General features: G+C 38.8%; 1 protein-coding gene across 1 annotated transcript; it reads right to left on the bottom strand.

The window, feature by feature from the left end:
• Nucleotides 1-18,123: 18,123 nt before the first annotated feature.
• On the bottom strand, nt 18,124-205,038 carry gabbr2 (gamma-aminobutyric acid (GABA) B receptor, 2). The gene is made up of 19 exons (XM_028460785.1): nt 204,718-205,038; nt 150,495-150,632; nt 100,584-100,754; nt 90,930-91,031; nt 87,170-87,235; nt 86,126-86,314; nt 85,385-85,627; nt 78,745-78,805; nt 73,732-73,812; nt 72,855-73,005; nt 72,038-72,170; nt 70,198-70,305; nt 66,858-66,980; nt 33,055-33,165; nt 30,963-31,187; nt 30,546-30,728; nt 29,542-29,671; nt 25,048-25,165; nt 18,124-20,930 (listed from the first exon to the last, which is right to left on the bottom strand). Exons 1-19 carry the CDS (start codon nt 205,036-205,038, stop codon nt 20,765-20,767), a joined length of 2,820 nt encoding a protein of 939 aa, XP_028316586.1. The 3' UTR covers nt 18,124-20,764.
• Nucleotides 205,039-213,469: the final 8,431 nt, after the last annotated feature.

Here is a 213,469-nt window from a genome sequence, read left to right as displayed (position 1 = left end):
ACCAGCAGCACGAACAGATTGTAGTAACTCGTTATTTTAAAGCAGTCACTCAGGACTTTAGAGTGTGTTACTCTGAGCCTATTTCAAATGTAAAAAAACACCAAAAGAAAGTTATTTTGCCTTTACATAAATATCAAGTATTGCTTGTTTTGCCCGTCACTGTTGTAGTTATTAATCACTTCATCAGCAGTATTGGATTTGCTGCTGTATTTTCCTATATTGAAATATAATCATATATGGTAATTAAGTCAAAATTACATCGCATTAGTTTTGTAATAAATAAGTAATGTATGTTTTTAAAGAACTGCCATGGTCCGAAGTGTGAAAGAGTACTATTAAAGCAACATATCACCAGTAATGTCAACTACACCTCTCTCACTAACCTGTCTGAACCCAGCTCACGTTCCCTATGAGTGGCTGAACAATCCAACACTTGTGGCCTTTTTTAAGTCTGTGTTTTGTTTTTTGTTCATTGACATAACCCCTCCACACACCCACACACACGTCTGATTTTGCTGATGCCATCCCCGCTATTAGTGGGTGACTAATCCAACTCCTAATGACCTCTGTGTGACAGGGTATCAAAGCTTTATATCACCAAGGGATACTGTATTTATAGGGATTTGGTCAGTAAGTAGTACCTTTTTTTTTTTTTTTTTTAATCTTGTTAGACTGTTCTTTTGTCCCAAAATTGAGGACAGTTGGGGATCTCTATAAAACTCCAGACATGGATCAGCAAGCTTTTAAGGATTTAGAGTAATTTCATACAAAATAAAACAAAATTTATTTTAAACATCGGGGTAAATAAGTGCGATATAGTTCTTAAACTAGTTCAATCTAGTGAATAGTAGGAGTGTGACGATATCTCGATACAGCAATATATCGCAATAATTTTTCACATGATCGATTATCGATATGCTCGTGCTAACTATTTTTTTCTTTATTTTTTTTTCTTTATTTAAGATATTTCCAAAACCTTTTCTGCTTTTCCACTAAAATGTGCAGCTAGGTCTTCACAGAAATTTTGTCACTGTTTGTTGAAGGAACCAATACATTGTTTACTGGAATATTGCACTATAATGGTGTTACTGGTTTTTACAGAAAGCACTATTGGAGATACTTATTCGTTTACATTGGTATGTTGACACTTATTTACAGAAATGTTGCACTAAAATTGTTTCACTGTTCATAGGACACTTTCAATTTATTGTCTTTCAGAGATATAAAATTAAAAAAAAGTTTTTTTCACTTCTTGTTATGTCATAAATTATTGTAGATTGATCTCTGACCAATATATCGATAATCAGTATCGTCACATCGTAAGATGGTCGTTATCGTGAGCTTTGTATCGTGCATCGTATCGTGAGGTACCCAGAGGTTCCCACCCCTAGTGAATAGCAGTTTGTAGACACTGTGGGGAGAGGAGGGTTTCCTGAACAGCCAAGGACAGAAGAAGTCCATGCTTTGGATTTACTGTGAGCTCATCCGGGTGTGCCATCATTATATACCAGCCATAAATTTATCTGCAGGTGATTCTAACGGCTGGCTATAACTCTCTCTCTCGTCATTCATCCTGGTATGAGTAGAGGCATCATTTAACCCAAGCCACACGCGAGCCTTCAGAAAATGCTGTTTCTCAGGCTGGGGAATGAGGTTTTGAAACAATACAATCATACATCAAAGATTTTTTGACATCATATATCGAATATCTTTGTAATTGAGTGTAGGTGATGATCAGGGATGTATCAATTTAAACATGAGGGATCATCCCGGGAGAGATTTTCATCAACTTATTTGTGCAGAGAGCGCCTGGCTCCAGCTCTGGCTAGCATACTAATTTGCAAGGTATTTGCTTCTTTCTCAGACTTTGTCCCCAGTGTGTCCTTGACCACTCATCCTGATGAGACTAGATTGCCATAATACGGTGTTGAGGAGGGATTAGGAGTTGCATCTAGAAATCCTTGAACACTGCAGATTAATGGGGTAATGGTAACCAGCAGGACATAAAATAAGCCACTAACAAATGTTACAGAGACCTTGAGAACATTGACAAAAAGAAATATAAGGAATGATAAAGCCTATGCCTCAGTGTCAAATGGATCCTCATAGGTTTTACTGAAAGGCTTGATTTATTTTTCAGATTTTTTTATTTTTTTTACTGCAATGCATTTCTCGATGACTGGTAACAATGATCTCATAACATTTTAATATATAGCTATATTGCTCAGTGGCTCCACACATGTTGAAAACGAGAGATGGAATAAATCGATGAATGACAATACAGCACTGTATCCCTGCTTTAAATGTAATGATTAATATCGGTCTAAAAAATGGTCGGAAATCTGACAAACACCTAAAATTGGAGGCAAGGCATAAAAATGGAAGAAAAGATGAGGCTTTAGTAAGACCCTACGCAAATATGATGAACACACTTAATCAGGGGTGACACTGCAATAAGGCACAAAAGGAGGATACACGCCTTGGGATGTGGATAAAACTCGTACTGGGCTTAACTTTAAACACGTTAATCCCAAATACCTGCATTAGGTACTACCACTCACTCCTTCCCTCTGTCCACAGCCACCACCATTATAGCGAAGCTCCACACTTGTCACCAGTCTGGCTTGATTACACAACATAATAAGCACAATATGTTCTACTTCACATATCACTCTCACTGTAAAATAATCTATTCTTCTCTACCCTATTTCCTGCCTTCAGTCTCTCCTCCCTGCTACCCCCCCCCTCCACCTAGGTGTAACACCGCTCTCCCTTTTGACATCCTCCCTATAATAAAATGTTTCTTACCCTTCCTTAGGGAGGGCTGGTGATGGTCACAATGAAGCAATAAAATAAATTAATTTATTTCATTGCAGTAACAAAACATGCATTGGTGTCTCATAATGATTGCACTTCTTGTAGCGTTGACCTTTGACAGCATGTGCAGACAAGTGAAAAAAACAAAACAAAAAACAAAACAAAAGGAGTATACACAATCTGACAGTGGAGAGTACAACATAACCGAGCAAGACTGGGCTATGGGGAGCCAGTGGAGTTTTGGTCCAAAGTCACAAGAGAGCAGAAGAAGACAATGGCGGTGGAAGAGGTCTTGCAAGTGGAGCAGTACCTCATTAAGGTGGTATCCCAGGGGAAACAAGGAGCGTGGACTCGCTGGGAAGACACGCTCAACAGGGTCCTGACCTGGGCAGACATCTGGCGGACCCAACAGTGACAGCTCAGCTTTCTTGTCAGGGCAGCATACAACATGCTTCCTTGTTCCCAAAACCTCTCCCAATGGTTTGGACATGAGGAGAAATGCCCTCTGTGCAGCAAAGTCAGCACAGGGTTACAACACATACTGGCGGGATGCAGCGTTGCGTTGAACCAATGCCGCCTTAGGTGGCAGCACAATCAGGTGCCGAAGAAGCTGGCAGAGCAGTTGGAGCGTTGTAAGGGTTGATGCAAACAACTCCCCAGTCTCATAACAGGCAGACCAGGAGAGGCGGGACACAAATCAGCAGCTCTGGCAGTTAGGTCAACATCTCTACTTACTCCTTGGCAGAAATGGGAAATGCGTGTTGACCTGGGCACGCAGCTTGTCTATCCAACCATGATCACACAGACCTCATTCAGGCCCGACATTGTGATGAGGTCTGTGGTCGTCAAAAGGGTTCTCATCATTGAACTCACTGTGCCATGGGAGGAGGGAATAGCAAAAGCCAATGAATTTCAATTGGCTCAAGTACTCTGAACTTGCAGCAGAGTGCAGAGAGGGAGGTTGGGCTGCAACCGTCCACCCCGTGGAAGTTGGATGCAGGGGCTTTGTGGGGAAGTCTGCAATCCAGCTTCTCCGGTGTGCAGGAATGTCGGGGACAAGCCTGAAGAGAGCAATAAAGGAGGTGGCGGAGAAGGCAAGTTATTGGTTGTGGCTTCGGAGGAAGGATCGGAGTTGGGGTGCAACACCCTAATGAGAACAGCAGCAGGGCAATATCATCCGACCAGCAGCAAAAAGGGTTATGGTTTGGGTTAGGTTTTTACTTCTACTGCTACTTCGACTTTGATGGAAGTCAAGTTAAGGGAATTATGTTTTTTCAAACGCTTTTTGATTGGTTGGTGAAAAGGTACTGCAACCCCAACTGAGGTGGTTTTGGAGCCCGTCCAAAATGCCCCACAGCTGGCCTGACGTCCCCAGAAAATTACTGCACCCCCACTGGGAGATGTACTGGAAAGGGTGCGAAACGTCCGTGAATGGTGGTACCAGCTGATGACCCTGCAGCTGCCCAAAGGAGGAGGAGGCGTGGCAGGCAGAGATGATGGTGAACATTATCTGTGAATAGCTTAAATAACTAAACAAACTATTTTTCCGGATGAAAACGAATATATTTAAGTATGAAGTGAGTAGTGTTGTTAAATTTAGTCAAACTCTTAACGCATTAGTCAAAGTATTTATTTGTGTGAGTCACTGTCCCCTATGGGTTGAAACCCAGCTATTAATGCAAGTTTGCTATTGGTTGAGAATAGTGGCTGATACTCACTGGGCTTTCCATACCCCACCCCTAAACACGAGCACATATTAACTGACTGACAGGGGCTGCTCTTGGGTGCATCTAACTGCTGTAGGCGCAATGTCGGCAAAAACCTCAGGGTTTATTTACACTTTAAGGGAGTTGGGAAGGGTTGCAAAGAAACTGGATGGAGGTTGGTACAATGGTACATGCAATGTAAACTCAGTGTCAAGCTATGAAATCCACTACCAACGGAAATCAAAACTATATCAGATTTTAAAACGTTCACCTGTAGGTTTCAGTCTTGGCTGAAAGAAAATCAAAATTGTGCCCATATCTGTGTGCGCGAGAATGTTTTATAATCTTTGTATTGTATTGTGGGTTGGTAAGTTTTATTGTTTTGACTGTATTTCACTGTAGTAGTAAAGCATTAGCTACTGTACACACTCAATGTGCATCACATCAGCTGCAAACTTTTGTATCTGTGTTGAATTGCATTGTCCCTGTCAAATAAATACATAAAAATAAATAAAATAAATAAAAATGAACTGATCTTTTATTCAAACTGGAAGCGTGTGAGTTGTTGGCTCAAATTTTTACTCTAATATTTCCTGAACAGAGTGATACATACAGTATAAAATGAGAACACAGGATTGGGATTATTCTTTCTCTGCAATATCTAAGTGAGTGTGCACACGTGTATTCTGCTACTGTGTGTGTTTGTCGGAGTGATAAATTGGATATAGCACTGGCTTGTGTGTTTCCTGAAACCTTCGACCGCCTCTCATTTTTTTTTTATCATAAGGAACCGTCAGCAGTCAGGTAGGACACATGGGTTCTACCATCCCACTGACACCCAGGTCAACTTAATCAAGCAGCCTTCCATTTGCACAGCACGATCCAACAGAGAAAAGAGAGAAGGTCATGTGGTGCTCACACACACACACACACACACACACACACGATCGAAGGACATCGTTGAATCAAAATGTACTGTAACTGTACAGACATTCAACACAATTTAAAGGCTTGAATTCACTCAGTTTCCCACTGTGACATGTAAACCACAACAATCAGCATCCCCACCAGGCTGTCATTTGGGAATACCTATTAAACTAAAGGTGTTGTATGAAGATATCAATAAATCCAACCCTGAATTAATCGATATCTAGAAAACACAACGCATACAACAGCGTGTTGCATGAAAAGCGGTAAATTAGGAGCACCCACTGGACCCACAAATCATCCACCTCACATGCACAGACAGCCATAAACATATTAACATAACATCAATATTGCTGCTGTGGGAACTCAGGCCAGAGTTAAAAAGTCACAAACAAATAATTTCACAGGGATATACCGGATACAAACATTATATATATATATATATATATATTATACAAAAATAAAATTTGAATAATAAGGAATGTTTAAGTTTATATGTCTTTGTAATTTTAGTATTGAGTGTCTTTTTAAATCCTTAATTTTTTTGTTTTTTCAATTTTAATGCCTTACTGTACATTGCCTTACCTCAGATTTTTTGGTTTGTCACAATTTCCTAATTTTTCATGCCTGACTGCATTTTCATCTGAGTTTAAGTGTGTGCATCATATTTGCACTAGTTTTATGGTCTTGTGATAGCCTTATCTAAAAAAAAAATGAATAAAATTTCACAGTTTTTTTCATTTTGATGCCTTACTTTAGCCTTATCTCTGATTTTGGTTGTTTGTTACTTTTTTCTCATTTTCCACTATTTTCTCATTTTTCATGCCTTACTGCATTTTTACACAAGTTTAAGTGTGCGCAACCTATTGCAGTAGTTTTATGGTCTTGTAACATTCTCATCTCAGGGTAAAAAAATATCCAAATTTTTTCATTTTCATGCCTTACTATAGCCTGATCTTTTATTTTGGGTGTTTGTCTCTTTTTTCTAATTTTTCATGCCTTACTGGATTTTTACTCCAGTTTAAGTGTGCACATCATATTTGCACTAGTTTTAGGGTCTTGTGATAGCCTTATCTCAGGAAAAAAAATAATTCATTTTTTTGCCTTACTATAGCCTCATCTTTGATTTTGAGTGTTTGTTACTTTTTTCTCATTTTTCATGCTTTACTGCATTTTTACCCCAGTTTAAGTGTGTGCATCATATTTGCACTAATTTTAGGGTCTTGTGATAGCCTTATTTTTTTATCTCAGGAAGAAAAAAAATCCAAAGTTTTCTTTTCATGCCTTTTTTAGGAATTGAAGACCTGCTCATCTGTCGACATATGACCCAATGCATCATGTTGTCACAGACTTATCCTCTACACTATTAGTACATGTCTTACAAAGCTTCATGCTTGTGGTATATTTAACTTTTTTTTTTCGGGTATTTCAGTTGAAAATTATTACTGCTTTGACATAAGCAGTTTTGAACCCTAGCTCTGCTGTGCTGGAGTCACATCTTGACACACACACTAAATTTCCTCTAACACTGGTCACTTCTTGTGGAATATTGGACTTTTACTTTAAAGGTATTTGAGTTGTAAAATGTTACTAATACAGAATTTATGCTCATACCATTTTGAATGGTAGAGTGAGATTTGAACCATTATTCTGCTGCACCACAGAGCGAGATAGACACACTACTCTAAAGCTCTTCTTACTGCTAGCACCTCTTGCAGCATATTTTACTTTTCATTTAGAACATTAAACTTGAAAACAATGTTTAATGATTTGTTGCTAAATGAGCATTTAGGGATTGAACCACAACCCTCCCTGATAAACTGCTGGGTCAACAGCTTATCCACTACACTATGTGTTCACACTACCATCATATCACTCATGAGGTATTTGACTTTCATATTTGTGGATATTAGCTAAAATCTCAGCTGCGAGCAGAGGCAGTATTGAACCCATGCATTGTTAGTCAGATGAACAGTTCTCACATGGAGAACTCAACCCTGCTACTTACACTGTTAACAATGATACGTGGTGTTGATGATTCAAAAAAACACTGCTGCGTTTAAGTGTGCACATAACATTTGCACTAGTTATAGGGTCTTGAGACATTCTTGTCTCAGGAAAAAAATGTTTTCAATTTTTTTTCATTGCTGTGCCTTACTATAACCTTATCTCTGATTTTGGGTGTTTGTCATTTTTTTTCTCGTTTTTCATGCTGTACTGCATTTTTACCCCAATTTAAGTGTGCACAACATATTTGCACTAGTTTTAGGGTCTTGTGACAATCTTATCTCAGGATTATTATTTTTTTTTTTCTTTTCATTTTTATGCCTTACTTTAGCCTTATTTCTGATTTTGGGTGTTGGTTACTTTTTTCTCATTTTTCATGCTTTATGCATTTTAACCCTAGTTTTAGTGCGCGCATCATATTTGAACTAGTTTTAGGGTCTTGTGACAGCCTTATCTCAAATTTTTTTATTTTTTCATTTTTTCATTTTTATGCCTTACTATAGCCTTATCTCTGATATTGGGTGTTTGTCACTTTTTTCTCATTTTTCATGCTTTACTGCATTTTCACCCCAGTTAATTTGTGCTCATCATGTTTGCACTATTTTTAGGGTCTTGTGATAGTCTTATCTCAGGAAAAAAAAAATCATTTTTTTCATTTTTTTGCCTTACTATAGCCTCATCTTTGATTTTGTGTGTTTGTTACTTTTTTCTCATTTTTCATGCTTTACTGCATTTTTACCCCAGTTTAAGTGTGTGCATCACATTTGTACTAATTTTAGGGTCTTGTGATAGCCTTATCTCAAAAAATTTTATTTATTTATTTTTTCAATTTTATGCCTTACTATAGCCTTATTTCTGATTTTTGGGTGTTGTTCACTTTTTTCTCATTTTTCATGCTTTAGTGCATTTTTACCCTAGTTTTAGTGCGCACATCATATTTGCACTAGTTTTTGGGTCTTGTGACAGCCTTATCTCAAATTTTTTTATTTATTTATTTTTTCATTTTTATGCCTTACTATAGCCTTATCTCTGATTTTGGGTGTTTGTCACTTTTTTCTCATTTTTCATGCTTTACTGCATTTTCACCCCAGTTAATTTGTGCTCATCATATTTGCACTATTTTTAGGGTCTTGTGATAGTCTCATCTCAGGAAAAAAAAAAATTCATTCTTTTCATTTTTTTGCCTTACTATAGCCTCATCTTTGATTTATTTCTGATATTTGGGTGTTGGTCACTTTTTTCTCATTTTTCATGCTTTACTGCATTTTTACCCTAGTTTAAGTGTGCGCATCATATTTACACTAGTTTTAGGGTCTTGTGATAGCCTTATCTCAGGAAGAAAAAATCCAAAGTTTTTTCATTTTTATGCCTTACTGTAGCCTTATCTCTGATTTTGGGTGTTTGTCACTTTTTTCTCATTTTTCATGCTTTACTGCATTTTTACCCTAGTTTAAGTGTGCACATCATATTCACACTAGTTTTAGGGTCTTGTGATAGCCTTATCTCAGGAAAAAAAAAATTCATTTTTTTCATTTTTTTGCCTTACTATAGCCTCATCTTTGATTTTGAGTGTTTGTTACTTTTTTCTCATTTTTCATGCTTTACTGCATTTTTACCCTAGTTTAATTGTGCACATCCTATTTGCACTAGTTTTAGGGTCTTGTGATAGCCTTATCTAAAAAGTTTTTATTTGTTTATTTTTCTCATTGTTATGCCTTACTGTAGCCTTATCTCTGATTTTGGGTGTTTGTCACTTTTTTCTCATTTTTCATGCTTTACTGCATTTTTACCCTAGTTTAAGTGTGTGCATCATATTTGCACTAGTTTTAGGGTCTTGTGATAGCCTTATCTAAAAAGTTTTTATTTGTTTATTTTTTTCATTGTTATGCCTTACTGTAGCCTTATCTCTGATTTTGGGTGTTTGTCACTTTTTTCTCATTTTTCATGCTTTACTGCATTTTTACCCTAGTTTAAGTGTGTGCATCATATTTGCACTAGTTTTAGGGTCTTGTGACATTCTTATCTCAGGAAGAAAAAATCCAAAGTTTTTTCATTTTTATGCCTTACATTAGCCTTATTTCTGATTTTGGGTGTTTGTCACTTTTTTCTCATTTTTCATGCTTTACTGCATTTTTACCCTAGTTTAGGTGTGCGCATCATATTTACACTAGTTTAAGGGTCATGTGATAGCCTTATCTTAGGAAGAAAAAAAATCCAAAGTTTACTTTTCATGCCTTTTTTAGGAATTGAACACCTGCGCATCTGTCGACATATGACCCAATGCCTCATGTTGTCACAGACTTATCCTCTACACTATTAGTACATGTCTTACAAAGCTTCATGCTTGTGGTATATTTAACTTTTTTTTTCGGGTATTTCAGTTGAAAATTATTACTGCTTTGACATAAGCAGTTTTGAACCCTAGCTCTGCTGTGCTGGAGTCACATCTTGACACACACACTAAATTTCCTCTAACACTGGTCACTTCTTGTGGAATATTGGACTTTTACTTTAAAGGTATTTGAGTTGTAAAATGTTACTAATACAGAATTTATGCTCATACCATTTTGAATGGTAGAGTGAGATTTGAACCATTATTCTGCTGCACCACAGAGCAAGATAGACACACTACTCTAAAGCTCTTCTTACTGCTAGTACCTCTTGCAGCATATTTTACTTTTCATTTAGAACATTAAACTTGAAAACAATGTTCAATGATTTGTTGCTAAATGAGCATTTAGGGATTGAACCACAACCCTCCCTGATAAACTGCTGTGTCAACAGCTTATCCACTACACTATGTGTTCACACTACCATCATATCACTCATGAGGTATTTGACTTTCACATTTGTGGATATTAGCTAAAATCTCAGCTGCGAGCTGAGGCAGTATTGAACCCATGCATTGTTAGTCAGATGAACAGTTCTCACATGGAGAACTCAACCCTGCTACTTACACTGTTCACAATGATACGTGGTGTTGATGATTCAAAAAAACACTGCTGCGTTTAAGTGTGCACATAACATTTGCACTAGTTATAGGGTCTTGAGACATTCTTGTCTCAGGAAAAAAAAATTTTCAATTTTTTTTCATTGCTGTGCCTTACTATAACCTTATCTCTGATTTTGGGTGTTTGTCATTTTTTTTCTCGTTTTTCATGCTGTACTGCATTTTTACCCCAATTTAAGTGTGCACAACATATTTGCACTAGTTTTAGGGTCTTGTGACAATCTTATCTCAGGATTATTATTTTTTTTTTTCTTTTCATTTTTATGCCTTACTTTAGCCTTATTTCTGATTTTGGGTGTTGGTTACTTTTTTCTCATTTTTCATGCTTTAGTGCATTTTTACCCTAGTTTTAGTGCGCGCATCATATTTGCACTAGTTTTTGGGTCTTGTGACAGCCTTATCTCAAATTTTTTTATTTATTTATTTTTTCATTTTTATGCCTTACTATAGCCTTATCTCTGAATTTGGGTGTTTGTCACTTTTTTCTCATTTTTCATGCTTTACTGCATTTTCACCCCAGTTAATTTGTGCTCATCATATTTGCACTATTTTTAGGGTCTTGTGATAGTCTCATCTCAGGAAAAAAAAAAATTCATTCTTTTCATTTTTTTGGCTTACTATAGCCTCATCTTTGATTTTGTGTGTTTGTTACTTTTTTCTCATTTTTCATGCTTTACTGCATTTTTACCCCAGTTTAAGTGTGTGCATCACATTTTCACTAATTTTAGGGTCTTGTGATAGCCTTATCTCAGGAAGAAAAAATCCAAAGTTTTTTCATTTCTATGCCTTACTGTAGCCTTATCTCTGATTTTGGGTGTTTGTCACTTTTTTCTCATTTTTCATGCTTTACTGCATTTTTACCCTAGTTTAAGTGTGCACATCATATTCACACTAGTTTTAGGGTCTTGTGATAGCCTTATCTCAGGAAAAAAAAAATTCATTTTTTTCATTTTTATGCCTTACTATAGCCTCATCTTTGATTTTGAGTGTTTGTTACTTTTTTCTCATTTTTCATGCTTTAGTGCATTTTTACCCTAGTTTTAGTGCGCGCATCACATTTGTACTAATTTTAGGGTCTTGTGATAGCCTTATCTCAAAAATTTTTATTTGTTTATTTTTTCAATTTTATGCCTTACTATATAGCCTTATTTCTGATTTTGGGTGTTGGTCACTTTTTTCTCATTTTTCATGCTTTACTGCATTTTCACCCCAGTTAATTTGTGCTCATCATATTTGCACTGTTTTTAGGGTCTTGTGATAGCCTTATCTCAGGAAAAAAAAAAAATTCATTTTTTTGCCTTACTATAGCCTCATCTTTGATTTTGAGTGTTTGTTACTTTTTTCTCATTTTTTATGCTTTACTGCATTTTTACCCCAGTTTAAGTGTGTGCATCACATTTGTACTAATTTTAGGGTCTTGTGATAGCCTCATCTCAAAAATCTTTGTTTATTTATTTTTTCAATTTTATGCCTTACTATAGCCTTATTTCTGATTTTGGGTGTTGGTCACTTTTTTCTAATTTTTCATGCTTTACTGCATTTTTACCCTAGTTTAAGTGTGCGCATCATATTTACACTAGTTTTAGGGTCTTGTGATAGCCTTATCTCAGGAAAAAAAAAAATTCATTTTTTTCATTTTTTTGCCTTACTTTAGCCTCATCTTTGATTTTGAGTGTTTGTTACTTTTTTCTCATTTTTCATGCTTTACTGCATTTTTACCCTAGTTTAAGTGTGCGCATCATATTTACACTAGTTTTAGGGTCTTGTGATAGCCTTATCTCAGGAAGAAAAAATCCAAAGTTTTTTCATTTTTATGCCTTACTGTAGCCTTATCTCTGATTTTGGGTGTTTGTCACTTTTTTCTCATTTTTCATGCTTTACTGCATTTTTACCCTAGTTTAAGTGTGCACATCATATTCACACTAGTTTTAGGGTCTTGTGATAGCCTTATCTCAGGAAAAAAAAAATTCATTTTTTTCATTTTTATGCCTTACTATAGCCTCATCTTTGATTTTGAGTGTTTGTTACTTTTTTCTCATTTTTCATGCTTTACTGCATTTTTACCCCAGTTTAAATGTGTGCATCACATTTGTACTAATTTTAGGGTCTTGTGATAACCTTATCTCAAAAAATTTTATTTATTTATTTTTTTCAATTTTATGCCTTACATAGCCTTATTTCTGATTTTGGGTGTTGGTCACTTTTTTCTCATTTTTCATGCTTTAGTGCATTTTTACCCTAGTTTTAGTGCGCGCATCACATTTGTACTAATTTTAGGGTCTTGTGATAGCCTTATCTCAAAAATTTTTATTTGTTTATTTTTTCAATTTTATGCCTTACTATATAGCCTTATTTCTGATTTTGGGTGTTGGTCACTTTTTTCTCATTTTTCATGCTTTACTGCATTTTCACCCCAGTTAATTTGTGCTCATCATATTTGCACTGTTTTTAGGGTCTTGTGATAGCCTTATCTCAGGAAAAAAAAAAAATTCATTTTTTTGCCTTACTATAGCCTCATCTTTGATTTTGAGTGTTTGTTACTTTTTTCTCATTTTTTATGCTTTACTGCATTTTTACCCCAGTTTAAGTGTGTGCATCACATTTGTACTAATTTTAGGGTCTTGTGATAGCCTTATCTCAAAAATTTTTATTTATTTATTTATTCAATTTTATGCCTTACTATAGCCTTATTTCTGATTTTGGGTGTTGGTCACTTTTTTATCATTTTTCATGCTTTACTGCATTTTCACCCCAGTTAATTTGTGCTCATCATATTTGCACTGTTTTTAGGGTCTTGTGATAGCCTTATCTCATGAAAAAAAAAAAATAATAATTTTTTTCATTTTTTTGCCTTACTATAGCCTCATCTTTGATTTTGAGTGTTTGTTACTTTTTTCTCATTTTTTATGCTTTACTGCATTTTTACCCCAGTTTAAGTGTGTGCATCACATTTGTACTAATTTTAGGGTCTTGTGATAACCTTATCTCAAAAATCTTTGTTTATTTATTTTTTCAATTTTATGCCTTACTATAGCCTTATTTCTGATTTTGGGTGTTGGTCACTTTTTTCTAATTTTTCATGCTTTACTGCATTTTTACCCTAGTTTAAGTGTGTGCATCATATTTACACTAGTTTTAGGGTCTTGTGATAGCCTTATCTCAGGAAAAAAAAAATTCATTTTTTTCATTTTTTTGCCTTACTTTAGCCTCATCTTTGATTTTGAGTGTTTGTTACTTTTTTCTCATTTTTCATGCTTTACTGCATTTTTACCCTAGTTTAAGTGTGCGCATCATATTTACACTAGTTTTAGGGTCTTGTGATAGCCTTATCTCAAAAATTTTTGTTTATTTATTTTTTCAATTTTATGCCTTACTATAGCCTTATTTCTGATTTTGGGTGTTAGTCACTTTTTTCTCATTTTTCATGCTTTACTGCATTTTTACCCTAGTTTAAGTGTGCGCATCATATTTACACTAGTTTTAGGGTCTTGTGATAGCCTTATCTCAGGAAAAAAAAAATTCATTTTTTTCATTTTTTTGCCTTACTTTAGCCTCATCTTTGATTTTGAGCGTTTGTTACTTTCTTCTCATTTTTCATGCTTTACTGCATTTTTACCCTAGTTTAAGTGTGCACATCATATTTACACTAGTTTTAGGGTCTTGTGATAGCCTTATCTCAGGAAGAAAAAATCCAATTTTTTTTTTATTTTTATGCCTTACTATAGCCTTATCTCTGATTTTGGGTGTTTGTCACTTTTTTCTCATTTTCTATGCCTTAATGCATTTTTACCCCAGTTAATTTGTGCTCATCATATTTGCACTATTTTTAGGGTCTTGTGATAGCCTTTTCTCAGGAAAAAAAAAAATTCATTTTTTTGCCTTACTATAGCCTCATCTTTGATTTTGAGTGTTTGTTACTTTTTTCTCATTTTTTATGCTTTACTGCATTTTTACCCCAGTTTAAGTGTGTGCATCACATTTGTACTAATTTTAGGGTCTTGTGATAGCCTTATCTCAAAAATTGTTATTTATTTATTTATTCAATTTTATGCCTTACTATAGCCTTATTTCTGATTTTGGGTGTTGGTCACTTTTTTCTCATTTTTCATGCTTTACTGCATTTTCACCCCAGTTAATTTGTGCTCATCATATTTGCACTGTTTTTAGGGTCTTGTGATAGCCTTATCTCAGGAAAAAAAAAAAATTCATTTTTTTGCCTTACTTCTTTGATTTTGAGTGTTTGTTACTTTTTTCTCATTTTTTATGCTTTACTGCATTTTTACCCCAGTTTAAGTGTGTGCATCACATTTGTACTAATTTTAGGGTCTTGTGATAGCCTTATCTCAAAAATTTTTGTTTATTTATTTTTTCAATTTTATGCCTTACTATAGCCTTATTTCTGATTTTGGGTGTTGGTCACTTTTTTCTCATTTTTCATGCTTTACTGCATTTTTACCCTAGTTTAAGTGTGCGCATCATATTTACACTAGTTTTAGGGTCTTGTGATAGCCTTATCTCAGGGAAAAAAAAAATTCATTTTTTTCATTTTTTTGCCTTACTTTAGCCTCATCTTTGATTTTGGGTGTTTGTTACTTTTTTCTCATTTTTCATGCTTTACTGCATTTTTACCCTAGTTTAGGTGTGCGCATCATATTTACACTAGTTTAAGGGTCATGTGATAGCCTTATCTTAGGAAGAAAAAAAATCCAAAGTTTACTTTTCATGCCTTTTTTAGGAATTGAACACCTGCGCATCTGTCGACATATGACCCAATGCCTCATGTTGTCACAGACTTATCCTCTACACTATTAGTACATGTCTTACAAATCTTCATGCTTGTGGTATATTTAACTTTTTTTTTTCGGGTATTTCAGTTGAAAATTATTACTGCTTTGACATAAGCAGTTTTGAACCCTAGCTCTGCTGTGCTGGAGTCACATCTTGACACACACACTAAATTTCCTCTAACACTGGTCACTTCTTGTGGAATATTGGACTTTTACTTTAAAGGTATTCGAGTTGTAAAATGTTACTAATACAGAATTTATGCTCATACCATTTTGAATGGTAGAGTGAGATTTGAACCATTATTCTGCTGCACCACAGAGCAAGATAGACACACTACTCTAAAGCTCTTCTTACTGCTAGTACCTCTTGCAGCATATTTTACTTTTCATTTAGAACATTAAACTTGAAAACAATGTTTAATGATTTGTTGCTAAATGAGCATTTAGGGATTGAACCACAACCCTCCCTGATAAACTGCTGTGTCAACAGCTTATCCACTACACTATGTGTTCACACTACCATCATATCACTCATGAGGTATTTGACTTTCACATTTGTGGATATTAGCTAAAATCTCAGCTGCGAGCAGAGGCAGTATTGAACCCATGCATTGTTAGTCAGATGAACAGTTCTCACATGGAGAACTCAACCCTGCTACTTACACTGTTCACAATGATACGTGGTGTTGATGATTCAAAAACACTGCCGCGTTTAAGTGTGCACATAACATTTCCACTAGTTATAGGGTCTTGTGACATTCTTATCTCAGGAAAAAAATGTTTTTAATTTTTTTTCATTCCTGTGCCTTACTATAACCTTATCTCTGATTTTGGGTGTTTGTCATTTTTTTTCAAATTTTTCATGCTTTACTGCATTTTCACCCCAGTTTAATTGTGTGCAACATATTGGCACTAGTTTTAGGGTCTTGTGTTTTCTCAGGAAAAAAAAAATCCAAAGTTTTTTCATTTTTATACCTTATCTTTGATTTTGAGTGTTTGTTACTTTTTTTCCCCATTTTTCATGCTTTACAGCATTTTCACCCCAGTTTAAGTGTGTGCATCATATTTGCACTAGTTTTAGGTTCGTGTGACGGGACCCAGATAAGCAAACTGCTTCTCTCGTCTTCTTTTTCGGCATGTACAAAAAAAAAAAAAAAAAAATGTAAAAAAAAAAGAAAAGTGAATGTAACCATGTCGGAAATAAACTGAATAAATAAATAAATAAATAAATTCTTATCTCAGGAAAAATTATTATTTTTTTTTTCATTTTTATGCCTTACTATAACCTTATCTCTGATTTTGGGTGTTTGTCATTTTTTTTCAAATTTTTCATGCTTTACTGCATTTTCACCCCAGTTTAAGTGTGTGCATCATATTTGCACTAGCTTTAGGTTCGTGTGACGGGACCCAGATAAGCAAACTGCTTCTCTCGTCTTCTTTTTCGGCATGTACAAAAAAAAAAAAAAAAAAATGTAAAAAAAAAAAGAAAAGTGAATGTAACCATGTCGGAAATAAACTGAATAAATAAATAAATAAATAAATTCTTATCTCAGGAAAAATTATTATTTTTTTTTCATTTTTATGCCTTACTATAACCTTATCTCTGATTTTGGGTGTTTGTCATTTTTTTTTCAAATTTTTCATGCTTTACTGCATTTTCACCCCAGTTTAAGTGTGTGCATCATATTTGCACTAGCTTTAGGTTCGTGTGACGGGACCCAGATAAGCAAACTGCTTCTCTCGTCTCCTTTTTCGGCATGTACAAAAAAAAAAAAAAAAAAAAAAATGTAAAAAAAAAAAAAAAAGTGAATGTAACCATGTCGGAAATAAACTGAATAAATAAATAAATAAATAAATTCTTATCTCAGGAAATTTTTTTTTTTTTTTTTTTCATTTTTATGCCTTACTATAGCATTATCTCTGATTTTGGGTGTTTTGGTTTTTTCTAATTTTTCTATTCAAAGATATTGATACTATTAAAACACTAAAAATCTCTTGATTAAAATGACAGATGCTGTTATGTTGGCAATATTAACAGACCAAGTTTGTTGACATTTTTCTGCCTCACAACCTCTGATTCTGCTGGTCAGGCATGTGCAGTTCTAGAGGACAGAACAGATGAATGACACTGATGCCAATGCAAACATACAAAGGTAGTGTGAGGAACTCACTAATCTCTTTCATCTGGTGTACCGCTGGGCTTCCTCCTACAATTCAATTATTTATTCCCCTCCACACACAAGACGTTTCATTACAAATTCTTTCTCAGAAAAAGAGAAAACTTGAAATGTGATGTGAGAGAAAAGCTTCCTGTTTGTATAGTATTGTTTGTTTGCATGTGTTTATGTTAGTATTGCAACCTTACCTGAAATAAGTTGTTTATCACTTCATTAAACTTGGAAGTGGGATAACTGAGCAGCCAATGGACTCCTCAAATGTTGGATGTGTTAGAAAATACTGTATTACTTTTGCCCTTTTACCATAATGGCTTCCTACACCAAGCAAACAACAAAGTAATTAGGCACTTTTCAGACAAAGCGTTCTCTAAATGATGTATAATAAATGATGTATTATATATGATCTTTTGATGGATCTTGTATTTAAAATTCACTACAGGAACCATTTAAAAGGTCAAAAGAGCAATGGAAAATGCAAACAATCAGGATGAGGCCATTTATTTCACAAAATGATGAGCCCTTGACCTACCACTATTGCATTTTGATGTATTTTTCACTCACGTTAAAAGAAGAAATCAAATAATAATTCTAAACGTTAAAACCAGAGAGTTAAAAAAAATGCTTGATCTTTATTTAGATGGACTAGGAAAGTAATTTTTTTAATGCGTGGAGTGATTCCCCAAGACTGATTGTTTGCTACCTCATTCACTTTATTGCCCTTGATGAATATCTGCTAATCCTGTAGTTGAAGTTGAGTTTGTTCAACAAACTGGATTTGAGCTGTGTGAATTCATCAACAGATTTAAGGGAACTGAATTCAATGATTGAAGTAAAATCCATGTGTAACCAAAATTGCAGGTGAGAGGACGAACCTATCGAGTGGATTTGTCACAACAGTTGCAAAGACAGAGGTAACTGTGAGTTATACATTGTATATCATGCCATCTTGAGAAAGCCAAATACCAAATATTCCATACATGGACACCATCATCAGGGTATCAGCAAATTGTACACAATCACATATAATGTAATATATAAAATGTGTGGTTGGATTTTCTTTCCTCTGAAGGAAGAACCAACCCTCTGATAATGTCCCTCACTCACTTGTGGAGTGATCTCGGTTTTCTGGTTTAGCAAAGGTGACGGAGTAGCAGTGACTTCTGGGAGATCTGTGCTCAGGTTTCCTTGCTCCTGTGCTTTAGCAGGGGCCGGAGTGGGAGTATCTCTCTTTGGGAGTCACTGATATGTTCCATTGCAGGTGAATCCTCTGCTAGTTCGTCTTCAGCTCCAGTTTTGTATAATCTATTGGAATTTCCTTTGAAGACCAACAGAAAGGGTTTGTGTTGATGACATAGGGTACCTCTCTTCCAGATGAACGGGGCTTAAACAGAGTATTCCCAAACTTTCCCATTCACCCAAACAAAGCATTTCAAAATAAACAACACCTTGTACGACTTACACGTGTGTGACCAATGTTGTAGTTTGCTGGATGTGTGCAGTCATCACCCCACTCATGTTCTAAGGGTCCTGCAGGCTACAATGTAAGACAACAGGCACAGCGCTCAACACACACCTTAAAAACTAAAAACCAAGACACCAATGGTGAAACAGAATGCTAAGAACAAACCTTCACACACCTCATAAAAAAACCCTTCCCTCTTATTTTGTCATGGAGCTCCTGCCGCATGAAGAGAAATGTACAAAAAGTGACAACACTCTCAGTGACTGTTGTGCTCCCATACAGCCTATATGGGTTCATGGTTCGACTACCTTTCCACAGCACTTGAGCAATGATCCCAGTTGCTAACGTGTTTTTGATGAGAGTCACGGCAATTTGTGGAATAAAGCCTTGTGTCACTATGACATCAGTGATGGCATTATCTTTGTACTGGGAGCTACAGTCAATTTAGGCTTTTTCCACAACACGCCTACAGTTCCCAAGTCTTTACTACCACACGTGGAAATTCAAGTCAACCAGGTAATCCAAGCTAGCTATGGAGCTGGTGGACCTACATCCTCTCCACCATCACCTCTTGACTTTTATCTGGTTTGTTTATGGAGTCCAGTGCTTCGTTTTCCACTGACACCCCTATTGCCCTTAACTATGCTGGTTCGCTGTGAGGGCTAAATCAGACGGCCACATTAACAGTCAATGCAGACCATAGGCTGGAGATCAATATGACCAGGCCTGTCACAAGCTCCTTGTCCGAAAAGCACCAGAATCCAACATTGCCCTCCTGCTTTTTTGCAACTATCAGCTGCGTGTGTGCATTCCATGGCGTGGAACACGGAGACGGCTGTGGAACACTCTTGTGGTGCAGTCTGCTCGCTCATACGGACCCTCTGAAACCTTTGGAAACGCGAAGTTTCAATAGTCTGTATTGCATGCTCATCTGTTATTGTTTTCAGCAGGTTGTAAACATTAAAAAAAGGATAGTTTGCAAAGTCTGAAGTGAACTTTTGATTATAACCTGTTTCAAATTGATGCCATGTGCCTCTAGTCTGGTTATACAAGAGTGGGCTCATTATTGTATCTCTATTTGATTCTTGTAGCCCACAAGCTAATATATTCACAGTTACAGACACAGATTTGTACCTCTGTCTTACAAATATCTAATTTGAAGAATTCTATGTTTGGTTAGCTTTGCCTGAACTTCTTTTTAATGCCATCTCTATGCTCCCTGCCTAGAATCCACGTATTTGTCAAGTCACAGCGTTTACAAAGTTTACAGTACATCAATGTCAGAAATGACGATATTTACATGTCTGCACAAGTTTAGGAGGGGGACTGGCTGCAAATAAGACATTTTCCTTTGTGTTTGGTCCAGTAACTGAAGCACTCAAGTCAGACGACAAGCTCACAAAGCGGCGAGAACAAACATTAAACATAAAAGAGCAGTAACAGACCATCCCCTGTGAAGCAGATAAGGCTCCAACGTCAGATTAGGACTGTTCCACCTGTGCTCTGCTGTTGGGGTGTTGCCGTACTTGTGCATTTGTGTGTTTTTGTTGTATATCTGTGTTAGACCGTGCATATGTATATATATGCCGAGGCAGGGACAAGTTGGTTGGCCGAGGGGTGTTAATCATGGGAGTCTTTTTTGGGATTAAGCAGTATCCACTTTCCCCTCCTTCCCCGTTATCAGTTCCTGTTAACAACTGTGGTGCAGAGGTGTCGAGAGTGAAACTTTATTCCCCTTCTCACTCTTTTTCTCATCTTGCTTAATCTGAGACAAAATACGCACATACGCTGATTATATCAGTCCATTTGTTGGAGACAAAAGAACCCAGTGTGTCTCTTCTGCAAAGAGCCAGGTGGGGGAGTCATGAAGCTCACAGGCCGGAGACCATTACCCGGTAGGAAGGGGGCATGTGTCTGTGCCTTGGGCTTGAACCAGGGCTGCCGTTAGGGCTGGTGCAACTGGCATCCACCCCTCCTATGGAGGGTAAATAGGCATGATGCAGGATGGGAAGTTGCAAAGACAGTCGACGCTGTATGCTGCAGATTGAAAGGAAGAGGGATAGCGTTAGAAATGACATCACAACGCTCCAAATAGTCATTGTTACATTGCTTTTTATGAACTGCCATTTAAATATTACACTCTAATCTTTAATATGAAACATTTATGGTACGTTCACTCTAAATGTCTTTTGGGCGTCAAAATCATGCCTCACACCCCTAGTTTGGACGCTTGTGCTCATTGAATCAGTAACTCTTGTCACCAGCGTCTTAGACCGGCATCGGCGCTCACATCCTCTACCTGGACACCAACTACAGGCGCTCTATTCCAGCAGAAGAGCCTGTCCATCTGTCTCCGGTTAGTGTTATTTGTTCATTATTCTGAATACGTCACGGTTGGAGAAAGCCCCTGATTGGTCGACGCGCCGCAAAAGTTCAGCAATCCCAACTCCAGCGTTGGACGCGTTGGAGCTTGAAATCTCAAAACGCGCAGCATCCGCCACATGTGAAGCTTTAAAACTCGCCGTACAGGAGGCGTGGGACGCGCAGCGGGACCTCTCGATGCTCCTAGATATATATTCCCCATGTAAACCTGACACTGTTGACGCTTTGGACACGTTTGGTGTGAACGTGCCATGAGGTTCATCAACTGTTTTATAAGTAAAAAAATAGACAAAATATGGCATGGATTAATACCAAGTCTCTACGCTTTGTTAGTATTTGTTGATAAATTATATGACACTTTTTTGGGTGATGTTAAGGCTAATACATTTTATTTAAATATACAAGTGCGGCCCATACCCCGAGCAGTCCAGTTTTTTTTAAAGGCCTGTCTGTTTTTCGGTGCAGCCTTATGCTGGATACTCATTTGTGAGATAATCCCTGTTCCCTATTTTATCCAATTTTATAAGATAAATAAATTAATGAGGCTAAATAAAAATAAACAAGTAAACATGTCTTAATTTGGTTGAAGTAAAAATAACACATGACTACGTGAGAAAAGTACTGAAAACAGATCAGCAGTAACAGCAGAGTGAACAGCTGCAGAAGCTGTGTTGCCAGGTTGGGTTTAGTGTTTCCAAAGGAGGAGGTGTAGGCTACATTTTGGTGGAGTTTTGACAGTGTGTGGGTAGAGTTAGCTGTACTATTTGCATCATGTGTAAGGTACTTAAAACACTGACATATTGTTGAATGAAAAAAAAAAAAAAAGCAGTAGACAGAGAGAGAAAACAGAAGCTGCTCAGTCATGGAGTTTATTTAGATCTCAGTTGATCAGTTGAAAGTGTTTGAAATCCTAAATGAGCCCTATTGATAGCTCTAGTAGCACAGGCTACATTCATGAACTAACTCCAATAAGCTCTCGTAAAAAGATTAATGTGCGCTGATGTATGAAGATGTTTCTTCTGCGGCTTAAGGTATCTGTCTGAAAACAGCTGCTGGTTTAGGTAAATTTGTGTCGAAAATAACAGTTTCATATGTAAAAAGAAAAGTATTAAATACTGAAACAATATTAATTTTGGGGATCAATATCTAAAGCAAAGCAGATAATAATATCACTTGTGACTGTAACTGAGATGTATGAAACCCAACAGGAACAGTTAATTGTTTAAAAACATACATTAGATGTAATTTTTATATACAATGTGACTGTTAATTATGTTTGACTTGTATTACGTGATGGATTTAGTTTTTCTGTATTTTTGTTGAGTAAAATAAATGTCCTACTTCTTGGTTTTATCAAAATGGCCACCCTCGTCAATACCAAGACAGTTTTGTCCGGGAAATGCAGTACGGTACACACAGGTGCGTACTGAATGGTTTTCAAATATTAGGAAAATACAGCCTCTGCTTACGCTATATATGTTATTGTGTCGTGTCATGACCAACATAAATTAAAGTCCAGAGCTCGAAAAACTTGGAAGTCCCAAATTGGACAAAAGCAAGCACATTAATAAGAAAATATGTGAGAAAATACTGTATATTTATGTTCTGTTTTTAGGAAATGAATTATAAAGGCCACCAGCTTATACTGTTCACACTGTTGTGTAATTAAGTGTTATTTTTACATACACACACCTGTATTTTTTCAATCACTGTTTGTAGTCTTTTATTTATTAGAGAGCCTTTGTCATATTGAAGAACTTGCTCTTGTTAATTTTTCATATGTATGTTTTTTTTGTTTCATCAAATTTTATATAAACAGCTGATGTATACAGAAATTCATAATAAACAACAAATATATACAGTATTTTGTATTTATTCCTCATCTATACCAGGAATGTACTAAAACAAAACATTTACTGTACTTAGTGTCTCACAATCTATGAGAATGTTACTATATTTTCATGTCAGAGCAGTTTGTTTAAAGCAGGCAGTTCACTCATTGCAGTTTTGTTATACAGTGACAAAATAGTTATTATCCAATGGAAAAAGAACTAACTTTCGCACTCAACAATGTGCTTTCAGTACTTTTCCTAACATTTGGTACTTGCAAATGTTAACAGTTGGTGGCAACAGCTTAATGAGGTTTTTCTCTTGGTCACACTTGGCAAAGATCTGATCATGAGAAAGCTTCAGTACAATTCTTTTTTGGTGTATTTCTGCACTCAGAAGCTGTTTGTAGGCCAAAGACAAAATGTTAAATATTTTTAAATGTGTATGTTAGAACAGTAGCTATGACCTTGAAATGATAAACCGAAAGACATCCCATTCCCAGCTAGTGTAAAAATATGATTGTTTTTTTCTGTTCTAAATATAGTCTTCTCCTGTGTAGTCTTTAGCGCTTTCCTTCACAGCTTCACTTCTCCAAAGCTGAGAGGAACGGTGAACTGGAAGCTTAGAGAGATCAGCGGACAAAAAGAACATTTTATGCTTCCGCCTGGTGTGACAGTTCGCACCCTACATCGCCGGAGCCAGTGCTGCTGCCAGTCGTTTGCAAGAAAATTACATAACCAAATGTCAGTTATGTAAAAATTAAGATGAAGCAATACAAAGCAAGTGGGAGACCTGGAAAAAAAAAAACATCAAATGAGGTAAAATCCCCACACAACAGATCTGACCTGGCCCATTATCATAACCTGCTCTACTTAGAAGTCACATTTACATGTGAAGGAATTTTCAAATGATGGTAATTTATGCCACTTTAAACAATGATTGACATAGTTTGTGAATTTAATTCTATACCTTATATAGTCACAATTCTACTTTAACTGTGTTTTTTCTCATCTCCAGGTCCCTCTTCATCTCTCTTCCCTCCATATTATCAAACATTCATGTAGCATGGGAATAGCTCTAAGTGTTACCTTACTTGTGTTCTCCTCCCTGTCTATTTTCAGAGCTGCTTCCAATGCAAGCTGTAAATCACTGGTTACATAATCTTCTGTGCGTCGCTACCTCCCTCCTTCTCTCCGTTGATTTATTTATGTCCTTGTTTTCAATCTAAACATCTTTGTCTCTGAATCCAGCTCCTTAGCGTTGCACCATCTTCTTATATCCATCCCTCTCACCATTCTTAATTCTCCTTTTGGTTCTGGTTCAAATAAGTGCGAGAGGGAAAAGTTCTCAATGATGCATGAAGTGTCCCCCTTCTCATTGATGAAGTCAACATCGCTCAGCTTTGCAGCCTTATGAATAATAACTGAACCTAGTCCTGCATTTGTCACGGCTGTTTTGAGTCTCTTCTGTTTCAAGATGAAACAACAAATCAATCCGCTGCTCATCTGTGTGTGTGTGCCCACTGCACGCGCACACACACACACACACACACACACACACACACACACACACACACACACACACACACACACACACACACACACACACACACACACACACACACACACACACACACACACACACACACACACACACACACACACACACACACACACACACACACACACACACACACACACACACACACACACACACGTGTTTTTAACTGTAAGTAAGCTGCACTAGGTCGGAGAACACACGTGCTTGTATAAACGTCAGAGAAAAAGGTACAGGGCTGGATGATGTTTTCATCAGAGCGACTGCCTGCGAGCTGGTGGTGGCGCTACATGTGACGTATCATCTGATGAGAAAGATGACATCAGGGTGGGAGGGAGTGGGGGGATACGGGGGAAGAGGTGCTGTGAGAAATTGGAAAACTCACTGTTCAGGTGAGTTGATATCCTCCAGGGGACCTCTGTTTATTCTGGATGGATCCATCGAGCCCCACTGCGCCTGTGGTTTCTGCTCCAGGTGGTTCTTCAGTATCGACTTCTCTCCATCTGCACAGAAACACATGTTAACACCTTTTAAAACTTGGATAGCCTGAAAAAGCTTAAATTAGTGATTTTTCTCTCTGTTTCTCTCTGCACATGCCTTGGGATATTGGAAACAAATTAAGAGGCAATTTCAGCACACATTAAATGTACACATCTGAAACAACCAAAGTGATCAAACTGAATATTGATTTTCAGCTATAATTCACATTAACATTTACTGCTTTCAAAAATAAAACACATCGAGCAAAGATTATCAATCATCGTCCAGACCTGATAAACCTCTGATAAACAGTATTCACTGGGTTACTCACTGTGTTACTATGTTGCATTACACAGCACCATTAATAACATATCCACATGGATTTTAAAATCATAAATGTAAAAAACAAAAAAGTATTTAAAAGTCCACTTGAAAAAAAGTGGATTTGGAAAATGTCAAAACAAAAACAAGCTTAAAAATGCACTCAATTACAAAATACAGCAATCTTCTGATGTCGCAGCTTTAAACCAAAAACGATGGTACTCTAACAGGTAAAAGTAGCTCAGTCAAAACATTACTCAGGTGAAAACAGTGAAGTATTTGCATATAAAAATACTTACATATTGTAAGTAATTAAAACAGCTCGAACATCATTTTATCATCATAAATCCAATTTATAAAACACTGACGCAGAATCTGTTACATGTTTATAATAGTACAACTGGATACATGTTTCACTAACTATCATAATGTAATAACAAATCAACCAAATAATTCACATTGTGAACAAAAAGCTGTTCAATAGGCTCAACATCTTACAAATAAAAGCAAAAAGTCTGATTCACGAACCAATACAACTGTTTTAAATATGAAAATACATCCAACCAACAATCTATTATCATCACAAAAAACACATTTCCGTTAGTTGCAGTAAGATATAAGCACCACAAAGTATATTTAACAAAAAAATAAACAATAAATGATACAAGGTTGTATAACATTTTGTTTAGCTAACCAGACTTTATCTTGACAGCATTAAATTGTGGTTTTTATGATAAGATTTACTATTTTGATTATAAATTTGTCAAAATCCTTAAACATGGGCCTTCTCAGGGCCCATCTCTGTTAAAGTGATTGTCCAAACAATCATGCTATTGCATGTGACCTGCCAAAGTAAAAGAGAGGCCATTTTTACTAAGAAAAACAAAACGTATTAAAGGTGTTGGCAGTAGGACTGAATAGACACATACAAGGATCAACTGAAGCTTTTTCTGTATCAGAAATAGAGCAGCAAAAAAAACAAAAGAACAAACATGAGCTGTCATGTGAGAAAAGTAACAAGGGCATAAATAGAATAGTAGTACAGTAAAAAGTACAACACTTGCCTTTAAGATGCAAAGTAGAGTGAAAGTGATAAAATATCTTATATACAAAGCATTATGGGTTTACAATGTTTGTTCAAACAATGGTTCATCCCAAATTTTGAGCTTTAACAATCCATCTGCTGTTTTCCCTTATTCTCATAGTCTTGAAACTTCCTGAATGTGTGTGTGTTTTTTTTTTTAAAAACAACCTCCAAATACAGCATTTAGTAGATGTTACCATCCTCAATCATTTACTGTCAGCCAAAAAGTCTTCCACACATATGATTAGAGCAGTCTGGACTGAAATGGTCCTGGAAGTTCACCCTCTCCTGCTTGTGTTCTCCAGCATCTCCATATGATTGGGGAAAGTAACTTTTGCTTCTCTCTGTTTATGAGTGTAATTGGTGTTGACACATCATTCTTGTGACGGCCTCTCAGCAGCACTCTTAGACAGACGACTACAGTTAGGAGCCAGTGAGGATGATGATGAGGAGGATTGCTAAGCATTACAGAGGTGGCTAGGAGTTCATACGCTGTGGAATTCTTTTAAAACAGAGACACGGCATGGGGAAAATAAGCTTTAGATTGATGTGTGTGAGAAGAATTACCCCTGTTGTCACCTTTTTTCCTCAAATATTATTTTCCCTGAAATTTGTCCTTTTATCCACCTTTCTACACCTGTGCTCAGGCCAAAATACACTACAGTCGGTAATACTGGTGAAACGTGTTTAAAGAAAAGAATTAAAGGCGCGTAAAAGTACATCTCTACAGGTAAGCGGGAGCATCAAATGTCCCAAGGATTAATCTCATGTATGAATGAAATACATGGGGAAAACAATGTAGATTTTGCATAGCATGGCAGGAATTGAAGCCTGTTTTACAGTATGTACACCAAACATAAAAAGAATAATATATATATATTTTTTAAATGTCATAAAATGGCTGATTTCAAAATAAATTGATAAAAACTTTATTTCTTAGACATTACATTTAATGAATGACCTAATACATTTTCACGCACTTTATAAAACTTGTATAAATCACTGAATCATATGAATAATCAATAGTCACAGAATTTGACTGATAACAATGATAATAATCCTGTCCGAACATTGTAATAATATGTACACATTTATATCAAACTGTTTGAGATTTTCAGTTTTAACATTATCTTTTCATCCCCAAATATAAAACCAAAAAATCATTGATTCCCACCTCAACAAATTACATTCTGTGTGTGTGTGTGTGTGTGTGTGTGTGTGTGTGTGTGTGTGTGTGTGTGTGTGTGTGTGTGTGTGTGTGTGTGTGCGCGCACAGACAGGAGGCAGAGCTACAGAGCAGGAAAAGGACACACGGCTCTGTGCATGCGCTCATTAACTAGCCTTCCATCATTACGTAACTTTGAACTTTCATACATGAGAAGCTTCTCCAACAATTCCAACATGCCCAGCGCCCCAAACTGCAAAGTGCAGCTGCTCTGCTTTTTTTTTTTTTTAAACCCTCTCCAAACTCAGACAGATCCCATAGAGCAGGGGTGTCAAACTCATGTTATGTCAGGGGCCAAATAAGGAGCAGTTTGATATTAAGAGGGCCACAGATTTTATGCGGGAAAACAACTAATTTTAACATTACTGTGCCCTAGTTTGTATTTCTACACACACAGTTTACAAAATATGTAAGAAACCGACAATATCCAAGCAACAAGTGACAAATCAGTCCCGACAGGGTCTTCACTTTAAATTTCCTAGATGTTGTGAGCAATTTCTATTTATTCAAGGGAGAGATTATGTCACAAATTGAGGAAAATTTAAGAATTATGAGTTTTTTCATTAAAAACAAGTGCCAGCATGAAATATAAGCACCGTGAAAACTGTGAGCCCCTGCAAATGTGTTGAATGTTGAGTGACTGCTCAGGTAAGACACATCCTTAGTTGTTCCTTAAAAAAAAAGGCAAAATAGAGGACCTGCGCAGAGGAAAGAGGACATTTGGTGCATATTTGCATATTTCCACTGTCCAGAGTGTAACCAGCGTATGGAAACTGGGATAGACACTGGCACAGCCTCACAACCCATTAACGTTAATAAGCCTTAAAGGTGCAGTCTGCAACTCTTATAAAAGTGACTTTTTAAAATATTTGCTAAAGCTGTCACTATGTAAGGACAGCTTTACATCAAACTAGTAGTTTGTGTGAAAAAAACAGGCTCATTGAGTCCCCTCTGCTGCTCCTGCAGCCTTTGCTCACAGGCCCCGCCCCTTTCCCGGGGCTGTAGCGCCATCTTTTTACAGTGTATGGTCTGGAGGAGTAGAAGATGTAGATGAATTAGCGACTTTTCTGCTTGAAAGGTAATTACTGCTACTTGATATACATTATGTTTGATTTGTAATTGTTACACTAGAACTCTGTAGTGCATGTGTTTTTCATGTGCGCACAGCAGCCTCTGTGTGGCTGCTGTAAGTGACACTGTGTTGTTGCTGCTGCTGCTGAGGTGTGTGCACATTGAGAGAGAGAGAGAAGCGCTGCAGTAATATGCTTTTAACAGAGCATGTTATATTACTATGATGTTGCTGTCTGGCTAATGTTAGCTCCTTTGAGGGAGGCAGGGCAAGAGAGCAGCGAGGAGGGAGGGGGAGAGAGGGATCTGAGAGTCGCGGACTACACCTTTAAGCTTTGTGTGTGTGTGACCACATACGCATTTACAACGGTTCCCAACTGTAATTTTAACAGATTAAACAGAAAATGCTAGCTGGCTATTGCCAACTCATTCTGAATCAGAGGTGTCTCCTTTTTAAAGGTTTATGGTATTTTTTTTAAAAATCTATTCTAGCATCCAAATATAAACTGTGCAAAGGCAGGCATTTTTAGTAGCGCCAAAAAATAATGAGTAAGACACCCTGAACTCTACTGTACTGCATTGATGCATTAAGTGTGCAGTTAGGAAATGCATGAAAGACAGAAAACTAAACTGTGGATGATCAAAAGATAAAACGGCCATATGGTGACATGGGTGAAGAAAGAATGAGGGCACTTTCTCACCTTTGCCATCTGTGAAGTTACGTATGCTCAGGATGTTGTTAGCATCTGGGTAGTGGTTCTGTTTAATGTAGGGAGTTTTCTCTGGGGTGTCCTGAAGCTGCATGGTCACCTCTTCCAGCTCTTTGTCCAGCTTGGTTTTGACAGAAAAACATTTCCTGTCAGCACGTGGGCTTGTTATAATGAAACATGGCTCTTTTGCAAGCATAGGACAAGACCATGTTAAGCAATATGAAAATGATATAACTTATTCCTCAACCCAATAATACAGTATCTGAATCTCCTTGGCTTTGGTTCTGCCATGGTTAGACTGGGACAAAAAATCTGCCCTGGTTATTAAGTCAGTGATGCTCAACATGTGGCTCTTTATGTCTTAATTTGAATTATTATTCCCCCAGAAAACCTAAACCTTTGCCCATTGAATACCAATTGTTTAATTTTTTCCCTACATTTTGCCTCTTTTTGTTCCACATTTTTCTCTCTTTTCACTATTGTTTGCCACATTTTACCCATTCAAGCTACTCTTTGCCATTACATACCACCTGGTTCCTCTTTATTTGCCCATTTTTTGGCCACTCTTGACTGTTTTCTTGCCATATTTTTGCCACTTTTGCATCACTGTTGGCCACCTATTACAATGTCTGCTTCCACTTGCTCGTCAAAAAAACCAAAAAACAAAAACGTAACGGACCGGCCCGCCGGTACGATGCCCGGTATGCCAGATGACCAGTCCACTCCTGGGTTCTGCTATGTCATTTTGGACAGAAAATTTTATTTGATTATTTGCAAATTAATTTTGTTGCTGTTGACTTGCTAACAGCTACTTTTGCTAACACCACTCAAACTGAGAAGCTTTACTACCAGTAAGATAAATAATGCAAATACCAACTTTGCTCTGTAAAGTTTTCATTCAATTCACAATGTAACTAATATAAATAACTAATAACGCAATTGTAAATAGTCAAAATTATGATCATGTTATTGTCGAAGTAGCCCTTGGATCAGACCTCTGTTATCCTCATGCGCAGGCGATGGTTGTCAGTTTGAAGCCCGTCCAGGCGGGAAGTGTTGGCCTGGTTGACGCTGGTGACAGAAGTGGAGGTCTTTGAATCTTCTTTTTTCTGGTTCTGTGTGAACTTCATCCGACGGTTCTGTGTGGCTGCATCTGGGTTTGTTCTCATGGTGATGAACTGGAGAAACGGTATTTGGGGAATTAGTCACACACAGCTGCACTCAGGCATAAAATACCCAAAAATAAAGTGAACATGACTGCTTACGCAGCACATTTTCCTTGTGGGATTTAGTGAAGCAGGTGTGCAAATATTTTTGCGATAATTAAGCACTCAACTTTAAATCAAAGCCTAGTCATCCCACAGGGCTGACACACGTCAACACCCTAACACACACACACTGCTTCAACATACCTTGGGAACAAAGACCAGACAGAGCGTGATGGTGCTACAAAAGATGATCACCAGTGCTACAATACAGAACTGGACATTGGGTTGGTCCCTGGTAAGGAAGGACACTGCAGCACCGATGATGCACATGATGCCCACATTGTAGACGCTCATTCCAATGTATTTGCTGTCATTGAGAGCTGGAATGCTCACATTCCTTGTTTCCCAAGCCAGGAAGCAGCCGAATAACTGTGAGGTTAAAAAAAAAAGGAAAAGACACATTAAAGCTATAGGTCCCATATAGCAGATTAGACGTGCAAGCTTGAACTAAGGTTTGGCAACCTTGCCTAAGATCTGTTAGCATTTTGCTTAACAAATACCTTATTTAGTGACAACATTGACCAAACATTTCATGAATCAGGTAAAATGATTGATGGTTGATTTAAGTACAAAATTGAGCCAACAATTGTTCTACCTGCTGAAAATCTCTCACAATCATCTGCAAATGCTGCAAAGTAATTTAATTCCACTTAGTTTTAAGAAACACTTAAGGGGAAAACACAAAAACTTCATTATAGAGTAAAGAAAAAAATAATGAAATAGCAGCCAGTTTCTTACTTGTAAACTCTTCAGTGAGAGTGAGCAGTTTGTTTGGGGGGGAACATTAGTGTTGCAGCAGCAGGAGCCGCAGTAGCAGCCTGCTAAATAATTCACTGTGCACTGTGTAAAGAGGTCTGCCTGCATATTCAAAGACTAAATGAGGGTAAGAGGAATGACGTGCACCAGAATTAAGAGCAATCATCAAAGCTTTGTGCCCCTCAGGTGCGTGAGCACAAGGACACGACAGGTACGAGTGAAATGTGCGTGTAAAATTCGTATGTAAGCCAGAGTGGGCGCACTACTAGAAATAACCCAATGCCTATAAACCATTTTTGTCAGCTCTGCTTCTTTGTCTCCAACAAACTTTTAGTCTTTTGTTTTTGCCACCTGCCCCATGTGTTCATGTTTTCAATCAATCTGACTTTAACCTTCACTGTCCTCTGGGGAATTTACTTCACCCAGATACATCTTGGAAATAAAATCAGTAAATTTGTCAATTTCATTAATTTAACTAACTAGTACAGTGCCCGTCATAAGTATGTATTCATATAGTGAGGGCTTAAGTAGAGTTGTCAGTTGTGGCCAAATGAGTATGTGTTTGAAGGTTGGATGTACAAAGAGGTGTACATACTCTGTAGTGTTATTAAGGGGTATATTTGAAAGTAAAATGGCGTTTGCGATTTCCCTGGTGTAATTCTATGGGACATGCGCATGATGAATTGATAAGTAAAGTTTGCACCAATGTTTGCTTGACTTAAGCAAATGGATAATAAATGTCATCCCCTGTCCTTAGACCCTCAAGGAAAAACTCAAAAAACCCAGTGGGAAAATTAATTACACACAAACATGTCATGCACATCCAAGGTGCGCATTAGGTTATAATCACGTGGTGAAAATATCAGCGTTTATAATGCTGTGTTCGTGGAGAAATGTGCATGTGTCGCTGTTCGCTTTGTGCACAGCCGCTGCCACTGCCTGCCAATAACTTCCGGGAACTATTTGAGTTTATTTTGAACTTTCGGTGTTGCAACTCTCTCTCTCTGAACGTGTGCATGGGGCATGTACATCAAAGTTAAAAACCACGTGGTGAAAATATCAGCATTTATAATGCCGTGTTCGCGGAGAAATGTGCATTTTTACACGGACTTTGCGAGCATGTACAGAGCCAGAGAATATTCGGACGCCCCTCCCACCTCTTATGTCTGGTCTCTAACCCCGTGTTCAAAATAAAATTGAAATAAATGTTTTAACAAAGTTAGCTTCGCTTAACAGTTAAAATCACTAAATATTTGTATCTTTATATAAAACTAAGGCACAAGAATTAAATTTTATGACCAACCGTATTTTGATGTCTAGGTTTTAAGAGCTTTGAAATAGACACAACTGAATGTGTGAACATTGCAGAGACATTTATGATGCCATAAAGGGTCTGCACATACACACTCTGAGGCTTTTGTTTTATTTAGTGAACAGTGAAAGTGGGATGTGTGTGTGACGATGTAGTCCATCTCCTCACCATCAGTAGCCCCTTGTAGGCATAGACAATGCCCAGCCAAATGGTCATGTGGGTGTTCTCACAGTGCTCCAAGAAGGGACGGATGGAGATGTCTCGTCCTTCAGGGTCCGCCTGAGGAACAAACAGACAGAAGGAGATTCCAATCAAGTGTATAACTTTTTTTTTTTTTTACTTTTACAGTTCCTACCACTAAAGCAAGGACATTAATGAAGCAACTCCAGTATCATTAGCCTCTAAGACGCATTGCTCTTGTGAGACCATGAATTGTTCCCACATTATTTGTCTCTTTGCAGGTGCTTGACATTCAGAGATGAGAGGACCGTGCAGTGCAGACTGTCTACTGGATGAAGAGCGTATGTGAACAGATATCCAGGTGTGTAATCATACTACTTCCCCTCATTGCCACTGGGCCTCTTCAAACTCAGCTGAAGGTAAATTAATTTACAATGTTAATGGGCACATCTAATCAAGCTTATTAATTAATGGGACTTGTGACTCCCTTTCGTTTTGGTTTCTCAGTCTGTGTCACACTCTCTCCATTACACCTCTGTCTCTTCTTATTATAAGCTTTCTTTTCACATCCACTCTTCTTCTACCACCGCTCATGACACAGGTGACTAGTGGGGGCAAATCAGCCCTTGTGATGGTTATAAATACGCAGAATTACGTCACAGCCTACATTTTCCTACAATCTCGGCTCAGCAGAGCCCAAAATAAATCCTTTAATCAGAGCTTTAGCTGTATCTGTAAGCAAACCATCTAAAGCCATACCTATATTTCAACTGTGAGACACCTAGAGTAAGACTTGTGACAGCTTGACATGTGTGTATGTGTGTCTTCAGGCTCATTTACATTAAAACATTGGGGATTTCTCAGCAGATGAAATGTACACGTGTATGCAGATATCTTTATATTGTCTGTGTGCTCCTAATGCGCAAGGCTGAGCAACGCACTCTCACAAAGTAGACACACACACACACACACACGCCTGCAGCAGCTGCAGAACACACTCCTTCACAATGCAATAACTAAAGGGTAGTTTCGTAACCCCCGGTTCTATGAGTAATATTAGTGAGATGTCTCACTATGGGATGTCGCCTCTGCTATATTTTTCAGAATACCTATTTCACTTTGCCAATCCTGATTTGCCGATGAAGAACATCAGTTTGATGGGAGAACCTCCCACCTAGTCAGGGCAGTCTGGTGAGACATCTCACTCATATTACTAATAGAACCAGGGTTACAAAAGTAACCTATAGTTTTATTTCATAATATTTCATGAGATGTCTCACTATAGGATATGGAAACTCCCGTAGTGCAGACATAATTACTGAGCATCACCAGCCCAGGGGGCAGGAATCTGCTTACATCAGGACAATAAGACCGCCCATGCCACACATGGGGCGGATACGTCCAACATGTAAAAGCAGACAAACGTGAGGGGTGAAACCCCCCCCCCCCCGCAACACAGATGTCCTGGACAGACACTCCCCTGAACAAGGCCCAGGATGTGGCAAGTCCCCGAGTCGAGTGTGCACGCTTACCCATAGGCGGCTGCAGACCCACCCAGTGTGACAGGCGTTCTTTAGAAACAGGCTTCCCCTTACGGGGGTTGGCCCAGGAGACAAACAGCTGATTGGTCCTCCTGAGGCCCCTTGTCCTATCCATGTAAGTGCGGATCACACGGACAGGACAACAAATGAGGCCGCTGGAGCTGGAGCTCCGTGGCTCATATACCGTGGTATATGAGCTGGAGCTGGGCCGAACACCGCGGTGTGGGCCCAGGAGGGAGACCAATGTGCACAGGAGCCTAGAGGGCGTCGAGGGCCGTGGTCTGGGACGGCAGCTATGGTGAGCTGGGGTCTGCGAGCTAGCAGCGGGGCTATCACGGTAGTGAGAGGCCGCTGAAGGAGGAGATAGGTAAGAGCTGTTTAACCTTACTTTCCGACCAGGTGTGGTCTAAAAAGCTAAGCGTCAGCCCTGCCAGCGTTCGGCAGCTGGAAAAAAGAAAATCCCACCTGCGAACAGTTAAACTGGTCAGTGCTAAAAAATGCGAAGTAGCTGAGAGGAGAAGAGGTTTGACAATGACGCGCACCTGTCTGTCCCCTCCTTCTATATGAAGTGGGAGGTTCTCCCATCGAACTGATGCGCTTCACCTGCCAATCAGGAATGGCAAAGTGAAATAGGTATTCTGAGTAATGTAGCAAAGGCGACATCCCATAGTGAGACATCTCACAAAATATTATGAAATAAAACAAATGCTACATATTTTCACTTTTTAGCTATGGTTAGCATTTTTTTGTTTTTTTTATCTCAGATCAAAAGTTCTTCAATTTTGTGGTTCAAGGAGATGATTCACACAACACAACAAGAAACACAAAGTGGCCCATACCAAAGAACATCATTTACATCTCCAGCCTTAATTCACACATCTCAGCCTTACATTTCTTTGTATCTTGCAATTCTAATTTTCATATTCTGGGTTGCACACAGTTGGATTACACCCACTTCCATATCTTGCAAATATTTCAGTTACCCTAGATACATAGACAACGTAACAAGCTGAATCCCTCACAATTCATTAGTGGGGACAACTCCCCCCCTTTCTTCAGATCCTTCATGTTACAAAACAGAAACACATTAAATAACGAGAACCCCCTCATAGGCAGTGAGTTCACAGTCTTTGTCAAAGCCGTCTTGAAACTCCATTTGAGAATTCATGTAAGACTCTTGTGGTTCATGTCACTCATATCTGGAAATATTCTGCGACTTCAGGTGCGGCGTCTTGTTACTTGTATCTGATGGATTGAAAGAACTGGGTTCTCACTTTAGAAGACGTCAAGAAGGTGGAAAAAGAAAAGTGGGCCAGGAAATGACGCACAGGCTTTTTTCCATCCAAAAAACAAGGAACCACAACTAAAAGTAAGTAAGAAACATTGAAAGTTGACTTTTTAAACAGAAGATTGTCAGATTAAGGCCACAGAACCGTGACAAAGACGTGCAGTCGCAAAATGAGATGCACAATTTCTTGGTTCATTCATTTTTGGAACCTTTTAGAAATAGACAAACATTCACATGGGAAATTTATATACTCCATTTAAACTACAATATGTGTTTTTGAAATGTGGGAGGAAACCAGAGTACCCGGAGAAACTTGAGGGCTTGAACCCAGGACCTTCTTAATGGGAGAGAGACATGTAAACAACTAGACTTCACTATTTCATTTCATTATTACATACTTTGAGATTCAGTGACAGATGATGTCCATTCAAACTTTTAAGCAATATAGAGATTAATTCAATGGTATATTTAGAGTGGGAATTTTTTGATAATTGTTGTTATAAAAAAAGATAAAAAAACATTGATCTGACTTTACATACCATGTACTAAATTTCTATAACGATTTCCATTTACAGGTGATCATTATTAGTGTATAATTGGTATATTATGTATCCACAGTATGTTTCTTAAAACACAGAGAACATGTTTTCTTGTTAACCAGTTTGCCTCGCCATCTGCGTCCTTTTTCTTCCTTTGTATCTGCCTATGTTTTTACTTTGTCAATTTCCTATTCCAACAACAACAACAACAACAACAAAGTTCTTTCTCACTCCTTACAAATCATTCTGTTTATTCATTATGAGAGATGCTTTCCGCACCACTGCTCTTTGCATAGTCACGGCCGTATGAAATTGTGTTACACTAACAATTCAATGATAAGACAAAATGAGATGTAATGCTTATTAGGCTTGAGTCTTTATCGCAGCAAAGCAGAAAAAAAGCTCTTTTTAGAGGAAAGCTGTCCGGGGAGTTGCTAGGCAACAGGGCGGCCCCAAAGTAGTAGTGATGGTGGTAAAAGTGTGGGTTACTGTTATTCTTCACTACATTAGCCATCTAACGGGATCAGTCGGAGAGGGAAGCAGTTGGGCACAGCGGTGGCAGATGTCAAAGGAGAGATTGCTTCAGATGAGCTGATGAATGGTGGGGGCGAAAGGAAGATGGAGAAAAGACAGGGGTAATTTTGTGTAGAAAGAAGATTGATGAGTGAAATGACATAATATTTTTCAGATTAATTGAAAAATGAAGTACATTTCCTCAAAGCAGAAAAACACATCAGGAGGAGAATTTAAAGGAAAACACGAAAGATGGCAAGAGAGAGACATGTGAGAGAGGTGAAATAGCCTGACAAATGAATACTAATTATCTTTACATCACCTGTGTCTATTTCAGGTGTGTCACATTTATAATAACACCTTTGAAATAGAAGTCCTTTATTAAACGTATTGCTTTATTCATCATGGTGAGTCACATATTTTCAAGTCTTTCTCAAGTAATGTTTAACCCAACTGTGGCAATCAGACTCCTGCTGGCATGCAAGGAAAGTAAATGCAACAGAATGTATTTAGTAACCTTCTTGTAGGTGAAAAATGGCAATCACATCTACTGGGGCATGTGTTGTCATATGGATCTGTATGATGGTCTCTGGCCTATCAGAGAGCAGATGGCAATTGACCAACAAGTGAGGCAGACGATGGAGGGCTCACTCATCATCACCTGCAACTTCCTCACACCGAGAGTGTGTGTGTGTGTGTGTGTGTGTGCCATTGTGTTCTTAGAGCTTGTGTAACCAGGCACATGTAAATCGACTACAGCAGTCCCTCGTTTATCAGGGGGCGAAATCCGCGAAGTAGTCAGCTTTATTTTTTACAACTATTATATATGTTTTAAGGCTGTAAAACTCCTCACCACACACTTTATACACTTTTCTCAGACAGGAGTTAACATTTCTCTCTTGTTTAAACACTCAAATTTCAACCCTTCGAAGATTTTAAAACATAAAACATACAGCACTTCAGAGTCACACTGCTAGCGATCAGACATTGATGCCGAACGCATTCAGAGTCTTTGTTGACGATGACGTCATGTCAACACGGACACCGGTCTGTTCACCCATTCAACCATGGAGTAGAAGCTGTGTGTGACCACCTAGAGCTGTATGACACGGCCTTTATAACCGGGACCGGACTAGGAAGGATTTGGTGTGGAGGAGAATCAGCGAGGAGGTGGTAGTAGCAGGTAAAACTTCTCTCTGTAGCACTGAGCTAGGATAGCATTAGCCGCTAATCACACCGGCTTTTTTTTACTGGTGGTTTATGTTTGTAAGAGGAGAAAAAGGAGCGCAGATCCTCGCTTCAGCAGGCAGTGAAACTCACCGAGTTGGATGTGTCGCTGGTGGGTGAACACAGCATTAGCCAATCAGGACGCAGAACACAATGCGTGTTCATACGCTGTAAAAAATGCATCAAAAATTGCACTGGAAAAAAATTTGAAAAACACAGGCCGCGAAAGGTGAACCGCGATATAGCGAGGGACTACTGTACTGTATAGTGAATTGAGAATGTGCATGTGTGTTGATTAGCAGGGACGGGGCAGAGCCACTCTATCAAATATTCTTCCAGTGACAAACACCAGAGTTCATCATTTCCACACAATGGAGGAGAGAATATATATTTGAATATTTGATATTGCTGAAAATCGCTGAGAAATATTCCTCCTATTTAGTGCTGCATCACAAATTAAAGTAGTTATTCAGTCGATAGGATCATATAATTAAGTTATAAAAAAAAAATCATTATTATTGTTACTATTTCATGGCATTTATTTCTTAGAAAGTATAGTTTCATAGATGAATAACACAGTAAGACTAATACATTCTACTGTTAAATTAATTTAATATGTTTAGCCAAAAGCCTGTAGAAAATCAGTATAGTAACAACAGTAAAAAAGCACCAAAAAAGTCCGCCATTGAATCGGGATAGTTAAATATAGATGTTATGTTTCACTTATTGTTTCTTACATCAATGTCTTAATACAAAAACCTCATGCAGAAAGTTTTCTCATCATCAATCACAAAAGTGAAGAAATAATTAACTGCTGCTGGTTATCAGTTTTACCCAATAGGGGTATTTTACTGGGTTTATTAGTTAGTATGTCACTTAACTGTATGTCTGTTAAGGTTCTCAGTGAAAAGTAAAGCCAAATAAAGCTACAGTATCTCCAATTTATGAAGATGTGTTAAACTGTTACAGCACAGATTGGCACTGAAAATGCTGAGACGCACTTTTTATACGTCACCTACCTTAAGCAGATTAACAAACCTTTCCCTAATCACCCTGTTTTTCACACTTGTGTGTGGTGTGTGTGTGTGTGTGTGTGTGTGTGTGATAACTGCAAAAGCATCACTGGCTGGATGAGGCTCACAGCAGCCACATCATATGACAACTTTCAATGACGCATCAAATACCACCTGACAAGGTCTGGAAGGTATAAATAAAATCCCTGAGGAGCACGGAGTCAGGATGCTTACACAATTGTGTGCACTTACTGGGAAAGAACATTACACTTAATAAATACTTTTAGTTTGATAGCAGAGTCTCACCTACTCATAGTTCTCGGTGATGATGATTTTAAATGAACACAAAGTCAGGTGATGGAGCTGTCATGTAGCTACATCCTGAAAAAGAATTTCACACAGGCATCTCTAGCTCTGCTAAACCTGTGGGATATGTGATCATTTCCATGTTGTAAAAATCCACTAAAAATCATCAATATTTCCTTTCTCTTAAGCAATGGCTTCTCAGCAGGCTCATGAGCAACATCCTGTGATGTATAGCTTTTCTAACACTTTTCTTTAAAGAACAAGAATTGGCTTTGTCTGCATCTTGTACAAAAATTCCTTGCTCATCCTCCTCATAAAAATGTGTCAATGAACAGTGACCATTTAGTATCAGGTCTGCCTATCCATCACCATTTGACACAAGACTGTCAAACTCAGGTTTTCAGCTCTACCACATTAAAGGTGCAGTCCACGACTCTCAGATCCCTCTCTCCCCCTCCTCCCCGCTGCTCTCTTGCTCTGCCCCCAAACTTTCCAAAGTCCCTCCCTCAGAGGAGCTAACAAGCTAACGTTAGTCCAACAGCAACATCGCATAACATGCACTGTTAAAATCACATTACTGCAGCGCTTCTCTCTCTCAATGTGCACACACCACAGCAGCAACAACACAGTGTCACTTACAGCAGCCACACAGAGGATGCTGCACGCATATGAACAACACATGCGCTACAGAGTTCTAGTCTAACAATTACTTATCAAACATAATGTAAATCAAGCAGCAGTAATTATCTTTCAAGCAGAAAAGTTGGTAATTCCATATTCTACTCTTCCAGACCATACACTGTAAAAAAGACGCCGTTGGAGCCTCTGGAAAGGGGCGGAGACTGCGAGCAACAGCTGTCAGACAGTCCATCAAACATAATCCTGACTCTGATTGGTTCTTTTTGCTCGGTCTTGGTGCTTTCTGGCAATTTGCCAAAGGCTGCAGGAGCAGCAGGGGGGACTCAATGAGCCTGTTTTTTTCACACAAACTAATTTGACGTAAAGCTGTCCTTACATAGTGACAGCTTTAGCAAATATGACAAAAAGTGACTTTTATAAGAGTTGCAGACTGCACCTTTAAGTTTGATTGCACGTATTGTGCCAGTTATATCCCAGCTATTAGCAGATGAAATAAAAGGCGATCACTGATTGGTGTTAAACAGGCATGTGGGAGGAGTGGCTATAGGAGAGAGAAAGCGAGAGGAAGTGTCCTGTTGTTGTGCCTCCAGCTGGAGATGACCTACATGCAGAGGGGCAATGGTGGCAGGGAAGCTAGTTGCCACAACCACTAGCCATGTGGGGCTCAGGCCACTCCACTTCAGTATGTGTGTGTATATATGTCACCATCCAAGTGAACACATATTTGTATCTGGGTGAAAAACTTGTGCGTGCATGTGTGCGTTTTTACTTTAGCGTCCTGGTAACACCAGATGGGCAGCTTGGTAAGTTCCACCCCACTACACCTATACTGATTTTATTCTGCCTCATGTGAGAAAGACTGAGAACTATATATTGTCAGAACTTTAGGAAAAAACACATTTTAATACAATATTGTAAACTACTGTAAAATGTAACATCTCATTGCGTCACTCACCATTACTCAATGCAATCGATGTTAAACTGTTGATCTAGTTTTCCGTCTCACATCGAAGCTTCCTCATTAATAAAGATAAAATGATCTCTTTAGTTGAACATGTCTGTTTGCATTTAAATATCTCTGCTGCTGCTCTCTTGATTCCTCAGGCGTCAATCCCCTTTTCTTCCCATATTCATACAAGCCTGAAATCCCATTTGAGGAGTAATCCCTCTGATAGAACCACGGCCCGACGACCTTCCAAACACCACAGGGCTGGAAATTGGTAATGAAAGGATAAAGATTGAAAAAAAAAATCCCTTCGTCTCTGTTTTTGGCCTGTTTGAAAGAATAAGTGGTGGAGCAGTGTTTTGACAAATGACTGACATCTGTTGGTCAGATTAGTGACTGACCAGCCAATGCTCACATACACAGAAGCTTCCTTTTCTTTTACTAAATCAATAGCTGCTTCATCACATCGTCAGTTTTACCTGTTTTTCTTCTTGTAACTTGTATAGGATTTTATATTTTATAATCTGCCAAGTCTACACTAGTCAATTAAGCTTTGTGCGTTTGTCAGCTCTGACAGCATTTGAATGTTCAAAAGCAAAAAAGTCTGTAAGCCCACCGAGACAACAGGAGTTGTCCTGTCATCGACGATCAGCGTCTGCCGCTCTGCAGAAGCTCCTGTCAGCTCCAAATTAACTTTGAGTTTGATATGTTTTGAGCAATGTTTTTTGCAGTTTTAATCAGACTTGTTATTCTCTCAGTACTTTGTATGAGGATTGGTGGGAAGAAGACACAAGCACACTCAATAAATGAAGTAAAGAAACAGGCAAGAAGTGAATTAGAGGAAGAAAGTTTGGATAAATCAGTCGAAATATTTCTATATCTCAGTAGCAATCTTTTACATATATATATACACGCATACTTTTTTTCCACCAGAATTTTCAAACAAGAAATTCCTGATGCACATCTGCTACATGTTTATAGTTCTATATACTGTATAGTACAACTGAATAACACCGTCTGATTTTTTTAACTACTATAACATTTAGGTTTATTTTGACCACATCAACATCAACCAAATCACATTATTAGTTATTCACAGAATGAACAACGACATGTTTAAGCTGTTGATTGTTTTTTCATGTAAAGCACATTGAGTTGCCTTGTGTATGAAATGCGCTATACAAATAAATGTGCCTTGCCTTGCCTTGCCTTGTTTAGCTAACCATACTTTATATTGCCAGCATTAAATTATTGTTTTTGGGTTCCAAAACCTGGAACATGGGCCTAAAATATGACCATGGATGCTCAGGCAGAATATCTTCACCTTCTTACGGTCAGTGTCTGCCAAAGCAATCATCCAAACAACCACATCATGGGACGTGACCTGCCTCTCTCTGATTTGATCTTGCATTTACGATCCTGACATATTCAAACCAGTGTTGGGAACGTTACTTTAAAAAAGTATTTAGTTATAGTTACTCACTACTTGATCCAAAAAGTAACTGAGTTAGTAATTGAATTACTCTATAATAAAAGTAACTCATTACCAAGGAAAGTAACTATTTGCGTTACTGTTAAAAAAAAAAAGTTGCTATATGTCAAAGAATTCAGAATTTTTAGATGCGTGTGTCGTTGTGAGGTGCTTCATTAAATTAGAGTTGCTTACAACGGATGTCGGTCAAGTCTTCACTCCTGGATATAATGAACACTTCACATGCACGTTATTGCCTTTGACCACAATTAATTTAAAGTAGTGTTTGTATCGCCATCTTAAAAATGACAACTTTTCATCAGACTGCTCCACGCTCACCATCTCTGCTGCTTCATCAAATCTGTAGTGGTTGTGTGTGTGTGTGTGTGCTGTCACATGTGTAAAAACACTGGCTCTGATTGGCTACCATGAAACATGACGCCGCCTTAGCCAATCATAGGCACTCACCTTGTTTTTAACCCAACTCCTCACTACAGCTGCGTATGAAGCCAGGGGTGCTTTCAGATAACAGTTTATTCAATCAGCGCATGTAACGCACCGCATTTAACGTTCAGTAACATTAACGGTGTTGTAGCGGCGTAAAAAGTAATTTGTTAGATTACCCCATTACTGAAAAAAAAAAACGCCGTTACCTAACGCCATTATTTTAAACGCCGTTATTCCAAACACTGATTAAAAGGTATGTTAAAATTGGGAGGATCAACAGAAAGAACTAAGCTGACATGATGGAACAAAGGCATCTATAAATATGTAGTGCAGTACAAAGTACAATATCTGTCCACCACTGAACATGACACATTGAAAAGGAGACACAGAGCTAAAGTACATACATATATATTTCAAAATGAATCATACAACAAAGCGTGATCACACACATTTTGAAAATGTATAATTTAAAGATAAAAACAATATCATAGCCAAAGCCATTTGATAGAAACTAGTAGATAAGTGCCAACAAACTGTGTTTACTCATGAGTTCTCAAAATAACAACAGATGAACACACCAAGGTGCGCGCGCACACACACACACCCCCCCACGCACACACACACACGCGCACACACACACGCACACACGCACACACACACACACACACACACACACACACACGTCGGTGCAGTTCCCAAGGCTCCAGCAGGGAGCTGCCTTAACTGATTTATTAGGAGCTAAACGCGTCATTAACGTAAGCGGCTAACCCTGAACATGGGGCTCATTAGAATATGCAAATGCAGCGGTAGAGCTCAGCAGTCTGCTGGATTGTGAGCTAAGGATTTGTTATCATATGCTTGATTCAACTGTGGTTTCTTTTTTCACCACAACTTCCTCTCATAACACAAGCCCCCACACTGCCATGCTGCAGGTTGAGGTGGAGGCCTCTATTGCACATGAGGTGGATACATCATTACAGAAGTTAGCATAGCAACAGGGGATTGTGTGTCTTCCTTTGGAGGTGATGTGAAGTTGTAACAGCGGGGATATTGTTAATGTGTATCTGTATACTCCCCAGAGAACAAGGTTTCCATCTGATATGATTCACAGCTATGAACTTAAAGGTGATCCAGACCTTTGAAGGTGAGTCACACTGAACAGATTGAGAAGAGCACTCTTAACATCTTTGATCTTCCAGAAACTTAGGGAAGTATGCAGACTGCACCTGATTGATTTTACCAGAGTTGTCGTCTGGGAGTCAAGCTGATATCGTTATCAAGACAAGAGCTACTGGTTCTCTGAAGGAGTACAGTGACTTCAACACAGGATCTTTCCCAGCTACCGTCTGCTGTAACTTTATGCCAACTTTAGTGATGTCCAGGGTGACCAGCTTTTTACAATTCAAAACCGACGCTGAAATGCTCACCTTTGTGGGCGTGTGTTTACATGTCAATCACGAGAGAGAGCTTCCTGGAGGCGCGGCTTCTCCAGCTCAGTGCTGCGTCAAATTCCTCATCAAAGTGGAAACGTCATCAAAGTGGAAACGTCATCAAAGTGGAAACGTCATCAAATTGGAGCGAGGTGTTTGGGCTCACCCTACATTAAGAAAGGAGCAAATCACCCTCTAACTAATAATTGAGGGAATCAATGAAAAAAAACACTTTGGCCATGTGTGTGAAGCCCATTAAGCACTTTTATGATGTTCAAAGCAAAGAAAAGTTGATTTTAACGTAACATGGGCCCTTTAACGTCTTCTAATTTAAACTGTCAGCAGTTTAGACAAGCGTTACAAAGGCTCACACTATTTGCACACATCTGCAGCATCAGATGCGACATAGTCTGTTCTGAGTGTGTAAATACAGTTATTGCATTACTTGGCTGTTAAAACATTCATGTTGAACACAGCACTGGGCATGAATGCTTCCTGTGTTGACAGTTTGAGCACCGAAGCTTCTGCTCGGCTAATGTGCCGCCTCCTTTCAGAGAGTGAACAAAACACGACATGATTGACAGCCTGCGATTTAAGGAAACAAAAGCTTGGTGGACATTTTCCACAAGTGTCACCCTCTCCATTTAAGAAAAACAAACAAAACATCCACCCAATAAAAACATGCCGCTTCAACACCTGCGTTGTCATGAGGAGCATCAACAGGATTTGTAGTGTTGAAGATGCTCATAAATCCCACATGATTCTATGACAAATGCTTCAGAGAATTGAGGGCAAACCATTTGATAGAACAATGTATAAATGCTTCCTTTGAAAAATTTGATTGGATTTACCTTTTTTCCTCCATTATGGCCTTTGAGACAAATCCAAACACCACAAGCCTCATCTGCAACGTTTGATCCCTTTTTTTGGTTCTTAAATCAACAGTTCCAAAGATTGGTGTGAACAAAAAAAAAAAAAAAAACTAAAAAGAACAGAAGGCACATGTCAATTTTAACTTTTGTTGTTAATGACTGTTACATCATTTTTCTCTCTCTCTCTCTCTCTCTCTCTCTGTGCCCTTTGTTTTGCACCAGTCGTAGTAATTACGAAACACAATGCACAAGCACAAAAGTCCAGTCGTTTCACTACATCAGTAGTGAAACGACTGGACCGTTCCTCTTCTCCCATCAGCTTTTGTCAGGCAAATGTGTTGTACAAGATACCTCAATTATGCAGAGGAGATATCCAATATCCATTCACGCTCACATTGTCTGATGAAGGACTTTCTCTGAGTACCACACAAAACCTTCCTCTGGAAATGACTGGAAATGACCTGCCATGTTAAACATTAATTGAACACGTAGAGCAGCAGCAAGCAATGTAAGTGCAATACATTCATACCATTGCTTTGATTGAGATGCTTTCAGATCTACTACTAAATAACATCTAGCGATCCAACATGACAAGGCTGCAGACTATAAACGACCGGTTTAACCTTTGGGCCAAAAACATTATACCTCCTGGAGGAAATTATGTGAAGAAACCCAGAAAATAAGTTTCCTTATTAGAGGAAGCAAACAACGTTATTCTCTGCTAAACGCACTGTTGCCATACTTGATCACCTATGTTCCATAACGGACAGCATAATTCATCTTTGTAGTCCTCATGGAGGGAGGAGATTACACATTCTTCCACTGAGGAATCTGTCTGTCTTTTCCTCTCTATCTCTGCCTATGTCTCTGCAAAGCAATAATTGAGTCCTTTGTGGCTCTGAGGTGCCATGAGCCCTATGTTGTGCTGCTTAATTGGCTGTGTTATTGTTATTCACATGTGAACCACAATGTACTGTTCTAAGTTAGTGGTGGAACCTCTCTTAGAAGTGTCTGCCTGCATTAATTTATTTTATTTTTTTTCAATGAAATGTACCTTTTTATTTATCGATTTGTTTAAATGCAAAACAAACATTAAAAGTAAGGGTGTTAATCACCCACCAAACTTTTCATTGACAAAAACTAAGCAAAAATAATTAATTCACTGCATCTTGTTTTTAAAAACCCTTCCATTTTCTCACTAATTGCTCTTGAAATAAAAGAGCAGCACACAGTTCTGCTCTTTTGTTGTAGTGTACTGTAAGATTTAATTAATAATGCCAAAAGTTACCAACGTATCTCCTTACCACTGCAAAGCTTCTTAAAATAATAATACACACACACAAAGAAGGTTTACATGTCTAGTTTTAGATTAAAGTAAATAAATAGTAATTAATTTGTGTTATGAACAATACTATGTACATTTTTGAGAAATGGTAAAAAAAAAAATATATATATTCATCATGCAGAAATGCTGTTTTAAGTTACAAACACATTTGATAATTTGTCTCAGGGATCACCAACCTTTCTGAAACTGTGAAATAAGGAAGGCTATAGCAGTAACTTAAAAAGGTAGGAAATGTTTAAGTTTCAACATGCAACACTTAATTTATGCAGGACAATTTTCATTACATTTCATAGAAATTGATAATCTAATTTTACTAGCTACTAACAACGTTTAACTAATGTATAGATTTTACATTTGTTTCAAATATGTCATATTTCACAAAATACACCTTGCATTTTTTAAAAACATATAATTTATCTATGTATTATATATAACCTACCACAACCCATACACCAAATGTGCAACACTTGAAAACATTTGTCACAATGTTTCCGTGAAAATAAACATTTAAAGATGCAGCAGTATTTAACTGTACTAAGTAATAACTACATCCATCATATGTATTTATCTTTGTGAGTTTATGAAATTGAAGCATACAAAGTAGCAAAAAAAAATAATTATTTTTGTGTAGTTGTATATTGCTATAATAATGTATTGTTGTCACAAAATGCCGCGACGCACCGTTTGGGAACCACTGGTCTAATCAATGCACAACTGTTAACTATTTGTTTTGGATTATTATCTTGATGAAGGTAAAGCAATATGTTATCACTCACTGTGTAGTGCAAGAATGTCAGTGCTAATGTATCCATTACTTGGTGGTGACACTAGAGTTACTGGAGTCAAAAATCACAGTAGGTTCTGTAGTTTCTCAACTCCAAACCTTTTTTAACTGCTTCGTCCTTCTTCAATGACTTAGTCTCTCTTTTATTAGTCTCGAATCACCAAAATTTCTTGAGCCTCCCTTTCTGTAAGCTTCTCAGGTCACCTCATTTTGAAATTATGCTTTGCTTTGCATCTTTTCTTCGCATATTCATGGGTCTTATTCCATCTCCATATTTGTTCTTTGACCCTCTCGACTTTTGTTTCACCTCTATGGTTTCAGTCTATTGCCTGTGGGCTCCAGCTTTGTGGCCGACCTGAGGAAAAGACCTAATGATGCAGAAATGTAGAAGTGCTCTGCAAGTGCGTTGTGAGGCACAGAGGAATCACAACAAAAGCACACACGAATACACAAACACAGGCATCGGTACAAACACGCACCCTCAGACACAGCTGAAGTAGCACAATTGCAGATGCACCTACGGTGCCATACATGCACGTATCAGTGGGGGAAAGGGACAGAAACGACGCTGGTGTATCACACCACGGGCCGAGGAGAGAGAGTTATGTGATAGAAGCATTAATAGCAGCCTGCAGGGGCTGACACAATGAGTTCAATGCCATGGGCATATTTTGACACTCATGCCAGTACCTAACAGCCACGCACATAAAAAAAACAACTCACACACACACACACACACACAAACTCATGCACACATAGGTTGTGTGAGTCAGGCATATCCAAAAGACGTCTCACTTTCTAGCTGGAGCTTGGCTAAGGCAAACGCCGCACCTTATGGCTGCGTAAAGGAACAACACATGCACTTTGCAAACTCTACGACTATGCTTTTAGTATGAAAAAGGATTACAGGTTTAAACTGGTTTGCTCTTTACCCCTGTAACAACACACCCACAGTAAGACATACAGGATGGAGAATGTACAGACTCGGTGAGGATTTTGTACCTTTTCAATTTTTTGCTGACTTCCTTCACATTTGGCTCCCATTTACATGCGTTTACGTGTGTTCATTGCTTTATTGCTTCGTACCAAGATAGAGATTGCAAATCATTAAATAACTCATACAGCCACTGCACATTTTACTGCAATTGGAAGCCACAACATCTGTTGTAAACAGAGTCCTTGCACGCTGCCAACTCCTATGTTATCTTTATCTTGTGATAAAACATCAATCTCATTTAATTAAATAAATACTTGAGCCGCTCCCACAGGGGATCGATGCCACACCAACTAAGAAAATATCTTTATACTGAGCTGGATAGATCTGAGCCCACTATGTATATTGCATGCAGATTGCATTTTGTAAAGGTGAAACGATTTAGGCAAGGCAAATTTATTTGTATAGAGCATTTCATACACAAGGCAACTCAATGTGCTTTACATGATAAAACATTTAACAGATTAAAATCAATAAGAACATTTAAAATCATCATTAAAATAAATTAAAATCATCAGCAAACACATGACATCAACAACATGACCAAAAATCTCTCTCTCAATCATACGCAGTCGAGAAAAAAAGTGCTTTTAACTTTGATTTAAAAATGTTCACATTGGATGCTGACTTCAGCTCTGCTGGCAGTTTGTTCCACTTCTTTGCAGCATAACAACTAAAAGCAGCATCACCATGTTTACTGTGAGCTCTGGGCTCCATTATCTGACCTGTGTCAATAGATCTGAGAGACCGGCTGGGTTCATACCTGACTAACATGTCACTGATGTATTCTGGACCAAACCCATTCACAGATTTATACACCAGCAGCAGAACTTTAAAGTCTATTCTGAGGCTGACTGGGAGCCAGTGTAAAGACTTTAAAACTGGAGTAATGTACTCTGACCTCTTTGTTCTTGTTAAGACCCGAGCTGCAGCGTTCTGAACCAGTTGTAGCTGTTTGATGCTCTTTCAGTCTGATTACGATGTGACCGGAGAGGAAATTCCTGTAACTCTTTGTGCTCAAATGCCTTAGAGGCCACTTGGTGACACATTAAATTTGAAATAAAACATTTAGATATAATCAACTTTTTTTTTTAACATATAAACATGGTCGACATTACAATGAACACATTGTTTTACATAAATTTCTGCCCTAAAATTGAGGAAAATTAGGTAAATGTGAAGAAAATGAGCTAAATATTGAAAATATATGCGCTAGAAAATTGTCTCAACTAATTTTTTTTACATTCTGCACCCTATAAGGACATGTTTACATAAAATGTGCTCATTATTTCCATTAAGTCACACAAAGCTGACATGCGCGCACGTGTACAAACAGCTGTGTGAGTACAGTGCAGCGCAGGTTGATCAGCTCTATGCTACATCAGCAGCAGGCAGAAAATCCATAATAGCTTAACAGTCAATTACTTCATCTGTCATTGGTCTGTCTCCCCAAGGACGGCAGCCAGTTGCTTTTAAGAATGATGCAGCAGCAACAATCACACCAAAGGAGGATTCCCACCTGAGCTGTGAAGATGAAGTACAGGACACAGAAGTCTGGTATTGATCACAACAACACAGTGATGAGTGTTTGCACTTTACTGACAGGCACATTTTTTTTCTCCCGGAATATGACAAAAATCCATATCATACACAATTAGTCCTCATCTAAAGGTAAATGCATTTTGCACACAAGAGGATGAAATCCAGAATACACATTAAATGGCACATGAAGCTGGGATTTACCTTTAAAATTAATTTCCAGTACAAGGACATACTGTACTTGTATTTCTTGCAGGGAATAAAACTGTCTAACAGTGTGTTTTAAATTGGGCATTCTCAAAGTGATTTTCTCCAAATGGCAATATACAATTTAAATCTCAATACTTTACTTATCAGAAAAGCAATTCTGGTTTTAAATGGGCTTTACAACATCAGCTCATTCACACATTCACACACCAATGGGATTGAGCTGGGATCAACTTAGGGTTAAGTGTCTTGCCCAAGTACACTTCGATACATAGACTGGTATAGAACCCCCATCCACTCAATCGAAGACGACCCCTGAGCCACGTTCGCCCGCTTAATTTGCTGATACAAAATGTCACATGGGCATATTTACTAACAAACAGCTGAACAATATGAGCCACTTTTGGATTTTTCCCCTATAGGGACAGCACTTGTGAGTGAGTTCTGTAGTGTAGCTTGTTTAGGGGAAGGTCTGGACTAGGATGCACTCAGCAATCTAACTAAAAAAAAAGCTATGACATTAAAATATATTGTTATTGCCGATATTGTAAATTTTCTATATCTCCAAAGTAGAAATCTCAATATATTGCCCAAGCCTAATACCAGTGGTAGTCTTTGAATCAAAAATACACTGCATGCAAACATAATATTTTAAAATGATATTAAATTAAAAGATTCACCTGCAAACCACAGATTTTCTCAAATTTCTGTCTTTCTCTATGTAACTTACAATATCACATTGTATCAATTACATTACATTCTATCAATGCCTTTCTCCAGCTTGTTTTTAGTACCCATAATAAATTATCTAAAAATATAACACTTGAAATAAAACCTTTGTTTAGGAAAACTCCTGCACTTCTACAGTGTTGCTTTAAAAACATAATGTGACCTAAAAATATGTAAACCCAACTAATTTGTTGTTTTGAATTGCTTTTACTGTACTAGAGTATACATGTTGTAAGAGGATTAATGCAAAGTATTTGAGAACTGATTTGGGAAAGCACTGCAACAAAATGCTTCTACTCCCATGCTGCCACTTCTCATTTCTGTTCTTTTATAGGTCTAATAAAGAACAGCTGAAATGTCTACTTCTCTCCTTCACTCTCTTGTTCCATTTCTCTGCCACAGTATCGATCCCCCGCACCAATCAAGCTTTTGTGGCTCTGAGAATCTCATTCTGAGAACGTTACGGTGCATTTAATCAAAGCACAAATCACGTGTCACCACGTAAACTTATTTTTTTTCATTTTAGGACATTAAACAAGCTTTTGTTTGAGAACTGAAAAGCTGCACCTCATGTTCTGTTATAGACAAGGCAAAAATAATGACTGTAACGTCAGTAATGGTGTGACCACAAACAGCATATAGAACCTATACAATGTAGAATATCGTGAACACGCCAATATACTGTTTTTAAAATCACACACCTTAAAGTTTGGGGATGTGGTACAATTTAATACTGCACAGATAATGTATAAAGTAAAAAACTGTTACCTGTACAAAAACTGTTCACAGACATACAGTGGGGTTATAACTTTAGAAGCAAACTAAACTTGAAACTACAATATGCTTGGAATAATTAAAAAAGTATGTGTATTTCCATTCGTGGGGTGTTTTTGTGGAACGATCTTGATGAAACGATTAAACTAAGTATGAATATCATGCAGTTTAAAGAAATGTACAAAAGAAATATCTTTGAAAAGTACAGAAATGAAGGAGAATGTATATCTCACAGATGTTGATGGCACCTTTGCATTTTGTTTGTTTTTGTTCTGTTTTTCTTAATAATAATAATTTCATTAGATTTTTCAGTTGTGATTGGTCAAGAACAGGTGTAGGACTTGACATGCGTAGACTTCTACCTGTCCTTTGTCGAACTAATCAAATGTATTATATTGAAATTGACTTTTTTTTATTTCATAGAGATTTCTGTTGAGATTTGTTCGTTCATTTTCATTCGTTTTTTATTCGTTCGTTCGAAATAAATAAAATAAACCAGGAAAAACAAAGTCACGACAAAGAAAAAGTCATTTATATTGAAATTTGCTTTGCCTGTTGCAGTGGTTAGTACTTTAGCCTACGAGCAAGAAAGCCCAGGGTTTCATTCAAAGTTTAGTATGCATGTTCTCCAATGATACAGTGACACCAATTGTGTTCTTATCAACGCCTTTAATATGATCTATTTGATATTATTTATTAGCCAGGGACCATTTTGTCTCAGAATTGATGTGTTTAACTAAGAAGACCAAGTGTCACAATTTTTGAGTTTGAGTACATGAAGACTATATATATATATATATATATGCAAGGGTTCACAAGGCAAAAATGCCTTATTTTGCATAAAGATAGACAAAGAAAATGTGTGCAATAATATCCATGTGGTCAGATTAATGTTTTATGATTAATTTATAGTTTTCAAATCAGTGTATAAATAATCATGTATTACAATGATTTAAAATGTCCTTCAGGAATGTCAAGAGCAGACATGACAAAGCAAATGCATATAAAGAACCAGCTGAATATTTTCACTTGATGCCCTGAGAGGACAGAGCTAACTGCAGTAGCAGTAAGATTGTAGTTTCCCCCTGCATGTTAGCAACCTTACAACCTCACTGCAGATAGCCTTACACTGTTCTCTGTATAAAAAATGCTGCACTCTTCTTCAAGCTATATCGAAACAGCTCGATACTTATTTTGCTACTCATTCATGCACAATTTGTATAGTCGTCCAATGGTTGCAGGGCTCACCAGGTTTGCTTTTTTTTTTACCTTTTGTGGCAAAAAGTCCTCTCTTACGTTCTCTTCACCTCTTTCAGGAGCTATTTTTGCAGGTGTGGAGTAGGCACACAAGTGGAATGCTGTGTAACTCCACTCTGCATCAGATCACACTTCAGGAATAAACCTCAACGCACAAGTTTCTACACAGAGCACAGATAAATTGGGATCAGCGTCTGTGCATGGAAAAGGAAAAACACATGGATGTAAACGAACATGGACACACACGCACGCACACGGACACGGACACACACACACGGACACACACACGCACACACACACAGTGTTTGAGTGAGGCAGTCGATTTTGCACAGTGTGTCAGTCAGGTTAATTACTGGACAGATGGCTGTCAGTGAGGATGGGCGGATGTGGAAGTGTTGAACAGGGGGATGGCGTGCCAGAAGGATAACAACACACACACTGCAAATACACACTGTGAAAGCATTTGCAAAGACAGGTGATGAACTAATTGCTCACATCCGAACCAAGTAGCATTAAATATGTACATTCTGTTTATAGCAATGTATCTGCTTATCCTAAACACTTAAGCATAACCCTTGACAGGTCACTAGCATATGATAAGGCTAATGCATACAGTACATGCTTTTTGACTGTAAGAGATAAGCAGAATGCCCCGCGAAAACCAACGAATGCAGACACGAGCCCATATGGAATCAAACTGAAAATCTTCGAGCTGAAAGGAAGCTTCATGACCCGAGCCGAGCCATGGGGATCTGATGGAGAAATTCGATTCCGGCAACCTTATCATCTGAGCTATTTTCTTATCCTCCCTTATCCCATCACCTTTTATACACTCCTAACACCTCTTCAGCGTGGCTGCTCCCTCACTAATCCACAGTGACACATCTCACCATTCAGATCTCACGCAGAGAGAGAGCCCGCCTCACTGCAGCTGATATTGTGCAATGCACCACAGTGAAGCAATCAGACGATTTAACACAGAAAGAAACAAGCAGTGTGCACATGACAGGCAATTTATCATTAATGGCTGTAAATTGCCCCAGTAACTTATAGTTCCAGACATTTAGAAGTAACATACTGCAGTTGAGCAATTTCAATGTGACAACCAGGGTTATTAAACAAAAGAGAAAAACATGCTTGCTAAATTTCAAGACTTTTGCAATAAGTAATAAGTAGCAGTAATTGCTGGTTAATGTGCTTTCATTTTCAACTGGAAGTGATGTTTGAAAAGATTGCTTGATGGTGATGCTTAACATTCAGTATGTTGATGGAAACAGAAAATAATTAATGTTTGTGACTTCTCTGATATCATTGATATCTCCCATTAAATGCACCCTCTTCTTTATTTAAAGAAAAATTAGCTTAAAAGATAGAATGCGAGCGAAGATGAAGTGAAGATGAACTAGCTCTAACAGCAAATCTAAAAGTGAAAGTTGATTAAATATAACTTTTGTTAATGCTGAATTTAAAAGTGATCTTTTCCCCAAGTATAAAAAATGCATTAACTTTATCTTAACATTGATACTCAGGATCAAATGATCCTAATTTCATTTACACCTTTAAAGAACCCATTGATCCAGCTGCAGCAAGAGACAATCACCAATAACTGGTAGTTACATATAAGAATACACATAGGTTGCATTACAATGCATTTCTTGATATTTTGTTTTATACGGTTAATCTGTATAGCAGAAAAAATGAAGTTTATTGTGTATACAGTAAATTCAGTTTTTACCTGGTTCTTTTGTTGAACAGCTCGAGAAATAAATTTCAATACAAAATAATTAAGTTTAATTTGTATACCAAAAATTAAGCTTATTTTGTATATCTAAACATAAAGTTTAATTTGTATTAAAAAAATTAAAAAATGTAATTTGTATGCCAAAAGATGAAAATAACCATTAAGAGATAATTATATATATATATATATATACACACACACACCGTGCGGGGAGGATGAAGTCAGTGTCCCGTCTATAGACACGCCCACTCATGAATAAGCATAAGTAGGCCGCAAATCAGCCTGTTTGTGTAGAGTTGCTCAGAAAGTGACTTTTCAGAGGCTAAAACTCTGGAAAACAGGCGAGTTTGGGAAAATAAACCTCAAATACTATGTTTTTGTGGTTCTTAGAACAAATGGTGATGGGTGAAAAATAGCATGACATGGGACCTTTAATCCACCTGTTGCATTGAATCAAACCATGAATGACTAAACATGTTTCCATGCACATTCACAATTGACTGATTATGGATTGGCTGAATTATAAGGAAATGCAGCACCTTGTAATCACCGTCACTCTGGGTGGTGTGACACTAAATGATTACTCTTATTTTCCTCACTTATTATATACTGTAACTTTAACTCATCTAACATTCTTGTAGTATAGTTTAAGGTGTTAGATAGACTTACTGTAGCACCACTTTTCCCACCCATGTTGTTGTGTTCTCGTTTGGTCAAAGTTTCCTATCTGATGAGCATCTCTCCCTGTCCTGCGTTTCTTTCTTCTTTTCCTCTCCTGGAGCGTCCTTGCGTCCACCATCATTCTTTTATGCTTCTGCTACCTACAGCCCTCTGTTAGTGTGAAGTCTGCAGTATGAAAAAGGTTCAAGGTCTCGTGTAAAAGAACTCTTCCACTTAGATGAATGTATTTGTATTCCTGGGCTTATAATGCTGAGGCAGCACCCGGTACTTTGTACAAGCAGTAGCAAATTGTTCTCATCTTCCATCACTGTGTGACCTTGGCTCCTTCTCTACCTGACTATGTTTGTTATGAATAACTAGGGGTGTCCTGATCCGATATCGACATATGAAATCGGTCCGATAACCAGAAAACAAATATCGGATTTTATCGGAGTGCATCTAAAATCTCTGATATATATTATATTTATTCAATTGTAGAAAACTGTAGATCTTATGTTGAAGGTTAAAATGTATGTAACCAATTGGTTAATAATAAATGGGTCAGTTTTTCTCATACCTACTGTTGCTGACTATTGTTCTCTGTTTGAGCAAAACACACTACACACTACAAAACAAGTAATAAAAGTACAGTATGTATGTTTTGTGCTGAGATCGTATCGGCATTGGCCAATACTCAAGGCTGCAACATCGGTATTGTATCAGAAGTGAAAAACTTGTGTCGTGACATCCCTATGAAGAACTACATGTTTTTATTGTTGATTTTCAACCACTGTTTATTGTTTTCTAAACGTTGCACTCTTAATCACAGAAAGCACACAGAATCGCCTTGTATATAAAATGTGGTATTCAAATACACTTGTCTTGCCTTGCCTCCTGTACGGTAGTGCAGGTGTGTGCGCTTGTTGCATGAACACTTGAAGGTGTGTATCCATATGTTAGAAAGAGTGGAGAATCAGTGATTAACGTGTACCTAATTGACCTCGCGTATCACTGTGACACAGAGGTCTCTTGCTCTCTCAGGTTGGCCGAAATGTCCTTGGGGAACACTGTTCTGCAGTGTGTGTGTGCGCTTCACATAAAAGAAGAAAATTAGCAATGACAGTTAAAGCAAAACCTCCTGCAGCTTTTTCTACCCCGACACACACACGCACACACATTAATGTATTAATAGAGTTCACAGTTAGAAGCAATGGAAAAACTTTACTTGAAGTTTTATACATAAAGGCTGACATTACGAAATCATTATTATGACATGACACCTGTCATTAGAATGAATAAGGTGTCATGAAGGCTGTCATTAAGTGTTGTTCGTTACCCTAACCCTTTGTTACCCCAACCCAACTAGATCTCTCCACCAAACCACAAAAATGCCAACATAGCTCCAAAGGTGTCATAATGTAGCAAACAACACTTTGTTCATGCTAATGACAGTTAATGACAGCGTTATGTCATCTTTATGTATAAAACTTAGTTACTCTTGTATTTATTGCATTCTAAAGTGGGCAACAAAAAGTGTGTTTAAAGTGCGGTGACCTAAATTACTTAGGTGACTAACATGTATCTAAAGTGATGCACACTTTATGTGGTGAGGTATTTGATATATATATATATATCAAATATATATATAGATATATATATATATATATATATATATATATATATATATATATATATATATATATATATATATATATACATACATATATATATATATATATATATACGTAAGTACAAATAGATCAATTGCTGATTAGTCATGCAGAAAATATCCTGAATTTATGATGACAACATATCAACATACCATATAAGGGGAACATTTTTAAATGTGTGCAATGTGCAACTGTAAATGCATTACTGCGTTTAAGTCTTCAACATTTCTGCCTTTAGTCTTCTCATAGCAGAAGAAATTAGGTGTCCTTTGTGTGCAGCAGAATATTCTGACTATTTACAATAAAACAGCCTCAATAAAGTCAGAATTTTAAGCAAATGAAAACTAAACAACAGCCAAATCTACCTTCAGTAGTGTTCACATAATTATTAGTTTACATACAGTATGAACACATCAGTACCATATAAAATACATTAGTATTTAACTTTATTAATAAACAATGCAAACATACAAGCAGAATGTCCGAATGAGCTACAAGATCTTTGTTTGTGAGAAAGCTCGAGTCATGGTGCAGCTGAGCTTCAAAGCGAAGCATTGCTGATCTTCATCTATGATTAAAACTGTTTTGGTCAAACACAGTCAGGCCACACACCATTGGTATGTAAGAGCACCTAATCATCTCTTTGCTGTAGCTTATGAGGCCACCTTCACCATCACATATCATCATTATCATCATCATCAACATAGAGTCAAGGCTCTGATAGAAAGGTGGGTTGCTACCGTGAGTTTATAACTAATCATGGCTGCGAGATGAGATAGATCTGACTTTGTCCAAAATGTATGAGGGTGAGCCATGCGTGCACGCGTGTGTGTCACGTGTGCATGCGTTTGTTGTTAAGCCTTAATAGAATCCTCAGCACTGTAGATGAGCAGGAACATTGATGAATGTGTCTGCTCACAGAATGAGGGCGTTTCTGGTATGAGTAAAAAACAGAAAGAGTCAGAGTGATGCAAACAAGACATCAAGAAAGGAGAAAAGTAATGAGCGGCGGCATGAAAAACACAAGAGGAAGTCTATGATTGGATGCATGATCGATGCAACAGGTATAAAATATAAAATCAAAGATAGTATGCGTGTTTAAGGAAGATTAAACTCATTAAACAAAATCTCTACTTGGTGGAGGTAGTCAAATTCCTGCTATGTCTGCTGTCTCTGTCTTGTGGATCTAACAGGAGCCCCTCTCTTCAATTATCCAAAAACCAAAATTATGGAATTGGATCAGCTGGTCTTTCTAATCTATTGGAATTTCGTAACAAGGAGGCGGGCAATGGGAGAGTTTGTTAGTCCTGAGGATGTGGAAAACGTCCACCAGACCAGATTGAATTATGATAACAGGACTTCTGCTGATTGGAACTGGTATTTTCCTGATTTATCGCAAATTTGGATTATGATGGAAGCATTATTAGAATCCCCTAGTCATCGATGGAGGGAGCCGAGCTCTCAGAACTTTCAGATGAAATCCACTGTGGAACTTTAAGAGGAGTGGGGAGTTCAGGTCAAGAAAGGACCACAATATTTGGATATATTGTAATGACCAGGGACAAATAGGGACGGTAGTTAAATGTGACTAGCATGTCTGAAAACAAATATCTTATCATCAGTCCCACTCTCAACCTTGGATGTATGCAGATCTGACGCACCGTCTCTGCTCCTCTCCCCCTCCCCTCCCTCATCGCCATCTAGACTTTCCGTCTTCTGAATCAGACTTTCCAAGGTCATCATATGTCAGAGTGAAAGCAAAGATTTTGTTTTGTCTAATGCGTCCAAATTCTGTTGCTCTGTTGCCCTGTAAGGTGTGCAATGACAAAGCTGATTCTGATCACAGATTTAGTTGAAAGGCATAACAATATTAATATAATTGATTGACGTTTTTATGTGCGCCCATATTCAATTTAAACCTGTGTCCAGCAAATGCTGTCTAAACCATGTATATATGGAAATACTGACACTTCTTTCCATTTAAAACCTTCTAATTGGTCAGTTGCATACTTTCATTTTCAATCAGCTGTTGCCTAGCAACTGCAGATGAGGAAAGCAAGAGGAAAAGAGCAGTGGGAGAAAAAAAAAAGGGCCGGCCAAAAAGTGAGAGCATAGAACCTAGTCACGTTTAGGGTAATAATGTGCATTTTTGTTGGATAGGTGTGGGAAGAGGAGAGCGAGAGAAATCACACGGCACACGGTGACAGAGACAGGAGCGAGCGTACGGAGGAAAACACAGCCACCCAATTCCATTTATGACAGATCCACTTGAACAGGCTCAGTCATGCACAACCACGTCTAATTTACCAACCAGAGTGTCAACAAATACTGCACCTCTGAAGCAGTCCTTAGTGATTACCTGCATGATTCACTGATAACGCTGTCAGCTTACAAAAACCGCTCACTCACAAAACAAACACCTGTGCGTTAAGAAATGCAAGATGCACAAACACACACAAACCAATGCACAGAGCTAATAAAAAGAATAAATCAAACTCTGCTGAGTTCCTCATATTTCCACTGCAAAATAAAAGAGTAAATGCACCAAAACAAAGTCAACCAGACAATATTTTTCAATGTTCACAAACTAACTTTGCAAAATTGTTCAAGATAAAATAGTGACGAGACAAATACACATAAAGTCTACTGAATTTGACAATATAGGAGGCAGGACTGCAACATTTCACATTTGACGTGCTTGACCTGAATGCAAATCAATAAAAACCAAACTGTAGACAATTGTCTGAGCAGCAGGATCATTGTTGGCCAAGGTTAATTATGGCCAATGAGTAATAATCAATAAATATCAATGTTTCATGGACAAAATGTGAAATTACAGTTAAGTCTATACTATTTAAGAAACAATTCCAATATGAACAGCAGATAACTGTAATGTGTAAAACTAACCTCCATACATTTAAAAATGCCTCATACAAGGTACTGCATTGTAAATGTAACAAAGTGAAACCACTTTTTTGTCACAAGCCTTGCCATGCTAGTCTATTAGTCTGTAAAGAGGCAATAAACTACGCTAGCCTTTCCATTAACCTGGAATAAGGAGCCTTAGAACTATATTAGCACTGTTAGCATGCATAAATAACATTCTGCTGATTTTTCCCTGCAATTTATTTTATTCATCTCTAAAATAACTTTTGCATCATACTGATTTATGTGTATTCTGAGTTTGAATGTTACATTTTTCATCTAAATAATATTTCAATATTTTTAGTTTTGCATTTTTTTTTTAAAAACTTAGAAAACGGACACTTTATTTGTTAAAATCAAACCAGATCAAATGTACTGTAGATGGAAAATCCATTTTGCTTGATTTCCCACAAAACACTATTGGTGAAAATAGAGCCATGTCCTTCAGGTGGCATTCACACAATGTGCTAGTGAATGAGATTGCAGGGGAGGACCTGTGTGAATGTGTAGGCGCCTCAATACTACACTGTTAACAATTGTAGGCGTATGTAAAAATGGTGCATTAAAGGATACCTATTCATTTATTTTACAGCTATCTCAATAGGTTTTTTTTCTAGTTTTTGCAACTCGTGACATATGACAAAAGTAGTTTTTTAATGTTCAATCAACTGTGCTTCAATGGAAAAAGACAGGCACCTGTATGTGTACATGTACTGTGTATGCACTATAGGCTGACCTTGACACATGTATGGTCTCAGGAGAGTAGGGAACATGGCCAACACAGATGACAGGAACATTGGTGGGTTATGTCTCTCTCCTCCATGGCCATATTTACCCAACTCATCATATTAAGTTTAGTTCAAAAACAAACAAAAAAAAACAAACAAAAAAAAACTGGTGAACTGAAGAAAGAAAAGAGAAAGAGAAAAGACTGATGTTTTACTTTACTTTGACAAAACTAAAATGACAAAGATCTAGTTCAATGATTGCACATAATAGCTATTTTCAAGCATTTAAAATTTCACTGTAATATAGTTTATCAGGAGCTAAGAAAAAAAAAATATTTCAATACAAATTGAGAGGCTGAACAGCAGGCAGAAACACAACAGACAGCACAAACTGACAAGAGGATTGTGCATCATGACACCATAAAGGTAAAAACCCTGCTAGCAGATGTTGGCTGTCTGGTGATGAAATTATTTCAGCACTGACAACAGATGACAAAAAGTTCCTTTCATCTGTTAGATACAGATATGTTTTGTCAACATAGATAATGTTTTGTACATTTTTTTTTTTTTTAGAAAGTGTGTGTCGTGTGGACTCCCAGAGAGTACTTTGTCTCTTTCAGATTAATGTCCAATCCCACCTCACCTCTCTGATTTACCATCTGGTCCCTGGCTCAGTCTCAACTACTGATGATACAGACTCAAAATAGCCATCATCTCAATATCAAACAAAGAGCAGCCATTCAGCTTTAAATACATATTTTGAGTCTTACCCAAAATGCGGACCTCATACAGTATCATGCAAGAAACAGATGAATATGGACAGAGCAGAGGAATGGGATCTGAGCAGTGATGTACCATGTTTGTTCAATTACTCACTGTTCAACTTTTTCAAGGTGCCATAAGAAATCAACAGGAGTGCAAATATTTGTCCGTAGATTAGCCTTTGTGCATTTTGCATAACAAGGCAATGTAATGAAATACGCCGTAATGTCAACAGGTGGCAGTGCAAAGTACTTTTAGAACCTCTGCCCCCAAATGGTTGGAAACACAATTACTGTATGTTAACACAACCTAAAACTGCTTTTAACAGTCAGCACAGACGTACAGAAATAAAATGTGATAATGAAGCTGCATACATGCTCTCAAAACCAAAGCAGAGTTGCCTAATGTTGAGTGAATTAATCTAATAAGGTGTCATATCGTTTGGTCCTAGCACGGTCACACCTAAAATTCAAACCTCTTCAGCAGTACATGCGTTTGTCTTGTCGACTTTTTACTTTTACTCCTTACTTTTTAAAACAAATATTTGTACTTTCTGCTCCTTACATTTTGAAAATGAGTTACTTTTAAGACCTTCGAAGATGACGTCACAACGTAAAAAGACACAAACCAACAACCGCAAAACTGGAGAAGACCAAAAAAATCTTAAGCTCTGGGTTTAATTGAGCATTTGCATTTTTTTTTTTCTTGAAATATTTTATTTACACATTTTATCTATAATGAGTGCTAAATTCTCCTGGTGTTCATAAAGGGTAACAGATTAAATCTATTTCTATGTGCCAGTGTTCTACAAGTTCTTAAAAATGTTAAACTCAAAGCTACTCTGGGTTTTATTGAGCATTTGCACTTATTATTTCTTGACACATTTTATTTACAAATTGTATCTATAATGACTGCTAAATTCTCCAGGTGATCAAAGGTAACAGATTTCACTTGTTTCCATGTATCAGTATTCAACAAGTTGATAAAAAATAGAATATATGGAATTTGCTGGTTTAAAAACCTTGTCTTATTATTGAAGGGACATTTGTTTTACTTTTTCACACATGTACATTTAGTAGCATCTACTTTTTAACTTTTTACTAAAGTAAGGAAGCAACTTAAATACTTTAGTATTTATACTATATTTATTTATACTTTTACTTGAGTACTGAAGACTTGTACTTTTGCCGCGTCTGTTTGTCACTTACCGCTTTCAATGTAAAAATCTTTAAAATGCAACATCAAAGGTATTTCTGTAGGTCGTTATAGCAACAAGCTCAGTCTGTCTGTCAGTGCTGACCCCTGTCAGCTGAAGTTACTGTGGTGGATTTTGGTAGCAAACTAGGTTAGTCAACTAAACTTACCATAAGTGACAGCAGAGAAGGGCCTGTTAGCCTTGACAGCTCATCACTGGATAACACTGATCTTTCCTGATCTCCCCTTTGATCCCACATTTCTACTGTTTCTCAATCTCTGACTGACTGCATGCAAGTGGGGAAGCACCAGAAACGGGAAAAAAAACAGACAGAAAAAAGAAGAAATTTATGTGGCGGCAGAATTATATGCATGTATGGGAATGCATGAGTATGATATGAGTATATTCTCCTCCACTAGTTAATTACCTGTCAGCCTGCTGAATTTATGAGAATATGGACATATCAAATTTTCTCAGCATGTTCTCCATTCCTAAGTGGATCCTGTTATTTTTGTCTCATATATCGACAGTCTGCGTTATGGATGTCAGGAACCATGGCCGTTACCATGGTAATGCCACACTGCAATATTTTTTTGAGCCTGCATGCCCGCCAATGCTTGCAGCAGCTTCCAAGCTGGGAGAAAACGACAGAGGAGAGAGAGGAGGAAGACAGTAGAGGGGGTCTGCGGCACGATCCACCGGTATGTTAATCATTCTCTCCTGGCAGTTTGTCCTTCATTATGGAGGAGACAATGGCCACTACCACAAGTAAGGGCGTTAGTGTGAACATAAACACACAAGACCTGCCTACAAACACATATCCATGCATGAATGGATGCATTATGCACACACAGAGGATAATCCCACATAAAACAACCAACAAGAAAATGAAAAATGCACTCCTGTGCACATAATCCAATTCATGTGTGTACATTCATTGATGCTTTAACATGGGTCTTTGCTGCAGAGCTTATTCTGATTGCAGTCAGCAAGCCTGCAGCCGAAACATCCAAACCATTAAAAAATGCTTAATTATTAATGAGCCACAAAATGGATCTAATTGTTCACTGCAGCCTTACATTTTCAACAACATTCCCAGGAACTTTTTGAGCCTGGATGATCCCTGCTTTAAGTAACCTTAAAGGGAAGGAAATGACTGATCTGTGGGTATTTCTGTTCAAATCCCTTTAATATTCCCCACTTATTGAATTTAGCAGCAAAAGCAGAGTATCATGAGGAGAAAACTGATCAGAGTACTGGCTTTGGTTTAAAGAGGACTAAGGTCAACGTCAAGGTCACAAGTCAGTAAATGTGAAACTATATAATAGACAAACTATAATTAAAGCTGCAGATTTAAAGTGCACTGATGAAAGAGAACTCAAAGGTCACCTCTCAGGGATTGGAGATACTAAACGGCTAAATTCCCCACATGATCTCTGGCACTTCCTTTATTTTGGATCATATCAAACCACTCATGCTTCATTAAGCATTCCACTCGGATCTATTGTCAGCCTGCTCACTTTCATCTTGGTAATGTAATATAGGATGTACAGTAGAGGGGACTGTCCTAGTTTTGCTAATGATGGCTCATTAGGCTTACTTTGCTCAATTTGAAACAATGGAATTCCCTTAAAATATAGACTATGTTTTATTAGGGAATATTTGCTTGCATGTAACAAACTAGAATATTAGCGCCAAGATCAAATCTTTAACAACTCAACTATGTGCAATATTTAGAACGGTATGTGTTTCCCTTCAAAACCACGGCTGAACTGAATCAGAGCATTGGCCATCAACGGCTGTGAACAATGAGCGGGTGATTCTCAGTCGGTATGAAAAGCCTCCTGTGGGACTGTTCAAACAAGAAACGTTGGGGACTGTAGCAGTTCAATACCACTGCAATGTCACAGTATACCCTTGGGTGCAGCAGGTAGATGGAGCTTTGTGAACCCAAGGTCGACTTCCAATTTTTTACTGTAGAAAAATGTAAAGGCGGGTGCAGAAAGGACTGAGAGAGCACTATGAGGGGGAAAAAAACAATGACGGCCGACAGTGAAACCTCATGGGAAGGTTGACTTAGCCTGAAGTGATTGCTCACGGGAAGCTGGGCAAATAATGGCCCCGCTCCTCGCATCAATTACATATAGTCGGTCAAAGCTGGTCTGGTTCACTCCTTCATGGAGCCATTACCCATCAACAAAACCAGTCGCTCCCATTGCACTTAAGGGAATTCCATGTCAGAAAAAAGTCTGTGGAAAAAAAACGTTAAATAGGAAATGGAGTATTAAAGAAAGTTGTATCTGCGTGTGCTGACGCCTCTGCTTTATAACTTTTTATTTTATATACTTGTTAATGTAACATTTCTCCTGTTCATTTCTCTATAATCTTTAATAGTTTCCTGGGAATGTGGGTTACCCTCTGGTATCTAGTCCCATATGAAAGGCCTGGAGGGCTTGAGTGCCTTCAAACTGTCTCTCTCTCTTTCAGCCCCATGGGTCTACTGCTGCTGGTTTTGGAAATCTGGCAGGCGGGGCACGCATGTGGTGCCACAGTCTAAGCTAAGGCATGCAGATCCTCAACCCCATTAGGAATGCCGGCTCCCACTCTGGTTGGTTTAGATATTCAAAACACTCCCCTGACTGGGGGCTTAGTGTCCAGAGATACTCCATGAGGACTAAACGGCACACCCTGACAACATTCATGAATGAATATGTTAAGCATGGCTTTTTGCTTCAGCCTTTAGGATTAAACATATAAAATGTCTTGTGGAAATATGGCTTTGTCTAGCGTTGTGTTGCTTGGCTCCCAGCACACCTCAAGAGACTTCCACAAAGTGTCCCTGCAGACAAACATGCCTGTCAATATATAATGCATGACTTCCTTTGGGAATTCCCAAAGATAATTTTTTTTAATAAAGACAAAAACAAGTGGGATCCCTCTAATGTGCTACTTCCTCTAACTGCTATTCATCACCTCAACGATTTAACCAAAGAAAAAACTATAATATGAAAGGTCCAGGAAAGCATTAGACTTCTCTTTATCTCCGTATGGACCTCATGTTAACAACCAAACAAGCAATTAAAAGTCCATTGTTTATGATAAAACAAATCTACATAGAAATACCCTGATTAAGTCTGCCTTCTTTTAATGCACTGACCACCCCATAGCCTCTATCAGCAGGAAGATTTATTAGGATGCAATTGATGCCGTCAACTTCAGAGGACAATTGTCCCCTGGGAAGCGGTTACCCACACACGCAGAAGTCTAGGGGACTTGAAAGACACCTCATTAGAGGGAAATCTCTACTTATTACCTAGTGTCCTAGTTTGTGGCCATTAAAGACTGATAATCTAATCTGAGCTGCTGGGATGTTATTGCCCTTGTGTGTCAGTTAGCAGCACCAATAAAGTAAACACCACCTCCCCTGCTCCACTGAGAGATTTGTCAGCACCAAATGAAGCAATATGAATCAACATTTTCTCCCCCAATAATGTAGGTAGTCATTTTACAAACCCACCGAGAGGAATGAATAGCTTCAATAAATCAAGTAGTCTGCAGTGTTTTTGCTTTACACAAAGTGCACAGATGTATAATACGACAAATATATAACTAAGGTTAGCTGCTGAACGTCTAATTTAAAATGTGCTTTCACACAGATAGATGTCACAACTTCCTCTCTGTGCATCAGCTCTGAAAACACAGTTTTCACTGGCATTTCAAGATTAAGCTGCCTTTTAATATCTATAAACAAATATTTCATATACTTATTCACTATAAGTAATATACAAATATATCACGCAAACGTCCCACACTACCAGCATTTAAAAGCAAAGCTCCCATATGTGGTTTCAAGCCAATTGGACCATCTCTTCTGAGAATCTACTGCCCTCATAAAGCCCAGTTAATTTTGACTCTATCAAGCCACCTCCCAAGGAAGGACAGGCCGTTGCCAGGAGCTCATTTTCCAATGAGCCCTGCCAATGTCTCCCATCCAAGCTGAAAAATGTCCGCCAATGGCATGAGCGCAGCAGGCCCCGATGGCTCTGTTCCTGACCCAAAAATAACAAGCACAACAAATACACTTGCACTACACCCCGTGGCAAAGTTTCTGTTTGCCTCAACGTAAAATACATGCTCACATTACTGCCAAGAATCAGTAACACCAGGATTCTCTTGACTGAGGCGATTCACAATAAATCAACTTAAAGAGCATATTTGGACACGTCTTCAATAATAAATGCCTACTGACCTCCAAGCTGTATTCTTCCACAGTCCTCCTGAGCGGGTCCACGATCTGCCAGCAGATGAGGATGCACAAGTCAATTAGCAGCATCCCACCAACGATTATCAACAGCTTCTGGTCCTTTATGATCTGGGGAAAGAAGGATGATATGGTTATATTACCATAATAGTCCACACACACCTGTTAACGTTAGATAACTGAAGACTGCATATCCGTGCTGTATTATTCTGGCCATAATACTCTCATCCTGTCTCATGACCTGGACCCCAGCTAGTCATTTTGAAACATCTGAACAATGGCTCATAAACGTACCCATCTACACGGACAAGAAACTAACACCACAGTGAGCCAAAAAAGCCTTAAATCTTTTGAACTTTAAAAAACCATTAGCTTTTTGCTGATATTTGATGTTTTTATGTTTTCTAACACTTAATTTCCACTTTTCATTGCGTTGTTAACTGAAAGTGTTATATAAATAGATCTCCCTCCCACCAACCTAATTTTAGGTCAAATTACATACATACATACAGAGGAATCAGGGCCCAGTTCTGTTTCACTTTGGTGAAATAATCCATCACATTTTCTCCAAACAGAAGCCAATGCGGTCAACAACAAAAGCTCAACTTGTGTGCCCTGAACTACGAAAAGGATGAAAGGCACAACTCATCTCTGATCTTTATTTATATCTGCGTTTGACTGACTGGGACTACAGACCAAAGCAAAGGTCAGGGAGCACAGACTGGGCTCCATTAGGAGAGTGTCAAACATCCCACATGTAACTCAGTGGTCCTGAACACCCATAAGTGAGCTTCATAAAAGGACCGTTTTTGATCTCTTTTTTTGTTTGATGCTGCTGTGAAGGCAGTTGAGGAGTTTATCCTCAGGGTAATGCTTCATTGCATATTAGAATAAGGCGTTTAGGAGCAAAATGTCAAACTGGACCAACATCACACTATGTGCCTTGCAAATTGAAACACACTGTGATAGAATTGGCTTTTATCATCATTACCTGTGGTATAGTCCGCTTCCTGTCTGTACATGGTATTTGTTAAGCACATTTCTATGAAGAATTTCTGATTTGTTGAATCAAAATAACAGAAAACACTGACTACACAGCCTTGAAATAATGAATGTAAGAATGAACAGACACACTTTTTTAAAACATGACCAAGTAAAAGCTTATATAGTTCTGCCCTGAAAGAGTACTGATATATCCTACTCAAGTAGGACTACTGTTACTTGATTGAAATTGTACTCAAGTACAAGTAAGTCATACATTAAATACTCGAGCACAAGTAAAAAGTTGCTCAAGTTAATAGTTACTTTAACCCCCCACATTTTTTTTTTGGTAATAAATCTTGCCACGGTTCCCTTTCACACTGTAAACATCTCATGTATAAACTTAAAAAGGAAGAGACCAAATCTGGCCCAATTGGAGCTTAATTAATTTTCCACAAAGGCATCTGTATGAAATAAAATCATTTTTGAAATAAAATACAAATTAATTTAATGCAAAATAAAAAAAAAAAATTTCAGGCTCTAAGTATAGCTACATTTATGAACTCTAAAACGGAGAAAATAACCTTCATTCAATGCTGTTTTGGCGTTGTGCATTAAGTTTAATCTGGTTGGTCGGCTATGATGTGATGCATTTGATTGTGAAACTACAAAAAATGAAATGACCAGACAACAATGTCCGTTGATCATTTTAAAACAAAAACAAAAATAATTTACTCTAACATTTGGGTGTAGAAATGCAATTATTAAAATTACTGATTTAAAAATACACTCAAAAAAGTACAAGTACCCATAAAAGCAACTCAATTACAGTAATGTGAGTAATTGTAATCCATTACTTTCACCTCCCCTTATCAATATGTATAAAATACATTTGTGTAAACACATATCATTAAATAACAGTAAAAATCACAAACAAAGTTCATACCATAGCAAATTGTGTATTTGCTTTTTCCATTTTTCTATGCAGGGAATTCCTGTTTTGATCTCAGGGTTGGAGCTTTTTTGAAGATGGTTTGCCTGCTGCACAAGTGAAATCCTATTGATTTTTAATTAGTGAGAGGTATATGCAGTCATACCTCATTCATCCTCAAGGCAAATTCATACACAGGATTAAATAAACAGAAGAGCGAGTAAAGGAGTGAGTAATGCTGCTCTGTTGCCATAGACCTAAGATTGGCCAACATTTGGGTTTCTCCCTCCTCTGATGGCTGCAAACACACATTTCAGGGAACTGACAGCAACTATCACTCGTTCAAAGCAAAGCCCCTGCACTTGATGGGGATGAATTGGGAGGACGTAAACATCCTGCGCACACACCCAGGACTTGAACCAGCGGAGAGGCAGCAGATGAACTGTGCAGTGGTGGCGAATAGTGCTTTTAAAGAAACATTTGTTATGTCTTTGTTAGCAAGAGAAAGAGGTTGATAGAAAAGAGCTTGGCAGAAATAATTGGCTGAGTAAGGTCAGAGCACTCCTGTGCTCGAAGAGGTAGCCTGAGCGCAAAGGTAAAACTATTTTGTTTTCCCTGAGTAAACCTCCCAAAAAAAAATAACAAGGCGACGACAGAAATGTAAAGAAGGCAGTTTGTGTGAGTCAAACATGAGATTAAAGGGAAGCTCTGTAACGACTGTGCATTTCTTTCTAAATACCAATACAGGTTATTCATAACATCATCCTATTTGGTAACTTCTTTGTTTTTTCCTTCCATTGTGTTGATTATCTTTCTTTGCCATTGGGATCATCGTGTGTTCTCATCCTGCTTTGCCTTATTGCCTCCGTGTTTCCCTCTGACCTCTTCCACTCTTTGATCCTCTCCTTTTTTCCTCCCTCCATCTTTGCCGTCTCTCTGGCAGGCCACCCACACAACTTTCAGTATGCAAAAGAGCGAGGGAGCAAAGCAGAAAAACTGAGTGACGGAGATGGTGGAATAAGGTCCATCACCCCAAAGTGGTCAACACTCAGAGCTCGGCACAACTTTCTGTGACTGGGCTAGTGAAACCGATTGTGTCTGATGTTATAAGAGACTTAAATCTTCAGATCATTTTTTTGCTTCTTCTGAACGATGCCTTACAATAGGTGCCAGGTGCTGCCATGCAGGGTTTCATGGTGTTTGTTTTAAAACTTGGGTTTGATCAACCATACAGCAATGTTAAGGCTTCAAAAGGCATGAGACGCTTTTTCAGGAACATATGTCAATATTTTACATGTTATTTAAGCTTGGGGAAAACCAGTGCTTGGCATTTTAATGTGTAATGCAAGTAAAAACAACAAATCAAGCCAATGACTAAATTGATAGTACAACCATCTGTTCTGTTATGGTCTTTACCTTTTTCTTCATCTTCACATTTTTGAAGATAGCATGCACCCTCCATGTCTTGGCGAACATCGCACCAAAAGCTGTCGTATACCCAACAATCAGGATCCACGTCCGGACCTGTAACAAGAAAAAAAAACAAAAAAAACGAGGGCACGCTGTTTATGTCATGAACTGCTGATCAACACTGGAAACAATATCTGACCTGACAGCTGTTTAGATCCTTTTCTAAGAATTTTTTTCTAAATTAACATTGTAAGGACAGATTTATTTTCTCACGAATGGAGCTGTGGGAGAACATCTTGTGCTATAAAGCTGTCACAGTCCTTGGAGCATTTCATCTTAATCTAATACAAATACAGACCTCTTGCTTCTTAAGTACAAAGAAGGCTGTCGACATGCTTTAAAAGATTGAAATTTAAATAACAGAGGAAATCTTATTATAGATACAGCATCTGTGTACAAATGTGAAGTTAATTCCTACTTTTAATAAAAACATTTTAGATGTGCATCTATGTGTTGTGTTTTCCCAATACTATCTACATCTGTATGTTTGCCCCCATCACCATGTGAAACGGGAGAAAAGCCTGCAGTATGTTAGATTAAAAAAAACAAAAAAAACTCTATTCACTTCGCTATACTGCATAACTGACACAAAATGCCTGTGTAAAAAAAACAATGTTTTAGCTTTGCAGCAAACCCCCAATAGCACCTTGCTAATGTGTAACCTCTATGGATCTGAGATGTTAGCATCTCAGTGTTAAACAGTTAGCTCTGTAATCAAAACTCGTTGATTAATCCAGCATCAATGTGGTCACTCAGTAATGCTACGTGAAAGGATAAACTTAACGTGAGGAATTCATCAACTTTATACAAAGATGCTGGTTTATATCAGGTGAGTCTTTCCTTGGTGTTACATTTAACACATTTAAAACAAACAAGATAAATACATATTTTTTGACAATTTTCTGAATGTCAAAAATTAATTATTCACATTGAATGGACTTTTTTTAATGCAATATTAACTTAATTTTCAATGCACCACTATAAACAGGACTATAGGCCCAACTTCCTGTGTGATAAAGAGAGGAGCAGTTAGTCTCAAATTAATAATTACAGACAATTTTTTAAATCATACAAGTAAGAGCACTTCCTGTAAAAAAATATTTTTAATAAAAAAAAAGGCTAGGAGATAAAATTAGCATTTCGTGTGTGTGTAATTTTTCTGTGCATCACATAGAAAGTTGCACCTCAAAAAAGGTAGATTTTATAAACATAATGTCCACCTGAAAGCAATTTCTGCAGCATTGCAATTGACCAAAACACTTTTAGAAGGATTCATAAAGAACGTTTGGGGAGGAAAACTAAAGATACAACAAATGCAAGTTCAAACTCCATTTGGAGGCTCTGCAATGTATTGCTTAATCCAGTTATTCTCAACTGGTGGGTCGGGACCCAAAAGTGGGACGAGGACCTGAACTGGGTGGGTCATGCACAGCTGGTCAAAAAATATATATATATTCAATGTCTCTTATGTTGGACTTCTCTTTTATTTTGAAAGAAACTTTTTTTTGACAGGCATGCTGTGAAATGCATGTTTCTCAGGAAACTATACATAATCCTTTTTAAATGTGTGATTTCAACAGTGTTTTTTTGAAAAACTAAGTTTGGCCTGATGAATTGAGTCGCATATTAATGACCGTGGCAAAATGTGGGTCCCAGGGTGAAACCAGTTGAGAACCCCTGGCTTAATCTAAAACTTAGATATCCTTTTTTGATCTCGGGAAATTTCAGAAAGACTTTTTTTTTTTTTTTTAAAGATAAGATAGAGCAAAGTATTGAGAGAACTCACTGTGCACAGTGTCTCGAACTCTTTATCAGAAACAAAACCACCATCGAGACCAAACAAGAAAATAGATGCGTAGGACAGCATTCCTCCCAAGATAATCAGGTTGTTCATGTAGGGACTTGACATCTTAATCAGCCTGAAAGAGGGAAAAAAAAAAAAGATGATCATATTTAATACATATATGTAAAACATAATCATAAAAAGAGATAGAGTGGAGTATGCAGTGATAGGAATCTACAAAAGAGTTAAAGGTTAATCAACATTGTCCTGCTTTATTAGTCTTCCATTTGAATACTATTAAGTCTACCTAAACTCTTTAGTCTTTCTTTCACCTGCACACCTCATATTCCTTAGAACCAACCCCCAATTAAGTTGAGCTTTACACTACATGTTCATACATTTCTATACTCTGAGTATACTTTATATGAGCTAACGTTTGATCTTGGATTTTTAAGGATAATAATAATAATGATGGCTTGGATTTATATAGTGCTTTTTTGAGGGGACTCAAAGCGTGTACAGAAACCATTATTCATTCACAACAGTGGTGGTAAGCTACAATGTAGCCAAAGCTGCCATGTGGCTGACTGACAGAAGCATGGCTGCCATTTCGAGCCTACGGCCCTTCTGACCACCACCAACATTCATGTACAATTTATACCCATTCATGCGAGACAATGTGGGTAAAGTGCCTTGCCCAAGGACACAGCGACAATGACTTGATAGAGCGGGAATTGAACCCCCAACCCTTCGGTTACTGGATAACCTACTCTACCATTGAGCCATGGTCGCCCCAGATTCTAGGATAGCAGATTCTAACCTGTGGTTTCTGTTCTTAATGTTAAAGAACAAGAAGGCCCCGGCCATTAACATGCCCAGGATGGTGATGGTGGACAGGATGCTGTAGAGGGGCACGTTGATGTGCCGGCGCTGCAGACGCACAAATGTACGGTCCTTGGGAGGCTCTACGCCTGCAGAATGGAACAGAAGAAACACAATAAGTAAACCAAATGTGTGAGTTCATGTGTTTAATGTGTGTAACTTAGCATTTAAAACAAAGGCACACATACTCATTTGAAAATCTGTTTATATGTATCAAAAAAAGATGTCTTATTTTTGATATTGATTGTCTTCAATCTCAAAATAGCAACATTCCGTGCAGCAGGCATGAATTTATTTTAAACCACTGTTCTTCAGCCTCCGCTAACAGAACGTTTTTCTCAATGCCCTGTAGTCAGGATTTTGTGGTCGAGTTCTGCACTTTCTTATCTTTTGCTCTATTTTCTTTCCTTTCTGTTGTTCCAATCGATGCCTGTGGCATCACGTTACACACCTCCACTTACTGTGGTCAGGAGAGATGGAGCACACTTTTTTTCAGATTGAACAGTCTATAATAAAGTGTCTGCACTGAGAAGATGGAGTGGTAGTGGGGGAATAGCCATGGGCTTCAAACAATTTAGCAAATGTGTCATCACAAGCATACATGAAAAGAGTGAAAAATGGACTGGTAAATAATTCAGCGGACAGAGGACAGTTTACAGCCGTAGTGTCACTACACTGAGTGCTCGTGCTAGCTGAGCATTCTCTGGGTTCGAGGGAGAAGAGTACTGAGGTGGTAAAGTGTTTTACTTAACTGTGGATAAAAACAAGACTGTTTTATTTACAGCCACCACAAACACACGTTGAAATAGTCATACCTTGAAATCTTATGGAGTTGTTGTTGAGATCCAGTAAGTCAGCTATAGCATTGTACTCGCCAACCTTCACCTCCCGACCCTCTGTTAAAACAAACAAAAAAAACACATTTACAATTGTGAATCAATGAAGTGCAATTCAGAAGAGGGTGGTGATCTTTCACAGTACTGAAACATTAAAAAGTACACTACAGTTACAGCCACAGCATCAATTTTCCTTGACATTTGTTGCAGTGCAGTAGGAAATAAAAAGGCTGTCTTGCAGCACAGCAAATCTGCTGAAAATCTGCTTCCACGCATGAAACAATCGATTTTCATTTTCGTGACAGTGTCACGTTTTCCCGTGAGATAGGGTTGGCGACGCAGTACTCCTCCTGCGGCGCAGTGGCAGGTGTTGGCATTAGCCTGCAGTGTCCAAAGCCTCACTCCTCAGCTTGCTTTCACAGATTGAAATAACAAAGCAGCATAGAGCCAAGCAGGGAGATAGAGAGGAACATCCCCTCGACCACGACACATCATTGCGAGACAATGAAATGTGAAAATGTCTCTCTACCTCAACGACTGTGCGCAACCGTGCCGAACAGTGCAACGGTTCTTCTTCTGAGCGTGTTAGTGAGGAACACCAACTCTTCGCTCAGTCACCTATATTGTTCTGAACCACAGCCTGGAATAATGAGGGAGTTTATCCAACTGAATAAGGTGAGCACAGTCCTGAGCACAAAAGGTACGTCGGCTCGCGTTTAGGAAGAACACATTCTGTCCACACTTGAAATAGGTATGCCATGTGGGCTGTGCTGCTCAAAATATGGGCCATACAGTGACTTGATGAGTGCGGACATACTGCATGGAGTCCGTTATGCCTACATTATGCCCAAGTATGTTTGGACCGTTAACTAAAGGTGGGCATTCACTGTGCAATAATTGCGTTGTACTAAGCTCCAGCTCAAATTGTGCGTCTCAGTTGCAGAGTCTGAATGTTTGCAGCTCACGATTATGTTCTCGTACTAGACGGACTGACACTCTGACGCGACCTGACCGCTCACACTGTACATCCATACACAACACGTCAGGGTCTTCTTTGTGGAAATGCAAAAGAAGAAGAAAAAGAAGAACCTGGAAGTGGATAGACAGCTCAGCATAAAGAAAAGTCGACGACGTGATGGACCAGGAATTGGCTGGACAGACGTGGGCAGTACAATCCGTCAATTCTACATGCGACCAGGATTTCAAACAGGCCTGAGCTTCTTGCGACCATACGATTGCTGATCGGGAGCTGATTGTGTGGTGTGAATCGCTTCTCGTGACCCCATTTACACTACATGATGCACGACACGTTTTAGCCGAGACTCGGCCCGATCCCAAAAATAGACGTACAAGTGAAAAATCTGTTCAAAATGGGCCAAAAACCGCACAGTGTATGCCCGCCTTATGTTTATTCCACCGCTTGCATATTTTCTTCAGGTGCTCAAGTGATTTATTCACCCATAAACAATGCTTGTTGGGCTAAGTGCAGTGTCTAAATTAACTGTAGAATTGAATGGGAGTGTACCTGTGATTCCTATTGGATGGATGAATAAGATGGTTTTGGTTTTAGGGTGTGTCACCCTTTTTTGGACAGGGAACATGGGCTGGCTGACCCAAATGCATCATTATGCCTTCCTTAATATTCCATTATTCCAAGCTATGTTTGTATTATCTAAAGGATCAAATGATAGCGACTTGCAATCAGGCAATAGATAAGTAAAGTGCTGAAGTAAACAATATGTAATCAAATCCAAATGTTATCATATCATCAGGTACTACAATCTGAAGTGTTCTGCTAGTGTTTTTATTTTTTTTAATGTCTTTTCTCAAAGCTCCTCAGCTATCTCAGGCTTTCATTTTTGTTTGAGAAACAATGGCTCTTTAAAGTGTAATATTATAAGATATATGACCTTGTAAGACAAACCTGAGTTCTGACTCAAGGATTGCTCACAGAATACACCAGGGAGGAGAGACAGGGCTGGGAAGATGGGACAGATTATCTGGATTCTTTGCTTTCTGTACAGACACACAACCTGCAACCGTACGTGTGTGTTTCACTGAACATCATTTTTTGCAGAAATGTCCTAGAAAACAAATGTTACAAAATAGGAAGATGCAGCATTACAGCCGCACTTCTGTTTTCCTTTCACTGATTTTCATTTCTGTCAATAATGTAAACCTGCAAAGTTGCGGAATATATTAATGTATTAGTCACTATCATTAGGGCTGAAGGACCACAAACCCTGATTTCACTGATATTTACATTGGGCTGGTGCGTTCTTTCAGTGGATATACAAAAATGTTTGATACATACACAAGGGTAATGATAAAAAAATAATATATATATTGTTTAATGCAGAAAATGTATTATCAGTCTGCTTTTGCACTCCAATGTACATGGCTGTGCATAGAACTAATTTTTTTAATTAAATTGACATATTTTTAATGTAATTGTAGTGACAAATGATCCATTTTCATGCATTGGGTAAAAAAATATTTCTCATCACTTCAATGTTTGAACCCATTCATGCACCATTAACAAATATGGTGGCATAAGTGGTGATAAAAGTCATACACAACTTCTAGGCAGTTTTTAATGGCTTTCTGTATCTGGAATTTTTGACTTTGAAATCAACAAAAAGATGGACGCGAATAAAGGCCTGATGTAAACGACGAAAGTGCATATATATAGATATATTTCTGTTTTTCTTTCCCAACAAAAATGAGGTATTTTTCTATATATGAGGAAGCCTGTGCTCAAAGGTACCAACAGTGTAATCAACACCAGTCTATCTCAATTTCCCATGGGAGACAGAGGGAGTAGGAGTCATCTAGAGCCCTGGACTAAAAAAAAAAAGTCTGACAGGGTAAAAATGAAGGATAAGAGGATGAGGACAGATGATAAGGTCATGTTGAGGACCACTCCCTTGTGAAATATTCAAGCTGGGGATGTCCCTGTGCTCCTCATCACACAGCTCAGGCTCTTGGTGGGTCAAAAGGGTGACAAATCCATGATCCCCGACAAGTGGGGGGAGGTGATACAGTAAAGGTTAAGCAGCGATGGGGAGGTAACAGAAAGGCTAAACGAACACTGTGGATGTTAACTAAAATCATTTAGAAGACTAAAAATTACATTATACTACTTTTTATGCATGTGATTATGTGTGGCTGAAAGTAAAACAGTATGTTTCCATTTTACTTTCAATGCAGAATGATCCATGTACACTCATACACATGACTTACTGTATATTAGATCTATATCTATTCTGTTTGATCCTCTTTTAATCACAGAGGATTTTTTGGCACCGCTGTCAAAAGAAAACAAACATGCACACGCCAGCCTAAGCAAGAGAACGCACAACAGTGAAACACACACACAGTATTTTCCTCTCACATTAGGGGATGTAAGCAGCCAGAGGGATCAAGCCCCTCTGCAGTGTGGAAGATAGATGTTTGGGAAAGGAAAGCTGAACCATGCATTTGGCTACATACAGTCTGGGAATCCCCTGCATTCAGATTCCATCTCTGGGCTTTTTACTCACTCGGCCAGCTCCATTGGCTCTAAATCTTAAAGCAACCTCAGGATGGTGCCACTGACAAGCGAACCATGCCTGCACATACCAACTCTCAACGTCACACACACATCATTTTAATAATTTCAGGGAAATTAACACTTTACCTTTTCACAGGCTTCTTAATCAATTTACAGTAAACATCTCATGTATAAACTTAAAAAGGAAGAGACCAAATCTTGCACAATTGGAACTTAGTTTATAATCCACAAAGGCATCAATATAAAATTAAAGGTTTGTAAAAAATGTACATTTATATATATATATATATATATATATTTTTTTTTTAAATAAGATAACACCAATTAGGGCTGGGCAAAAAATCGATTTAATCGATTAATTGAATTTGTAGATAAAACCAATTTTTATCTTGCAAATTCGAGTAAAAAAAAAAATATATATATATATATTTTCTTTTATTATTTTTTTTTTCCCACCACTGTTTTTTCAGACTTTTTTGCGTTCTGATGTGATTCAGCCCCTTCTTTGTTTACATGTGTTTACCTTTTGAGTAGGCTATATGTGTGCCACAGGCATGTTAATTTTTTATTCGCACTTTGTTGAGATGCTAAGGGAAGTTGTAATTGTAATGTTATAAAATATGTAGATATCTGATTTCTTAATCAGAAAATTTAAGCTACTGTTGCACTTATGCTTAAACCTGGGTTAAAGCTTGAAATTGTTGAATGACAGAGCACTTTTGACAATATATCTGATGTCTGCAGTCATTTTTAAGTGCATTAAAAAAATCGAAACTCAAATTTTTCTTTAAAAAATTTGAGATTTTTTTTTTAGGCAAAATTACCCAGCCCTAACACCAATCAATTCAACTCAAAATTATACAATTCTCAGGCTCTAAATATAGATACATTTGAAAACTCTAAAACTGAGAAAATAACTGCCATTCAATGCTGTTTTAGCGCCGTGCATTACATCTCATCTGGTTAGTCGGCGTGATGTGATGCATTTGATTGTTGTCTGGTTATTTCATGTTTTGCAGTTTCACAATGTCCATTGATCATTTAAAATAATAATAATAATAATAATAATAATATACTCTGTAACAGTTGGGTGTAGAAATGTAATGAATTACTTTACTTCTTTTAAAACGTACTTAAGTACAAGTAGAATTACTGATTTAGAAATGCACTCAAAAAAGTACAAGTACCCATAAAAGCAATTCTCAATTACGTGTAATCAATTACTTTCACTTCTGGTGTTTAGGACATCTTTGACTTAGGAGCAAGCAGGAACGTGGAGATGAAAAGGATTTACTGTAATGAGCGTCCATAACAGTTAAAAATTAAATTTTAAGCATTGGGAAATAATGAAGGGATGACTCAAATGCAGTTAAATGTAACATAAAGAAGACCTTACAGCAGAAAATATTAATATAGAGTAGCTGGTGTGTTATGCATACCCTGAAACTGGTTGAACTTTATTGTTCCCATTCTCTCTCCATTGCGAAACATGACTTGGCCCTGAAAGAGAGTTAAACAAACACAATACAAACCATTAGAAAATAAACAATATTGAATGCACATTCTACACACACATGAATGAATTACCTGGATCTAGCATAAAAACAGGTAAAATGCATCATGTTCCAATCCTCACGTACTGGCAGAAAAGAATCAAGTCTTGCACAGAATCTCATTTGATGAAGATTGACCAAAATGAATACGTTCATAGAAAGAAGATTATCTTCCTGCCAATTCATTTGCTAATTTCTTTGGAACAGCACCAGTTCAGTAAGACCGCCTGATTTAACTGTGTTTGTTCACTTAGCATCAGATTTCAGACAGTGTTTAAAAGCTGTTTCCATTGTTTCACGTTTTTGGCAAGTGGAAAGTGTGTGATGTTCAGTCGATGGGATGGAAAATTGTACTAGCAGCCAACGCACGTTTAACTACTGGCAATATCTTAAGGTGCAGTCATAACAACGGGGGTTTGACCACTGACTGGTGGTCTTTCTTTCATCTAGTCTCTTTCCCACCTCATTATTTCTCTATTCCCTGTCACCTTCATCTTCCAGGACTGTTCAGTTAGGTCCGTTTCTCACCTAATTGTAATGCTTTACTTTTTTTTTTTTTAACCTATGTTTATTCTTACGTGGCTAACACACACTACACAAAAAAAACCTTTTTATTCGACTCATGGGGTCACATTTATGGAAGCAAAATGTAACGACAATAGTGTATTAACCACATTAAAAAAAACATTTTTATGTCCCTATTGAAGCCTTGTCCACACAATGAGAAAATGTCAATTGCGAAATAATGACAAAGATGAATTAAAGAAAAAAACGTAATGGTCAATTTAGACATTTCCTGATTTTATACAATAAGGAGTGTGACATTGACTAATTTGAATATTGCACTGTTGAATGAGCATTCAAAATGTACTGTGGTTGATGACTATAAAGCTAAAGGGAGGGATGGACAGAGCACAACCATCAAAAGATGGCCCACTTTGAAGTAGCTTAGCAGGATCCCTCCCCTTTGTTTGAATCCCAGTCTTTGTGTGGTATCTTTGATGTTGTTCTGATGCGTGTGGGTCTGCGCGGATGCACGTGTCAGGTTTTGCCTATGAGCCTCAGATGATGTACACACATGTGGGCTCCTGCTGGGACGCAGACGATCCGCCGTGGCTTTTAGCTCAGTGATGTACAACAGCTACCTATGCCCCTTCATGGCATTCATTTGACTTGTCAGCGCTAACAAATCGCTGTCACTGCACACGGCATTTTCATACAATGCACAATTACACCTCAAGTGTAAGTAGGACAGTACCACTCCATGCAGCGTGGTTCAGATCAGCTCATTAGGTCTTACATTGAGATAACTCTAGTGTTCAGTCAATGGGAGATGAAATAGGGGAACTTGACTTAAATCCATAATGATGAAGTGTATGCATTTGGTTTTCCAGCATAGGTGCACACACATGCTCTTGCTGTACATTAGCAGTGTAATTTCTCTTTGCATCAGTGAAAGCTAAGCTCCTGCAAACCTCATTGAAATAGAGTCGTTTGTTTCTCAGTCTCCAATTTGTTCTCTCGTGTGAACACAAAGTATGCAAACGGGGCAAATATGTATCAAACACACTGAGTAACAACTTCAAATCCCTTAATTGGAATGTAATGTGTTGCAATAATAGTTACATTAACAGGAAATGGTAAAGCTTTCTCTATGAAGCACCCTGCAGCTACAGTAACTGTTCTAGAGCGCACTGACTTAGTCAAATAAGCAATGTCTATGATTTAAAAGACACTCAGTTGTGTGTCCCAGTGCTGGCTGACAGAGCAATCACTGTGTGTCGAGGTGTATGTGTGTCTGTAAGTGTCTTCAAGGGGGAGAGGATGGAGGCTGCCAAGTATCACTTTGTTCGTGGAGGTGAGAGAGACTGTCAGCAGGAGAAGATCTGGGGTCAAATGAGATGTCACTCAGTGGGATGCAGGTGTGACATCCTTTGGGTTTCAAAGGTTTGAGTAAGAATCGGAGCTGTGACTTTGAACAGACACAAAATAAACCACCCAAACAAAACATAACCTGTATACTCCCCTTCAATTGCAGACATTTCTGCTATCCAACCATTTACATAGTCCTCTCGAGTCAATTCCAATAGCAGATAATGTCCATCCTTTCGACTCATGGTACCAATTCAGCAGCAGGACTACATTCAGATCAGACCTGACATGGTTTGTCCCCCTGGTACATGTGTGCTCATCACACGTGACATAAAATAGCAGAGACTGTGTGAATCAAGCACTAATGAATTTGTACCACTAACCACATAAAACAATCAGACTTTGGTCATTCCTTTGTTTTTTTTTTGTTTGAATGCAGATTGATTATTGGAACAGTAAATCCAGAACACACCATTCACAAGCACAATATGCAAGTTGTGTAATGGTTGCTTTTGATTCACAATTTAAAAATAGCACTGACGACGTATGCATTGTACAAGGGAATTTGCCTCCTTCAGATTTCTTCTTGTGTGGGTGGAGTTTTCTCTCTTGCATGTGTGCTGTAAGAAGGCCTTGCTTTTCATCTCATTCCACGTAAATAATTCAAAGAACAACCATAATCATCAACAGATCTCAAACATATTGATTCCAAAACGAATATAATATGCATTTAATTGGCTTCCAAAGACAACTTCTTTTTCATCATTTACAGATGCAAACACTACAAACACTTTCTATTCTGCCCAGTAGTGATCTTGTCAACTCATGCTGTTTGCTGTTTAATCTATAGCAATATGTCACAGACTTTCAGATTTGTCAAGAGACAGAAAAAGGAAAAAAAAAACAATTAAATGTGCCCATATTATAAGTTGGAAGTACATTAGTTGCAGGAAAAAGGAACAGAAGCTTTTGTGAACCATGGTACACCACATTTTATATAATATATAATATTGAGCTACCATGTGCCACCCACTGCAATGGAGGGAGGTTAGCATTACTTGTTAGCAAATCCGTCTCTCGGTACACACTAGTATTGAACAGTAGAGCTGTAATCGGGCCATAAAAATTAGACCTGACATGTCCATAGTACAGCCCGAACTCTTCCAAACCCGAATGAAGCAGTTACAGCCAGACACTATTTAACTCTGTGAACACACATAACCAGGGCTTTAAATTAACACCCGCCAACCCGCCAAATGCGGGAAAAAATTAACTAGTCATTTTGGCTGGTGAAGAAAAAAACAAATATCACTGCATCTGTTTGAATCGGCAGGCTGCAGAAACGAGGCAACAAGTTACTGTTGCCAGATTGGGCTGTTTTTTGCCCAAAAATTTGGGGGTTTTTGTGTGTTTAGATTTTAAAGCGTAATGTGTATCTGGCAACTGGATTGCGTGTAGTCGCGTGACTCTGCTTGACCTGAACTGCAAAAAAGGAAGGCTTCCTGCTGACACAGGGGAAAATGAAGATGTAAGAGCATCTGAAAAGAAGAGATTGAGGAGTTTTAATACTAAATGGATGTTGGCTCGTGAGTGGCTGGTATTCCACCATTTGTTCACCTTTAAAATGTGCACTATACAGTTTGTGGGGAGTGGGATTTGTTTACATTTGAAGAGCGTGCATGTTAGTAAAACACGTTTTCTCTAAAGTACATGTGTAATTCTTAGTACTAATTACTCCTAGTCTTTCTAACTTCATCAGTGTTCCAGGGATCCAATTTTCATCTGAGTTAAGTTTGTTTATTAAGTTAAGAATATACTTTATAAAAGGTTTACTTCTCCGACACACCCAAGGTTCCATATTACACCTTTTCGTCATTGTTACAACATTGTTTTTAAATTAAATGTTTATGTTTTTACCATTTTAATGTATTTGTGTAATCAACTAAAAAAAAAAAAATATATATATATATATATATATATATATAAAAAAAAAAACAAACACTTAAATCTATTCTGTGGCACTCATAATGTAGTTTATCTTTGTAGGAAAAAATTTGGCTGGTGGAAAATCTGGTTGGTTAGTAACTTAAAGAATCTACTAGCCATGCTGGCTGGTGATCTAAAAAGTTCCTTTAAAGCCCTGCACATAACTCTTTTGCCTTTTGTCAACAACAAGTTGTTTATTACGGAAGCGTATTTGCATTCAATGAATGAACTAATGCGCGATTATCTTGGGATCACTGTTTGTCGAGTAAGCATGTAGTCATATCACTATTTGTGAAAACCAATCTATTGCGCTATTGATGCAGATCCCGTACGGTTTAAGTTTATCATAAGAGGCAACATGCCACATAAAGTTTGGGCTTGGATTCCGGTGCCTCAGCTGCACAATGTACAGATCCAGTATTTTCAGCAGTCTCCTGATTGTATCTTGAGTCACCATGTAGCCAGCCTGAATGTGCTTCAAATGCATCATTTTATATCCATGGAACATGACATGTCTGTCTAACTGATCCTGGAGAAACGTTGCTATGTCCTGCAGATCTGAATGGGCTTTCCTTCTGAACAACCGTAAAGTCCTCAGGTGCCTGCGTAAAGTCCATAGACTAACTGTAATGCCATCAACATGGCAGACTAAACTATCCCCCAATGTCAAGATGAAAGTACATTTTTACCAAATGAAACAAGCCGGCCTTATTTGCTTTCAATGAAGAAATCAATTAATCTGTTGTTTCAAATGCCCTCCACGCTCAGAAAATAAAATAGTCCGAAAAACAGGCGAAAAAATGTGCATGAAAAACAGAAAAAAATTACTCAAAAAAACAGACCAAAAAATTAGTTGGAAGAACAGAAAAAAATAGCCCAAAAATTAATTACTCAGAAAAAAATTATTTTTCTTTTTCAAGTGAATGCAATACACTTCCGTTGTTTTGCATCCATTTTCAGACCCGCTTTGTCCTTAGTTTATACATAATTTTTTTAAAACAATGTATTAATTTGCCAGAGGCCAGCCCTCGATTCACCTCCTCAGCAATGGTTTGTGAAACCCACTGGTAATTATATTAGGAACTACGTCTGGCTGTAATGTGTGTGTGTGTGTGTGCCTACTGGCTGTCTCAGCGGGGAGCGGCTTGCTATCCTTTAATAACTGAGTGACCTTTGCGAGTGACCAGGAGATATCTGGCAAACAGCTCGGCAAGAAAGGAGATTGAACACACACACACACACACACACACACACACACACACACACACACACACACACACACACACACACACACACACACACACACACACACACACACACACACACACACACACACACACCCCCCCCCCCCCCCCCCCCCCCCCCCCCTCTGGCTCGTAACCAGTAATGCCACTGGGATCAATCTTAAATGCAGTGGAGTGAGTCTGTTGCACAAAATGACTTCACTTCAGGGCTCATTTTCTAAGTACCATCAGATTTACAAGCTTCTCATCCATAAGAGCTGAGAATATGGCCTTGATGAGCTTTCCAGACACGTGTCCATTTGGTTAGGCGTTATGATATAAATCGGCTGTGGTGCTTTTTACTAGTTGCAAAAATATGCACATAGATGATTTCTTTTTTGTGCTTAATCTCCAATTTACACCTATATTAGTTTTTGGTCATCACATGCTTCAGTTTACTTTACACAAAGAATAATCACGGACTACAATTCCACAGTTATGCAGACGACACACAACTCTACCTCAGCACCAGATCCATCACTCCTGCCACAGTATCCATCATCACAAACTGCCTCTCTGCAATAAAATCTTGGATAAACGCCAACTTTTTTTAAACTCAACTGCAATAAATCGGAAATAATTGTCATTAGTCCCAAATCCCTCCTCCCTTCTGCTCAGGATTTCACTCTCTCCATTGATGGCCATACAGTTACCACCTCTTCCCAGATCCGTAATCTTGGTTTCATTTTTGACCCCACACTCACATTTAAGCCCCACATTCGTCATATCACCAAAACCGCCTTTTTCCACCTTCGTAACATTGCTCGCCTCTGCCCCACCCTCTCCACATCTGCTGCTGAAACTCTCATCCATGCATTTATTACATCAAGACTCGACTACTGCAATTGCCTCCTGTATGATCTCCCTTCCTTTAATTTACAAAAACTACAATATGTTGAAAACTCCGCCGCCCACCTCCTCACCCACACCTGCTCCAGAGACCACATCACCCCAGTTCTCCAACAGCTTCACTGCTCCCCCTACAAAGTCTTGCTCATCACCTACAAAGCCCTCAATAACCTAGCCCCTCCGTACCTCACAGACTTCCTACAGCACCACCGCCCCTCCCGTCACCTCCGCTCTGCCAACTTAAACCTTCTCAAACCCATCACCAAATCAAAGCACCGAACAAAGGAGGATCGAGCCTTCGCCATCACTGCCCCAACCCTCTGGAACTCACTCGCCATCCACATCAGAAACTCGGACTCACTGACCACCTACAAAAAACTGCTCAAAACTCTCCTGTTTCAGCTCGCATACAACATACAACAGCACTCCCATTCTTTCGTTTGTCTATCTCAATTTTGTGAAGTGTCTTTGAGTTTTTTTTTGAAAAGCACTATATAAAACTTATGTATTAGTATTATTATTAATTAGCAATTTACCGTCACACCGAAGAAGTTCGTCTCATTCATAACATCCAGGACCATTTTTCCTACTTCTCGATCATCCACAGTGAAGTTATGGTAGATGTTTTGCCGCTGTTTGATCCGAAGTAGTTCCATGACTCGAGTCAACGTTTTTGCAATGACCCAGATCCCATCATAGGCGAAGCCGTGAAACTTGCTCGCCTCCACACCTTTCTGTTGGAGCTCCTGACTGTACTCCCTTTCATAATCCTTAGGGGTCTGAAAACAGGCAAGACAGGTGAGTGTTAGATGAGAGAACATTTTAATTAAGGTGCTTTTCCATATTTCAAAGATGTCATAATCTTGCATTTTGGCTCAAGATAAACGTCTTCTTTTTGACATCGTTTCAAGTTGAAAGGGAGAGAAAATCAGGTTGTCTCAGAAGAAGAGCTCACATAATTTAAGGCTTGAGGTTGGTTGGATTTGAAAATATGCATCTGGGAAGCTTTTATTGGATAGTTTTCAGATTCTTCCACAAATAATAATAAATCCAATTAAAGGAGTACTTTCAACAATTGCTTATACACATAAAAAAGTTTTGGAAAAATCCAGATCAGATGAGGTAAAAAAAAAGTTTTTTTTAAACAAATTAAAAATGACAAAAGGGGACAAAATTAAAGTCAAAGTTTAAGCTCTGCCCGGCTCATTAAACTTCACTTGAGTTTTCTCACCAGTGTAAAATATAAAACAAAAAAAAGTAAAGTGTGTGTTACTCACCCTGCCTGAGATGCCCTTGATTTGTCTTGCACTGAGAGGCTCAAAGTCCACACTAATATAACCTTCCATGGCCGTGAGCAGCTTCTTTGTGGTGCAGTTGGTGGTGTTGGCCTGTTCCCACCAGTTGCCCTGATACCAGCCAGGAATAATCCACTGGTATTTACTACCAAACATGTTTAAATTATATGCCTAATGGGACAGAAAAAATAGATGTTAGAGTAATGTGACAATGAGAAGAAACTCCCTGAACAAAGAGATTTTATGGTTTGAGTCAAATGTAACTGAGAATGAATTTTAACGGGTAAGGTCATTGGGATAAGCTTTGTGTGCACATGTAAAATTTGTGTACCCAAACTACAGTTTAATTTGTGGATAGTTTTTCTGTCGTTATGAATCTCATTCCGGTGGATGCGATAAATTACTGTCAAAACTACCCACAAAGTCAGGCATTATGTGTTGCTTAAAGAAATGTAATGCAAATACTGCATTTCAAGTTCCAAACACTGGTGGTGGTAATGCATAAAAAAATCTGGATGCTAACCGCTGTTTAACTCAAGATGTAGAAGAAGAATTGGGACATTGCACCAAAATGTCACATAAAATGATAAGCAATCTAAATCAGTTTAAGTTAATCTCCTTCTACTATGTTGTTACATGCTTTTTGCACAATATTATAGTGTTTGCATGGACGTGACTTGACATGTTTTGTTCTTCGACATCTGTTTCAATCGTTGGGATCCAGTATTTTAATGGATTAGTGCCACCACCACTGGTTGAAACTTGAAACGCAGCATTAGCATTGCAGCTCTTTAATCAACAACTAATGCCTGTGACTTCATTTTGACATTAATTGATCATGTTAGATTCATGTCCACTGGAATGAGATTTACATCCACAGGAATAAGATCCACAAATGCAAACGTTTGACGGTACCCTTGCACCGTAATTACCTAAATTTAAAGATGTGGAAAGTTGATCTCACGTTTAGGCTCATGTTAATTAAAAATGTTAATAGTAAGTAATAGAAGTAAATAGAGGACTTACACAACAGAAGACTTTGGAGGCCAGATTCTCATCAAACTGGCCAATGATGATTCTCACGTCATTATCCTGAAAATAAAAATTAAAAAACATGAATTCAATGACTATTCACCTTAAAAAGATGGATGGAAGGGTTTTACCTTAGTTGCATTATAAAGTGCATACAATCGCACTCACTTAAAACCAATAAATAGAATAATATCAATACTGATGTGGCTCCTATGGATGACAAAAGCTGTTAATTAAATAACATATGTGAATCATCATTTTATTTATTTGCAAATGAGGTGTGAAATGTTATTACAAATCTATTTCTATAAGTCAGTGGTTCCAAGTGGACGAAAGGTTGGTCTTCACCCATGACCTAACTTAGAATTGGAATTTTACCAAGCCAAGTGCAACTTAATGAAAACTATGTGAGTCATAACCCATCCAAACATTTTGGGAAACACCTCAAAAAGTAACTGGATGCATTAAAAGACAGCTAAGCACATGATAAGCACATTTAAAAAGCTTTTACAATAAGTGCAGGTAACTTCATTCAGTGGTTTTTAACTGAATGATAATTTAAGCCAGAGTGTGTATAAAGTTAGTGTGAGGCGCTGCTTAGACACTTGACCCAAACGACTCCAGCTACTATATGGCAAAAGACCACTGCCCCAGTTATACATTTTATCCTGCTTAACAACCACATGAGAAGACTTATAGTGGGCAGGGGCATGACTGAGTGTGCTATGTTAGTGCATTATAGATGCACCCAGGCATGACAAGGCCCAAATTACCATCATCGCTTAAGCTTTCATGTGAGAGTAACGGTGAATGTTCTGAAAAAAGGGTTAACCAAAACGCTTCACGCATTAATACCTGTGTGTAACGTGAAAGTGGTGATTTAAACACACGAGAGTTTGACAATATTGTTCTGTATTTGATGACCTTGTGAAGCATATGATTATATGCTATAGATCATTTTGTCTTTTCCATGGGGTGTTACTATCATTTCCTGCCTTGAGCTGCTGTAACACATGCATTACTCCCAATGGGGATAAATGAAGGAGGTCTTTACCTTATTTGATCTTTAACTACTAATAAATTCAAACCATTTTTGAAGGGAGATAAATGAAAAAAATACGAATTCATAATTGATCAATCCCACAAACAACAACAGGGATGTTATATTATAGTTAACACAATGTTGACACATTTACATTAAGTAGTGCACTAAAAAGCACCTTTAAAAATATCTATCTTTGTAGGTAATGAGCTGCAGAAAATCTTAAACCTTACTGATAACACTCAGTGGTGGAGGAAGGAGGTTGTTATTTGGGGGGTGGGGAAGTGTATATTCACCAACATACGTATCTATTTTTACTAAACATTATGGAAAGTGGACTTTTTGTAATGATAGTTTAAGTAGCTGAAAGAAAACAAAAAAAACAAAAAAAGAGTTTGAAATAGTGTTAAACAACAGCTTTTTAGGTTGTCGATTTAAAACAAAGTAAAATAAGGAAATATGGCTCAATAATCAATAGTTGATTTATTATGAAAAACAGTTTTCCTCAGAATGTGCCATTGTTTAAAACTGGCCCTAATGTATGGGGCACCGATTGTACAGTTGCGCATGCTAAAATAAACAACATTTAGCAACAAAACCAGTTTTAAAAAATATATGTGAATTGTCGTATGTTACTTTTGACCAGATTTACAGCAATATTTATGAAATTTGAGATATTTTTTCCCTCATAAAAATACAATTTCAATGGTAAATCAAAAGGTTAAATATAAATCTAAACATTAAATCTTGAGCTTTTATTTTGGTAATTCTGGTGAATAGCTAAATATTTAGTTTCACCCATGACATTTAGATTTAGATTTAACATTTAGTTTTAACATTTAGCATTTAGATCTAACATTTGTATTGAAATGTAACATTTAGATTTAATATTTAACATTTAAATTTAATATTGTCGAAAATTCTACGAGAAAAAATAAAAGTCACAAATTCCACAAATATTGCTGCTCTAAATCTGGTCAAAACTAACAGAAAACAAATGGTGCCCCATAATTGCATATCATTTTTTAAATGTTTTTAAACAAAGCTACATTCATTTCAAACTCTCAGATTGACATTTAACATTTTAAAAACTCTAGGGGTAATTCTAGAGGGAATATACCATATGGTGTCCCCCAATCTCATTTTTGGGGGGGATTGCATCTTTTCTATCCCATCTCCATGTAATGCTATTGCATGTTTGTAGTATTTGCTTCATCAGTGATGAAAAGTAGAGTGCTTGAAAAATAACAAAACCACCTGTTGTGTGCGGCACTTGAGGGGCATGAGTTCTGAATGTATAATAAATAATTAAAGAGTGCTAAATAATACATAGTTTTGGTTCTAATTTAGATTTCAGGACATTTTTTTCTCATGGGGACCTTCTTTTGAAATCCAGCTGTCATCTGTCACAAAAACGTTAAATTTTTATCCATCTACAGCTACAGCTTTTTTTTGTGCCACACACAGAAGCTATTTTTGTTGCTTGTGCGCTCATGGGACGGTAGTTTTGGTGCTAAAGTGTTAAAGTCTGCCTTTGTTCTGTTGGTGTTTTTGTGGTCACGTAATCCAGGAGCAACTTGGGACATAGAAGAGATGAAATAAAACAGAGGGCGGTTGAAAATATGAAGAAAGACTATGTTTTACAGTTCCCTGCAGCAATGACGGCTGTCTGCTGTTTGAATATTTTAACTACAATTTCACAGATGTGAGCTCTATTTGTAGATCACACAGTGACGCCACGGCCTCTTCAGCAGTCCTCTTGCTTCACATACTCTGCCCCGCGCACAAAGTGCCATTAAAAAAGGCCGGCGCTGTCATCGTATTACGTGGCTGCTGAAAAGACGACAAAACCACTGTTGGTGTGATGTGCAAGGGGGGGGGGGGGGAAGAGCATGAGGGTGTCAGAGGCACCCCGTCCTCCCTGTCCAAGTGTTCAGAACAGATTTCCAGTGATTTACATATTTAAAGTTGATCAAGGAAGAGCGGTGTCAGATTAAAATGTCAACCTTCAACATGCAGAGTTACACATATATTTTAGGGAATGACAGATTATCTTCCTATTCTCACTCACGCTCTAAGCTCCTACTCTCTTCCTATGTTTACTGTAACGTGCACCCTGTTGTCAAGTTTTCAAATTACAGATCAGAAGAGCGCCATATGTCTCTCTCAGCTTTGAAATATTGTATATGCGTGCGATTAAAATTCAAAACGCCACGTGATCAGGTGAATAATACAGTATGAATTCCCGGAAAATGTTGGAGCACTTTGCGGGTATAAAATATAGATTTAGAGAAAGACAAATATGACCTTATTTGTGTTCGGATTTCACCCGTGAGAGCAGGAGATGGGAGAAAACGATCAAATCTGTGTGCGCGTGTGTTGCCTAAATGCCCATCAAGCTTCCATTAGTCAGAGCAGGTTATTAGAGGTCATGTGCAGACCTCCCAGTCATTACAGTGTGCTCATTAGAGTTCATGCAGTCTCACTGAAAGCTGCTCTGCTTTGCTAACCACAGAGGGAGACATTTACTGGATGAATTATTCCTCGTCCTGGGTTGTACTTGAAGGGAATCCGATTAAATGCCCATACAACAAAATGTAGTTACTACAATCTCGTTTTTTGGTACGAGCGGAGATGATTAAACCGAAGGTCTTTCTTGAATACAATAGTAAAAATGTATAAGTGCTGTTATTTGCTGCTTGTACTGCTTACCTTAAGCTTCTTGACATTCACACAAGGATCGTTGGAGAAACTTTCTGTATCCGCAATCTGAATGTCTGCCTTCTCCAGCTCACTCGTCAGATCATTCCGCACCTTAGAGAGAAGATGGAGAAAAAAAACAGAAAACAGATGAGATGCAATGTTGGAATAAATACTTTTACTATTCACTAACTCTGCATATTCACTTTAGTCGTTATTACATTATATGTATTAGACTTTGATGAAAAATCATGAAAAATCAGACATGTTTGTTTCTCCTTAAATGAGAATGAGGAAAAACAACATTGATACCATTTTACTCAAACTTTTACCAGCTATAGTCACATATATGTATTTTATAATGACCGCATTTCGTCACTGATGCAAGAGTGAAAGTGATGCACACGTGTCATGGGCCTGTGACCCGAGTTAAATCATATTTGCTATACCTCGTAACACTGAAATAATTTAAAATTAAGTATATGTATTAGTAATTTGCATTAGCGGTTTATCTTGCCATTTAATTTTCCATTAAGCACTCAAAATACTGTCTTAAACTCAAAACAGTATATTACAGCGGTGTGAAAAAGTGTTTGCCCCCTTCCTGATTTCATGAACCACCTTCTGAAGGTCATGCCACAGCATCTCAATAGGATTGAGGTCAGGACTTTGACTAGGCCACTCCAAAGTCGTCATTTTGTTTTTCTTCAGCCATTCAGAGGTGGACTTGCTGGTGTGTTTTGGATCATTATCCTGCTGTAGAACCCAAGTTTGCTGCAGCTTGAGGTCACAAACAGATGGTCGGACATTCTCCTTCAGGATTTTTTGGTCGACAGCAGAATTCATGCTTCCTTTTATCACAGCAAGTCTTCCAGGTCCTGAAGCAGCAAAACAGCCCCAGACCATCACACTGCCACCACCATATTTTACTGTTGGTATGATGTTCTTTTTATGAAATGCAGTGGTACTTTTAACGCCAGATGTAATGGGACACAGACCTTCCAAAAAGTTCACAGAATATTTAGTTACTTTTTGCTTAGCAGTGGTTTTGGTCTTGGAACTCTGCCATACAGGCCATTTTTTTCCCAGTCTCTTTCTTATGGTGGAGTCATGAACACTGACCTTAACAGAGGAAAGTGATGTCTGCAGTTCTTTAGATGTTGTTGTGAGGTCTTTTGTCACCTCTTGGATGAGTCATTGCTGTGCTCTTGGGGTAATTTTGGTCGGCCTGCCAATCCTGAGAAAGATCTCCACTGTTCCGTGTTTTGGCCATTTGTAGATAATGGCTCTCACTGTGGTTCCATGGAGTCCCAAAGCTTTAGAAATGGCTTTAGAACCTTTTCCAGATTTTAATTCCTTTTTTTCTCATTTGTTGCTGAATGTCTTTGGATCGCGGCATGATGTCTATAGATTTTGAGGATCTTTTGGTCTACTTTACTTTGTCAGGTTGGTCCTTTTTAAGTGATTTCTAGATGGAGAACAGGTATGCAGTAATCAGGCCTGGGTGTGGCTACAGAAATTGAACTCAGGTGTGATCAACCACAGTTATGTTTTAATAGGAGCTGGGGGGCAAACACTTTTTCACACAGGGCCATGTAGCTTTGGATTTTTTTCTTTCCTGATTAATAAAACCCTCATTTCAAAACTGCTTTTTGTGTTTAATTGTGTTATCTTTGACTAATGTTTAAATTTGTTTGATGATCTGAAACATTTAAGAGTGAAAAACGTGCAAAAAAGTAAGAAATCAGGAAGGGGGTACGCCACTTTATATGAAATGTTAAAACTACATTTAGTAAGTCAGAATAGAAGTTGTTTGGGGTTGTTTTTTATTGTTGTTTTGCTACACTTTTTGGTATTTTTATTTTGAAATATACTGTATATGAAATGCTTAATATACTTAAGCATATGAACTATTTTGCCCTTGATGGGTTCTATTTTTGTTCTTTATCTATTTTATTTTATTATATGTTAAAGCTGGAGATAAATAAAGATCCAGTCAAATGAAAACTATTTATCTACAAGAGAACACTGAAAGTGTTTGTGCTCTGTTTTAAAAATAGAGCAGGCTGTGACAATATACAGTATATTAAATATATATATTTTTTTATTTTTATTTTTTTATATCAAATTAGTTCACACACGCACAATAATGAGTCCAAAGTAAGTAAGTAGAATCACACAGTATATGAGGGAATGCCTTAGAAACAAATAAACACTCACAAATGTGAATAACCAGCTTTGATAAAATGCAAATAAGTCAGTCGGTGTAAATCAGGGCAGAATGGGAGATAATGTACAAACATTCACTCTGGGGATCTCTGCTGCTGTGAACAATATGAGTTCCTGCCAATATTATGATGAAGTTGAACAGACCAAATGCTGATAAGAGTCCATTTTGGTCTCCTGAGTTGAAACTCAGATTTTTGCACAACATTAAGATTGTAGTCGGCTAAATCTTTTACAGATATTGTTGACAATATGTTGAAATATTAAGCATAACAGTTACATTAAAATTATTATTATTAATAATAATAATAATAATAATAATAATTATTATTATTATTATTATTATTAATCACGTTAAAGCACAATTTTGTGAAATTTAGCAATATTAAAGACTTGCAGCTTGTTATTAAATTAAAAAAACCAAATCATTGATAAAAATGAAAATAATAAAAACCAAAATGACAAAATAAAATATATTATATATATTTTTTTACTAATATGCTGCAATCGGATGTTGTTCACAAAAGAATCTTAAACATTCTCACAATCGCTCTTTAATGTGATGGTTTTGACAGTTGCCTTGGTTATTTACATGTGCAGAATCTGGCTGCTGTGTGCAGTTATAGCCTCTGGTAAAAATTTGTGAATTTTACTGGTTATTCCCACCAACAGCTGAAAACAGAACGTGTCCTATTTTCCCTTTTTTTTTTTTTAATCTAACGCAAAATCAGCTTATACTGCTATTGGATAACTTACTGGCATGTCCTGCCTTCTACAATTCAAAACTACCTTAGTTCTGATTTCTTTGCATCTCATGTAAACATTGTAGTTTTGTTATTATTTGTTAAATAATTGTTTTGTAGTTTTTTTTTGTGTGTGCCTTTTTAAATTCAGTCATCATTACTTTTTTGGCACGTTAAAGAAATGTCAACTATAAAACTATGATGAAAATGTTCTGAGAATGAAATGAACACTGTTATTATCGTGTGATTAGGTTCCCTCTTATCTCCACTCAGGTGTTCTTCATTCCATGGTTACCTTCCCTCACTATTTATTGGAGTGTTTGTCTTTTGTTTGGTCTCCTCTACTCAGTCTGCTTGTGTCCTCTTCACGCTTCCCAGAAGGTTAGTCAGTATGCCAGTCAGTTAGTTTTATTTCTTTGTTTTGTACCAAGTCTTTTGTTTTCAAACCACTTCACCGTCGTTCTACTTTAATGCTCCAACTCAGTCCTTCCAACACCCAACGACCTGACAGAAATGTATTGAGCTGCAAAAAACACGTATCAGAAAACTAAAAGTAGAGTTTTGTCCAAACATGGGGTGAACTGGCCATCTGGCATGCCTGGCATCGTCCCGGCGAGCCGGTCCGGTCCGCTACATTTTTTATTTTTTTGACAAGCGAGTGGAGGCAGACATGGTAACAGGTGGCCAAAAATAGTCTAAAATTGGCAAAAATGTGGCCGGAAAAGAGTGTAGAGTGACTAAAATAGGCCAAAAACATTCAAGAATGGCCATAAAATGGGCAAATAAAAAGGAACCAGCTGGTATGTAATGGCAAAGGGTAGCTTAAATGGGCAAAATGTGGCAAACTATAGTGAAAAAGGGCAAAAATGTGGAACAAAAAGAGGCAAATTGTAGGGAAAAAGGAAACAAGTGGTTTTCATTGTGCAAAAGTTAGCTTATTTGGATGAAAGTTGCCAAAAAAAAATCAAGAAAGGACAAGAATTGGATAAAAGTGTCAAAATGAACTTCCAAAAATGGACAAAAAAAAGACGTATTTATTGGCAAAAGGTAGCTAAAGTCTGGAAAAAGTGTCAGGACTTTTTGAAAAGGGGCAAAAATGGGACAAAGGAATTTGCAAAATGGCCAATATCAATAGGTAAAAAGGGGTTAAAAAATTTCCCCCTTTTAAAGTTTTCTGGGGAAATAACAAATAAAAGTAAGACAAAGAGCCACATGTTGAGAATCACTGACTTAATAACGACTTCTACATGGCATCCTCTAATAATGTAGTGGGCTGATCTGGACATAAAATGCCAGGGCTACAGTTTTGTCCCGTCCACCCCTGTCCAAACACATTAGGATTCAACCATAACGAAATAATCACAATGTTGAATGACTATCATGTAAGTATACTTAGTGCATCACCCTCAACATGATCGATTCAAATGACAAAACATCAGGTTGCAAAGCCTAGTATGTTACTGAAGCTACTTCACTATAGTGATATTGTTTTACAATGGTTACCTTGGTAAAATCGATTATCATACCCATTATAAACTATTAGCTGAGCTTATTGGCAATGGAAACTACTGAAAGCTAAGGCAACCTTACCCTGACATCAGTGATGTTTGTTATCACTATTTTGCTCCTCTGGAGATAGTTCTACTATGTTACATCATTCACTTGTACACAAATGCTTGCTCTGATGCATTGCTCACTGAGCAGAAACACCAGGGAGGCCAGAATAGATCAATACAACCTGTTTTTCTGTTGCGAAACAATTGGTTTGTTGGACAGGACAAGGTACAATCTCCTATTCTGTGTATGAGTAAAATACTAATATAATTTAAAAAAAAAAAAAAGGACCTGGAGATATGTGGCAGCTGGTTGGAATTGGAACAGCCTTTGTGCCTGTAGGGGGCATTTGGGAGCGATGTAGGGTTTTATGGAATAACAGGAAGCAATCACATGCAGACATGCAAAAGAGCAGAATTCACGCTATGCAACAAATCACACAAGCACAGCAACACACGCACGCACACACAAACACACACAAAAGGCTCACACAGAGCCATTTACCTCCAGGATTTAAACTTCTGTCAGAAAAAGATTGGTATTGGTTTGATTTTGTGTTTCTGCCTTTGAGATGAAAAAGGACATACATCTGTGTTCTGCTGGACTGAGCCGGTTTGATAGAAAGGATCAGACAGAGGGGACAGAAAAGAAAAAAGAAAACCAGTGGGAAGGAAAACTGTGAACAGTTCTCCTGTGTCGGCTGCAGCCAGGGAATCCCCGGCGGCAAACACACACATATCTGGATTCATGATTGTCCTGTAATCACACTTTTATTGCAGGACAACGGGTCAGTTGATGACACATCATTTCTTTCATTTTCCTCCTTTGGGTGGGCAAGGCAAGACAATGTTAAACACCTGTCCTGGACGATGATTGATTGTAATATCTGTCGTTCGCACAGGACTAGGGGGTCATTCAATCTGTGTGCCCACCGATGAGAACTAGATTAAGGGATAGCAGAGTAAAAACAATAATACTGTTACATACACTCATCAACATGTTGAAAAATAATCCTCATTCCTAATTAACTATCAAAGATCAGGTGCTGAAACTCAACGAAGAAAGAGTGGAAAGCTTTGGGTTCAATGGCTGCCATGGCGATCATTGAAAAAACTTTTCTCACCCTCAATAATGAATGTGTCGTTCCCACTGCCAGTCACAGCTACAGTATATACTATCTGTACAGGAGCTGCGTAACCTGCAGATGCTAAGGGCGCGTTTGTCTTGGACAAACATGGTGAAGTAGCTTTTAGTTGTTATGCTGCAAAGAAGTGAAACAAACTGCCAGCAAATTTGAGCATTTCTTTAAATCCATGTTAAAAGCTTTTCTTTTCTCTGCTGTTTAAAACCAAAAGGGATATTTTTATTAATCGTTTTATTGTTGATTTAATGTTTTTATTTTTATTTTCAAGCTGTGCTCACAGTAATGCTTTTATTGATTTTTAAACTTGTTTCAATGTCCCATGATGCACTCTTTAATCATGTAAAGCATATTAAATTACCTTGTGTATGATATGCACTATACAAATAAAATTGCCACTGCCATTTGGAGGACTTCACAAATGGAAGGATAAAATGATTGCCTCACCCTATTAGTTATATACGTATAAAACTATATAATCCCAACCTTTAGCCAATTATTAGAGTTCCATCTCTGTTGTGTACTTCAAATCCAACTTTCTTTTGGTCCCTCATTATAGTGCATTCTGATGCTTTGTGTTCTACATAAACATTTGCCACACCTATCAATAAGACATAGAACCTGATTTCACAGTTGAAAGTACCTTCAGATGTGGACCAGGCATGATGGCCTTGTAGTGAGGAGTCCACATGGGAACTGTAACTATTCTGCACTTATGTAGAACCATAGGAGAGAAGTAACCTTTGCTAATGAGTCAGTCCACACAGGCTGGCCTTTGAAAAGTACCTTCAGCTACATTCATCAGCGATCACAGTGTAATTACACTTGAGCTCAGAGGGTTCCATGCAGAGGACAGAGTCCTAATCCTGTTCCCAGTCAGGTCTGTCATCTGGATGACTGATGATTGCTGCTGTGTTTCTGGGTAAGCCCTGTTTGTCTGGCAATTTCAATAATGTTGATGGCAGCGTGCGCGTGTTTGTGCAAGTGTGTAGTGAGGACAGGCACTTTTTTGTTTGCTCCTTTACCCATTCTAATCTGCCTTTACGGTAACCAGGAAGCCTCCATGAACAGACTAGTGTCCAACATGATCAATGCGTGTGTGTGTGTCTGCGCGTGACAATTATTCCCAAAAATAGAAATGACGAGCTAGCTTGAGCTTTCAGGTTACAATCCCAGGGGACACCTTTACTGCATGTTTGTGTTTGTGTGTGTGTGTGTGTGTGTGACTGAACCCACAACAAGGGTTACATAACATTAACCTTGCAATTCTCCCCTTGGCACAGCAGTGCACATCAGTTTGCGTTAAAATTAAAGTATAGAATGAAAATGACAGGCGCAGAGGTGATGAAAAATCACTCGTGTCAATAGGATGTTTGTTTTATCGTGGGAATATAAAGGACACAACCCCACTGTGTATACCAGGGTAATTCTGATCAAAATGTAAAATATTATTCATTGTAATACGTCAATTGTAGATTTAAACATGTCTGCATTATCTCATATTCATTCAATATGTAGAAACAAATATGTATATGTAATTAAACAAGGCCAAGATTTAATTATCAATATTATTCCATGCCTGTCAGTTGAGACGCTCTATGCAGGGGTTCATGGCAGGAGGACCCAAAGTAAAGAAAAACCTATAATTTTACATGGACATAATGGTTGGTCCGTTATTCTTACGTAGTTGGCTTATATTCACTTTGATAGGAAACCATTAAAATAGTTTAAACCATGGGGAAATATTCATTATACAGTATATTCAACCATTAATATTTTTATGGGGTTGATGGTTATGATTATTAGAGATGGGCCATATTATCAGCCAATCAATATTATCAGCCAATCAATATTATCAGCGCCTTTTTGCCATAAAATGTAGTATTGGTTGCTAATGGAATCAGTTTTACACCAAATTTTCAAAAACCGATATGTGCTTTTTTTTACATACAAAATTCTATAAATAACATGGCACTTTTTCCATAACTGAAGACCAAATCATTTTCTTATTTTGCACAGTTAATGTTATATGTGGAATGCATCCAGTGGGGCAATCACATTAAAAGTGGTAATGTGGTAAATAAATAATTCCATATATATATATATATATATATATATATTACTGGGCAATATATGAATACCAGCAAAAAGCCAAAATCAAACATCACTAATGATAATGTTTATGTTTTAACCGAACCCTGCCCTACTGAGAGGCAGAGGTACTGTCTGACTTTCAATCAATGAGACTCTATAAGTTATAATCTATAATCATGTACAAAATGAAGACACAATGAACTTGCTGGAATTATGTACACGTTACTTTATGAAAAGAAGAGACATAGACTAAAACTGCTCTGTCTGATTTTTTATTTTATCTATAGATATAAAAAGGATGACTAAACCAAATTGTGTGGGAAGAATCAAGACTTGCCTCCCTTTACTATATTTTGTATTTCTTCTCTGGCTTTGCCGTTTTGTTCCATGACCAGCCGCCGCTGTGAGTTCTTGAAGAACCAAAAAGAGAAAGGATTGTGATTGTGTGAATCATGAGGTATGGAAGCAATGTTTGCATATTTGTAAATTAGGATTAGAGGCCAGACTCGCAGCAGATTGATTGAACTGAGCCGTCTGTCTTCCTACCGTCTTAAGCCTCTTGGTGCCTACAGGAACGGAGAGATAAGGGGATTCGTTCTTATTTCATTTTTTTTTTTAGATTTACAGTGAAACTTTGTATAGACACCAACAGATGTAACCCCTTCACTGTCAAGCAGGTTGTTTTAAATCTGGGCATGAAGTCAATAGCTTAGACTGTGTCTTTAATACATGGTTTTATTATTGTTTTTTTTGTATCTACAGCTTTTTTAAATTGATGGTTCTTGGGTTGTTGACGGGTCATTAGCTTGTGCTATCACCCAGGTGCGTTTAAAGTGATGTGTACTATTATTATTACTGTTATACCTTGACACAAAAATGGAAATATTTACTGCATTTGTTTACTGCATTTTTTTTCTCCAATTTATATAATGCAAGTTTAAACATTTAAAAAAGAAGCAAAGTCATGGAAATGTTGGAAGTGTTCTGTAAAGGTTTACCAACTAAAAGACGTTCCATGACTGGCCAGTTTGGGTATACACTGGTTTTACCTGAAGTTTGTAAAATCTTTTCCTACTTCCTGCTTAGGACAGTAAATAAAGCACATGGAAATATGTTTGAAAATGGATGCTTAATCTTATTAGCATTTATTCTATCTTAAATGTGCTTTATTTACATCTTTGATCACATGACTATTCTCAGATGGAAGTTAATGTTGAATGTTGTTGTAAAGGACCAATGTTAGTTTGAAGTGAGCAAAATGGAGCATATTAAAAATGTTTCCATCTTCAAGATGCTTTTAACATTTCTTTCACCATCTTTCTCAAATTCTAAAAAAATTAAAAAAACAAATGGGACTATGATTGTTCTACCTCAATCTCCTTAAAAAACGTGGCAAATGTTAAAATAAATTAAAACAAGGATGCCCCTTCAATGCTGATGAAAGCGTTTTTTTTTTTCTTTTCTATGAAAGACATTAGCTAAAGATTAAAAAAGAAATCACATTTACTTTTGCCTATGTGTCAGACTGCCGTTTCATCTACTTATTACTTCAAGCATTTTACACTAATTAGTAACTTTATAAAGCTCCTAATGCTATCAGCATCTATGCAAGACAACATGTTGGACCTTTGGGTAAAACACAATTGTTTTCCACAACGACAGCAAAAGTTAGAAAATATATAATTGTTCACACCTTAAAAATGAAGCATGTAATGTGTAAAGTTTGCATGTTCTTGTTTGTCTTTTTCTTTACCAGGAACGTCACGTGTAAGAACAATTAGAGTCACTGAATCTTCTTTGTTTCTGTATGCAGGTTTATCCAGCTAGAGTAGCTTCCAGCAGGATAAACAGGAGATACGTAGATAATGAGCAAATGAATGTTTCAAACACAGGATCAAAAACACTGACCTCGGAGAATCTCTGAACATCCTGCGTGAGTGTCCCCACGCGGCTCCAGTTGTAGTAGTTGAGAAACTTCACCACTGCCGGGTTCACAGCGTTGTCTGATGGAACAGTGCGGAAGAAGTTGGGGTACTTCTTCTTGTCTGCCAGCACAGGCGTTGTCGCAGCAAAGGACAGCTGCAAAGAATATCAAGAGGGAAAGAATCAGAAATTAGAGGAAAAAAAACCCAAGAACAATATACTCTATGAAGAAGCACTTGAAAATACAATGTCAAACACAACAAAGCCCACTTTTGCTATAAGATGGTTAGATAAGGTTTTCATAATGCATATGGCAGTAAGAAATGTCATTATTTGAAAGTTTACATAAAGTATTAGATAAATCAACTTCAAATGTCAGCAAAATAGCACCTTCAAATTGTCTAGATATCTAGTCATACATACCCCTGTATGCATGACCTTTAAACTGTGTGTGTGTGTGTGTGTGTTTACTGTTTACTGTTTGAAAGCCTGTGCACCGCCATGTTGAAATGACGTAAATGATGATGCAAATCGTCTCTTTTCATTCCATTGAGTTCTATAGGAGGTGAAGCATTCAGGATCATTTAGCAGCTTTTTCAGTCAAAATGACAACTTGTGTTGCTTTGGGTTGCTCTAAAAGTCAGTAAAAGTTAAAAAAAAAAAAAAAAGAGTCGACGTAAACCTCTTTTGTTTACCAAAATTTGATGAACAAAAGAGGTTTATATCGACTTTTGTAACTTTTACTGTTAGGCATAGATCTTCTAATAACATTTCAAAGGTTTTAGGCCACATTTGTAAAAACAGTGGAGGATCCCTTTAAAATACTATTTTAAAAAATAAACTAAAACCTAATCAGCAAAGACTAGGCAGCAAGAATTTTGAGATTTTAACAAAGCTGAAACAGCTTTTTTTAATTGAATGATTAGTATTTATTTTTGTTCTTCTTATACTGTTGCTGAAAATGTGAAATTCTCCTCCGGGGATCAATAAACGTGTACATTAATTTAATAAATATTTTTGTCATATGTTGTATTTTACTTGTGAGCGTAAATCTTTTATTTTGTAATTTTGGACACAGGAATCAGGCAAATATTTGGCTGCATCTAAAAAAAAAAAACAGGGAGATTCAGAAGTTTCCAAGCCAAAGTTTGAGATCTCCTGAAAATGTAGTTGCTGCTGCTGAGTTGCGATAACAAGGCACCGTGCTCCACTTTCAGTGTCCTATCTGTGTTAATTTAATGAGCGATCTCCATCAGTGCATGGTTAATTACATACTTTGTAGAGATTAAGCAGAACTTGTTATTCACGATAGCGATCAACGCGAGGATATTATTATTCTGAATAATTCAGACCAAGAGGGTCACGGTGCTCGAGCACCTCCTAACTTTAAAGATAAAGATGGATCCGTTTATTTTGACCTTATCCACTCATAGGCTGCATCATCCATTAATCACGCTGCTGATCTTCTCAATGTAAACGCGCGTTACTAAAAAGTGATAAATTGCGTTAAAACTGAAACGTAAGTAACCAGTGACTCGCTCTAAATGGCATATCTTGTTGTTATGAATGAACTCAACCCAGACAGGTTTTATAGTCACACATGAATAAAATAACGTTCAAAAAACAACAACAAAATGGACTGCAGCCATCATTTATGCAGAGATCGAGACCCTTATCTCCCTACCATTGTTAAAACCTAACAACATCCAGCCCGTCTCAGAAGAACTCTAAAAGTCCCCTCAGCATCGCTGTAAACACGATGGTTTTATTCACTGACACAGGCACAACGCTTTGACTGATCTCTAACAAGAGAATGTGATATTTTCAACAAAACACTTTCTCTTCTTGACTGCATCGGGAAAGCACCTCATGATTAAAACAACAAAAGGGAGAAGCAATATGTAGTATTGTATGTATATATGATCATTCGACCTCCCCGAGGCATTTCAAGTTCATGGAGGTTGTGCTGGGAAAATGCTTTCTCCTCCATGTACCGTTTTATTTGTTTAATTTGTCACAACGCAGCGCTGAAGGGGAAACCCCATTGGAGGTGCAACTGGAAGAAAAATAACTAAAATGTCAGATTTCACAGTGTCATGAGCAAAAAGGAGTGTTGACCTCTAAGCTATTAGCAGTTTATGAAGCCGGTTTAATAGCCGTGGAAACCTTTGAAAGGTAGGAAAAAAATAATTAAACACTTTCTTTCATTTGACACTTACCATTAGAACAAAACATCATGTTAAAATGACAAAAATTACACAAAGCTATTTGACAATCACCATCCTTTTTCAAGACCGCATTGCAAAATCAGTTAAAAGCTGTATTTTAACCAATAAATCCAATGTATGGGATGCCTGCAGGGACACCAAGTGGTTTCATGTAATTGTATCTAGCTGCATTTCATAGGTTGTGATTTCATATCAATTGACAATATTATCGGAATGGTCTGCCAAATCTGAGCTTAGTCCAGTGACATATATAATTAATACAGTATTTATTATTATTTAACAACTTAGCCTATACAAGAAGACAGTCATCAACATCCCCCACCAGATTGGTTGTCATTATAACTCACAACCTTTTCCTAAATGTCCTAAAACTAAGAACTTAGATAAATACATATTATCACATCAGAATATAAAATTACTATCTATCTTAAACAGTTTGTAAGAATAGCTGTCCCCTTTGAAGATACCTCAAACAGAGTAAAGAAAAACGGAACAAGGGCAATAACTCTGGAAATAATAATTGCACGCTTCTCATTTTCTAACTCCATCAAGGTATTGATACCCTGAAGCCACACACAGAATTTGGTTATCCTACCTTAAACAGCTTCTGAGAAAAGCTGTCCCCTTTAACTCGGATGGACAGACGGACGGAGCTCAAACCTATATCCCCCTTCACACTTTGTGGTGGAGGATAATAAACTTTTGGTGATAGAATATTTTAATCACTTTCCACTTATGACTACATTTTCCTTATATTGGTATTGTTTTAGAAAAGTATACACGCCTATTCTCCAGTACACAGGATCTTGGTTAAACCAGTGTAACCCATCTTAAAAGCTCTGCTATAATATTTCTACTCCAAATAGCTGGAAAACTACAGATCATTTATGAGTGATACTTTGGTTTGTGGCTTTCTGATTACATGCTGAAATATGGACAAAGTGATTGTAAAATGCATACAGACTACTCCATCTGTATTCATATAACATTAAGCAAGAATGGGCCCACAGGTCACTAACAATAATACATAATTGGCCTAAGTATGTATTTTGCTGACACGCAGTAGCTATAACAAAGGAAGATAAAGAATAAATTAGGAGAATAGATAAATGTGGTGATGGCATGCTAAAGTCTTGCTACATTTACAGTTTTTCCTTGAAATGTAATATAAAAACATTTAAAATTAAAATGTAAATCAATAATGTGAATAAAAAAAAAACAGTTTTAAAAGATAAAACAGTGAAGCTGGCCCTCCATCACTTTACTGTTTGATATAATTCTAGTATAGTGATGAAATGTGCCAGTGGGCTTAGACTTGCACCATTAAATTCGTCATATTTTTCCAAATTCCAAATAAAACCTAATGTGGTGGGTCAGTCTGGGTCAGTTGAGGCTTAATTTTATAGAGCAGTGTGCATTAAGTCACTCAAGAATAGAAGGAGATCCACTGCGATATTTAAAGCCTAGTCTTGTCTTCATCTAACTGAGCAGACTTTTTTTTTTTCCGAAAAGAAAATCCAAATATAGTCTCATATCGCACATCTGAGAGCGCTGGCTTATGTAAGAGGGTTTCAAAAGCAACTGGTCAAAATAGGACAGGTTTGTGTGAAGAGCTTTTTTTTCCCATGTACACGCGGAATGAAGGAACACCAAGATGAAGACACCTACTCTCACTAAGCCAAACTCTCTCAGACCTCTGCCAGTAATTAAAACCATGACTCCAGGCGACTCACCGACCACAAGGTCACTGAGGCTTTGGTTAACACGACTGAGACATTGTTTGACCCGTTTTTATGAAGACTCCAGTTGAATCACTGATTTCATTACTGGGTTGATCTTGTTAGACACTTAATATGCACAGGCGCGTATCACAATATATCTGAGGTCACTGCATTTGCATAGCTGCACCTTATTTTAAACCTAAAATTTTTTTTACAAAAATCAGACGTGTTTATGCAACAGAACAAAACTGTATGAATAATAGATCACATCCACGCAAACAGAGAAATGGAGCGTGATATTGTTGTGAAGATGATTCAGTAACTCAGGAAAAGTTATACAACTTCATAAATCTGACCAATTATATTAATGTGTCATTTTTTGACTACTCATAGATGGGGTTGGGCATCATTTGGATTTTAACGATTCCGATTCTCAATTTCGATTCCTGTATAACATATATTGTTTGTATATTTGGAGCTGTAACGAAATGAATTTCCCCCTGGGATTAATAAAGTATTTCTGATTCTGATTCTGATTAAACGATTCTTGATTCCGATTCTTTGAGTTGTACAGGTAAACAGATCACAGATTTCACAGGAGAATTTTTACATTTGAAAAAGCCTTTACACTGGCCATTTTTATGAATTCACTTGGTTGATACAGTTTAATTTGGTTGTTGTACTGTAACTAAGGTATTAAATTACAAAGGTCCCCAAATGTAACTGTAAAACGGAAGCTTGCTGAAATAACACTACAAACAAGTTGGCGATGACGCACTGGTGATGACATAATCCAAGATGGCGGCGGCCCGGACTCCAGCCTAGACTATTTAATAAGAGCCTTAAAAGACATGTATATAAGGAAAAGAGTGGTGGAGGGAGGCATAAACATGCAGACTTTCACACGGACACACACAGACTTATTAAACACGCATGGACCTCGGTAAATGCGGTAAATGGAACAGGCTTCACCGGACGGCTGGCACTAGGACCCGGAGGTGGAGTAAATGTGTCCCCGTACTGCATGTACAGGCTGTAATATCACAAAGTTTATCATTTCACCTCTGGTTAGAGCTACTATCTTTACCAGGGAGCAATTAATTTTTTCCTGGTGATTGTTTTCCAGAGTTTTATTATTGGGCTTTTTACCGGTGATTAGCTCCAATCTCCCTTCTGCTCCGCGGTCCAAACTGAAACTGTGACCAGACGCGCGCTCACTCACACACTCACTCACGCACTCACACACTCACACAGCAGTTGCTACAGTCACGTTCTTACACAAACCCAGCGTAAACAAACTAGTGCGGGCATTTAGGAATAAAAAAAAACAATCAAATCGCAAACATCTTCGTAACGGTTCCGGAACCGGACGTGCCCAACCCTACTCATAGATTACAATACCTCTTCAACTCTCTGTTTGGATGTTAGTTCAGACTATGTGCTGAACACATTACACCTTGTAAGCTCCGTACTTTGTTTACTGGACATCTGCAAACCCATTCAGTTAGTTTTCCCAGCCTGGCCTGATAGTAGAGCTTCTTCTTTACTGCTGACTTCACTTTTGTACACACTGTTTTTTAGGCTCTAGGGTCTTGTATAGCGAATTTACAAGCCCCACAACATGTTGGACATTCATGCTCAGTGATAACGAATTAAAAGCTTGAGGGAGAGCTAAACATTAACAACTGTGTTCGTAAATACCCACAGGGAAGATCTCACTGTTGCAAAATGTGTATTACTTTTTTATGCTCGACAACAACATGATGCAATGGAATCTGCTGCAAAAAAGCAAATTATGTAATTAGTTTGGTTGATATGTGAATTGTGGTATAATGAAACCATTTGTAAAGAATGGCCATCACATAATATCAATACAAACCAATTACAAATATTTTATACTACTATTTCATACTTTCTCTGCTATAATTAGGCTATTTATTCAACAAAATGCAATAGTAATCATTAATTTAATAGTAATAGTAACATTTGTAGCCATTCTGCTGTGCAACACACATCACTGTAGCCCTTAAGAGGTAGAACCTGATAGAGCTAATCTGATCTCTCTATGCCCGATCACGATGACATGGAGTAACCTTGTTTTCTAAATGTATTACAAAAACATGTGCTAAGTGTTATGGCAGGCAGATCAAAATGTACGAGTTCATACATTTCAATTTAAAATAACTCTCCAGAACTAAACACCTCGACAAACTCAAACCAACCCTGATATTTGGGTTGTCACTCCAAAATCTTTTCGTCTCTTTGCATAATAGTGTTCTTTGAAGGGATAACACATGCAGAATAAGGAAGATGCAGGAGCGTGTTTAATCACACTGACAGATCTAATAGGATTGATTGGTCCTCGAGGGGCTATTTGTGTTGTTGGCCTTTGAATAAGGAGGTGGCTATTGCAGAGAAGCTCAATAAAAGATCAAAAGTGAATGGATATCAGTAACAACTCATAGATTTCAGCTGCTCATATGTTTGGTTTAAATCACGCAATCAACCAACTTCAGAATGCAAAGTCCTATTTTAACATCACAGCAAATGAGTATGTGAAGAATTCTTAAAACTGAACCATTGGATGCAACATTTTTGCGATGTGGACTTGCACACTTGTTTTTTAACAAGATAGTTAAAAGAATGACAGGCGCTGACAGGGCAAATCCAGCTCAGCCAAGCCACACTCATTATCTCTTGCCTTGCCAACAGCACAGCAGAATCAAAGCCATCCATCCTGCCTGCATCCCAGGACCTCTGAAAGAGTAATAGCGAGGTGATAGTGGAACTGTTGATCAGGAAGCTTGCAGGTGGTCTTTGGGTTTATTCAATATTCAAGAGAGACATTTGGTACACCACGGGAGTTCCTAGCTGGAGAGTTAAGGGTGAGGGATAAGCTTTGGACCCCACACTGACTGTATCCCGATATCATTAGCAACAGGACAGAAGGGGGGAAGGGAAAAAACAATCAATTGATTGAGAAGCCCATTGGAAGCACAGTCAAGTATGACGAAGGCGTGGAGACAGTGAAGGAAATGTCACTAACTTGAGAAAAAGGCCCCAGTTAAAGAAAAGTTGATCTGTGTTAGTGCACAGCGTTCATGCATCTCCACATATCAGGCCCGATTATCACATAGCTCACTTGTGCATGTGTTGGTGGAAAACCGTAACCCATTTTATCCAATTATGGAAAGAGATGTGCAGCAGTAAATTCAAGTCATCTTATTTTATGGTTGAGTAAGTTGGGTGTTAAATTGAGGGGAGTAATTCTGCTTGTTTCCTTAACCATCTAGCTCTTTGAAGAGAGAATGACAGAGATCATAATGCTACTTAAATATCTGATGTAGGAGTTTGAGACAGGAAAAAAAATGCATTCCATTCCAACCTGCTGTCATAGTTTGGAGATAACAAAAGCATACAAATCAATATTGCAAACACTACAGTGCTAATGCTGATAGAAAGAATACTCTTTCAATGACTATATTAAAGCCAGTCATCCACACAAACAAAATTATAATTCTTTTTCTGTATTCCACATTGCTTAATAAAAAAACTACAACAATCACTATAAACTGTTGGATTTTTCACCCAGGTTGGATTATTTTTCTGTTTTGAAGGGCTCTCCAAGAGGACACGGTTGCTGTCAACAACACTGTAATCTGACACGTGCACATAAAAACAGTGAGAGCGGATAATGCACATCATCACATCTTTTGCCCGCTAACCACACTCTCGACAGGTGAGTGATGTGACGGTGGCCTCCACTCTAACAGCTTATGGTCTGCAGCCATCTGTACTCTAATGTGTCAATCATGTAGCTAATACCAGCATGTGCACACTCATGCGTACGCATGATTTGTCTGGGTTTGCTGGACCCTACATATTACCGCAATATGTCACTACGTTTTCAGGTCAGTGGTTCTCGACATTTATTTTAATGCTGTCACAAATTAACATCTGAATATTAACTGCAGGCACAAGTTAGTCAGATGGCTTCCTTGGGTGGACTTTTTCCTGACCCCAGACGACCATAGAAGAAATTATTTTAGGAGGACATTACAGGGCTAAATGATGTGAACCTGAACTTCTAATGGGATTAAATCCTGAGTTGCTTTAATATTTAAAGACAGGACTAGTTCCTTCATATAATGTGACCAACGTTCATCAATTGCACAATGTTTGGTGTTTGGGTTGGCCTTGTCAGGCACTTAATAGCACATGTAGTAGAGAATGGGGTTGGTTGTCACACTCGTTATAACTTGCCCAATAGAGGGCACTGTCACAAAAACATTGACATTGAAATTACTTTTTTCATGGCCATTTGGAAATATTAAAGCTGTAGTATGTACGTCTTTTTGGGCGTCATCTGGTCAAAAATAATACCTTTTCAGCATATTGCAATTCAAAGTGTTCTGAGAGGAGACTGAACCTCTACACCTTCTCTTTCTACAAACCATGTGCTCCATGAGCTGTTTTGAGCGTTACTATTTGTTGCTCAACTAAAGTCGATGCACATTCACGTCCTATCAGTAGTGAAGGTGCAATGGCAGGCATTGTGGCAGGAAAAGTCCCCAGGCACAAGGACTTACACAGTAAAGTAAGCCAAAAAAGGAAGTATTAAGTATTCATTGAAATCAATATTGATTTGTGTCTTTTATGTAAAGGAACATGTGGAATAATTTTGTTAAAAACACAGAGAATGGACAAACTTTGCCAGATGTTAATGGCAAATGGACTTGATTTATATTGCGTTTTATCTGTACACTGAAGTAGTCTCAACACGCTTTACAGATCAGCTCATTCATCTATTCACACACCAATGGGTCTGAGCTGCCATGCAAGGCGCTAGTCGACCACTAGGAGCAACTTAGGGTTCAGTGTCTTGCCCAAGGACACTTCGACACGTAATAATTTGACAGCCGCCAAGGTTAGTGACGTCTGCATGGTGAAAAAACTACAAATTTCTGAAAATGAACTAAAAGCACCTTTATAACACTTTCCCCTGATATAATCTAAAAAATCACACGGTTTGAATGTAAATCAAAGGAAAAGAGGCTACCAGGCTTCGAGGAACAAAAGTGAAACTAAAACGTTGAGAATGGTTGCTCACATTCACCTTCCACTCTGAAATATGAATTATGTTGAATAAGTGGCTAAAAATGTCTCTGATCCCTTTTCACTGAACCACAGTGTCTGTTTTATGTCATTTACAATCTGATAACATGTCTTCCATATAAAAACAAATGGGTTTTAGATTATTTATTTAAAGTTATTCAAGGCATATTATTGCATTGGTACGGTCATTGAATTTCCGTGAGCGCTCGGGTGTGTGTTTCCCTTTAAATGTTGCAAGGAATTGTGGGTCAGCATTTTCTCATCTCCTCTGGTAAAGGATGCATCAGTGTTTCCTAGGCTAAAGGAGGTAAAAAAAAAGGAAGCATTGAGCCTCCTTTCCTGAGCTTAAGAAGAACTCGGACGCTCTTCATCACGGCCGCCACTTAAACACGTCTGGGGGGTGAAAGAACAGTGAATAGTAAAGGAGAAAGGAGGGACTATTCGGACGCAGCCATAGACAGGTATAGACTCGGATCGAACCCCAAACCTCCTAATCAGAAGACGACCCCTCTACCACCTGAGCCAATGGTAGTGAGGGGGGTGAAGTTAAATCAAAGACATGCACTGCCAAGACGTTTGGGATAAATTACAACACTAGAAAGATACTGCACCAAAATAGATGACCAAGAGACTGCAGGGAGGGATGTCTGCCCACACACATAGCCCAGTGGGTTCTGTGAAGAACTGTATGGCTATTTTGGCCAAAATATCTCCAAAATTCAAAGTTATCATCATTTAAAGGGGACATATCATGCTAAATCCACTTTTTTAGCCCTTAAATGCATTTTGTTGTATATTTAGAGTGCTTAGAAGTACAGAAAAAATCAAATTAGTCTCTTCAGGTGCTCCGTAGATATCTTTATATTCTGTTTTGGTCATATTTTTCAATCTGTTTCGATTTTTCTATTCTCTATTAAGTTTTTTGAACTATTACGTCACAGTATTTGCAGCGGAACTGCCAAATTAGGACATCGACTCCAGGCCCAACACTTCGAGCAATCCGCCATTTTTATTTCTCGCGGCGATTTTGTAGTCCAAGCTCAAGGATGCCGAAGTTACGAGAGGATAAGTCAAAATGTTTGGTTGTTGGATGTAGTAACCCACACGCTTCATTACACCGTCTCCCAGCATCAGAACCTTTTCGAAGTGCCTGGTTGAGTTTTTTTTTCACGGAAATGTACCCACATCTGTGGGTAAGGTCATTTTTGTGTGCACGAAGCACTTCAAGGATGACTGCTTCATCAACCTCCGCCAGTATAAAGAAGGATTTGCCGAAAGACTTTGTCTGATTGAGGGTTCAATTCCTTCTATCTTTGGAGATGACAAACAGAGCACTTCGGTAAGCTGTAAATAACGCTAAAAAGTGTGATGATAAGACGTCCCTGTCATTGTTTTGTTAGCATTAGCAGCTGCTTAGCAGTTGCACCGTCTTCAGACTTCATATGTTAGCGCTGTGTGCTCGTTTTAGATCCTTGATGATATGGCCTACGTGATTTAATTTAAGTCTAAAGTTTTCATTAGTCATTTCATTTTGCCGTTTTTGGCTCCAAAAAGACTGTATTAAAATGCATTTCGTGACATTAGCTTGGCGCTAGCGTTAGCTCGGTGCTTGTTAGGGTTCTGCAGGTTCATCATCTTCATTTTCATCTCGCTCCGCCAGGTCAGACTCTGGCTCGAACATGTAAGGCTGGATGGACAAGTCTTCCGTTGTTGACATTTTGTAAATAACCTCTGAATAAAAAGTTTATGCGCCGCTACATAACCATATCTCTTCTATCAAACTTCAAAAATGGCCGAGCAGGGTGGAGTTGAACCGAGTGTCACCTCTGTATCCTGAAGAGGGGGCGGGGTATGAAGTGTCTCATTTGCATTTAAAGAGACCGCACCAAAACGAGTTGCTTTCAGTAGCATATCAGAAAAGGGGTAGAAAAGGGGCCTGTGGAGCTATAATAATGAGGAATTCAGACCCAAGCATTGCAGTTCCGCTTTATATAGACCACAACTGTATGATTTATATCTAAAAAGAAAGGATTTAAAACCATGATATGTCCCCTTTAAAGAAAAACAATAATAAAAAAAATCCAATTGAAATAATATGGGACAACTGACCCTAAGATGTGTTGATGAGGAGATATTCACACAAGAGTAAAAAATTGTGACGACCAACCCTGTTTTCCCCATTCTTCAGCTGTATTTAAACTTTTCTGCTTGTGACTGCATAAAAATTTCCATTCAAACATGCGGTCAAGGAATCTCTGCACGAGGCATTCATTTATTTGATGCCGTTATTTCTGACCATCTTGCACTGACTTACCACACACAAATGTTTCCTCCTACGAAGACCCTCCATTATTCATACTGCTCAGTCTTTTCCAAAACCACACATCAAAGACAAATGCTAGAGGATTAACAAGGAATGTGAGTAACAGGCAGAAAGTCACGGAACTGTCACAAAAAAAGATTTGAATTAAAAAAAAAAAAGATTTTATATTAATGTGTGCATGGGAAGATGTAGAAAAGCAGATTGAAATGTTGACTTCATTTTAAGAACACTATAGTCTCTGTACTTTAGTCCGGTACAGTGGTAGAACCACCACCATGACAAATGGAATGTGTTTTCAATTTCTAGAAGTTTCTAAGGGTTCAACTCAGTTCCTTGGGGGTTGAGATTTGTGTGTTTTCTATGCTTCAGCAGAGCTTTGTGATCTCAAAGCTCTGCTGAAGGCTGAATAACAAGCCACTCCTTGCAATCTGTTGTGTTGGAACAGGGCTAATGTCTAAAACATGCAGGGCAGCGGTGATGCAGGAACAGTTTGAATCCATTGGCCATAGACTCAAAAGGAGTTGGTATAAACTAAAAGGGTTTAAGGCTAATCAAACAAAAAATTATTTCATACTAAAGACCAAACACATGAGCACATGTGTCCAACAGTTTCACATGATGGCAAAAAAAGCATGTTGATGGGAGTGTGTGTGTGGGTCATATTAGATAAAGAGCTTTCATATGGTATTAATCAATACAAAATGCATTCATCTTGGGGAACTGACTGCGCATGTGCAAACACATAAAAACACTATGGGAACAGAGGGAGAGCAGCAATGTTTTGGGAGGGGGTGTGGCCTCCTCCTGCCTTACAGCGGAGTGAGACTGTGCAGCGTCTCTGCCGTACCAGAAAATAGCGCTGTTAAGTAATTTGGGCAATGAAACGCACAAAATGCTGACACTCTCAAACTTATAGGTACTGTAGGCTATCGGAAATTGAAAAATAAATCATTTATAATTATATTATAATTAAAACAAATGATAAAAATATCAATTCACCCTTTGGTAGGCACTGCCTACCTTGCCTACCCTGACTGCACGTCACTGGATGTCACTGAGAGATTAGACACACCCCTCTCACCACCTCTACTAGAAGATCAACCTTTAGAAAGCTGTGTTTTTTATTCTGGCAACATGTCATCCTTGGAGAATGGAGATGAGTAGCAGTGAAGTATCACCATCATTGACGAGGGCATTTTTTTTTGTATGTATTGAATGTGCTGAGCAGGTGTTGACATGATCAGCCACGAATTGAAAGAACAAGCTGTTGAGTATCTTTGGGCAATGAACAAAGTATGTTTGTAAAAAGGTTCAGTCAATGGTAAACAAGGACGAGTGGCCAATATGTTTAAAATGGACCAATTAATATTTTTGTGTCCTTTACTTGATAGCATATTGCATTTTTACATTTCTTTATTTACTATATTTAGCTTTTTACTATGCATTGGTTTCACCGTTGACTGCAATTCAAACCAAAACCTAGATAAGGAAAGTAATCCATGAACGCCACAGGAAGCCGGAAAAAGTGAGCATTGAGTGATGGCATTCTGTGGCCCGGCTTCATAACTATTCTATTTATAAATTGAGATTTGATACCGTAACCTGAAATCTCACTGTGCTCCATGCTGCTGCCACTTGGCTGCCAATGAATGATTAATGAGCAGATGCTGAATTGTGGAGACCATTATTGTTCTTTTCTCCTTCACCCTCCTCCTCCCCTGCTCTCTCCATCCATCGCTCTTTACGTCGACTCCGTCAGAAGCTGGAGATTACATCGAATGAGCAAGTATTTATGGACTCAACACAGAGCAAAATGTGTTTGTCATTTAATCGAGATGAAGGATTAGTTGAAGTAAAAAAAAGAAAAAAGAAAAAAGAAATGACGTGGAAAAACAATGATACTTAAAAAAAAGCAGAAGCAAACAAAGTAAAGCTAAATGACATTGATTTGGAAAATAACTAGAAACGATGACTGAGTGTGGAAGACTTGTGCCTCATGTTTTTAGCTCTAAATTTTCATTTTATAATAGGAAGAAGACTGAAAGTACAAGAAATGTTGTAAATGTCACAAATTATCCTGAATTGCTCGTAAGGAGTTTCCAACTAAGGTGTTGATGTGATTGCTTATTGATTCTTTATAGGTGGAAAGACACTGGTGTAGAGTCAGTTTATGGATGCAGAGCCTCTTCTTGGCGAAACAATAGCTTTCTGATGTGAAATAATTTCCATTTGGACTTTACTCTCTTAACTTTTTAACAGTTTTTCTCACGTACATAGGGCTCTATTCTCCCATGTGCGTAAGTCCAAAAATCCGCAAAGCAACACTGTTTTTGGCTGTGTGCTATTCTCCTCCTGTACTTAAGTCAGTCGCTGCACGGCTTCATCCCAGTTACACACTGTGGGTGGAGCGGCCCTGAAATGTGGGCGTTCCCATTTAAAACCGGCCTTAAACGCATTCTGCCATCCGCTTAAGTCGTTTTCCTCTTGCGTGCTTCTAACCCTGGAATAAGTGCAGCGCCCCGATAAGGTGAAACATTGTGTCGCACTAGAAATATGGACTTAGTTACATTTTAAGGCACACAGACCAGTGCGTCATGGAGCTGCCCGAGCTGCTGCTGCTCAATTAATTAAAACAGACGCAGACTTCTGTCCACGTTGCCACAGTGATGTCCAACTATTTTCTTACTATGTCCAATGTATAGCCGCAGTTTAATCCACTACAGAATAAACAATAAGTGAAACAAGCTGTCATACGGAGGTTGGTGAAATGTGTGTTGATACCAGAAATGAATGGAATGGATCACATCAGCTCCATAACACATTAAACAATTTATATTTAATAATGTGCATTATTTAGGAAGTCAACTGACTTCCTGTATTGGTGATGATGATGCGCACTGATCATTTCTGAATCCAGGAATGTAAGGAGTTAATTAAATCAGACTTTCCACACATACAAATCTAGCGTTAATATGAGAAGAAAAAGAGATATTTTAACTGTGGCTTGGATAGAAATGTGTGTCCGATCCTCACACTGCAGTAATCTGATCAAATCAACCTGTGACATTGTTTACCAGAAGGCGTTTCAAATTAAAAGGGAGCTTAATAATTCTCACAGATTTCAATGACATTTGCAAGCATTGGGAAAACTCTCAGCCCAAACATCACCGCCACCTTTCCATCAGACCTCCTCCATTGACAGACTACGTGATTTTGGCCTCCTTACACGCGGTGGGCGTGTCAGCAGCCTCGACGGGAGAATACGAGCAGGAGAGAATTAAGTAACTGCAGGTGCGCAAAAAAGCGCTTAAGTCCAGATGGGGGAATAGACCCCATAGTGTCCAAGCAAATGAATAAAAAATGGCAAATTGTTTATAATGCATAAGCATGCCCTTTTACTGATTCTCTATGGAGCATTAATACACCTCATTGATGGGTTTGTATGGACAGTGCAGCACACACATAATGACAAACCATATATAATGTGAGAGAGAGCAAATGTTTCACTTTAGATGATAAGAATTAGCAAATTCCAACTTTCAAATATCAAATATGATTTATTTTTCATTATTAGCTCTCTTTTCTGCCGTCTATAATCCAAAGAAACTCAGTCGTTCTTTCTCCATCTATTGAGATTCAGATATAACCACCTCCACCCCATTGCTATTCAATTAACCTTTTTTTGAAAGCAATAAATAAAAAACACGAATGCACATCAAACAGACATTGAAGAAAAGTAAGAAGAAAAAAACTTGATCATAAGATCGTACAGGAAGCACCTGGACAGTTTTCTGTACATCTCTTTTTTTTTTATTTATTTTTTTTCCATTCGTGTTTTTATGCAAATCAGAATCAGATGATGAGATCGAAAAATAGAGATCGCATGATGATTGCTCAAAAACATGCAACACTTGTCAAAGCATGCTGTGAATATAAGGGACAGGTGGTTCTCTCCTTCTTAACTCACTTTTAATTATTTCATTTTATTTCACAATGTGCAATCACAATAATTACAATGAGTTCTAAAAATTATTTTTAGAAGATTTTTACATCATAAATTTCAGTTACTTTACGACACTACACTAAAATATACTTCACCATACTGCACAACGCTACAATACTATACTATAATACATTTACTGTATTATACTTTGAAAATCTCCTCAAACCTACAAGTTGGCTAATGTAAGACAAAAAATGGGTGTTTGTTTCCGTAAACAAGTGACTTTAACATTTTGTTATCAATTCTATAGCTTAAACTTCGAAAGGTTTAAAGGTTCTCTGCTAATCTTTTCAACAAATCTTGTTCCTGTTTGGTTGCCTCAAGAATGTGTTGATGCATGTTCATTTTTCATGTGGTTTTTTTCTTAAGAATTTTATATTTTTATAGTGCTTCGAGATGACTATTGTTGTAATTTGCACTATATAAATAAAGTTGAATTGAATTGTCAATCTAATTTGATTCAATCTGTAAAATTGTTTTTACATTTGTTACATTTTTCTGGTTTGGATACCATATCATGAGCAATAACAATATACTGTACATACTTGTGTTGCTTCCAGTATGCTCCTCCCATTGTATTGTTAAATTCATATAGCTTTTAGAATCCTAACAGCTATCCCTATCTATAACAATAACAATATCTCAGAGGAGGGAATAATTGATATATACAGTTTAGGCTAAAAAGAAGCAGAAACAATGATCTAAACAAAGAGTTGACGGCAACACAAAGAAACATGTGCTGATGAACATTGATGAACGCTGACAGAAAAACAAGCAAAACAACAATAGAGAATGATGTGGGATGTGAAAATTGTGTTAGTTCAGGTTTTACAAACACTGGAACACAAATGTAACGCCACAAACTTTCCCAACGACAGCAAAAAAAGAGAAATGGAAAGAACACCCTAAAAAACGCTAAAAAAAAAGACATTGAGTACCAGAATACCAAGATTTCTAATCTTCACCATTTTGATTAAACCAAAACAAGCTTTAAAATTGCTTTTGTAACATTAGTTTAAAGTTATGGCTGTAGCTATCATTAAAAAGATGCAAGTGAGGCCTTTAGGAATGATATTAATCCAGTTGAATGAAAATGCAACATTCCAAATCTTCTTTCCTTCCCTTCCAATACACCCTCAAACAGAATTACATTTATGTTTTACCTTTTGGAAACTTTATGATTTAACCCTCAATGAAACAGTGTAATTGTCTATGAAGCTATAGGACTACTACAGTCAAAATGAATACTGAAATCTTTCAAAACATGAGAGCAATAACAATAAATGTGGACATTCTTTAATAATATTGAAGCTTACTTTTTAGTCATTTTGTGTGTGTTTTCTACATTTTGTGTTTTTGTAATTTTTTATTATTAGCACAATGCCGGTCGGAAGTATGTTTTCATGTAGGGGCTTAAGTAGAGTTGTCAATTATGGCCAAATGAGTATGTGTTTGAGGGTTGGATGTACAAAAAAGTGTACATACTCTGTACTCTGTAGCATATGTACGGGTGCAAAGTAAAATAGCATGTGCGATTTCCCTGGTTTAATTCTATGCGCATGATGAATTGATAAAGTTTGCACCAATGCTGCAGTTTAAGTAGAATCTGATGAAAGACACGTAAATTCATACAAATAAAACTATTTATTTAGCATTTCACATTTATTAGTGCAGGGGTGCTTATCATCCAAGGTCAGTCATTAATATACAAACAGATATAACTTAGCGAGCAGACTGAGAATAACTTCATCTATAAATCATGTGTGGCTCGTGTGTGTGCGTGCGTGTGTGTGTGTGTGTGTGTGTGTGTGTGTGTGTGTGTGTGTGTGTGTGTGTGTGTGTGTGTGTCTCGCTACTCCTCCATGGGCTCACACACACGCAAGCACTTCAGCCGCGCACATGCACACACTCAGCGACTCACATCAGGTTGAAATGTGTGTCTCACGCCCAATGAATGAGACTTGAGAGCTTTGCTAGTATATCAGTGTGAGTGTGGTTGCTCAGACGGCCCACTCCCCTCCCCGGTCTAACCCTCAGTCAGGTGTAACCCGGGTTGATTTCAAAATAAAATGAAAATAAACATTTTGAAAAGTAATCGCCAAAATATGTTTCCTCAAGAGAGAAGTCCACAAGAGCTCAAAACTTGTGAAAGAGCCTTAAACTATCTTCCTCTCTCTCACTCGTGGGTCTGCATAGCTTTGTGTGTGCAAATGTCTGGTGCGTGCTCACGTAGCTACTCAAGCTCTTCAGCGATTGGCTCTGGCCGCACACGTGATTCTTGCTTGCCATTTGATTGGCTCTGGCACACATCGGAGCTGTGCAGTGATTGGCTCTGGGGGCACATGTGACCCTAGTGGCTGCGCTTCGCTCGCGGTAGACAATTTTATGAAATTACTCATTCACTGTAGCATTGCAGTACAAACAAATGCTACGTTGCACAGCTTTGAACCAAGCTGCAGCTATGTAGCAAGTATGAGCTTTGTAACTGAACACCAGAGACATTTGAGGAACAGTCAGACAGACAGACAGACAGACAGACAGAGAGAGACAGACAGACAGACAGACAGACAGACAGACAGACAGACAGACAGACAGACAGACATTCCTTGCTTTTATAGAGAGATGTTATTTATTTTAGTTTTAGAACAGAACAGAAACAAATGGGTTGAAAGGTAGATGGAAGTTTACTTTTACTTTACAACATACATTTTGTCTCTGTTGAATATTTATAATCAGGGACAGAAACTAAGGCCATAGAGTGATAAAATGCTTTATAGTACTGATTTACAGTCAGTTAATCAAGCTAAAACTATTCATTATGTTATTGCAAAATCAACTGATGGAAAGCTAATACTTAAGTGCAGATGAACAACGAGCTAAATGTGAACTAAAGTAATTCAAGAAGAATCAACTAAAATACCCATTAGTGCTCACAGCTTGAAAAAAAAAAAAAAAAAAAAAAGCTCAGAGTGAATAACTGGGCAAAGAAGGACTTTAATATACGCTTGTTATACACACGTGATTGATTTGAAAACCATTATCGATGTGGAACTAATGTCTCTGCCCTCATGTGTCTGTGTGTTGTTGTGAGTGCCTTCATACCCGAACCTCTTGGTTGCTCATGCAAAAGATTCCATTACAGAAGTAAAGCAATATGAAACCGAACACTGCACTGCAGCACTGCTGGCGTTTGAATGACTTGTCCTCAGTCTGCAGAGAGAGAGACTGCTTGTGGTGGGAGAGTTGCTGTAATTGGTTATGCATTCTTGAAAAAGTTCCCCTTAAGTCAATATTACTCAGACCACCAAGTCCATTTCCCCTTTTCATTCCTTCGCTCCATTCATAAAACAAGACAATAACGTTATCTCAGCGTTAAAGCTATACCCCCGCCCTCTCTTTGCCTCATCCTTACTTTTCCCTCATCTCTCTCCCTTAGACAGAAAATTTGATTTGCAGGCTATCCTCTCTCTACATACAGCCTCAGATGAGATGGCCCAAAGATATTAGCCGGGAGATGAAAAAATATCGCATTGTTTTGCATACCAGTGTTTTCCTGTGAGGGGAGCCTTGTAGTACTCGCTTGTGTGATCTCAGTTCTACATTGTAATGGTACTAGACACTTGAAGTCACAAGTAGGGGTGACACAAATCCTGAGACAAAACATGAAAAGGTAAAAAATGGTAAGAAATTGACACTTGTAGAGTGGGATGGTTTAGTTACTTTGTACGTCAGTGTGAAGTATTTGTGTTGATTATGTGCATCTCATCCAGTTGCAAGAGTGAAAATGGTTTGCTTCGATTCCATCAGGAGTGAAACACATCAGCTCCGATATAGTTAAAACTTGATTTATTGGATAGGAATAAAAACAGTTTTAAACCAAAAGCTTGAATGTGAGAAGTTTTGAAGTGCTTCAAGCAACTTAGGGAAGATTGAGAATAGATGGTGATGGACACCACTGAGAATAAAATAAGCTGTTTCTAGTTCTCTTTGAAGTGCTAAAATAGTAGGTGCTTAACAGCACACTTGGTGTTCAGAAGACCAAAAAACTAATTCCTCTTGTATTTCCGGATTTGGCTGTGACTCAGACTTTAAAACATGTGAAAAGCCACATTATTCATGCCAAAACAGAGACATGAACACATTTGAGTCTCTGGTGGATAAAAACAGCCTCGTGGCTAACTAGAGCAGTCACAGACACTCCAAACATGCTTTGTAATTTACGTACATCCCATCTTAACTTCTATCAGCTGTGCAATGTGTGAAACTGGCTGCAAGTGCCCAGAAATAAACTGTAGTTGAATAAACCACAGGGGAACAGTGCTGAATAATCAAATATGGCTCTTCCTTCTGCTCTCATTTCCCCAACATGTGACCCACCCTGGGCTGAAGGATTCCTGCTCACAGATTATTTCTCTAGAACCAAAGGGGAGCCGTGGCCTATGGCTTGACGTTGCTAGGGCCGGCCTTATCCCCGGAGATGAAAACAATGCAGAAAATTGGCATCATTTTGAGAAGTTCATACATTCTCTCAACATTTTCACTGTAATAGAAAATACACACAAACACAACCCGGCATTGTGAATCATACACCAAGGCAAGCAGCCGTAATGGTAAGACCACCTGCCTAAAAATCCCAAAATGCAACAATGTAATGTAATCCTTTTTGTTTAATTAATCCTCAACTTGCCGATATGATTGATTATTCGAAAGCTTATCTGTTGGATCGGACCACACAAGCCACACTTTACGCTAGGAGTAGGTAGTTATATTCATTTTATGGGCCACATGAAGAGCCACTATGTAGAGTCATCCAAGTGCTGAACGCGTTCCTACTTCATATTACGACTGAAGCTATCGATTATTTCAGTAGTTCAGTTTTTGAATAAATATTCTGGCCATTAATCAGACAATCTAATAACAATCCTCAGGGCTTCACGGTGAGACTGTTGTTCATCTTCAAGACAACTTGCAAGTTTAATGTGTTTTTTTCTTCTACCTTCAACTTGTGCTCATTTATCACTCTCTCCGGTGCATGGATTTCATTTGCAAAGTGTTTAAATGACAACAGATGGGACACTTGGATGACTCTTATATTTTTCGGTAAGTTTTACATTCCTTGAGCTTCACGCGAGGAAAGATAAGAATAATAATGGCTTGGATTTATACAGCGCTTTTTTCGAGGAGCCTCAAAGTGCAATACAGAAACTATTATTCATTCACACCAGTCATACTTACATATGGACATCAGTCATGACAGTAGTGGTAGAGAAGCATGGCTGCCCTTTCGCCCCTACGGCCCCTCTGACCACCACCAACATTCATGCACAATTCATACCCACTCATACGAGGCGAAGTGGGTAAAGTGCCTTGCCCAAGGACACAACAACGATGACTCAGATAGAGCAGGAATCGAACCCCCAACCCTTCGGTTATTGGACGAACCCACTCTACTACTGAGCCACAGTCGCCCAATATTGCTTCCGAAGCACAGAATCAGAGTTATTTAAAACCTAACCTTTAAAGCACAGTGATTCTCTCTCCTAAATATACTGAAATGGTATGGAGCAGACAAGGATATTTAGAGTTTGGCATTTTGACTACATTAATGACCATTTTAATTAATACACTGAGGGGCGGATTCACAAAAGGTTTAGGGTATTAAAACGTGTGCAAACGTCACTCAACGTGCTAATAAGGAGTACAAAGCCCAAGGAATCAGGTGTGAACTCATTCCATTTAGCGCGTTTCCCTCTGATGAATATGCATAGCAGGCGGATCACCCAGGGGGAGCAAAAATATGGGAGGAGTAAATGCAAATAAATTAATGCAGGGGACGCAATGCATTTCATGAAATCTAGAACTGTTTGCGGTGATAGTTTTAGTACCAGAAAATACCACGACTGAGAAGGAGGTGCAAACACACATGTAGAGATCATCGCTGCCATAAATGTGGACAGAAAACACAGCAGAGATGGAAAAAAAAGGTTCCAGCACACGAGGGTGTGTACGTGTCCGTGTGTGTGTGTGTGTGTGTGTGTGTGTGTGTGTGAGAAAGAGAAAGAGAGAGGGAGACAGAATCAGCAGATCAGATGCGTAATTTACGCATGATCACTGATGGTGACATATGAGAGTGTGCGTGACACAGCGCTGCTGAGACCTGCACTGGATGATGGTCAGTAGTTCATCTTCAAAGAATGCAGACTGATTTACAGACTGTGTTGCTGTATTAACTCAGATCAATTGTAGATCAATAGGATGGTTTCTGTCCTAATCTGCCTATTTTGCATGCACTGACCAGAGCAAAGTTACAGGACCGAACGGAGCACGTACATTAAATGAGGGAGAAAAAAATACCATTAGGTTTAAAAGTTGTTGTTTTAAAATAAATAAATAAATAAATAAACTTTTTTATTTGTTTTTTTAGTTTTCTACATTACTAAATATTTGTGCAGCAGACAGAGAAGTCCATCTGCCTCAAATTTAACTTCCTCGAATGTCAGTGCTTGTGCGCACTGACGTCTCCCCTATTTAAACAAGCAAAATGCTCATTTAAATAGGGGCGGTCTGCACCAGTTCTGCAAGTGCACTAATGATTGCTGCAATCTTAGTGAATTCCACGCAGCAGGTGAGGAAACTGTCACTAAAGGATTTAGGGAAGCAGCTGAATTGCCACCCTTTATTTCAGATATTTGTGAATCCGGCCCTGAAAGAGCTAAACTTGATAAATCTTCCAAACTGGACTAATTCACCCACTTCTGCAAAAGCCAACTCGTGTTCTTTGTTAAATCTGGGTGACTGATGGAGCTTTAAGGGACTGGAGACAGTGTAACGTCCCCATAGTGTGGCTGCAGGGAACAGCTTTCCTTCTGCTGTACTCAGACACACTACGTTTACTACGCCCCACGAAAGACCCCAAGGTGAGTAACTTATCAGTGACACACATTTCAGCAGCGGCATTCTACGGTGTTTTGTTTTCTTGCCATAAATCAGAAACCAAGAACTGAAATAAGGTAATTTTTTTATGTAATTTTGTCATTGTGTATTTTTGTACACATAACAAAAGCTTATGGAAAGGTGGGAAAACTACTACATATCACCGTATACTTTGATTAGAGCATGGTTTTGCAGAATAAGACTGATGTAAATACAGTATGCCTGCTTTAAAATCTGTGCCCTTCATTGCCAGTAAACAAAGCTGTTACACTGGAGCAAGATGCTGTTTTTGTAAAAATGAGACTTTTCTTGATTTATTACTCAAGAACCTAATTGACAATTGCACAAATGATAATTGACACCGAGTCATGGTATTCATAATAACTTTGACTAAAATCAAAGACGTAATCACAATACGCATGTGTTTTTTTAGTTAATGCTTAAAAAACATGTAATATACGAGAGTGCAAACAAAAGGAGATTACTGAAAATAAATAGAACCTATGGTGGTTAGATGGTTTCTGGCATCTCAAGACAAAGAGCCTTTCTAATGCACCTTTGATGTAGTATGTGCTACAAACTGGCACATTACGTGCAATGTACTTGTATTTTCTGAAACACACTCACACAGCGACATTATATTTCTGTCCCAAGAGGCTGTATTAAGCATTTTTACTTTTAACATGAAAAACAACGCAAAAACTTGACTTGAAAAAAGTTTGGAAGAAGCCGTTTGGCAAAGCAACCGGCCATCCCTCACCCCTCTCTTGCCTTCCTTTCTCCTATAGTCTGACCATGATTATAGTCTCACACAATGCTCTGTTGCAAACGTGACTTAGTTGCCAATGTGACCCATTCCCACGCTCGGCATGTAGGGTATAGATCAACGACTCGTCTCTAGTCTCCAAGGTCCCTCAATGAGAGGCATGCCATTAGATCTCTTTCTGTGTTGTTTTTTTTTCCCCTTTGCTTGAAATCTCAGAAGCCATCCGTTTTTAGCTTCCAGTGTGGATATATATTCCTTTGATGTTGTTTTGTGAAAATATAGATAGATCTAGGGGCCTACATGCTGTCTGTAGCACAGTTATATCACAACATCACAACAGGGTGCCTTCTTTCACGAAAAAAAAAGCAACCTTGTTTGTTTTCCTGCTGCTTTTTTACCCAAGATTATATATTTGATTTATTCCTGATCTTATCAACATCAGCACTGCAATGGAAGCTACTCATCTATTAATCAAAAATGACAATGTAGATCCCCATGTGCCCTTCAGATGTAATTGTAGTTGGCTATTAAATGGGTGGATGTGAGCCAAAACTCTAACAGGAATTCCTCTTGATCAACACTTCAGTTGCCACAAGGAGAGTCAGAGGAGCAAGAGGCACCTTGAGCCTCCACCTATGAGTCACTACGCTGTCTACGGCACTTGGAAAAAGACAAGTTAGGATGACAAAAGGACACGTGAAAATAAACTGTTCAGCATAAAACACTGCAAGCAAAACAGCTTTAATGTTAGATTCAAATATTGTTACTAAATAAATGCAAATATGACACAAAATCACATTTAGATGTAATTAGACGGTTAGGTTTGCAAAAATCGGTATTGCAATAAATAGAATACAAACAATAAACATCTGTATTAATGGGAAGTGTCTGTATGGCCTCTTATTGGAATTCATTGACTTGTGAGGAGGATTCAGTCTTGATACAAAATATGGTTGTTTCTCAATCAATTATTAAAATAAAGGATGAACAATTACATTAGAATAAAGGATTGAATTAAAATACTGATCCAGCTTGGTCTATTTTCTGCATGGGACTCCTGTTTGTGAAACTATGTGTTAGTTAATTCCAATAAGTTCATTTTGTCTTCTTTTTTTAAATAAATGCTTAGGTTTTGTTTATTCAGACAAGATTTTCAGTCAATTTGATCTCCTGACATTTCATCTCATAGGGACACATGAAAGCCATCAGAAAATGCTTTGATGCTTTCCTTATGAGAGAACTCGTAGGGACACATCAGGACATATCACCTCTGCGGAAGACTGGCAGTAGACAGTCGAAACAAGTCAGGAGATAAAAAGTCCTGAAAAACCGTGTCTGATTAAATGAAACCTAAACATACAGTATGTGTGTTAGTTCAATGAGAAACATGGATCTAAGAAATGTTAAAGTGCCTTAAAAAAGCCACCACAAGGAATAGGTCTGTGTGTGTGTGTGTGTGTGTGTGTGTGTGTGTGTGTGTGTGTGTGTGTGTGTGTGTGTGTGTGTGTGTGTGTGTGTGTGTGTGTGTGTGTGTGTGTGTGTGTGTCTGTCTGTGTGTGTGTGTGTGTGTGTGTGTGTGTGTGGTGTGTGTGTGTGTGTTTGTGTGTGTGTGTGTGTGTGTGTACCTGCCTGCCTAACTTTCACTAAACTTACCTAATTTAAGTAGTTAGGTGTAATGGCAGGTGTGGCATGAGTGAAGCTATAGTGATCAGGTGCCCTCCACTATTGATCACGTGACATGTAAACACTTACGTGTGCAGGCGTGTACACGCGTGTACGTCACTAAGTGTGTGTGAGTGTTGTATCCTGTCCAATCACAGCAACAATCTGACTCAGAGCGTAACACTACAGTCACTACCACTCTATGGACGAGTGTCGCGATGCAGACTGTAACCGGACTAAATGGTGGTCCGTTATACACTCAACACACACACACACACTTACATACCTGCACGTCTAAGTATTTATATGTCAAGTAGACGGTGATCGATAGTGAAGGGCACCTGATCGCTATGGCTTCACTCACGTCACACCTGCGTCTACGTGTGACTGATATATTTATGTTTGTTAGGTGAACATCCAGGTGAGGCGTAGGTGTGCATACACTTTAATATGCACATTAAAGCGTCTGCAAACGTGTTAACACGTCTGCAAGCACACATGCTTGCAGACGTGAATGGAGAGAGAATGGATCCACCCGTGTGTGTGTGTGTGTGTGTGTGTGTGCGTGCTACACAAGTAAAGGAAAATTAATTACCAAGGGTCTGAGTCAATCAGCCATGGATTTTCAATTACTCTACGGACGGTGCCCATGAAACAGCTTCGGCTGTGAAATATGCCGTTAGCAGGCCTCAGAGAACATGTACTAAACAGAGGGTTTCTTTAAATGAATAGCCCGAAAACCAAGCAAAATATTTAACCTGTGGCATCCACTGGCTTCTGCTGTGGAGGGTCACTGCACTCAACATAAGGAACAAGAGCCAAGCAAGAAGAGTTTCTGAGATCTTGCCAAAGGGGGGAGAAGCAATACCATCCAATGTCTTAAAGAGTCTTTTCTTTCTTTTCCAGCACCTTTCCCTCTATTTTACCAAACCTTTCTCCTATGCTCTCTGACTTTCAATTTTCAGAAACCTGCAGGGGCCACTGGAGTGTTCAAGGTGGGCTTTAAAACCTTTAAAATTCCATCTCCTTGTTTTGTGGAAAAAAATGGTCTGAGGTTGGAAAGATAAAACCTTTGAATGTTCACAGGAGTTGAAAAACTTTCAAGCTGCAATTTCAACCTTTTGCTAATGATCTTTGATTTATTGATCTATGAGGCCTACACTATGTCTTTATCTGAGTTCCTCCCCAGCAGCTGTAAATGAATGTTTAGAAAACCTTAAGTGAATTATATACAGTCATTTACATTTGGAATGGGGTGGAATGTGGTGCCCGAACTGCAACTATTACTTTTTGCTAAAGCACAATGATCAGTGGATGGGATTATCTTTTGTTTCTTTTAATTAATATGTTACACAGATTATAGTCCCTGTTTGTGACAACAAAAGAAACAAAGCTGAATGCTGATAAATAGAACTTTAACCCTTTAATCTGCAAATATCCGTGTAGAAAAGCAGGGGCATGTGTTCAAGGGCTCATTGCTTACCCCATGATTATGCTAATTAAGCTGATTATGCTCACTGTTCTCTGCTGGTGGGGGGGAAAGGGGTTTTGCCACAAAAGACCCTTATATCAAAGTTTACCTCTGTAGAGTAAAACACCCAGAGAGAGTGAAACAGTGGACCAGTGAAGTAGTAGAGAAACTCCAGTAGTGTTTGGACTGTACTGACTGGGATGTTTTCAGGTCTGCGAACAGTTCTCTGGATGAGTTTACAGACGCTGTGACGTCCTACATCAGCTTCTGTGAGGACAGCTGCATTCCATCAAAGACCAGGGTGAGTTATAACAATGACAAACCCTCCATGATGACATTATCTGCTGCACTGTATATATATATATATATATATATATATATATATATATATATATATATATATTTATATTCATCCTATTTATCCTTTATTCTCTATCTATCCTTTATTTATCCCTCATCCTTTATATTTATCATTATTATTATTATTATTGTTGCTGGGTTGTTCTTTGTTTTTTTTTCTTTATTTCTTTATTTATTTTTTTTGTTTGTTTTGTGCACCAACTACCAAGACAAATTCCTTGTACTGTCCTTAAAACTGTACATGGCCATTAAAAACATTTCTGATTCTGATTCTGAAATGTCTCTGCAGGCTCAAAGCTCGTTGCGTCACTTCTGAGCTAGTCCAATCCATGAGTTTATTAAAAAAATGCTAAGATTAGGAAAAACCATTCAAAGAACATATACACTCTTGTTTTTTGTTGATTTTCAGCAGTAAAGCTCAGACATTTCTCCATTTTATGGAAATGTTGAATGGGCTGATTGATAGACTCAAGTTAGTACTGAGCGTTCCTTTCCTTTCGTGGGCCGTCTAAGACTCGGCTCTGTGTGAGGTTTATGCAGCCAGTTCTAATGACACCTACGGAAATGTCAAGATGATTACTGACCACATAGTAAGGCAGTAAGTGCACCACGCACTCTGGATTTCCACAGCATTGTGTGTGGCATGTGTACCTGAGTAGGGTGAAAAAAGGTGGAAGAGCCAGTGGTTACCGCCAATTATGTCCTTTTTCATATTTAATGGTGTTTATTTGAGGTAAAGGTCAGTGGAGCTGTGTTCATATGTATTTCCTAACACAGAGGGAAGCAGCTGGCATCCTGCTGCCTTGTCTGTGCTGGCTCTTTAAAAATGCACAGTGTTCCGCTACAGGGAGCAATAACTCCCCTGGCGTTAACCTATTGAGCAGTAAATATCAGGTAACCTCACTGATACAATTCCACATCTTCCTTTTCAGCCTTTTAACAGGTTCATTGAGGAAAATCGCTGCAGCCTCTACGTAACAAAACATATCAATTTACTGAATGCTAACTGAGGACTTTATTGATCATCAGTACACATACGAAAAAAAATCCAGCATTTAGTATTCTGTGTATGTCTTCATTGAGATGAGACAGCATTGATAGATCTTGTTTCAACAAGATGATTCATTGACAACACGTGTTAAAATAGTGAGGGGAATATTACTTTTCACGATCAAAATGCCTGAATTTGTATTAAAGCAAACGGTGTGAAAAAGTGCATTTCATATTATTGTGTTAATGGGCCCATGTTAAGCTAAATCCACTTTTCTGTGCTTTAAACACCATAAAAGTGTTATTAGGGCTTCATACACATGCCCAAAGTGTTTTTTTCATTGATTCCCTCAATCATTAGTTAGAGGGTGATTTTCTCCTTTCTTACTGCAGGGTGAGCCCAAACACCTCGCTCCAATTTGATGACACGTTCCCACTTTGATGATGAATTTGACGCGGCACTGAGCTGGAGAAGCCGCGCCTCCAGGAAGCGCTCTGCCATGATTGACATATAAACAGACACGCCCACAAAGGTGAGCATTTCAGCGTCCTTCACGCAGTGCTATGTATGTATTTTCTATGTACGTACCAGAGAAAGCCCCGCCCACACGCTGTGTCTAGTGTTTATAAAGCAGCATGAGCTCGGCTACGGAGTGGGTGGGAGGAGGTCAGGCTGTCCTCTGGCCCTATGTCACCGTGTGGGGAGGAGGAAGTCAGTCACACCCAATCATGAATATGCATAAGTAGGATGCAAATCAGCCTGTTTGTGTAGAGTTGCTCAGAAAGTGACTTTTCAGAGGCTAAAACTTTGGAAAACAGGCGAGTTTGGGAAAATAAACCTCAAATACTATGTTTTTGTGGTTCTTAGAACAAAAGGAGATGGGTGAAAAATAGCATGACATATGGGACCTTTAAGTTACGTAGTACATATCGGTCTCGGGTATTTATCTTAAAAATGTGATATGTCAACATAAGTTTACATAAATACCAATCAAAAACAATTACATTGAAATAGTAGATTTGGTTTAAAATGATTTCTATTATCTAAGAATGTAATCATGCATTTAAATTTTAGTAGGATTCGTTGGGAATAATGTAAAATTAACAGGGCAGTTAACCAAAATGAGACAGTTAGAATAAAAGTAATACCTTGCTTTAGATATAGAAACTCTCAATATCAGAGTTCTTTTAATTAATATTTTTGTAAAAGATGGTACATGGATATACATAGATTGTGTGTTGTTTTTGATGTGGGGGTAAAGGATTATGTGCACATGCTGTAAGTTAAATAACTTTCTGCCCCCTATTTCCTCCTCTGCCAACTTGAGAAGCTCATTGCTCATGGGCAATGACAGAGAATGTTTGCACTTGTGCATTGTTTCTTTTCTGACATGCTTTATATACATAGCATGCTGGTGTGCACGTAAACTAAACAATGACATTGGAGGACAGACAAATTGAGCACCGTCCTAATGAGCCAGGCAAAGCTGCCTGTCTACTTTGTCTCTTAGGCCATCCTGCCTGAAAACCACTAAAAGGTTTGAATTAAAATTTTAAACAGAGCTGTGACGTGCTGCCTGCAATTCAGGACATTTATATATAAAGCACAATTCTCTTGGCCGAAGCAGTTATTTCTGTTTGTCAAGTCACAAAATACATGCTGGTTCCTTACAGGTGTTGAAGTTACATTTCAATAAGGGTCAGCAGAAGTAAAAGAAGCATAAAACTTCTTTAAGGCAGTAAAAATATATATATTTTTAAAGTATGTTTACTGTGTTGCTTTTTGTACTTTCACTTTATCACTGGTTTTATAGAAAATTCTGGAGCCTACCCAAGCACACAATATAAGGTCAAACCTAAACACAATAGTAGCATTAGACTTTTACAATCCTGAAACAGTACACAATAAAAACCGACTGGCATTCGAGACAGTAAATGTTTTCTTGTCCTTTGTAATCTTAAATTAGGTTATAGCTTGCCTGGATGCAGCTATAAAACAATAATAGGTTGTTTTTATGAATGCAACACTAAAAACACACCATGCACATTAGGTGTTAACTCTCCCTGTTTGTGGGTACCCTAAAGCATTAAAAGTCATAATTTCTGACAGCGTAATTGGAATTTTGGGACCCTCAAAAGCCAACCACTTCATCAGGTCTATGTCAATTATTGCAACACCTACTTTGTTTGCTCGAGGGTTTCTGAGGACCCTTTAAAAAAGGAACCTCTCATTGTTACAAGAAAGATTAAGCAGAACTTAATTAAATAGGAAAGATAGAAAAGGAGTTGAAGATATATGTGACATGGTATAGAAAACATGCTAGAAGGTATAAACCAAAGATCGTCCACATGCTAGTCAAGGATGCACATTCTGTCATGCCCTCTACCTCTGGCATCTCCTGAACTGGTCCGTTGGCACCATCTGGTGGTCTCCATGCCTCACTATCCAGACTACTCAACTCTAATCATCAGGATTGCTTCCAGCTGCGGCGGGGAGTGGTCACACCACTACTTAAGACACCGGCAGACCACAAACCGACGCCAAACTGTAAGCATTGCAGACTCTGACCCTCTCAGCCGATGGGAGCTCTCCTGCTTCCTTCCCTCCTGGAACCATCATCACCGCTGGAATCCCTCAGCTCACTCCACCCTTCAGCTGGTTCTTCCCCACTCCTGTGCCAGGCTCCTTCGTTTCGGCCGCGTTGGCTGCAGCTCGAGCGTCTCTGTGTTCCTGCCCATTTGGGGTTCAGAGGTTTCCTTTGTTAGTTTAGTCATTCTGAGTTTATGCCTTTAGACCTAGGGTTCTGTTTTTTCATCAGTAGTTTCCTGATCGTTTTTAGTTAATCTTAGTATTAGGTCTCCCTCAGTTAGCTCAGCACTTAATTTCTCCACCACCCCACTTAGGGCGCTGGTAGGTTTTCTGTTGTATTCAGTTTTTGTGAAATAAATCAGTTAATTGTATCTGTGCCTCCTGTTGTGCTGTCTGCGCTTGAGCCTCAGTTCCGTCTCGTGACAGTACAGTTTGGCCATAATGAGCTCAGCAGACCGCACTACAGATGAGGCCTCAGCCGCTCATCATGCTGTAGTTAGTCATGACGCAATTCTAGGCCGGCATGATGAGCTACTCAAGACTCTCGTGTCTAGCGTTAAAGCTCTAATCAGCCAAATGTCTCACCTTACTGGTCAGCAGTCCGTGTTAGCATCTTCACTAGCTGCGTCAGGTTGCCAGCCTACCCCCATTAATGCCCCCGAGACGACGGTTGTAGGCTCTCCCTCTGCCCTGGCCACAGTAGGCCGTGAACCCACGGTTCCGGTTCCTGAGCGCTATGCTGGAGATCTCGGCTCTTGCCAGGCCTTCTTGACTCAGGTTTCACTCGTCTTTGAGTTACAACCGACCTCCTACGCGTCCGATAGGGCTAAAATCGCATATCTAATTGGCCTTCTACGGGGGCCTGCACGGGACTGGGGAACAGCTGTGTGGGAGAAACAGGGGGAGATCTGCACCTCCTACTCCCGCTTCTCTGCAGACATGAGGCGCGTCTTCGATCACCCAGTTCGGGGGCGAGACGCTGGAGATCGCCTCATGGCCCTGAGGCAGGGGGCCCGCAGTGTTGCAGAGTACTCCGTGGAATTCCAGGCCCTTGCAGCTACCAGTGGGTTCAACGATCCGGCCCTCCAGAGGTCATTCTATAGGGGACTGTCCGAGGCTCTGAAGGATGAACTCGCCACCAAGGAGGAGGTGGGCAGCCTGGAGGCCCTAATCTCCCTCGCCATCCGGCTTGACAATCGCTTGAGGGAGAGGCGCAGAGAGCGCGCACACTGGAGGGACTCAGCACCCTCCCGCCGACTGAGTCCCACTCTCCAGCCTGCTACGCCCACACCGTTCCCTGAGGCTGCCTCCGAGGCCATGGAGGCACTTCATTGCTTCCTGCCCCAAGAGACCAGCAAAAAAGAGGGCTCACTCGTGACAGGGAGTCTACGAGTGAGCCGGACTGCTTCCACCTCCCCTCATCTGTTACAGCTACCCGCTACACTCAGCTATCAGAACCACTCACTTTCTGTGACCGTGCTGGTGGATTCTGGGGCCGAGGAGAACTTCCTTGACTCGGACCTCGCCAGGCAGCTCTACATCCCGTCGGTGCCACTGGATTCTCCCGTGGAGGCCCGTGCTCTCAACGGCCTCCCCCTGGCCACGATCCACCGGAGAACAGTTCCTGTCACCCTCCGGTTAGCAGGTAACCATCATGAAACACTAACCTTTCACTTGTTGGAACATTCTCGCCCACAGTTGGTGCTGGGGCACCCCTGGCTGATTAAACATAACCCCTCCATTGACTGGTGCGGCAGCCAGGTTAAGTCCTGGAGTACTGGGTGTCATGCTAACTGTCTCCGTTCAGCCCCATCCCCTGCTCCAGTAAATCCCAAGCCAGATCCTCGGCCTCCGGACCTGTCCGGCGTTCCTGAGGTTTACCATGACCTAGGTCCAGTCTTCAGTAAAGAGGATGCCCTATCCTTGCCTCCTCACCGGCCCTACGACTGTGCCATCGAGCTCCTGCCTGGAGCCACTTTGCCCTCTGGCCGTCTGTACAACCTCTCTAAACCCGAGCAGGCCGCCATGGAAACTTACATAAGGGACTCCCTGGCAGCAGGTATCATTCGGCCCTCCACTTCTCCGGTAGGTGCGGGATTCTTTTTCGTAAATAAGAAGGACGGGTCCCTGCGACCCTGTATTGACTTTCGGGGCCTAAATAATATAACCGTGAAGAACAAGTACCCTCTACCTCTGATAAACTCTGCCTTCACCCTCCTCCATGGGGCCAAAGTGTTCTCCAAACTAGACCTGAGAAATGCTTATCATTTAGTGAGAATAAGAGAGGGAGATGAGTGGAAGACGGGTTTTAATACCCCCCTGGGACACTTTGAGTACTTAGTAATGCCCTTTGGCCTCACGAATGCCCCCGCCGTCTTCCAGAACCTGGTTAACGATGTGCTCCGGGATATGATCAACCACTTTGTGTTTGTTTACATAGACGATATCCTGATTTATTCCAGAGACCAAGAGGAACACGTCCGCCATGTCCGCCTGGTTTTGGAGCGCCTGTGGAAGAACCGCCTTTTTGCTAAAGCGGAGAAGTGTGAGTTTCACATTACTACAGTATCATTTTTGGGTTTTGTCATCTCCCCAGGACGTGTTATGATGGACCCGGCCAAGCTATCGGCTGTCTCCGAGTGGCCCCAGCCAGAGACCCGGAAACAGTTACAGCGTTTTTTGGGCTTCGCTAACTTTTACCGCCGCTTCATCCGTGACTATAGTAGGGTGGCAGCCCCTCTCACAGCCCTGACCTCCACCTCAATTCCCTTCCAGTGGACCCCCAAGGCCGAGCAAGCATTTCAGTCCCTCAAGGTACGCTTTACCTCTGCGCCTATCCTTGTTCAGCCAGATCCCCACCTTCAGTTTGTGGTCGAGGTGGATGCCTCCGACTCCGGGGTTGGGGCCGTACTCTCCCAGAGGACCCCATCTGACCAAAAGCTGCATCCCTGTGCCTTCTTCTCTCGCCGCCTGACCCCAGCAGAACGGAACTACGATGTGGGGAACCGGGAGCTGTTGGCGGTCAAGCTCGCTCTAGAGGAGTGGCGGCACTGGCTGGAGGGGGCAGAGCACCCATTCATTGTCTGGACAGACCATAAGAACTTGGAGTACATTCGTTCAGCCAGGAGATTGAACTCTCGGCAGGCCCGCTGGGCGCTGTTTTTTGGTCGCTTCCAGTTTTCCCTCACGTATCGCCCGGGGTCCCGTAACATCAAGCCGGATGCCCTGTCTCGTCAGTTCTCCTGCGACGAACCCTCTGGTGACCCTGAATCTATCCTTCCCCCTGCTCGTCTTGTCGCCTCTCTAACCTGGCAAGTGGAGGATCAGGTCCGTCAAGCACAGTCCCAACAGCCAATCCCAGGTAACTGCCCGCCTAATGTTCTCTATGTTCCTGAGTCTGTGCGTACCCAGGTGCTCCAGTGGGCTCATACCTCTCGCTTCGCCTGCCATCCTGGGGGCTTCCGGACCACAGCCATCCTTCGGCAGAGGTTTTGGTGGCCCTCTCTCGAAAGGGACACTCGGGACTTTGTCGCCGCTTGCCCCACCTGCTCCCGGGGCAAGACCCCTTACAGACCCAGCTCGGGTCTCCTTCAACCACTCCCGGTGCCCACTCGGCCTTGGTCACACATCGCTGTGGATTTCGTCACGGGGCTACCCCCCTCTGGAGGTAACACGGTCATCCTCACCATTGTTGATCGTTTTTCCAAAGCAGCACACTTCGTCGCCCTTCCCAAACTCCCCTCAGCCAGGGAGACGGCATCCCTCCTAGTTGACCACGTCTTCCGGTTGCATGGGATACCAGCAGACATTGTCTCGGACCGGGGTCCACAGTTCATCTCCGGAGTCTGGAAGGCCTTCTGCGCTGCCCTAGGGGCCACCCCCAGTCTCACCTCTGGCTTTCACCCCCAGTCTAATGGCCAAGCGGAGCGGGCCAATCAGTCTCTGGAGACGTACCTCCGGTGTCTGGTCTCCTCCAACCCCACTGCCTGGGTTGAGCATCTGGCCTGGGTGGAGTATGCACACAATTCACAGATAAACTCTTCTCTGGGGATGTCTCCTTTTCAGTGCTCCCTCGGCTATCAACCTCCGTTGTTCCCCTCCCAGGAACAGGAACTCTCCGTTCCCTCTGTACAGACCTTCGTCAGCCAGATCAAAAGGGTCTGGGACAGGGCCAGGGCCAGACTTATTCAATCAACTGAGAGGATGGAGCGGCAGGCCAACCGCCGTCGCTGCCCGGCACCAACCTACTCTGTGGGCCAACGAGTCTGGTTGAGGGCCAAGGACCTCCCTCTGAAGGTCGAATCCAGAAAGCTGGCACCCCGGTTCATCGGTCCCTTCCCCGTGGAGAAGATCATCAGTCCGACAGCGGTACGTCTCACCCTTCCCAGAACTTTGAAAATTCACCCCACGTTCCATGTCTCGCAGGTCAGGCCCGCCAGGGACTCCCCCCTGGCTCCTCCTGTTCCCCCCCCCCCTCCTCCCAGGATGGTGGATGACTCGCCCGCCTACTCGGTTCGGCGCTTGCTGGATGTCCGCCGCAGGGGTCGCGGCCTCCAGTTTCTCGTGGACTGGGAGGGTTACGGGCCTGAGGAGAGGAGCTGGGTTCCCCGCAGTCAGATCCTTTGCCCTGACCTAATCAGGGATCTCAAGCGGCGGCGTCCTGAACGTTTTGGTCGTGCGCCTGGAGGCGCACGTAGGAGGGGGGGTACTGTCATGCCCTCTACCTCTGGCATCTCCTGAACTGGTCCGTTGGCACCATCTGGTGGTCTCCATGCCTCACTATCCAGACTACTCAACTCTAATCATCAGGATTGCTTCCAGCTGCGGCGGGGAGTGGTCACACCACTACTTAAGACACCGGCAGACCACAAACCGACGCCAAACTGTAAGCATTGCAGACTCTGACCCTCTCAGCCGATGGGAGCTCTCCTGCTTCCTTCCCTCCTGGAACCATCATCACCGCTGGAATCCCTCAGCTCACTCCACCCTTCAGCTGGTTCTTCCCCACTCCTGTGCCAGGCTCCTTCGTTTCGGCCGCGTTGGCTGCAGCTCGAGCGTCTCTGTGTTCCTGCCCATTTGGGGTTCAGAGGTTTCCTTTGTTAGTTTAGTCATTCTGAGTTTATGCCTTTAGACCTAGGGTTCTGTTTTTTCATCAGTAGTTTCCTGATCGTTTTTAGTTAATCTTAGTATTAGGTCTCCCTCAGTTAGCTCAGCACTTAATTTCTCCACCACCCCACTTAGGGCGCTGGTAGGTTTTCTGTTGTATTCAGTTTTTGTGAAATAAATCAGTTAATTGTATCTGTGCCTCCTGTTGTGCTGTCTGCGCTTGAGCCTCAGTTCCGTCTCGTGACACATTCTGCATTGGAATTATTGCAAGTGAGCCTATTCCTTTAGCTATTTTATTCCAATGTTTGTCTGCCTGAGTGACGCAGCTGCTCCGAGACAACACCAACTGGCAGTGGGATTTGTTTTTTCAGAGTAGAAACTAAGACTGTGGGAAGTGTCAGTGTCTGTGGGCTGAAAGGGAAATGCAGAAAAATCTAATTCCACCATAAAACTACAACAGCACCAATACCAACAACAGCAACGACAACAGGTGAGCTATATCAGTAGCTACAGCTCTGCTGGAGCAAAGTGATTCAATATTATAACACATAAAGACATGGTGTAGGCCTCCTAGATCAATGAATTAGAGCCATTTCTTACAAAAGACGGAGAATTCACTGACAAACAAATCTCGAAGGTTGAAATTAACACTTGTACGATTGTTTTTGACTCCATCACAAACAATGGGTTTGTTGACAAATTGTTGTGTGACATTAACTAAAAAAATTCGGAAATTTCTTTGGGGATCCCATAGAAGAATATAAAGATGGCGCCAAAGACAAGGATTGCCAGACACTGATTCCCTTGTTCTAGTTTGCATGGTATTATTGCACCCTTTTTTATGCTAGTAACATCTATCTAGAAAAGCAAAGAACGTCTGTGTGCGTGTGTGTGTGTTTGTGGAGCGAATATCTCCCCGACGTGGTGTGTGGTCGACCTGAAACTTTGTCAATGGCTTCCAAATACCACGAGTGTGTTTATCCATTATTTTGGAGTAACTTGGTGTTGTAAAACATTCAAAAACTTTCATTTTAAGATTATGGCACTCTCGGCAATGAGTGGGGTATTGAGCGCGCTATTTCCGGTTCCGGATTCATGACGTCACTGTGTCGCAGTTTGTTTGGGTTTAAAAAAGAAGGTCAATATTAAAAAACTTTCTGTACTGCTAAAAGTTATTTAACTTAATATTTCATGGTTATTTAATATTTCAGATCAAACTTCCTCTAAATCGCGGGTCACGGACTTCACTTCCTCCAAGGCGGCAGCTGTGCTGACGGCCAATAGCCGACCATATCACAAACTGGTTCTTCAGACAGAGGAATGTAACTTTTTTGTGAGCGAATGGGTCCACAACACGGCTCCACTATGATTAACTATTGTTCTGTGCAAGGGTGAGTATTTCATCTTATAGTATTCTATGTGTTAAGATGCCAGCAGCTATAATGTAAACACACACACCCACACACACGGTTGATGCGCGTGTGTGTGAGAGTGCCGGGACGTACATGCTGAACGCACACAGAGCCATTTAGAGAGGAAGTTGCGACTTTGGTGTTGCCAAACATTTATTTTTTGTGGTACTTCCGGGTCTCTTTTTTATCTCTCAACAACCTGTGATGGATTATGTGCATGCGGCTGATGTGCGTGCGTGCGTGTGTGAGAGATAACCCACGGAGGTGATGGAGGTAGCCCAACACACGCACACGCACACTAAAGAAATATACACCAAAGAACAACAAACATATGAAAATAATTCCAAATACACGAAACTACATTTTATACAAAAAATACACAAAATGACAACAGAAATGCACAAAAATACACCAAAAAACTACAATGGCAACAAAAAACTATAATGCACAAAAAGACAACATAGTGACTCAAAAAAACAAACATTACAGAAAAATACACCAAATGAAAAAAATATAAAAATGAGTAAAAAAATACAAACACATTTATCATGAGCATGTCCCATAGAATGAAACCAGGGAAATCGCACACACTATTTTACTTTGCACCTGCAAATATACCCCTTTATAACACTACAGAGTATGTACACCTCTTTCTACATCCAACCTTCAAACACATACTCATTTGGCCATAATTGACAACTGTACTTAAGCTCCCACTATATGAATACATACTTCAGACGGGCACTATACTAGTTTATACAATATTGGACAAGTACAGAAGATAAAAGTATTTACAAATAAGTATATAAGCTTTGAAAAGGAGTTAAGAATAGGACTTTTGCTTCCCAATTATTTTGTGATAATGTCTTGAAAGAAAACCTCAATGTGGCTTGCCATCTGTAGCTGCAAGTGAGGTAGTTATTTGATGCCTGCACCAACAGGGAATCAGAATAGCATTGAGCTCAGCATCAATCTCAAGGAAGCTTACTGCTACTGCTATTCCCTTTAAAGGATTGTGTGGGAGTCGTAGAAAAGGAGAGCAAACATTGACACAGAGGGAAGAGAATTCAATCAAGTAAGGAGGTGGACTGGAGGGTTTGTTTGTTGTTTGTTTGTTTGTTTGTTTGTTTGGGTCTTAATATGGTGTTTGTCAGAGTAAACTTCTCATGACCGTCTATATTTAAAGCCAGTTCATTTAATAATTAAACTTTCTTGAGAGAGATCATTCAATGTTTTATGTCTTGTGTAATTAATGTTCATGTAAATGTAATAATGCATATGTCGGGTTTGAATTATCCCAAGGGCCAATCTGCTGTAAAATCAGGTCATATCATTAGTTGACTTTCCATCAGAGAGGAGTAGGAGAAAGAAAGAGAAGGTGGAGCAATGGAGAATGGAAAGCAGTTGGTAATAATCTCAAGTCTTTTTCTCTTTCCATTTCCTCTCATCCACTAAGTTCTTCCTCATCACTCCCCCATCTCTCTTTACTTGTGTCTCTCTCTGCCCCTGTCTCTTACTGAACCTCTGAATGCTTCAGATATTAGTGAGCTGTGTCAGACAGTTAAACTGCCCTCTATCGATCCTCTAAGTTTCAATCTTTCCAAGAAGCCATTAGCTTTAATGGCTTGTAATGGAGCTGGGTTTTTTTTTTTTTTTTTTTTTTTTACATACAATTGCACAGAATGTATACTATAATACATAAAATGATTATCAATAATAATAATAATAGTCATGATATTAAGAAATAATTATATATAACAACAACAACAACAACAATAAAATTAATATCAATAATAATAATATTAATAATAGGGAGCTTTTAATATCCAATTAACTTTTTAAACCCTGAAAAAGTTCTGAAAAGCACTTTCACTGAAGACTGAAAGCATTTGACTATTATTCACATGAATACACAGAAACTTGATGTATAAATGTATCAGTTGATTAAAGAATTCCATCATGCAGCTGTTGACCAACCCATGTCAAAGCTCTGTTTGTTACCAGTCATCTTTGTGGATACATTGGTATAGTAGTCTTTTATAATAACTGCTTTCATCTGTTTTATATGCATGTGCTTTTATCTTGTGGATACTAATTGTGTTTATGTTTTTAATGGCACAATGTAACTTTCGGCCACTAGGGGCGATAGACTGGTAACTTTCACGCAAGCGCCCCTAGTGGCCACAAGCGCCGCAGCACTGTCGCAAAAATCAACAAACAGTCAGGCCAGCCTAGCTTGTCTTTTGATTCTGCATGCAGACAGTAGTTGACCTGTAGCTTTGGGATAAGGATTTGCTCTAAGGGCTAGGGTGCAAAGCGGCTACAGTCTATGGGCTGGAGGAGCAGCCGCCACCGCCGCCCTCCTCTCCCCGCCACTGGACGCCGAGCGCCGGGACTCAAGTGGCGGGGAGAGGAGGGTGGCGGTGGCTCCTCCAGCCCATACAGTAGACTGTAGCCGTGATACTATCAAGCGCTGCATATTGGCCTGAGGAATCATTTAAATGAACTCATATGGGTCAACTCTTTAGGTCAAAAAGTCCACGGTGTGCCTTTAAAATTGACTCCTGAGTCTGAAATAAAGGATGATGATGATGATGATAATGATGATGACACATAGGGGTAGAATATGCCCAATAACGCAGTATACGATAGGCATTACAATTATAAATTACACTTTCATTTAGCAGATGCTTCTATCCAAAGTGACATAACATGAGTAAAGGGACTTGCGCAACATCCCACAGTGATGGCCCAGATTGGATTTGAACCGGTGACCCTCCGATTACAAGCCTACTTCCTTTTTTCTGTTACGCCGCCACTGTCCAAGTATTGTACATAAAAATTAATGTACATTATATATGCATAATAATGATATATGACATGCATATATGAGTTGTAGTAACTGTATGACTAATACACACCATTGCCAAGAGTCAAGAGTTGAAACAAATACAACTTTTCATGAACTACTCCTTTTATGATGTACATACAGTATGTTATATGTACGCTTTTTGATGTGCATTTGCTGAGGAGTATCACTGCTTAAGAATGAATGTTAATGTATTTATCTACTTCATCAAAGGCAGGATAATGATTCCACTGTGGGATACGATAAGCGGGTTGGGAATTTGTTCATGCATAAGTTAAACCGGTGTCAATTTAAACTAATGACTGACTTATGAGAAGAAGCAACAAACACTCAGACCCTGTCACCAGTTAAAATGACTCGCCAGTTCAATTAGACAGTCACTCAAGTCAGTCATCACAGGTTTAACTCATGTTGCACTGTAATATGTAATGGTTTTTATTCATACTGTAAGTAGACAGTACTGAATGGCACAAGTCTCACTACACTCTAGGCTAGGCTCTCTTCGTCCCTGAGGGGGCGGAGTTTCAAGGTTGCTCTAAAACAGGACCTGCCAAAGACCCTGGATTCATGTTAGTAGAACACAGCTGCTCACTTACATCACTGACACGGTGCAAAAAGGATTGTGGGTGCTTTTAGTCGATACATTTCTCAGTAAATGCACATTTGTTGTATTGCATAAATTAATGAGCCTTATGATGTATACGAAAAATCAAAGGCCATAAACCCCCAAAATGACACAATATCAAGATTTGATGCAGATATTGGGTGTGTGCATTGATGGAAACATGTAGGGTTTGTTCCCTATTGACACAAAATGGTTTTTCACTGAACTCCAATGCAAAAACAACTTTAATGCAATGTTAATACACTGATAGGCGGAATCTTAGTACGCGTTTACAATGAATTGCTTTTGAAAAGTCCTCAGAGACTTTGGTCAGAAAAACAAGCAACAGTTCTGAATGACAATGAGTAAAATATGTGGTAGACACTTATTTTGGCACTGTGTGCCTCTGAGCTCGCATGCTTATTCAATGAGACATCAGCACTTAACACATTATGAGATTCATTCAACACATGGCACTAATTAGTTAATAGCTGTGTTACCTATCAAATTGTGTGACTTTGGCACATTGAAAACTTACTGAAAATGCTTCAGGCCCTTAGCACACTGGGATTATCAACTTACAAATGCAAAGTCGAATAGAAAGGAAAGCAAACAATTATTTCATTCCTGTGAATATTATTGCGTCAACCTGTCGACCTGCTTTTTTTCTGGAGTTAATTTGGTAAAAAACACTCATTATTTCCTTAAATTTATTTCTTATTTATATTTACTTTTTTAGATGATTGCCTCGCTGAAGACAGTCAGTAAACTGGCAGCAGTCCTGCAACACAGACACAGCATTACTCCAGCACACAGTGAAGGTTTTCTGGAGCGTCTGAGCAGTAGAAGGTAGGCAGGGAGCAGAATGATGGGGATGTGGTGGAAGAGGCCCAGGTGGCGGTGGGAGACGTCTCTGTTTGCATGTAATCTCGTAGCAGTGTTTGGTTTCCCTGTACTGGTGGGGTAACATTCTGGTATATTTTAGGCAGAATGTCAAGTCCCCAGCAACCACGTTAAATGCATCAGGGTACTTGTTTTGAAGAGGTCGTACAGAATGCTGCTGAGATTGTACAGAATGCTGCTGAGATCGTACAGGGTGCTGCTGAGATCGTACAGGGTGCTGGTAAGATCATACAGGGTGCTGCTGCCAGACTTTTGACTGGTGCTCCCAGAAACAGCCCACATTACCCCGATTCTTTCTAGTCTTCATTGGTCAAATTTTGCATAGTTTAAGATTTTAGTCCTGACTTTCCGTGCGTTGCATGGTCAGGCCCCCAAGTATATCACTGACACGTTGTGCCCCTACACTTCAGGGCGCACCCTTCGGTCTTCAGGCCAGGGTCTCCTAAAGATCCCAAAAACTCATTTTAAAACCCGGGGAGACCTGGCGTTCCAGGCTGTGGCTCCCAGACTCTGGAATGACCTTCACAGTTTGACTGTGTGAACTCTTTTAGAATCACTTGAAGACTTTGGTTTTCAAAAAAGCTTTTGGTTAAATTGATTTTTTTTTTTTAACTTTTATTATTCTTTTTATGACGCTGCTCCTGTTGTTGTAAATTCAGCTCTGTTTTATTATCCTTTTAAGACGTTGCTCCTGTTGTTTTAACTTATCCTCTGTTCTGTACAGCACTGTGATTTTTATCTGCAAAAAAGTGGTTTAGAAATAAATATGTACTTACTTACTTATTTAAAATCTGTAAGTTTGAACTTTAAATTTGAATATCTGAGGGCTAAACAATAATGTCCTTTTTAGGAAACATAATACCATGTGATTGCTGTTAAACTCAGATATTGTTAATTAGTACAGACTATCTGTGCTGACCAAACAGTAAAAGAAGAGGACTTGGAACTTCACTAAGTTCTTAAATCTAAAAATGAACTAGTACATTGTTCTTTCTCTTTTTTTCCCCCAATGTAGTGCTGTGAGCTATTAGCCTCAGAATCCTGGCATTTCCCTATTGTTGTCACCCATTCATTGAATAGTAGCAAGCTGCAGCTTTTTCCCGTACAGTAAAAACTAACATTCATTTTTCAAAGCTGAAATTCACATCAAATTCCAGTAATAAATAATAAAAAGGAACTTAAAGAAAGCAATACTTGGATTTAACCTTTATTTTACCAGGTAAGGTCAGTTGAGAACCAGTTATAGCAAGAAGGTTCTACATCAAATTACACCACAAAATAGTTAAACTCTCAAAGTGACCATTCTTTAATTGTGGTATACTATTAACAACAAAGTCCAGAAGATGTGACCTTTTCGTAAAATTATTTTAAGTAATAATACCAAGATGCCGTATTAATTGTGGTGCTTGTGTTGCAGCCTGTTGTCTCCATTGGATGATGCCATGCAGAGATGCAACTTTGTGTTTCCTGGTGTTGCCAGATTTGATGTTGATGACACTTTCTTGTCAGATATAAGTTGAGAGACATTTGCCATAAGTTAAACTGTAAGCGGGGGCAGTTCACAAACACCAGAATGGACACAGTCACAATAACATTTGTCAGGCAGAAATACCGTACGACCGAACGATCGTTCAGGCACAACACTGCCAGAGGGTTGCAGGTTAGAATCTGCTATGGGCCCTGTGACTGTTTTCTCACATAGTGACACTTCATTGATGTCCATAGAGGAAACTTATTCAATTCACTTCAATTCATTTGTATAGTGCAATTTACAAAACAATCATCTCAATGCGCTTATCAAAATATAAAATTCATAATAAGAAAGACAAAACCCAACAAGATCCACATGAACAAGCATTTAGCGAACTTATGGGGTCCTAAACTTTTTTTGCGGTTCAAAATGTGATGAGAGCTTCATAAGAATCCAAAGAACACTAATTGTGCTCATGTTGTACAACAGGCCCTACTCGTTGCCCTGTGAGTAAAATGAGCTGCATTAGCAGGTGTAACCTTAACGCTTCTCCCTCATGAAAACTTGGTTTTACTCTCATTAATTAGTCTTCAGTAAAAGAGGTTGTCATCTCCAAGCAAACCAACACTTCATTAAATGCACAGTTAGTAGTGAAAGCCAAAAGGGGAAAGAAAAAAAGCACCTTATTTAAGGTGTGTTTTAAAAGCCCTGTCCAATCAAACACAGAGGGAAAAAAGCCCATGGTTTGATCTTTAACAGGTCACCAAACATTAGGAAAAGCCTCTTTTAAGCTTCTTGTCTTTTCACTTCAGGCAGGTTTCGGAATCTCAATTTCAGAATTGAAGCTGAGCACAAGAGGAGGTTTAGAGGGTCAGAACACAATCTTTTAAGCTGTCCTCATAGTTACTAAGGACATAAACGCACACAGAAACATGAGAATTCTAATGATTTTTAGAAGGAGCTCCAAAAGTCTGTTGAAATTGAATTTATATAACATTTAAGTCTCTAAGGAACATACCTGGGACACACTCCAAAATAGAACAATTTGACTTAAGTAGAATTTATGTTCTATTATTATATTATGATGATTTGTTGTGATGTGTACGTCATCCCTTACCCTGCTCTCCGAGATTTGGGCCTAAACTTTTGAGATGATGAAATATTGATACCGTACACAGGGGGATTTGACGTAAGTGAGGCAGAATACTGCAGTGCGAGGCGCCACATGTTTTATTGAAGCATCCATGGTAGCACTCAAGGAGAGTGAGAGAAAGAAAGAAAATGGGGGAAAAAGAGCACTAAAGAGAGAGTTGAGGCTTGAAAACACTAGGATTCTGCACTGGCAGAGCAGGGACGCAAGTTCTCGATCGCTAAATTGTCTTGTTTAATGAAGCATCGGCAATCAATACTGCAAGTGCCAAAGAAAAATGAGCTTCACATGCAGCTAAATATTAGCTCAATGCCAGGGTCTGGGAGGACAGGCAACTTTTAAAGGTTATGCTCAATATTTCTTTTATCCTATGAGTTATTTTTATATGGCCTTTTTTTTTACTTCCTGAAAAAAGACACGTTAGAAACGGTAGATAATTTGATAACACACCTTTGTCATGTCTTGTATTCTGTAAAAGTTTCCTTTAAATCCTATTCTGTGAAGCCGTAGAAACAAGGTTTTGCTGGTTTCTTCTTATCCAAAAGAGGGAGAATAATCTCCAAGCGTAATTTTTCATTACACACTTGACACGGCTGAAAATGAACAGTGCCACCACTGATTGGCCTAATTGGTGAGTGGAAAGGGGCCAGAAACAGTAGGCAGTGGTTGCTCGGGCTACTTCCTGCTACTCAGTGAGCCAGACTGAGAAAATGGACACCAGTGATGTAGAGATGGAAAATCTTCACTTAACTAAGAGAGAGGGTGTTGGGAAAGTGCAGCGCATTGACTGGTTATGCAGATAACTGTTCACAAAAGCTCTCCAAATGCTTTGGAAATGATATAATGTCATGGATAGAGGAGCACAAGGTTCGTCAGTTGCTCACAAAGACAGCTGCTTAGAAGATGGCTTTAGCATTCATTGTTTCACAAAACAAACCAACAGCAATCAGTGGCATTTGTGGCCGATGGCATCTCACAAACACAGCTGCCTCTCACCCCGCTTCTTTGAATCACAGTTTCATGCAAGTAAAGTCTATGTCTGCCTATGCCTGTGTATTGCTCCATCATTCCCTTTCAATCTGCCCCTCGCCATCTGTCCATTGGCCCTGGTAGCAATCTCATCCACCATTTTAATTTGCTTTGGTGGTCATTTTAGCACATGTGCAGTAACTGTTGAGCTAAAATGTGTGAACATAGAGCCTAGCAAAGCTGATCATGGAAGCATGAGGAAGACACTGTGTGCAGACAAATCAGTGGTTTTATACAGTACAGACAGAGTGTGAGGAAAACTGATCAATATACATTAAGTTTAGACCTACTCTGATGTTTATCTACTGGTGTGGGCTACTGTATCCGTCCCTACATGGAATTTTTTTAACACTAAAATCTCGTGTGGGATACATTCAGAAGAAAAGCATCACAACAAAACAATAACCTGAGTGTATGTGCTCAAGCCAAAGCTGTCATTAAAAGGATAGTGCAGGGTTACCTCTGTGCTGGTCCCCGAGGCCCCACTACTCTGCATGCTCTACATTTCTTTCTGCTCCAGTACACCTGATTTAAATGAACGACACAAGCCTGACAACGACTTCTCATCAATCAAGCATGGAGAAACAGCAAGACATGCACAAGGACCATGGTTACTGAAGACTGAGAAAATGTTATCTCTGAAGCTTAGCTGGTCAAGTCAATGTTTTATGTGTGGTTCCCAATTGTTATTTCAGTCCTATTTTGATCCATGGACTTCAACAACAGCAAAAAAAATCTAGTCTAGTTTCAGTCATTTTAACATTATTTCAGTTGATTTAAGACGACTTATAATTAAATCTGCTTCGATCAACTTTCTCAGTAATTTACAACTTTTTTTTTTGCATCGGTTTACTCGTCACTGACCCGCCCACTTTACTCAGATGTTTGCAGCGTTGAACCGACACCATATATTTTTATTTACTTGTTTATTTATTTTTTCTACTTTGTCTGCACATGCTATCGGAGGTCAACACTACAAGAAATAGTAATCGTTTTAAGACAGCAATGTTTTGTTATTGCAATTAAATAAATTAATTTATTTTATTGTATAATTGTGACCATCACCAGCAAGAAACACTTTATTTATTTATTTTTTTCCAACAATATATGTATTATTTTTTAGCTTTTACAACACATAACAATGGTACAACCTCTCAGACACATATCCGTGCTTCTGTTTCTTCACAAACACTTTATTAAATTGAGGCTATAAAAAGAGAGGGCAGTGTTACACCTAGGTGAGGGGTAGGGAACAGGGAAGAGGGAGTCAGGGTAGGAAAATGGAAGGGGTGGGGAAGAGTTGACTGTAAAAAAAAAAAACACTTGAAGATGTAGATTATTCCAAAAATGGCTATTTTAAATTTTAGGGTAAATTTAGGAACAAATCTATATCTCTGGTCCCAAACCGTCTTATTTCCAGTCTGAAAAAGGCACACAAGTTGACCTCATATAGTACACTGGTGTGCTGTGAGACAGGTCCTAAAAACATTAATCTAACTGGTATTTCTTAACTTTCCAGATAGTGATTAACTCTGAATTGCTTATTTAACATGCATGTGCTGCTTCCTAAATTTACCCTAAAATCAAAAATAGCCACTGATTGCCATTTTTGGAATAATCTACATCTTTGAGAATGTTTTTTTTTTGACTAAAATGTCATGCATTTGAATCTAAGTTTGTGTCCTGCCTATCTTATTATTTCTTTCTTTGTCTAGTTTTAGTCTGGAAATATAAATATGATGAAAATTCTCAGGTCAACATCATTACTGTGTCGACATCATTCCACTTTGCATTCTTCAGGATGCTGGACCGCATGGAAAAATGCTATTCATACTTTCCTCCATATCTTTATAATTACTGTAACAATAAAACAGATGTGCAATGAGATTATTTTTGTTAAGCCTTTCTATGCTGACTGCATAGGGCATCAAATCTGACTGACAGCTATTTTTTTAAGAGACTATGATGAAGCACTTTCTACGAGCGGTTGTCTTCCCAGTTTCACTCTCGATGGTATCTGCCAGCTCTACTTTTTGATGTGCAAATGACAAGCTTGTTAAGCCTAGCTCAAAAAATCACCAAGGAAGATTTTTCATTTCCTCTTAAACTTACTGAAGTTATACAGATGGAGTGCCGGTGCTGGATAATAAAAGCACAGAGTTTCTGATTTTGACTGAAGGCCCTCCAAGGGCTCTATTGTGACAGCACAAAATGAAGCGCTGATCAAGAGAAAAACACGATGTAGATCTTATGAGCTTACTCGTGATCAATTCCGAACATATGATCAAACAAAAGGTATTTGCCCACTGCTGTATAGGCATTAGCCTAAATATACACCTAGCCCCAAAACTGGGGGTGCAAGCAATAATCGCTTCATTATTATACAGACATATTAATGGATAGTCGATGCATACATTTTCAATTATCATTTTATTTAAATGATAAATTACATGAAACACTGAAAAAGGAGTGTTAACGGACATTTTAAATGTACTATAGTTGAGCTGCTAACCTATAATTTAGAACATCCCTTTTTTGTTTATTTTGTGTTTATTTTCTTATTGTATACGTTACGACAGGGATGCTGCTAATATCGCACTTTACTATGCAGTTAACAGAACAGTTTAATAAAAGGTACATTTGTCCCATGTTTTAATACAAATGCGATTCACTGTGAGTAACAAAAAAAGTGCTGTGAAAATACGCATCAAGATGCATCGATTCACATAATGAATCCCTATAATCATAATCACGAGGGGCCTGAAGATTTGCACCATTACACAAAATATGAGCTTGGTGTATGTAAACACCATCATTTGTGATACTGTATTCCTCACAGTATGAAACGGTTTAAAAGAATAACTAACATTAGATCAGAGGTTCCAAACGAGAGAAAATGTAAACAAAATGGTAAAAAAAAAATGATATTTTTTGATTGAAAAAGGTAGAAATTGTGACCATTCTTCTTGTATTGTGTGTTGGTGTGCTGTGAACACCAAGTACTGTTTTTTTTCTGTTTCTAGCTCTCATTATGGTTGCTGGTATGATGACTCATACACTGTGGAGAATGTAGCTCTAAGACGCCTCGAGAACATTAGCCTCTGTTTGTTACACCGTTTTACAGACTTTCAAACAAACAAAAGACCTATTTTTAAGTTATTTTTTTTTTTACTTTGATTCTGACTTGAACAAAGCTAGTGTTAAAAATAACACTGTACTGTTTAAACATCTTCGTAGAGTGACAACACTATAACAGCTGACCGCATCATTGTGTCCACCTTAACACCCTTGCTTTCAGGTATTTAGGCAAATTTTAAAGGTCTAAATTGCGGATCTGTAAACTGGTGGTGAGAACAGTCACGATGTTACATTCATTTACAAAATTGCCAGCTATCAATCCCACACAAGCCAGTAAAAGAACAAACCATGCAGACAAATAACCTGGGAGCACTTAAGTTTCGACTATGATTTGAATCCAACTACTTTAATATTTTCAGTAGCCAGGCATATTGAAAAGAGACCAGCAAAATTATTATTATTTTCCTTCCTTGCCATTCTGTTATCCTGCACTCCCTTTTACTCAAGTGACCCAAACACAGCCTTGAGCTAACAGAAAGAAGCAGAGAAAGGTATTGGTCTACCAGTCACAGCAAACAACTGAAAGAAGAAAAAAGAAAACATCCAAAAGAAACAAACATCAAGAAGACACAGTCAGTTCAAACCAGTGTCCCTATCTCCTTAACTCTGTGCCTGATACCCTTCCTAGTGTTTGCAACGAAGAAAACACATTCATATGAACAGAGGTGTTTACCCCATGAAGGTACTTTGTTTAGAAAAATGTAAAACTAACAGTAAGTTAGAATTATTAATAGCTAAAAGTCCATGGGAAGCAAGAAAGTAAACATATGACTATTAACAATATTAAAGAATATGGTAAATGAAAGAACATATTACATGTACATGTACAATCAAGTTCTACAAAACATCTTTTTTTCATCTTTTTAGCTTTTCTTCTATTTTCTATAGCCACTTTATGCAGCATCAGCTGCTCTGCACTACTGAAATATATCGTAGTTATATTTATAGATATTTATATCTGCACTCTCACTGTAAATATTGTAAATACTTGTTGTGTTGTTGTCCTGTCTTTATAATTCATATATTCTACATTGTCGTGTTTTGGTGTTTGTAAATGTGTGGGGCGGAGAGAACAGTAATTTTGAATCTCTACATGTCTTGTACATGTAGTGGATTCGTCAATAAAGCTGACTTTGACTTATTGTGTTTAGTGTGAACCTAATTTAAATGATTCACAGTTATTGGTGATTAATGATACACCAACTAGACATGCACTATTGCAAAGAAGGTTTATTAAAGAGTAACTAAACCCCAAAACAACTTGTTTTCTGTTGGAAACAAAAAATATATTGGTATGAAGTAGTGTTGTTGATTGACTAAAATGTAAAGAGTTGGAAAATAATCAAAGTATTATGGTACGTTCACACCAGACGCGTTTCGGGCGTCAAAATTGTGCCTCACACACGTAGTTGGACGCTTGTGCTCATCGAATCGGTGCGCTTGTCACCAGCGTCAAAGTAGCTCTGGACGCGCGTCCAAACAAGTTGATAAGGGAGTGCGTTGAGGGGAGGGGCTTCTCTATTGCCGGTGGTGTTCATACAATGGATGATATTGTGGCGATCAGTTACGTTCATAATTCACCCAGTGACTGTGAAGTGGTGGGGAACATTACTGTGTTGAGAAGGCTGTGTTTCCGGTCGGATGTATTTTGGTGTGACTCAGTGTGTGCACTGTGATGTCAGAGGGCTATAGAGAAGTGTGGTTGAATGGGAAATAAAGTTTGGAGTTTGGAGATAGGTATAGTGAGTATTGAGTAGGTAGTTAGTAGCATAGATTGTTCTTTGGAGATTTGGAGTATAGACTGGGTGTGTCTTAACTGATCCAGAAGCCCCACCCATAATCAAGGATTTTTTTTTTTAGAATTTCTAGCCTAGACCTCAGAGGTTAGTTACTTATTTATGATTTTGGACAGATCTTACAACCTACCTTAACACTAAAAATTGGGGAAAAAATACATTTACTGGTATTACTCAGTAATTTATGGGGTTTACATAACAGACGGTACACTAGTGATAAAATTCCTCATGCAAAACAACAAAACTTCCTTCCTACCTGCACCAGGTTCCAGCCCTCCAAGGACTCTGCAATGATGGAGGTCACAGATGGGCAGACTCCGCCAAAAATCATCAGGTGCTTGGGACCATAGCATATGGCATCAAAGAAGGCCCGCAGCCCCTTGGCATTGTCACACTGCAAACACAGAGAGACATATGGGGAGTGAGACGGAGAAAGAGCCAAAGACAGATTTATAAGAAGGGGAAAGATGAATTCATAGCGAAGCAGCATGGAATTCAAAAACAAAAGAGAATTTGAGGAGAAAGCAACCAAATGTGAAAAGAAAAAGAAAGAGACTTTGGGTCGACTGTGGCGCCGGCGAGTAAACACAATAAATTCCTGCATTCAATTTACAGACTTCAAATAAAGTAAAATGGATGTTTTTATGTTGTATAAGGCAGACATGAGCAGCTGGCAACCCCCAAAACAAATCCTTCAAAAACTGTAATTAAAGAAGTTGGAGAGAACATGAAGCCCAACATCATACACAAAATAACACACAAAACGACTACTTAAACACATATGAAATAGAAATATCCAAAAATGACAACAATGCATGAACATGACTGAAAAATACACTAAATGACAACAAGAACATACAAAATAATAACAAAAACATACATAATGACTCAAAGAACACACAAAATGACAGAACAATACACAAAATGAATATAAATTCACAAAAATAACAATAAAACCATAAAAAACACATAAACCTTGTGTTTTTCTTGTATTAATGCCCTGCTGTGATAAAAGTTGTCCATCCTTGGTACCACTACGCACATCCATGTCAAATTATTAAAGTTCCAGCAACTTTCCCACTTACAGGCAAACTGTGATTAACTAATGGCACTTTTTCCCCATCCTCTACCAGGTGTCTGGATAAAGAGACAATCACTGTTATTTAACTCGCCTGGGGTCATAATATTATAGCTGATTAGTGGATACTTGTTAAGGTCCATTCTAACATAATTACAGACTGCTGAAAAAGAGAGTGTTTCAACTAAACGTGTAAAACTACACGGCTCTTAGGCAATGAGAGTGATGCCCTGTAGAACGCAGTCATTTCTAATCACTATAGCAACCAGAGGGGGGAAAAAACGAGCATGTGCAATGGGAGAAGGGAAGCAGTAGTGTGGGTTTGCATTGATTGCAACATGAGCTGGCAAACCATCTTTTTTTCCACAATTCTCTGATTTCCAGAGTTTTGTCATGATATTCCTACCAGTGGTAATAACTTCCTCTTCCTTTTTGTCTTATTTCCACCTTTCAACCCAGAATGCAATGCGGCATGTGTGTGTGTGTGTGCGTGTGTCTTGTGACACTGTTGCCACTTCATCTGGAGAGTCATTTGACCTTGTTAGAAATTAGCCAGTCACTGAATGGGATTTCTAGCCAAACATGAGTACACCATGAAGCAGATTGAAAAGTTGAAAATTGAATGTGGAAACATGAAATCCCCGACAGATAAGTAGGACAAGATCTTGTGGTCCGTTAGCGACTTTATTAGGTCTGTGGCAGGTGGCAGGACAGTGTAACTACGTTGGATCTCTTGAGTTAGAACTCGAGAAAATCGGATACATCCCTCAGATTCATATTACGTTTTATGTTGGAATTTTATGTCAGGAGAAAGTGAAAATGTTTTCTTTCAGGGTTTGCTCTGTAATTTTTCTAAAAATATTCTACAAAATCTCCCCAAATTAAATAAAAATTGGTTAAAAAAAAAAAATAGATAAATAAAATTATATTTAAGTATCTGCCACTCATTGCTTAGATATTGTTGATGCCTTCCATACTTTGTGCAAACTCGGGCACATTAATAAGGAAATTGCTTGTTTTCTCGCCTAAAACCTGCGGCCGACTTGTGATCGAACTGGTCCAAACTTGGCCCTTGAACTAAAATGAGTTTGACACCTCTGGAGTATAAGAATATTCCATGGCTTTAGTGATACCACCTATCTTACCGCTTGGTAATGGTAAACACATTTTCCCCCCCCACCTTGTGAAAGCCAGTAGAAGACAATGTAGCTAATTTCCCAGTGAAAAGCCGAGGAACATGTTAATGTGCCTCAGGTGGAATGAGGAGCAGAAGATGAGATTAGACAGTGGGTATTTCTTATCCTGGCCACACAGCTGAATGAAACTACAGCCTATTAAAAAACAATATTCTATTTGCATATTCTTATTATTCACTTCTCTCCAGCTGCCCATAAAGGGTGGGTTAGTATTGTTGTATTGACTTTCAGTTGGTTACCATGCAACAAAAATAAAATGTGGGCAACTAAACTTGTCAATGTGGGAACAATAAAGCTTGGTAATATTGTATACCCAGTTTGATTTAATATGACAGATAGACAATAAATGGTAATACACGTTTTACCTAGAGCAAGAAAAAAAAAAAAAAAAAACTAAATTGTGCTGCAAACATGAAGATTAAACCTTTGTGTCTGATTTGCATATTACATATTGCAGGATTTGATTAAACACATGGTCCCATCCTAAATGTCACAGTGAACAAGTGTTTTGGGTCATAGCTTGTTTGTTAAAATGGGATCACATCTGCATTTTCATTTGAAGACACACACTGGTCTCCTTCATGAAATGTGTTTTAGGATGTACTGAGCCATCCTTCTACCTGCTAATACTGTATTACTCTTTACCCTGGGAGAACATGCAATGCTTAACCTTCTCGCGCCACTAAACAACACAAAGAACTCAGGATTGTTTATATTTTTATCTGCAGCAAATGTTACTCAACTCAGCTTTCTTGAGGGGAGCCTGACCCAATGCCATTAAAACAACCTCAGTCCATCACTCAAAAAAAGATGGGCAAACACAAAAACATAAAAAATATTTTATTTTTTTTTTAAACTGCCTCTCGAGCCCTCCAATGCACTATTGGTCATGTTGAATTTCCTTTTATGAAGACATAAAATGTCCTTTTTCATTTTCATTACAAAATCAACAAACCGCTAACAGTCCAATGTGCAAGTCAGCAGTGCTGTGTAGTTTACTATGTTTCCAGCAGGTTTGCAGGAATAAATCTTTCAATTGTTATTATAATTGTTCTTGTTTAAGTGTCTAATAGCTGATTGGTCTGACAGTTTTTGACGACAAAGCTTTGTTCACCAAACAAAGACTAAGATAAATGCAAAAAGGAATGGTTTGAATTTAATTGACATTCAGTACTTTATGGGGTGCCAAGTGTAAAAATTTAGTATGAAAGTTGTAGCTGAGACATTTTCATTAATTATCTCACTTTTCTCATATTTAGCACATTTTCCTACATTTAACACAACATTTAACCACATATATGTAGAGGTAAAAAAAAAAAAATCATTAAATCTAAATATTTAAATCTAAATCTAAATGTTATATCTAAATGTTAAATCTAAGTCTAAATATTTAATCTAAATATTATATATCGTACCTAAATGCTAAATCTTATATATAAATGTTAAATCTAAATCTAAATATATGTTAAATCTAAATGTTTAAATCTAAATGTTATATATCATATCTAAATGCTTAATCTTATATCTAAATGTTATAAATGTTAAATCTAAATATTAAATCTAAATGTTGAACCGAAATGTTTTACACATATGCTAATTGACCCCGCCCTTTGTAATCTCAACCAATACACAAGCAGAGACACACAGAGCAGCTCCCACACACCTCTTCACCGATGCCTGACTGGGTGAAATGTATGGCTGGTTCTCTCCCGGCGGCGGAGATTGAGCGCGCCGTCATGGCAGGTGTACGAGCTGCCCTTTACATTCACTCCCAACACAACAGTGCAACACTGTAGTGCTGTTGCGTACCCCTAGGGGTACACGTACCCCCATTTGAGAAACTCTAGTTTAGACTGTGGCTCTCCTTGCGAGGAAGCTCTCTTTTAGGTATTGGAACAAAAGTTAACTGCAACAATGTAACCCCGTGTCTCTCCAGTGTGATCTTCATTTTAGATCCAACAGTTGTCATGCCAACAGTGTGACCATTTACACTTTGAGCGCTCGTTGAGCGAGAATGCTGCAGCGGGTGAGTGCACTGATGGCTATATTTAGGCTGTCATTAGGTAGCACAAGCCCCTCAAAATTAGTCAATAATTATTATAAAGTGAAGGAGTTGGCAGAGAGGCCCGGGAACACAAAACGATGAAAGAGAAGATGATGTGTGGAGGAGATAGAAGGTGGCAAATTTGTTTGATAATAGTGGCAAGTAAATAGAGCCATGTTGTCAATCCGTATTTTAAAAGAATCAGAATTCCTTTTTTTAATCCCAGGGAGAAATCGCTTACGTTACAGCCACTGAAGAAAAATCACAAATAAAAGAATAAAACGTTTAACAAAGATGAAAGAAAGAATAAACATTAAACAAGTGTATAATTAAGTAAATGACTGTAAAAAATAAGGATCAGATACACTCACATTACAGTGGTGAAAAATAAAGTAAGATTAATAATAAAAATACAAATTACATACAAATATGATAGATATTTACAAAAATAACACAAAATGTACAAATATGATACACACACATATATATATATATGTTCCCACAATGTAATTCAGACAAAGTCTCATTATGAAATAAAAAATGTGTTTTAAACTTTTCTCTGCAGTGCTTTTATATTATTACCAACTTCTTGCCAAACACAATTCAATTATGCTTTTCCCTTACTTTGCATTTCCTCCGTTATTCTCATCCCACAGCTCTACATTTTTCAAGTTTTATTGGACCTTAATCAAAAGGTTTAAGTATTTTTTTAAATCTCAAACCTGAAAAACAAGGATATGTTTTGAGGATGCCACAAAAGTTAGCATTGCGGCATTTGACTCCAAGTCAGAGCATCAAGAAATACTACAGCACTTTATTTCCCTCTCCTCCAGTCTAAAATCTGATTTCTGGCATTTGGAAGCCATTTGGAACAGATCGATGGGGTTAATGCCCGTAGTAATCTGTTTGACTGCCTTGGGAGGCAGCCAGGAAAGGTGCCTGTGGTTACGGGGGAAAAGGCTGATGGTAAAGGAAGAACCTGGAAACGGAAACTCAAGGGAGGCATATAACTCAGTCTAATGGTAGGATCTATATAAAAGGAAAATTTACTTGGCCTGACCACAAAGTCGTGGCGTAGGAAGCTCTCTGCAGGGAGTGGAGTGTAACTTCAGGGGTTTGAGGTTTTTTAAAAATAATTTGTAAAAAATCATAGGTTTTCATACAGTTTTAAAACTTTTAAATAAGTTATTCACAGCGTAAATTTTCTCTGTGAGAAATTTGACCTCTAATCTTATTGTATAGAATTATGTAATTCTCTATATCAGTGATAGGAGACTTTTATCACAGCCGGGACCAAAAAAAATGTCTTTCTCTGATAATCCACACAGGGCCACAGAATAAAATAAGGACCAATCAGAACATTAATGTGAGAGGTTTTTGTTGTCCTTTTGTGAGTTTTAGTAATAATTTTGTTTATTTTTGTTGTACGTTTGTCATCATTTTGCATGTTTTCGCAGTTATTGTGTATTTTTGTTATACTTTTGTGTATTTTTAGACATATTTTGTGTATTTTGAGTCATTTTGTATATTGTTGTTGTCCTTTTGTGGGTTTTTGTAATCTTTTTGTGTATTTACGTTGTTTTTGTTGTCTTTTTGTGTTTTTTGGAGTCCTTTGTTGTGATTTTGTGTGTTTTTGGAGACATTTTTTAGAATTTTTGTTCTACTTTTTTGTTATTACTGTTCTTTTGTGTATTAATGTTGAAGTTTTGTGCATTTTGTGTATCTTACTCCTTTTCGTGTGCGATTTCTTGTCATTTTGTGTGTTTTTGTTGTTACTTTGTGTATAATGTTAAGTTTGTAAATTTGTTTCATGGGCTGCGCAAAATAAGGCTGCGCATGGCCACCAGTTTGGTTTTTAACATGTAATTATTTACTTATTTATGTGACAGGGACGATGCAGTCAAACATAGTTACAAGCTTGCAGCTGATGTGATGCATATAGAGTTTACAGCTAGTGTTAATTCTCAACTCCAGACCCCCTAACCCTCACCCCCTAAGTCCCTAAGCCCCAACTTCCTACACAATGACCTTTCCACAAAGCTGCAGAAAATCCTCCATATTGATTTATCACTTGAAGATTGAACATTAGTCCGTTTTAAAAATATTCTTTGGATAAATGACAGGGAGTTATGACACAAACCCTTTCATTTGACACTTTTCATGTACTAAACATTTTAATCCACAAATACATTTGTTGTAAGAAAAGTACAAAGCGATACATGATGCTGAGAATAACTGTTTGCAAGCATTCCTCAACTGTCCATTGTAGAGTGACTGTTCCAATTATCTAAGCTAAATCTTGTGGGAAACCAACTTTAAGCAGATACACAATATAAAATCGTGACTTTTGTGATGTCAAATCACCTCCAACATGTTCACCAAGTTGACTGAATCTCAAATTCCTTTTTTCTCAAATGTACAAAAACTATAAACGAGCATTTTGCCAGGAATTTTCTAAGCATCTTGGATGGTTCTGTGTGTATAATCTGTACTTGTGTGAGATATTGTGAGAAGAACAAGAGTTGATCAGAGGGCCGGGGCTGAATCTAACCATGATGAAATGCCTTGTTAACGCTGAAAACAGAGGCAGCTGCACCTGTCCCACACCTAATGGCAAATTACTGCACTCAAATCAGCAAACTAAGGCCTGGTATTGTTCGTACGGATACGTGTATGAGTGGGAGAATGAGAGAAAACGAGTGGGGAGAAAGATAGAGGGGCAGAAAACATTTGGTGAAAGAAGTGGGAAAGGAGAATCTGATTTGAGGCAATCTGCCCGACTAATATTATACAGTTAGAAAGGCAAGAGCAAATGATTACAATGAGTTAGATGAAAGAAAAATGCCTTCATTGCTCATCACAACAAATAAATATTTAAACGTGGATGCATTTACAGACAATATAGATATTTGAGTAGAGAATCAAACAAAGCTACAGTTTTTGGATGGTTGGACGAGGCTTTACCCTTGGGTTTAAAGTAGGGATGTCCCGATACAACTTTTTCATTTCTGATATGATACCGATATTGCAGCCTTGCATATCGGCCAATACCGATATTGATCCGATAAGATATCAGCACGAATCCTACATACCTTTATTACTTATTTTGTAGTGTGGAACGTTAGAAAAGGCTTGATTAAGTGATGTTACTCAAACATGGAACAATTGTCAGCAACAGTAGGTTACTTTGTTGGAGTGTGAACACAGTCACGTATGGATAGAAGTGTTGGAGTGGAAAATTTTATCGGAGAGCTTATATCGGTAATTTTAGATGCAGTCGGATAAAATCCAATATTCGTTTTTCTGGGTGATATTGTACATCCTACAAAACACTTGCTATCCACAAACAATAGTATCTATTTTCCCCATTTAGACATCAAACCAATCATCAAAACTCTCTTCTTGTAAATTCGATATCAAACACGAGAGGATGGCCGATATATCGGGCCGATATATGGAGTGTTTTCAAGAGCGGCCATTACTATCACCAGCCCTCCCTAAGGAAGGGTAATGAATACTTTATTATTGTAGTAGCGCATATAGGGACAAGTGTGAAGCTTAGGTATAATGGTAGTGGCTGTGAACAGAGGGAAGGAGTGAGTGGTTATACCTAAAACAGGTATTTAGTTCAAACTGACAACTTGCACATTGCGCATTGTATATTGTTGTGCTTTACTGCTACTTACCCGTCCTGTACTTTTTGTTGTACTTGGTTGTGTACGGGTATATTTAAAGTTCAACAAATGTTTAGAGTTTTATTGGTGTATATAATACAATTTATAATATATACATTTATATGGAGTGTTTCTATTGTCTTTCATAATCAACGTGCTTTAAAAAAAAAAAGCCTATCGGCCTCAAATATCAGCTGAATTTTTTTTTTTTTTTTTTTTCTAATTGGCATCGGCCTTTGAAAATTGGTCGACCTCCATCAAACACATACTGTACCACTGAGAGTGAACAGGTCAGCTGCTGAGTATAGGCAAGGGCAATAGGAGGCCATGCAAGCACAGTGAGAACATGCAAAGTCCACACAGAAAGATTGCTCAATTCACCCAGAGTATTAAACTAATGTCCTTCTTGCTATGAAGCACACGTGCAAACCATTACATGACTGTGTTGTAGCTAAGTTGTTCAATTATATTCTAAGATAGATTTCAAGGCCCTTTCTGCATTCGCTCTGCCCTCTCCTTAGTTCACTGACTTCATTCATCTATCCCAATCCACTCCTCTGACACCTGAACTCCTCACCTTCCATAATCACATAAAAAATTCAAAAATGTAGATCCATTTTTCTCACTCAATAAGCAATTATGGGACCCATAGGAATTCTTCATCAGCCACAATATGCTTTTCCATTGTCCTGTTAAATAACTGACACATGACTGACAGGTAATTCATAGACTTTAAAAACGATGAACAACACTTAAAGTCAGACGATTATATAAGAGATACAATAAGAAGGAAAAAGGAGGAAGAGATTTCTGTGTACGCTGCGAGCACTTGGACTCCTTGAGGTAAGATTTGAACAGCTAGCTAAGCACTGGAGTCACTCATTGAGCGTAGATGCTGTACATTTGAATAATTGTTTTTTTCTCTGAGTGACTTTTTCTTCTTCACTCCATTTCCTTGTCACTGCACATCTGCAGAGCTGAGAAAGTAAGGAACCCGCTACTTGTGTTGGGGTTGGGAGAAGCTTGCCTTTGAAATCTATTGCGACAGACTGACTGAGCTGCTTGAGCTGATGGCTGTTTGCCCTCCATCTCCTCCTCTCTCTGTGCAGTCTGGCTCTTGTTATTGCACTCACTCCATCTCAGCTTTCTGGAGAGCTCAGATGGCCACCAGGATAACCATGATGGCATGTTGGAAGCCTCTTCTATGGTGACAAGTCTTTTTCGCTCTTTTCCACCCTCTGTCACTCCCACACACACACACGCACGCACACTACTCTCCGCCTGTGCTCTTGCTTAGTATCAAACATGCAAATTTCTTGCCTAATTTGCCGTCCTTATGCAAAATGTGTGCCAAACCATAATTTCCTGACAGATACACAAACAGCGACACATGCATTGGGTCTCTCCTTTTAGAGATAAGCTTAAATAGACAGCAGTGCTAAAAATCAGTGAGCACATCGTGCACTTTATTAGCAATCTGTGCAGGGCTGGAGCAGACTGTGTTAAGCCCATTAAAGGCTGTTGTGCTTTTGTGACAAGGCCTGACAAGAGCTGGAACACATCATGTCTTAGTGAGAGGGATGGACCACAGTGAAAGTTTGCAAATCAGACCAAGAGGAGACGAGAAAACACCATCTTTTGGATCTTCTCTAAAAGTTGATGCATTTTTTTTTTTTTTTTTTAAATCATACTATCCCTCACTATGTCGGCCATATGCTTCTATCAATGCCAATTCGATTTATATTGTTATTCTGATTTATTAACTATTGTGATTAGATTGTGTAACAATTATCAAAATTGTCATTTATTTCAACTCCACATTAAAGTTGGAGTATGAACCTGTGACGACATATGCAGGCGTGGCAAAAAACATAAAATGTTCAAATATTTTAAAAAGTTGTTTTTTGTAAAAAAAAAAAAAAAAAATACATTGAGGAGAAATATATTATTTTGGATATTGTTACCAAAAAAAAAATCTATATTTTTGCTGCCGTTACTACTACAGGGCCAATTTGCCAATAATTCCTTATGTTGTAAAAAATATCAGTTTTACATATTAGCAGCATTTAACTCATTCAGGGCCAAAGACGTAATATTACGTCAATTACGTTTTTTCAAGTTGCTAGGATCCACTGTGACGGTGTTCTACTGTGAATATCAGGCTTCTCTGTTGATGTAGTGACCAACTGTGCCCTGAAGGTGGCAGCAGCGCTTTGGATGAGAGGTCACTGTTATGGGCAGAGCTCAGAGGGAGAGGAAAGGAGTTTATGAGACTGAAAATGGCGCTACGAGAGTTGATGCTGAAGTCCCCACCAGCTCTCACTCGACCAGAGCATGTGTGGAACTAAGTGGATTATTGAGAGTGTCGCGAAGGTGAGAGAAAACGATCAAAAACAGGGCAAGCGGTGAGACTCGGCATGTCCGGAAGAAGGAGGAATTTGCGTGCGTGGCGAATGACGGGGGAGAGACTTGGAGGACGGCCAAAATACAGTAAGCAAACCATTCAACTCTGAACCAGATAGCAAAATGATAATTTTGCCATCAAAAGCCCGGAAGGAAAATAATGTTGAGGTGTCCCTAAAGCAAAAAAAAAAAAAGCTGCTTTTCTCAGCTTTTTGTCACAAACTGGCAATTTGTGTGAAACTTGCCTCTAATAAACTGCTGATTACAAAAGAATGAAACAAGCTAGAAACATTAGAGACTTTATTTCTTTTTTGAATCTGGCGTCCAAATTTAGAATTTAAAATAGATTTCTTATCAAGGTTTCACACATTTTACTATTCAACAACAAGGTAACAAATAGATAGGAAATTAATAAGATAGATATTTGTTTTTAGTGTTTTATAGCTGATTAAGGACCCACTATCATAAGATATGCTAACAGAAAGCTAACACAAGAGGAAGGTTAACTTTTATCAGGGTATTTATTTGTCAAAGGCTCAGTAATAGTAATTAATTGTAATTGACTTTCAGAGGGGAAAAAAATAATAATTGTAATTGGAAAAAATGATGGTTACCGTAATAGTAATTCAATTATAATTGAACATGAGTAATTGAAGATGTAATTGCAACTGAAAATGTAATTGACCCCAGCCCTGACTGAACCCTTTGAAAGGTATTAGGATATCATTAGATGCCATTTGTCTAAATAATAAAATATTGATATTCCCATACCACCTATAGCAGAACCCACTATATCTAACACCTGCCTGCAACATGAATAATTGGTGAACATGAAAAGTGTCACATGGGTGTCATTTTTTTGCCAATAAATCTTCACAGACAAGTACTGCGTCAAAGTTTGAACATTTCCAAATGCCTACAATTCTAAAACTTTAAATTACCCTTATAGCAGCGAAATGCAAGTCTGACTAGATATTGCAGCAGCCTCCGGATCACTTTCTAAAAGGCTGCCTTCACTTTTTATAGGTGATTACCAGCCTATTTACTTCTATTTTGCTGTCTACAAAGGCACACAGCATGACTCCCATACACGTTTGAAGGGCAGAAACCTATTTTGAAACTCACACAAACTGGTCGGTTTGCATTAATTCAGCTACCTAATGGAGCAGAAGGCAGCTGAGAGGCACAAAAGGAAGATTTTAATGCACTGGCTGCATATATTTTCATACATGTGTTTAAGTAGGAGCTTTACTCATCTACCGTATATATATTTTTCACTGTAAATGGAGGCAGTGCTGCTGCCTGTGTGCTTTACAATTTTTTAATTCACTGTTTTTACTAAACCTAAACTGATCAAATCTCACAAGCATTTCCTAGCACGAGATTTTGTGCCAGGTTTTGAAATGTCCGTCTGTTGATGTCATCTAAACAAATGTGCTACAAGTTCAACCAAAGGTGAAAAATATTGTGATAAACACCCAAGACATAGAGGGCATATTCTGGATCATTTACACGTTTACATGGGAGCTTTAATTCCTCTTTAAAGAAGAATAAAAGTTAATTCCTTTTTACCCTTACCTTGTAAACACATAATTCCTAATGCTGATTTAATTCCAAATTAAAGTTAATTCCAAATTAGGTGGCTGGTTTATTCCGTTTTTAATTCTGAATTAGACCATTCCTTGTGAACACTTCTCTTGCCTAATTCTGCTTTAAGTTAATTAAGTGACGACATAATCCAAATGCGGAGACCCGGACTCCAGCCTAGAATATTTAATAAGAGCCTTAAAAGACATGGATATAATGAAAAGAGTGGTGGAGGGAGGCATAAACATGCAGACCTTCACACAGATTTATTAAACACACACGGACCTCGGTAAACACGGTAAACGGAACAGGCTTCACCGGACGGCTGGCACTAGGACACAGTAAATGCGTCCTCGTGCTGCATTCACAGGCTGTGATATCAACAAGTTTATCATTTTACCAGTTGTTAGAGCTACTATCTTTACCAGGAAGCTAATATAATAAAAATATAAATAAAATATCAAATTAGAGGTCGAAAGCAAATACTAAATTTGAATGTTCTGGTAAAATTCACACGTCCATAAGAATAAATCTCACAGCTCACACTTTTTTTGACTCTCTCTGCCACTTGTGTCTCACTTCCTCTTCACTGTCACTTCCCATCTCTCACCTTTCCTCACTCTTTTTAATCTCTCAGCTAACGCAGGTTTAAAGTCATTAAGGGTCAGAGTTGTGTTGCATCATTAACACATCTTCTCTGGATAAAATCTTTGCAGTTTTCTGCTCAGTCCAGTAAATTCTTTCATTATTCATTGAACCAAATGAAGTGGAATTATAGACAGATATCAAATAATGCAGTGTCCGAAAGAAAATACTTTAACCAAATCCAAACTACAGTGACTTTGATAGGTACCTATTAAAGTAAAAAAAATAAAAAAAAGTTGAAACTTTTAAGTGTGTGATAACTTTTATCTGTCGTTTCTCAGTATTTCTATTTTATTATCTTCAAAACTAAAACCTTCCATTTATTTTATTCCATTTGTTTGATTATCAGAGCACAGACATATGCAGATTAGAGTTTTAAAGTAATGAAGGAAGACAAGTAGAAGTTGGAGTTTCTATTTCGCATATCTATCATCGCTTTTGATCAGAATGTGCTCAATGCTTTCATTTTAACTCACGTTACAATAATGTTGCTCCTTCACCAAGTTTACAACCAGCCTTTACTTGATTCAGACCAACTCATGAATCGCACTGGATCCTTTGTTTTTTGGGATCCCTTTGCATTTAACATCTCTCAAAGCAACCAATTTTATTTGAATATAAATATTTAATTTTTTTTTCTTTCTCTTTTGCACCACAAACTCAACACCTGGTTAAAGAAAAAAAAAAAAAAAAGAAGTTTAAATGTTACTTGAAAAAAGGTCTTGCCTCTCTTTCAAGGCAAAAAAGCAACAATATTGCTGATAGCACAGATTTTTTTTTTTTTTTAACATAAAGTGGTATTTTCTATATACTTTTTCTTAGTACAAAGGCATTTAATTCTATTGTACTGTACATTGATTTAAAGGTCCCATATCATGCTATATTTCACCTATCTCCACAAAAACATAGTATTTGAGGTTTATTTTCCCAAACTCGCCTGTTTTCCAGAGTTTTAGCCTCTGAAAAGTCACTTTCTGAGCAACTCTACACAAACAGGCTGATTTGCGGCCTACTTATGCATATTAATGAGTGGGCGCGTCTATAGACTGAATTCCTCCTCCCTGCACGGTAACGTAGGGCCAGAGGACGGCCCGCCCTCCTCCCACCCACTCCGTAGCCGAGCTCATGCTCAATGCGCACATTCGTGGGCGTGTCTGTTTACATGTCAATCACGGCAGAGAGCTTCCTGGAGGCGCGGCTTCTCCAGCTCAGTGCTGTGTCAAATTTGTCATCAAATTGGGAACGCGTCATCAAATTGGAGCGAGGTGTTTGGGCTCACCCTGCAGTTAGAAAGGAGCAAATCACTGTCTAACTAACGATTGAAGGAATCAATGAAAAAAACACTTTGGGCATGTGTATGAAGCCCAAAAAACACATTTATCACATTTAGAGCACAGAAAAGTTGATTTAGCTTAACATGGGCCCTTTAAGTTCACTTTGACTTTTTCTGGTGTATCTATTTAATTGATATTTTACAATATCAATTGAATGTGTTTAGGTTTTTGCTATTTTTTAATACTATTACAATAAATGTATTATAATGCATGTTTTTAAAGCCCTTGATGCAGTATTTTTAAGAAAAAAATGCTCACTACTTTATTGTAATTAAAAATGACTAAATAAAATAATAAAGATTTCATCCCACTTGTGTCTGTAATGGAAGTGTAAAATCTGGCCTCTACGGCTTTTTTCTCCTCATCCTATGAAATTCAAGCTGCGTCCAGGTCAACCGAAAGGTTTCTCTCACAACCTCCCCCACTGGTCCCGGGTCGACAGTGTTGTCGTCCCAGTGGGCCGACGCAAGTTTACTTTCAGATGAAAGAAACCAGCGAGTGTAATAAACACAGGTCCAAACCATTCCGACTGTTTATTCCCACCACAGAGGAGAGAAGAAACTGTTCAACTGTGAGTTCAGCTCAGATTACGGTCCTCATTCCATCACAGCCCCTTGCCCGTATACCTCTGGTCTTTTTTTACCACCATTTTTGACCAAACGTTTTGTCCAATCAATGATGGCTAGTAAAACTGTAACTGTCTGATTAGGAGATGGTACAAGCATGGATAGGAACTAATCACCTGTGACATAAAAAGTTTCATTACATGAGGAATAATGTTATTATACAGATTTGACCAGTGGACTCAAGAAAAAACACTTTTTTAGAAATGTATCACTAAATAACGGAATGGTATTGTAGTAAATATTTAAAAAAGAAACTCTGGTGCCCCGCCCTTTTCAGTGACAGCCAATCCCCATGGATATTACAGGATGCACAATACTGTGTTGTCATAGCTACCAGGAAAGGGAGCATAAGGGTCAATGAAGAGAGAAGCTTGAGAAAGGGCAACACGGCCAAGGAAGAAAAAAAAAAATTGTCACAAAAAACGAAGGGAAGTAAGGTCGATATATTAATTAGCAAACTGCGGAGTTTGTTTCTATGTGTAATGAGTGGGTGGTTAAACATACATTTAATAAGTCATATTTTGTTAGGAAAAAAAAAAAAAAAAAAAAAAAAGGAGTGAGATCAGCTACTCATTTTTCGAGAATTATATCTCTATTATGACCGCAACTGTAGTGTACGCCACCCCTACCTCGCCACCAGCAAGATTTCTCTTTTTGTGGCATGACGAGTCGTCTGAATTCCACGATTCTCTAAGTAGGTCATGCAGCCTTTTCAGAGTTCCACTCCTCCCCACGCTGCATCAAAAATGCATAAATCCATGTACATTCTCCGTGCTAGCACCTTCCCGGGCCTGCTAAAGCGCATCCTTAGTGATTCTAATCCCATCAAAGGTGGTTCTGCTGATATGTAAACACAACATGGGATAGAAAAACGTGATCGTCGGCAGCTACATTCACGACAGCTCCTCGTTTTCGGCTGGTGTGTATGAAGTTCTAATGCTGCAATCCACTTAGGGGGATAGGTGCTACTGTTGAAGGTAGAAAACCCAATGAGCAGGGTTTGACTCAAGTTAAGGCGAGACAAATTGAGCTGAAAGATCTGGTTGTTACCAGCAAATCTCAGTCTGTGGTGATGCTATCACCATAGCTACTCTTCGGCGTCAGATGAGGAGGATGTGTAAAATAGTGAGGCTACAAAGTGAGATAAGCTTTGGCAACCCTTCTGACAAACAAAAAGCAATAAAGGGATGTTGGCTTTACGCTCAGTCGTTTTCTTACAGCTGCAGCTCACAGGGCTCTTTGTAATTGCTGTGATGTGGCATTGCTTTGCATTTGGAATAGCAAAAATGTAAAGAGTAGAATATAAGTCTCTATTATTCCACGTTAAAGGATGGAAACCGTGAAAACAATCATAGGTGTAAATATGTGCACGTTTAAAACAGAATCATAGCGTTAGAACAGGTTGTCAGTTTCTCTCCCTCTCACCCACACACTCCTTACTGAGGTTACATTAATGATTAAGTAGATCACAATAGTAGTCTTCCTTTGTTACATCCCAAACTCTGACCGCTAAGACACTAATGGGACCACAAATAACAGTCATCACCAAAGACTCTATGCGTCAGGATCAGTGTTCCCATCAGACTCCCTTAAGGGAACGTCATAGAACTCTTTTGGAATGCAATTTAAGCCATCCACAATTCACAAAGTGATCACATATCTTATGATGTAATGAGTTTTACATGAACAACTGTAAATGAGCCTCCCCTTTGCACAATGAGCTAGGATATGAGCCAACAACATAAAGCTAGAGCTGGGCAAAAAAAATCAATTTAATCAATTAATCGAATTTATAGATAAAAACGATTTTTATTTTGCAAATTCGAGTTTTTATTTTAACTTTTTTAAAACACTATTTTTTACTTTTGATTTAGGGATTGTTCTATGCATTTTAACTCTTGAGGACAATCACAGCAATAAAGTTGCACTTTTGACAATATATCTGATGTCTGCAGTCATTTGTGCATGAAAAAAAAAAAATCTAAAATCAAATTTTTCTTTACAAAAATCTGAGATTTTTTTTTTTCAGGAAAAATCGCTCAGCCCTACATAAAGCATGTACGGAAGTCGAATAAAGGAATAAAGGAATAAATGAATACATTCTGTGTAAGTTAGGTGCATCTATGTGTGTCTGTTACAGCTGTGCCTTAATTGTGTTATATTTGTGCCAGTCCTGCAATAAACTGGTGTTCATTACCTAAGATTGTACCCTACTTAATAAGGATTTTTTTTAAAATAATTTCATAGGCACCAGCATGTACCGCATTCTAAATCCATATAGACTTTGACTTGGTTTTATACTTTCCTCTATACTGACAAACATTTTACATTTCAAACATTTTTTTTCTTGCCAGTCCCAACAATATTTTGACAGAAGAAACGTATTTATTTATTTTTTGGAGGCTTTTTTTAGCTTGACTCTAGGGATACAAAACTGCCAGCATGCTAGAATATTGAACAAATGGAGAGTGCAGCTGCAGTCAGTGGGATCGCACTGTAAGAAGCCAGCATTAAAGACGGCAAAAAACCAACATTAAAATCTACCTCATTCAACAATCAGCTGGTGCCCACGTTTGGTGACTCTTATAATGAAAACACAGAGGGCCTGTGCACAGCAGACTCTTTTACAGCAGCAGCCTATTTTTGTCATGTAATGATCACACCTCATCATCATAGCACGAGTGCCCCCATACTGTAGATATCTGTTGTTTATATGCATCAGCAGGCTTGTCCTGTGCCCGAGTGGAAAAAGATTCACATGTGCACGTGTTCGGCTTCGGAAATGAACAAAACGTTTGCTTCATCTACCTCTGAGAAGGTGCACATGGATCCTTCAGGGGGCCCGTACCCCTCATTGTGAATCATTGAGAAATCATACATTTACTAAAAGTTTATTTAGTGCGTGGTTGTTTGCGTGAAGAGACCTTAATGATAATCTTTATCATCATGCACCTCTGCTAAAACATGGAGCTGACGCATGAGTAATTGATGAGTGATAACACTGTACATGCCCATATTTAGACAAATTCAGATATTTTTGTGGGTGTTTTAACAAAAGTGGCAACACCAAAAAGCTTAAAGTGGGACATCAACTAAATTCAAGTCAGTATATAAAATGGGATTTGAAGTATAGTAAATACACTGTGCACTCTTACAAACTTTGACTATAATTTGTTTTTTTTAATTGTTTTGTTGTAGTTGTTGTAGGGCGGCTCATTCCAGCCCCAATGCTAGCCTTTTATGTGATACACTTCATTTTTTTTTTTTTTTCCTGTATTACTGTTAGTTTGGCTCCATTGTCAAGAACTAAATCATAACAAAATGAAACAAAATCCAAAAGCTTTATTAAAATGTTCTAAGGATCTACATCTTACAGAGTTTAATATGAGTCTAATAGTAAACGAATAGGATGGAGACAGACATTAAGTCCCTATCACGTTGATCAATATGCTCTATTTGAAAAACATGAAAGGACAAAGAGTCACTGCACAAAAAAAGCCAGAATCGAGAATATACTGTTTTTGATTCTGTCTAGAATACGGACTTTTCTGATGCACATCCAGAGTTTTTTTTAACATGCACCATATCTGGTCAAATATGAACCCAATATCATTCATGAAGACAGTGTATTGTATTATGATACTAACAACATTTAGATTTAGTCATGTATGTGTTTCAGAACTGTCCCGATTCTGTCTAGAATACGGAATCAAAATACAAATGGTTTTCGGACTTCAAATATGGTAGGGGAAAGTATCCGGGAAGAAATGAACTCCGGGATATGGCAAGTATAAAAGTGTTTCCATTTGACATGCTCCGCTGTTCGAAAAGTATCCCATGTGGATATCACCGTATTTGACTCATATCTTGGAATATTTGAGCTTCGATTCTTGGGTTTTTTTGCGCAGTGAGTCAAAAAAAAAAAAACAGTTTTGACCTCATAAAAAACACAGAAGAGACATTATTGCTATTATTGTTTCATTTTGGACAATTTGTTAGAATTTGAGTCAAAATGTAAATGCAACAGCCCAAAATTTGTATTTGTATCACACATACTTGTGCAGTACACGCAGCTAAGCTTAATGAGTGCTGTTGAGCTCTGCACATGCTACCAGGCAGTTTCAGGACACTCTTCTGTTCACCTCGTCTCTTGACTCCACAATGCCCAGTGGCTTCTCTTTTCTCCCAGTGAACCAACAGCCTTTCACATGCATCGTGTCATGCAAAGACCAAGAGGTAACATTGAATTAACGACACCTCCAGGGCTTGAACGCAGAGCATATCTGCCCCCCTTTGTGTTTTTTACTTCCTTACTTTGTGCACTTCCATTTGTGTTTCAGATATGCTGCTGTTTACTCGAGTGAGAAAATCTAGAAATCCTCAACAGCCGGTGCCCCTGGGTTCTTCCCTAATTGTCCCTCAAGTCATCTGAGCACTTCATTGGAATCTGGTGAATCAAAAGACAAATACAAGAGAAAGCCGCTCTAACAGCTTCAGAGTTTCGATTTCAGAGTGGGTTTAAAAGCTTTTGAAAAATCAAGAAAAGTAGAAATAAACAATATCAAATGGAAAAGAAAATACTGAGAATATTGTGTGTTCCTGTCTCTGACAAGCAGTAATGAATAAAATAACAGAAAGAAGATGAAGTGTATCTTCTTTAAAGTCATCAGGTAGACATTGGCACGCACCAGTGCCTCCAAGATGGCTGCATCTCTGGCCCATTCCTTCTGAATAGGGTCGGCTTTCAACCAGCATTGGGTAAGCACACTGCAGGTGAGAATATTGTTGAATGTGAAATAAAGCAGAAAAGATGTCTCTATACTTTTATAGGTATGTATAAAGAGTCACTCTACAAAAATAAAACAGTTAATTGAAGAAAATGTAGAACGCAAACGTCCGCCAAGCGCCAAATATGCTCTTTGCCAGATATTTCAGTTATTCTGGATCAGTGATCCCGATCATGGAACCACGATCAATGACACTTAAAAGGCTTGGAAGAAATGTCTATCCCCATTAAGTTCAAATGTATGGAAAAACACCATTTCTTTGAAAAATCGCAATGAAATGCACAATTTAGGTCTGATCCAGAGCAAACTTGGTGGTTAATGAAGGAAACAATCTGACATAACCTAATTCAATTTCATAAAGAGTGGTCGATGATGAACCGAGTTATGAATTTTTTACCTTTCACCAATTATGAGACTTTTATTTGTATTTTTTTTTCTACTGTAATGTGTGTACTAGTTTTTCTTCTTTTTTCTTTCTCTGTTTAGTGTTTATTCTTTTCATTTGTAATATTTATCGAGCATCCGTGACATTTCCACCTCGGATAAATAGTACTTCTAATTCTGATTCTTAGGGATTTATTTTTTTTCAAATTGATCCAGAATCAATATATTGAGATAATCAGAATCCTTTTATTGTCATTGTTACTCTTTAGAAGCACAACAAAATTAAAAAATAGCAGCTCTCGTAAAAAAGTGTGAACAGCAGAAGGTAGTGCAAAGATAATTAGTGCAAAAAACATCGAATCAAAGTCTGTAAAAAACTGCAAAATAAAATAGAATAGAATAGTGCAGGACATTATCATCTTGGAAAACTGCACAGTCCCCAGGGTAGGGATGTCTTCCAAAATTAAACGGAATCTTCCATGGCCTAAGGTCTGTCTTTGGTTAAAATTCTGTCAAAATCTGTGAAGTGCTTTTGACGTAATCCTGCTAACAGACAAAAATAAATAAACCTGGCGGAAGCAATAAACTGCATGAATTTGTAGGGATTTCCAATATTTGCATCATGTCCCCTTAAAGCTGATTTAACAACACATCATGGATCCACAATTCAGACATTATTTTGTTACTTTCAATTATAAGCACAATTATAGGCATATCGACGTGTCATAATTCTGATATATTAGGTCATCGATATTATTATGTAAATAAAACAAAGCAAAAAGGAGAATCTTACATAGCATCTGTGCGTAGATAGTTGTGCCTCAGGAATGATGACAAATGTAAAGGCAGAGGTGTGAACTCTGGAGGTTCACCTTTCTTGTGCGTGTGTGTTTGATGTGTTTCCTTGATGATGGCGATGCCCCCGGAGGTAGCAGGCTAGGCGAGAAGGCCTTTGATGAGGCACCTCTGCTTCCTGTGATTGGATAAAACTCCCTCCCCTCTCCCTCACTGGAGATGATGCTACGACTACGATAGTGGAAAAACAGTTTAATAATACAACGATCGGTGTCAAAGGCTGAGCTCGTGTAGGCTGAAACAAAGTTCTGACGTTTGGCAAATGACTGCTATTTCGACATTTGTAAAATTTGATATTTATGACGTAAAAAGGAGCAGAAAGATTGAGTTTGTGGTGAAAAGATGATGTTTAGGTTAGTTTCTTTTTTTTTTAATGTTGATAAAACATTTTTTTTTTAAATTACATATTATAACAGATTTGTTTCATTTTTTTGTCAAATTTCCAATTCCCCCCCCCCCCCCCAAAATCTTCCTTTAACTTAAATGAATGGTAAACATTAACTTGCTTTGTTTTGGAATAGATCAAAATTTAGGAAGCTGCACAGAAACATCTAAATTAAACAGAGCCTGAATTACAACCGCGTGCTGTTGTGAAGGCAGATGGCTGGTTCGCTAACGAGAAGAAAATATATATTTTTTTTAATTCTGCTGGGAAGTGCAGAGCACAGATAGAAAGGAAAGTAATTCATAAGAAATAAAATTGCATAATTAAGAAGTCCAGGACCAATAAAAAAAAAAAAGGAAAGAAAGAAAGAAAGAAAGAAAGAAAGAAAGAAAGAAAGAAAGAAAGAAAGAAAGAAAGAAAGAAAGAAAGAAAGAAAGAAAGAAAGAAAGAAAGAAAGAAAGAAAAGAAAGAAAGAAAGAAAGAAAGAAAGAAAGAAAGAAAGAAAGAAAGAAATGATACACATTTTGCTGAAGGAACTGTTCCAGTTGGAGGGGGGGGGGGGGGGGGGGGGGGGAGGAGGGGGCTTACATGTGAACGAGAGGGAGAAAAAAAGCAACAGACAATGAGCAAACGAGCGAGGGAGGAGGCAGAAAAGTTCCATCACTGCTGTGATAATGTGGGTGGAAGGCAGCGCGTGGGCAGATACAATGCAGAGGGAACTGGCTCATGACTCTCTTTCTCCGACTCTCCAAACATCAGCTCCTCCACGGAGATGTAGAACGAGACAGAGCTTTCTCGTTTCATGATTTCACATTAACACACGCTGGTTAAGATAATGACGACAGCAACTGGCGAACGACGCCTGTGATATCCACACGTGAGCAAGTCAAATGCTTCGACTGGAGAAAGCCTCGTCGTCAAATCACACGGGTGTAGTCCCGCCTCTTTCCTGCAGTAACATCGATGGAACGAGCATGAAATGAGAGAGCGAGCCAGGCAGCCGTGTGCCCTGATGACATGTCACATGTGCTCATATTAATGCATTAACTAATGCATGCACATGGTAACAATTTGGATGTTCCCTGCATGTCTTCACTGGTCGCCAAGGAAATGGGTTTTTCACTCGCATCCCATTTGGTCAGCCTGCCGCATGTTACTATGGCAACAGAGAACCTGTTGAAGGAGTTAACTGCCTCACTGGTGTCGAGGAGAAAGGATTTCTTATGACAGCATTTGCACAATCATAGTAGCCCACAGTTAGCAGTGTGCATGCCTATGTGGGAGCTAATTACAGTGTGTTTGCAGTGGTTTGGCTCAGTATGCACTAACATCCTCTATCCTATCTGCAGGAAGTAGCTGAGGCTAGGAAGACCAATAAGAGGAAAAAGACTGAACCACAAAGATCTATAGTTTCAGGTTCTATAAGGATTTTAATTCTGTTTTGATTCATATTTCAGCCTTTTTAAGATGAGTTGGAAGGTTAGTACTTAAAGGTGCAGTCTGCAACTCTCATGAAAGTAACTTTTTGTCATATTTGCTTAAGCTGTCACTATGTAAGAACAGCTTTACATGAATCTAGTAGTTTGTGTGAAAAAAAAACAGACTCATTGAGTCCCCCCTGCTGCTTTTGGCAGATTGCCAGAATGCACCGCGACCAAGCAAAAACAACCAATCAGAGCCAGAATTGTGTTTGACAGCTGTTACTCACAGGCCCCGCCCCTTTCCCATGCTGGAGCGCTGTCTTTTTTACAGTGTATGGTCTAGAGGAGTAGAAGATGGAATTGGTGACTTTTCTGCTTGAAAGGTAATTACTGCTGCTTGATTTACATTATGTTTGATTTGTAATTGTTACACTAGAACTCTGTAGTGCGTGTTGTTGGTGTGCGTGCAGCAACCTCCGTTTGGCCTGCTGTAAGTGACACTGTGTTGTTGCTGCTGCTGCTGAGGTGTGTGCACATTGAGAGAGAGAGAGAAGTGCTGCAGTAATATGCTTTTAACAGAGCATGTTATATTACTGTGATGTTGCTGTCGGACTAACGTTAGCTTGTTAGCTCCTCTGAGGGAGGGACTTTGGAAAGTTTGGAGGCAGGGCAAGAGAGCAGCGGGGAGGGAGGGGGGGAGAGGGATCTGAGCGTTGCAGACTGTACCTTTAAAAGTGGCAAAAAAATAGGGGACCTGTACCATCATTCAGTCTTGAAAACCGTGTTTAGTATTAATGTGTACAACTCAAGGCCCGGGGTCCAAATCCACTACTTTGGAACATCTAATTTGGCTCGCAGGAGAAAGTAAAAATGACAGAGAAGACATGAATCACTCTGTAAAGTACCAACTAATCTCAGCCTCTCCAAATCCACAAATTCAATGAAATTTCACAATATTTGCCAGTGCTCAGGGTTTCCCTATGCTTAGATCACACGCTGGCAGCCATTTTTATCAAATTTTTCTGAAATCCAACAATTTTCCTCAAATATCCATCACTTTTTGCTTTGATATTGTCGGTGCTTTCCAAACTTTACATATCATTTATACATGGAAGTGCAAACTAGGGCTTATTAATGCTTAAATTGCCTTGTTTTTCACCACCTAACTTCTGCAGCCCACTTGGGATTAAACTGGTCCATATAAGGCCTCTGAACTAAAATGAGTTTGACATTCCTGCTCTAGAGACATAAAGAACCTAGTTTTGACAAACAAAGTAAATCCTACACAACTGGAAAACTGAAAAACAACCCCAATATTTATTTGCTAAATATAAGCAACATTTGCTTGATCGTATTGGACACCTAATGTGGTTGTTGTCAGTTTTTTTTTTTTTTTTTTTAGTTGGAAGTGATGGAAAATGCTGAGGCAGTGGTTTGTCGCTGTGATATGAAGTTAGTCACCCACTCAGAAGTTTACTGGCCACCCGAGGTCAACAAGAAACACTTTTTTATGACCCTTTCTGTGTTGTCCAGTGATGATACAGGGATAAAATGATGATGGCTTTGTTTTCTCACACCACAGGGACTAATATGCTCCATTTCGGCACACATCCTTATTTTTGTATCCCAGAGGAGAAAAAAAAAAAAACATCCAATACCCAAGACATCTTCTTCTTCTCTGGAAACTCTTCATTTACATATTGATTTGTTTCTTCATGCTTTTTCACTCAATAGCAGCCAAATGAAAACCCACAAAAGGACTCGAACAGAGAGCAACAGCTTTATCTTAGTTCGCTGAGTGCTCAGGTTTCAAGTGTCCTTCTTGTGTCACCAGGGCTGGTTTCAATGAAACAACAACAAATCCACCCCAGGCACTATCTGTACAGTAAATCTGAGCTGGCTGTGCTGTTAGAGTGGGGATGCTGCATGAAACGGCCTAATACGGTACATGGACATTGAAGGAGAAACAGGAGAGTAGGTTGTAGTGGCAGGAATGCTGAAGATGAGATTTTGTGCAATAGACAGGACGGCTATGTGATGCAAAACACATAAAAGCATGCTCACGTAGTAGCATATATAGAGAACAATTAATAACAGCAATCTTTTTCATGGATCAACAGTCATTTAGCGTGTTAGTGCGTCTATGCGGGAGCTTCATCACACGACCAGTTTCGTCCACCCAGTCGCTGACACTCAATATAAAGGTTTACCAAAGACATCTATTATATACTAGATTTTGTATCAAAGTGGGGGCCACAAAAAGTGTTGTTTTTTAATTGTCGTTTGTGTAGTTGAGTTGTTGATTTGTGAGTTTTTAGTCACTTTGGGCATTTTTCTTTCTTTAATGAATTTTTGTTGTGTATTTTTCGAAACAATGAGTGTGTTTTTCGAGACTTTTAGTGCATTTTTTTGAAGTAATTTTATGTTTTTTTGTGTTCTTGTCATGTGTACTATTCTATCATTTTCTGGAATGATTCACAATAATGTCTTTGGTAACTCAGGAGAAACTTGATTTACTGAGATCCCAAAGGAAGAACTCTAAAATGGGTGCACTGTTTGTTCACCTGCTCTGGGCATTCTACTAAAATTTACATACAAATTTACATATGACAATAGGCGCAAAAGTGGTACAGACAACTGAAAATAATATATAAGTGAAGGCTTTAAACTAAAGTCGGAGCATATGGGACAGCAGTGACCAGAACAACAAAATGAAACTTTGGATGTACTGTAAACATGTTCTTTAATTACAAACAAATCTGAATATAACCAGAAGAAACAATGGGAGAGGAAAACTAGCACATTCAAGAAAATATTGCAATATATAAGAAGAACAAAGTAGAAATAGTTCATAAAAAATGTTAAATGTTAGCTTAAGCAGAAAAGATCTGTTTCGTTTGTCGTCGTTCATTTAGCCTTTGTCTACTCCTCACAAAATTAACTCCAGCCATCTGTGCATAAAGCCATGACAATGAATTTGTTAAATAAATATGCACAAAAAGCTTCTGAATTTCAGTTTTAAGTTATCTCCAATTAGGTAAATTCTCCTGACATTCCCTAAAACCAAACGTGCCTGCATGTGTGTGGTTTTCCTGCAATGTGTGTCAGCTTCTGTGTGCACAGGACATGAATGTGTATAAATTTGGTTTCTGAATCACTCAGCTCTGGGGGTCCTGGCTGACTTCCTCTCACTCTGCCAACTCCCGCTGATCTTTGCCTTCAGTCCTGCTCTCAATCTTTCCTTTCCTGCCCTCTGTATTTCCACTGTCACACTGCAACACACTGATAGGTGAAAAAAGTAATCATTTCAGGGACCAGGATAGGAGGGAGAACTTCTACACGTGACAAACCACTAAAACCTGAGGTATAGCTGCCAATTTAAAGGTTTTAGACCACGTGTCAAACTCATGGCCCGGGGGCCAAATCCGTCCTTTTTGGTCCATCAAATTCGGCTCACGGGAAAAAGTCAAAAAGACAAAAAAACATAATTTACTGTCCAAATAACCAAATAATTCAGTTTTAGATAAATCAGCTCAATTCTTATTGCCTGGATATTGTTGGTGCCTTACATACTAAAGGTAGGGTAGGCGATTTTCTCCAGCTACATTTTTTAAGTTTTTGGTTGAAATTGTCTTCATGTCCTGACAGAAGTCAAGATCCTATGTGCTCTGAAAAAGGAACTAAGAAAATCTGTCAACTGTAGCAGCTGTAAACCTTGAAAAACTTATTTTTTAAAAATACTTTTTTAACCAACCACACATCCCTGTTCGATCGCAACCCCTCGCGGGCATGAGCCCACACTCAATGCGTGTCACCGGTGACTGAGTTAAAACAGAGTTTTTAGTCACGTTTTTTTAACATATATAATGATAAAGTTTATTGTTATAGCTGAATGAGACATGAGACGACAAAGTTTCTACACAATACAAGCGATGAGCTGAGGTCTGCTTCTGGAGCAGCGGTGCTCGTGCATGTGAGTGAGACGGAGCACAGAGGGGAGGGGCGAGGTGGGTAAAGGCGGAGCCATCGGGGAAGCCACATTCAAAATCATGCTCGCTTTTAAAAATCACCTACCCTACCTTTAAGGTAGCATTTATGCATCGTGTAAAGTACAAATTTTGGGACATTAATGTTGAAATTCTTAATTTTCCCACCTAAAATCTGCGGCCCACGTGAGATCAAACTACTTTGCATTTGACACCCCTGTTTTAGACTCTTAAAATGGTAGAAGGGAATGCTGGCAACTTTAAGGATACCATAAATTTAAAAAAAGTCAGAAAAAAGGCTCTAAACTGAACAAAACTATTATAAATGAAATGATACCATGGATGAAACACTGTGTTTTATCAGGCAGAGACGGTGGAGACATGAGCTGTCTGCATTCTGATCTGTCTATTAACAGAGCTCAACCATTACACTAATGGCTATAATGGCAGACCTCAGAGTGTTGCCCAACACCAGGTGGGGTAGGCTAACTAGCTTAGATAGCTTAAAAGTTCTGATCATGTAAAATGATCAAAATCAATCAGCGTGAAAATCATTAAAATATTGTTTAATTCAACTGGAGATAAAACAAAAAATCTGATTAATTCTTATGTTTTTACCTACTTTGTAGGTAATTTAAATCCTTTCGCAATATGTTCGGTTCCTATAGACCCACAAGCTCTGTTTTTAGGAACTAAGTATCAGTAAATCTATCACTTATTGGCCAAATAAAAGAACCACTTCTCTGTGCACGACGTACAACTCATGTGGGTAAGTGGTAGTCACAGGAGAAAGAGATGCAATTTTTCAAAACACAAACCTCACGACCTTATGTTGCTTTAATGGAAGAGATTGGTAAACAAGACATGTCTGAAGACTACCCTACTCCACAAACTAGACATAATGGCTTATAATATGGTCATTATATCAAAAGAAGCTCTGCCAATATGCACATATGGAGTCACTTAAGTGGCAAACAATGATAGTCCCTTTACAATCATGACTGCTGACAGCTGTAAAGATTATGTCATACATATCTGTTGTTGTTGATTTGACTATCACTTTTATTTGTATTTATTCAACCCCTTAGGGAATTATTTTCACTGGTGTTTGTTTATCTGTTAGAAGGATTAGGTCAAACGTACTTAACAGTTTTTGACAAAATTAAAAATAACATATTCATGAATTTAAGACAGACCTTACGTCATGGAAGATTCCATTCCATTTCGGAAAATCCAAAAATCAATATCTCTCATCATTGACGGAATTTCATATATTCACATCACAGTTAATAAATGACCGATCTTTATTAAATTTTGACTCAGTTATGTCAGGTTGGTTCCTTAAAGGGCCCATGTTACGCTAAATCAACTTTTCTGTGCTTTAAACATGATAAAAGTGCTATTAGGGCTTCATACACATGCCCAAAGTGTTTTTTCCATTGAGTCCCTCAATCGTTAATTAGAGGGTGATTTGCTCGTTTTTTACTGCAGGGTGAGCCCAAACACCTCGCTCCAATTTGATGATGCGTTCCCAATTTGATGATGAATTTGATGCGGCACTGAGCTGGAGAAGCCACGCCTCCAGGAAGCTCTCTGCCATGATTGACATGTAAACAGACACGCCCACAAAGGTGAGCATTTCAGGGTCCTTTGCGCAGTGCTATGTATGTATTTTCTACAGTCTATGTATGTACCGGTGATCGCCCCGCCCCCAAGCTCTGTCTTGGGGGCGGGGCCCTCCTCTCACCCACTCCGTAGCCGAGCTGGGTGAGAGGACGGGGGCAGTCCTCTTGTCCTACGTCACCGTGTGGGGAGGAGGAAGTCAGTGTCCCGTCTATAGACACGCCCACTCATGAATATGCATAAGTAGGCCGCAAATCAGCCCGTTTGTGTAGAGTTGCTCAGAAAGTGACTTTTCAGAGGCTAAAACTCTGGAAAACAGGTGAGTTTGGGAAAATAAACTTCAAATACTATGTTTTTAGAGTTCTTAGAACAAATGGAGATGGGTGGAAAATAGCATGATATGGGGCCTTTAAAAACTATATCGAGTTTTCTCCAGATCAGATCCGGATTGTGTGTTTCATCACAATGTTTTGAAAAAAATAATACCTACTGTATCATTATTAATGGAGGGGACAGAAATGTCTTGCCAGCCTTTAAGTGTGAATGATCATGGTGCCATGATCAGGATCATTGGTCCAGATAACTGCCAATTAAGATATTTGGTGCTCTCTGAGTGCTTTATTTATTTTTATTTTTATGAAGTCCTCTTTTCTTTCATTCTTTTCTGCTTTATATGAGACTTATTATCTTATCCACAGTGCTGACTATAGTAAGGTATTGTTTTGTCTTTGAGTTTAAGGCCAGTTTTGCACAAAAGGGATTGTCATAATGCAGAAGAATTGTTATTCACCCTAGACTTGGTCATTGAGTCACAGATTAGCCACCAACTGCACACAACCGTATTATTTGTCCTTGCAGTTATGAATTAGCATGCATTGCCTAAAAAAATGTGCATTACAATTTGATTATTAACTACGCCTGCTCAAATGCAATAACGTTACAAATGTGCAAAATAAAATGAAACACAAAATGCAGCATCTCCTTTTACTCCGTCTCAAATGTGACACACCACTTCTGTCCAAATTGGTCAGGTGTGATGAATAAACCAGTGCTGTGACTCTCGGCCCAGGAGAGCCCCGTGCATTACTGCTATGAAATGTTAAATGACTTGCAAAAGGAGGACGGGCTAAAAGCAGCAGCACAGGGAAAGCGAGAAGAGATAAGGAGGGAACTGGCTGTGTTTGCTCTTCCTCTCCTCGGCACAAGTGTCAGCTGTGCTCCCCGTCTTTGTGGCCACTGGTGTGGAACAGGACCCGGCTTGTTGGAGGCTTGAGCAGCGTGTGTGTTTGTGTGTAGGTGAGAAGGATTTGAAGTGTGTGTTGCCAGATTCCACTTGTGTGTGTGTGTGTGTGTGTGTGTGGGTGTATGTGTGTAACAACAACCGTAGCTGCCAGGAACCGGCCCCTCTGGCAGGGTTCAGGTGCATATAGGATCTTTCAAACTCGCTCTTTCTCACTGTCTTCATTGTTACTTGTTACCGTCTACTTTGTTTTTCTGCATCTTTTTTTCCCCTTCTTTCACTGCATGGCCCAGGGATACTGACAAAGTTAATGAAACTTGGAACTAAAGCTTATTAAAAGCACACTTGCCTATACTCTCCAAACTGTCTTCCTTTGGCACGGCATGAGAGATCATTTTCTTTCTTCAAACCACATAGTCTAAAACAAAATGTGCTCGCAGTACACAAAACTAAACCTTATTATAGCAGAAACTACAAAACGACACATTTTGGAGTCACCCTCGCTCATTGGAGCTTCCCCGTCTCCAAGTCCTGCAGGTTAAAACACTCCATATTAGCCATGCTTCAAACATTTTTGCTGAAAGAAGACAGGAGAGAGAAATTACAGATTTCCATTATTCATGTTTTCATGCATGCAGCAATTTGCACATCCAGCATATTGTGTGGAGAGAGAACACAGTGTATGTTCGTTAAACACACACAGGGGCATAGATGAAAGAGGAAGCCAAGTGAAAGTACAAAGAGCCAATGACACGTGTTTATAAGGCATTAAAGTATTTGGCAAAAAAAAAACAAAGTAAAGCCTCATGACATGCCAGTTCTACAACCAGACTAGTGTGTATATGTGCAGATCTGTGTCTGCACCGGGTGCAAAGATTCCCCTTATTAGAAGAGGACAGAATATGTTGCAAAGCAAAAGATGAAATAACTGAGAAAGAAAACGATGTGAAGATAGAAAGACCAAATGCTGAAGCGATGTTTACCCTGTGGTGCACGCGTCCTTTAAGCCTGGCACAAGGCTTACTTTTGAATCACAGCTATTTATAAACCGTGCCACTACTGTACTTATGAATATGGTTGCCCAGGCGAGACAAATAGGCCTGTCAAATGAAGAAGGCAAAGACCCTTCATGGCAGGTTTCTTATAGAGGAAAAACCCCTGGAATCTTTGCACACAAAGCAATGGAAAAGTGTGAATTTTACCATCACATCCATCCATCCAAATAAAAGCTAGTTTGATTTGACATTTTGGACCCTAATGGTGAAAGCACTACCCTTCAACACAATAATTTTACCTTTTTATTAAAAGAGATCATATTTATCTTACATACATGTTTTTCTGTATTTATTTAAGAAAGAAAGACGGACAGGCTTTTATTATATTGGTCTGTAATCCACAACATCTTATTGTTTGTGTCCATGGCTACATACAGACAGCATGCATTAATGCAGAATTCACATTTATTAAATAAATCATTTTGGTTTTGTTTTTTCATTTTGTGCTCCTTCATTACCTCCACCAAAGAGGTTATGTTTTTGCGAGCAATATGTATTTATTTGTGAACAGTCTAACTTTTTGAACTCTATAACTCAGAAGCTAAGGGACTGATTAGGGAATTTGGGAATTATCTGGATCGTTACACTGATTCTGGATCAGTTTAAAAAATCAATAAATCTTTATGTTCAGCTCTTTGAGTTGGTTCTACAGCACCGCCTCCTGGTGACTTTTGCGCATTACATGATGATCTAGTCAAGTTCCGCCTACCTTTTTAAGCTAGGCGGGGTTAACATGGCATTTAACAGCACAGCCACGGACTACAAATGTATAACAAGCTTTTAAAATGTGAATGATTGTGGTACCAGGATCAGGATCACTGATACAGATATCTGCCAGTATCTGCCAAAGAGGATTGACACACGCATACGCACACGCGTCGTAAGTTTGCACCAGGGCACACTGAGAAAAGGAATATTGTATGTCAGTTATGTAACAAAGTGTATTTCTTTCATTCTACTTCATTTCATTAAGTGAATGTTAAGCATCAAAATCTGCGTTTTATTTTTCATTTTAAGACGAGTGACATATTTTCTTGGGAGTTTTTACTTTGAGGAAGTGTAGTGTTGACAACTTGCTAAAAAGAGCGCAGGACTCTGTGACCTGCTCTAACCGACACGAAGCATCCATCATCACCACAGGCCTCTCCACAAATGTCTGTGTGACTTTACATGAGATTTTCCAACAGTGGAGACAGAGCACATCTACTTTTCTCTGAATTTCGCTTGATTTGATCGGGAAGAAATGTATCTTTCAGATCATTTCTGTTCCTTGATCCCGACATGCCATCTTGTCCCTATTCACCCTCTTCTGTCATCTCATCTCTCCAGCAATTCCTCTTCCGCCTTTAAACCATAACCCCTTAATCTCACCCAAAGCCAAAAACGGCAGATTAGAAACGGGCTGAATCTCACAGCGACTTTGTCCAGCAGTTTAATGTTCTGTTCTGAGAAAGTGAGAGGCAGATTAAATCCAAGAAAACTCATTTCTACCTCATTTCTTTGCAGTCCTGGTGCAGGAGTAAAAGCATGCAACAAGAAACGTGTTCCCATTCTGATACAGCGGCCTTGTTTACAAAAAACATGATCACTCATGTGCATACAAGAAATAAGTTTAAAATAATAAAATTTCCTTCCTTTAATATTAATAAATTAGCATTTTTCCTATTTTGTTTTTCTTTTAGACTATTTTGGGATACTCTTGCATGAACGAGCCAAATTTGACCTGCAGGTTGTGACCATTTAAATTAATCCTCGGAGTCAATGTGTGACTGTTTGTCTACATGCGTTTGTTCTGCAATGGTAACTCTGACATACTATATAAAATACATATTATTTTAAGAAAGAAAACAACCTAAATCATAGTAAAATACCGTACAATAAGAATGCATGTTTTATCATCTAAAAAGATAATCATTTCCATATTATGCATAAATCCTGAGGCATGGTTTACGTAACAGAATGAGTGTGTTTGTCACCTAATGCAAACATATTCACTGAAGCCCGTGCCTCTAACTGTGTCTAACGTGTGAATAAAAAAAACTTACCTTAAAGACATTGATTGAGTTGATGTGTTAATCAATAGTGCAACAGGTTTAATGCATAGTGGAGCAAGAAAAAGAGAAATATTTACACAGTGACGCCCCACAGCGTGGATCGCAGCCCACCTGCATAATGAAACTACAGTGGCTTCCACTTGAGTGTTAATCAATGATCAGGAGACATGACAGCACGAGGGTTCGAGGCTTAAACACAGCCGTCCTGCATGTACATACATAATGATGATGAATGACAAAGTCATTCCTACAGGGCACAGTATAGCATCCATCACATGGTGGCTAAGTGTAGAGGTGTTAGAGAAGAGAGATGAAATTAAAAGAAGAACCATGGGTGTGAGGAAGTAGATCGTTGGCTGTTGTGGAGCTCTTACAACAGGCATGAATAGGTGGTTTTCAAGTATATATATTGTGGTGTTATTACTGCACCATTGCTGTGTACTTTAAAGTCCAGAAGGAACAGTCTAAGACCACTACTCACACGGCCAGCTTCCCTTTAGAGATTAAAACCACCACACATTTCCTATCTCCTAATTTGAGTTGTTCTTATCCTGCTGTGACTCCATTCTATTCTGCCCGTGCTCTGTATTTCAAATGCATTTTCAGAGATTTGCCCGGATGAATCCTGATCACTAAAATATTTAATTTACATACTGAATACATTCTCCCTCTTCTCTGAATGCTGAATGTATCCAGGCTTCTTTGATCTTACTTGAGATGTCTCTTGATCTAAATGAGAATGGACGTCATGTTAAAAGGACCCACACCTGTCGAAATTGTCCCGCTACTAATCGCACATTTCCAAGTCCTCTTGTTTTAATAATTTGTGAATCTAAACAGCAACAAATGTTTATTACAAGACCAACAAAATCATTTTGAATTAGATTTGGCGTTTTGGGAACTATAAAAAGAGCCAATCACGGAACAATCTGTGTTGGATTTCGACCCATTTCAAACCTACACCACAGCCAACCTCAAAACCACACCACTACCATGATACACCCCTGGCGCCTCTCCATACAAGCATCACCGGGCGGTAAAACATACCCACCAACGCCCCCAGCCTGAGCATCCCCCACCTCAAGCCCCAGTCCTCCTTTTATTCTAACTGGTGATGTCTTTTCCAGGGATATAAATTCTATGAGGAAATTCATCAGCTGGTTGATACTTCAGGAGTTTTTTTCATCCTTCCAATTCTTCAGCTACGGTTTGTGCTGCAAGGATAGATTCCGATCGGTTTACCGGAAGGTCAAGCATTGTCAGGTCTCCTATTAAGCACAGATTTGGAGATACTGGAGTCCAGCAGCCTAAAAATGGTAGAAAGTTTCTGAATGAATAATGGCAAAAGTTGTTGGACTGGAGAACAGAGGCATAAGGCATGTCAAATGTCAAACTGCTCCTTGAGTGCATTGAGAATGGATGTCAGTGGGAGGAAAGCCAATTTTATGCATCTTCAGTTGGCTAGTGTGTGTTCTATGAGGAATAATTGCTGCTCTATTGACTGATTAGATTTTTAGCACTTAATATGTGTAGCTATCAAAATGCCTAGTATATGTAGCTTGTTTTTCTCTTTGTGGCACACAAAAAGCATTTGTGTTACTACTCTGATAGTTAGCGGCAGTTCCATCTCTTCATGTTGTATTTCTCCTTGTGAGAAAGCCTCGGGTGGAAACTCACTCAGTCCTCGCACACACGGTTCCCAGTAGGTGGCGAATTTCTTGCCCGCATGCTGTTTGCCAGCTTTCGCGCCAAATGCGACATGTGACAGGAGCAGCACATGGGCTTCCAGCACCAATCCTCTGTGGGGAATGTTTCCCTCGACTGTCAGAGAACACCCCTCAACAAGCTTGGCCCACTTGTCATGTTTCCTCTCGCTCATCAGATAGCAACCAACCCCAAATGACTACCTCGCAGGCGTGCAAGCAGTGATGCACCAAGATGCATATCAGAGCAATTAAAGTCAAATAGTGACACATGGAAGCAGAGATGGAGGTAAATACACTACAAAGAAAAGGAGTGGGAGGGATCTAGTCAAACCATTAACAGTAGTTTACAAGCCTCAGTGTGATTTTCAGTACATTCTCCAGCTGTTTTCCAGCACATTATTAGAAGAATGGAAACACCAGTGACAAGAAGCCATTCTTTAACTCAGATTCCTCCTTTTCATCCTTTCTTCCACTGCATCCTTTTCTCCCCATTCTCCACAACAATGAGAGAAAGAGCTCTTGTTAATTATTTTTAGTGAGGTCCCATTGTAGGCGCTGTAAATAACAATATGCAAACAAACTATCTGCAAACACATTCCTATGGTCACAGAGGCAGAGCAGATGTGAAGGGAGCTTTACGATGCATGGGTTTGACGACGTGAAGGATAGAATCTCTGCGTAAATAAATCATTTCCTCCGTGAGTCGAGCATTAAGACATTCGGTCCTTAGTGTCTAACCAGCTGCGTTAATATTTTAATTACTCCCATGAATAAATTAATTGAATAGGCGATAACATTATTTTTAGTCTGCCTTTGTTGTGGTGACTCGACTGGAATGACTTCTTAGAACTAGTAAGTGGAATTACATAGAATCTGCAGTCATTTAGGAGATAAGGATCAAGTATTACTCTTTACATTTTTCTGTTTATTCTAAACCCAAAGCTAACACACGAAAAGGTTTTTTTTTTTTTTTACACTAGAGTTAACATTAATTGTTTGTTTTTTTACGATAAGTCATACAAAGATTTGTACTTCGCTCTTTACTGCATGCATCATCATTTCAAGCACAGCCAGGGGTCAGGGCTGAAGTAACCTTTTAGGGGAAACAATGGCTGATCGATACTGCTCAGTCAGTAGAATATTAACACAGGAATCTATGGCCAACACAAAAATCAATACCAGGACTTGACAACATTTTTTTCTTCTTTTTTTAATTCAAAGTAACAATGCAAAGAATAGTGGGGATAGAAACAGGTTTCTTGACACCCTGACATAGTTTTGTCCTTTCACATTTTTCCCCTTAGTGTCACTCCTCCACCTTTCAGCTTCGCCTTCACAATTTGTGGCTTGCAACGATTTCCCCATCTGTCACAGCTTATAACCCGCAGCTTCAGAGACTAGAAGACCTTTCTTTTTCAGACATCACTGACATTTACATTTGCCCTCTATCAAAGAGAGAAGAATGGGCATGACCTCGTGGTCCCTTTTCCTTCGCCGTCACAGGATGTGCCTAAAGGCTCTCAATGAAAACCGCTGACAGTGTGAAACAAACCATCCACCGCGGAATATTCAAGCCATGCTTTATTAATTTACTTTACTAATGACTATTTTCAATTAATAATTTACTTATTTGCCTTTTATTTTAGAAAGAACATGTTTAACGAAGGCTCTTAAACAGCAAACTGCTGTTAGCTGCAGGGTTGGGGTCAATTATAATTGTAAATGTATAAATGCTTATTAATTGCAATCATGTTATAATTATAACTGTAGTTGTAATTTTAAAAATCTGTTGCTGTTGCTGTTGTAATCATAATTAAATTGTTATTGAGTTTAGATAATTGACTTTGTAACTGTAATTGCCATGAACATTCTATAAAAAAATTAGAAATTATAATTTAACGCTAAACTGGGGAACCGTGTCACTGTTTTATGTACAGTTCTATGCATATGTAGTTAACAGTTATTATAATATGTTTCATATCAAGCTTTTCCACCTTTTACCATTTAAAAAAATTTAAATTGAGGGATATATTGACACAAAAAAGGCTCAGACACCCACACCAAAAACAATTTAAACCTTTATTTTCATTGATTATGAAACCTAACAAGGTAACCAATAGATAGGAAAGAAATTAGATGATAGTTTTTAGTTTTTAGTGTATTTTACAGCTGATATAGGACCTGCTATCATAAGAGATGCTAACAGAAAGCTAACACAAGAGGAAGGTTAACTTTTATTAGGTTATGTATTTCAGGCTCAACAATTGTAGGTAATTGTAACAGAAATTTAGTAATTGAAAATGTAATTGTAACTGAAATATAGTAATTGAAAATGTAATTGTAACCGAAAAAAGTAATTGACCCAAACCCTGGCTCGCTTTTACATTTGTTCCTACAGCAGAGTAAAAAATAAGAAGGCAGAGCACTCTTTGAGATGGGTAAAGCCCGTCTGTGACGACATTTTCTAGTGAGCTAAAGGAGCTCACTGGCCTTCCAGAAATCAATAAACGTTCCCAGTGTGAGAGAACAAGTCAACAGAGCAGACAGGAGTTGGGGCTCAGAGATAATATTTATGTAAAAGGATGCCGCCAACCATCAGCGGGATCATAAATAATTCTGATCCATGCATTCTAAAAGCAGTGATCTAACAAATAGGAGAAATGTTATTTCAGTCAATGAGAAATTACTCTATTAAAGATTGGGGCGGGAAAGCAATTAGTTATGCCACTTTAAAAAAAAAAAATCCTTTAATTGTTTGGTTTTATTAATTTTTAGGTTCAGAGAACGATTCACAGCACAGAGAAGACCCACTCCTTCCACTGTGTGTGAACATGCACATTTGTGTGCTCCAGGATCATTAATTGTGCTCACGTGAATAAAGTCAACACCATCCACAAAGGATGTCTCCAGTACACACAATTAGCAGGTTTGCCAAACCTCATGAATAAATGCACAGCGTGTGCTCATCGCTGACTCTAATTTATGTCCCCTTTCTGCACAATTTACATACATTAGGAGATGTTGCATTGCCAACGGACTCATTACACAATGTGCATTTGTCTATACTAAAGCCAAAAGGTGGTAACACAATTTCATTAACGCAGCCACGTTAAAGTTGTCGAAAACATACACGTTAGCCACATTCCAATTTTCCTTTACTATTTATTTACCCCAGAGACGATGCTTGAGGCTTTAATGGCTATACTAATTGATAATTTTGTACTGGAATGCTAATATGAACAAAGCAATTAGTGTGTAACAAACAATGGTTTAGTGTTAAATTGTGTTTCTTTTTTCTCTCTTTTAATGAACCTATGAAATAGTACTGAAAACACAAGCCAGAAGTGGAAAAATAGAATAAACGTTGTTGTTATGCTCAGTTTGACCATACTTTAGACACATTGGGACCTATCTTTATTTATTTATTTATTTAATAGTTTATTTAAAAGTCCCTTAACCCCGAACTGCTCCCCAGGCGCCGCAAAATGGCTGCCCACTGCTCCTCAGGGATGGGTTAAATGCAGAGGACGAATTCCATTAATGTACTAACATTACATGGCCAATTAAAGGCGAAAGCCCCGATTTAAGATCTTTAAGATCTTTAAGATCTTTAAGATTTAAGATCTTTAAGAAAGAACAGAGAGCATTGTTACATTAAAAAAAATAGCAATCAATGCCATATCCATGGGCAATCTAGACAAAGGCTAATTTGCAGACCTGATTTAGTGATTGCAGGCTTGGTTTACCTTTAACCAGCGCTTTACTTTGCTGTTTGTGGTGGACCCTTTACTGTGAAGCTGCTTTGACCGAAAGTGGTTTTACATTTGGCTAGTTTACAGTCACCGTTTGCAGCGCCACTAGTGGTGACACCGCAGGGGTTACATCTCTACCATGTTACATACGATGTCAGGCACAAGATTATACACATTTGAAATGTAATTTAAAAAAAACAGCATTTAATAAAACTAACAAAACTTAAAAAATTGTGTTTTTCAAAAATTGTACAGTACTGCTTCCTGTCCATCACTTTTAATGTCTGTTTGTACAGAGAGGTGACACTTTTCATGGCCAACTGGGTAGCTTGTCCCCACACAGTGATACAGTATGAAAAATGGGAGAGAATAATTGAGTGGAAGTACAATTTAGCAGCATTCATGGATAAACAAGGTCTTATTAAGCGAAAGCAATTGAAGTTGGTCTTGAACATCTTTGATATTTTCTTTATATGCGCGTCAAATTTTAAGTGGCGGCCCAAGACAATTCCAATATATTTTGAGCTCTCAACATTATCATCTGGATTTTTGTTAATCAGTATCTGGAAGTTCTCCAGTGATTTTTTGCGCAGTGAAAAGCACATAGCAACTGTCTTTGAATAATTCAAAGACACGCAGTTTTCCTCTCACCACTGGGAGACAATGACCAACTTTTTGTTTATTAGCTCTGCAGCCTTTTCTGGAGTCTTAGCTGAGACATAAATAACAGTGTCATCAGCATAAAGCTGGCATTCAGCCTCTTTGCAGATGTTTAACAGTTCATTGATGTAGAGACAGAACAGCAAGGGGCCCAATCTAGAGCCTTGAGGAATCCCTGTTTTGTATTCCAGAGGGGCTGAAACGGTGCCATCTATCTGTACACTGTACTCTTGACTCCAGATAAGATGTAAACCAACTGAGAGCGTTGCTGGGAAAAAAAATGTTTTTTAAGTTTATGCATCAAAATGTTGTGATTGACGGTGTCAAAAGCCTTACGCAGGTCCAGAAACACTGCCCCAACCACGTAACCTCGGTCTAAACTTTTCCTAATAGTGTCTGTCAGGAAGCAAGTTGCCAAATCTGTTGAATATTTTGTTCTGAAGCCAAACCGTTCTCGATGAAGATCTCCGTTTTGTTCGATATAATCAATTAATTGTTCTGCCACAACCTTTTCTAACACTTTAGATATCACAGGGAGAATTGAAATTGGCCTGAAATTGTAAAGATGGTCAGAGTCTCCGGATTTAAAGATTGGGCAGATACGACCTTTTTTCATTTCTTGAGGGAATTCCCCTTTAGAGATGGACAAATTTACCAAGTGAGTTATGGGCCCTGTTAGAGAATATTTGTGTTTCTTTAAAAAGTCAATGTCTAAACCAAATATAGACTTGGCTTTGGAATGTTTGACTTTGTTGATTTTTTTGTTTATTGTTAATTTTATTGGTTGAGTTAGGCCACCCGAGCCAAGGCACCTAGCGAGACAAGGGCCCAGCACCGCATGCTGAAGTAATGCTGAAGTAAACACCACACTGGCAGCATCTCCCACATCGAAGGGGGTGCAGGCCACCACAGTCAATGGAACCAGGAGCCGCTGAGGTGAGCAAGCCGGGCTTGTTGAGCGATGATCATGTTCGTTGGCTTTCGGAGATTTCTCTCCCGGATGTGGGGAGTTTGAACCTATGGGTTGTGGGCCAGGGTTCAGCTCAATGTCACCCGCAAGCAGTAACATGGTGGCCAGTTGCATTAATCTCAGATTTGGCTGGTTTGTTTGAGTTTCTTTGTGCGTAAATGTAAAATGAAAATGAATTGTCAAGAAGTTGGAAATAGATATTGGCTTTGAGAGGCAACTGAACAGATGTCGTTGTTTCTTTAATTACATTGTTGTCTCATCAGCATCAGGAATATTATTCACATATAAAATATTGCTGACCAGGTTTGCCAAAGTTGTTTGCAACACTTAAATTGCATGCGCACAGCACCTGCCACACCATGCGCTCCTGTCGCCACCATTGTCCCGGATCCCCAGGAAGCAGTTCTCTTTGTGCTGCAACAGTGAGAAATGAGCCCAGCTCAAATGCCCTTTGCTATAATATAATATAAATAATATAATATCGTGCAAACTGCCAAATGTGATGCAATATGAACCTGTAATGCACTGTGGGCAGTATATAACACAGACTTCTCCCTAAGCTAAAACCTCATCCTGATATTACTCAATATTCAAGGTGTTTTAAATACAAATATAAGTATTGTAGTGAAAAGCATGATCTCAAAGCAGACGAGAAACAGATGAATAGCTTTTATATGCGGACAGTTAGACTTACATGACTAAACCGATACTTCAATACTCAGTGGTACTCAATTACATGTACTGTAAGCTTCTCATAGAAATGCTCATCTGCTATAAAGATGGTAGAAGGAAAAAAACAGTACTAGCTACTAATCCTTCCCACATGTATTGGGACTTATAGGCAAGTTGCAATTAACAGACATAAAAAATGTAATTCACGTTGTGAAACAGAAAAACCAAAGTGACATGGAAAAGGCAACAGCCTGCTTTGTTTGGTTTTTTTACCCTCTCTATTTAAAATCATGCCTTAACATGAAAGAAATGCTTGGTTTTAGGACAATATCACACATGAACATGCTATTTTTCACCGGGTGACTATGTCTACAAATCTAATAAAGCCCTTTCAAATTGTCTCACTGCATGTAACGAATGGAGGAGACTGGCGACATGTCAAAGCAGCTACAATCACACGACTGAGGAGGGTTTCGTGCAAAACATGAGGGTGACTTTTCCCAGTGAGTGAAAATCATAGATTTTACTGATTATGCTGTGGGCGGCGTAATTTTCCGTAACCATCCCGATTTTGTAATTTTGAGGAAATGGAAAAGTGTAATGTGACACAGAAAAGGGTAAAACAGAAAAACAGTGAACCTAGACTTGCTTTTCAGCCACAAAAGTCTGACTTGTATTGGTCAGAGTCAGATATATACGGTGGCCCAGAAGGGCCAACAACATAAAAAAGTCACAACACACCAACAAAAGTGACAACAGCAGCAAAAGCCACAACCCACCAACAAAGAGCCACAACACAAGGGAATAAGGCGAGATTATTTTCAAAATAAAATACTCCGTGTTCAAGGCGGATAAACAGAGGTTACCCTGGAGGAAAACACCAACCTTCGGGAGCCTCCAGCAGACCCATTTCTGACTATATCCAAAAACCAAGCACATATTCGGACTCAGGAGGACCAGACCTTTCCATTGATAGCGCGCTTGATCCGATCCAAGCACTTGTAATACAATTTTAAAAGCGCTCTGATGTTGTGTTGTGGCTCTTTGGTGTATTGTGTTTGTGTATTGTGGTGTAGATATAACTTGACTGTTAAATGAAGAGAAGTTTGCAGAAAAGCTTAGAATGAGCTATTATGTGTGGACATAACACTACACCCTACAAGGAGGCAGAGCAACTGCCTGCCCTACTCACATAATTTGACTAACAATGATGTTAGCATACGCAGAAGACTTTATTTACTCAATTACAAGTGGAGAGTGATGACAAGACTCTGCAAAGGTGACAAACGGTAAGGAAGCAGCAAACCAACACTCCCGCAGGCCCAGCCATTGTCGTACAGTGAGAGACGAGGCAGCGCTAAAGACTTCCTCTCTCCCTCCTGTCTTTCAACCACAGTATTTATGCTAATTTACACTTTGACATTTGTATCCTCTGTCAAGATACTGGTCAAAATGTTCTAGTCATTCTAGTTGGACGAGCTGGCCGAGCATTTGGTGATGACATCCTGTTTATTAGATCATCTGCATGAGTTTGTGAATAGCTTAGTGAAAGCAAGTATAAATATTAATACAAATACAACTCAGGAGGAACATGCACTGTACAGCCAGATGGCCCATGGAATTATCTGCTTTACGCAAGATAATGAAATCTTACTCACTGCCCAACTGCTGTCGATTAAATCAACAAGATTCTGCCTTTCTTTCCAAAGCTTAAGGTGTCATCAACCGAATCAGCAGTCCCAGTTCAATGGGCACATCCATCACAGATAACGGAGGCAATAAAATCTTGCCAAAGCTCAATAACCATCCCAGTATGGAAACCATGAATGATCCATGGCAGGGTTGTGTGTATTTATGTGGCCATGTTCCTTTGAGCGCTGACGGACAAAACCTGGATAAAAAAAGGGCTTGTGGTGTTAAGTGCCAACTACAACACATTTTATTTTAAAAAGCTGACTATGCGTACAACACATGTGAGGTTGAAAGTTCTAAAGCAGCTTTTTAGTCCTGGTTACAGCCAGAAAAATCAATGTGGGCAGGGGCCACACGAGCAGAAGATTTGGTCCTTGGTGAAAACAGATCTGCGTTTGTATAAGGGCACTACATCAGCATGGAAGCAAGAACTTTTAATCATGGAAATATTGTTATTACAAGATAAGACTGTCTGAGATGAAGAGTTTTAGATTGCCCTAATACATATCCCCCCGGGCGCCTAATCAAGATGACAATTATGATTGAAGATTTCCAGATTTCACTGTTTTTTGGAATTCTTTCAAAATCAGTGCAATAAGCATGAAGGCTAATGGCAAGATTTTCAATATACTTATTACAATTTTTCTAATTCCCCTCAAGAAATGTTTCTAACACTCAAGTCTGGCAGTTTAGTGCACAAGATAATGTGCACTGAACATTGTAACTACTCACCTGACATAGTCCTCTTTTTTTCCCCATTAACACCAAAATACAATGAAGAACTGAGTATTCTGTTGCAGATGTTCAATCTGCTGTTCACAGCTTCTCTTCCCACTGAGCATGATCTAATCTCTAATTTATCCAACATCAAGATGACAAGTTGAAGAAAAAAAACCTTAGTGGAACCATTTCCCCAAAAAGGTATAGTGCAAAAAACACTAGACTACATTAGACGTTCACCCTAACACCATCACCAGCAGGAAGTACCTTTGGCCAGTAAATATCCACAAGTACCGGATGTCAAGACTTCCCGACTGTTGAAGTTGTCATAAAGTCTAACCAAATATAAAGTAACAGGTGTGAGAGTCAGTCCAACAGAGAGATGTGGAGATGCAGTACACAAGGGCTGGCATGTGCGTCAGCTCAGCAACTCAGAGTTGTTTCTATAATTGTACCTCCGATTTCAATAAAGAGCCAATAAAAGGCTCCAGGTTTACAGTAACAGCTCATTAGTCAGACTGCATACTACAGGCAAGTCCAATGCAGAGCTTACAGCATCTGTCAACCGCAGTCTGACAAAAGCTTGTTCCCATTAACTACTCTCTACAGCCACAACTCCTCTGCTAAAGCCTATAACGTGGTTTGTTTGGTAATGTATTAACCAGAGACAAATGACTCCATTATAAACTGAAGGGCAGCTCTGACGAACAATAGTGCACCTATATTGTTGGAGTTAGTTGTGTGTGTTGCAATTGGGACAGAAGATGGAGAAGGGAGCTGGGACTGCTGGAAGTAGACAGTTTATCTGTGATATATTGTAAAAGTGAACCAATTTTAGCTGCTTAGCAATTTATTTATCCATCTATACACACACACATGCACGCACTGCACACTACTCTTATCAACATAAATCACAGCTTTTGGATGGGCATTACAGAAGTGTTTATCATTGCTGCTGTGCATGGGCAGAGGTGTAAAGAGTACTGATATATTCTACTCAAGTAGAAGTACTGTTACTTGATTGAAATTGTACTCAAGTACAAGTAAATCACATAAAATACTTGAGTACAAGTAAAAATTAGCTCAATTAAATAGTACTCAAAGTAAAAGTTACTAGTTACTTTCACCCCCCACGTTTATTTTTGGTAATAAATCTTGCCACGATTGCCTTGTATACAGTAAACATCTCATGTATGAACTTAAAAAGTTAGAGACCAAATCTTGCACGATTAGAACTTGCGCGGTTTGTCAAAATGTACAATTAATTTTAAAATAAAATAACAAACCAATTAATTTAATTCAAAATAAAAACATTTCTTAGGCTCTGAGTATAGCTAATCATTTATGACCTCTAAAACTGAGAAAATAACCTCCAGTCAATGCTGTTTTGGCACCGTGCATTACGTTTAATCTGGTTGGTCGGGATGTGTGTGTATGTGTGTGTGTGCGTGTGTGTGTGTGCAAGCTACATCTGTGATTCAGCTCTTTGTTGTTATCGCTTTTGGTGCACAATGGACTCACCAAGTGCTTACCACGAACAGGGAAGCGTTAGAGACCGTGAGCTGATGGCAAACAAACAAAAGATGGGATATGTATCAGAAGGCTGGGGTGAAAAAAGCTGCAGAGTGGCAAACAAATACTGTACATGGTGGGGGACCAGGCAAAAAAAAAAAGGTTATTGGATTTTTACTCTATCCTTCTCGACCTGAAGTCCATCAATAAATCATCCAAAACAAAAGGATATCAGTCTGTACAAACACACCTGATCTTGCTCTCAGAATCTTGATTGCATTTAGTGCAGATATGGGAAACTGGTGGCAAGGGGGACGCATCAGGCCCTTGATCTACTTTTGTACAGCCCCCAAAGTAAACGCGCAAAATGACCTCAAGAACATGACACAAAAACACACAAAAGGACAACAAAAATATTAAAAATTACTTCAAATATACACAAGTATGTACCATTTGTGCCTATATCATATCGGATCAATATCGGCCGATGTGCAAGGCTGCAATATCGGTATCATATTGGAAGTGAAAAAGTTGCATCGGGACATCTCTACTAATGAATGAGCTACAACTTGCTGTGGCGATCACCAACAAAGAAAACCAGAAACAAAGCTTTTTCACTGGTTTGATATTCAATCCTGAATTGGTAACCCAAGAGCAAAATCATCAGTAAATCAAATAAAACCCCTCATTGAAATCAGATTTCCTTCTGATGGAATCTCAAACTGTTAAGGTGAGGATTGCTGATTCTGCTGCACTGCATAGTCTATCTAACCTTAGAGCAACTGCCCCCACTATTGCAAAGGAAAGGAAAACACTCTGCACTACTCTTTAGGTACGCTCCCCCCACCCCACAGGTTTGTGATATTACTTTTGCATATCCTTACTTATCTTTCATTTCTAGGTAACGGTTGAGCTGCAGCAGCTCGGAGAGTGACTCATACCAATTCTTCCCTATTATGACTGGCACTGCAGCATTTTAACGTTCTAATATATTTGAGTACTCATTCTTTTTTTTATTCTTTTCCCTCACTAAAAGAAGGGTTTGGTAATTGAATAACATCACTTTCCAATGCACAGAAACAGAATGAATATATCTAAAGTTGTCGTGGGGTTTATTGTACTGTATATGACCTTAGGCTGTTGTTCCGTCTATTCTCAATGAAGAAACTTTTTTGTTACTTTTTTAATCCACATTGATTTTTTCAGAGAAAAATAAATGTCATTGCTCATTAGACCTTGAAACACAAATAATAATCTAAAGCAGTGTTTCTCAAATGAGGGTATGTGTACCCCTAGGGGTACGCAATGGCACTACAGGGGATACTTGTGAGAGACAGAGAGAGAAAAATATACAAATGAAAGCATTTTTTTTTTTTTTTTTTTTTTTAAATGGGGTTAAAAATTATCATCACACCAAATATTACCAGCAACTCACGAAATGACAATAAATGATGAGAGAAAAATACACAAGATATCTACAAAATACACAGCAAAAAAAACAGAAACATACATAACGACACCAAAAACACACACAGAATAATGTAAATAATACCAATGACACATAAATAACAAAAAAGGACACAAAATAAGAGAAACATATACTGAATAATAAAAAAAAAAAACAGACAAACAACAAAATACACAAAATGACACCAAAAACAAACGCATAAAATGAACTGAACAGTCTTGGTCCAGGAGGGAGATGACTGTAAATGATAAAAACTGTAGAAATTAATCTATTCAGGAGGCACCAAATACTGTTTTATACCACTTATATGCAAAATTAGATTATTTAAAATGTGTTTTATTGCTCATTCATTCCATCATTATGCTAGTTGTTTTTTCAAAGTATTCTGAGCAAAATGTTGTTGGTACTTTAGCCAAAGATGTTTAAGAACCACTGATGCTTATTGAAATATCTGGCTCTAGAAATAGAATTGCACATAAGTTCCTCCATGGGGTAAAAATAGGGTAAGTAAGGTCAATCTTCTTTGGTAGTACCTGCCTGAGCCTCCATAGATCCCAGCTGTGTCTCTGACAAACAAACAGGCCCATGGGAACATGTGTTAAGTATCATTGACCCCAGAGAATAAGATGCACATATGCTACAATTATACACATTGCTGCTCGCAACCAGCATCACACACAGAGAAGGTAACACTTAAACTGCGAGCGTGGTCAATTAATACATGCATCTGTACATGCAGCATTTTCGCTACACACCAATATGTTTTCCTCTGTTTTAAGGCCAAGAATTACACAAGCTTTAATATAATTACAGGACAAACAAGGACAGAGTCGCTCTGGTTATTGCTCTGAGCTTGGTCCCCTTGAGAGTGACAGACAGGGACACGCACACAGTGTTTGTCCAATCTCTAATAGCAACGACACACCCATTCCATGGTAATCCGTTTTTTTGCTGCTTTTATTTTTTTTTGTTCACTCACAAGGGAGGCACATGGAGGTGAATGTTGCCCGTTGAGTATGTTGTGTATGTAAGAGTGGGGACTGAGACGACGTGAAAACATTTAAAGTTTTTAAGATTCTAGTGTTAAAATATTAACAGCTTCTCTGTCTCTCTGTAAGTATTTGATGATTTAAGCCACACATACACAAATACTTGTGTTTATATCTTCTCTGTAGAAGAGACATTTTACAATTCATTTTACAAACCGAAATTCAACAAAACCACTATTTGAATTTAAAATGATCTGGGATGATTATTCTGAAGCTTCTGTTTCACTGGGAACTGGTGCAGAAACTTCGAACATTTTTGTTAATTTTCTATGCAAATATTTTGGCAACCCAGTTGTGGTTTCTTTAAAGATCCACCAGTGACCGCAGACTGACTGGTTTCACATTAAACATAACTGCTGCTATATGCTCCAGAGCCACGCGGTTTGTTTGTTTTTTTTTTTTTTAATCATTTTATTGGATATTATTGTGTGTAGTGCAGCACATCTCAAGCCACTAATCTGCTGCTCCTTTAGCTGGCTCCTTCATTTATTGCTAACATAGTGGGACATGTTATGACACAGCCCACTGACCACAAAATACATTAACCAAGTAAAAAGCGAAAATAATACACTTTAGCACTGATCAGCCTCTCTGTGTGAGGGTCTGCTTTGCACTCTCATTACAAATCTGATCAGTTTTTAAGTGTTTTTACACAGAATATTGAGTCAGGCTAAGCTTTGAGAGCAGCCATTTACCTCAACAAGCCAATAGACAAGCACAAGTAATGAATGTTAAACACAAATGGCTAATTGGACTTAACTTTATCTGCTGTGCTTAATCTTAGCTGTTGAATTTAATTGGTTAACAGCGCAATGAAAACAAATTAAACCAATGGGAGAGAAAAAAACCAGTAGATGCTGCATACGATGGAAGTAACATTCCAGGTGAGAAACATCTTTTATTCACTTTAATAACTGGTGCACTATAATATGTACAGTACATATATATATAATAGTAATTGTGCAGTTTTAAAGGCAAGATTAACTTTGATGCAAGCCAGCACAGTCATGTAGTGCGTAGCATTTCTGACCACTGCAGCACTCATTACTATAGCAACAACACATCATCATAAAGCTAACCCATCTCACAACGGCCTAAACGCAGCTTACTTTTACTAATAGTGGGTAAATAATTCTGCTATGCAGTGATAGAAATTAGGAAGAGCCGATAGCTAAGGTACAACTGAAGATCTTTGCATGAACCCAACGGGCCGAGCCGGTGTCATGGTCAGTTTTGGGTTTGGTCTTCATTTTTATTTTACACATACTCGGGCACTTCAAATGATTGCAATGAATGCAAATGAGCGTTCAGTTGATGTGTTTCGATTAGTGCGAAAAAGATGCAGAAATGGAAGCTGAGGAGGTGAATCAAAAGCTGGCCTCAAGAAAATGATTAAATTATGTTAAAAAACCCCTAAAATGACTCATTGTTGAGTTGTTTTTGAGCTGTGTTTGAATAGTGTCGAAAATCAGTTTCGGATGGGTTGGGGCCGTATTCTGGATTGAAATTATCGCTGTGGAAACTTTCTTGACAGAGTCAGAAGGATGCTGAGGCCACAATTCCATGGTTTGGTTTGTATTCATATTAAAATACAGATCAAGATCTTCTTCTCTGAATTACCTCCCAGGAGTAAAGTCCCATGTTCAACCTCTGGACTGGAGTCTCTAAATTGGCCTTAGGTGTAAAAGTAAGCCCTGTGATGGACTTGTGTCCTGTGGGATGTCACCAACTTCCCTTGTATCTGATGTCTGCTGGGCATGAATGCAACATTAAGTAAGCTGTGGGGCTGCGGGTCCCATTGTTATATAATGTCCTCACCTCCAGCTCTGCTGCAGGGGTGCCGATGGACAAGAGACATGAACATATGTGTGAGCAAAAGCACGGGCACACTATTTGTCCAACTAAACCGTTTTGGAGCCAGCTCTGGGCCACAAAAGAGGCTTTTATCAAGCATGTCAACAACTACTGTTGTTTTGCTCAAGCCCTGCAGGCCTCTGGCAGGACACAAAGGTCAGCAATTTGTTCTCAGATCTGATCATTTCATTGGAAGATGACAATATTTATTGAATTTGTTCCACGTTGGAGTGATGGAAAAACAAAACACATTTATAACTCATTGAATGCTGAAAATTATGTCTTTTTTTTTTTTTTTTTTTAAACCGGTCCATTCTGTGCTTTCAGGAAAATGATACGGATGATACGAAATTGCGATCCAAAAGGAATTAAGAGGCTGGCCATTTCCTCTTCCTGCACTGAAGATTATATAATCCTATTTAGGGATCTCCATCTCTTGGACCTACGCATCTCTTTCTCTCTGACTCTCCCCTGAGACTCTGTTCATTCTATGAGAAGGCCTGCTGCACATTGATCCCCACTATCTGTGTCGGGTCAGTGGATACAACCACACTCAGCACTTTCTGTCAGCCTGGAGAGTACCCAGGCTGTCACGCGCTACTTTTCTAGACTATCCCCACACAATCACCCCCTCCATTGGGTTAGTGACGGGCGATTTCTAGTGACCTTCCTGAGTGACTTCTATGGCTCTAAATCGATGTAAGACATAAGATAATAGGAAGGAAAGACACTCAAAACTGCAACATTAGTTACATTTCAGGGAAGTGAACACAAATGCTCAAAGGTGATTTTAAGTGTGTGAATTACCGCACTCAGTAAAGGGCACTCGAGCAAAAATAAAAATCTGCTTTACCCAAATGGCACATTGCTGCATCACATTTTCCTCAAGCCTAACAGGACCAACAGCACTGAAACAGCTCACTTTGACTTAAGACCTATGCTTAGCAGCACAGTGACCTCCATTATGGTAATGTCTTTTCACTGAAATCCTAACTCCCTCTGACAAAATGACAGAACTCCTAACAGACGCTCAGAGGGGTGTTCAGGCTCCTATGAACAGGCACACTGTACTGTGGTTTTTAATCTTGCCAACACGCACACAAATGTGACATTTTGCATCCAGTCCTTGTGAGGGGATATCGTAGCACACAGGTCATTGGAAGCCTGATCTCAGGAGGCCCTTTTGTGTTGCATGAATGGACAGTCACTATAAATACCTATCTGCTTCGTGTGTGTATCTGGTGCTGTGCACATGGAAAATATCTGCATCTGCAGACTCCATGTCTTTGTGGTTGTATTGATTTGCTTTTAAAAATACATGTGCTCCCTCTTGTTTCACTGCTAGAACACAAGCAACCTTTGAGACTAGTTGAGTCTACAAAACCAGGGATGCTTGTTTTAAATTGATCCTGGAATGGACATTTCTAGGAATCCGTTTGCTATCGTCCCCAATGTGGAGACTCTGTGATGAAATAAAAAAAACATTGGGCAAATAAACACATACAGTAGGTATGGCTGTTATGGCTGTCATGATGATATATCAACTCATCAAAAAAGGAAACGTCATCGAGTTGATTTTATATGTTTTAAGTGGAAAACAATTCAAAGTGCAAATCATACAAATGCACGCTTCAATACATGTAACATTTGTTTTTATAAAATGGGTTAGACATACCTGTCAAATCATGAAGGGATGAAATCTGGAGTTGTGGATTTTAATCAATATAAACTGTTTTATGATTAAAAACAAAAATGTATGAAACTTTTAACTCGTAAATACATACTGTATTTGGATTTTATTTGACATAATTATCTGAGAAGAAAAAAAATAACAAAAATGCTGCATATTTTCAGATTTGCAAATGTCCATTTGTTGTGTGATTTCTTTTCCTCAGAATTCACCATGTTTGAATCCAAATCACAGAATCAAAACACAAAGTCATAGCACTCCTGCTTTTACCTGAAATGCAATAGACAGCATCTATAAAATGTTCAACACCCTCAGCCTATTTCTTTTCAGGACACCTTTGCCCAATAATGAGCTCCACCAACATGAAATACATCATGCATTGAGAAACTTACCACTAGTGGTAACTGCTCAACTGAAGCACACACTCACAGTCTTTCTAAAGAGCCTGCCAGTCATTCTTTAAGCCTGTGAACTAGCGTTTCTTAGCCCTGAACCCTCTCGCTGCCCAAAGTCTCACTTCCATCCTCTTCCAGAGCTTCCTGTCCTCTCCAAAGCTTTGATCCCCTAAGCCTGCTGAGTTACAGTATCAGTCCTTGGCTATACTAAAACTCACACTGCCACATCTAGAGCAGCAGTGAAGGACCAACTCCAGCTCCAACGTTAAGCCTTCCAGTTGATATGATCCATACTGCTTCTTTTCTAACTCCAATGCTCTGCTTTTAAAGCACCAGTGCATTTTGATCTGAAAATTGCTTCATTTTACAATAAACCTTGTATTGTTGAGTCGTCTAAGGAGTTCAGTCAGAGCCAGATCAGACTAGTTCCACACCAGACTGTATTAGATCCTCATCATCAGGCGCTGCTCCACGTCACAACATCTGTCAGCTTTTGGCGACTGCATCTTAATGTTGCAAATGCTACATTCTCTACAACTATTCTCAGTTCTAAGACCTTTTAATGTGGGACAGCCCCTCCATCATTACCTCGCCATCGTCGGCACCACAGCACCAGAGAGTGGACTAGACCTGGTCGGTCAACTCATGGCTTCACTGACACAGGATAAAAGGATAAAGAGCCTCTGCTCAGGGACTGATTACTTACATCTGCCAGGCTAAATCCCAGTTCCCACACATATACACACATGCATACATATACACACTTAACACGAGCACACACTGGGCCTGCTGCAAGCTGCAATGCACTCATGCATGCATTGTTTCCCCGACATAAGCGTGTGGTATGTGGAAAGCTGTGTGCGTGCGCGCGCGTGTGTGTGTGTGTGAGTGCATGAATGCCTGTTTGTGTGTAGGTTTTTTTTTTTTTTATCCACATGTATCTTAAAGATTACATGGCAATAAGCACAGACACAGTCAATAGCAGTGCCATTACTAACTTTACTTTATTGCTTCTATAAACATGCCATGGGCTGCAAAAGCAATAACAGTTAAAACCACTGTAATATGGCTGGAACAGACAAACAGTCATTAGAATGGTGAATGCTCATCATTGCTGAGCACATTCTAATAAAGAAACACATTATTGGTTTCCTCTTATCCTAACATGTTACTGAAGACATAATGTCTCCCCAAAGAATCCATTTCTTTATTATCCGCTGTAAATAAATGACAACCATCTGTAGTTGCAGAGTGCAGGTCACAGTAGTTGTGGCAACATATCATGTTATTTAGTGGTAAATACAACATGTTGGTTTTTGTTTTTTCAAATTTTTCAGTTCCCTGTGAAGGTCAACCAAGGGTGCCCCAAAGGTTGATTTTTGTATTTTTTAATGTCTGTCTGGGAGGCCCTGAAACTCTGTTGCTTTGGAACACTCACACATTGTGCACATGACCTCAAGGTCACTGACAGAGGAGCTAGGCTGTCCTGTGATATGTGGCTAGATCATGTTCGAACCAGACAGATGACAGAGATGCACAAAGAGAAGACACACACAGACATAGAAAGAAGAAGAAACAGACGTCTTCCTCCGGCCACCTGCGCGTGGGCTTAGTCTACTAAACTTTGCTTGTGAATAAACCTAATTGAAATTATACTATTCTTGTCATCTGTCCTCAGAGCTGTTCACTTAAAAGATCTGGAAAAACCTTACAAGCCACAAACCTTTAAAGCCGGTAGAGATGACATTTTTTTGTTTAATAAGATAAAGACATAGTGTAGGCCTCATAGATCAATACATCACAGGTCATTTGCTCGTAAAAGGAAAAACCTAAAAAAATATGTAAACGGTTGAAATTGCCACTTGAAAGTTTGTTTTCACCTCCATTGTGAACTCTTTATTGATATTTCTGGTAAAGTAGGTAGCCATTAAAAATAAGCAGGATTGCAGCTCTCCAGGATCACACACACTGTTCATTCTTACAGTTGCTATTCGTGCAACAGTCACCACCAAAACGTTTTTTTTTTTTTTCCAAAAAGTCGACCAATTTACAAGCATTAGATAGAGTTCTCAGCTGGCCTGCACACAAACTACCATGTAATACCATTGGGCTTGGCCATTGCTGTTGCCACAGTGTAACTGAACTTGGCCTTTAACCACAAAATCCTCAAATACCAACATTCGTATGAGGTCCCTTTGATTGGCAGTATTAGAGGGCTGGCATCGCTATCAGACACTCCCACCAAGTGGATGCCACGCTGCCCCACTGACCTCTTGCTTCCAGCTCATCTTTTTTTCTCTCTCAGGGAAATGGAAGGAGGGAAATCACAGCACTCATAACAGCACATTAATCCCATGGTATGAGCGCAGGCCGCTTGCAACGGCTTACGCTTGTCAACAGAGATTTGTGCGCTCTTTCACCCGGACACACCTGTGCACACACAGGACACTATATAAGCATTGTGCCGGGGAAGAATGTATCAGAGCTGTCTAGAGCACGGGGGGGGGGACACATCAACATGCATTAATAATCAGCCTTAAACAGCTTCTGTGTTGAAAGGACAACAACGTATACATCACTAACACTTTTGAAAAGCCACACAACAATAAACTGCACAGCTTCTCTAAAATGAATTCCAGATGAGATCCAGTGACAAAAAGCCTAATTAATCACCTGTGACCACATTTATGATATCAAACTAATACTCAACATGTAAAGATGTTATACACAGGCCATCAGTAAAAAACTAACACCCATAGGCAACATCATTACAGATACAGCTTACATGTTTTAAAATTTGTTGAGCGTTCAAAAACCAGACAATTTTAATATTTTGCCAAAAAAACTTTTTTTCATTTGAATGAAAACAGAAGGTCCTGGGCTCAAGCCCTGGTATGGGCATTTGGGTCCTTTCTGTGTTGAGTTTGCATGTTCTCCCCATGCTGTGTGGGTTTCCTCTGGCTAGTCCAGCTTCCTCGCACTATCCAAAAACATGACTGTTAGGTAGATTGCAGTCTCTAAATTGCCCATAGGAGTGAATGCGAGAGTTTGTCTCTCTGCGTGTTGCCCTGCAAAGGACTGGCACCCTGTCCATGGTGTACCCCCGCTAAATGCCCAGTGTGAGCCAGGCACAGGCACCAGCAGACCCCCGCAACCCTGAAATAGGACAAAGCGGGTCTGAAAATGAATGGATGGATGGAAAAATAAAACTAGCATCCAGGTTTTTGTGCATAATAATAACTTTCACACTGTTTAAGACATTAATTCTGGAGCTTCTGTCGCTGCCTTTTGCAAAGTCAACCAGTGGACCAAATATGACCCTCTAATGGGCTGATTTGGTCCATTGGCCTCATGTTTTACACCACTGATTTTTAATTTGACAATAAATTCAACGTAAACTGACTAATAGAATTGGTGCAAACACTTTCTGTGTTCAAAGGGAAACATCATGTCGGCCTGTTATGAAGTGGGAAATCCTAAAAAAAAGGAGCACAGGTGACGTGGTTTTTGGGGTGAATTGTACATCCAATTACCGCCATCTTCAGGCACAATGAGAAGCAGTCTCTAAATAGTTGGAGAGTCAGTGACTCGTGACTGAGAGCTAAGCATGTAAAGGAGAGGGCAGGATGCACCATGTGTGCTACACATTCCCTGATGGGAGGATGGCACAGCGAGGCTGCAGAGAGGACAGCCCAGTAGCGCACACACTGTGTGTAATGCAGCAGCTCATGTTCAACCAGCAGTGAGATAGACGGAGACACACACGCAGCAGCGTCAACAAAATGGTAACCACTTGACTTTAGTGCAATGAAACAAATGTTGGATTAATGCGTAAACACCTCAGGTGTGTCCCCTGGAAAGCGCGCACAATGCACGCGCTTGCCCATAGAAGTCATTCGGCACACACATGCACGATCCCACCAGCAGCAGCTTTAGTGACAGCGTTCAATGTGCGTGTTTACCTCAGTGTCGTAGATCTTGGTGATGAGAGAGAACGAGTACTTCCTGGACTCCCGTATATGCTGGATGGCCAGCTGGACTGCGGGTTCGATTCCCTGACTGATGCTACTCATTAGAGCCGACTCGTTCATGGGCATTAGCACCATGATGGGCAAGTTTTCTCCGTCCCTGGCGAACCAGCTGTTGTCCTGTCCGTGTTTGGTGCGGTCGTTGCACACCTTGGCCAGCGCAGGGTGATAGAGCAGAACGCAGAGGAGCAGGAGCAGGCATCCCGTCGGGAGGAACACCCCCCAGCCGCTGCAGTCCCTCCGGGCTGGAGCCATGCTACCTTACACGGTGTCCAAATGAAATCCCGCCGTGCCCTCACTGCTCGGGCATGGCAAAAACCAGGATGCTCAGACGCCCGCCCGTCGAGAATCCCCGATGTGTGAGGAGAGCAGAGCAGTGAGGGAGACCGCAGCAGCCCCTGCAGAGGACACACTCACCGTGTGCGTAAAGACTGCACACTGACACAGGGCACTCTATATTACAAGGGCGCAGAGAATCGTGTTGCAAAGGAAGAGCTAATGCTTCTTGTTCTCCATCATCCAAACGACCATTAAACACCGTTAATATGAACCACTTGGCGCAAGGCTGCTTTAATATTGTCTCTTCCCAAAAAGAAAAAAACTAATGAAGACAAAGCTCTTCCCGTGGTCCAACCACTGCTCTGGACAGTTCTTTCACCTACAAAACAAGTAGTACATTCCCAACCAAGAGGCGCCAACTGCTGACAATCCCTCAGACGCGGAGATCAGTGCGTCGGATGTGGGGAAGAGAAAGAGAGAGGACGGGACTAAAGGATCAGGAGGAAACAAATGGTGCTCAAAGGGAACGACTCTGGTCGCAGAGGTCCGATGCGGGATCTCGATTGTCTGCCTCGACTCTCTGCAGGACCGGAATGCTCATCTCCGGCGGTGCGTCAGAGGAGCCGGAGCTGCTGCTGCTGCTGCTGATGCTGATGCTCTCCGTGCGCGCAAGAGGAAAAGAGAGAGAGGGAGGGAGGGAGGGGGTTGAAATCAATGTAACAGCCTGCTGGATGGCTGCATAGGCTCGTCAGCTGCTTGACAGCGGTAGGTGATATACAAGGCTTTTATGTTAAAGGGGACAGACGACGTCTAAGACAAGCCTGGAAGTGGTCAGTATGATCCTGCGTGCGTGTGTGTGTGTGTGTGTGTGTGTGTGTGTGTGTGTGTGTGTGTGTGTGTGTGTGTGTGTGTGTGTGTGTGTGTGTCATGCAGCATCATCACAAGGAGGAGAGACGCAGCACTTGGAGCCATATTTCCAGCCACTCATTAAAGATGCTGGTCCTCACCATGGGTGTTCTACGGCATTTTTGGCGTTGCCCTTCAGCCTACCTGCTGCACCTGCTGATTTATCACTCAGCTCGTCAGGCAGAACATGGTGTGTGTCTAACAAAACAGGATTTCCTCCTAAATACACACAAAAAATACTCCTCGAGGGCACAGGAAAATCAATCGCCCTCAAAATCAATTATTTTGGGATGTCTTAAGAAGTTAATCAGAGACATTATGAAGAACAGCTGTCAATCATGTCACTAGGCATTATTTTAAATCCCACTTTTAGTGGAAAACAAAGAGGCTGCAACTTGCCTAATAATAGATTAAATCAATACTCCTCCCTCTCATTACACAGATCCAAATAATCTACAGGGCAAATACATAATGTAAAATGTTGCAGTAAAGGCTTGACATGAGGCATAAAGCAAGAAATGAGCCCTACGTATATAATGGGGGCAATTTTTTACAACCCTACAAATCTGCTGTGTGCATATTTGCAATGTAGTATAGCTGGAAGATAGACGCTTCAAAAAAATGTTATAAGATCAATACATTTAACGAGAAGTTTCCACTATCAGAAATATTAAATTATATTGAGAAATTGTATTTTAAAGAAGAGCACTGAGGGGCGGATTCACTAAATGTTTAGTGGTATTAAAATGTGAGCAAACGTTACTACACTCCTAATAAGGAGCACAAATGCGCCCTCAATCCATTTGGCATGTTTCCCCCTCATGAATATGCAGGGGGAGAAAAAATATGGGAGGAGGAAATACAAATAAATGTATTTGTACATTCAGTACATCAGATTTCATATGATTCATGAAATCTGGAACAGTTTGCGGTGATAGTTTTAGTACCAGAAAAATAGTACGACTGAAAAGCAGGTGCAAACACACACATTATTGCTGCAGCAAATGTGGACAGAAAACACAGCAGATTAAAAAAAAGGCTCCAGTTGTGTGTGAGAGAGAGAGAGAAGAAAAATTGGCAGTTATGTCGATCAGTGATCCTGATCATGGTAACATGATCATTCACACTTGAAAGACATTGAAGAAATTTCCATCCCCAAAAATATCGATAGAGTAGATTCGAACGTATGGGCACTGCCATTTTTCAAAAAAATCACTATTGAATATGCAATCTGATTGAGAATCAGATCGAAACTTGGCTGGATAGTTTAGGAACCAACCTGACACCTCTGCTGGTGCTTATCTCCAGCTCTCAATGGGCGTTGGGGGTATACCCTGGTCCCACACACAGATAGATACTCATACTCACTTCTATGGGCAATTTAGAGACTCCAATCAACCTAACAGTCATGTTTTTGGATAGTGGGAGGAAGCTTGAGTACTCGGTGGAAACCCACGCAGCACGGGGAGAACATGCAAACTCAACACACTCCCAGGGCTTGAACCCAGGCCCTTCTTGCTGTGAGGCAGATGTGCAAACCACTAAGCCACCGTGGGACCAGAATGAAGATATTAATTTTGTAAATTTCACCAATGAAAGGATTTTTGTAATTTTTTTAAACTGATCCAGAATCAGTATATTGATCCAGATCCTTTCCAAAATGTAATGGGCTCTTCCACGGCATAAGGTCTATCTTTGGTTAAAATTCTGTCACAATCCATTAAGTTCTTCTGACATAATCATGACAACAGATAAACAAACGCAGGTGAAAATATTACCTCCTTGCAGACGCAATTAAAACAGAATTATAAGTCAGACTGAGGACATAATTCAACATGGTTGGGCATTGATTCACGGTTTGGCCTCACAAAAATAAGTTCTTAGGTGGATCGATTTCACCAGGTACAGTACGAGTGGAAAATGGAGTCCATGTCATCTCAGTGTTAATAATTAGAGTTAGGCAGCTTCCACCATGGAAGGTTTAGATTCACAGTTCATGCATGAGGAGTGTTAGCCCCATAACCTGCACACGCTATAGGCTACTGTGCCTTAGTTTAGGGGCCCTTGCTGTTCTGACTGTGATTGGATTCTGCTCCCCAATGCCCCAGTCCATAGAAAAGCTGTATGATCAATGGATGGTTGCGCTCTCAGTCTTGACTTTGAAACTTCAGAACCATGGGCAGTTCAACATTTTGCTGGCCCTTCTGTTCATTGTGCTGTAAAGTACAAGGTATAGCACTCTGCAGAGCATGTCATCTGTCTCTCTTTACATGTGTATGTTATTCCATTACCGGGGCTCCACACACATCTTTATTCATGTCTTTGCACAGGGAAATTACTTTTTTCCCGGGGCTTCGTGGTCTACAAAAAAAAAAAAAAAAAGCAATTATTTCAATCCTCTGCAACACATTTCATGGTATTGACACATGGGAGGAGAAATTTTTTTTTTTCCTGCTAGGGGTTTCCTCCTCTCCACATGTGGGAAAAATATAAAAGCGTTTCAAGTCAGAGGCGTACGGTTTGACCCACACAATTACCTCATGTATGATTACAATCAGCATCATGGGGTGAGTTTAAAAAGAAAAGGAATGCAAATAAAAGTAGTGTAATGCATTTTCTGCATTTCTGGATGAGAATAGAAGAAGCACAAAATAATTAATGCCATGTTGAATGGCCATGGGTGTGAGATGTTGCTTTGGATTTCTTATTAAAAGCAACAACTTTCTCAATCCGAAGTAAAGGTCAACATGTGGTTAAGACTGCAAAGTAAAGCACAGTTAATCATGCTGGGTGTTTTGAGTTGGTGCATGAGTTAGTATATTTGTGATAACAAATTGAAGCAGAAATTGTCTTTTCAGTGGTTCATTTGACAATTAAATAGGTATTATACTATGTACAATTTGAATATGTGGATGTTCCCAAACATCTACAGTTCAGTTTGCTTTAAATTGGATCAATATAATTACTTTGGCGGTTTGAGATGACACTTTATTTTTTTATAATTTGCACTATATAAATAAAGTTGAAATTAATTGAACTTCCGTCAATGAGGTTATGTTTTTGCCGGCGTTATTTTATTTGCCTGTAAACAGTCTAACTAAAAAACTAAAAGTCAGATTTAGAAGAAATCTTCAGGAAATATCCAAAATGGGAAAAGCAATAAGTGATTCGATTTTAGGAATGTTCCAGATCAATATATTGATTCTAGATGAGTTTGGAAAAAAAAACACAAAATCCCTATGTTCAGCTTTTTGAGCTGGTTCTACAACACGTCTTGCTGGTGACTTTGTGCATTACATGAAATTTCTTCCAAGTCTTTAAAGAGTGAATGGCTATGGTACCATGATTTTAACATCTGGCCTAGAGGATATTTGGCACTTGGCAGAGGTTTGTGCTCCTTCAGTGCTCTTGTTTTTGCCTTTTAAAAAGGTTTAGTACCATCATTATTACGTAGTTGTTCCGAATGTGTCTGTGAGGAATTTGCATGTATAGATAAAGATAATCTTTATTAGTCCCACAAAAGGGAAATGTGTATCTAGGCCTATTCCCTGTGCTTGTGTTGTTTTTTTGTTTTGTTTTTTTTTTTTTTTTTGGGGGGGGGTTCTCTGTGTTGTCATTTGCAATACATGCGTTTAGATCTTTCTTGCCTGTCTATTCACCTCACTGCACACAGTGGACAGAGACGCAGCTCATTCATCCGCTGACTGCTGTATTTCCTTACATTCTGCGCACTCAATTACAGTGGAGAGACTTTCATGTACCTCGTTTATTTCATTCTGTAATTTAAAGGGTACCTGTAGAGGCGACTTAGAGGTGGAAAATCTAAGTACCACCAATTGACGAAAGTGTTGGTGGTGAGCAAAATGTTTGTGATCGTGTCTCCCTATTGACCAGATTTTTCGTACACCTGACTGCTCGACAAAGACTTTAAAAAAAAAATCTTAAAGTCACCAGACTAGGTCTCTAGAAATATATAGGATTCTTTTTTAGAGCTTGCAATTCATATTTACTACAGGTACTCTTTAATAAAATCAAAAAGTATTCTCTATCAAACACACTGTATACATTTGGCCTGTATTCTGTCCTAGATTTTAATGAATTAATAACTTCAAAGGAAAAATGTTATAATTAAAAGTCGTAGAAATTCTGGACTCAGCAGTAGTTTTCAAACCTAAAGTACGCCAAGTACAAAACCAAATTACTCATGAACAAAACTTGTGTAAATACTGCTTGAAAATAAATCAAAACCCACACCTCAGTATAATTTTGTTGCGGGCTAAAGGCACAGAGTTATGTGAGTGGTCCTCGCTTTAGCAGTGACGCAGTATAGCACCATGTTTAGGTTCTGAAGTCTCAATGTCAAACATAAATGGATTCAATTTAAAAAAAAAAAAAAAGGTAATGTTTGCAATTGAAAACAACACCACTGCTGAGCTTTGATCCTCTTCGCACTCAAAGCCAAATAGTAAACAGACCCTAATTCCTCCCAGATCAACACCCAACAGTCATATCACACATGGCTGATCTTAGAGCTTCCACTCTGAGACACGACACCTCACCTTGTAACCGCACGCACAAATAACTCCTGGATAGAGCTGAGGGGGGATTTGATTATGAAACCTGGAGTTGCCTATTCTGCCTTGTTCTTGACTTACCTGCCCTGCCAGTTACAGTGGCAGATATTTGAATAATTGGTTTCTGAATCTGAATTCACAGCTCTGCAAAATCCATGCATACCAACAAGCCAAGAAGCAATGCTTCAAAAGGGCTGAGCCCCATGCATAGGGGAGAGATACTTATGTTTAAAAGGAAAGTCAACTCTCAAGCAAGAAATCTCTCCAGGGTGAAGAAGATGAGCTATTCTTGTCTGATAAATTACTTAACATTTATCTTTCAGAAATGTATTATTGCATTGTGCCACTAAAAACAGCTTTGCATATAGATTTGGGATGAACCCATCACTTCAAATGTGGCTAGATTTTAATTTAATTTAATTTAAATATGATTCATTTAAATCAGGACAGGTTACAATATATTATCAGGTGTAAATTTGCATAAACACGCATATGTCTTGCACATATATGAAATTTGACTTTGAGCTGAGAGTGCTATTAAATACAAAAAAGAAAATATTTTTGGTTGATTAGTAAAGTCTTTGCTGTAATAATGGTTTTAAAAAGCTGTAGCTTTGTTGTAATGAGAAAAACGTGTTTCTGTGTGACTTGAATGCAATAATCAATTTAAAAGACTCCGAAAGATGAGCTGCACACACTGTTAAGTTTGCCCACGGCAAAAACATTCCATAAAAAAAAAAAAATAGAATAATCTCCCCAGCCAGAGCCACAGCAGGAGGTTTCTGAGATTTCAAGTCCTATTGTGTCAGAACAGACAAAAAAATATACACTGTGTGCACTTTTTGATTTAAAGGTTGGGCAGCCTAAAGATATAATCTTAAATAGACATGCTGCGTTTGGCCTGGTCAAAAGAGGTTATCAAAGCCTTTCCTATTTCATTCTGAAATTAAATCACGAACATAAAAAGGAGACGGTGTAAAGTAGGCCATCGCTATCAAGGGAGCCTCAGTAGCGGCTGTGCTGTAGGAGGACACTATTTTGATTACTGTCAAGTCCTAGTAATGGCAAGAAATGTGCCTTACATAATCACACTTACAATGAACGTTTCCGTCATCCAGAGCCGCGTTGCTTTGTTGCAAGCCTGATCTTTTTTAACAGCAATTCCTCCTGCCTTTGGGTTACTAGCAGGATCAAAACAGAAAGCATGTGCAAAGCAAATGTAGTTTCACACATAAACTGTTATTTACCAATGAATAATTTTCTACAGTGATGTGTATATATGATGTATATGATCCATGCAATGATTTGTCTTTGCATAAACTTGGACGTTCCTTAGGTCTGAAAGCACTACCGTACAGCACGAATTATAATCTGTGCGTACTTAATCCTTTTTCCTGCAGCATAAGTGAAAAAACACAAGCATGATATGTTGAGTGTAAGACGCAAATAAACGCAACTGAAACTGAACCAATGCCTGCTTTAGAAAGGATACCATGCATCCATAAGAGTGTAATAGTAAATAAAATCTGTCATTGTTTTAAGTCAGGGGTGTCAAACTCATTTTAGTTTAGGATCAAATACAGAGCAGTTTTATCCTTAATGGGCCCCAGACTATAAGTGGGAAAATGAGCAATTTCAACATTATTTTGCCCTGTTTGCACTTCCCTGTATAACTGACAAGAGTATTTAATGCACTGACAATAGCCAAGAAATAAATCAGTCCCTGAACGATCCCCAGTTAATAATTTCTTAATTTCATGTGATGGTTTGTGAGAAACTGCAGGAAGGAACTTTGGACAATTTGTGACTTCAGTCATGTGATATGGGCACAGGAAAATAGAGCGCATGCTAATATTGTGGAGTTTCATTGAATTTAGAGGGGCTGAGTTTTCTAAAAGTGAATTGCTTTGTATTTCACAAAATGGTTTATGTTTTCTTTGTCATTTTTACTTTCTCCGCCGAGTTCAAGGGCCATTTTATTGCACTTCTCCTGATTCGTTCTGTCAGATTTATCGGGGTTCAGAGGGCAATCAAACACAGCATTACACCCACAATTAGAAAGTAGCAGCCCCAGGAAAAAGCTGGACCCAAGGTAACTAGGCTAACCCTGGACCCATTGGCCTTGGTAGGACCCGGACAGGATTTTCAATTCCAATTACTCAATTATGATTACGGTGACCGACATTTTTGCAGGCAACATGCTAATATTGTATCATGTTTTTCTGCAGTCTGTGCCTTCTCCTCTTAGGAACCAAAAACTACGATTATATAGTAGAACACCAACATTATATTCAAACACAATCCACCATCTACACACAGCTCTAATGGGCTGCAATAGGTGACATTCAGTCAGACACACTTGTGCCAGGTTGTGAAAATAGTAACTCGTTACCGTTACTAGTTACTTCATTAACAAAGTAACTCGGTTACTATTTTGATTACTTATACCAAAAAGTAAGGCGTTACTGGAAAAAGTAACTTGAGTTACTTTGAATTAAAGAATGTATTATTTATTTTGGGTCATTTGTGTCCATACAGCTTCATATTAGTGCTGTAATAATATAATAATCCACTGCTGATCAACTGCTATAAAACAACCATATATGATGTGCATATAAAGCACAAAACAGCTGCTCCAAAATTAAAACAGTAATTTTTTAGCCTTAGCACAGTAATGTAAAGTAAGCTGTGCATATTCCAGGTGCACATTCTGCTGTTGAAAATGCTTATGAAAATAAATGTGGAAAAACAAATTCACAGCATTTTTCTCAGCTACACAATGCTAAACATATCAGGCTAATGAGCTGCTGTTAGCAGTGACTCACAGTAGCGACAGGCTGCATATTTACAACAACATACCGTGCAATAGTTCGGCTGACCTGTCGTTGGATAACAGTCACAGTCCGTTAAAATCCAGTCCCAGCATT

This window comes from Gouania willdenowi, chromosome 11, assembly GCF_900634775.1.
Source record: "Gouania willdenowi chromosome 11, fGouWil2.1, whole genome shotgun sequence".
NCBI lineage: Eukaryota > Metazoa > Chordata > Actinopteri > Blenniiformes > Gobiesocidae > Gouania > Gouania willdenowi.
This window is presented reverse-complemented; position numbering and strand designations above follow the sequence as displayed.

Bases quoted from the DNA above. Each gene is read 5' to 3' on its own strand.
- gabbr2 (XM_028460785.1), bottom strand. From the start codon at position 205,038: ATGGCTCCAGCCCGGAGGGACTGCAGCGGCTGGGGGGTGTTCCTCCCG. The intron at 85,628-86,125 runs GTGAGTAACACA...GCCTGTTTTCAG, and splicing joins TCAAGGGCATCTCAGGCAGG to ACCCCTAAGGATTATGAAAG. The intron at 73,813-78,744 runs GTATGCATAACA...TTGTTTTAACAG, and splicing joins AAAGTTCAACCAGTTTCAGG to AGGGTCGGGAGGTGAAGGTT.